Source organism: Arvicanthis niloticus, chromosome 18, assembly GCF_011762505.2.
Source record: "Arvicanthis niloticus isolate mArvNil1 chromosome 18, mArvNil1.pat.X, whole genome shotgun sequence".
In the NCBI taxonomy this organism is placed as follows: domain Eukaryota; kingdom Metazoa; phylum Chordata; class Mammalia; order Rodentia; family Muridae; genus Arvicanthis; species Arvicanthis niloticus.
Genome location: NC_047675.1, coordinates 47,825,768 through 48,055,898, shown reverse-complemented (window position 1 = coordinate 48,055,898; position 230,131 = coordinate 47,825,768). Strand labels below are relative to the sequence as shown.

Below are 230,131 nucleotides of genomic sequence, written 5' to 3'. Positions count from 1 at the left end.
ACCTAGCTGAAACTCAAAGTTTCTACTTGTCCCGTCTTCCATCTGACCCCGAACACGTTCATCTCTCCTTCCCTCCTCCCTAGTCAGGCTGAGATAGATTTGGGGGCTTGTGGCAGATGCTGTGGAGAGGTATAGTCTGTCTACTCCCTCAATTGGGGCAGCTTCTGAGGGGGGATGGCAGCCAGAAGGGAGACCTCAGAGACTCAGGGGCAAAGTGGTCCTGCCTAAGGTCAAGGAAAAGGTTTGTGGCCCCAATGATTCCCAGGTCTGAAACTCTCTGCAGTCACCCTTCTGGGTTACTCGCTCTCTCTCTTGGCTCTCAATGTGTTTGGCAGGGAAACTTACCTGTGGCTTCTTCAGAGTCAGGTCCCTGCCTCCCAGATACACCCCAGATCACATATATCAAAATATTTTCCAGGTGGGCAGTGGGGATCTAGAATATGTCCTGGAGGCTGAGCAGGTGTGCTTTCAGAGAGCGTCTGTACACGTGTGAACATTCATCCATGTGGGTCACGTGAGCAGACAGGGTACCTGACTGTCTTTGGAGATCCCTAGTTCTGTCTGCAGCACTTTGGAGGCGCCCCAGGGCTGCATCTGTGCACAGGTGGCAAGTCAGGTTCCCCGTTTGAGTAGATGCTGCCACCTGGTGGTCAGGCTAGGGTTATGCCCTCTGTGTGTCTACTGGTGACAGGATGGCCTGGGGATAGGGAAAGGGGGGCATAGGAGTATGAACAGGGGCTGGGCTTACTCCTGTCAAACTCTTAACACAGCCTAGATGGCTCCCCAAGAAGTTGCCCTCAGAGTCAGTTCTTAAGGTTGTGTGAACAGGCAGAGTTCCACCAGTCTGTGACACATGACCAGTAGTTCAACCCTAGTCTGAAGCGTTGGAGCTGTTGCTAACTCCCTGACTCCTGAGGAGAGGGAAGGATAGGGCAGGACTGTGGACCCAGTTGGCCCATTGGGTCTTCATTTGGAGCCTATCAAACCTCTTCTACGGCCCAGATCAGACCAGCATCCCCAAGCATCCCAGCCCCTACAAGTGAGGGCACTGTATGGTCAAACCCCTCCCCTGCCCCTTCCTGGTCCAGCCCCAGGCACCTTACCCACTTCCCTGCTTTCCTAAATCCATTTTAAAGGATTCCAGTCCCCCTCAGATTCTGGTTGAAGTGTCCCCATAGCTTTGGCTTGGCTCATAGAACACAATGACCCAGAACAAATGTCACCCAGGCCACATCAGGGCTCCGGTGAGAAGAGGGAGCAAGGACAGATGTCACACAGCCATGAGGCTTCTGCGAAAATAGTGGGAATATATTTGAAAAGACGAATTAGCTGTAGCGTTTACAGTACGACCTTGGGGGGGCCCCTGCCCACGTCTTTATCCATTGGAAGGAGGCATTCTGAAAGACCCCAGCACCTTCTACAGAGGCAGTTTGGGCCTGATTTGGTCTTGTTTAAAATGTCAAAATAAAAACCTTTTGACACTCACATTGCACCAAAGCTAAAAAAAACAAAAACAAAAAACCAAAACAAAAAACCTCAAAAAAACAAAACAAAAAAACCCCTAACAAACTACACAAGATAAGCCAGGAATCTCTAAGACTCCCAGGAGAAATGGGAGGCCTCTCCCTCTGCCCACGCTGACACACAATGCTATATCAGGCAGGCGTGCAGTTGGCAGGGTCGTGCCAGTGCACAGACCAGACCCACAGCCCAGCCTGGAGGGTCCCTTCACTGCTGGGACCCTGGGCTGGAACTCAGCTGGGGAGACCAGTGGATGAGGCTCTCTCGAGTCCTGGGCTGCAGCCTCTCTGGCTAGGTCTCCCCACCCTAATCATCCCGTGGTTCAAAGACCAGGGAGCCTGTATTCACATTACAGCATGGGAGTAGCACCAGAGCCTTTGGATCAGGCTTTCTGGGACCTAGAGACGGAGCCCCACAGGGAAGGAAGGCACTAGGAAGGGACCATAGAGCTGAGGGATCCACTGGGCGCTGGCTGAGGAGGGCCTTCTCTGCATTCCCTTCCTATAGGAACCCAGGGGCCGTGGGGGTGGGGACAAGGTGCTGGAGACATCAGCAGTGCAGCTGGAGGCCAGCGTGACTTTGTGGTTGGGGGTGGGGGAGGGCGGTCCTGTCATGCTCTCAAAGACCAGGTGGCTCAGAAATGGCCCAAGTAGACAGTATGGTCCTCTCCCATGTGACGTCTAGGGACACTTTGGAATCTTAGCAATGACAGTGGAGAAGGCGGCAGTCACTGTGTGGCTGATTGCCTTCGTGTGCTTCCCCGCTAGGACAGCGGGGACCCTGTGCAAACCCTCAACTCGAGTTTTACAGCACCAGGCACCTGGCCAACAGGGCGTGGTGGCGGTGATGGGGTGTGACCTGCTTTCTTCAGGTACTTCATACTAGGGATGCAGGCGCACGATCTCAGGGCAGTAGAGGCCAGCTCTTCCCAGCCTTCCAGCAAAAAGCCCTGTTCTCAGCAGCACACTTTCAGGTCTCGAGTCTGTCGGAGACTTTTTGGGAATTCAGGTGCAGAGAGACAGACAGGTGGTCCCTGAATGAGCTGTCCCCAACACCGGATGCCAGACAGAAGCCCATCAGCTGGGCACCCACGCACTCTCTCTTGGGGATCACTGGGAACTGTCTTTCTTTAGAGGGATTTTGAAGCTGGTCAGTTTCTGCCCAAACAGCTGGCTGAGGAGGTCGCTCTGGGCTTCTGCAGTCCGGCGGTCTCGGGGCCCCATAGGTTCAATGCCATGGATAGCTCTGATCCTTTTGTAGGGCCTGGGCAGGGCTCTTGCCTGGGCGAAAGAGCCCCTTTCTGAAGTGTGGCCTGGATCCCCTTTCTGCTGTGCTGATGGTTGTGGCCTGGCCCTGCTGCTCTGGCTGCTGGGTCTCGACTTGACAGGGGGGACTCTGCTGGGAGTTGCCTGCTTTCGGGGGGCTCTGGATGACTTGTCAGGGGCTGAGGGTGCTTTCCCGGTGTTTGCCACGCTTCCATGTCTGCCCAGTCCCAGGGCCTGGCCTTTCCTCTGTTTTTCATGGCTTTCTCTTTTCTCCCTGGGACTTGAATGCACTTGGACCCCCTGATGAACAGCTTCTCCAGGCCCCCTGGTGCCACCCTTCGTGTGGGCTTGCAGTGGAGGCTGATCAGGGGTGGAACTTGGCCAGCTAGGACAACTGGGCTCAGTGGGGGTGGAGGCCATCTCACTTTGGAGTTGCCCACTGGTTGGCTGGGGCTGGCTGCCACCCCCTGTCTGGGTACCAGGCTGGAGCCCCCCACTGCTCTGAGAGCTGGATCTCAGTTTACCTTTAGAAGCGGTGGGCTTTACCCTGTCCTCAGGACTCAAGACCAGCTCTCCAGCTGGGATCTCCATCTCTGTAAGTTTTCTGGGTGGTGCAGGTAGCTTCGGGGCTTTCCTGGTGGGCTCTGCTGGTCTGTGCTTGGAAGTACTTGAGAAGGCTCCTGGTTTGGTGGCATTGCCCTTCTGGGAGGGACCCTCTATTCTCCCCTCAGGTGCCATGTGGTGTGTGGTCACTCGCCTCTCCTGGAGCTGAGAGGGGTCTCCTGGGGAACATCCAGGGGCACACTTGCCTCGAGTGCCTGGGCTCCTGTGTTTTCCTGAGAACAGGTGAAGGGCCCCCTTTTCCCCTACCAGACTCTGCCATTTACATGGCTCAAGGTTTCCCAAGGAAGCCTCGTGTTCTGGTTTCTCCAGGGTTCTGTCCAGCTTGCAGCCGCCTGTACCTTCAGCTGAGGAGGCTGAGAAAGGAGACAGAGATGGAGGTGGGAGATCCTGGCCACTCAGTGGTGGGTTGCTCCCCCTGGGTGAGCGGTCTGCCTGGCCTACAGGTCTCTCTTGAGAACTGGGCTGGTCCAGGATGAGGCTAGGAGCTGTCTCCGAACAGATCAGAGGCAGTGCAGGAAGGGATGCCTCACTGAGCATAGGGCTGGTTGTGGATGGGATTCTGTCCGTGCTGAGCTCAGGGGGGCTGGAGGGCGCCGTCAGCCTGTGCTGCGTGCTGGGTAGCACATCCTGGGAGACATGGATCTTCCTCCTAGGAACCCCTGGCCGCTTAACACTTCGGAGTGTGAAGGGCTGCTGGCCGCTCCTCAGGTGTTTGTCCATGTGTCTGTCAAACTGCTCCTTCTTTGCAAAGGTGTAGTTGCAGGAGCTGCAGACAAAGGACCTCCTGATGACGTGCATGACGTTGGCGCAGAGCTCACAGGCATAGAGAGGCACGTGTGGTAGCTCCTTCTCCTCTGTCACCCCGTGGGTCAGGCCCAGGTGCACTCTCAGCTCCCAGTGCTCAGGGTAGACCTGTGGGCACCGGGGACACAGGTAGACGCGCTGTGGGCTGTGCACCGCCAGGTGGCGCTGCAGCTTGAAGGGCTTGGGGAACTGTTTGCCACAGTGGTGGCAGTCACGGGAGGGGTCCTTGCAGTCTTCGTGCACTGGTACAGCTTGGAGCGGGGACTCATCGTGGGTCCAAGGGTCTGGGGACGGAGTGGGGGGCGTCTTGGCGGAGTAAGAGCAGGTGGCAGAGCTGCTGGTCAGAACGGAAGGGTTGTCTCCTTCGGCGCCATCTTGGCTGGGGGTGACCGAGGCACGAGCCTTGCGCTTCATCCTTCGTGGGGTTTTCTTTCCAGCTTCTCCTTCCCGCTCCGATGGCTCCCCACTGGCCTTGCCAATTGAGCGCTTGGTCCTCGGGGGTTTGGCTGCTTGCTCCACAATGGTGTTCAGGAAGTGTGTGAGGGTGCTTTCCCCTTCCAAGCATCTGGGCAGGTCTCCCAAGGCTCGCCGCGCCTGTCCATTTCGGGCAAAGCGGGCTGCGTGCTCCCGAAGGTGCTGGTTGTACATCCAGACGTCGGCCACCTCCTTCAGGCACATGCCACAGGCCCACGGCCCTGCTTTGCCCTGCACGTGCTTCTCCCACAGATGCTCCCGCAGAAGCTCCCGGGAGCTGAATCTGCGCTCCACGCACATGTAGCATGTGGGGGGCGGCGAGGGGCTGTGTGTCACCTTATGGAGATCCAGCTCGCCCAGGCTATGGAAACGCTGGAAGCACACCCTGCACTTGTAGGAGGCCCTCCTGCCCTTCACTCGCAGGTCTCGGCCTTTGGCTCTTCTGGCCCTGGCAGCTCCTTCCATTCTTTTGTTTGGAGGGCCCTGTGAATTTGCTACGGCCTGGAGGTCTAGGGCGCCTGGGTTAGGGAGGTCAGCAAGGTCATCACAGGGTCCTAGAAAGCACAGGTCTTGTATCTCCAGCTGGGTGCCGAGGACCTCCAAGTCTTTAACGTAAATTGGGGGCAGGCTGGCATTTCCGGGAGGCCTGTTGTCATGTTCCCTTTCCAGGTTGGGGGGTTCCGGGCTCATGTCTCCAACAGAAGAGGTTGTCTCACAGATTGGGCTACAGGGTTCCAGGTCTCGCCAGGCTGCTGGGACCATGTGCAGCTGGGGGATGGGCTCTGACCAATCATCTTGGTTCTCCGAGAGGCAGGGGGGCTCCTCCTTTATGCAGCTGGTTTCCTTGTTGGATTCCAGGGTCCACAGGCCGAGGCTGGGGCTCCATGGGTCAAGGCCAGGTGTTTTATTGCTTAGGAGCCCATCGAGCAGGAGGGACTCAGGCAAACTCATGACTTCATCATCCCACAGATCCTCTTCCTCGCGAGACAGGCACAGAGAGCCTGAGTCACTGAGGTCTGTGGGCAGGCGCGTGGAGCCGAGTGAGGCATTGTTTATTACCTCAGTGATGGGCTCCTTTGGTGATGGGCACTTTGGCCTTTTGCAGCGCTTCCCATAGACACGTAGGGTCTTCTGAGTGAGGCGGCCATCCAGGGGGAAGAGCTGAGAGAATACCTCATCATCAAACAAGTCCGGAGGTTCCCTTTGATCTGGGCTGGGGGCATCAGGAGTGGTGCCCTCGGACCCCTGAACTCCACTCTGCGTTTCTGGGTCTTTGATAGGTCCCTGGGGGTAGCTGCTGAAGGTGCTGTCCACTTCAAGACCGTGTGTCCTGTCAGGTAAGTCAGGTGTCCCTTTCCCAGTGCCCCCGTCAGACCTGCATTTGACTCCTGTGCCGTCCTCTGCAGGTTGGCTCTCAACAGCCTGTGAGGGTTCTCCACTAATGTTCAATGCCCTGGCCTCTTCTGGTCCCCAGAACCACTGTGTCCAGGTTGCCTTCTGTTCCACCGGCTGCTCTATTGTCCCTTGACAGACTCGCCACTCTTGGGGGGCCTCCTGTGCTGGCACCTCCTCTGTACACAGGCCCCCTGGGCCAACATCTTCAGCATCCTCCAGTGCTCTGGGCCCTACTGTAGAGGATGGAGGTGGTGGCCTGCATTCTCCCTCAGGCGAGAGGCTCAGGGGGATGAGAGGATGGCCACAGGTGGTTGATGGGTCTGAAGTCACATGGGTGGCGCCTCTGGGACCATGCTTCCGCCTCCTCACTCTTAGCTTCCCCCCTTTCCTGTTTGGTTTCCTCTCTGGGTGGCTAGGAGAATTGGCAGGCTCTCCACCGTGCCTCTGGCCCATCACTTCTGTCTGGTCGGGATGGAACTGGTCTGCTTGCCACCTGTCTGGTCTCCTTGGTTTTGAGGCCGGAACCTCTGCACTCTCTCCTTGCTCCTTCAGGCCTGGGGTGGGTGGGTGCTGATTGAGGGGAGTGTCTAGTGTCCTAGGTCCCTCAGATTTCTCTCTAGTCACTTGCAATATCTCAGGACCCATGGTGTCCTCCAGTGTTGTAGAGGCCTGGAGGGGAGGTGGTCCAGAAGAGTGGCCAGCGCCCAGGGCTGGGTGACATGGTCTTCCCTTTCCAGGTACCTTGCGGTGCTTCTTCCCAGGAGTCTGGCATGTTTTGGTCATGGGATCTGGAGGCTGGCAAGCTGGCACAGCCATGGGGTTCAGCATGGGTCTAGATTCCGTTTGTGGCCGGTGCTTCCTGGCTTTGTGCCGGCTTAAGCCCGCTTTGGATCGGAAGGAGGCTGAGCAGACCTGGCAGGTCACGGGTAGCTCAGCTGGGGTCTTCTCTGTGGGAGCTGGCTTTTTGTTTAAGCCACGGGGCTTCCGTTTATGATCTTGGGGATTGAAGGAGTCCTTCTGGGGAGGGTGATGAGAGATACTGATATGGTAATGAGGAGAATCAGACCTGAAGTCACTGGATGTGCTGCTCAGAGGAGTTTCTCGGGCCAAGTGGATCCTGGTGGGCATGCCTCGGGCACTGGCTCTGTCTACCTTTGTCACATCACAGTGTCTTGTCCCAGGTGTTCCTGGGTTGTCCTGTTCCTGACTGCTGGCTTCTGCCTCATCTTCTTGGGAGATTTGAGAGTCTGGTCCTGTGGTCTCCAGTGTGGCAAGGTCTGTGGGCACAGCTATAATGCTGTGGCCTTCCCCGTGGCCAGGGCAAGGTGTACTGCTCTGGGGCCCTACGGAAGGGTCCTTGGAGTATGTCCTTTCTGGGTTGCTGAGGGGTAGGACTCCCATGCAGTGGGGGTCTGGCACCTCAAGTGTCTCTCCTAAATCTAGGCTATCTTTGGGAGGAATGCTGGTCAGAGGGGCAGCTCTGATGGTCATTTTGGAGGAGCTGAGATCCTCTGGGGGAGGAGCAGAGGAATGGGCAGGAGATATCCTCAGTTCCTCTTTTCCAGAATCTTCTAATGTTCCTACTGTGATGCCTTTGGGGCTATTCCTCTCAAGTGATACAGGGGCTGAAAAACTGATGGAGCCAAGTGAGCCCAAGGGAAGGTCCTTGGGACTGCTGGTCCCCAGCAGAGAGTGGTGGGATAAAGCCTCTTCAGGGCCACCGTAGGTTGTCATCAATAATGTAGGGGCTCCTGGGGGCTCAGCATCTTTGGTGGCTTGGCCATGACTGGCACCCAAAGGTGCTAAGACAGGACAGGCAGGCTGATCATCAGGGCTGGGTAGGTCTCTGTTGGAGGAAGATGCTGGTGACCTGATAGACTTGACTCTGGCCCTGGGGTCTTCCTGGGATATCAGCTCAAGGTCACTGGGAATAGATGTGGCTTGGGGAATGGTGGAGAGGACACATGTGGCCAGGCCCCTATTGGAGGGAGCGGGATTCTCCTGGTTAAACAACAGCTGTGGGCTGGCTGCTTTCTCTGGGCTTCTCTCTGCAGGCTCCTTCTGGAGAGAGACTGGTTTCTGGATTGGAATCAAGGATGTGCCATCAGGGCAGGTGGGTCTTGTGGAAGACAGTGCTTGTTTCCTAAGGCCCCGGGCTACTCTGTTCCCCTGGCGTGGCCTTCTGCCCCTAGCTGGCCTAGCTTCCAAATGGGTACTGACCTTGGTGAGTGTGTCCGGGTTCCCTAGGCTCCTCCTCCAGCTTTTTGGCTGGAGTCTGTTGGCTTGACTCTGGCCCTTGGTCTTTTCAGGTTGACCGGGTGAGCCCAGACATCTATCTGCCTTGGACCTCAGCTGCTTTCGGATGCTTGCAGGAAGAGCTGACATTTTTACAGCCCTTAAGGAACCCTCTTTCATACCGGCCCCTCCTGTCACTGAGGGGTCCCCAGGCTGAGGGTCCTGGGAAGTGTCTTCACTCTTGGCTGTAGCATCCAGGACCTGAAGCAGAGGAAAGGAGCAGCAGGCTGGCTCCTGGAGCCTCTGTCCTCCCATGGAGCCTCTGGGCTCCCATGGAGGATCTGGCATGGGGTGAGACCAAGCACTACCACCACTTTGAAGGGTGGAGAGCGGAGAGCTCTCTGCAGATTCAGACTCACCCTTAAAGCCAGGGTCCTTTGCAATAGGCTTGGTAAACTCAGCTCCTGTAGAACTCTCTGCTTGGTCCTCAAGGTGTCCCTTAGGGTCATGGCTGAGACTGGCACTTGGAAGGGAGGTGACATCCTCATTACCCTTAAGCATCAAGTTGGGTTCTAAGGCCAGGTGAACATCGGGGCTGTTGAATTCTTCCAGTGCACGGGTTCTTGGGTGGGGCTCCTGGGTCTCACAGGATGGGTCCAGGGAATGCTCTCTTGTGTGTTTACCAGGAAGCAGCAGTGAGGCATTCTCGTTCTGTGTCCCAGAAGCTTCCTTATTTTTCAAAAACAAAAGCCCATGCTTCGGGCTATACTTGACTAAACTCTCAGCAGGCAGGAAGAGCGCCTGTTGCTTGTTGGTGTCAGGCAGGTGGTCACTTAGGGGGATCCGACTGTCTGCATTGGACATGACGGCTTCCTGCGCTCTCTGAAAACTGAGTGTGCATTTTTTGGGGCTGAGGGGAGCCCCGGAACCTGGTTCCTCTTGGGTACCAGGGGGAGGTGTTGCTTTTTCTGTGTGGCAGGAGGCTGGGTAGGACCACTGTTTCTGGGGGCTCTTGGGGGCCTCTTCCTGATGTGAACTTGATCCCTCAAGGTCTGCTGGCTCCCTCAAGGGTGAGGTGGCCTGATTTGTGGGCAGAAGGGAGGCCTGCTTTGGGCTTGCATCCATCTTGCCTTCCCGTGTAGCTTCCCTGGGCTCTCCCAAGGACCCCTGTGTGCTCGTCCTCCCCTGCAGTTGGCTCTCTAATTCAGTCACCAATCTTTTGATCTCCAGTTCATCCTCACACAGATTGCTTGTAAGTGTAAGGCTAAATTTGCTTCCCTTTTCAGGGACAGTGGGAGAGCTGGGAGGCACTGTCTGTTCCAAGGGACACTTCTTGCTGAATGCCTTTCCCTTGGAGAGGCCAGGAAAAGAGCCAGGCAGCATCAGCGAATCTTCCTCCAGCAGCAAGAACGGTGGGTACAGAGGATCGGCCAGAGGTTTCTTAGGGAGAGGGTCAGGACCTGCCAGTGGTACTTGGGTGACCCTGTTTGCAGACAAGCTGTCATAGAGTGGTGGGTCAAATCCATCCTCGGGCAGCTCTGCAAACAGGGATGTGGACTCCAAGGTCAGTGGAGAATGCACCTTGCCTGGGTCTGTTTCAGCTGGGTAGGGCGGACTCTTGGGTGGCGTTGATTCAAGGGTCTCCACACTGTCCTGGCTAAGGTAGCAGCTGTGGGCAGGCAATGGGTCCATAGCTAAAGGCTTGGAGTACAGATCATCAGGGAAACAGTTAGCTAGCTCCTTGGATCCAAGAAACAATTCACAGGAGATGTCGTTGTTAGGCAGGGGTTCTCTTCTGGCAGCTGGACACTCTATAGAGTGCCTGTCACAGTGGTCAGGGTCACAACCAGGACTCGAGTTCTTGAAAACCGGGATGCTGGATTCAGTATAGAAAGCATCTGCCACCTTATCGATGGGTACCAGGGACCTTTCAGGCTGGGGGACGGAGTCCTCTCTGGTATGCAAACTGGGGGGGTTCATGCATCCAGAAGTGCCCAGCAGACAGCCTGCATCTGGTACTGGCATGCTGTTTCCCGATAGTGTTTCAGGGTGGCTCCCTGACGGCCTCGGACTGGCAGCCTGTGCTGGCACTGGAGCAGCAGATCTGGGGCTCTCCCCACCACAGTTAGCTGGAGGACTGGACCTCTCTCTGAGCTCTGTGATATCCGGGTGTAACACAGCAGCAACTTCAGGCTTCTCGCCCTCCTGGGGGAAGTCCAGGGCTGCATGGTTTTCCTCCTGGGTCTTGGTGGTGGCAAGGACCTGTGGAGGATGCTCTGTGGCTACTATGGGAGGACGACTATGCTCAGGTCCTCCTTCCACAGAGGCTTCTCCAACATCCAAGCTCTGCAACAGGCTTTGTGTCCTTGGAGTGGGAGAGCCCCCGTTCTCACCAGCTTCCTGCCTCATGACCTTTCTTGGGTTCTGGGTCAAATCTTCTTTCTTCCTCTTCTTGCCCTGGCGCCACCGCTGGCGGCTGTGGGGGGAACAGCCTTGGGCAGGACCCCTCAAATCCTGCTGCTGCACGCCAGCCTCCTCTTCAGATTCAGAGGCACAGTCTTGCCCCGGAAGCCTGCACTCCTGGGTGCTAGGTAGTCTGACAGGCAGCAGGGGGACATGGGAGACCTGGTTGCGTGGTGCCTGCTGCCGGCGGCACCTGTTTTTCTGCCGTACTATCTTGTGGATGAGCTCCTTGCTCCAGGAGCCTCCCCGCCCCCTCCTTTTCCTGGAGTCCTTCCCAGAGGGCAGTTGCAGGTGCTTGGAGCTCCTGGTCTCTTTAGAGGTGGCTCTGGAGATGCTGCGATCCGCACGAGCGTGGCCCTTGCGAGCCTGACTTTTCCGACCCTGGGGTCGGGGTCTCTCGGCACTGCGGCCCTTTTTCCTTGGCCTTAGGCAGATGGCTTTGGCCTGATTGTTGGTGCCCTTGGTCACACCTGGCTCTTTCCGGAACAACTTGAATTGCTTCCCTCTCCTCTGCTGCCTGACCAGGGTGGTCACATCTGCCTCTGCAGATGCAAGGCCCAGGGAGCGGGTTTTGGGCCTGTTTCGGGCCGGGCGGCTCCCGTCTCCAGTGTGGGGGCCTTGGGGTTCTGGCACAGCGGCTCTGGATGGGAGCTGGGGCTGGCTACCATTCTTGGAAGTTGCTCCCACCTGGCTGTTGAGGGGATGCCCAGCGCTGGGGCCCCTGGAGCCCGAAGGCTCCTCATCAGCAAAGACATCAATGAAACTGCTGTCTATGTCAGGGTTGTCTGACTGGTACTCCATGCCGTTGAGTGCCTCGGTGATGAGTCTGTCGAGCTTGGCGTCATCTTCCATGTCAAGGTCCGAGGTGGGGAGTGGGAAGGATGTGACAGCCAGGCTAGGAAGGAAGCTTGTCCTCAGGGAGTCATCTTTGCTGTCCCCCTGGTCATCTCTGGTGAGCAGGAAGGGGACAGCCTGGTTGTGTTCAAGCAAGGCTGAGTGTGTATCGGTGGGTGCCTTTGAGGAGGTGGTGGGTGTGGGGAGCCCTGGGGGCTGCAGAGAGCCATCCTTGGTCTTGGTTAGCAGCAGGCTGCAGAGCGGCCTGTGTTCCAGGAAGGCCGCCAGGCTGCTATAGTTTCGGTCACACTGTCTGCAGGTCAGCAGGACATCCAGCTGGTCCAGGCTGGCGCTGCTTAGGGAGAAGTGCTGGACAGAGTACGGTGGAGGTGGCGGCTCTGGAGGAAAGCCCTTCAACCTGTCTCTGCCTAGTGAGGGGCTCTTGTGGGAGAACGGGACTCCCTCCAGGCGCTTGAAGGCCTCCTCAGCTCCCGGTCCCTCTGTGGGGAGAGCGAAGGCTTTGGTTGACTCGGACTGATAGCTTGTGGGGAGGGTGTATGTGGACTCTGGAGAGGGGAAGGGGCTGCTGGTCTCCTGGGAATGGGTGGGGGGCAGGAAGAAGGCTGAGGACCTGAGGGGTCCAGGTTGCTGGCTGTCCTCAGAGCTGGGGTTGGCTGGGCTGCTGGATGCCGGCGACAGGGATGAACAGGTGCTGCTGCTGGCTGTGTTGGTCGCAGGTGAGGGGAGAGGAGACTCACTGGGCGAGGCCCCCACCACCCTAGGTGGGGGCAGGCTGAGGGCCCCTTGGGGTGACACTTGGGGTTGGGTTCCCCCAAAGAACAGGGGCTGCGTCCCAGGGTCCTTCAGCCCACCATAGGCTAGTAGTCTTGGGGAACTGCTTGGCTGGCCTGGGCTGTTCCTGAGAGCTGTCACTGTCTCCCCAGGCCTGGGGATTGTATTCAAAGCACCCAGGGTTCCCTGGCTGTCCGCCTGCCACTCAGAAGACCCCCTGGGGAACGTCAGTGGGTTCAGCACCCCTATTTGGTGGGTATTTGGCCCAGGAGTTGTAAGTACTGGTGACCAGGGCAGAGGGGGACTCTGGGGGAGGCAGAGCTGCTGGCTTTCAAAGAAGGCAGTCCTGGCAGCAGCCGCGGGGTCCAGGGTAGACGTGGGGTAAGGAGCCGCTGCTGTATCCCACAGCTGGGGCAGGTGGGCGGGTGGTGGCCCAGGGGTGGGCATCTCTGTGTCCAGAGATGCTGGGCTGGTGCCCACCCCGTTAGCTCCATACCCCTGCCCAGGAAAGTGCCTCTGGGATGGAGGATTTGGGAGGCCTCTGGGGCTCCCCAGTCCATCATGAGTGGAAGGGGGCCCTTCAGGAAGGCCTTTGGTCAGGCTTTTGTGCAAACTATCATGGAAGGGGCTTGGGGGCATGCGAGCAGCACCAGGTGGAGAGAGGGCACCTCCAAGATCACTGGGAGTGTTGGCTCCCCCTGGCTGGCCTGGGTTGCAAGGCAGGGATGGGTAGGCAGGGTTTGTACCCAGGGCCTCCTCAGACCATGCTACCAGGGGCTGGTGGAAGGGGAACAACATTGTCCCAGCTGCCTGCTCATGTTGGACTGTTTCTACAGGAAAGGGGTAGGGGACAGAGACCCCCTGGGGGCTGCTAGGCCTGCTGCCTTCAGGGAAGGGCTTGGGCTCTGCAGAGGGGACCCCAAAATTAGCACCTGGGAAGCTGTTTTCAGCAGCAGGAGGCCAGGGGTTGGTCCCAATGGCCTGGAGGTTAGTGCCAGAAGCATGCCTACGGGGGCTGGTACCATTGCTTTGGGGGGCCCTCCGGGGTAAGGGCCCGGGGGTGGCACTTGGTGAGGTACAGTTGGTGGAGGTAAAGCTGGAAGGGGCCTCCTGAAAGCACCTTTGGGAGCTATTCTCTTCTGGGGAAGGCAGGGCCTCGGTCCTTGGGATGCTGGGCCTGTGGCGGGCTCTGCTCTTTTGGCCTTGAGGAACCTTGTTATCTGACACGCGCGGGGCTTCATGATGCAGATCCTTGGGCGGCTCACCCAGGATGCATCTGATCCTTGAAGTACTTAGGCTGTGGAGCTGTGGGTGACTTTCCATCCTGCTGGCCAGCCATGAGTAAGCCCGTGCACAGCTCCGTCCTGCCGGGGCTGGTGTTCTCAGGAGCAAGTCCTCTTGCTTCACCTCTTTGACCTGACACAGCTGGGCTTCTGGGGAACCTTGGGCCTTGCTACCTTCATCTCTCATGCCCTGGGTGGTCCTGCTGGCAGGGCCGTGGTCCTTGAGTGGGTGCTGAGAGGGGCACCCTAGACTCCTGGCAATTTGGCAGGGCTGTAAGTCTCTGGGCAAAGTTGGGGGCCGCTCTCCTGGCATGGCCCCGCCGTCCCGGGTGCTAGGAGGATGTAGTGGTTGGAGGAGGAGCCCAGGTAATGGGCTGAGTGGCCATCCTCACCCCCTGGCAGGGCTCACGGAAGCCTAAACTCATGGTCCTGTGTGGAGCCTGGAAGGAAAAGACACAGATGAGCTGTGGTTCATGGCGGCTGGATCTCTTGCAGGGAGGGTCAGGGATCCCATGCTGGACTTTGTAGCCTCCTGTGGAGGCTGTGTCCAGGTCAGAAGCAGCAATCACATGTGTGGCTGCCATAGAAGACCCTGTCTCAGAAAAGAGGCTTAGTGGCTCGGACAGCAGGAGTCCTGACCAACAGAGCCAGTAATACTAGGGTGGTACAGAACAAAGTGGAGGGAGAAAATGGGAAGGGGTGGGGGAGTCTGAATATCAGAGAAGAAAACTTACCTCTGCAGAGAACACCCAATAGCTATCTGCAGGGAATTAAATACTCTTCCACCCCCCACCCCCCACCCCAGTTTAGGGCAGACCTAGCCCAGATCTTCAGGGTAGATGCAGTTCCAGTATTCACCAGCAGTGGGCAGCATAGCCCTCACACTGGGTAGCAACCACAAAAGCCCAGAGAACAGGGAAAACTTGGCTGTGGGGGATGTGGGGGATGGAGAGGTGATCACAATATGGGACTTCATCTTCTGTCACACATAGGCTCTTCTCCAGCCTACCCACTGGAGGAGGGTGTCCTCCCCTTCTCTGGTCTTCACTGCCTTCACTTACCACCTAAGAACAGGGGCTCTCTCTCACTGAGGGCTGAGGAGGAGTTGGAGCGCCTAGCGGATCTCTTGGCTTCAGCGAGGCATCCTAGGGCAGAACTGAGCTCTGCCAGTGGGTAGGTGGGTGGGTGAGTGGTGAGGTCCAGTTTGCCATAGCTGTCTCCTAGCCACTACATGCTCCAGGATCTATAGAGCTGAAGGTCTGCTAGGTCCCAGGGTCCCAGGTGAAGCCACCATCCAGCCTGCTCAGAGCTGTAGTTTCAAACTGCCTGTTAGCTCCAGACACCCTGGGAGAGTCAGCTGACACCCCCAATTATTGTCTGAGTCGAAGACAGGAGCTGCTGTGCTGGGGTAGAGGGAGCCTAGGGGACAAGGCACCTCCTCCAGTCAGTGGTGGCTCTACACACACACACACACACACACACACACACACACACACACACACTAGCTCTGCTCATCACATACCTGGGGATCTGAGGCTCCTTAGTGGGCTTCTGAACAACCGCCTGGGGAACAGGGCTTTCTTGTCTGCAGAGAGAGAAAGAGAAGGCAATGTGTTAGAATTTAGGGTGTTCTGTCTCCTCCAGAGGACCCTTGTTTGCTCTCACATGAGCAGGGAGCCCCAAGGGAGCATACTGCTTTTCTCCAATGTGTTTTGAGACAGAGAGAGTAAATGCCAGTGGGTGGTGCAAGCCGTTCTGCCACAGCTGCGCTCTAGCTACTGTGCAGACCAGGACCTGTCAGACCTGAGGCTTCTAGCCTGCCCTGTGTCATGGTTTTCAAACTGCCTGGTTTTCAGCTCCAAAGAGCAGGTCTCCAAAGTCGCGTTCCTACCAGTGCGCTCAGCTCCTGAGCAAGCTTCTGCTTGGCATTTTGCTCCTTGCTTGCTGTCATTGTGTGTGAGCCTTGGTGCCTGCTCACTCCATAACATCCCACACAAAGATCCCATTAGTTACCCATCTGTACCCCCACATGGCCGCCGCCAGGTCTAGAGCCCTCAGGGATGCTGGGTAGCCTCTTACTTTGGCCTCTGCACATGGCGTTTGGAGAGACGCTATTTGTCTCGTTTTCAAATACAGATGGGCTGCCAAGATGGCTCAGGGAGTAAGGGCACTTACCACCATGCCTGATAACCCATGGTTGGCCCCCAGAACCCACAAGGTGGAAGAAGGGAACTAGCTCTTGTAAAAGTTGTCCTCTGACCTTCACGTGTACATTGTGGCATGCTCTCCTCCCCAGACAAACAAGCTGAACACATAAATGTTTTTTTAAAAAAATGTAAGAGGTAAGTACCCTTTGACCTCATCCCTGCTGCCTGAACATAACAGCTTGCTAAGGGACAGATCCTGGTGGCAACGAGGGTACTGGGCTCTCTGGCCCAGGTCATACCCCAGCTCTCTGACTGCACACCTGAGACATAGAATGACCGTCTGGAGAGAACATGTGGTGAGGTGCTGAGGCCCGCCACGTGAAGAACCACCTAGGTAGTCAGCCTGGCCCCAGCCGAGACTCTGATGAGACTGTGGGCACCAAGAACATTGGGTTGCAACCTTGTGGGACACCAGCCACACCTACACTCCTGACCCTAGAGATGACCAGGCCCTAAGGACCTATCTCTGACTGCTGTTGTGGAACTGATGGCTGTTCCGTGGTACATGCCCAGGAGGGACATGTGACTCTTCATAGCTACAGACTCTAGAGGCTTGGCTGAGGCCTTTTTTTTCTGAGATAGGGAGCAGAGGCTGGAAGAGGTGGAGGCTGGCAGGGGGCCGCAGAGATCTCTACTCACCCATCTCACCTCTATCACATATCATGTGTCAACCCACCTATCATCCATCCATCCACTCACCCACCCACTCATTATCCACCCCATCCATTCATCCATCCATCCACCATTCCATCCATCCACCATTCTGTCCATCCATTCATTCATCCACCACTCATCTGTCATCCATGCATCTACAATCCATTATCTATCCTAGACCCACTCATTAATATATCTATCCATCCATCCATCCACCTGTCTGTCCATCCATCCATTCATCTATCACCCATCTATCATCTATTCATCTATAATCCATTATCTATCCTGGACCCACTCATGAGTATATCCATCCATCCATCCATCCATCCATCCATCCATCCATCCATCCATCCTCTATCCACCAGATGCTGTGCCAGGCTGGCACTGAGGTGTGTGGTTGATTCATGGCTTCCAGGTTACTGGAAAGACAGGCAACCAATAGCTATAGATGGCGGAAATAAAGGCTGAGAGAGGCCTGGGACTTGTCCAAGATGACACAGTGGGGACACTGTCAAGAAGTGATATAAGTGCAGACATTGTGTGTCCTTGCCTCTCTGACACCCAACAAAGCCTGGGGTCTCTGTCTCAGCACCTGGATTCTCATCCTTTCCATCCTGACTGGTCCCAGGTTCTTGAGCTCAGTCTTCAGTTGCTCAGTCTACTCTGTCCTTGGTCTTTGTACCCCTGTTCTGTCATCAGCACCCTAGGGCTAGAGCACCAGCCCCTGATTCCTTGTGCAGGTGCAAGGGCCACAAGCAGCATGAATTGGGCTCTCCCTGCCTGGGCTCTTGGCAAAGCCTCTCAGAGCTGTTGTATTGGTGTGGGTTTCACCTGGCCAGGACCCCTTTGAACTAAAGGAGAGATCCAAACCTCAGATCCCCAGCTGGCACCAGCATCCCGGGAGGGGTGGGGCATTCCTTTCCTCTCCAGGCCAGTCTGCAGCCCCTCGGAGCTGCCTGGGCCGCCCCGTGTCCGGGGGAGGGGCTGCGGTTGCAATGCCTTGATGTTTCTTCCCAGCGATCCCCCTTTCCTGTGTCTTCAAACGCTGCCGCTTTCCTTACAAACTGTTACCTGAGCACTCCGATAAACCTCCGCAGGTAAAATTATATCTGCGATGTGGCCCAGAGGGTGGGCTTAAGAATACGGCGCACATTATCAGCTGCATTTATCTTAATTACTCTGGGGAAAGTAGAGGCTGGCATTGGGAAGGGGCTGGGAAGCGGCGGCCGTGCTGCTTTATCAGGGTGCATATTTGAGATCCTTTAGCAGGAGGGAGATAAGGGAGTGCGTGTGGGGGGAGACAATAATGTTGTCCAAGATGACAAGGAGGGTAGTGGTGGGCAAGGCAAGATTCCTGTTTGAAGGCAGGGCCACATCGCTGTGCAGAGACGTGGGAGCTGGCTTGGGGTAAGGCCAGGTACCGGCCACCCTCTCCTCATGCCTTTGTGTTACAGAGGCGTGATGCTGGTCCTGAGAGAGGATGCTCTGCCCAACCAGTCTCTACATCAGCTTGCACAAGACTGCTCGGTGACTCTTACTCAGGTCCCTCAGCCAACTACACAGCTTCTCAGGTGCCTTCAGACCAGGCACCAACACCTCTAGGAATCCCTCTCTGACCAGAGTGAGCATGGCAACAGTCTAAGCTCACAATTTGGTTCTCCAAGGCCCATGCCAATCAGCTATGCTTCTCAGGCGCCAAGGTGCATAGGGTTGAACCCAATGGCGGCGGGGGTGGGTGGGTGGGGTGCTCTGGCACATAGCTCGCTTCTCCCTGCTGATGCCAAGCTTAGCCCGTGTGTCATTTCCCACTGCATCTTGAACATTCTCTCATGCAGGGGTGAGGCTGGGCTCAGTGGTCCCGGGAGCTCTGAGTGAGGCCACCATGGACCCTGCTCTAGGGCAGCTACAGACTGGGCTCTTTGTAGAGTAGACATTTGTTTACCAAGGAGGCTGCACCTACCTTCCACAGCTATGGCACCTGGGGTGACAACCCAGGGTGCCTTCCATGGCCACACTGGCTGCACTGCTCTCACACTGGCTCTCTCAGTGGCCTTATCTGGGGTGATGAGATTAGAGCCCTAGGCTGGGCCTGGGCATGCAATAGGCAGCCTGCATTATGTCACACACCATCTCGTGATTTGGTGTGTGACATGGAGTGAGGGTGGGCATGAGGTGGCCTGGATTGTCTTGCCTTCCTGCAGGCTTGGGGTTGTATTCAAACCAGGACACTGACAAGGGGGCTGAGGCTGCCTGAGGAAAACGACAGGTGACAGTTTCTGCAGTCCCTAAAAGGCACCCTGGAAGAGTGTAAGCTAGTGGTCATCTGTGCCTGTCTCCTTCCTGAGGGTCACACTGGCAGTATATGGGCAGGGACATGTGTCCCAAGGGATTAGGCTAACGCCATCCCTGGGAACTGCCTCTGGTCTCTGCTGCATCTCAGCTCCAGTCTTAGCTCCATTTTCGAGTGACCGTAATTTTGTTTCCTGACGATTGGAGGGTCCATAGAGGCTGGAGGAGGGGGAGTGGAGGTGGGCGGGCTGGCACTGCTTAGGGCTACATACTTGCCCTGGTCCTGGAAGGAAGCCTCAGAGTGCTGACTGACTGTGTATGGACAAGCTCACTCTAGGCAATCGGTGCAGGGAGATCCCTGTTGCAGCCACACTCCTGGAAGGGGGAGCCCACTCCCCAAATACAGACAAGAATTGAAGCTTGGAGCTCGAGTGTGGGTTCTGGGTCTTATGGCTGTCACGTGGACTGTACTCTCTCCAGCTCTGTTGATTCTCAGACTCTGTCCACCGTCATTGCCTCTTGCTAGCTCCTGCACGAGCTGCTCTTAGCAGCTACCTGGACCGTGGCAGTGATCCCAGGGACTGTCTGCAGAGTGAAACTGAGGGGCCATGTTCCCCTCTTCTGGGTTGGGGAACATGAGGAAGGTCCTGATCTTCCACAGAAGGCACGTCTGCACCCCTCCCATGGCAGCATTCCAGCCAATCTCTGGGGTGCAGGCCCAACTTAGGGTCCTGGCCTCAGTATTCTCAGTTCTAAATGGGTGTGGTGCGGGTGTGGTGCCTCCTACGGCACAGGGCTCTCTAAGCCACACCCAGCTTCTGTCCCTTTGTCCTCTGGGACTGGCCCTGGAAGATCTGGCTGAGGTTCTAGAGGCCAAGGGAGGGCAGTGGGTGGGTCTGGGCTTGGCTGCCAACAGGAATGGTCCCTGTTCTTTGTCAAGGCTCCAGCCCCACTGTAATGGCCCCAAGGCCCAGGACAGCTGACATGTCCATCTTTTCTAAGACCCTGATGTTTCTTGGGGCCTTCTGGCTAATAGCCACCCATCTCAGGGTTGTGGGGCACCAGCCAGCTAGCCCACTGTTACTGATTGTGTGGCCTCATTCATTCACTGGGCAGGGAGATCCTAGAGGCCAGGCTTGCTCTTTTAGGTTGGCTGACCAATGATTTCTGGACGATCTAAGAGTGTCATTCTCTATGAGTGGGTAACTCCATCTAGAAAGACCGTTTTGTGGATGGAGGATGGCCAGTGGGTAGCCCAGGCTTGGTCCCTGACCTTTGCCAAGGATTCCTGCTCAGCTGTAACTAGCACTGGTCTCAAGGCCCAGGATGTCACGTGTGCAGCCCTCTGACCACACTAGCCTGGGGAGGGATGGCTCAGCACACCGTGACTCGGAAGCACCTGCTCAGAACTAACTCTTACCAGAATGTCCTCCCCTGACTGCTCACAACACTAACAGGAGGTCCTGGCCTGGGAGGGCAGAGGAGGCATCCTCATCTCTCATACTGGCTTCCTACTGCAGGACCTGTCCACTGTCCTCTCCCAGTGACTTTCTTGGTTTCTAATCCTGCCGAGTCACACAGTCCTGTTCCTAATATCTCCAGGTATTCCTGCTTACTGGCTGCCAGACCCTCCTCTTTGCTAGGTTCTTCCTGGAAGTCTCACCTCTCACCCAGGGCTCCCCTGGCTGCTCTGCTCTCCCAGATGGCTCACACATGTGTTCCTTCTGCTGCTCTTGCCCAGGGTCAGAGGGCACAGGGGCAGCTAGGACTCTGAGGTCCCAGGGACCCCTCCCCTCATAGTCAGGGCTTTCCTGACTGCACAGCAAAAGCAGGCTGTCTCGCAAACTACACTCTTCAGCTGGGTAACCGGCTCTGAGCCCCTTTCCTCCTTCCCCATTCCCTCCATGTCAGGTGCCTACGACCATGATCATAGTCGTGAGACATAGCCAGGACTTGCTGGGTTGACCAAATGCACAAATGCCACCAAGACATTTCCCTTCCATACATGATGTTGCCGAGGCCTGGGCCTACAGGTGGACAGGGCGGGCTGTCTCCATGTCTTTCTCCCGTCCTAAGCAGGTTTCACAAAGCCTGGAGTCCCTCCTGCCAGCTCTTCCAGTCTTCCTCAGCTCTTCCCAGTGCCGCTGCTCCACCCAGCCTGTGATTTGTAGTCTGCGTGGCTGCTCTGCAACCTGGGTCTTAGAACCTGGGGCAGGCTGGCTATCCCAGCCACCAGGCCTTGTGATGCCAAGAGTCACTGAGAGGTTGCTGTTAGGGAGAGGGGCCAGGGTGCTAAGGACAGGGGTGTCTGTGTGGCTGCAGGCATGTCCCGCCTCCTGCTGCCCTTTGGGTCTCTTCATGAGAGTCACCTATTCATCTCCAGGAGCCCTCGCTTCCCTGGCACTGACCTCCAGGTGACTGACTTTGCTGTCCCTTTCTTGCCTATAGAGAGAGAGCATTGTTAGCCAGGCTGCCTGTTCTTCTATTGCATTCTGAGGGCTGACGTTCCTGTGTGTGCATGGCTGTGTCCTCCAGTGCCAAAAGGACATGGGCAGCATCTGCTGGAGAAAAAGCGTGCTGTGGAGAGGCTGGGATAGGCTCTCCGTACCCCTAGGCCCCCTTCTTTCCAGCCCCCCCTGGGTCAGTGGGGGCTGTGACAGTCTGGCTGCTGGTAGCTGTCAGGAAGCTAAGGACAGGGCAGGCATCCTGATTTTTCAGGAAAAGTCTGGAATCCAGGTTTTAAAATGAAATCTCCCCATTTAAAAACCTGGCAATAGATTCACCTAAAACAAAATAACTACTGTGTGGGCTGAAGCTGTCGGCTGCATCCAGCCTGTGGTTTGCTGTGTGTGACCTTCCTTCGGGCACACAGGTCCAGCTGTCCTCACCTAAGCTGATCCACGCACTCATGTCCTCACTGGCTCGTTCACACACTAACTCATCCATTCATCTACTCATTCATCCATTCATTCACTCATTCACTCATTCATTCATTCACATATTCATTTATTCATACTCATTCATTTATTCACTCATATACTCACCCATTCATCCACCCACTCGTTCATTCAGTCGCAAACTCATTCATTCGTTTACATACTCCTTCATTTACTCACTCATTCATTCACATATTCACTCATCCACTCATGTACATACTCATTCATTCATTCACTACTCACTCATTTGCTCACCCACTCATTCATTTATTCATTCACATATTCATTCTTTCACTTACTCATTCATTCATTCCCTCATTCATTCACCTACCCAATACACTCTGCCTCAGAAATGGGACACTACTGTGCTTGAGCTTGACCAGTCCCACTGGCCCAGTTGGGATACCCCCAGGGGTCTCCTGTGTTTAAAAGGGATGCCATAGCTTGGAACGTTCGAGGGACAGGAAGTCCTTTACTAGAGAAGTACGTTTGTAGGCTGCCCCTGCAGCAGAGCTCAGAGGCGTCCAGCAGTTGTGCCCAAAGACAGACAGGAGGCTGTGGGAAAGACCCTGTAAAGGCGAGCTCTGGGATGTGGCAGGGACTGGGGGTGGACTGGCTGTGTAGACTTTCAAGCCTGGGCTTTGCCGAGCTGCCAGCAGCTCAGGCTATCCCTGCTCCAGCAGCTCAGGCTATTCCTGCTCCAGTAGCTCAGGCTATCCCTGCTCTCTGCTGTGTAAGGCCTTTCACTCAGCCAGTGGGCTGTGAAGACCTCTAACTGTGGCCACACAACCTGTGCATTCTCCTCCTGTCTTTTTTTTTTTTTTTTTTTTTTTTTTTTTTTTTTTTTTTTTTTTTGGTTTTTCGAGACAGGGTTTCTCTGTGTAGCCCTGGCTGTCCTGGAACTCACTTTGTAGACCAGGCTGGCCTTGAACTCAGAAATCCGCCTGCCTCTGCCTCCCGAGTGCTGGGATTAAAGGCGTGTGCCACCACCGCCTGGCTTCTCCTCCTGTCTTATCCAGCCCTGTCTCAGGGCACTGGCTTCCTCCCTGTGCCCGGCGATCATATGCAGGACACATGTGCACACGTGAAATCCACAGCGCATGGTCTCCTGCATGCTGAGCAAGTCTGCTCATCCATGCCGTGAGCCCCCTTCCCACCACAGGTTCTCCTGATCCCTGTCACAACAGAGGGAGGTCACCACTTCACTAAGGTATCCCCCTGCCCCAGTGTGGATGCATCTCTCCTGTGGGTCCTGTTGAAGTCACAGATGGCACAGAGCCCTGGTCTCACAGGCCCACTCTGGCTCTGTGATGTTCAAGGGCCTGTCACCACGCCACTTGAAGGTAGGAAAACTGAGGCACAATGGGGTCAGGAAACTCCTCACCCAGCACACTGACCTGAGTCTGGGTCCCCAGCTCTAGGCCACATCTCTGTGAGCACGGGCCAAGTGACACACTCATGTAGAGGGGCCTGGCAGGGTTGCCCCTCACTGGGCTCAGCCCAGCTCCAGCAGCTACAGAGGGGCCGTTTGAGGGAAATGGGTGCTGCTGAATAAGGGCAACATTCATCTCACAGGCAGCTCCACGGCCTGCAGGGCTGTGCTGGCTGGGGCCAGGATGGCTCCTCTCCCTCCTCCCTTTTCCCTCCTCCCACCTCCCTCCTCCCTTCTCCAGTTCTTCCTCCTCCCTCCTGTTCTTTCTCCCTTTCTTCTCTGGGGTAGTTCTCTTTTCCAGTAAGAGGATGTTTGTTGGTCCGGGGTGCACAGAGGCCTGGGAGTTCGGTGAAGAGATCGGGGCCCTGCTGGAGCCCTATGTGGAAGGACCTGGGTCAGAGGGCAGAGCAGTCTCAGGAGATAAGAACAGGCACAGGCCGGAAAGACACAAAGGAGTGGGGAGTTTATAGTTTACTTCTGTGCACACAGTGCTTTATAGATGATTTCAGGATGGATTTATTTCTAGTTGCTGGCCATTCTGAGGCTCGTCAAAGTGGTCCACGGTGGCAGTTTTCTCCTATTCCTTTTTTTGTTTGTTTTCGAGACAGGGTTTCTTTGTGTAGCCCTGGCTGTCCTGGAACTCTCTCTGTAGACCAGGCTGGCCTCGAACTCAGAAATCCACCTGCCTCTGCCTCCCAAGTGCTAAGATTAAAGGTGTGCACTACCACTGCCTGGAGTTTTTCTCCTAGTTCTTAATCCTCTCCTTCCAACTCTGTTTCTTCAAAAACTTGTGCTCTCTTTGCCCAAAAGGTACCAAAGCAAGGTTTGTGAAGATGACCACAGGATGTTTACAATACAAACTGGAAGAGTAAGCCTTATGGGAAGAACTTCCTGACAGCCAGGGCAAAAAGGGAATAATTCACAGCAAGCTTATCTTTCCCACTCTCTGTCCAAAGGGAAGAGAGTGCAGGAGGGAGGGCTGATCGTCCTCTGAGAACTCTTCCAACCAATCCTGGCCTCGCAGTATCTGGTGTAGAAGAGGCAGAGTATCTCACACACTTATGCATGCAGGCACACATATGTGCACACACACCCACACACACCAACACCAAGCACGGACGCCCAGTGGATTATCACATCACAGGTGCCACCACATCTGACCGCCTGTGCCCAGCTGCCTATAAAGCCAAGACACAAGTCCCTTGTCACTCAGCTCAGACCCCCCACAAACCAAATGCTGGAACTGTAGGGCTGTGAGCATGGATCTCCCCAAAGGAGGTCTTCCCAGTCTAGACCCCAGGAGACATCTTACCCTAAGGCATGAGATTCTAACATAGTAATGGGGTAGCCATCTTGGACAGGGTGATAGGAGGGTTCCCAGGGTTGTCTGCACACCTATAGCCCTCAGTGCTTGCAGCTCTGGGAATCCAAAGCCTACCAGGCTTGAGGTGACATCTCACTGCCAAGATGGGGGGCATGGTGTCGGTGTTCACAGAGCAAGTGTTCCTGGAAGGCTTCAGATGTGACTTATGACACAGATAAGGGACATGACTTCAGTTGACAGTCCCCAGTGTGTGGTCCTGATATCTGGTCTTTGTCAGCCAGGTCACTGAGATAGCCCAGATAGCCCTGGCCCCATGCATTGTGTCAATAGTCCTTTCAATATGCGCTGATGAAAGAGCAGACTCTGCACTTCCTTGTGTGACCACAGAGAAGCGACTCAGCTGCTCTGAGCCTCATGTGCCACCTGCAAAGTGAAAACTGTCCTGCTTCAGAGTCTGTGGGAGCACGTCGTCCAGCAGGTGACAGTTCTCACTGATGCTGGCTGTGACATCATCGCTGTTCATATGTTCATATATTCCAGTTGCCCTAGGGTGGCGGGGAAGGGCTGAAAACAGAGTGGACGTGGCTACTTAAGAAGTGGGTTGGAGACCAGGGCGTAGCTAGGGGTACGGTGTACCGGTGAAGTGTTTGCCTCACACAAGTGGGGACTTGGGTTCCATGCTCAGCACTGGAGAGAAATAAAAGGGCTTATATAAAAATAGTGGGGGTTGGGGTTGGGGCTGGGGCGTAGCTGGTGGAATGCTTGCCTTGCAAGCCTGAAGCCTTGAAGTCTCAGAACCACATTTTAAAAAAGCACCCAGAACCAGGGCTGGAGAGATGGCTCAGCGGTTAAGAGCACTGATTGCTCTTCCAGAGGTCCCAAGTTCAGTTCCCAGCAACCACATGGTGGCTCACAACCATCTGTAATGGGAACTGATGCCCTCTTCTGGTGTGTCTGAAGACAGCTACAGTGTGCTCATATAAATAAAAATAAATATAAAAAAAAAAAAAAACCACCCCAAACTAAACCCCAATTGTGGTGATGCACACCTTTAATCTTCTCTCTCTGTCTGTCTCTGTCTCTATGTCTCTGCCTCTCTCTCTCTTTCATTCTCTCTCTGCAGAGGATGTAGCTCTCAGCCACTTCTCTTCAGGACCGTGCCTGCCTGTGTTCTGCCATGTTCCCATTAAGATGAAAAGGGACAAACGCTCTGAAACTGTAAGCAAGCCCCGAGTTAAATAATCCCAGCACTCACTGGAAGCTGCCGAACCAGAAGTTCAAGGTCATTCTCAGCTACATGAGATACACACACACACACACACACACACACACACACACACACACACGACAGAGTCTTATCAAGTTCTAGAGCTGATATAGACCCCTTCTCCAGCCTTCTAGGTCCTGGGATTACAGGTGTGTGCTACCACGCTTAGCTCAAATTAAAACAACAATAACAAAAGCATCCTCTCAAGACTCCATTTCCCCATCTGAAAAATGGGTATGACAGATCTCCCTGGCCCTGGCCAGCCTGACCCTGGCTGTGAAGCTGACGCCTGCTCATCACTGGCTTTCTTACTCCTGAGGCTCTGGGGAAGCAGCCAGCCTCCTCTTGGCTCGGCAGGGCAGACCACATTACACTAAGCAAAGAAGAGAGACCCAGCTGGGTTGACACGGAGGGAAGCTTCTGTGGTTTGGATGTGAAACTCCACCATAGACTCATGCTTCGAGTGTTTGGTCCAGCTATTTTGGGAGGATCTATGAACTCCAAGAGGTGGGGCCTGGCTAGCGGAAGTGGATCTCCAGAGCAGGCCCTACAAGGCTGTGTCTGTCACTGGCTCCTATCGTGCTATCTGCTTCCTGGCCCCTGGTGATGTGAACAGCCTCTGCCACACCTTCCAAACCGGGCTGCCTTCAGGCTCCCCCACCTCGATGGAAGAGATCCTTGTGCAAGCACTGAACAGAGAGTAACTGCTCCTTCCTGAAGACGTTTTCAGATACTGTGGTCCGCTACATAGACATCGGGTCTGACCCCAGCCACGAAAGCCAATCAGTGCTCTCTGCTGCCCAGGTGTGTCCAGCTAGACAGGGGATGGTGCTCGTGGAGGCGGAGCCTGGGGGTCTTCTCCTCACATTACCCTGGGACATCAGGAACCCCTCAGGGGACACTTTAATAATGTAAAGACCAAGGGCAGAGTCTTCCAGAGTCCTTTGAACACAGCACTGGCTGACAAAACTCAGTGGCTGGCCCTGGCCCTGCAGACAGATCCTTCCAGGAAGGAGGGCAGCATCTAGCTGAGCAAATGCAGCAAGGCACCCTTGGATAGAGGGTAAACTGAGGCACATACCTAGGACCACTGAGAGTCACACATCCCATGAGTATACTTATAAACATAGTCACGTGAGACACGTATGTGTGTGTGTGGGCACCGGCACAATGACCCCCAACATTGTAACAACGTAACAAACCCCACCGCTGACAATTTCCCGTAGTCAGACCCTCACCTCAGAGAAGGACAATCCTGCCAGTTTCTCCTCTTAGTTAGAGGCTGAGGTGGACTGGGTGAGTTATCTGCCCAGTGAGGCTCCCTGGCCACAGCACAGAGGCGGTGGGCTACTGCGAGGGCCCTTCTACCCTCCACATCCTGTGGAAAGTGCCCCTGGCTCTGCATCTCAGCTCCACATCTCAGCTGGTTTTAATTAGTTTCCTTCAAAGTCCCCCAAAGCCATTCAGCCACGTTAGCGCTCTCCAGCTGCCAAAAACTCTGGGGCGTGTCAGGGCGGGGGTCGGGGAACACAGGGCCACATGTGGGGCCAAGAACAGAGGGCAGGCCTGGGGCGGGGGGGGGGGGGGGAAGATCCCAGAAAGAAGGGCCAGGGCCAGGTCAGATGAGGAGCCGCCCTGCCCCCACCCCCACAGTGGAGGTGCAGAGGGGTTGGTCTTGGGGTCTGGAGACCTCAAGATCTGTTGGCATTTCCTGGGGGGGGGGGTGTGCTCTAAATTCCCTTGGAGTCTGCAGGCCCGCTGTGCCTCACTGCAGATCTGCGTCCACTGCCTGGAAGCCTTCTGTAGCAGGGTCCCCCTGGGCCAGGATCCCCAGTTGCTGGGTGAGAGGGTAAACGAGGCAGGTGGAAAACAGGCTGTGCTGGAGACCCTGGGGAATATGAGAACTAGCCATCACCCCACAGGCATCGGTACCTAGCCCCCACACCACATCTGACACATCTCTTCCTGTTTCTACAGAAGTTTGGGCAGTGTGATGGGCTTGCAGTATTTTTAAGACAGCTTGTGGCTGAAGCAAACACGTGCTGGGTGGGTGTGGTTCGGGCTGCCAGTCTGCAGCTGGGGGCTTCCTGCTCCACCTTCCTTCCAACCTGGCATATCCTCATGGCTGTAAAAGGGTCTTTGCTGTGTCTTTCTGTCCCTTGCACCCTCTCCCATCTTCTTAGTATTGGCAGCAACATCTCAAGTTCCCTCTGGGGGAGTTGCTCAATCCTTCCTCTCAGGCCATGTTGGAGCACCTGGACTCAGCTATACCTGAAGGACTCTCCCAGAGTCAGGCTGTTTGAGCCAACAGCATACTTTCTGCTGGGTGCTCCCTGCTGTGTCCTGGGTCTGTCACATGTGACTGCCATGGAGATTAAGCCTCATGACTACACTAGCCTCTATCCATAGTGTCCCTCTGTGCCACAGCCCACATTCACAAGCCCAGGGGGCTCAAGTCACCAGGTAAGGGCTTTGGCTATGCTCAGGAACTCCTGTCTCAGAAGTTTCCAGGCAGCCCCAGGGCCTGCCGTGTGGCTGGAGTAGTAGTGTCTCCTTGGGGGTCCTTCTCTCCAACAGGCTGAGGAAAGGGTACCAGGACAAAGTCATAACGACACTGCTCCAGTTGAAACTTCTGATAACCAACTCACACTGCCATCTCGCTGGACAGCAAGGCTTCCTGTTCTCAGCCACAGACAGCCACTGGATCAGCAGAGCCCAGGCAGAACCTAAGAGAATCAGTTTTCCCTCTGGTAAAATGAAGGGGTTAGGGGAGCCCATTGAGAGATGGGCCCAGCTTGGAGCAGGCACGGACTCCACCAATTGCAAAGAAGTCAAAGCTGGGGTAAATATAAACTTCCATAGGGTAAACTGAGGCAGGGACACATCTATCTCCATGGGGTTCCTCAGATGCAACATGGTCACACAGCAGCCTCTCCCCACAGGCACCGCAAGCCTCTCTTCCCCGTTAGTTCTCCTCTGGTGTTCTGTGGGTTTGTGGTCCTGCAGTGTCTCCTCAGAACAAACCTCAGTACAGACAGGAGCAAGTCCTTAGTCTACCAGAACTGGGGGGAGTCTGTGTCCGGAGGAAGCTCCCGGAGGCAGGGACAGGGTCACTGCTATGCTCTTGCTGTTAGGCACAGTGCCCAGCAGATGACTGTCACCTACCTACGCATTCTATACCTATACACACACAGAAACACACACACATACAGTCACCACACACACATCAGTACACACACATACACACATATATATACACTACACACACACACACACACACACACACACACATATATATACACTACACACACACACACACACACACACATATATATACTACACACACATCAGTACACACAAATACACACATACACTACACACACATCAGTACACACACACACACACACATATATATACTACACACACATCAGTACACACACATACACGCACATACTATATACATTCTCTAGATACACACACAGTACACACACACTACACACACATTCACTACATATGCACACACTACACACACATACACACACTATACCACACACTATACCACACACTACACATACACACATTCACCACTCACACACACTACACACATACTCACTACACACATACTATACAACACTACACACACACACACATACACACCACACACACACACACACACACACACACACACACACACACACACACACACACACAGACCATACTACACCACACATATACTTTATTTGGTTATTTGTTTTTGTTTCTTGAGACAGGGTTTCTCTGTGTAGCCGTGGCTGTCCTGGAACTAGCTTTGTAGAGCAGGCTGACCTTGAACTCAGAAATCCACCTGCCTCTGCCTTCCAAATGCTGGAAGTAAAGGCGTGTGCCACCACCACCCAGCTACTTTTTTTTAAAAAGAGGTTGTGCGGGACTGGAATGGTCCACGCTCCAGACACCACTGTTGTTCCTATGGCTAGGAAGAAGGACGGCTCTGAAACAGCCTGACCCTGGGCTCCTGGAGGCCACCTGCCCTGGAGGTTCCAAGACCTACAACAGCGCAGATGAAGCTCCTTCCTGGCCTGGCTGGCAAGCAGGAGGGAAATCCCAGGGAGGCAGAGGCTCGGGCTGGGCCCTGGCCTGTCTGTTACATGTCTCGCTCTTCCATTGGGAGAGCACCTGCTGTCCCGCTGGCTGGTCTCTCGGCCATGCTGTGAACTACTGTCCTGGGTGTATGGAGATTTCTGGTTGCTGGTGGTGGTGCTGTAGGGATGTGAGGACTCAGAGGTTGTGTCTAAGGGTCAGGCATCCATCACCCACCCATCCCGTCAAGGGTTGCAAGCTCACAGTCACCCCCTGGGCTAGGGCAGAACTAGAACCTAACGGGTTTGCAAGCCCAGAAGCCAGGCTCTCTGTGGGGGCCACAGATGATCAGAGAATGCAGGGAACATGAGCACCAGTGACAGAGCAGATGGCTGCTCTCCTGTGGGTCCAACGGACACAGGAGCCTGACATCCTCATCGTCCTCGCTGTCTGCACTGCCCCATATCTATGCACAGAGAAGACAAATAAACTCTTGTCATCCTCTCTGTCCCTGGAACTTTTAGAATCATGGTCTGTAGGGAGATGATGGAAGCCAACCTGGTCATGGGGTTCAGACGCCATACCAGATGCTGAGTCTGCTGTAGGGGCTCTGTACCCACTCTGAGGCCCCTCCTCCAGGGTGTGAGCACAGGGATAGTGCCGAGGAGGACCCAGTGCCCACTGCCACTTCAAAGAGCCGGAGGCTACAGAGCTAAGCCACTGATGAAAGGATCGCACACAAGTGCCAGGATGAAAGGCCACGCCGAGCACAGGACCCTTTTCCTGTGTGTTCTTTATATTCAGAAAGCCCATGGCCGTGTTTGATCTTCTCTAACAGGCTTTGTGTATCTGCCTACTGAAGGCTCTGGTCAGCCGGCTGCTGGGCATCCCGTGGCCCCTGGAACAGCCTCTGGCAGCGTGCATAGGGGCAGGTACAGCACCCTGATCCCCAAGGACCTGTGCTCAGTGGGAGGTGGGTATAGGCACCTATACTACTGTTGAGTTTGGTGCTCACTCCCACACAGAGCTCCAACAGGTCTGTGGTACAGAGTCCCAGGCCTCTCCAGTGGAGACTCAACTCTCAGGCCATGGAATCTTTGTTCAAATCTCCTGTCTCACAAAGGAATGCCCATCTACTAAACATTTTAAGAAATCATCTATCCCTCTGTCATCTATGCATGTATCAATTCTGTCTGTCTGTCTGTCTGCCTATCCATTGACCATCTGCATAACGTATGCCCTCACTAATGTCTTCCCATCCCGTCTTCCTCATGCTGTCCTTCAATTTGCCTACCTCATATACCAAAGTCACACGTTCCCATGTGTACTGACACCAAATTCATGCCCACAGGATGCCGAATGTTGACAGTCTGGCAGAGACATGCCCTTGCCCTCTGGCCCCCAGAGCTTGAGATTCCCCACGCAGCCTCTCTTCCCCACTACTGTGTCTTTCCTGCCAGTCATCATCCCAAGACAACAGCCTTAGAGATCTGGGGACAAAGAGGTGTGTGTGGGCACACTCACTCTGGAGCCCTGGGAGGGGCTGATTACACTGCAGGTCTCAGGAATAAAAGCGACCAGGAGCTGGCCGCAGAAGAGCTCATCCGTCATAGACTAGGTGACTGGATAGAGCATGTGGTCTCTGAGCTACTCTGAAGAGCATCTCTAGGACTGGAGCCAGGATGGGTACAAGCAGAGCCAAGGGCTGATTCTGACAGCACTACCAGGGAACCTGGATATGCCTCTGTCCGAAACGCACTCAGAGCGTGTATCATGGGCTCACCAGACAGTATCTTCCCTTCTGTAGTGTCTGAACTGTATTTCTACTGTTCATAGTGGAGCGGCTGAGTATGAGGACAGCCAACAAAAGGGCAGGGTCATGGAGAGAAAGGAGACAGCATCAAATGTACAGCAGGATCTAGAAATGACAGAGGAGCCTGGCGCTTTCGGAGAACTTCTAAGTGCTGAATGTGGGAACCTGAGCCCGGGCAGAAGATGGACACTGTCAGCGGATGGCCTCATGCTGCCCTGCCATTGGATGCTGTCAGCGGAGGGTCTCATGCTGCCCTGCCAAATTCACCTGCACAGACAGGGCCACAGCATTCAGCCACAGTGCTGAAGATGAAACAGGAACTCTCTGGATGTGCCACTGAATTCTAACTGGTCCAGGCCAAAGATGGCAGCTGACGTGTTTGTGATCGGCCCCGGGTTCCATGCACCTGTGCCTTTCCTGGGTTGCAGATGACCCAGTGCAGAGTGCGGGAGACCAAATTCAGAGTTTATGCACTGGTAGTCATCCTGCCTGCCTCTGGGTCATGCAACCTGGAGCATCTCACTTCAGCCTCTGATTCCCAGGTGGGACTGGCATGTTATTAATGTCACCTGCCGCAGAGTGACTATGAGAAAGATACCAAAAATCAGGGCAAAGTTCTACACAATGTTTGATATAGCCAAGACTGGCACTCTCAAACACTCAGTAATAGTAAAAAATATGTGTGAGAATATATACATGTACATATAGTTACATGTTATTTACATAATAACATGTATAACATGCAGCTGCATAATTATATATGTGTACAAGAATGTCCATGAAGCTCCCCAGTGGGCTTACCACAGTCCTAAGATAAACTTTCTCCTGTCTAACACTCCCTTCAGATGAAAGGTTCCTGGGCAGAACTCACTCCCAGGGGACCCATGGGAGGTCCCCCAAAGCTGCATGAAGCAAGCTGACAGTGAAGTCTGAATCCCAGAATAAAGAATCTGGTGCAGGTATGGCTGCTCCTGAGGACGAGACTTAGTAAAGGCACCTGCAGAATGCCAGGGAGGACAGGCAGCTGCGGTGTGTGTGTGTGTGTGTGTGTGTGTGTGTGTGTGTGTGTGTGTGTGTGAAGGCTGCAGTAGACATGGGTGTCTGCAGTGACCACAGACCACCACAAGAGGCGCCATAGTGAACAGACTCTAGCACGTTCAATCCTCCAGCGCCTCGAAGTCTGAGGGAAGGAGGGTCTGAACGCCTGATGTCTCCTGGTCTCCAGAACCAAGTCAGTGACAATGCACAGCTGGTGTCCTGGGCATACCATGCAGAGACAACCCTAGGAATGGCCCAAGGGGCCAAGGTTGAGCTATGTGTCCTGTGTCCCCCAGATCTGTCTCTCCTCGCTCTTGACCATGAGCGGCTCCCAAGATGCAGCGCACACAAACACACCCTTGCCTTTGAGGTTGGCAGCTAAAAACCAGAAAACATCTCAGATACTTAAAAATACAGATTTCGTGTGGAAGAGAATGGTCTTGGGTTATAAATCACAACTTCACAAAGGACACCGGATCTCACGGCTATCTTGCCTGGCTGGTGCAGGTGGGGATTTGACTTCTTCCTGGGGCCAGTACTGCTCACGCCTTGGGAGCCCTGGTGACCCTGGCTAGACACATGTATTTAAGATACCCCTGGTGATACAGTACCAGTTCTACTTTCTGTGGGGACAATAACGTGGGGCACTAAGACACAGGCTTTTGGATCAGCTGCCAGCCTCACCCTCTTCAAGAAAGCCGGGCCTCTGACCTCTGGATGAACACAGGAATCAGAGGCTCCAAGAGGTAGCACACTTCATCAAAGCCTACCGCTTCAGGGCGGACCCCACTCCAAGTTCCTTCCTAACAAACACTGGCTACTCAGCCTGCCTGGGGTAAAGGCACCCTTACCCTTTCCCCAGGCAAGTCCCTTGCTTGGCCAGCACTGGTACCCAGACCCCGGCCACCCAGGGCAGGCAGGCCCCTTGGAGACTCTAATTATTCCCCAGGCTCCAGCCTGGTATAAACACAGCCTAGACATCCAAGAAAAGCAGGCTGCCGGCACAGGAGCCTTTCCCCAAGCTAAATGCAGACGCCGGTGCTGGGCAGGCTGTGGGTACTCAGATAACAATCGGATGCTGCGAGCCCTGAACTGACCCCAGGGTGGACATATTCCCACTCACCAGGAGTGACTGCTTGGCCAGGCACAAGGCCCCTGGCGGCCTGTCTTCCGCTGGGAGGGCACTTGGGGTGCAGAGGCAGGAATGAATGTGGGCTGGTCTAGTACAGAATATATTTATAGACTGGCCACAGCTGCCAGCTGAGTGGTGCCCACAAGGTCAGGTTCCTGTGCTGGGCCTTGTGGCCAGATGTTTACTGAGATTGTAAGGACCAACTTGTCCACCCACATCCCGTCTCATCCCACATCCACGCCCAGAGGCCTCTTTGTATCAGGGCTAGGTTGGGTCCCTTCAAAGTTAGGGACCCAACCAAGCCCTTCAACTGGTGTAATGGTCTAAGAACTTAAGAAACTGGGCCAGTGAGAAAATCGAAAGGATCAACACTGCACCGTGTTACCCGTGTCGAGTCCAAATGTTATCCACGGCTTCTGCCTTTGGGTTTGGGTCACCTGAGTACACTACGCTGTGCTTTGAGCAGCTCTGACCAGAGCTTTGCCTGCACGGCCGTTGGACAGTTACAGACTCCCCAGATAAGCTGCCCAAGCTCAAAGCTAGAGATCTCCCAGGAAAGCCTCCAAGGTGGTTGTGGTGAGAGTCTCTCCTTGTAGGCAAGTCTTGTGGGTGCAGAGTCTTGCTTCCCTGCAGGCCCAGAAGCCTTTTCTCCAGTAGTGTGGGCCAGCCTGAGAAGCAGATCCTGGCCTCCTTCATTTGTCAAAGAGACCCCTCCCAGGAGAGCAATGGAGACGCCACACTCTGGAAGGCTTCGCTCTGTCCACAGATGCCTGGGCATGCTGCCCCAAGGGCTTTACCCAGAGGCACACCCAGGCCAGGGATGTCAGGGCTGAGAAACATGGCTAGCCACATTCATAGCACATTGGCCCTCAATTCTCCCAGAGTGACTTGGTGACTTTGATCGATGACACTTCCGAGTCCCTTCTACGGGTGCCAGTGTTGTCCCCTTGGGACTCAGCACATACCTTGGACACCTGAGAGCTCCCAGAGCAGCTATATCCTGTCTCTCTATTGGGAAACTAAAGAAATAGGTTCTCAACAGGTATGGCTCTGCTGGGGCTTCATAGATCGTGGGTAACAGGGGAGTCCACAACTCCATCCCATTTACTAATTCATAGCATCAGCATAGAGTCCAGCTTGTGTGGGTTGACGCAGACAACGGCTGTGCACGGTTAGTGTGGACAAGGAACACCGGGGGTCAGGACGAGTCATAGGGATGTGTCTCTGGATCCTGACACATGCTGCTTCCTTGGCTTGGATTCCTCTGTCCTGAGGAATGCTTGGTAAACCTTCTGTCATCTTTGAATGCACCTCAGAGACCTCTTGCTCCAGGGGCTTTTCCTGGGTCCTCAGTGCTGAACTGTCTTCTAGGTCTCTATTAGTTACCTGCTCAAAGGGTAATGGTGGGGAGAACAGCTCACCCTACAGCTGGCCTGCAAGCAGCTTAGGCAATTCCTGAGCAAAAGCATGGAGAGGCAGAACGCTGTGGGCATTAGTCAGCAGGCCGTGGCATGAGAGACTCTCAGCGCAGTCATGAACCAGCGGATATGATGACAAGAGGAATCAGACTTAGAAGAAGGGTGTACTATCAGCCGGCACCAGCCCAAGGGAAACTCTACAACAATATTCTATGTGCAGCAGCCGAAAGAAGTGAATGTCTGGGGCTAGAAAGATGGCTCAGTCAGCAAGGTGCTGACTGTGAGAACCAGACTTCCACCCCCAGGCCCACAAGGAAAGTCAGGCATGGTGGTGCATGCGTGTGACAACCTGTGTGATGCGGTGACAGGTGGAGTCCTTGCCAGCAAGCCTAGCTGAACTGGCAAATGCTAGGCCAACGAAAAACCCTCTCTCTAAAAAGCAAGGTGGATGATGGCTGACCTCTGACCTACATACAGACACACAGACACAGATAGCCAGACAGACAGACAGACAGACAGACAGACAGACACACACACACACACACACACACACACACACACACACATACACACACAGAGTAAGTAGACATTCATAGTTTTTAGATGAAGTATGCCCCTGGTTACAGCCCTCCTGTTCTCAGACTGGGGCAGTACAGGTATCATAGGCCTGACCCTATGTCCATGGAGCAAGCCCTTGGGTGACAAACCACAGCACAGCCCTGGTGGCCTCACATTGGGCCAGTACCCGCTGAGGCAGCACCTTCCAGAGAAACTTGCACGTGTGAACTTCTGAGAGCACCTGGGCCCTCCAGGTGTGCACGACACACATGGGCCCCAGGCTCCTGATGGCAGACACAAATTGTTCCTGGCAAGTCCTGTCATCTTATTAGGGCCTTGTCATGAAAGCTCAGCCCTTTCCCTGTCAGCCCCATCCACCTGACAGGGCTGCTCTGGCTACATCAGCAGGAATACATGGTGCCCTGACAACCTCCTACCCAGGGTCCACAGAGGTTTGGGCAGTATGGCCTGGTCCCTCTGACCATCAGTAAGTAGACTGGGTAGCTTGGGGCAAGTGCCTCACCAACAGTTGTGTGTATGCTAGCCACTTGGTCTACCGGTCCTAAGTGTTCCAGCTCTAGATCAGGAAGATGGGATCAAGCACTCCCTGGGGTTGAGGCAGCCTCAGCCATCAGCTCCCTTGAACGAAGCTACAGGAAAGACTTACAGGATGTGTGGTTTTGGTCATGTTCTAGGGTCCCTCCTCAAGGCCCAGTCTCCTGCAGGAGTCCGGGTAGCTCAAGGTCTCATGAGGAAGACACTAATCCTTTGCATAGAGATTAGAGCACAGCCCAGCATGAGGTGAGAACGTGCATCATCTTAGGAGCGACAGGATGGAGCGTCCTGTAGGACAGAACTGTCCCTTAGACATGGCTCAGGGTCCCGACCGCTGCTTTCTTTGCCTTGATGACTCTATCTGCGGCTGAGTGAGAATCCAGCCCTGAAGGACACATTACCCACTAGAGTCCATGGCTCTCAAATACACAGCTCTTACATCTTCATTGACTTATGGGGATGTGACACGGCCCAGGCATGGTGGCAAACCAAGTCAGGTGCCTTTTCCTGAGTGACCACCGGCCCAGCACCTCCGTTAGAAATTACTGTAGAGAAATGAAAACATATGCCCACACAAACACCTGAACACACACGTCTATAGCAGCAGGATGCATAACGACCACACATCACTGCAGTGATGGGTACACGGAGCCCACGGGTGGGAGGGTCCAGGGGAGGGGAAGGGGGACACTGTCCAGCCAGCCAGAGGCGAAAGCTCTGACCAAGACAGCGGCTCAAGCCCTTAAAAGCATGACATCCAGTGAGAGAAGCCAGACGCGGAAAGCCACAGAGCGTGAGCGTGTGTACATGAAATGTCCAGAATAAGCAAATCCACAGAGGTAGAGACAGAGGAGATTAGTGGATGCTGGGAGGAGGTGGGGGAGGGGGATGGAATGTTCTAGAACGAGATCATGCCTGCACAGCTCTGTGAGCATACTAAGCCCCACAGAACTTTACACTTTGAAAGGGTGCTGTGTGGTATGTGGTGGGTGTGAGGGGTGTGGGGAGTGTGGGGGGTATTGGGGGTGTGGCGAAGCCTCTGCCTTTTAGGCTGCACTGGACAGTGGTGGTGCTCACCACAGACTGCCAAAAGAGCTGTTTCTTCAAGGACCAGACCAGCAACCTGGCTCCTGGCCTGGCTAGCCACGGTCTCAGCATTCCACGCTCCTGCGCCTGTGGTACCCAGTGGCCACATCCAGGTCCTGCAGAGCAGCCTGTTTACATGAGGCCAAGGCCACATTGGCCCGGTGCACCCCAAGGAATGTGGAAAATGCCGTTCAGGGGCGCTCCTAATGGTCACATTCTGCAGTGCCCCGGCCGGTTGGGGCCCCGACTGCTGTTCATGAATGTTGACTCTGTTAGGTGGCTGGCTGAGATGCCAGCCCCGGAGCAGCCAAAGACAGGACAGACGCTGTGAGAGACAGCCAGGGGACGGAATGTCCCCCATTCTGCCACTGGCACCGGCACCAGCAGGAGGAGCCAGGATGGGAGGGGAAGCTTCCTCAGCCTGTCTCCTGGGCGTAGTCTCCAGCAACTCACACGTGAGGCTGTTCACGGTGGCTCTCACCTGTCTTTGCTCTCTCAGCCTGTTCAGTAGCTGCACCCTAGGTCAGGGATGGGGTAGGCAAAGAGGCCTACCATTCTTGGCCACTTTTATGAAGACTGTGGCTCCACATCTGTCCTGGAGATGTCCTTTTGCACACTACAAAGACCAGGACAGATGAAACTATGCCCGTGGTTCTAAGACCCCAAGCTAATATTCTTTTCACCCAGGGGGTCACCTCCTCTGATCTGGAAGGATCAGAACTGAGTGGAGGTGGGGTGGGGTTGGGGGTCAGAATCACTTCAAGGAAAAGAGAACTTGGATCCCAGCTCTCAGCAGACAGTGGCCCCCTCTTCCTTTAAGTGCTGGGTGATGGAAGAGACTGTGTGTGTGGGGGGGGCTGGGATAGTGGGGTGTTGTGTGCACGGCCAGTGTCCTCAGACAAGCCTCCCTGTGGCCTCTCCACACTCAGAAGCAGGACTTAGCTTGGGCGTTGCCTCTCTAGAGCAGGCTCTACTTAAGCAACAGTGCCATCCCCAGCGACCACTTCAATCCTGCCAGGCTGGACACGGAGGCACATGGTTTAAAGACCAGGCACAGCCCAGCTCCACTCTGCCCGGCTTGCTTCCTCCAGTCTGGACTCTGTATAAGCTTCTGCAGTAACAGCAGTGGCAGAGAGAAGGGGGAGGGGGAGAGAAGCAGAGAGGAGTGCTGAGGAACAACTGGTCGCAGGAACTCACTGCTGACCTCAGCCAGGCCAGGCACCTCCACATGGGTCCCTGTAGCCTTACGACCTGCTTCTCACCCTGCCCTGTACCACGAACGTACACGAAACACGGGAGGAGGGGAATCCCAAGTCAGACGTGATGGGTGCCTTGGCTCTTTGTGTCTCTGGGGAGGGAGGTCATTTCCCAATATGCACAGTGGGTTAGGCCAAGTGCAGTCCTTGGAAACAGAAATAGTAGCTTGCATACAGCATAGACATCATGTGGCTGAAGCGGGGGCTTTGATACATATGATGAGGTGCCCTGGGGTTTGTGGCTTCTTGGTGAGCAAAGTACCCTAGTGCCACGAAGAACCACTACCCACCTATACGGACCAGCTTTTCCACCACTGGAAATGGTGGGCTCCTGGCAGACTTCGTGATGCGGTGTTAGCTGCAGGGTAACACTGACAGCTTCTACTACCCAGCCCCAGACCCCAGGGTGAGTGGCAAGCACAAACAGAAGGAGACAGGCCAAAGAAACTGTTCCTGGCAGTGAAGGGGCCATGTCACCTCAACACAAGGCCCACTTGGAGCCTTCTGCCATACTCGGGCCAGCGTGATGGCTCAGCTCCATAGCGATCGGGGCTGAGGGTGTCAGTCAGAGGCAGAGGGAGCAGAATGTTATTTGGAGATGAGCTGGGCCATGTTGTGATTTCTGTTCCGTTGGGGGAGGGGACACGGCTTCACCTGCTCTGGTGATGGCCAGCGAGGACAGGGACAGAATGGGAGGTGTCCCAAGAGGGAAGGGAACTGAGTGTCCTAGGCAGGTGTGGGAGGTAGGGGGCTAAGCCTAAAGCCCTCTCCCCCTTCATCCTTCACCTACGAGTTCCAGGAGGAGAGGAGGTGAGGTGGACAGAAGAGGAGAAGCAGATGCTATTCAGTCCCTGGCCACCTGCCTCCATGTATGCCATCAGCTGGAACCTAGGCCCAGATGGGTTTAGAGACTTGCCCATGGCCACACAACCTGCTGCCCATGCTCCCAGCCTGGGTATGCTCATGTAGATATGCCCCTCCCCCACACCATTACAGCTCTCGAGGAGAAAGCAGAGACAGAAATGGAATTCTTCCCAAGAGGGGTGGAAGGGCTGGCCCAGAAGCCCAGGCTGCAGATGAGTTTCACTGTGTAGCTTGGCCTCTGCTTCCAGGCCACGTCGGTACTTAGCAAGGGCATGCAGAGAAAGACCCAGGGCTCGTCTCCCAAAGGCAGGTGGCAGGATGTTTCCTGGCTGGCAGTGCCAAGTCGTAAAAGGTACACGCTCCAAAGACTTGGTGGGAAGTTACATACCAGTAACTTCTCCGAGGGCAACTTCATGAGTTTGCTTAATGTGCTGCCTGTCACTCCAAGTGATTGACAGCTAGGAGGTTGGACTGAAACAGATCCTCCAGTAGCCGCAGGACAGCAGGCTCAGGCTGCCCTGAAGGGGTGAAAGCCCATCTCTGCCGACATACAAGTGGCCACTGACCTGGGGGTGGGGTCTTGTGGAAACTGAATCACTGACTAGGGTTGTAAGCTCATGATTTCAGAGCCCTCTTTGGCTCTGAAATCTGGAACCAGATGGCCTCTACAACGCCCTGGGATACTGCCAGCCCGGAGTCCACTCACTCTCCTCTCACCTAATCTCCCAGGCTGAAGGAACCCCGGGCTGCCCTACGCTGCCTTCTCCCATTCACAATAAGGAAGACACTCTCTGCTGGCTCTGCCCAGCTGTTTGGAACCTGCCAGGGCAAGCTTGCAGCAGAAGGCTGCCATCCTGAAGGGACTCTTGCCCAGCTTCTGCTCCTCCCGAGCGGCCCTGTCAATACGCCCAAGCATTTTACTCGCTTGTCTGTTATTTTCCGGACTTGGGTGTTGGCTGTGTCAAGACCGTTGGGATAGTGCAGGACACAGAGGCCTCGGCACACCTTTGTCCCTCTAACAGGTATAACTGGACCGAAGTCAACTGGCAGTGTGGGTCGGTACTGTCAGCACCTCTGCTGCTTTCCAGCTGTGCAACCCAGGCCACCCTGACCCTCTCTTTCCTCATCTAGAGCACGGGGTTCCACCCATCTCCCGACTGAAGATTAAATGCAGTAGTAACACGTGGCACAGTCCCCACACAGTTGGCTCAGAGGAGCCCGCAGAAAAGCCGTCAACTGCCTCAGCTGGAGCCTGAGCGCCACTCAGCAGCCAAGCTGCCCCATTTCCACCGTCTCCTGTGGGCATCCCTGCCTCCACGCCAGGGTCCAGGGGTGCAGGACAGGGTCCGGGCCGCCACTAGAAGTCCGGTTGAATCCTGATACCCTCCCCTTCCCGCCATCGCCACGAGGGGCGCAGTGTCTCCGCGGTCCGCTTAGTTTAACTCCGTGGACGACTCCAGCGGAGCTGCCCCAAAGCACAGGGTGGGTGGGGGCGCGATGGGCCTCCTGGCGGAAGCAACGGCGTGGCGACCCTCAAGTCCGCTAGCAGGACCCCATCCCGCCCGCGGAATTGTTTCTTAGGGTGTCCCGAGCGGGCGGCGGTGGAGTGGCAGAAGAACGGCTCCAAGTCGCAATGAATGAGCTACCGCGTCACCTCCCGCAGCCCCGCGGCTCCGGTCCCCCCGGGGCTCTGGCGACGCTTGCTCTGCGCTTCGCAAAGCGCCGGCGACACCGCCAACAGCTCTCTCAGGGGTCCGGCCAGGCCGCCCCGAGTTCAGTGCTCCGCGCCTGCAGCTCGTCTCATCGTTAGTCGGAACCCGAGGCGGGCCGTGCGCCTGGAGCGCAGCGCGGTGACCGCGCCCGTCCCCGAACACCCCAGCGACGCGCACTCACCTCCTCCCCGGCTGCGCGTAGCTCCAGTTCCCGGGACGCGCGGGGCGCCCGCGCCCGGCCCGCGTAGCCCCAGCGCTCATCCCCGCCCGCAGCGCCCCGGCCGCCCGCCCGCCCGCCCGCCCGCCCGCCCGCCGGGCACCGAGCCGCCGCGCTGCGCCTGGGGCGGGGTGCGAGCAGAGGGCCGCCTCCCGGGCCGGTCCGCGGGCAGCGCTCGCCTCGCGCGGAGGCCGGACGCACAGCCCGACAGCAGCGCCCCGGCTTGGGTTACACGCTTGCCCCCCGCCCCGCCCCGGCTATTTTTAGCACGGCTTTTCCTAGGTGTTGGTTTCATGGGATCCACCTAGCCACGCCGGCCTGGTGGGAAACTCTCTCTCTCGGGTCACCAACCCTCTCCCCCCACAACACGCTCTCCTTGGCCAGTCGTACAGCTGGCATGCCGCTGGGCGGAAAGCCTGGCTTCGGCGCAACTTCGGAAACGGCTGCCACCATTCCACCGTGTGGCTTCCAGTCGCAGCTCTATCCATCCCTTGCTCCTCCCAGTCCCTGGGCCACCAAAAGCAACTAAACCTCTTCCTCTGGCTTCTGGCCCGGAAGGTTAAGGCCCGGGCTATAGCTGGCACCTGTTTAGGGAAAATTTCAGGTTAAATCTCACCCCCCCCCCCCAAGTACATAAGTCTGACACTCCAAGGTGCTGCGGTGGGAGTAGATGTCCTGGGGGCTTTTGTCATGAACATGGAGCTTGAAGTCTCCAACCTTGGTGGCTTCCTACTGGGCTATCATCCAGCCTGGGGTTGAGCACACTGAAACACACCATTTAGGTCCCTAGAGATGGCCGAGCTCCTTTAAGATCATCTGACAAAGTGCTCCATTTAACATATGAACCCAAGCTTCACAGACTAGGAATCTGCTGGAGGCCACAAAGCTGGACGCTGGACTAGGTTAAAATATTGAGCTCAGCATGAGGACTAGAGTTCAAGGGCCCAGCATTGGGTAAAAGAGCAAGGTGTGGTGTGTGTTTGAACACGGTGCTGGGGAAACAGAGCCAGGCAGATCCCTGAGGCTACGGGGCCAGGCAGCCTATCTTACTTTCTTGGTAAGCTCCAGGGCAACCTGTCTCCCAGGGTGTGTCAGCCTGAGGCTGACCTCTGGTCTCCACGCACACATGTACACAATGTAAGCTCACAGACTCAGGTCTGGAGAGAGAGGACCACTGAGTACATCCCCACTTTAGATGAACTGGGTCATTGACCTGGATTTGCAGGCTTCTCAGCAGTAAATGACCAGGTGAGGGCCCTTCACGGAAAGAGACCCTGCCTGGCAGAATGAGTCCTTCAACCACCCCCACCCCCACTCCCACCCCCAATAGGTCTAGCTGCCACTCTGAAGTTCCGGTTTCACTCCTGGGAACACCTTTATCATGCAAAGCAAGGCTGGGCACAGGCTTCTGGGCTGCTTCCTGGGAAACTCCTGGCCTTGGGCAGGTCCCAAGGCCTGTACTGAAGGCCTCACTTGTGAATTGCCCTGAGCTGCAGTGGACGCAGGGCAAAGCTGATCTTCCTGGGACTGTTGAGTGTGGCACGTGACAGTGAGCCAGAACTGGATGGAAATGTGAATGGAATCTGGGTTGAGAGGCTCCCACCCTGCCCCGGACCCCAGCTCTGGAACTCTGGATTGCATTTCTGCAGTATCACTCTGGGCCTGTGGACCCAGGATCTCTTGCTCCTCAGAAAACACCCAGGAAGGGTCTGAGCGACTAACTGTGAGTGTAGGAATACCCCGGCAACCAGGCTTCCCAGTCCCTACTGCTGGGGTGCCCCCACACGGGAGACCTTGGAAGATATTACCTTCTTTTCCTTTTGCTGTTTGTTTTGACTTTAAGAAAGGTCAGGATTTCAAAATATACCAAGGTGTTTATATATGCATGTGCTTGGGTATGTGTGTACATACACATATGTGTGTACATACACATGTGTGCATGCATGTAGTATTTGGACACATGTTTCTCCAGCTGTGTGCCTCTGAACACTGCCCAGGCTACAGACACAATAATCAAAGTCATTGGTGCCCACACAGTCGGCTCAGAGGAGCCTGCAGAAAAGCTGTCAACTGCCTCAGTGGACAGAGTGCTTCCTCAGTGTGCTTCCTGAGCCAAGCAGGTGTGAGGCCTGCTCTTCTGCTCAGGAGGCCATAGCAAGGCAGGCCTCCTCTGCTCGGCGAGCTGCTACCCCTTTCCAGGCTCCTATGCTGTGTTTAGTCCTCTGACAAGAAGAAGCATGCATCTTCTTCCATAACTACTCATGACTGACTGAGTGATGTTCAGGCACAGATGGGGCCATAGTGATACCGTGAAGCCTCAGTGGGCACAGGACGGCAGGGTCAAGGTCTCCTCCCACCCTAGACATCAGTCACATGAGCATGAGAATGCTGTTATGTGGCTTCTCTGGGTGACAGGGTCCTCAAGGATGCCTTGGACTTATGTCCGGCAGCCTTACCTTCTCTCTGTCCTGAACAAGGACCAGAGCGCCCGACAGTAGAACCTGTTTGCCCTCGGAGGAGCTGCTAGCACAATACGCCTGGGGAGCAGAGAAGAGCGGGGAGCCTGGGCCTCTGCTCCTGCCTTTCACCCCAGCACAGACTGTTTGAGAAGGGAGGGGAATTCTGAGCCTCAATTCTCTAGGGAAATCATGGCCCAGCCAGGGACACTAACTTGATTTACCCAGCCACACTGGGAGAGTACAGGTCTCTGGCCCTGACCAAGCCCCTTCTCAACCCAGCACTCAAGGCCAGCACTGGCCACCTCTGGCAGAGGCTTCCTGGCTCTGGGGCGTCCAGGGAGCCAGCAGTGTTCCTGAGTCATTGCTTTAACTTCTGCCTGATGCAGAAACAAACCACACCACCAGCACAGAGCAGGGTGGGAGGAGCAGAAGCCTCTGGCGGATTCCAGGACCACATTGTCACACTCCAGCAAGCTTGACCCTGGCTAACTCAGCTAGTGGCCACAAGTCATCCATCCACCCATAAGTGTGCGCACACGTGAACACACACACACACACACACACTTTGAAGGCCAGGTCTCACCCTGCCCCACATGCTTGCACCAGACACATTGGACACCAGGACACTCCAATACATGACTGAGAAGCGGTGCTCCACCCCATGGTCCAGCCCCAACCAGAGACAGAGCAACTGTGAGCTCCTTGGATCCCTCTGGGTATTTTCAAAGCCACTTGCTAGAGCAGAGAAGCTGACACTGGAAAAGCTAAGAAGCCTACCCAGGCAGGGCACAGGGCCTTGGGGAACACACTGGGCACAGCCATTACACACACACACACACACACACACACACACACTGGGCACAGCCGTTACACACACACTGGGCATAGCTGTCACACACACACTGGACACAGCTGTCACACACACACTGGACACAGCTGTTACACACACACTGGACACAGCTGTTACACACACACTGGGCACAGCTGTTACACACACACTGGACACAGCTGTTACACACACACTGGGCATAGCTGTTACACACACACTGGACACAGCTGTTACACACACACTGGGCACAGCTGTTACACACACACTAGGTGCTGCTATTATACACACACTGGGCACTGCCATTACACACACACACTGGGCACTGCCATTACACTACTTTGCAGGTCTTGCCTCCGCACTGAGGCCAGACTAGACTGGAAACAGCCTGGGTCCTAAGCTCTGGGTCAAGCAAGCTCCCCTGCTTCGGCCAGCTCAGCACCTCAGGTAGCAGAGAAGCCCAAAGGGCAGTGGTAGATCTACACTTACTGTCCTGGGCCCTGCGGCCTCTGGAAGCAAGTGGATTTGGGGGGTCCTGTGCCTGTTCCTCATTAGGGTACTCTAGGGACCTGTCTTAGAACGGCCGCCACGTCAGTGCTGAGTGGATCCCGTGTGGCTGTGGGACGCTCTGCTAGGAGTATGGCCAGTGTCTGTGGAGCCCACTGGTCAGTTCAGAAGCTCAGGTCTGTAGGCATCCGAAGAGTTCACTAGAGGCCCTGGCTCCACCTCCCCACCTCCCAGCCCCCATTTCCTGCCAGCTCTGTGTCCTTGGGAGAAGTCAGCAACCTCTCTGAGTGTCCACTTGCTCTTCTGGGTTCATAGCCATCTCGACATCCCCTGGTCAGGAAGGCAGAGCAGCCAGCAAGAGGCCTCTGTGTCTCTGTCCTCACATGCCCTGCCACAGGAGGGACCCTGGGGGGGGTCAAGATCAGTCGTACATAGCAACTGCTGTCCAAGGCAGGGAAAACATGTGGACCTCCTGAAGAGGTGGGGTGCCAGCCCTGGGAACGGCTTTCTGTGATCCCCGAGGCTGCCCCACTCCTGGTGTCTGGTCAGAGCGGAGCCAAGTTTTCCCCTGGCATCCGAAGACAACATGCAGGCTCTGGGATAGAGGAAGGAAGTCAAGCAGGAATGAATAGACCTCAGTGCGGCGGCACTCGGCTCATCTCTAAGCGCCCCGTATTATAAGGGGCCTGTTGTACCTTTGGTGGGAGCCCGGAGAGGGGAGGGAGAAGAGGATGGGAAGAGAGGAAGGTCGGAGGGGAGGGAAGCAGGGGGATGAGGGATGGGGAGGGAGGGAGAAAGGAGGAGGTCTACGGTTGGGTTGGTCATACCATCCTGATCTCATCTGTATTGGGAAGCTGTGTTGGTCGGGCCCAGCTAGGGCGGGTTGAGGGCTGAGGGAAGAGCTGCTGGGCCAGGAGACATTCCAGACAGACGGTGGCGCATGACTCAGAGCCCCGAGCGGGACTTTTCTGCCTCACTTCCAAGTGGTCCCATTTTATTTTATTCTATTTTTTTAAAGAGGGGGTGGGCAAAGATGTTCTTTCTGAGAGCGCTTCACACAGGGACGATGCACACCCACCCACGGTCACTTAGCATGCGGCTGGTCACGCCCACTGACCTGCCATGGCAGAAGGTTTTCTGTGTGTGAGGCCCAGCAGCCCTTTTACCCCAACTCTAAGGGCTCCTGTGCTGACACCTCCTCTTCCAGGAAGCCCTCTCTCTTACTTCCCACAGGGCTTCTCATGGGCACCGCCTGAGGCTCTTGTTCCCCTTTCTCCACAGGGGTCGGAAGGTCCTGAACACCTGTCTGAACCCCTGGAAAATTGTTCTTAGGAGTGGCAGGGGCTACACTGCAGGATCCAGGCCTGTGCTAGGCCCTCTCATCTCCCAGCCCCGGCGAACACTGTTCCTGTGTGTAGGGTAGGAGGCTGGGTCCCCAGACGCCCTGGGCATTTTTGAAGGAAGCCAGAGCCCTGTTGGGTTTAAACTCATCTCATCAGAGCCCACCTCCTGGCTGCCCCCGAGCGTCCTGAGTGCCTAGGTACCATAGCAGCCGGTGGCTTAAGACCAAGCCATCCCTATGCTCTGTGGCCGTGTGGCCTCAGTTTCCCCATCTGCCGTGCAGTGAATGACCCGGGGCCCATGGGTGGTTCTTCTGTCCAGACGCTCGCTCTGGAGCATCCCTGACTCAGCCAAGCACAGACCTTCAGGACTGGAGTTCTTCTAATGAAAAGAAAACAGAGGCAGCGGCGAGCAGTAACCCAAGCCAGCAGCCAGGGCATGAATGGGCCCTTTCATGAGTCACAACCGGAGTGAGGCCTGGCTGAGGCACCAGGCTGTGTCTGAGGAGTGGCAGTTCCTTGGGCAGGGAAAAGAGGGACAGCAGCCTGGGGCTAGCCTCCATCCCTCCTCTGCATCCCAACCCGGCTCATGCAGGGGCTTGGATGTCCCTCGGTCCAAATGATCACGCCCGTGTTTTTCTGGGAGTCCGAGGATCTCCATGTCCCGGCCCATCACCCCTCGGGGCGGCGGGGAAGGTTTGTGGGGAAGGTCTGTGCGAGAGGCACTTTGAGCAGCATTTTGCCCATCTGCAGGGTGCCCACTGGGTGTGCAGACAACTGGCCCTTTGAGGGTCTGTGGTGAACAGCAGCGTCCTTCTCTGACACCTGGGTCTGCGTCAGCACCCTGAATGGCCTCAGTGTGCCCGAGCTGTCTTTTCCGTACCTGGCCACTGAGACTTCCAACATTCTTTTAGGGAAAAAAAAACATGGCAAGGTTCCTGGGATCTTTCTCTCTCCAGATAACTTATCCTTCTCAGGCCAGCCAGACCCAAGCCAGCGCCTCTTTCCTTTGGCGACACTAAAGAAAACCCAGGCTTCCGTTTTGCCACCTGCTGCTACAGCCTGAACAATGGTCCCCTCTGACTTTACACGGACAGGACAGCAGTCAGCAGACTTCCTTCTGTGCCACAGTGAAAGCCGATGGCCCCAGTCCAGACAGTGGCAGTGACTCTAGGGCCCAGAGCATGCCTGCCATGTAGAAAGAACTTATGTTTGTTGAATGAATACATGAACAAAAATGTAGAAAAAAAATACAGGCAGAAGGAAACCTATGGGAAACAAGCCTTCGGGTACGATGCACGGACTCCACTGAGAAAATGACATAAGCTCTGGATCCTGGTGGGCTTCTTGCAAAACTCTGGACCGGGAACTTATCTATCTCAATGCCGAGGGGGTCGTGAGCTTCAGAGACTCCAGATTCAAATGCTAACACTGTCATGTCTCTCCACGCTTCGGTTTTCCCAACCCGGTCTCCACCTCCACAGGGTTTAAGAACACCATTCTGAGTACTCAGAGAAGCCCAGGGTATATTCTTATTGGTGCTAATTCTTACTAGTCTTGGTGGCTTTCTGTGTGAGTGAGTGTGTGTGTGTGAGTGTGTGTGTGTGTGTGTGTGTGTGTGTGTGTGTGTGTAGGCCAGAGGCTGACACAGGGTGTCCTCTCGTACTTTCAATCTTAATTTTAGGCAAGGCCTTTCACTGAACCTAGAACTTGCCAGTTAAGCTAGAGTCTGGCTGGTGAGCTGCAGAGATTCTCTGGTCTCAGGAGCGCCGCGGCTGAGGAGATCTACACGGGGCCGCCATTCTCACGTGGGTGCTGAGGATGCAAACTCAGGCCCTCAGCTTATTCAGTAAATGCCTCACTGAGCCGTCACCCTAACTCCTTCCGTGGCTTTTTTTTCTCTCCCACTGGCCCGCATGTCTAGGCTGGCCACAAACTATACTCTGTTATCATGAGAAGTCTGATGATGTCATCGGTAACCACACTTCAGAGCCTGCTTCAGCACCAAGCCTGTCCTCACCATGCGGCCTGTCCCACAGAGCCCCCGTCACCGTGGTAGACACAAGGCTCAGAGCATGAGGTCTCTCCCGACAAGTGCACAGCTGTCATGCCGTCAACCCGGCTTGTCATGCTGTAACTGCTGGAGGGTCACCGTCAATCCGACAGCGTTTGCACAAATGCCCGTGGACTCCACGGGCAAGCCTTCTAAAGTACAGACTGTGGTGACACGGCATCCCTCAGAAGTGCCACGTGGTCTCCTGGCCCCCACGGGAGGGACTCACACTGCAGCGGTCTCAGGACCTCTCTCCCTCACCCCAACTCAAGCCGCACGCGCTGCTGTCTGTCCATTACTCCTTGCAGACTCTGTATCTGCCCTTCCTCTTTCTTGAAAAGTTCCTCCATCCGCAGCCTCTGCCAGCTGGGAAAACCTTACTCAGTCTTCAAGACCCACACAGGCCACCTCCTCACACGGTGGCCTGTAGTTCCCGCCTCCTCTGCTGGACCCACGGTCTGCTCCACCGCAGAGGCCTGGGCGTGAGGACGGATGGGATCCGCCCCTCCCTGCACCTCCAGGAAGCCCTCCGTGCTTAACCTAGCATGCACACGTCACGGGAAGAGTTGTGAGGAGAGCAGTGCCAGATGCCCCAGAGACACGGCTTGCTCTGGGCTTTTCATGCCACAGACATGGAGACCGAGGCCTTGGGAAGAAGAGACGTCACCGGGGAGGGGCACAGACAGGGCTCATCCCCGAAGGGGCTGTACATGCTTTGAGACCAGAGCCCCAACATGGCCTTTGCATGTCACCTTGTCTGCCCCACAGGGGTAGCTCAGCTCCCTGTCTGCCCCAGTGGGGTAGCTCAGCACCCTGTCTGCCCCACAAGGGTAGCTCAGCACCCTGTCTGCCCCAGTGGGGTAGCTCAGCACCCTGTCTTCATGGCGATCCCGACGCTGTTCCTGTTTGCCAATCTCCTGTACCTGCGCTCACTTCACTTCCCATGGCCGTATCCACAGCTCATCACAAGAGGAGACACCCTCAAGGGTGTCTGTGCAACAGTGGCGGGGGCGGGAGGGTGGCCCTGCCTGCTGCCACTGTGCAACTTGGACAAACTGCGTTTTCCCCTTAGGGACTTCAGCCTCCTTATTTGAAAGGCAGAATTAACATATAGAAACCTTCTCATAGGGCGGTCATGGGGTTCAGTGAAATAATAGAACGTGCTTACAAGGTGCCTGGCACAGGCACAGCAGACATGTTCTCGACTCAATGTGGTGAGGGTGGGAGGGGCGGGGAAGGTGGCGAGGTCAATGATGGTGGTGTCGTCGCTAACGGTGATAACAGTAAAGATGGTGGTGATGATGATGATGGTGGTGATGGTGATGATGGTGATGATGGTGATGATGGTGATGATGGTAATGGTGGTGATGCTGCTGATGGTGGTGGTAGTGATGGTGGTGGTGGTGATGGTGATGATGATGGTGGTGACATTGATGATGTCAGTGATGGTGGTAACGTGCTGCTGCTGCTGACAGTGATGTAAGGGTTGGGGACAGCATAGGGAGGACTAAATGACCGACAACCACCAACTCTGCCTGTTGGCGCTCTGGCATTCATATATCCCTGAAGAGATCCCACAATCCCAAGCATCATACACTCACAAAACTATCGGCAGCTGGCAAAACCAGGCCTCTTCTAAAGCCTGAGGCAGGTCTCAGTCAGCTGCTGTGGACAGTCTGAAGCACACTTGGGATTAAAATGAAAGCACAGTCTTATAATCTTTCTCTGTGTATTTTTTTTAAAAAAAGAAACCCAAATCCCAGAATTGTCACTGCAAGGACTGGTCACTGGTATTGTTACTATGACCTAGGAAGGGTCTTGGGCCAGTTACCTTGTCTTTTTGAAGTCTTGATATGTTGATCTCTTAGGTGGGGACATGAGGGAATATTCCTCTGAGAGCTGCTTAGGGCGGCTGAGCCAGACACACCCTGTATGGTGCAAGCACAGCTCAGCCCTTGTTAATGCTGTCCTACACAGGATGAAGGACACACTGCATTTGGGACGCTGGGGGAACATGTAGTTCAAGGGCAGATATAATCATTCCTGTCAGGGTCACCCTCAGGGGGTCTGCCAGGGTCACCCTCAGGGGGTCTGCCAGGGTCACCCTTAGGGTATCTGCCAGGGTCACCCTCAGGGGTCTGCTAGGGTCACCCTCAGAGGATCTGCCAGGGTCACCCTTAGGGTATCTTCCAGGGTCACCCTTAGGGGATCTGCCAGGGCCACCCTTAGGGGATCTGCCAGGGTCACCCTCGTCCTCGAGGGGGGTCTGCTGGGGTCACCCCCGGGGTGTCTGTCAGGGCCACCCTCAGGGTGTCTGCCAAGGTCACCCTCGGGGGTCTGCCAGAGCATCAGTGACATGTAGCGGTGACTGTCGTCAGGGATCTCATCTGCTCCTTGGCTGACAACAGAGGAGCTCATAGCTTGACTAGCTAGCTGGCCTCACTAACGTGCTAGGAGAGCCATGGGGGAGCATCCACCCTGCAAAGTGCAGAGTACTCTTCTGGCGCAAGGGCCTCTTGGGGCTGGACTTAAGGGTGTTTGGATGAGCTGACCCAGGCCGTGGTTTTTGTTTATTTAAACCAGGAGACTGAAGAATGCACTGTGCGGACGTGTGTGCCAGGAGCCGTAGGGAGCCGTGTGTAAGAAGCAGGCTGTCCAGGGAGAGCACCATGTCTTCTGTGGGTTCTGGGTCTCTGGGTCTGCAGGCACCAAAGTCCATAGGAAGGCTGAGCTCAGGGGTAGGCCAGAGTTAGGATACCTTGCTTGTGGCTGAGGCTTTTTAAGGTGTGACCCTGAGCAAGCCACCAAGTCTCCATGAATGAAGGACCCCAGGCGGTCATCAGTGCCTTCAGTATGTCCTGTGGGGCTGTCCACTTTGGTTTGGGCCATCTGAAGGACCATAAAAGAAAACATGGACACTGAACACAGCTTGCTCTTGACACATGAGGGGAGGGACACTGTGCTCTGCTGGTCTACTGGCTGGGAACAGTCAGGCGCCACCCTTGTTCTTTGAGGAGCATGGCCCAGAGTCTGGAGGACACTTCAGAGATGGGCTCTTGGGTTCCCTGAGTCCTCAGACCAGACACTGTGTCACAGAGTGTGTCTGGTAGGCATTCCTTTCCTTTTCCTTGGGGAGAAGCTGGAGAGGGGCTGGAGAGTGTCCCTGTAACCAACCATACCCACTACCTGTGAAGAGGACGTTGTGTGTAGACATATCTCGACAGGGTGACAGGATGGGGTCCTGTTAGGCTAAGGTGACTGAATACATAGAAATATGGACAGGTGACCCAGGCAAGGGGCACGCATGGAGAGAGAGGCAAAGTCCGGAGCGGTGAAGCCACAAACCAAGGGGACTAAAGGGGGAAAGAGACCAAAATGGACATCCATGGAACCCCGAGAGGGCACCTAGCCCCCAAACTTGGACGCCAGCTCTCTCTCAAGGGAGGACCCAAGGCCTTTGTTGCCACTGATCCAGTGTGCGGTGGTCTGTCACAGCAGGTGCAGGGGCTCACACATCCCTGTCCTGAAGATAGCTGTCTCCACAGACAGGAGACATGACTGAGGCCCACCAGAGGCCACAGCACCACGGACACCCACTTCCTTTCAGGAGATGAGGGGAAATGAATTCTTTTCTTTAGCAGACTACTGAGGACTTCACACCTCCAGACTGATTAGGGGTACACGGGGAACATTCACACCCCACATGTTCCAGAACGTTCAGAGCTAGTGGCTCCATTTCCTGAACTCCCTCTGAGGATCGTATAGCTTTGTGCAGAGGGGACCGGCCGCTTAACTCCTCGTGACAGCAGGTTAGGGTTGGAGGCTGTGGACAGGAGGCCTTCCAGAGAAGACTGGCTTGAACAAACAGGCTGTGGCCAGAAAACAGGCTGAAACCCCAAAAGCCATGCGGCTGCTGCTGCATCTTCTTTCTTTCCCCTACAGTAAATCGTTCCTAACACCCAGGAGTAAAAAGCTGTTACAAGAAGTGTCTGCACTGTTTTCCTACACTGGGAATGGAGCCCGGGGATCCTGCTCACCAGGCAAGGCCCTATCATGCACTCATTTTATTGAAAGGCAACACAAAGAATCAAATTTACTCCTAGGAGGGGCCAGGTCAGCTGAGGGCAAGGGCATCTGAGCTGCAGAACCTGGAACTGTGAACTTCAGCTTGGGCTCTGTTGTTGTTTCTAACCTTTGTGGAAAGCACAGAGCTTCTGAAATGGGAAAATAATGCCAATAAAAGCAACAGGCTTAGCTCAGAGCCCGCTTGGTCAAAGCCATAGGCCCAGGCTGGCTAGTGCCCGGTGGCAGCGGCAGACAGAGGTGGCTTTGGAGATGATGGAACAATGTGATGGCCAGTCTTGACAGGATCTAGGATCACCTGGGAGACACACCTCTGAGCACACCTCTGAGGGAGGTTCTAGGCTGGGAAGACCTAAATGTGGCAGAGCCATCCCTGGGCTGAGGTCCTGGACTGAATAAAAAGGAGAAGGAGAGCAGAGTACCAGCCTTCATCTTTGTCTGCTTCCTCCCAGTGGATGCCCTGTAACTGGCTGTTTCCTGCCTGTGGATGCCCTGTGACCAGCTGTTTCCTGCCTGTGGATGCCCTGTGACCAGCTGTTTCCTGCCTGTGGATGCCCTGTGACCAGCTGTTTCCTGCCTGTGGGTGCCCTGTAACCAGCTGTTTCCTGCCTGTGGATGTCATGTGACCAGCTGTTTCCTGCCTGTGGATGCCCTGTGACCAGCTGTTTCCTGCCTGTGGATGCCCTGTGACCAGCTGTTTCCTGCCTGTGGATGCCCTGTGACCAGCTGTTTCCTGCCTGTGGATGTCATGTGACCAGATGTTTCCTGCCTGTGGATGCCACATGACCAGCTGTTTACTGCCTGTGGATGTCATGTGACCACCTGTTTCCTGCCTGTGGATGCCCTGTGACCAGCTGTTTCCTGCCTGTGGATGCCATATGACCAGCTGCTTCCTGCCTGTTCTTGCCACGTGACCAGCTGTTTCCTGCCTGTGGATGCCATGTGACCAGATGCCTCCAGCTCCTGCCATCAAGCCTTTCTCACCATGATTTATGGTCCCCTTGCAGTGTGAGGCCAAGGAAACCCTTTCTCCCTTAAGTTCCTTTGGCCAAGTATTTTCCACAGTAATGAGGAAAAGAACAAACAGAAGCAGCTTGCCCTCTCTTCACTGTGGCTCTGGTCCCTGGGACTGCACTTCCTCACCCCTTGGCTCATGTCTACCCAATGCAGGTAGAGTGAGCCGGCTTCATCTTCTGAGAACCAGGGTGGTGGGAACAGTAACACCCTAGAATGGCTGTGAGGATTGGTGAATTTGTTTTTGTTTCATGGTTTGTTTGTTTGTTTGTTTGTTTTTCGAAACATGGTCTCTCTGTGTAGCCCTGACTGTCCTGGAACTTGCTCTGTAGACCAGGCTGGCCTCAAACTACTGCCTCCTGAGTGCTGGGATTAAGGGCGTGTACCAGCACCACTGGCCAGGCTGTTCTGGAACTTGACTTGATCTTGTCTTGTGTATCTTGAACTTGACTGGCATTGCCTTTGGGAGGATCCAGGAGGCTCCGCAATGCCACACGGTTCCCAGAAGCCAGCCATTTTGCTTGCAAAGACTAACTGCTCAGCCCTCCTTCTGAGAATAAGAAACAATTGAAGCAGAGACCCAGCAGAGGCCACACCCCCACTTTCAAGACCACGCCCACAGGCATGTCCTCCACCTTCATCAAGTCCTCCAGGGCCACACCTGTCATCACGCCTCCTTCCTTGTAGCAGTGACTTAGTCAGGTTCTCAAAGCAAGAGGGCTGCACAGACTGGCTCTGCCTTCCTTAAAGGGGGCAAGTCCTGTACTGGGGTCAGGGCCATGCCAAGAGCAAAGGGATCCCTAACACTGTCCAGCATGTCCTGGGGTCTTCTGTCCATCTCTTGTCCCTGCCACACACCATGCTCTCATGTGGCTGTGACCTGTTCTTGAGCTGTCCGCAATGGTATACCTCCTCGATGCCCAGCTCCCTTCTCGGGCAGAATTGGGGCCATCAGCTGAAGGAGCAGCTTGTTTGTGCTTGACATAAGCCCTGGATTGTTCTTCTCCCCACGGCTATTATGCAAAGGCAAGTCCTAAAATAATATTGAATTTCCTCTCATAATTTGGAGGAGGACACTCATCCGGAATTAAGCTGGAATGGAGATGCTTTCATCTGTGGGCACAGGGGACTTCTGCAGGGCTCTGGCTGGGGGTAAGAATGCAGGTCTGTATGCGCCAGCCCAGGTCCACTGAGTTCACCGGAGTGGAGCTGCTTGGGAGAGCTGTGTTCTTGTGTTTTCATAACTACGTGTCTTGGAAAGCCGGACTCTTCATCGTATTGTTCTGAATTCCAGATGAGGACATGAGCCCTGGACCCCAGAGACCAGAGCCAGAGCCCATATGCTGGCCAGCTAGCTGTGTGTCAGGCCCAGGAAGGTGCCCCTGGGACTAGCAGCGCCTGGTGCATAGTGGGTGGTCGATGTGTTCCTATGAACACCAGCACAAAGACGGCTCACACAGCCTTCCACTGGTGGCTGGGGCCACTTGCCCTGCTTCAGAAATGCCTGCTTGAGTTGACCATGCACGTTCCCTTCTGGAGCCTGCCCAGATTTCCTGTCCACAGCACACAGACTTCTTCCTGGGCTTCCTTGGGGAGACAAGGCTGGGCTTCAGAGACAGCCAGACCATGCTCCAATCCCAGCCCCACTGCTAACTAGGTTTGTGATCTTGGGCTTAAGCTCTCCAGGGTCTCAGTTTTCTCATCTTTAAAGTGAACTTGAGGACTCACTTTGAGAGATCAGCATCTGACTCGTTCTTGTGACCGAGATGTTGAACACGTATATTTATCCATTTACACAACAAACCTCAGCAGAGCGCTCACATGCAAGTCTCCACAATGCCTTCTGGGGGGACACAGGTCTAGGCTTTGAGCAAAACAGGTGGATCTCTCTGAGTTCAAGGCCAGCCTGTTGTAAGTAGTGAGTTCCAGGTCGGCCATAGCTACATTAATAGAGAGACCCTGTCCCAAAAGAAAAACTACAACAAAAACTTTTATTTTGGACAAGTGCTACTTATGAAAGACAACTGCGAAGTGAAGAGCCTTCTGTAATGACGGCTTGTTCTCTCTTAAGTAGAATGGGTGGGCCGATGCCAAAGGACCAATCAGGAGCATCACCCCCAAGTTACTGTCAGGAAACAGCAACAAAGTGCATTTCCCATGGAGGGACTCAAACTGGTTGGTGTTTGCTCGTCTGTGTGGGGGTCATCATGGCCTCTTTGAATGGGAAAGTGATTTATCGATGCCAAACAATCATTAAAGGACCTCAGAACAGTTTGAGTCTGTCTCTCTACCTGCAAATCTTTGAGGCGTCATAAGGAAGATACCCTCAAGCCTGACCATGGATAGAACCCCTCACACAAGGACAAAGGTCTTTCCACAAACTCCTGAATAAAAAGGCTGGAGCATACAGTGTTAACTGTAACTGAGCATCCAAGGTTTGCATTGGTTGTTGGGGTTAGCTGGTCATTTAACCCCTATGGCAGAAGACCCCCTGTCTCTAGTGTACGAACAGACAACCTAGCCCTGCACATCAGTGACTCACACACTGCTTGCTTCCTTAAAATCTACCTGCCATAAGAGCTGGAGCCACGACATTATGGACAAAGAATCTTAAAGGAGGATGGATTCATTCTGGCTCCAGTTCCAGTCTGTGGCTGGGTGGTCCCATCACTCCTAGGCCCTGGTGCTGGCATTGCAGCATGTAGGGCAGGAGGTGTGTGGTGGAACTTAGCTATCCAGCTCACACCCAGGAAGCAAAAGTCAGAGGGAAGAAGGACCAGGGCCCTCCTCTCACCTCAGAGCAAGGTCTCCTGAAGCATGCGCTCTAGGCTCCTCTAGTAAGGTTGCATTCCTTCCTGGTAGGGCTGAGCTGGGACCAGGTCCTTTACACCCCGGCCTGACAGACACTTCAGATCCAGGTATGGGGGTGGTGCTGACAGAGAGGACAGTAAGCTCTCTGACAGGTGGACAACTCGGGTCAACCCTTGCCTCTTGAATACTGTTTTCCAAAAGGAAGTGCCAAAGCCACCCAATGGGTAGTAAGCAGTCATCAAACGATGCTGGTACCAGAAGGCCCCACATACTCCAAAGCAAACACAAATGGGCAACGTTCCCCATGGCTAAAAATTAGGGACACTTCTGGGGATGTGGTGATGCTTTCTCCCTTGGCAGTGTTTGGCTCATACTGGTCAGAGATCACCAGTAGAATTCAGATGCATGCTGAGGATACACACACACACACACACACACACACACACACACACACACACACACAGAGTCTGTGGAAGCTGGGGCAGCATTGGGCATTGCTCCTCAGGTGTAATACACCCCTGGTTTTTCTGAGACGGGGTCTTTCTCATTGATCTGAGGCTCACTAGATGTGGGAGGCTGGCTGGCAAGCTTGTGATTCTCCTGTCTCCATGCCCCAACACTGGGATAACTCGTGCTACATTTCCATGTGTGTTTTGGGGCTCATTTTGAGTGGCACTCAGGTCCTTATGCCTGAGGAAGAACTTGTATCGACTGAGATCTCTCTTCAGCAGCCCCTCTTTCTTTGGAGAACTGACTTCACTCTGTAGTCCAGGCTGGCCACAAATTCCTGACGGTCCTCTTGTCGTAGGCATCACGTGTTGAGATCACATGAGTGAGCCATCACGTAGTATTCAGCAAGGTCAGTGCATTTCATCGCATTGGAGAAAACCAAGAACCGATGACAACAGTGACCTCCAAGCTGGTGACATGTCAAGCAGTGTGTGCTGAACCTGCTGCTATGCTGATGTCTGCATGCATGCATATGTATGTATGTATGTATATATGTATGTGTGTATATAAAACACACACATATATAACATATATAACACACTTATATTACATATATAAATGTGTGTGTGTTGTTTGTTTCTTATGTAGCCCAGGCTGGCCTGGAACTTGCTATTGTACTGAGGATAACCTTAAACTTCTGGTCCTCTTTGTCTCTGTCTCAGTTCTGAGGTTACAGAACCTCATGCCTGGGTTTAAGTGGCGCTGGGGATGAAATCTAGGGTTCTTTTGTGTGTGCATTAGGCGAGAACTTTAACAACAGAGTTGAATCAACAGCCCCTGCTACTTCTTTTAAAGGCGTCCACAGGATCGTCAGGTGCGTCAAAGGATCCAGAGACCGCAAATCAAATGCAGTTATGGTCAATTATGGACTCCAGGTGTCAGGCACGAGGGAGTCTAGTGTCAAATCCTTTCAAGAGTTTTATATGCTTGAACATTTCATAATCATGTATTGGGAGGACATGAGCTCGAGTTACAGAGAATATCTGCCATGGTTTCCTCCCAACCAAAGATGGGTATCTTGATGGTTTTAGATACTTGTAAAATTAACAAGAAAAAGAGGGAACAGCATCTTAGGTAGGTGAGCAGACACTTACGCTAGGTGATGCGGCTTACATCTGTAATTCCAGCACTCAGGGAGCTGAGGCAGGAGAATCATAAAATTTGAGGTTAGCCTGGGGTACACAGCAGGATCCTACTTCAACACACACACACACACACACGCACACGCACACGCACATGCACACATACACATGCACACTACTTCGCAAAAATTACAAAGAGTCGCTATTCCAATAGCCAGCAATGTGTGAACAAGTTTGCAACAGCACAGTGTGAATGAGAACAGGGTGAGGTTACCTTCCATACAGATCAGATGAACCACCCTAAAAACATAAGAAAGGAGACAGACCAAGACTATACTGAGTGTTAGCGCTGGGCTCCTGGTACTGGTGAGACATTGGTTAGAGTTGTGGAGCTTTCGGTAAATAAAGGACCTAAAGTTTTGGAGAATCTTGGCCCACAGGGATCCCACTTTGTGGCCCTGCCTAGGATGCCCCAGGCTAGGTGGGGAGGCCCTGTGGACCTTCCAGCTGGGGAACCCCAGGATGAAAGGTCAGAGCCTTGGCACAGGGGAATCCCAACCCCCGGGCCATCTGCTCGCCTAGCTGGCTCTCACAATGCTGCCTCTGTGCTTCCTGGGTCTGGGGTCACATGCTATGACGCACAGGGGATTGTTACAGATGCAGAGGGGTGATCGTGGAGGCGGCCCAGCATAATGGAATTCATGCTATAAGGACCCTGGGTTGCCAAGTAGGGCTCCTTGACTCCCCGTGTTCACAGGTAACCTTAGCCACTCCACTTACTGCAGGCCTCAGTTTCCCCTCTGCAGCCCTAGTGGGGTGACAAGAGGACTTGCAGGAGAAAGCTATTTGCTTCTGCTTCGTTCACTCCAATAGGCTCTGTTCTCACTGCCTGCTCCCTCAGCTCCTGCCCACGCCTCATGTCTGAGTTGTTCCCTAAGAGTGACTTTTGTGGCATAGGACAGAGTTCTTCATTAGTGGGTGACTGAAGGACTAACTGAATCACAATCTCCCATAAGTCAAGTGAGAAGTCAAATAATTCCACAGAATCTGGGAGCAACCTGACCTACTGCATGCTGACCTCCAGCTGACTTGAGCCATAGTCATGTGTGTCTCACACATATCCAGAGATCAACACACACCTGGCTCTCCTCTGCTGGGTGGTCCTTACACCATGGGCACCAGGTGGAGAAGAGCTGTTAGACTGGTCCGCTTCCCAGATGAGGGCCCCCCACCCATCTCCACCAAGGCTAGAGAGAGGTAGGTTCCTGTGCTCAGGACCCAACCTCTGCTTATGGCTAACTTCTCCTGGTCACTGGAAGACCATCCTCAGGCTTTAAGTGACATCCACCTGCAGAGAGCAGGAGTGCTCACTCTGGTGACAGCTGGCTCTGCCTCTGATAGCTTTCAGGGGTCTTTATGTCATCTCTGTGGGGCTTTTATTCCCATTGTACAGAGAGGGAGGGAGACACAGACAGGCAAACAGACAGACAGGCAGACAGACAGACAGGCAGAGACAGGTAGAGACAGACAGAGACAGATATAAAGACAGAGATAGAGACAGAAATAGAGACAGACACAGAGACAGAGAGAGACAAAGAGATAGATAGAGAGACAGATAGAAAGAGACAGAGATAGAGAGACAAAGAGAGACACACATATACCCACATAGAGAGAAACAGAGAAAGAGAGAGAAAGAGAAGAGAGAGAGAGAAAGAGAGAGAGAGAGAGAGAGAGAGAGAGAGAGAGAGAGAGAGAGAGAGAACGAATATACAGGTGCCTGTAGGGACTGTAACTGTGTCCTGAAGATGCAGAGGGACAGGTCTATCCCCAGTGTTCCTTCAGTGTGACCCTCCCCCACTGCCCCAAGTCATAAAGTCATAGCTACAAGGGATCCTATGGGGACCTCGCAGGCTCTGCACCACATGGCGCGGTGCTGAGACTGCAGCTCCATTCTCTGTCACAGCAACGCATGTCTAGAAGGTTCTCTAAGGTTTCACAACTCAGCCTGAGATCCAGGCTTCCATGCAATCCCACTGGCCCTGCACGTTGCACAGGTTGCGGTCCCCACTCAAGAAGCTGAGAGGTGGGAGCACCTGGGCTGAGCTAGGGCCCCACATGCCAGGAGCCCAGTAAGTACTTCCTATGCTTCCTTGCTGACCTCCCAGGACTCAGAGGAAATGTATGATTTCCATCTGCAGGGAGCCTGGGTGGTGGTGTCCCTGGCAACTATGGATATGTTTCTGGCGATATTTCTGTCAATGCTGGGCATTGCTTGCTGATTTGTGTGAGCACATGGGTGCATGACAACTTCTAAATCATGTAACAGTCATGATGTCCAGTCATCGCATGAAAACGGACTACGTGTGCTCCGGTCATACACTACAGGTAAACCAGTGACACACACTGACAGAGGCACACCCCAACACAGACACTCACTGAAACAGTTATGTACTATCTCAGCTACACACACACACACACACATACACACACACACACACTCACACACACACTCACTAGGAGAACCAGCCCCTCCCAGTGTCAGAGGGTCAGACATGGTTTGTGCACTGTACTGTGGGGTGGGGTAAGAGGGGTTGCTCCCTGAGGAGGCCAGTGCCGGTACAGCAGAAGGTGCAGTTGGTCATTGTGATGGTTTGAATATGCTCTGCTCAGGGAGTGGCACTATTAGGAGGTGTGGCCTTGTTGTAGTGGGTGTGGCCTTGAAGTAGGTGTGGCCTCGTTGGAGTAGGTGTAGCCTTGTTGGAGGAAGTGTGTCACTGAAGGGGTGGGCTTTGAGACCCTTCTACCTGCCTGGAAGAGGCAGTCTCTCCTGGCTGCCTTTGAATCAAGGTGCAGAACTCTTAACTCCTTCTCCAGCACCGTGTCTGCCTGCATGCTACCACGCTTTCTGCCATGGCGATAATGGACTGAACCTCTGAAACTGTAAGCCAGCTCCAATTTAATGTTGTCCTTTAAAAGAGTTGCTTTGGTCATGGTGTCTGTTCACAGCAGTAAAACTCTAAGACAGAAGTGGGTACCAGGGACTGGGGCATTGCTGTGATAGGCCTGACCATGCTTTTGTTTGGAGGAATGTGGATTTAGGGACTTTGGATTTGGAAAGCAGTGGAATTCTTTAAGTTGGGCTTAATGGGCTGTTCCAGTAGGAATACAGAAAACACTGGTGCAGAGGGTGATTTGAACTGTGGGGGCTTTGCTTAAGGGGTTTCAGAGGAGAATTTTAGTAAGTGGCCTAGAGACTGTTCTTGGGATGTTTTGGTAAAGAATGCTGCTGCTTTTTTGCCCCTGTCTGAAAAGTCTACCCAAGGCTAAGCTAAAGAGATTTCAATTAGTTGCACTGATGAAGTCTCAGCAAAGCCAGAAAAGACTTTGTTCTCTGGTTTATTCTCATGAAGAGCATTTGGACCAAGCATAGCTAGTTTAGAAAGGAAAAATGCAAAATGTATGGTTCAAGTGATAAAAGGGCACCAGACCCAACAAGCAGCAGAACTCGGCAGCTTTGGTCATGTGGCTCTGACTTTAGAGTCAAGAAAAGAAGGGACTACTGGGACAATGGATGCTGGTTATCGGGAGCTAAGAAATGAGCAGTGATTAAGAAGAGACCAGCATCACTGAGGTGAAGTATTTTGAGAAGTGTTTTCTGAGAGCACAAAGATGCTGTGTTCCAGAGACGGCCAAGATTGTACCTCCTGCTGCAGCTGGACTTGGTAATGTGTAAGAGTCACCCAGATGGTACTGGTTTTGAAGGCATGAAGGGGTCATGGAGAGCAGCTGAGGCGTGGCACTGTGAGAGGCCAGGGAAGGCCATTGGTGAAGGTGCAGCCTCAGTTGCAGTTAACAGCACAGGACTGAAAGAGTTATGCAATGAAGTTGAGGCTTGGCACCATGAAGAGAGCCCATGAGAGGCTATTGGTGCAGCTTAGTATGCAGACACCAGCATATTGGAGATGCTGGTACCATGGGATGACCACCAAGAACAGCAACAGCAGTGGAGTGGCAGAGCTGGAGAGGTGATACAAGCCCTTTGGAGGAGCCCAGAACATCGTGTGTAGCTCCCAGACACGGGAACAAGTAGCTGTATAGTCAAAGTTGCCTTGAAGACCCCAAGATGCTAAGAGTTGCCAGAGCCATTGGTTACCTGCTGAGGAAAGCTGCTAACAGGAAGTGAAACCAACCAAAGAGAAAGAATTGTGCTGTAGTCAGAAAAGATGAAAGGGGTTGGAGATCTGAGGATCGCTTTGACATCAGACATGGAGATGCAGAGTTTGGAGTCCGCCCAGCTGGTTTCCTGTCTTGCTTTGGTCCAGTGTTTCCTCACTATGATCTTTTGGAATGGTAATGTGTAACCTGTGCCATGTTATGTTGGAGGTATGCGATCTCCTTTTTAATTTTGATTTTTATAGGGGATTACAGTAAATAGATAAAATGAATCTCAGAAGAGACTTGGACATTTGGACTTTTAACATTGTGAGGACAATTATAGACAACGGGACTTCTGAAAGTTGAATGAAATAAATTTTGCAGTTTCCCATGGCTAGGTATGGCCACCATAGATAGACTCATGCGTTTGAACAAGCCTGTGGGGGCCAGGGAGTGGAATGTGGTGGTTTAAATAGGGTTGGCCTAGGGTGGCACTATTAGGGGGTGTGGCCTTGTTGGAAGAAGTCTGTCGTTGTAGGGGTGGGCTTTGAGACCCTTCTCCGATCTTCTTGGAAGAGACGGTCTCTCTGGTTGCAGAATCAAGATGTAGAACTCTCAGCTCCTTCTCCAGCACCAAGTCTACCTGCAGGCTGCCATGCTTCCTGCTATGATAATGGACTGAACCTCTGAAACAGTAAGCCAGCCCCAAATAAATGTTGTCCCTTAAAAGAATTTCCTTGGTCATGGTGTCTCTTCACAGCAAAATAAACTCTAAGACAGTCATACAGAGGGGAAAACAGTTAAATTTTGAACCCAAAGCTTTGGACCTGAGCACTCCGCGCCCCCCCCCCCCACACCCCACTGCTCCCAAGGCTAGTTCCCTGTGACCAGAGGCATCAGTGTGATGTCCCCAGAGCCTGGTCTTTCCCGCCCTGACAGATCTGTTTGCTGGAGGCAAGCTGTGATGGGGTCATGAAGGTCAAGCATCCAGACATGACTTTCATAGAAATACAGGTTGGGGGAGCTGAATCAGATACTGGGTTTGATAGTGGCTGAGGAAGGGCATGAGGGACATTTGCCAGCTCCCGGGCTTCTGTCCTAGAAGTGGCCCAGGTAATGAAGGCCTCATCAAAAGTCTGCCAGCCAAGCAATGCTCTTCCCAGCTTCTGTCCTAGGGAGGGTTGCTTGGACTTGGAGCAGCCCAGAGGCATCTGAGAAGGTGTGTTGGCAGTCACAGTCTGGCTATGCTTGCTGAGACTGCTCACGTGTTCCTCAGGCCCAGGCTTCATACTCTCTGGGTATCTCCTCAGGATCTGCGCATTATCGTGACCCAGTTCCATGTGTCAACAGGGCTCTCACTACCCACCTGTACTTGGACGGGCTGCTCCAGAAATCCCTGGGTTCTCATGGTCTCTGGGCACACACCATCAACATATAAGATAGCCTTTTGCTGATGGGCTGTGGCCAGCGGACCTAAGGATCAACTGGAACCCTAAGCCACTTCAACTCCCCAGGAGCCAGGGGCTTGTGGTAGATGTACCCCAAGTTGGTCCAGGTTGGGGCTATGGCTGGGGTTGGACAGGACCTCGAGGCTCTGGACTGTAACTTCAGGGTTTCATCTCAGCTGTCCTGGCTAGGAAGGGTCGCACTAAGGGGCAGCTGTGGCCATCAAGTTCAGGAACCACTCAAGGGTCCTGCTGGAGTCATGATAGAAACAGTGTGCTAACTCTGGGAAGCTTTTGGCCTCCACGGGGGTCCTGGCCTTGTTTTAGAACAGAGAAGGGAAGGTGGGGATGGGGGAACAGCCAGTAACTGAGTATGTGAACCAGCTCCCAGATCTGATGCCCTATCCATGCTACACTCACCAGGAACCTTACCCCTCTCAAGATCATGGGCAGAGCACTCTGGTCCCTGTCCAATGTGGACAGAAGCCCAGAGGGGTCAAGCCAAGCTGGATGCAGCTCTCTGTGTCTTCTCCATGGGCCTCTGGCCTCAGCCAACACGATCCTCCCAGTGACCTCTCACTGTCACTATGGCGCCCGTTGATGCCCGATCAGCCTCTTTAAGTCAAGGTTGTCCGGGGAGGATGGAAGCAAGTTGTCACTGTTATATACAGATGCACCACGGCTGCGCAGCCCCCAGTACTGATGCCATATTCCAGTTTCAGAGAGCATCCAGAGAACTGAGGACCAGCTGTCCTACAAGCAAGTCCAGGTCACGGCTCTACAAATGCCCAGGCTCTGTGTTGGCAGTGGGAAGAGGATGCAGGGTATGTGAGGCTTCATCCCTGGGATGCTATTGCCCAGAAGGAGCTATCACGTATCTCTGAATGCTCACTCTGGCACCGAGTCGCTATTGAGAAGAGAACTTTGGTTCGGGCAGACAAGCATCACAGGGAGCCAGCTACCTTCATTGAATTCTTTCAAGTGACTGTGACTGAGCCTAGTGTGGGCAGAATGGCATTCTTCCTGTCAGGACTGCTGCCCCGACCTGCTGCCTGCCAACCTGCATCTGCCTCAGCGCCCACTGGAGCTGAGCTAGCCCTTGGCCACAGCTTCCTTCCCTTCAGACAGAGCCTGTCATGGGCAAGAGACAGAGGGAGGCTCTCTGTGGGAGGCAGCTGGGGACTGGCATATGGTGTGGTGGGGCATAGGCTGAGTGTGGCAGTTCATTGTGGTATGAAGCTGACCTGAGAAAGAAGAAGGGGAAGCAGGGAGATGATGCTTAGAGGCTGTTACTGTCCCCCAGAACTGCCACCAGATAGGGAGTAGCTGGGCCCTTTTCCACGGAAGCAGCTATGCCCAATGCCATGGTGGAGTCTCACAGAACACCACAGCCCTCGTCTCTCTCCACAGCATCACACATAAAGTCAGCCAGATGCTTGTCATCACTGAACACTCAGAGAAACTGAGGCTGGGTAGCTTAAGGAGCTCATCCTCATAGCCTGGCTACCTTGGGATGGCATTTAACCACACTGGCCTGCCAACATGATGTGGGTATAACAGGTTCATGAGTTGGAGAGCCTGGGGTCATGGCCACCCCTCCCTGCTTCCTTGAGCCCACCAAAGGCACTTCTACTAATTTATTTGTGTATTGTTGGGGGCCAACTTTAGCAGAAATCGGCTACCAGCTTTACAGCCATCTTGAGCCATATACCCTGACATGAGACTTGGATTACAATAGCCTACAACAGCTGAGCACACTCTGATAATCTTGGTTTAGATACCTTGAGATTAAAGGTGCGTGAGATTAAAGGTGTGTGAGATTAAAGGTGTGTGAGATTAAAGGTGTGTGATTTAAGAGTGACCTAGAGATCAGATTTAGAGACAAGACCTAAGGGCATGATTAAAGGTGTGACCAAAAGGCATGGCTTAGAAGTGAGACATATAAAAGGCAGAGACAGAGATCAGAGAATCAGACAGAGGAGACACTTAGAGGAAGAGAGACTGAAGAATAAACGGGATTGAAACACACTCTGTCTGGTCTCCATTCCTCGAGACCGCCCTCACTCTCTCTCTTGCTGAACCCCAACCTGGGGACTGGAGCGGCAGCTTGGGCTGGGATACAGTGGCCACCCAAATGCGGGGCAGCCCGGGCCTCAACATTTTTCTCGGGCCGCAACATTTTTTGGCTGCCCAAACTTGGAGCTAGTGTGGTTCGCAACATTGTAGGCCTCCCAAAGTGGGGCAGCCTAGGCCCCAACATTTTTGGCGCCCTAACAGGGACTTGAGCTTGGGCCCTAAAAGTGTATTTGCTTACTTTTAAAGCAGGCTCTCATGTAGACCTCAGCTGGCCTCAAACTTGCTAAGTAGCTGGGGATGGCTTTGAACTCCTGATTGTCCTGCCTGTACTTCCTAAGTTCTGGGCCACCATGCCCAATTTATACAGTGCTGGAATCAAACCCGGTTTTTGTTGTTGTGGTGGTGTGTGTTTGTCTTTTGCACGCTAGGCAAACACTCTGCCAGCTGAGCCACATCCACAACGCACTAAGTTGCTTTTAGAGAAGGTGGTACACATGGGAGGCAGAGCAGGTTAGATCTGAGCCAGGAATCCACTGTGATCAGAGACATCCATAGAGATATCCCAAGCACACAGAAGGTCCTCGAAGCTCTGACAGCTTCAGGTGGAAAGTCCTGGGAGGGGCTGTGGATGGATCTAATGAAGAACTACTTGGGATCCTACATCCCAGCGAAGCCACCAGAATTCACTGGGCTCTGTAAACAGAAGCATGTGCCACCAGCTCCAGGGACTTTCTTGGAAGAAATGGGGACATTATAGGCACTTTTGCCATGTAAGGACAAAAGGGACTCTAGCTCTTGGAGGTCAGAGTGCTTTACAACAGTCCAAAGCCAGGAGAAACTGGACGGGGGAAGAGCTTGGAAAATTTGCCATGCCCAGCCCCCCGTCTTTTATGAGTGAGCGACTATCAAGGACCAGCTACATTCTGCATGGCTTATCACTCTGGCATTCCCAGAGTTCCTAGAGTGAGTGGTGGGCAGAATCTTCAGCTTCCATCTACCAATGGCAAGGCTATACCCTGGCAGGGTCATGACACTTCTACAAGGTCACATGGTCTCATGTGTGTGTGTGTGTGTGGGGGTGGGTGAGGTACCTGAGACTGCTTTATAAAACTGCCATACTCAGGGGCTTGAAACATATTTAGGGCTGGGACATGTGTTGGGGGGGAGGCGGTAAGGGCTTGCCTGGCATGCATGAGGCCCTGATTTTATCTCCAGAATTTTCCCAAAAGAGGAACAAACAAAAGAAGCCTTATTGCTTGCTCGACGACCACACTGGGGAGTAAATTCAAGGTCATTCACTCATCTATCTTCCAGGTGCAGGAGGACCATTTCCTCTCAGACGCTCCTGAAGGGACCCTGGTTGTGGCTTCCTGGCTTCTGGTGGCTCTCCCATCCTTGAATTTGGAATGCTCCCTCCACCTTCAGAGCCAGTGGGATAGTGTCTGGGACCCCACGTCCATCTTTATGGCTCCATCTAACAGTGGAACGGCACTGTCTGATCAAAGGACTCTGTGATGACTTTTGGTTCCCTGGATAATCTTGGACATGCTCCCATGTCAAGACCTGGGCCTGAGCCATCAGCAAAGTTCCTGTCACCATGACAGGGATGGTCAGAACAACCATGGGCTCCTTTATGTTTCAACGGGGACTGTCAAAGTGATTTTTCTTTACTCTTCCTTCCTTCCTTCCTTCCTTCTTTTTCCCCCTTCCTTTCTTTTTCCCCTTCCTTTCTTTTTCTTTCATTTTCAAGACAGGGTTTCATTATGTAGCTCTGACTATCTTGGAATTCACTATGTAGACCAGGCTGGCTTTGAACTCACAGAGATCCACTTGCCTCTGCCTCTCAAGTGCTAGATTTAAAGGTGTGCACTACCATGCCCATCTTCACAATGACTTTTCTATTGCTGTGACAAAAACACCATGACCAAGGTAACACACACACACACACACACACACACACACATTTAATTTGGGGGCTCACAGTTCCAGAGGCTAAAATCCAAGGCTATCATGGCAGGAGACATAGTAGCAGGCATGCAGGCAAGGGCACTGAAGCAGGATCTGAGAGCACACATCTCATCAGCCCCAGGTAGAGAGGGAGCACTAACCAGGGCTGGCATGGCCTTTTGAAACCTCAAAGCCCACCCCAGTGACAAACCTCCAACAAGGCCACACCACCTGATCAAGTATGAGCCCCTAGTGGCCAGTCTCATCCAAACATACAGGTTCCCTCTGTCATGACAGGATGTCACAGGGCCAAGACCTAGGCACCTTGGGGACTTGTGCCAAGCAGAGGTTACTCAGTTCTTAACTCCTGTCTTATAGACACGACAACAGGCTCAGAGAGGCGAGCTGACCAGGGGCATAGGAAGGCTAAGACCTCCCTGGCGTTCTTGGTCAGAGGCAGCTGGTTTCAGTGCTGGGATACAGGCAAGCTGACCCAAAGCTGGATCCGGGCAGGTCCTTCCCTGTTGGAAAGAGAGGGCTCTGCAGAAGAGAGGGCCGGGAGAACCGAAGGCCCAACAGTGAGCAGCTTGGGGCAGCTTCAGAGGTCAGGGAGGAGAGACCCTGCTGGATGCCTCTTCCTTCAGTAAATACAGCCACTCTGTTTTGAGGATGGTGATGGACAAGATGGATTGTTCCAGACGTGGGGCTTGCCTGTGGGGCGGCTACCTAGAAGATAGGCTGTTGGTAGATGACACAGGCTGCAGTCCATAGCCAAAGTGGGTGTGTGTATGTGTTTGTGTTCATGGTGTGTACGCTGTGAGTTGTGTGGGTTGTGTATGCGAGTGTGTGTCTCTGTGTGCCTCTGTGTGGAGGATATATGTGTGTGTGTTTGTGTGGCATTCGTGGTGTAGATTGATATGCAGCGTGTGTATTGTGTGTGTGTACCGTGCATACACGTGTGCTGTGTGTTAAAAGCATACATAGTATATGTGCCATACGATATGTTTACATGATGCGGTAGATGGGTACAGTATGCGTGAGTGTGTGTGTGTGTGTGTGTGTGTGTGTGTGTGTGTGTATGTGTGTGTGTGTGTGTGTATGTGTGTGTCCTACCAGTTGTTCTGCGGGCTTCAATCCCCTCCTCTGGAGCTAGGCTCCACTGCCCGTGGCCTGGGAATCTGACTCTGTTGGCAACAGGCGATATGGCTGCTCACTGCTTTTCCACACTGCTGGAACCCTTTGTGTCCTGGCCAGAGCGGTGCTGGCCCGCAGATCTTTCCGAGTGAAGCTATGGAAAGTGGGGTTAGAGAACGGCATCTGCCTCCTTCCCCTCCCCCTCCCCCACTCTGGCTGGAAACGGATGGGGCTACAGGCGTACATGATGCTCTGCACGGGGTTGCGCAAAGCCCCGAGGTGAGCTGAGCGCTGCTTGTGTATGTACACACACAAGCAGACTTGCACACCCTGGCCTGGGAACAGTCTGTGACGGTGTGACCAGGTCAGAGGTCATGATGGAGCTGGTGGCCCCAAGTTGTGTGACTGGGGTGCACTTAAGGAGAAAATAGAGACTTGGATTAAAGCCCAGGGTGAGGCCATGTGAAGGCAGAAGAACACAGAGAGAAGGTTGAGCCCTGCTGAGTCCCCAGGAGCGGGAGGGAGGCCTGAGGGTCCCCAGGGTCCCCAGGGGCCAGACAGCCACCAGCTTGGCCTGTAACATGACAGAAAGCCCCTCTGTCAAGCTGAGGCTGAGCTGAGTTGACAGAGTACTTGGTTAATGTACACAAAGCCTGGATTCTATCCTCAGTACCACGTAAAAGAACATAGTGATGTTCTAACACCCTACAGGTAGAGGCAGGAGGATCAGGAGTTCAAGGTCATCCTCAGCTACATAGTGAGTTTGAGGCTAGCCCGAGACACATGAGGTCCTGTCTCAGGGCCTCCTGCACATGAAGGGTATCTTGAAAATGAGATTCTAGCCCCCATTCTGGGATCAGAAGTCCCTTTGGGCTTCCCAAGCCATGCCCAGGACAGGCGAGAGGTCAGAGGGGCAGGGCTGAGGGCATGGTAGGGACAGGGCCAGCTCTTCTGAAACCAGAGTACTGGGTGCTAGGTCTTCCTCTTGTCCTGCCTTCACGTGACTCCTTTGTATGGGCTGGTGTCTCAGTCTAATTTGTCCCTTCAAAGGGACACCAGGCACTGGCCTTGGGCCCACCCGCCTGACCTCATCCTATCTGGCTCTTCTGCAAGGCCCTAGTCCAAGGTCCTCACAGGTACACGAGAGGGACATCCACACTGCTGATATCACAGCCCAGCAACCGCCGTGGGAACCAGAAGCCCCCTGGACGCTGCTTTGGAAGCTGGGGTGGGGTTCAGGCCACTGGTAGCCAGGGTGGGAGCAGGGCTTGCTCCACAAATACATAAGCCAAACCCGATGAGAACACCCCGAATCTGGACAGAGCTCGGCCGCGCTGCCTGTTCACTTGTGGACACGTTTGTGTTTTCCCACAGATGCATTTTACTTTTACAGAACCCGGAAGAAAATCACAATGTTTCTCAGTATATGAGCTCACCCTTCAGAGAACCAAGATGTTTCCCTAAGGAGCATCCTGGCAGCCACAGTGATAAGAGCTCCGTGCCACCCTCGTGGTGGGATGGCCTCTACTGTTGTGACCCTCCTGTGGTTCCGTGGACCTGTCTGGTTTGTCTGTCACGGTCTGACTGGTAGCTGGGGCAGCAGGAAAACACAAGAGAGGAGACAGGAAGAAGGGCTCTGGCTTGGGGCCAGCATCTGTCAGGAGGCCATGGGGCCTTGGCATGCGGCTGCTCATCTTGTCACTTCTTAAAAGCAGACATGGCTTCAAGGGACCCCGCGTGAGGGTTCAAGCCAGAGTCTGCAGGGAGGGGCTCTGAAGGAGCTGGCACGGTGTCCCAGAGAGGCCTGCCAGAGCTCAGCATCTCTGACCTAGAGATCAGTGGGCAAGTACAATGGGGTCCCACCCTCCACGGCCACAGCCTCTCTGGAGGCACCCTGTAAATGATGAAAACAGAACCGATGTCCCGCCCTCTGCCCAGCTCCTGAAGCTGGCCTGTCCTTGCATTCCCAAGGCCAACTGAATGGAGCCAAGAATTCTAGGCCCTGGAGATATCAGCCTGGGCACCAACAAAGAAAAGTAGAAATGGAATAAAAATTCTTTTTTAATGGTCTCGGCTGCTAAGCTCGGCGCTCTAGCCAGAAAGCTGAGTGGAAAGCCCATGGCGTAGCCTTCCAAAAGTCCACCTCACACACCACGCCTCAGCCAAGAATAATGGGAGCAGAAGTTGCTTTCTTCTGCTGCTTCCAGGGCGATGAGGTGCCAGTCATCAGGGCCATGCTGGACTGGGGGCAGATCGGTGGGCACGTGGGCCAGTGGGACAGGGGCAAGGTCAGGAGAAATGGTGGCAGACGCCTCTGTGACAGACAGATGCAGAATCTAGTGAAGTGACTATTGGGCCCCAGGGGGGTTGCGGGCTGACCAACTCCACTGTTGCTCTGTGAAGCCAGACCTCTGTCCGTCCAGAGCTCAGTGTTAGCAGTGTGAAAGGCGGCCTGGCCAGCATCCAGCCAGGAGAAAGGTGTTAGAAGACTATCATAATCTGTGAGGTCCCCTGTGGAATGCACATGACACTACAGTGTCCCCGTGTGGCTGAAGAAGGCAGGTGACTCAGGCCTAAGACACTGCACAGTCAGCTCTGAGAACCCATCTTGCTCTGCAATGGGGCCTGAAGCCAAGAGGTACATGACATACCTAAGGTCCATGGGAGTGGACACTGTTCTCCACTCAGCTCCTCCCACCCCTAAGCCTTTTGCTCCTACAGTAGTACCCCATGTCCTTCACGGACACCCCATGCCCTCCACTGACACCCCATGCCCTCCACAGACACCTCCATGCCCTCCACAGACACCTCCATGTCCTCCACAGACACCCCATGCCCTCCACAGATACCCCATGCCCTCCACAGACACCCCATGCCCTTCACAGACACCCCACGCCCTCCACAGACACCTCCATGTCCTCCACAGACACCCCATGCCCTCCACAGATACCCCATGCCCTCCACAGATACCCCATGCCCTCCACAGATACCTCCATACCCTCCACAGATACTTCCATACCCTCCACAGACACTTCCATGCCCTCCACAGACACCCCATGCCCTCCACAGACACCTCATGTCCTCCACAGACACCTCCATACCCTCCACAGACACCCCATGTCCTCCACGGATGCCCCATATCCTCCACGGACACCCCATGTCCTCCACGGATGCCCCATATCCTCCACCGATTCCCCATGTCCTCCTCCAACACAGGCCTGCATGGAAGACACAAGCTTTTAGCAAGAATTCAGCTGGGTAGGGGCTGCATTTACAGTTGCCCTTGGGAGCTCCTGAGCCTGCCATGAGAGGAGCGAGTCCTGAGTCCTCTCCTCAGACTGAGAAGAATGAGGTCCATGGGGGGAAGCTGAAGCAAGCCATCCTTAACCTCTGCTCAGCTGGGTGCAGATGCAGCCAACACCATCTGCCCCAAAGGTGAAAGAAACAAATGGCTATCCTGGTGTGCGGCTGCCATTTCTGTGGCTGTTACTTGATAGTAGCCGATTGATACAGTCTGAAATCTGCATGAACTAAAGAGAGCAAAAGACGTAAGGGTGGGGAGGCGAGGGATACACTTTACATTTCATTCCTTGTAAAAAGAATGTGAACTGTCTCCAGACAACTCATGTGTTTGAACACTTGGTCCCCAGAGAGGGAGCTGTTTGGTGAGATTATAGAACTTGGGGGGGGGGGTTCTATATCTGAGGAAGTGTGGGAGGACCTTGTGGTTTTGTAATGTGGCCTCACTCTTGTCTGCTTCCTGTCTACGGCCTATGAAGATGTGAGAAGTGCCAGCCATACCCCCCTCCCCCACCCGGTGAGGAACTCTGCCATGACATCCTCCTAGCCTTCTCTTGTTGGCTGGTATCCCTCAGGTTTCTCAGGGTTTAACTGAGTAAGGGGTCTTCTGGAGGATGACCCTGGAGTGAGTGCCTTTCTATCACACAATGGCAAGCCCAGACTAGCCGTGTGCCCTTCCATGACACTGGTCTTGGTCCCCTGGCTGAATCTGCCCCCCTCATACTCCCAAGTCTGTCACTGCCTGAAGTCACTTTTCTGCCCTCCCACTCTCTACTCTCCAGCATGGCTCCCACTTGGCACAGGAACCGTCTTCCCTTCTGGTGGGATGAGCTTCCTTATAGAGTCTGAAACTATTTACAGTTTATTATTTATTCGCTCAGGAGTTTGTTTGGAGCACTACGGACTTGTGTGTATTTATTTTATACTCTGGGTTATGACCCTGCAATGTTATTTACCTTCCTGCTCCAGTGGCTCCAGCCTCGGGTACTGGAAGTCATTCAGTTGGCACCTGTGCCCCTCTGACACCATAGAAGCCACGTGTGTGCGCGCGCACGTGCGTGTGTATGTCTGTGCACATGTGTGTGCACATGTGTGTGCATGTCTGTGCGCATGTGTGCGTGTGTGTGTACATGTGTGCATATGTGTGCATGTGTGTGTATGTGTGTGTGCATGTGTGCATGCGTGTGTGTATGTGTGTGTGCATGTGTGCACGTGTGTGCGTATGTGTGTGTGCATGCACACATACTTGAATTATTTCCCTGCTTTTGACACTAAGAGAAGGTCTGTGATGCTGTGGCTTGTCCCCTGGGCATTTCACAACTGGGCAGCTCCCCAAGAGTGTGCTGAGCATTGCTTAGAGACATGTAAGGACTCCAAGCCTGAGCTGGGAGCATGCCCGTGGCTTCTAGAAAGTCAGGGCCTCCAGGTGTCCGCAGCAGAGATGCAGACGAGGGTGCAGGTGCTTTGTGCAGTTGTACACGGGCACCTACCCACCTGCCTAGCTGTGACCTTGTATGATGTCGTCAGCTTGTGAGAGACCCATGGAAGGGTCCAGCCCCTCCTCTGCTTCAGCACACATTTCCTCTTGCCTATTCAACCTGAAGCAGGTGAGGTGGGCTCAGAGACTGCAGGTGCACAGGGAGTGACTTTGCCATGCAGTGCGCAGCTGCACACTCTGTCCTCTGGATCCTGGAGATTCTCAGGAGTGAGCTGAGCCAGTCTCGGGTCAGGCCTCCTCCCCCATACAGGAGCCTCTCTGAGGATAGACTGAGGCCCTCCTGTTCTTTTACACTGATGGGCGGTCCAGCTTCTGTTTTTCAAGCATAGGATCATCCCTTGGTCTCCACCCTGTAGTGGGTCTGTGGGAACCAACCCTGCTGTGGCAAACTCTAGCCTGTGCCTTCACCTAGAGAGAAAGCTGTAGAGGATGGTGGGTGCGGCAGGCAGGTGCCCCTGTGAGTCTACCCCCCATCTACGTTGATTAGTTTTTTGTTAACTTTACATGAGCTAGAGTTGTTTGAGAAGAAGAAACAACTGAGAAAATGTTTCTATCAGACTGGCTTGCAGGCAAAACTGTGTGAGTGTTTTCTTTTTAAAAATTATACACACACACACACACACACACACACACACACACACACACACTCACTCACTATCTTCAGACACACCAGAAGAGGACATCAGATCCCATTACAGATGGTTGTGAGCCACCATGCAGTTGCTGGGAATTGAACTCAGGGCCTCTGGAAGAGCGGTCAGTGCTCTTAACCACTGAGCCACCTCTCCAGCCCCTGAGAGTATTTTCTTGATTCAGAATTGATTTAGATGGCTCCAGGCCATGACAGTGTTATTGCCTTGTGGCAAGTGGTCCTGGGGTGTTTAAGAAAGTAAACTGACCAATCCAGGGGGACTAAGCCGCCAAGCAGCAGTCCTCCGTGGCTTCTCCTTCAGTTCCTGCCCCAACCAGAGTTTTAAAATGAAACAAATCCTTTCTTCCCCAGGCTGCTTTTGGTTTTGGTAGTGTTTTTTTTTTTTTTTTTTTTTGAAAAGAAATTGTAACTAATATTCCCTCCCTCCTCTGCCCTCTGCTCCTCTGGGTGGGGCACGAGGTCCTCCTGTGAGTGTGGGTGTGTACTCAGCACAGGGCTTACCCAAGCCACTGAAGCAAAACTCACGCAGGTGTCATCGGGTTGTCATGTGCAGCCTGGAGGTGTGGATGGAGGCCCGAGGGAGGAACTATAAAGAATCTAGGACTTTAAGGACCCTAAGACTGAAAATCATCTTGCTGACTGTAGCCGTGCCGGTCACTGTTACAGCAGAGAGGATGAACATAGGGTGGCTGGGTGTGTAAGGATACAGAAGCTGCCTGCTGAGTCTAGTCTTGATGTCACCATCACACTCAGTCCTCCAGGGGGCTGAGGGACAGCCTGCCTCGGGCCTGCTACCCACATATTCTTCAGCCGCATGGACAAACGTCTGGAGGCTTCTGCCAACACATGTCCTGTGCTCTTCAGTGCCACTGGGATGCTAATACATCTTTGATATTGATTTGATTTGATAATACATCTTTGATAAGCCTCTGCTCTTATCCAACACAGACACCAATGTACAGAGAAGCAGGCTGCACTCCTGTCACCCTGATCAGACCTAGGCCTGTCCCTTAGCATGTATAAGGGCTCTCACCTCCACCTTCCTCACAGACCACCAGAGGCTACAGAAGAGGGGGACAGAAAGCCACTGTCATTCCAGAGAGAAGCATCAGGTGTGGGAACTGGCGAAGTCAACACAGGTATTGCTTCAGGTCTGGGAAGTGATCTCAAAGGCAGCACTTCAGCGTGTAGGAAGCTGTTGCCTCACCCCTGCCCTACTGACTTCCATGAGCTGGAGAAGGAGGGCTACCACAGGAGCATCCATTCCTAGGTTCTACTAGTGGCTTCAGTGGCGTGTGCTCGTGATTGATTGGTAATGCCTGTGCAATGATTGATTAGTAATGCCTGTGCAGAGTGTAAGGCTGGTAGAACATTTGCTCTTCCCACTCATGGGTTGGGGGATGGGATTTGGGGTTTGAGGGTGAGGGTGCTGTAAGAATCTGAAATCCAAGTAACTTTCTACCCTTCCTGTCTTGCTGGCACCCCTGAGCTGTCCCCGCCCCTGCCTGGTATCCTCTGAGTCACCTGCCCCAACGACAGCCTTCCCACCTGCCTCCCCTTCTCAACCCATCCTTGCTCACTGTGCGCCCGGAGACCACCAGCCCGGAGAGGCTCACGTGTCATCTTGTTTCTCCACACGAAGTAGGCAGCTGCCCCGCTTTGTTGAGGCAAACTTAAAAACACAGTCTATCCCCAGATGGGCCAGGCTGGTCCCACCTCACTGGCTGCTCATCTACTGGTCCAACAAGGCGGTAGGGATGCCTTGGGATGAGAGCATCTGCCTTCGGGGTGAGGAATCTGAGTGGATGTGGAAGTGAGGATGGAGATGTCAGGGGACCAGAGCTGAGTGTCCTGGAGCGAGGCCCAGGGTAAGTCCCCCGGGAGAGGAGAGGAGAGAGGAGAGGGGGCCCCTCCCACAGCCCATCCCTGCCTCCTCCAAAGTCTGTTAGGAAAAAACAGCATTTCCTCCTTAAACACATTAACCTCCTAGGCGGGCCACAGAAGCAGAGACTTCCCCATACTTCCCCAGTGTGTTCCTGGCCCATTGGATGCTAGGAGCTCCCAGGTCCCATGAGCTGTGCTTGGCTCTGAAAGCAACCACCAAAGGCTCTGAGTAGCCCATTCCCTCTTGGGCATGGACAGGGTGACCTCTGAGGCTTCCAGAGCCAACTCAAGGTCAGACAAGAGTCCTCCGAGGATGCTGGAGCAGAGCAATCTCATCCTCCTGTGTTCTGGAAGCTCACACTCCCTGGCTGTGGCTAACCTAGCTTGAGGGAGGCCATTCCCTCTGACCTGTCAGTTAATCCTCAGAGAAGGGACATTTTAGGTCCTGTGTGACACAGCCTATGGTCAATCCTGAGACATGAAGAGCTTACTTTAGTTCACAGTGACTTAGCTTCCTAATGTGTGGCCCTTGGTTGTCGTGGACTCCTGGTGGTCTCTTTCCTGGGGTCTTGCATTTGGAACCCAAGGATTTGGTGTATCTCTAGATTGGGGTGTTCTAATTCCTGACTATCCTCAGCCCTGAGTGTCCAGCACTGAGTGGGGACTTTATCAGCACAAGCAAGACTTCCATGGTCCCTCAGGGAGGTTTCCTTGTAAGCCTCATGCCTACAAAGCATGGAGCTGTTGGCAGTGGGGTGGGGAGAGTTAACAGGCTCAGCCAGGCCTGTTCTATAGAGCACAGCATGGCTTTCACGTCTTTTTAAAAGATTATAAAAAAAATAATAAAACGGACCACGTAACAGAGACCATATGTGGCCAGCCAAGCTGCAAGGTCTGCTATCTGGGCTTTACACGCAAAGTTGATCCTCGGGTCCTAAAGGACAGGCACCAAGCAGCATGCAGGGACAACGGGACTCTGCAGATGGGTGCTTGGCCTGGACTGCCTAGGACCGTTCCCTCTCTGGAAGCCCTTGCTCTTTCATTGCCTACCCCAAGCTCTGTCCCCCAGCAGATTCTGTTCCTCATGAGACCCCACCTTCAGTCCATCCCCCTGAGCTCTCTGAGCCTGGGGCCCACTGCCCTGCCCCCAGCCTCAGTTTCCTTATGTGCTCAGTAAGCAATCCAGATCCAACTCCCTGGGGCCTCTGGCTCCAGATCCCCAGTGTTGCCCACTCCCACAAAGCTTGTGGACCACCCAGAGTTTGCTGATGGCAGGTGACACCTATGGGACCCTGTAGATGTGGCTGGTGACACACTTGGCTCACTCTTATCAGTGCTGTTCCGCACCCTTCCTGGATACTGTTGGCATGCAGGCTTGGATTGCGTGCTGGGAAGGAGCTTCCCGGTGGGTACGCAGGGCTGAGGGTGGCGAGAATGCTGACTCCCCCAGGGCCAGTGTCCTGGGCTCTGATCCCAGCACTTGCTTGCCAAACACCACACAGATCGCTGTACTCTCAGAAGAGAATCCAAGTTCTTGTCTTGGGGCCCTGGACCCCTGCTCCCTCTGCACTGCAAGCCCCACCCACCTGGCATACATCTGGGGGCTATCTCACTGCAGCTCATGTCTGTCCTCCAACTCCTGTTCCCAAGAGTCTGCTCTGTCCAAGGGGATGGACGGATGCCCTGTCATCCAAGGTGAATCCTGGTCCTCCTGGCTAGACTGCTCTTCTGTGGAGAATGCCAGTGTCGAAGGAATGGGATTCCTCCAAGGGGTGTGCAGGGGCACCTCACTGCTCTCTGAGGCTCCCTGGTGGCTGCCATTCAGAGTCAGGGTCCTCTCATGTCTTAGCTCCCGCACCCCCTCCACTCCTCTACAGAGATAGAGGCCAGGGCCAAGTTCTTAGCCCCGCTTGCTGGACGGAATTCCAGGGGAGTTCCTAGGTTGGTTTGTAAGAAGAGGGGCTCTGGATGCAGGGTGCATCCTGCATCTACTGGGTAACCTTGGATAGATGGCCATTCTCAGCCTCGATTTCTTTGTTGGTTGAATGTCCCATAAAAAGAGAAGCCCCAGCTTGTGGAGAGCATCGGAGCGACACATGGAGACGCTGAAGCACCCACGCACTGTGACCCGTGCCTCTCCCCACAAGGCACACCGTGTTTAAGGCTGTGAGAACGTCCCCTCTGATTCAGAGAGCAGAGATGTGGGACAAATCCCCACACCCAAGTGAGGCTGTGGAGTCAGAGTCCACACAGGGGAGGCTCTGTCCCAGATACAGGCTCCCCAGGGCCAAGCTAGGTGGTACCCTTGGGTGGAAGCCCGTGACTCCAGGTGAGACTCTCAACCCTCTGTTCTGTGGTGTCTTCTGAGGTGGAGTTTCTCACTGCACACCTCTGCTCTGACTGAATTATCAGAATAACGAAAGCATTGGGGTGGCTGGGAGGGTTGAGCAGACCCACAAGCACAGCCTGAAACCCAGGTGTGGTCGCAATGTTTCCCCCTCAGTCTCCAGGGCAGGATCCTCCCTGACGTCACTGCTTGTGATAATGCTGTCCCAGCTCTGTCCCCGCCCTCTCTGTCCATCACTGTCTCATCGTAACTGGTCACATCTTTAAAAAACATATCTCCAGCCGGGCGGTGGTGGCACATGCCTTTAATCCCAGCACTTGGGAGGCAGAAGCAGGAAGATTGCTGAGTTTGAGGCCAGCCTGGTCTACACAGTGAGTTTCAGGACAGCCAGGGCTACACAGAGAAACCCTGTCTCGAAAAAAAACAAACAAAAAAACCAACCAAAGAAACAAAAAACAAAAAAACATATCTCCAAATCATGGTGTACTCACAGGTTCCAGGTGAACACAGGTTCACCCAGTTCAAAGGTCAGCCTATCTGACGTGGTGCTCCTTGGGCCCCTGGGGTCCTTCTATGATAGCACTCGGGCACTCTAGAGCTCACCTGAGATTGCCAAGTCCTAAGGAGAGTAGAAAATGTCCCGGATGTGGGTAGAGACACAGCTATTAGCAAGACAGCCTTTCCTTGTCTGCCCAGTTGGGACAGAGTGGTAGCCTGTCTGACAGGAGAGTCAGGAACAAGGTAAGACCCCAGGTTGCTGGGGGAAAATATCAGTCAGAGAACTCCTGCCCCCAGACTGGACCAACACAGGGTCCAACCATAGAGCCCCTGCCTACCTGGAGGAGGGGGTCTCTCTGACTACTCTGAGGTACCAGCAGGCCACTGAAAGGGAGTCTGTCCATGACCCATGAGATCCAGCCTTGGCCCCTCACACTTTCCTTTTTTTTTTTTTTTTTTTTTTTTTTTTTTTTTGAGGTTCCTGTGAGAACAGGGGTGCCCACCCAGTCGACACAGTCTGGAGAGGTATTGGCTTCGGTGGCCAGTGGCTGAATGCAGAGGCCAAGGTACAGAGGCCAGGGCACAGCTGCCTTTGTCCCGGGAGAGGAAGGAATGGAAGGCGAGAGCCTGATCCAGGTGTGGGACTCTGGGTCTGGGCCAATAAAGGAGCCAGAAGCCTGGGAGGAAGTTCTCATGAGTGCGGTCTCCTCCCTCGCTAGCAAGGGTCCAGAGCTGTCTCTTGAGAGCAGTCCACACAGGCCGTGGCTGGGAAAGCGCTCTGGGAAGCACCTCGCCCACAGCAGGCATCATGATTAGCAGAGGCAGCAGAGGCCACCTGACAGCTTTTCCAGGACTGTCCTGATGGCTGCTCCAGATGCGCACGGGAGAGACTTGGGTGGTGGGAGATGCCGGGAGCTGGCAACCAGCAGCAGACTGTGACATCAGTGGGACACGCCACACCATAAAACAGGCATCGTCTGTCATACCCTGCACCTCTCTGAAGCCCACCTGTGTCTCAGGGACCTGGGACGCTGGCCAACAGGAAGGAGGCCAAGACAGAATCAGAAGATCTAGGCCTGGGCCTGGTGCTAGAGTTCAGTTTCCTCCTGATTTGGAGAGGAACCCAGGTCTGGGCTGTGGGTGACTGCCCGCTACTTGCCGCCAAACCTGGAGAACTTGTCCCTCAAACTCAAGGCCCCTGAGTGATCAGTTTCAATTGAGCTCATGTTACATCAGGGTTGATCCAAATCCATCAAGTCTGCCATCCTTGTTAGAGGAGGAGAGGGGTCCATTCAGAGGATACGGTCATGTGACCATGAAGGCAGCTGGGGTGACGAAACCAGCTGGGGCTGCCAGCAGCCAGCGAGAAGCAGAGGCAGGAAGGATGCTTGCTGGAGCAGCCAGAGGAAACACAGGCCGGCTCCCATTTGACTTCAGCATGGTGTCCACAGGAGCGAAAGAGATGGCGGATGTAAGCCACAGGCAGGGAGAGGAAAGGCTCAGGGCTTGGAGCACCATGACTGAGCCATAGCAACAGGCTGGACCTGCACCACTCAGAAACAGCTGGAGTCTAAACCCTGAGGCTTCAGAGCCTGTCAGAGACACAGTGATGACAACTCTGTTCCAGCTATTTTCTCTCTCTCTCTCTCTCTCTCTCTCTCTCTCTCTCTCTCTCTCTCTCTCACACACACACACACACACACACACACACACACACACACACCACCTCACACCTACCCCACACTAGCCCCATGGAAAGGTGCTGATGGCTTTAGGTACCTCTGTCCAAGGAAGCTTGGCAGTGGAATACCAAAGGGAAGGATGGGCTAACCCTGGAAAGACATATACTAGTCCTGGAGCACATAGTGAGCCAGAGAGGTAGAGAACATGAGAGAGAGAGACAGAGAGACAGAGAGAGAGACACAGAGAGAGAGACAGAGAGAGAGACAGAGAGAGACAGAGAAACAGAGACAGACAGACACACACACACACAGAAAGAGAGAGCGGTACACATACAGAGACAGAGAGAGAGACAGAGAGACAGAGAGAGACAGAGAAACAGAGACAGACAGACACACACACACAGAAAGAGAGAGTGGTACACATACAGAGAGAGAGAGAGAGAGAGAGAGAGACAGAGAGAGAGAGAGAGAATGCCCACGATAGAGATGTCCAGGAGCAAGAAAGGGAGGGGACAGGCTCCCCTTGATGCCACCAGTATGAAGTGTCTGCACCAGGCTGACAATCTAGTAAGTGATTTTCAGCCATTAGACCGTAGTCACTGGATACAGGATACAGCCAGAGAATGCTTCAATACTCGGCTTCAGGTGAGCAGACAGAGAGAGGGTCTCAAGGATGGATACAGTGTTCCCTGGGTCCGCCTGGTGCTGGTGATGTCCCCCAGCCCCAGAGAACATTTTCCACCGACTCCTAACGGCAATGCTGCTCTTACCAAAGAAAATGATCCTGATCACAGAGGGGAGCAGACTGTTCACAGTCCCTTTTTCTCTATAAGGACATTTTTCACTGGCTAAGGGCTGGATGGTCTCATCTTGAGATCTTTGCTTTAATTGCACTGGCAAGGACTGTTATCCCTCGAGGTTCCACCCGCTGGCTCTGAGGAGATTCACAATTCACCCAATGCCTTCCAGGCCACTGCTCCAGGTGTGTGAGAGACACATGCACTGATCGGATGCTGGTCTCAACACTGTCAACCTCCTTGATGACTTTATTCACCACTGTGGTCCTAGATCTTTTTCTGAGGGGTCAAAGGTGAGGCGTAATCTACTGGTTGGTCTCATCAACAACTTCCTGGGACACAGGCTTTATTATGACTGACCGTTTCAAAGTAGCCAAGGGTCTACATTCTGATGATTCTAGACTTTGATCTTTTTCTTTTTCTGGAGTGTCAAAAGATGCTGGTCAGGGTGGGGTGGCAGGCCTGCCTGCACTGTAGTCATGTCACAGCTGGTGCAGACCACTGGCACCTCGGTCTCTGCAGCCCTTCCATCTGGTCACCTGAAGCAGAGTAAGTCCTGGAGCATTCTCTGGCTGTATCTGGTCTAATGGCTGAAAACCACTTACCAGATTGTCAGCCTGGTGTGGATACCTCATACTGGTGCTTACTTATGTGACATCAAGGGGAGCCTGTCCCCTGCCATCCTTGCTCTTGGAGGCCTCAGATGTGTCTTCTATCTTGGGTATTAGATGTTTCATCGCCAGTCCACTTGTAGAAGTGGAGTGTTCACACTACAGGGGAGTGTGAGGAGCGGCAAACTCGGGCAGGATGAGGCTTCATGACAACAGCATAAGAGCGAATAACGGGAACTGTCTAGAAGAGCGCACCTAGCCATGCTGAGGAGGTCACAGTCCACCCTCAGTGTGCACCAGGCAGCTGACTGGGGAAGCCAGGATCTGTACTTTCCCAGTGTGAACCTGCTCAAGTCCAGGATCGCAGTTATTGAGCATATGCACATTCATGCATGCACACACACATGTGCACACTCTCACACATGTGTGTACATACATGTGTGCACACACACAGACTCACACACACACACGTGCACACATACAGACATGCACGTGCCACTCACATACACACATACACATACATATACACACTCATGCATGCACACACATATGCACACTCTCACACATGTGTGCACATACATGTGTGCACGCACACACAGACTCACATACACACACTGCACTATGGTGTCTCCATTGTCATCCTGCCCCTCCAACACCATATTCCAGCTCATGCTCTGTGAGGAAGTCCTTAGGGTCCTTGCCAGTCTTTCTCTTCCCCTGAGATCCTTAGAAACAAGGCAGACTTGTGAGGTCGTACAGCCCACCGCAGAGGACGGTCAGATGCTTCTCCCTCACAGGTGGGACACAGGCTGGGTTCCTTGATGTCTTGCTCTCTCTGCACCCATCAAATGGAAGGAATGCCTCTTATGTTAACTGAGACTCAGCGGGGACCTGCTTCATCCATGGCCCGCAACTCTAGAGCATTCTCAGCTGTGTCTGCTAGGCTCGGAGGTGGAGCGCACGTCCCAGGACCAGTTGTGTTCTGAGACGGTGTGGGGCTCTGGGTAGGTGCTAAGAATAGGCTTCCTGGGGGCTAAGAGCGGGGGTGGGCTGGACATGGGACGGTTGTCTTACCACTGCACTGTGGCCAGTGCAGACAGGTGCTCAGCTGAGATCTTGTTACCAGGTTGACACCAAATGCCAAGTAGCAGCCACTGTCCTGGTGGGGTGTGTCCCACATCAGGGACATGAATTCCAGGTGCCACAGGAGGCTGCGGCCTGGAAATGCAGCTCAGTGTCTCTGAGTGCAGGCAGAAAGGGCTACAGGTACGGGCTGGACCCCAGGTTCAGGGGCACCCGGAGTCTTCACCTTCTTCCTCTGAAGTTAGACAAGAGACAAACCTCCAGGCTTCTACGAGGCCTTGATGGTTGTGCTTTGCAGCTCATAGGGGGCTGGGTGGTGCTTGCACCCAGGTGATCAGCTGTGTCCCAGCATGCTCTGGTCAGCCCTTTCTCAGCCTGAGGCCCTGGACATCAGGACTTACTCTATTCTCTCAGACAGTGCTGTTGAATCCTGGCAAACATGGCAGCTGACCCATCCTAGGGACACAGGAAGGCCTGTCTCACTGAAATGGCCTCAAACACGCAGCTCAGATTCAGAACCAAACTAGGACCCAATTCCCAGCAGCACCGGCAGCCACCTTGCTCATAGCCAGCGCCAGCTGCCAGGCTGTGCCCATTGGCAGAGGTGCCCAGCACAGCTGTAGGTGCCAGTGGGGTGGGGCTTGGCACAGGACACACGCTGAGGAAGGGTCAGAGTTCCCACGGAGCGCTTCCAGGCCTCTGGCCCCCACGCCAGCTTCCCCGTAGATGGCGTCATCCCCTCATAGCAAGCCACAGCATTCTTGGCCGCGCCGCCGAAACCTGACTCGCTTCATACCTAACGGGACAGCGCGCTTGGAGCCTGTCTTTCCTATGAGTCACTTTCCATCCTCTGTCAGAAATGCAGCTTGTTTATTTCCGAGATTCTCTCCGTGGTTTTACTGATGGTAACAGAACGCAAAGATGATGCTGAGGACTTCCTCCTCACAAGCCTTCCCCAGGCTGGGAGGGACTGGAGGATGCTGGAACTCCAGAGACCCATCCCATGCAAGGGGCCAGGCTAGCCCACCTTGGCTCACAGCTCGGTGGCCGTCGGTCAGCTGCTAATACTCTGGGCCTCTTTCTCCCTGTTATAGAAAGAGGCCATCAGCCTTGAAGCCGGTGTCTGAGTTTCCAGGACTCGGTGTATCCGTGGGGGACAATGAGTGATGGAGATAATGATGGTGATGATGGTGATGATGGTGATGATGATGGTGGTGGTGATGATGGAGGTGGTAGTGATGAAGATGGTGGTGGTAATGGTGATATGGTGATGATGATGGTGATGATGTTGGTAGTGAGGGTGATGATGCTGGGGGTCATCACTGATGATGAGGATGGCGACAGTAGTAGTGACAGTCACGTAGCTGCTGCCTAACATTTAATAAGCGTCTACTGTATGCCAGGCACTTCTGCAGGCATGACCCGGGTATTTCTAAGCCCTTTGCGACACAGAGAACACCGCACCTTTTTGAGGCCGATGGTCACGGATGTGAAATTGTGAGCACGGTCACAGAGCAGTAAACGGAAGGCACGATGGTGTGGCTGGTCTCCCCGTCAAGTGGCGTGCAAGCCCCTCCCTTGTAGGGGACAGTACGGGAGCCACAGCTCTGTCCCTAGAAGCGGCGAGCCACACGGAAGGCCTTTTTTTGTTTTTAGCCTCACTACTCAGTAAGCGGAGGCCACAGTCCAGAACATCTCAGGCCACCACCACTGTCAACACCACCTCTGCCACCACCTCTGCCACCACAATCAGCAAAGGGACACGGGGTGAAACCAGGAGGGATTCTCCACGGGACCTTCTGCATCTTTGGCTCTCCCTTTGAAACAGCTTGGGACAGGAGCTGTCCTACCTGTGTCTCTCAGCTCAGGCCCGGGCCTGGGCCTGAGCCTGAGCCCGGGCCTGAGGCTGGCAGAAGCTGCAGCACTGTGGGATTAGGTGAACTAAAGGACCCTGAGAAAGAAGATCACCATAAACTTCCTCCTGTCCCGGCCTTGTGGCTTGCCACACAGCCTCAGTTTCCCCTGTAGGAAGCTTAGCCTCTGACTTGGAGGACTGCTGGCAGAGGTGGAGGTAGCCAGCGGGGAGCGCCACGGTTGACCAAGTTGAATGCTGCTGGGACTCCTGCCCCCCCTGGTTTGGCCAACTCTGCCCAGGCGTTGGGAGGGAGGGCAGAAATTATGGTTGGGGACAAGATGGAGATGGCCACAAACCAAGGGGCAGGCTGAGGGCTCCCCACAGGCTGGGCCTCATCCCACGGTCCCCTCCCTGAGGTTGATGGGGAATTCCTAAGTCAGTACATCAGTCCCCAGCCACCTCCAGCAAGGGCTGGCCAGTGCTGCAGACACACAGTGGTGCTGCGGACACACAGAGGTGCTGGGGACACACAGTGGTGCTGGGGACACACAGTGGTGCTGGGGACACACAGTGGTATGGAGGGTTGCAGCTAGGGAGTTCTGGATTCTCCGGGGTGGGGAAGTGAGTGGGTGTGGTGACACAGTGCCATCCATGAGACTGTGGCAGTGCTCCTGAGGCTAGGAACTCCTAGTGAGAGAGATGTCTGCCTATTGAGAGCTTCAGGTGTCTGGCGGAGGCAGGCTCAGACTGGTTCTAGTATACACCTTGAATCCCACCTCACGTCTTCCTGGGATGCTGTCCCCTTGGGGGCTCCAGTTACCTGTGACCTCCTGAGGTTAGCTATTGTCTGAGAGGAGGATCACATTGCAGTAGCCCCTGGGTTCTGTTCTAGCCTCATGAGGCTGGCCTGAGGTACACTGCAAGGAGATATTCCATACCTCACACTGTAGCTCGGGGATCTCAGGGGAGAGGGTGGTCACCCCAGTGAAAATCTCTTCATGGAACATTCCAAGGGACAGACAATCCCAAACAAGACAGAGCTAGTTTCTGAAAGGCTGCCTTGGCCAGGGCCTGGAGTACCATGGGAGCTTCAGGACACATTTGGGGCTACAGGCCCAGGAGGGGCACCGAGGTCCACACAAAGCCCTGCCACTCAAACTGCAAATACCTGCTGTGTTACCTCCCCACCCCCATTTACTGCTTTTAGCAGAATTCCCTGCTTCTGACAGGTGGAGGCCAGTGTGGGTCTCTGCAAATCTCCTACAATGTCGGGATAAGACTCCAGAGACTCCAGAGGACCCCAGCAGCAGAACGAGGAAAAGGGGTCCAAAGAGGGAGAGGATGCGTGTCTGCAGGGTGAGTGGGCAAGGTGGGATACCCCTTTATTGAAATGTTGACGCTAAAGTTAACACCACCTAGGAGAGCCTTCTGGGCACCAGCCTGGCTTAGATGTGAATGTGACATGGGTTCAAGGAGGGGACTCAGGCCCAAGGTGGGAGATCTGAGAGGCGCAGCCTACAGACTTTAGAAGTGGCACTTGGGACAGTGTCTGAAGCACTGAGGGAAAGAGAGTTCTGTGTCCAGGGCTCCTACATTCACTCTACACCTCACAGATTCCTCTAGGACAGGTGGCTGAGTCTCCACATACTCTTGGGCTTTACTGGTATGCTCTGCTTCTTGGCTATGGAAGATTTAAGACCTGGCCTTGGGATTTGAACTCATTTTTGGTAGATATCTCTAAGAAGTCCTAAAGCATCCAGGGCTATACAGTGTCCCTGTCACAGTCTTGCTGGCCTTTTTGCCCAAATTGCTGGTTTGGTCTGGAATTCTACAGAAATGAAAGGGGACCCGAGTAGCCAAAACAGCGCTGACAAAGGAACTGGAGGCTCACCCAACCTCAAAGCTAACTGCAATCTACAGGAGAAGCATGTGTGTTGGTTCAAGAGAGGGAGTGGAAAGGGACCCAGGGTCCAGACATCAACCCTCATGTGCAGTATGGTGTCTGAGAAGACAAAGGGTGGGAGCCCCAGCAGAAGGTCAACTGGGTCTCCACCTGTGGCAGAATGAAGTGGGGCTCCTACCTCACGCCATTTACAGAAGGTAATTCAGAATGGGCTGGAGGCCTGAATTCAAGGGCTAAACCCTAATAGACTGGGGGGGGGGAACAGGAGTGAATCTCTGTGACCTTGATTTAGCAACAGTCTTTTCAATATGGGCTCAAAGCCACACATGGCAACAGGACAAATATGGCTTCCTCAAGCAACATTCTTCGCATCAAATGATGATGTTAAGAAGGTGGGTGAGATGTGCACAGAATGGGAAAAAACATTTTGCAAATTGCCTGACAAGGGTTGAGCCTAGAATGCATAACTAACCCTCTCCTCTTCCTCTTCCTCCTCTTCCTCCTCCTCCCCCCTCCTCTTTTTCCTCCCCTCTTCTTCCCCCCTCCTCTTCCTCCTCCTCATCCTCTTCTTCCTCCTCTTCTTCTTCCTCCTCCCTCTCCTCCTCTTCCTCCCCCTTCTTTTCTTTCTTTAGACAGGGTTTTGCTATGTAGCTCTGGCTAGCTGAAACTCATTACATAGACCAGGCTGGCCTCAATCTTACAGAGACCTACCTGCCTCTGCCTCCTAAGTGCAGGATTTGAAACGTGCACCACAATACCCTGCTAGGATCTCTCTCTCTCTCTCTCTCTCTCTCTCTCTCTCTCTCTCTCTCTCTCTGTTTTTCGAGACAGGGTTTCTCTGTGTAGCCCTGGCTGTCCTGGAATTCACTCTGTAGACCAGGCTGGCCTCAACTCAGAAATGTGCCTGCCTCTGCCTCCCCAGTGCTGGGACTAAAGGCATGCGCCACTACTGCCCGGCCTTGGATACATAACTCTTAAGACAATAACAAAAGGCAAAAATCCAACGGGAAAATTGACAGAGGATCTCACTGTGGTTTGAACATGACATGGATCCCACAGGCTCGTGTGTGTGAATATTTGGTCCCCAGCTTGTGATGCAGTTTTGGAAAGTTATAGAACTTTAGGTGGTGGAATCTTGCTGGAGGTAGAGGGTCACAAGGAGGTGGGCCTTGGATGTTTTGGTTTCTTACATTCACTTGTCTGTCTATCTGCCTGCCTGCCTATTTGCTTGCTTGCTTCGCAAAAGTGTTTTGCCTGTGTGTATGTCTATGTACCATGTATGTGCATGGTGCTCTCAGAGGTCAGGAGGGTATCCAAGGCCCTGGGACTGGAGTTTCAGACAGTTGTGAGCTACCTTACAGATGCTGGGAATCGAACCTGGGTCCTGTGCAAGAGAAACTGCTCTTAATCTCTCAGCCAGCTCTCCAGCCCCCACAGGCCTTGAGGTTTTCTGTTTGGCCTTATTCCCCGTCTGCTCCAGCTTCCTGACTGCAGATGCTATGTGGCCAGTTGCCACACGCTGCACCATGACTTCCTTACCGCAGCCGACCCTATCCTTCCTTGAACCGTGAGCCAGAATAAACCTTTGCTTCCGCGGGAGGCTATTCCAGGGATTTTGTCACAGAAACCAGAAACGTAGTTAGTACAGATCTGAATGGACACTTCTCCCTAGGCGGCGGCTGATAGCTGCTGAGAAGGGTGAAGAGCACCCTTAGGTGCAAGAAAGTGCAAATCAAGCTGGGCAGTGGTGGCGCACGCCTTTAGTCCCAGCAGGAGGCAGAGGCAGGAGGATTTTTGAGTTCGAGGCCAGCCTGGTCTACAGAGTGAGTTCCAGGACAGCCAGGACTACACAGAGAAACCCTGTCTCGAAAAAAAAAAAAAAAAAAAAAAACCCAAAAACAAACAAACAAGTGCAAATTGAAACCATTTCACACCCACAAGGCCAGCTATCGACTATGGAGAAGATAGTCACAGCTTGGCGACGATGTGAGGAATCTGGACTCCTCCGTGCTGCCAGCAGGAGCAGTCAATGTCTGGGCTACCTGCTGTACCACTCTGGCCATTCCCCAGCATGTGGGAAGTAGAGCAGCCACGGGACACTGTGACTGTACCCAGTGATTTACACCCAGGAAAAATGGAACCTTCCATCCACATCAAAACCCCTACACAAACGTCTCCTACTCCTGGTAGCAACAGCGGGAACCGGTCAGAACTTCCACAGTGTGGTCTCTCACGCAACGCCATCACTCATCCGTAAGAGCGGACATGGAGCTAGCTGATTCATGCCACAGCACTTTGAAGCTGAGTGAAGGAAGCCAGGCCCACAAGGCCATATGCTGCCTGGTTCTGTTACATAAGATGTCAGAAAAGACAAATGTATGGAGACGGAAGAAAACTTAGCAGCTGCAGGGTGGGGAGAGACTATGGGTGCAGCGAGGGCTACAGGGATTCCTCCCCAGGGTGGAAGGGGCACTCTGGAACGAGATGGTAGGGTGGCTGGACAGCTCTGAATATATCCACTGGGATGTATGCTTTTGGAAGGAGGAGGGTTTTATGCTGCCTGAGTTACAGCTAAATACAGATGTCCTAGACTTCACTGCCTCACCCCCCTGAACTCTGGCTGAGGTGGAGATGGAGTGGAACGTGTCTCAAAGCAGAGCCTACTCAACTCTACTTAGAAGAGCAAACCATGGGTGTCTCTGTCATGTGACATGGTGGTGTCGGTGCTCACAGCCACTGAGTAATGCTGGGTGTCACGCCCCAGACAACTCCACTAACTGGAATGTTAGAGCCACCCACTGTCTACAGACCCTGTGAACAGGGGGCATGGGCAGATTTGTCAGTCCCTTAAGTCCTTAGTCAGCAAAGGAGACTCACACAGTGCCTTCCAGACAGCATTGGGCTCACCGAATGCAGAGCGCACTCGTGGGACACAGCACCTGGTAATGCTGGTGACTGGGCAAGAGGCTCACATTGCAAGTCCTCAGACTCCTCCTCAAGCCCACGACAGAATTCAGGTTCTATGTGTTGGGGTCCTGCAGGGTAGCCAGCTACAGGAGTTTGCACGTGTGTGTATGCGAAACGTGATTATAGGAGGTGAGGGATGTATTGCAGGTATGAGCATAGGTGTTGTGTACATGTGAGGATGGGCATGGCGTGCAAGCCTGTGAACATGCATGAGTGCGCATGCCCTCCCATTTCCTAGACATGCAGACATTCTCCAGTGAGGCCCCCCAGGTGCCAGGCACGCACTAACCCATAGAAGGACCAGGAGGCACTGGTGCCCAGGTGTGTTCACTCAGCAATGCTGTTCCGGACAGCTCTGTACTCAACATGGCTCCCACAACATCACTACCATGTGAGGTGTGCTGGGGGCTTTGAAACCATCCAGCTCCGTCATGGACCATGAGTGTGGTTTGGGGGCCCAGAACTCAGAAATTGAGGCAGAGGGACAGAATTAACACTCAAATCCAAGCAGGAATCCTAGTCAGTGCACATGCTGGGACGGGGAGCATGCTAGTCCTCAGAAACTTGTGGTTTCTATCTTAGCAGAGGGGCAGAGTCCAGGAACCAATCCGTAGTTTACAGCCGCTAGGTACGGGTGCTTCTGGGGAGGGACAGGGTGTCAGCAGAACGGTGAGGGTACTTCAGGATGGCACCTTCCCCGGTGGTTGCTTGACTTCCACACTGTGTGTGTGCACGTGTGTGTGCCCATATGTGCACATGTGTGTGCATCTATGTGTACACTGCACATGTGTGCAGCGCCCACATGTGAGTGTGTGACAGACAGAGGTTGCCTTCACATGCCCTGCTTCAGGCATCTTTGCTTTTTGTTTGTTTGTTGTCTGGGTGGACATTTGGAAATAAACACGTCTCACCGAACCTGGAGCTTGTTGCTTTCGGTAGGCTGGCTGGCCAGCAAGCCCCCAGGCCCTACCTGTTTCCCCGACCACGGCCACAGATGCACACTGCTGCACACTGCCGTGCCTGATTCTGGGGATCAAACTTGGGTCTTTCTGCTTTACTGCAAGCACCTCACACACCAAGCCTTCTCCACGGCCTGGCTTCTCTACTCCTGAAGCTGAAGAGGCCACAGAGACCAGAAACAATGTCTGAATCCTGTTCTGCACATCCCAGAGCTTCGTGGAGGAGTGTGGGAACATGCTGGTCATGGCTTCTCATGGCTCCCTGGGGTGATTGGTGACTCAGTAACCGTGAGTCAAAAGGGCCCCTAGCACACCCTTGCTGGCCCCTCTATCCCCTCTTGTCACTTCCCATCTGCAGATGTTCGTGGCTGCTGTCACTGGCCCTGTGAACTCGGTCACGGTGTGGGAGGGGCTGCAGTTCATACAGACAGTATGGATTCCTTCAGGTTTACTGTTGTATCCGGCCTCAGATAAGATAAGTGGCCATAAATAGGTGGCCTTCCTCCCTCCCAGGCCTCTGCTCACACCCCAGGATGACTTCCTACAAGGATTCTTCAGGAAAATCTGAACCTGCTCCCCAAATCATTAGAAAGAGCCCCTGAACAAGTACTAAGTATCAGTTTGGTAGCCCCAGAGCAACCTGGGTCCTTAGGGACCTCCTGCTTGGGCCAGCAGCCTCCTACCTGTCCCTGCTACACATCTCTGCAGAGGAAGTGGGGCTGTACAGGCAGCAACAACAACCTTTCCTGAGATCAATGTTTGTGGTCTGTGTGGCTGCTTGGGGCCCAGAGTGTGTGTGTGTCCACCCTGTCTCCCACTGGGCTCTGAGCTAATGAGTTTAGCACTTAGGAATGGACACACCCTCCCCCCTGGTAAGAGGACCACTAAAGAAGAAACAAGCTGGATTGTGAATCTTGCCCGAAGGTACCCATGTCTGACAGCGCCAAGCATCAGATAGGACTGTACACTACCCTGCAGAAGAGGAGGCTACACGTGGAGGAGGGGATCCAACTCAGGGCCAGCTCCTGGAGCTTCAAGCAAATGTCTCTCGGCAGCATCGGTGAGGTGGGAGGACACCATTAGAACACACCACAGGCTGTATGTGCCTGTTCCAGAAGCTTCCGAGAGGATGAGGGGTGGTGTCTCTAATGGTCTACACAACATGATTGGACAGATGCTGGTGTGACCAGCTTGTGGGCACAGTCTGAACTTGGTCCTTCCAACCACAAGCCCAGTACCCATCCCACAGTGCAGGCTCCAGAGGCTCCTAGAAGTGACCTCCACCAGGGCAAGATGCCAATACGAGAGGGGGCGTTGGTGTTGGGGGTGGGATTCTAATTTGTTTCCCAGGTCAGGCAACTCAGGTCTTATGGGGTCAGGCAGACTGGCTGGGTGGGGCTTGTCCCCTAAGCTTTCAGAACTAACTCCTTCATTGGCTGATGCTGCTGAGAATGAACCAGTCCCTGGGGGCCCCTCCTCTCTCACAGGGTGGGCTCTTTAAAGATGGCAAAGGGAAACTGAGAGTCTTAGGACCCTCGAGGGTCTGGCAAAGGCCTTATTATCCTAACGACCTCTCAAAGGGGAAGGTAACAGGTTTGATACCCAGTGGGCAAGGGTTCATGAGATCTTGTCTGCAAAGGCTAAGAAGTCAGACGTCTCCATCATGTATGGTTGGCTTCTGGCTTAAGGGTCACAATCTCAAGACAGGTCTCCAGAGGCCCCACGCTTCCATGGCCTCTCCCCACTGCCACCCAGCTCTTTCCCTAGGAACAATCTGGGCTGAATGAACCTGGCCTCTGTCCTTGGCCCACATCAAGCCCTCCTGCCTCCTCCTGCCTCCTCCTGCCTCCTCCTGCCTCCTGCCTCCTGCCTCCTGCCTCCTGCCTCCTGCCTCCTGCCTCCTGCCTCCTGCCTCCTGCCTCCTGCCTCCTGCCTCCTGCCTCCTGCCTCCTGCCTCCTGCCTCCTGCCTCCTGCCTCCTGCCTCCTGCCTCCTGCCTCCTGCCTCCTGCCTCCCATTCCAGGTTCTCGACCTGCCTCTCCTCTCCTCTGACAATTTCCTGTGTACTAGAAAGCTAGTATGCCCTCCCCAATCCAAGGAGACAGAGCAAATGTCCCTCCCTAGGCTGAGTGTTCACCAGAGGCTTCGGTGAAGCAGTGGTGGCCTTGCCCTCAGGAGGAGGTAAGGCTGTGGGGATGGGGCTTTGGCTTTGAGAACAGAGAGATTGGGACACATCCGCTCATAAACGCTACGCTCAGTCAGGTTGAGGGAACTCTTTCTGTGGGCTGGAGCCAGCTGAGGAGGGTGGTGTGGGCTCTGTGACCTTCCAGAGGTCACCTCGCTTGAGTGCCAGTCTGAGTCTCTCTCTGTCTCCTGCACAGGACCAGCATCCTGGGAACAGGTCCATCTGAATGAGTGAGGCGTAGTGCGTCCACGCCCTGTCTACCGAGTGTTACATTTTCCTAGTGTGGAAAGTTGAACAAACAAGGGTGTCCGGGTCTTGCCTTCCTCCACTCAGCCTGGCTCAGGGGACCTGGAGCTCCCAGCCTTGCCCAAGGGAACTCCCAATAGGGAAACCCAAAGAGGTCCTCAGGGACATGGGGGTTAGGCGATGACCACAGCATCTCATATTTTGAGCCTTGCCATCTCTTCCAGGGTAGACCTCCCCCCCTCCCTGAGTCAGGTCCCTAAGAAACCTGGACAAAAGGCTACCTGTGGTGTCTATTAACATTCCACAGTGTCTCCTGGACCTCTAGGTTCACTCAGTACCTGGATCCTCTCAGCACCCATCCTACCTTAACCCTCTCCAGCCCAGGGGCTTCCCTTCCCATTTCCAGCTTCTCTTTCCAATATAACCCTGCATTTAGCCATGTGCTCTCCTGGTTCTTCTCTGCCGCTCTTCTCTTCCTCTCTGCCCCCCCACCCCGTCCCTGCCCAGCCCCATGGTTGGTTCAGCCTGATGGTCAGGTTCAGCCTACCTATTTTTCTATCCTGGACTCTTCAAGATGCCTCTGGTTGTTCTTCTCTCTCTCTCTCTCTCTCTCTCTCTCTCTCTCTCTCTCTCTCTCTCTCTCATATCTACAATAAAATCCTTGTCACACCTCAGAGTGGTCACATCCTAATTATCATTGCTACCCCAAGGCAGAGCACCCAGCGGAAGCCATGCTTGGGCCTTGTCTCGCCGGCGACATACCTGTGTCACCTACCCCTCTAGAGGGGAACAAGGTCTTTGAGCTTGGCCTTAGGACCCCAGAGACCCTTTCTTCAAAGTGGTGACAGTGAACAGGAGGGGACCATGAGGGTTGGGGTAGCGATCACCTAACCAGAACCCTCAAAACTATAGCACGCACCTGTCCACTGCCAGGCTCCCTCCTGCCTCTGCTGGTCCCCATCCCAACCCAACTACCTGCCTTTTATCTGCGCCCCCAACCTAATGTGCTCACTCCATAGCTGGCCAGTATTCCAGTTCTCAACACCAGCTTTGAAGGCCTTTTGGGACCCCAGCTATGTTGGCCTCCCTCTGTGCCCTGTCATCTTCCTTGGGGAGTCTCTTTGACAAGAGAGACTTCCTTTGGGGAGTCAGAGCCAAGGCTTCTGACTGAGCAGGCTCTTGGTTTCTCCTCACAGAATGGCTGGCTCTTGTTTTAGTATTTGTCACTGATAGAAACCCACATAAGAAAGATTTATTTTGGGCCACACATTCGGAGGGTTCAGTTCATGGTCCTCCCGTTGGCATGAGTGAGGCAGGGGATTGTGGCAAGAGCCCACAGTGGAGTGGGGATATTCGCCTCTTGGTGGGAAATGGAGGGGGGAGGACCTGCAGTGATCTATTTCTTCAAATAGGTCCTACCCCTCACTTGTCAATCAACTATGAAACTCATTAGTGAATTATGTCCAGTCACCTGTCACCAGCGCCACCAGCTGGGGACTGAGCTTTCAACACACTGGGGACACCTCACACCTACAGCATAATATATGCTAAATCCTCTCCAGAGATGTGACATTGCAAGTGGCTGAGGTCTCCACTGTCCCAGCAGCTCTGGCCAGGCCAGGTGTTAGAAGATCCTGGTACATCAGCTTCATCTTCTGATATTCTTCCTTCTCAGTTCCTTCCCCAAAGCCCTAGCTCCTCCCAGTCATCCCCTCAGAGAGGTTTCCATGGACAGGTTAGGCAGCTGGGCAAGTGGGGGCCATGCCACATGCCTTGTGCTGGGGATGATGAAAGTGACAGAGGCCACGTCTGCTGCCTACAGGGTAAACAGACAGACAGACAAACAGAAAACAGGGCTTGGGGCCTATATGTGGGAAGTGGGTATGGCCAGGTGGGCAGGACCAGCCTCATTGTCCACCAATCTGTGACTCACCCTTCTTAGGTTCCCTGCTCAGCAGTGAGAAGCAGGGTCTGAATGGAACTGAAAACACACCAGCCATTCTGGGTGACTAATGGGGGTCAGGGCTGCCTTGTCCCCTGTCCACCCACTTGTGCTGTGTCAACAGTCCACAGCTGCTTGCCTGCTTTCTTCAACCAATGCCCATGGTCTGGATATCTAGGCTGATGGGATGGCAGCTGACATGGCTGGCTGCTTACTGGACATGGAATCAGGTCTCTTTTAAAGAGAGGATGCTCTCAGTGTTCAGAGAGCATGAGATGCTGAGAGATGAAGTTGGACATACCACTCGAGTCAATCTTGGTCACTTCAACCCATCTGACATGACCCTTACCATAAATAGCCCCATACAGCGAGCCACACCATAGTCACCATTTCCCAGTCCTATGTGAACCATCCCCTTCCTTTCCACTGAGTATGTACATGACCTTAGCACCTACGCTACGTGGTCGGAAACATGTCCCTGTGAAGCCAGGACAGTCCCACCCAGCATCTGGGGTCTGGAGTATCTGGCAGGAGATCAGCAGTGGCCTCCAGGCTGATGAACCACATCAGGGTTTCCAGGGCTGCAGTGGAAGGGAAATTGCTGTCGCAAGGAAAGATCTGTGCAGGAAGGGGCCTTGTCTGTGAAGTGGACAGCCTGAGGCTGAGACTCATCAAAACCAGACCCTGCTGGGTCTGTCTTCCCCTCACAGTTAGATGTGTCCTGTGCACAGAGTGCTATGGCTTCCTCTCAAGAAGCCACTGTGTCTCTGGGCTGGCTGAATGCAGGGTCTGAGGTTCCCACCAGGTGCTACCTGTACATCACAAGACAGAGTCCTTTGTTCTGGGCATGCAGGGACTATAAGTAGGCGCTTAGAGCATCCGTGTTAGACCTCTATTGGAGAAAGAATTCTGTTAGAACCTAGTGTCTGAGCACCACCATGCTGGATGGAAACAAGCTAGAAGCTCTGTCCCCTATCTCCTGATGTCTCTGTGTGTGCAGAAATAGATGTGTCCCCCTAGAAGTGGGCAGCTATGCCCCTCACAAGCAGGCTATTGCTGCCAGGCAGCCCCTCCCCTGGAAACCACACCTCATATCACCTGTAGTTAAAGGGGACACTGAAGACCCTGTGCCTTCTGGTCTACTACAGGTGTCTCACTGCACACCATGGCTGGGTAGAGCCAAAAAGCCCACAGGTTGTTCCTAACGGTTCTTCTGTTACTGTGAAAACCTTCAGATGAGTCCCAGACCCCCACCCCATAGCCCCTAGAGCTGCAGAACCTTCAGAGGTGACAGTCCCAGTCATGAGTGAATGTGTACAGGCCCTGATGCAGCATCAGGAGGGACATTTGCTAGACACTGGGTCACAAAGACGGCAGGAGCCAGGCTGTGGGGTGAATGGCCATGGTCATTAGGAGGATGGTGTATCAGCTTCAGTGGCTAGATGCAGGGACAGCCAGGGGAGGGAAGCAACAAGTTCTGAATGTTCTCTGTCTCTCTCCCCCGTCTCATTTTGAGCCAGGATCGATCTCACTATGTAGTCCCAGCTGGCCCTGAACTCAGTCATCTAGCCGAAGCCTACCAAGGGTTGGGTGTCACAAATGACACCACCACACCTGCTTACAAGCACACGTTGCCTTGCCTGCATCCTTGAGCAGACTGCGAACAAGGAGGCTGGGGATCAAACCCAGCCAAGGGCTGAGCAGAAATAGTCGCAAAACTATGCAGAAGACAGTCTGGATGCCCTAGACCTTACAGAAGACAGCGAGGCAGCACCAGGAAGAAACGGGGGATTAAAGGAGAGATACAGGAAGGGAAAAAGGAAAGCTTGGATTACATCATGGGGGCCCAAAGGGCAGGGACGAATTATGGAGCTGCCTACAGCAATGTCTGGACAGCACACGGGTCAGCTGGTCATACTGACGGGTGTCTCAGCCTGACAACTTCTATGATCTTTGTCACTGAACCAACATGGTTCAGCGCTGCGAAGCGTTAGTTCACAGAGGGATGTGCACTAGAGCTTCCTGGGAGACGTGGGAAGGAACCTGGGACTCCCCTGATGTCACTGAGCTCCTCCTTGCATGGCTCCTCCTCAGCCTGGAGCACCAGCCCCCTCAGTCCAACTTCTTCAGGACAGAAACCAAAACTCAAAGTAGCCATCCTTAATCACAAACCCACTGCCCTTCCTGCCTGTGACCCTCACCCAGGCCCAGGGCTTCACACACGCATGTTGACTTGATACTGCAGCCTTCCTTTAAGGCTGATTATTTTACACTGGTTTCTTTGGAGAATCAAAGAAGGACTTCAAGAGGAGGAAACATGTAGGTTGAGAAGTACAGGGCATATCCTCTTGATGCTCTAGGGGAAAAGACGTGGTCAGCACAGAGGGCCCAAGAAGAACGATCCCCAACGACCATGGGTAATGAATCATCGTTGCCCACGAAGATCTGTTCAGTGAGTGAGTCCATCCACCTACCAGCCATTCACTCATCCATCTCTCTATCAACTGCTTATCCACCCACCCATCCATCCACCCACCAACCCATCCATCCACCTATCCATATTTCCATCTACCTATCCATATGTCTGTCTATCCATCCATCCATCCATCCACATATCCACCCATCTATCTATCCACCCACCCATCCACACATCCATCCACCCACCCACCCATTCATCCACCCATCCATATGTCTGTCCACCTACCCATATGTCTGTTTATCTATCCATCCGTCCATCCAACCACCCACCCACTCATCCACCCATTCACCCACCCACCAACCCATCCATCTATCTATCTATCCATCCACCCATTTATCCACCCACCCATCCATCCACCCCCCACCCATATGTCCATCCACCCACCCACCCATCCATCCACCCCACCCATATGTCCATGCACCCACCCACCCATCCATCCACCCCACCCATATGTCCATGCACCCACCCACCCATCCATCCATCCCACCCATATGTCCATGCACCCACCCACCCATCCATCCACTCCCTCACCCATATGTCCATCCACCCCCACCCATATGTCCATCCACCCACCCATCCATCTACCTATCCATATGTCTGTTCATCTATCCATCCATCCATCCACCCACCCACCCACCCATCCATCCATCCATCCATCCACCTACCCACCCATCCATCCACCTACCCACCCATCCATCCACCTACCCATATGTCCATCTGCCTACCCATATGTCTGTCCGTCCATCCATCCATCTACCCACCCTTTCACTCACCCATCCATCTATTCTACCCATTCACTCACTTGATCAACTACCTTACCTGCCAATCAGTGAATGCTCCTTTACTCCTTATTCCACCCTTTTGTTCATGCCCCACCCACACTGCCACTCGCTACTCACTAATCCAACAATTCCCCTACTGCCTAACCGGTCAGTTCATCAGTTTACCTGGCAATGCATCCATCCACCTGCACCTGTGCCCATTCACTCTCTAACCCCCTCCCCCACCAACCATCTGACTCAGGAGGATGGAAGGGAGGTCAATCTGTGCTGCTGTGGGGGTGGGGTCATTCACCTCATCTCTGTCTCTCTTGGGACTGTGCCCCTTGAGGGATAGTCCGGAGGAGCAGAGCCAGGTGAGGATCCAGAACGTAGGATTTAGAGCGAGTTGTACACAGATTAAGTTCAGCTAGAAGGAACTTTATAACCTGTGCTGGAAGAAGCTAATCTATGGAAAAAGTGACTTGTGAAATGCTGCAAAGGCCACTGGCAAGTGGCAGACCCAGTCTGTCTGTCGCCGCAGGAGGGGCAGCAGTGGCCCAGCTCAGCTATGTGTGCCAAGCTTGGGCTAGGCTGCCACCTTGTGCCACCCACACCCCACATTCTATTCTCCCCGTCATGTCTGCTCTGCAACACTGTCTGTTCGGGCTCCTTCCCACGAGCCTCTCCTAGTGCTGAGCTTCGCAGGGAAGTGTTTCCACGAGTGAGCACTCCCAGCCTTCCACAGTAGCCCTAGCCAGTCCTCCGTCACGGAAGGAATGGTAGAGGCCTGCAGACACTAAGTCACCATTCTGGGGTTATACGGGATGTACAGTCCGGTGTCCTACTGCCTGCCCCTGGGCCTGTGTGGCTCTCTGCTCCTGGCTAGGTCTAAAGCACCAGCACTGTGGTCTCTGAGCCACAACCGTTTCATGCCCACCATGCTCCGGCCCACACAGGTTCATCTGGAGGCCCCCAGCTTTACCATTGGTCCCAAGTCTCCTCTGCTGTCCCTTAGCACCTTAGACCCATGTCTCCATGGCACCCTGTCCTCAGCTGTGACCTTTACCCCCATACTGACTTCCTGTTCTCCAAACTGCAGCATCTGCTGCTAAGCCTTGGTACTCAAGTATGACTTGTGTCGGGATGAGAGCCTCTGGCCCCTTGGTGCTGGCCTCTCATTTGAGCATGCTCACACACATGGGGGCCGGTACCAGCCCCCGGGACACACTGACGAGCAGATCTCAGCTACCCGCACCAGCCACCGAAGGAGAGGTCTTCTGTCTCAGAAGCGAGACCAAGCATGGCTCACATGCCTTTCCAGTCACCAGGTCTGGGAGCCCCGTGACAATTCTGCTGTCTGCCCGCCTATTCCACAGCTAAAATGAGCCATAGGCAGTATGAAGTGTCTCACACGGGCTGTGCGGGTCTCTGCCCATTGTGGGAAGGATTGCTTGAGAGGTGGCAGGCTAGCTAGGAAGGCGAGCTTAAGCCTGACTCCATTTCTTATTTCTGGGGAACCTCCAGGGAAGTTCACTCTACAAAGCCGAGCTCAGTCTTCTCTTCTCTCAAATAGGAAGACAATGGTTGTCTAGAAGGCTGCCAAGGGCCCGGCACAACCACAAGACGAAACAAGCACATGTATAGACAGAAAGCAACTTGGAGAACAGTTGTGTGCATATGTGTGTGTGTGTGTGTGTGTGTGTGAGTACGTGTGCACTGTGTGTGCATGTGTGCATGTATGTGCATGTGTGTATGTGTGTGCATGTGTGTGTATGTGTGTATATGTATGCAGATGCATGTATGTACATGTGTGTATATGTGCATGTGTGTATGTGTGTGCATGTATATGTATGCAGATGCATGTATGTGCATGTGCATGTTTGTATGTGTGTATGTGTGTGTATGTGTGCATATGTATGTGTGTGCATGTGTATGTGTTTGCATGCATATGTATGTGTGTGCATGTGTGTATGTGTGTGCATGTATATGTATGCAGATGCATGTATGTGCGTGTGTGCATGTGTGTGTATGTGTGTGTATATATATGCATGTGCATGTATGTGTATATATGTGCATGTGTGTGTATGTGTGTGCGTGTATATGTATGTGTGTGCATGTTTGTATTGTGCATGTGCGTGCATGCACGTGTATATGTATGTGTGTGCATGTGTGTATATGTGCATGTGTGTATATGTGTGTGCATATATATGTATGCTTGTGCATGTATGTGCATGTGTGTACATGTGCATGTATGTGTGTGTATATGTATGTGTGTGCACGTGTGTATATGTGCATGTGTGTATATGTGCATGTGTGTATATGTGCATGTGTGTATATGTGCATGTGTGTGCATGGTCCTGTGCTATGTGTGGAAGCTAGAGGAAGACACTAGCTGTCCTGCTCTCTCACTCCTCACACCATTCCCTTGAGACAGGGTGTCTCACTGAAGCTGGTGCAAAACTAGCAGCCAGAAAGGCCCAGCGGCCCTACACCCCATGCCTCTATTCTCCCACTCCTCAGCCCCAAGGCTACAGGTACATGTGCAGCCATGCCTGGCTTCCTACATGGGTGCTGGGGTCTCAGATTCAGGTTCTCAGGCTCATGCAGCAAGTCTTCACACCTACTGAGCTGTCTCACCAGCCTGCTGTCTTCACACCCACTGAGTCTTCTCACCAGCCTTCTGTCTTCACACCCACTGAGCTGTCTCACTAGCTCGCTGTCTTCACACCCACTGAGCCTTCTCACCAGCCCGCTGTCTTCACACCCACTGAGCCTTCTCACCAGCCCACTGTCTTCACACCCACTGAGCCTTCTCACCAGCCCACTGTCTTCACACCCACTGAGCCTTCTCACCAGCCTGCTGTCTTCACACCCACTGAGCTGTCTCACCAGCTCGCTGTCTTCACACCCACTGAGCTGTCTCACCAGCTCGCTGTCTTCACACCCACTGAGCTGTCTCACCAGCTCGCTGTCTTCACACCCACTGAGCTGTCTCACCAGCTCGCTGTCTTCACACCCATTGAGCTGTCTCACCAGCCTGCTGTCTTCACACCCACTGAGTCTTCTCACCAGCCTTCTGTCTTCACACCCACTGAGCTGTCTCACTAGCTCGCTGTCTTCACACCCACTGAGCCTTCTCACCAGCCCGCTGTCTTCACACCCACTGAGCCTTCTCACCAGCCCACTGTCTTCACACCCACTGAGCCTTCTCACCAGCCCACTGTCTTCACACCCACTGAGCCTTCTCACCAGCCTGCTGTCTTCACACCCACTGAGCTGTCTCACCAGCTCGCTGTCTTCACACCCACTGAGCTGTCTCACCAGCTCGCTGTCTTCACACCCACTGAGCTGTCTCACCAGCTCGCTGTCTTCACACCCACTGAGCTGTCTCACCAGCTCGCTGTCTTCACACCCATTGAGCTGTCTCACCAGCTCGCTGTCTTCACACCCACTGAGCTGACTCACCAGCCCGCTAGCTGGACTGCTGCTGAGGTTTGGTCTTTTACTCTATATTGTAATGCTAAGTGTAGACAAAACTTAGAGTCTGCACAGAGCCCCTGGGACCAAGTTACTTCTGATTCATGAATAAAGATGCTGACAGCCAATCGCTGGGGAGAAGAGACAGGTGGGGTTTAGGATCCCGGGATTGAAAACCACACGGAAGAAAGGAAAAAGCTGCCATGGGATAGAAGAATGTACAGGAGGGAGAGAGGGAGGGAGGGAGGGAGGGAGGGAGGGAGGGAGGGAGGAGAAACAAAGGAGGGAAAGAGGGAACAAAGGAGGGAGAGAGGGAGGGAGGGAGGGAGGGAGGGAGGGAGGGAGGGAGGGAAAGGGAAAGGGTTAGAGGTCAAGAGAACGTTGCCCAGAGGCATAAATGGAGCTGAGAGCAGCCCTGATAGAACACAGTAAATAATGAATGATAGTTTGGAGTGACTGATAGGAAGGTGGATTCTACCAGCACGGAGGGTAGGCGGCTGCCCAGGCACTGTACTACATAAGACATGTTTAAAAATAGAAAGGCTGTGGGTGTGTGTGTCTTTCATCCAGGAACATAAACATAAATGGATTAAGGCGGGTAAAAACCCTGTGCCAGGATATTGTATATACATGTGTGTGTGTGTGTGTGTGTGTGTGTGTGTGTGTGTGTGTGTGTGTTTTACTACACGGGCTTCTTATTGAATGGGAAATGGCTTCCAAGTCTGGCAGCCCAGGATTTGGATCCTCTTGCAGATCAAACCTACACTGAAGCTGTGGGTCAGGGTGCATGACAGGACCTCAAGGGGAGAGCATCAGGTAGACATCAGACTCCCAAGGGGCATCTAACCCTAAAGCTGGGAGCTCTGCTGGCCACGGCTGAGAAGGGTGAGCACACTGTGGCCCACATGCAGTCACCAAGGGACTCTTTCTCGATATCTTCCATGGCGGGAGCCATTGTGGGCAGGACACAGTGACCAAGACTAAAGCAATCAGGTGCAGGCAGTGTTCAGTGCACTGGGGTGACATAATCAAGTGTCCACCCCAGGGGCAGCAAGCACGGCATCTGGGCACAGATGCCAAGGGGGACATGGCCCTGAAAACACAGTTGGCTTTGTGTCACAGGCCGTTTTCAACAGGGTCATGAGCAAGTGAGAGCCTGTGAGATATGAGTTCATTCATTCATTCATTCATTCACTGCTTCATTCATGCATTCAGAAGACAACATGAAAACCTACAGTATAGAAAGTGGGGTGGGCATGGGGTTGAGTAACACCTGGCTTGGCAGAGGCTTCGCCTAGAGTCAGGATAGGTGAGGAGGATACCATGGCCACGTGGTGTAGAGGCCTGGACTCAGGGCCATGTAGCTTCTCAGTGTTAATTTACATAGCACTGCAGAGAAGGGAGCCCTGGAACCTTAAGGAGCCTGTTAAACATCTAGTAACTAGCACGTGGCCGAGTGCAGCAGGGCTCACTGCACCTCCTCACTGTTTGCATGGGCCCAAATGTGGCCCTGAGGCGCTACCACCCTGAAGACAGCAGAAATAACACACCGGCTTCAGGAAAGGGCTGGGAATGAGCTTCTCTAAGAGTTCTGAAAGTCCACTCTCTTCTGCACATAGTGTGTCTCCTCATGTCCTGCATACAGTGTGTCTCCTCATGTCCTGCACACAGTGTGTCTCCTCATGTCCGGCACACAGTGTGTCTCTTCATGTCCTTTATGGGTACAGCTTTCAAGCAAGTGGGAAGTCTGAGAGGTGACTCTGAGAGCAAGGGCACAGGGAAACCCTCCAGTACAGAGGCCTTGTGTTAGCTGGAGCTGCCATGAGTCAGCCTGGGGCTGCTGGCCCCTGGCTATGCCTGCCTCAGCTGGGGTCGCCCTGTGGGCAGCTCCTAGGTCTGTGGGAGCTACATGCTGGTTATGACACAGGGACAAACAGCTTCCCTAAGGAATGTCTGGGAAGAGTTTGTCTTCCGTGGATTGTGACACAGCCCAGGCTCCAGACACTTAGGAATGTGATTGCCCACGGTGACAGTGACAGCCACCCCTGGCTAACTGGTGTTGCAAGGGGCTCCCTCCTCCAACTGCATAAATCATGAGGCAGACGCATGCCTGAGAACTTCTGGACCTAGTCTGTGAGTCTGACCACATGGGTTTGCTGGTCTGTGAGTTTCTGACATCAGTTACCAGGGGCGTCAGAGCCATGGTGCAAGAGAGCTCAGGAATGCTCTCCCTGGGGTCCGATGTCTGGGGCAAGAGCTGCTTACCAGCTGCCACATGCCGATTTTAGTTTCTTCAGGAGGAGGATGGCTCAGTTCTTCACAGACAGGAAGTGGAGACTCAGGGAGAGCATTCCTGAGCGGCACTGGTATGGTGCTGGGCATACTACAGGTGTTCAGGTGCTCACCCAATGGGGCTGCTGGGTTATTTTTCTCTGTCATTATCACCTCCATGACTATAACCACTGCCATCATCATAATACCCCCACCACTATCACCATCAGCACCATCATCACCATCATCACCATCACCACCGTCACCATCACATCTATTGCCAGCATCATGGTTATCATCACTGCCATCACCTTAATTACTATCACCACCACTGTTACTGACACCACCATTACTGCCGTGACCACGATCTTTTTTTCACCACATCACTACAGAATCACTAAGCATGGCTCCTTTTCCTGAAATGACTGAAATGATCCTTGTGCTGTTGGTGCTTTGACTGTGAACATTCTCTCCCTCTGGTGAAACTCTGTCATTGTCCTTCACGCATCTCTGTTACCTCCTTTTACGAATGCCCTTTCCACATGGTGTTTATCGTAGCGCGTCCAAGAACTTGGCGGTCAGGAGTTTGGGGCTGCATCCTTCCTAGGCAAGAGGGTTTGAGCGTCTTCATCTTCGTGGGGGGGGTCAGGTAGGATGGCCCTGGGCCCCAGCTGCAGTGTCCGAGAGCTCTCCTTGATGATAGAGCTCGCCTGCCACTCAGTAAGTCTTAGCACACAGTTATGTGCTCACAAAATGGAGGCTTGGTCAGTGAACCTCGATGTACGACATCCTACAAGCTAGAACAGAAGAGCGATGGGATATGGACTCAGAAAGTGAGGGAGGCCTCCTGGAGGACGCAATATCTCAGGTCAGCCTTCCGACCAAGACTCCAGCGTGGACGGGAGGAGATCATGTTCCAGGCAAGACAAATACAGTGAACAAATGCATAAGGAGTCGGACCTCGCAGTGGAGAAGCCGACTGTGACAGGGGAGGGCCAACACTCAGGGAGACACAGGCTGCCTCAGCAGACATCCCTCCTGCCTCCCCCACCTCCAGGAAGCTACCAGGGCACGTGCCCCAGGACCCACACACAGCAGTACCCACAACAAAGGAGAAGGAAATCACAGGACTTGACAGGACTCAAATCACAGCGACCTGAGCATCATAAAGTCAGCGTGATGGTGGTCACTTAGTGCAGGCATGAGAAATTCCTGTGCAGAGGCCTCCTGAGCCACACACACACATGCACACATGCACACACGCATGCACACACGCACACACGCACACATGCACACACGCACGCACACACGCACACACACACGCACACACGCACACACGCACACATGCACACATGCACGCACACATGCCAACATCCAAGAAAAGGACATCAGAGGCCAGGGAGCCAGGCTGAGCACAGTGACACTGAGGAACAGGACGTACGATCTCAGAGGGTTTCCCATCACAGGCTGTACAGAACTGTTTGAGAGATGTCTACTTACAACAGCAGCAAAGAAGCCAACTTTAAAAACAAATACCATTTTGACACCACTAGATAGAAAAAGAAAATGGAGACACTAATGACAGCCAACTACCACACCTGGAGCTGCAGGTGCCCTGTGCCAACTTCTGCGGTGCCTTCTGTGGGCACACACAGAACCTCCCGCCCCCAGCAGCCGTGCACACATAGGCCTCAGAGAAACCTCTGGACACTTATACAGAGCCTCGGGGTCTTCAGTAGAAACTCCTGTGACCCAGGATGAGAGACTGTGAGCAGAGAGCACTGGCAGGACACACTGCTACCCAGCAGGAAGGACAAACAGCTCTTGGGTCTTAGACGCATTATAAAGAAGGGAGTAAAGTCGGCTGCCTCCCTGGAGACATCACTGATAAAGTGTAAACACAGAGGAAATGGTACGCTTACAGTCTCTGCACTTAGAGTTCAGCTATGAAAGAAAATCAGAGTGCCGAGCACAGGGCCTGGTGGCCTCAGGGGAAAGCACTGGACCTCGCCGCCCGGCTCTGTCATGATGTCTCATGGCAGTGTGGGACCCCTGGCTTCATTTGAATACACTGTATATGCCATAGTGTGACCAGGTTAAAAAATAAAACCACAACAAGAAAACCAAAAGGCAGCCTGGAGGGTAATAAACCCAGTGCCTCCCCTTAATTGCTGGACACAGCCTAGTCAGACGTCACCTTCCCACGGCTCCTTTCTTCGCCAGAGCTCGACCTCCAGGAGCCATGGACCCCAAGGAAAGCAACATTGCAGATACAGAAACCAAAAGAGGGGTGTCGCTCAAAGCACAGCAAGGAAGAGAACACGGTGTGGGAGCAGGCGGGACCTGGACAGCAGCCAGGCAGATGCGAGCCAGCCCAGGTAGCACATGCCGTAGTTACTGACCACATGCAGAGGTGGGAATGCAGGTTAGACTGCGGGGGGGCCTGGGCAGCACCTGCCATCTGTCCCCACACAGAACTGAGGACGCACAGATACCTCCACTCAAATGTTCAATGCTCACCTGTGCCTCTCCCCAGCCAGCTCAGCCGAGTGATGGCCTCCTGGCATAGACAGCCCACTGTGGTGGGTCCCTTTTGCCCTCTCATACCTGTCTGACAGAGCCCTGGCAGGAGCCCAGGCCAGGTGAAGGGCTGGGAGGAGAGGACAGGACATGTCCTCTCTTGATGGCAGACATCTCAGATCTGTAGCCAGAGGACAGCCCAGCACTGCTCCTGCAGACAGACAGCAGGTGGGCTCTCCCACAAGAGGGAGGGGGCAGGCAGGAGAGGAATAAGCAGTGAGCTCTCGGCCACAGCCATCTGCAAGCAGATCCGCTCTTGAAACTACAGTGAACAACCAACCCTGTCACTCCGTCCTGAGGGCCTTAAGTCATAAAGAACTCTGTGGGGCTTTGTTGGCAAGACCCTGGGGGGAACTTGTCAGAACAGGATGGGATGCACTATCTCCAGGGGCCAATGGCACGGACCTCCCATGAGAGATGCCACTATGTAGGTTGGCTGAAGACTAGTTGTGACTTTGCCCAGTGGGATTAGAACACGTCCTACAAATGACTCCGGGTCCCTATGGCTTGTGAAATGGACCCCTAGACACATGAGAAGGTACCTGGTCCCTGAACACAGGCCACACCCCATGTGCCCAGACATATGGTAGTACCTTGGTCCTCAGGCTGAGGTGGGAGAGAAAAGGGAAAAAGGAATCTAGAAGGTATCGTTTGATTCCTCAGCACCTAAGCTCAGGGCCACTGAGTCACGTGAGTTGGCAGGAGCTCCTTTACAGCCAAATGCCACTCGGTGGGGCTTGCAGTCACCAGAACTAACCTCGTGAGTTTCAAGGCAGAAGTTCTGGGTTCTGGACAAAGCTGTTTGGTTCTGGTAACATTGTGCCAGTCTCTAGACTATTCACACCAGGGTAATGACTGGTGATCACTCCTCCTAACTCTACAAGTACCTGGTTAACTAGACAGTTTCCTGGGACCAGGCAAACATCTGCTCTTTGGCTTTGGGAAAGGCAAACCAAAGTAAAGAAGGCAGGCGGAAAAGGTAACTAAGTCTGGGGCATGCTGGGAAATGAAGGGTGCCACAGAGGATGTCAGCTGCCTTGGGGCTCTCCCCCTGGGCCCCAACTGTCACGTCCAAAACAGCTTAAGGGTGAAACAGAAACTGCAAAAGGAAGCCCAGCCACCGTGCCTCGCACATCTCCTCACTCACACACGCTGTTCAGAGCAAGCCCCACCCGAGACAGCAGGGCATGGACCAATCTCGAAGTGATCAGAAAAGATGGTCCTCTCTGTCACTGCCCCCTCGCAGGTGACTGAGCCCCAGGGGATGAGCTTCATCCCAGGATAGGAGCAGCTGCAGCAAAAGCTCACTGCAACCTACCTGGTCACCTACCTGGTCCCCAGACCCCGACACTGCCCTCTGGTGGCACAGCCCTGCCTCACAATTCAGAGAGAGGAGAGCCACAGGGCCTCAGTGATGAGGCCAGAGGAGACAAGCAGGAGTGGGTTGAGCAGGACACACCCAAGCGATCTAAGTTAGCATCACATTTTACCACAGACTGAGGCTGCTGCTGCTGCTGTTCGGGCCCCTTCAGGGGATGGTTATTACAAGGCCTAGAAAGAACTGCTACACAGTGGGATCCACCCTGAGACTGCACTGAATGGTCAAAGTCCCTGAGAGGAGGCATCACATCTGTGAGTCTCTGTGACCTGATCCCCTGGAAGGGAAGCCCAGCTGCCCCTGGCCCCCTGGGGTCAGAGCTAACTCTCAAGAGAGCTCCTGACTCACCCTCCCTGTTGGGTTCTCTGAGCCTGGCCTGGGAACCCTGAGGCAGCTCAGCAAACCCAGGGGAACCCTCTTCCCTCCAGGCAGGAGCACAGAATTCACGATCAGTCGAAGATATCTGAGCCATCTCTGGAAGCAAGCCTTCTTCCACAAGAACTAAGTCCCATCTCCGCCCCTTCTGCACCTCTACCTCCAGGCTCTCTCTGTTCCCCTCATCTAGGAGCTCTGGGCCTTCAGCTTCACCCACTCCACCACGCCAGAGAGGCCTGGAAAATCACCTGACAGGTACCACAGGCCACTGAAATTGTTCTCCAGTCATTTGACCAGGAAGACATTCTAACAGAAGATGCAGACCCATGGTAACCCCATGGGCACCCCAGTGGTCACATGACCACACACAGTAGCTCCACCCCCTCCTTTGACAGACAGCTACCTCTCCGTCCTGCCATCTCTCCATCATCTTTGCCTGTCATCACCTCAGAGTGGATGGCAGACGTTCATTGTGCCACCTGCAGCCTCTGGCATGAGTGACATTGGTTGAAGCTCAGCGCGTGCTGTCTTCTAGGTCAATTACCAGAGAATTGTGTCAGGGCCCTGAATAGATGAATTTCACAGCAGTGGCCCCAGGTGACTTTGACACTCCCAAGGGAGAAGGTTCCTGGTACCCTTTCCGGAAGATTTCCCCACACTGAGTTGCTCTAATGAATAAAAAACAACAGCTAAACAAAAGGGTTTGAACAGCAATGCCCTGAGCCACTGGGGGACGTGGCCATCCAGGCTGGCAAATGTCAGGACTCTGTGACAGCTGTTCTGCTGAAGGGTCTGCATTGTCCCCACACCGTCGGGTGATCACCAAGGCCTTTGGGACACGGCATGGCCACTCAGGGAGTCAGAAGCTGTCAAGACAACTGTGCTCCCAGGGCAGCTTCCCTTCTTAGGCCTCCCTAAAGAAATGAACCTAGAAGGCTCTGTTGAGAGGGCATTTTACAGATGGCACACGACGCACAGCCACTGAAAAGCTGCAGATGCTACTGAGGCTAGTGACGGGGACCGTCCAGGACGGCCAGACCCATCCCCAGGTTCCCGGTGTAGCTCTGTCTCGTGGTAGTGACCACACCCTGCAGGTCACAGTCACAACTCAGGAAGCGGCTTTGAGTCTCGACTGAACTCTTGGTATCACGACCATGTGGAGGAGAGTGCAGGTGTCCTGCCCAATAGCAATGGTCCTCTCCTCGTACAGATGCCTCCCTGAGGGCAGCACATCAGTCCCAGAGGCCCCAGTGACATCTACAGCTAGCATGTGACATTTGAAGAATGAACCCCTTTCAAAATAAACAAAGACACACCACGAAAGCTCTTCTCTACAGCCTACTGGGCACAACAGGAACTGACCAAGCAACTGGCTTCAGCTTGGAGCTAACCAGTAGACAGACATCAGTCAGCCTTTCACTGACTGCCCAGGCACCGACTTCAGCACAGGGCGAACCGAGCATCAGTGTCCACTCAGGACGAGCTCGGGCGCTGATGTCATCCTGGTAGTAACGGAAGCCATAATGACTGTGTGGCAAAATCCAAGACAGACCATAAGCAAAACTGGCAGGAACCGAAGTCAAATCAACACGAAGGCCACTCTTACCTCTGGATCCTTGGTCACTTCTGATTCATCCCCTCCAGCGAAGAGTGGGCCTGTCTGCTGGGCTCCTGTGAACGGCTCTCAGCGCAGACTCTGTCAATCACACACAAACAGCCACGTGGGTATTGCCTGTGGCCAAAACACAACTCAGTGTAGACCCCATGGCATGAAGTGTGGGGCTTTAGAGGTCTCTCTTTGGAGGGAGGCCCTGCTCTGGGGTACTGGTGTAAAGTACTTGGGTTCCCTCCCACTCCTCCAGGAATGCCTCCCACAGTCCCCCCACCCCCATATCAAGTGTTGGAGGAGATGCTCCATGTTCTCAGGATCATGTTTAGATCTTTGTAGTCTTACCTGCATCTACCCTGGATACATTAAGGACACATTATGATCCCCATGACAACTGGTGAACCCTCTGTGTGCTAAGCATGTTGGTTGCTGCACAGAGTCCCAGAGAGGTTGCCTACTGTCTGTACTGGGCTACCTGCGGGGGTGTGTGTGTGCATAGGGAGGGTCCCGTATGCCAAGGCCCAGGTGGCCTCATTTCTAAGCACTTCCAAAGGAGGACAATCTGATTCTCACCAGTCTGTTTTACTTCCTCTGGTCTCTGTTTTCTAGGATTCTGGATGTCACCTTCTGGCCTGAGCCAGCAGGGATGATCTGAGGCCCTTGCCCTCCCTGCCTTCTGGTCCCTTGTTTGGGTTCTCTGCCCTTTGCCTGCACCTTCCTCAGCCTCCTCTCCATGCAACCAGATGCAGAAAGAAGCCAGTCCCTGCCAGGACACTTCCTTCCCCACCAGGGTCCTGGGAGCCATTTGGAGAAGTAAAGAAGTAAAGACTCGCGGCACGCATCGTTATTTGTATGTGGCGTACGGGTGAACTGATATGGAGACCAGAGCTCCAGGCTCCAGTCCAGCCAAGCGACTGGTGCATCTGTCAGTGCCTCCCCATGGTCCTCTAGAACGGGAGGAAAGAGACTTGTGCCTTCTTCAGCCTTATCAGAGACACAGAACACAATCATGGGACCTTAAAGCGTTCAGTGTTGCCTCCCTACCCCCATCAGTGTGCACCAGGAACACTACTGGCCACAGCAACCCAGACTGTCAGGTAAGCCAATTCCTCATGGCTTCAGAGTTCTCACTGGTTACAGGAATCAACTCTAATAACCCTAGAGACACATTTTCCTCCCTGTCCTGGAGATTCTGTGCATTTACATGGACCAGGCTGGTAGCTGGGGTCCTGTGCACTGAGCTGCATGCACGCTGAGTCTGGTTTATCCCCTCCAGGTGCTGCTGGCTCCCCCGCACCCCACATCTCAGTGTGAACTGCTTAGACTGTCAGCGAAACATAAAACCAGCTGCCGCTAGAGCCAAGCTCACGCAGCCTCCTGTCTCATCTGCCCTCCAATTAATAGTTTCCAGGTCGCCGCGGCCCATGGGAGCATCTGTGTTCCATCTCTTCAGCCCACAGATGTGGACTCTCTGGAGACCGCATCTCAGGAACACTTTAAAAAGAATGTGTTCCTCCCTCCCCAGTCTTTTGGCGCGGTAGTGTGTGTGCTCACACTTGTAGCATAGCTTGGCTGTGCTGCCCCCAGAGCAACTTCCGGCATCAGTCTGCGGACCACATGGGGCCCATGAAGAAATTCTCAGGAGCCACACTGTGATGAGTGAGGACTGAGGCCCATGTGGTGAGTCATGCATGAAGCCTCTGAGGGGAAAGTGCCCCTGGGAAGAGCAGCTCTAAACAGAGCTGAGATGTTCTTTAAAACTTTTTTACTGGGCATAGTGGCACATGGTTTTCATCCCAGTACTCAGGAGGCAGAGGCAGGGTGATCTCTGTGGGTTCAAGGCCAGCCAGAGCTACATAGTAAGACCCTGTCCCAACTTACTTTCCCCTAAGTATAGATGACGCAAGGCAAGGCGATCTCTGCCCAGCCACGAGGCTGGCTCCAACAGGACAGCGAGTTGCTCGCGTGTTTTATGTGCAGCTTCCTTCATTTAACATGAGGTTCATCCTTTTTAAAGTTTTAAGTGTGGGAAAACACGCATAAGATTTCCTACTTTTAAAGCACATTAGTGGTGCTATTCAGTCTTCACCATGGTCCGCACAGAACTCTTCCTATCTCCTCAACGGAAGCTCAGCCACACTAAACGCACCTGGCACTTCCTCAGCCCCAGCTGTTCTGTGGCTCTCCTTTCTGTGTCTGTGTGTGTGCATGCATGTGTGCATGGATGTGCATGTGTGCATATGTACGTGTGCATATCTGTGTGCATGCATGTGTGCATGTGTATGCATGCATGTTCATGTGTGCAAGTGTTCATGTGTGTGTGCATGTGTGTAAGCATGTGCACATATGCATGTGCATGAATGTGTGCATGTGTGTGTGCATATGTGCAATCATGCATATGTGCAGCATGAATGTGTGCGTGTGTGCATGTGTATGCATACATATGAACATGTGTGTGTATGTGTGTGTCCACACTGAAGCAGATTCACAGTGTCGTGTTCATTCTCATCCCTGTGCCCTGTGTATGTGTACACCAGAGGTTGACATTAGATGACATCTTTCCCGACCTTAGGGTGTTATGCCTGGTTAATTATCTTAGCACAATCTGCAAATACTGTCCGTGTTGTTGCATGAAGCATCCTTCCCTTTAAAGGTTAATGTTCCACACTATGAGGGGATCAATTTTTGTTCATCTGGAGAGAGACCTGGTGATTTTTGTGATTTTGGCTATTACGAGTATTAAAGCCTTCAGTACTTGGGTTTCATCCAGAAATTGACTTGCTGGTCTATAACAGGATCTCTGTTGCTTTGAGCGGCATCTGAGCTGACTTCCGCAATGGCTGGCCACTCTTCCCGACACTTGTGGTTTTCTACCTCAGGGTAGTCAGCTGGCTCATGTCCTTACCGTGGTTCTTATTTACAAATCTAGCTGATGAGCGAGACGGTCATGATTGTCAACTTGACTGAACTTAGAATCGGCATGGAAGCATTTCTGAGTACACCAGGGAGAGGCTTTAGGGAGGCGCTTTCCAGAGAGGCTTGCTGAGGATGAAGACACATCCTGATTGTGAATGGTACAGTTCCATGGGCTAGGGTGCCAGATGGGTCCCTGCTTCTGACCATGGATGCAGTGTGCCTCACGCTCCTGCTGCCTGACTCCTTCCCACGAGGGACTGGAATTGAACTGGACCTTCCTCAAGATTTTTTTTAATTTATCTTTATTTTATGTGTGTCAGTGTTTTGGCTGCATGTATGACTGTATCTATGACTGTGAAGGTGCCAGATCCCCCAGAAATGGACCTACAGACAATTGTGTGGGTGCTAGGAATTGATCCCAGGTCCTCTGGAAGAGCATCCAGTATTCTTAACCAATGTTAAGAATACTGTTTTGTATTTTAAAAAACTACTGTTTTGTTTTTAACCAGGCATTTAGTCACAGTAATGAGAAAAAGTAACTAAATGACTGATGCCCAGCTTCTTCTCACGTGTAGTTTTTAATGTGTTTATTTCATTTTCTGAGTGTGTCTGGATGTAATGTTTATGCCCTGCTAGCATACAAGGGCCCACAGACGTTGTAAGAAGTCAGATGCCTGGAACTGGATTTATGGGAGGTTGTGGGTCACTGTGTGGGTGCTGGGAACCAAGCTCAGGTCCTCTGCGAGAGCAGTAAGATCTCCCGACTACTGAGCGTCTCCCTGGTCCCATCACATCAGGGTTTATTTAAAAGCATTCTGCACCAAGCCCTTTGCTCGAGATAGGCACTGCAGTGTAGGGGATGAACCAGTACTTATTTCTACCCTGGCATCCCACCACAAAGACTATAAACAGCTCCTACTGCGTCTCCATCCATTACCTTCTATCTTCACCATCTATCCACTGATCATTTACCCATTATGACCCATCTTTCATCTTCTACCCATCCACCATCCACCCATTCATCCACCCATCTATCCACTGTCCATCCATCCATCCACCCATCCACCCATCCACCCATCATCCATACACCCATCCATCCATCTACCCACCCACCCACACATTCATTCATCCATCCATCCACCTACCCACCCATCTATCCATCCATCCATCCACCCACCCATCCATCCATCTATCCACCCACCCACCCACCCATCCATCCACCCACCCATCTATCTACCATCTATCCATCCATCCATCTATCCATCCATCCATCCACCCTCCTATCCACCCATCCATCCATCTACCCACCCATCCATCCATCCATCCATCCATCCACCCACCCATCCATCCACCCACCCATCTATCTACCATCTATCCATCCATCCATCTACCCATCCATCCATCCATCCATCCATCCATCCACCCACCCACCCATCCATGCATTCATTCACCCATCCATCCATGTATCCATCCAACCACCCACCCACCCATCCATCCACCTACCATTCATCTACCATCCACTCGCCCATCTATCATCCATCTGCCCACCCACCGTATATCATCAACCACTCACTAGCCGACTGTCCATACTACCCATCCAGTCCTGAGAGCACCTACCATAGCGACTCCCAGCCATGTTTCCCTGTTGAGATCACTGGCCACTGACTCCTGCAGATGCTCAAGGACCTGTCCATGCCTCTCTTCCTGGTCTGGCTCTTAAAGGACTCTACTCGCAGCTTGCTGCTTCTGAGGCAGAAGTCTCCACCACTCCTCACCCATCCCGACTGCTCTTGTCTCCACATTGAGCAGACGGCCATTCTACAGTCCCTTTCAGCCTGGCTCCATGCTCAAAGACATGGTGTTCCCTGAGCTTCGCGCTGGTGCAGTTCACACTGAGCCTCCTTCCTGTGAGTCACCCCATGGCCTCCCTGGGGAGGATGCACCACAGTTACATCTTCCCATGTTCCTCCTCTCTGCTAGAACAGCAGTCATGAGAGCTCGAGGAATGGCATGGGTGTGCTCCCTGGGAAGGCAGCCTGGCCAAGACACCGCAGTATCTCAATGAACCCCACAACCCTGCAAACAGATTCTGTGTTCTCTCTCTCTCTCTCTCTCTCTCTCTCTCTCTCTCTCTCTCTCTCTCTTTCTCCATCTCATCCTCCCCCCCCCCCACTCAATATATAAAAACCTGTGGACTCAGAGAGTAAGTAAGCTGAAATCTCATCCTGACTCTGAAGCTTGGCAGCCAACCTGGAAGAGGAGACCCACCCCAGTGAATGTGGCCCTCACATCCCTGCACTGAAAATAAGAATAAGTGGACAGATGTGTGAGCTAGCAAGAGAGAGAGCAAAGGCTCAGAGGGAAACTCAGAAGGCCGTCCTGGCAGCTGCCCTTAAGGATGGCTGTTGGATACTTCACAGACACTTCTCGGGACCAGGCTTCTCTCCCTGGAGACTGTAGAGGCCGGAAGGTCAAACCCAAGTGCAAAGCAAGGCACTGTGGAAAACAGCCTAGAAATCCCCACCCCCAGGCCCACGCAATCGTTTCAGCTGCTTGGAATCTGGACAAGGCCCGAGGAAAAAGTGTCAGGGTGGGTGTCTGATTTCTACGCTGTGATCACAGGGGCCACCTAGAAATACCGAGGATCGCACCAGGGGAAGCAGGACACTCTTCCTGAAAGGCAGGCCCCACACAGCCCTGAGACTCACAGTCTCAACCTCCAGGCAGCAGATCTCTTAGGAAGCTGCTGTGTTTGCTGAGAGCTGTTGTTAAAACACTCATCTCTCCATCTTTGCTCTCAGTGATGAAAAGAGGGGCCTGGGGGCCGGGAGGCTGGAGGTTGGGGTGCTGGGCTGAAAGTGGGTGGGGAGCAAAGCCCTAGTTGCTCCTCTCCCGATCCCCACTGTCTCTGACATCTGGCTATAGCCTGTTTCCCTCTAAGGAAGGAAAAGGACCCCAGACAAGCTTCACCCTCTATGCCTGTGCTGGGCACCAAGCCGTGGCTTCCTCCAGTCCCCTCCTGCTGTTCGGTGCTCGGTGTCCCATCTTAGAGTTTCTATAGACACCGTGATTCCTGCAACTCTTATAAAGGAACACATTTAATTGGGACTGGCTCATAGTTAATAGTCATTGTCATCATGGCAGGAGGCATGGTGATGTGCAGGCAGACATGGAGCTGAAGAGGTAACAGTTCTGCATTCAGATCAGCAGGCAGCGGGGAAAGAATGAGTGAGACACTGGGCCTGGCTTGAGCCATCACCAAAGACACACTTCCCCCAACAAAGCTACACCCACTCCAACAAGGCCACACCTCCTAATAGTGCCACTCTCTATGGTAGAGAGTATGGGGGGCCATTTTCATTCAAAGTACCCTTATGCTTACATTCTTGGAAAAAAAAATAAAAACAATTGGCCACCCTGCCATCACTGGCAGGTGTCCCCAGAAGCACAGCCTTGTGGAAACAGCCAGAAACTCTGTTAAAGCCATGAGCTAGACAGCCCTGCTTCCTGCAGTCCCTGTGTCCTAGAGGCCAGCCAGAACATTGATGGGTTTCCTACCCGAGAGGAGGGGTAGGGGAAGGCTAGCCTAGCTGTTCTCTATGGCAAACACACAAGTTACAGTGGCTGTCCCCAGTGCTGGGTGACTCCAGCTCCTCAAAGTAACACATTAGGGCTGAGGACGAGGCTGGTTCCTTTTGTATAGCACTTGCCTAGCATGCATACCTGGGGTCCCACCCCAGGACCCATAAACCAGGTAACTCCAGTAAGAATTAGAAGTTCAAAATCATTCTCTGTTACATAGAGAGTTTAAGGCCAGCCTGGGCTCCCTGAGACCCTGTCTCAAAGCTGATGAACAGACATTTGTAAGCTTGCAGCTGGAGAAACTGCAAACTCTGGGGTCTTGGGTGATGTGAGAGCCCTTGTCATCCAAACGCCCGTTGCCTTTGACCTGCATCTACTGGGTAAGTACTGGCTGACACCGAGTTTCATGAACATCGGTCACAGGCAGCTTGTGAAGCCCCTGAGGTCTCTGTTCACACCCACCACAAGGAGGAGGGGGTATTTGGAACATAAGAGACCACACCAGTGACTTCACATTTATTGGAACCCAACAGATTTTCTTGAATATTTCAAAAGCACTGAGAAGCAATAAAAGCAGCCAAGCGCTGTGGAAAAGCAGAGGTTCCGGGCATATGGCTCCTAACCACCCTAATGCAGACTGCCCCTGCTCCCAAGGATGGGATCTCAATGTGGCCTCAGAAGCCTGCATGAGTGTTGTAGGGACAGAACTCAGAGGTCACCACACAGTGTGACGCGATTGTTAAGCCAACCTGAGATGGGCCATGAACTTACTATAAAATGCTAAGGTATAATAAGGTATATATAATATATATATATATATATATATATATATATCTCCAACATATAACCAGCAGCAGAGAACACCCACATGACCTCGAATTGCCAACGAACATTAGGCCATGCCAAAAGCATGACCCGCAAGATAAAAAAAAAGTTTAGTGGGTTTTACAGACTTTAGAACTGGCCATAAAGAAAACAGAAAGATGGTCCATTGACCAGGGGACACGTCCACAAACCATATTTCTGAGAAATGACTCCTCACACACAGCACTCTTGAAACTCAGCAAGAAAATCAAAGAACCCATTTTTTAAATGGGCAAAGGATCAGAATGATGACTGTACCTGAGGGTGCCCTGGGCTCCCTGCCCACTTTCCAAGGACATCAGGAAGACAACGACATCCTTCTAGTGAACCGTTCTGTCCTTGGGTCTCAGTGATGTGGCCTCTCCAGCCTGGAGGGACAGTAGCCAGGGTATCCCCAGAGTGGAAGGCCTCAGAGGTCAGAAACCCCTGGTTTCTTGGACTATCTTCTCCAGTCCCGTCTTTTTTCTTTTTTGGGGGGAGGACGATGGGTTTCATGGCTCCAGAATTTTAAGTGAGCTCGCCTTGGTTGCCGCTGGATTCTGTATAGCTTTCCTCCCCACTGCCTGATACAACGCCTCGGAGGAGTCCGCGGAGTTGGGAGTCCTACAGAGGACAGAGCTCTGTCCCGCTCCGGTGAGCTGGGCATCCCCTCCCGTTGACTGCCACGGTGAAGAGGGAAAGCCAGGTAAGGCCATGGGTTATCCGCTCCTTCCTGTTGCTCTGACAGAATCCCTTACATGACTTACGGAAAGAAGGGTTGATTTAGGTTCCTGGTTGGAGGACACAGTCCACCACGGTGGGGAAGGCTCGGTGGCTGGAGGTGGCAGGATCCTGAGGCAGCTGGTCACATGGAGCCCACCGTCAGGAAGCAGAGAGGTGATCACTGGTGCACAGTTCATCCTTCTCCTTTTAATTCAGTTCAGGACTCGGCCCATGAGGTAGTGGCACCGACATTCAGGGTGAGTCTTCCTGCCTCAGTTAAATCTCTCTGAAATGGCCTCATAAATACACCTCGAGGTGTGTCTCTAGGTGGATCTAAATTTACTCAGGCTGTGGCTCAGTACTTCGAGGGCTTGGCTCCTCCTCCTGTCATCCCCGCTCCTGGCCCCCTCCCCTCTCCCCAGCGTGGATGGAGTTGGTCAAGGGAGACTATGCAGCAGCCCAAAGGCACCTGGGAAACACTCTGAGGGCTGCAGTGAGAGCTCTAGGGCCTGACAAACGGCTCACAGCAGGGGATCCAGGGACACACGCTGGGGTTGAATGTGGCTCTGACCTGTGTCCAGGACAGGTGGGGGCTCTCTCCAGAAGGGGACAGTGATTGGGGTGGACCAGCTGGCACTGGAATGCTGGGGGCCACGGCCATGAGGAAGACCAAAGAGAGCTAGAGTGAGGGAAGTTGGGGGGATGAAGGGATGGAGGGCAGGTCACAGTCCTGAGGACAGAAGAAAGGCCTCTCCAGACCTCAGCCCAGCAGAGGTGGCAAGCTGAGAGGGGCTGTGGAGGTGAGCATAAGCACAGGATGGCCCAGGGCCATGGAGGTAAATATGAGCACAGGATGGCCCAGGGCCATGGAGGTGGACATGAGCACAGGATAACCCAGAGCCATGGAGGTGAACATAAATACAGGATGGCCCAGAGCCATGGAGGTAGACATGAGCACAGGATGGCCCAGAGCCATGGAGGTGGACATGGACACAGGATGGCCCAGGACCATGGAGGTAGACATGAGCACAGGATAACCCAGAGCCATGGAGGTGAACATGAGCACAGGATGGCCCAGATGACATGGAGCCCACAGAGGACAGGTGGGCTGGGTGGCCAGGGGTGGACCATAGAGCATCCCCTCCCCTCTGCTGACTCCTAGGGAGAACGTAGGACAAGCATTGGGCAAAGGGCCTGAAACCCCTGGGGCAGTGTAACCCTCTCAGATCAATGTGACCTTCTCAGATCAGTGTGACCTTCTTAGGACAACGTGACCCATGGGGGCAATGTGACCCTCAGGACAATGTGCCCTGTGGGAAAATGCTATCCACGGAGTGCATAGGAGACATCCAAGCTGGCCTGTCCATGCTAGGAGGGGCCCCAGGCACTTAAACTCATGGTAAAGGCCTGAGCTCAGTGCACACTGACCAGGGTTCCCCAGTGGGCTGAGGAGGTGTGAACAGCCTGGCCTCCTGCCTGCTCCCCAAAACTGGGTGATAGGCCCCACCCATGCGTGGTACCACTTCTCTCCACTTTCACAGACCTATAGCCTGTCTGCAGGGAACTTGTCTCCTGGCTCACACACCAGTGGCTCAGAGGTGGAGAAAGCCCTGGAAGGGTCGCCCTGAGAGACAGGGTGACCCTCATGGGTGGGTTTTAAAGTCATGGATTCTGCAGTACTTCCTGCAGACAGCTATCCAGAATGTCCAGGTTGGTTGGTGGGGAAGGGGCATGGTGACCCAGCCAAGGAGAGGGTACTTCCTTTCCTTCCTTGCAGTTTTAGGATGGGTGTGGCCAGCTGGAATATTTCCAGGTCATCAGATGGATCCCAGACCTGCTCTTGGGAAGGCTGTGTGAGATCTCTGCTGCTTGGGTTCTGGAACCTTCACAACTACTGGGAACAGACCCAAGCCCTAACTCTCAGGCTGGTTCCCTCCATCCATCCATCCATCACACAGGGCCCAGCTCCTGCCGATCACTGGGCTCCCAGCAAGCTTCACCTCTGCTTCTTGAGTCTCACCAGCCACAGATGTCTCTGCTCAGTGAGTGAACTCTCACATAGAAAGACCAGAGCAGGGCGACCGTGGTAGACACATGCCTTCCACAGGGCCCTCCATTCTACCAAGGACTGGTGTCTTATGGGTGACTTGAAAGGGGTATTTGGACATAACTGTGGACTGTGTACATGCTCTCGTTTGTTTTCTGGTCTGTGGAACATTCTTTTAGTGCTGTGGAGAGGTACGGTTGATGTAGCTACCTAGTGAGCTTGCTCACCTCATCCTTTCGAGACACCACAGCCTGACAGGACCTGCCCTCATCCCTCGAATGCTGATCATTGTCCCCTCAGGCTAGCTTCTCCTGGAGGTCACACCTGTACCATCTCAAACAGTGAACTCCATTGTCCTCCTTGGCAACATGTCACCAGCCAGGGGTGGGCACTGTCCACACATGGGGATGAAGCCAGCTACATAAGCCACTGTCACTGGCTGTTTGACAAGCCTCCATCCAGCGAGCTTACATCTTACTGTACTTTGGGTGATTCCTGAGATAAGGCCCTGGTTCTGTGGAGTCACCAAGCCTACGTTATGAACTGTGTTGACCCCTAAGAATGTTTTAAAAAGTCACCAGAGCATCCAGTCCCTGTCCAGTGTATCTCAGCGATTCCACAGTGATCAGATCCAGAGAGGCCAGTCTGTGGTTCCTAGGACCGAGAGAAAAATGTGCCTTCTTGTCCAGGTGGAAGAGGGGCCTTGTCCCCTAGCCAAATGCTCCCTTTCCAAGCTGCTTTGGTCCAGTCTCTCCAAATCAGTTCATTATACAGCTGGAGGTGTATCTGAGGCTGAAGCTACTATCCCATTGGCCAATCCTGAGAGGGGCCCCAGAGCCCAAATAAAATGGGGGACAGGCAGGATGGATGACACAGGCGTTTGAGGTGGTGACAGTAGGAGGGGTCAGGTCCTTTCTCACAGAAAAGGAGTCTATGAGACATCACCAAAGGCACAGTACATGACGCAGGTCTCCATGTCAGTCCTCAGCCCCTTGGGCTTGAGAACCTCTACAAAGCCCCCGCCCACCCACAGCTCAGGGCTGGCCCTTGAGCCCAGCTCCTATTCACTGGAGTAAGTTCTCTCTGAAGCCCTTTGGAGTGCGCCCAGTCCTTTTGTTATTTCAGGTTTTATTTCCAGTGGGTTTCCAAGGCTGGGGCCATACATAGGATGGATAGGGCGTTTCTCTGCGACTCCAGCACGCCCAGCGCTGACTCCTTAAGCAAAGCCGGTGCAGTTTTGGGCAGAAATAGCCTCCAGGATCCAAAGGAATGCAGTGGTGTCCTTCTGCGGTTGGAAACATTAGCGCAGTGCAAGCCCACCCACCCGCGGCTGTACCACGTTCACCAGGGGCAGCAAACTCTAGGTAGTGCTGGGTTGCGTGGACTGGGTGTTCTCGAGCTCGCTCACTCGCTTACTGCAGGGGCTATGCAGAGGCACCAAGGCCTTGGCTTCTGCTTTGTGGTCTGTTAGGGGTGTGAAGCCTTCTGTTCGCTGGAGAGCTGCCCAGGAATCCTTCTGCCTGGTAAGCAGCTCATGGGGAGCCCCAAGAAACCTAGGTCTCTGTGGTTGCTCCCAGCCTGTCCTCAGCCAGAAAAAAACAGGCAGCCCCAGGGCAGCCTCTGCCTCAGACAGATTTCTGACAGCCAGGACTACCTACTCAGCTTCCCGGCCTCAGAGCAGATCGGGCTGGGGGGCTGGGCAGATTTGACCACATCATAGGCAAAGACTGCCTTTAGTCCATTACCTTTATCCTTCTGGATTCTAGTGTCACCAACTAACTCCCTTACAAAGCTGGAGGTAGGGCCAGGGTGGCAGCTACTATCCCCTCAGCCAGGTCTGACAAGATCCCTAATGCCAAATGGAATGGAGATAGCAAGATCAGATGGGGTAAAGGCTGCTGGGAATGGTGAGTGTCTGAGGAGACAGACTGGAAGAGTCTCTTTCTCACAGGGAAGGAGATGTGAGACACCCTCTGTCTAGGACCCTCTGTCTCTGGAGCATGGAGTCCCCCCGCACCCCCCCCAGCTTCTCACCTCTTGTGATCAACCTTTGCCCTAGTAGAGAATGCCTAGTGTCCCCCACAGGCAGAGCAGCAGACAGTGTCTCCAGGCCCTGCCCCTCCAGCTGACAGAACCAGGAAGTTTCCACTGAGCAGTAAGAAGCCTAAGTCCTCAGCCTACCTGTCCTCTCTGTCCGGCTCCTGGGTGGCAGGTGCTGCTCGGCTGGACAAGGCAGTAGCCTCAACTCCACCTTCCTCCTCTTCCTGGGCCTTTAGTTCTCTCTGCTTGTCTCTGGTGACACTGGTCCCACCCCTTCCACGTTCCAGAGTCTCCTCCCCATTGGAGGAAAACGAATCCGTTTTGTACCTTACAGGGGCGTTGATGGCCATGAGCTGGAAGCCATTACAAGTGTGTCTATGAGTCAATCCTGCAGTGGGCTGTGATAGCCTCTAGCCTTGCAGAGTGACGTCAGGGAGCCACTGGCCGCTAGACAAAGCCAACTGTGAAGCAACTGACCCAGCCCAGCCCACAAATGTCCCCATAGGTCAGGTTGTTGCAAGAGGCTCCACAGAAGGAGAAGACCCCAGGTTCCAGGGAAAAGTCTTTCCATGAGGATGTAGTAATTAAGGGCAGTGCTTCTCAACCTTCCTAATGCTGTGACCCTTTATTGCAGTTCCCTACGTTGTGGTGACCCCCGGTCATAAAATTATATTTACTATTACTTTATAACTGTAATTTCGCTACTGTTATGAATCACAATGTGAATTTCTGTGTTTTCTGATGGTCTTAGGTGAACCCTATGAAAGGGTTACTCAATTCCAAAGGGGTCAAGACTCACAGGTTGAGAACCACTGGCCTATGGGATCAGTCCAGAGGCCCCAGTAAAAGCTTCAAAGGTCTATGGTTCCCTCTATCCTTGTTGGCAACGCCTCATGAAAGGCACTGGTCTGGGCAGGTGTATACACTTGGCCCTGTGACTCTCTCAGCCCCAGCATGAGTGTAGGCTCACACAGTTAGGCCCTAGGACAGAGAGCACCGCCCCTGCCCTCCAGCCTAGCGTTACCCTCAAGTGTTAGAACAGGCATTTAAAAGCTGCTTTTTGCCAGGAAACCCCAGTTCCTTACTTGAGCCACAGTTAACTAGTTATCTGGAAACCCCAATGCCTCTGCCTTCATCTGCCTGTTCACTGAATGTCACCTGCTAACTCTGTCCACAGGTAACTAATCCCTCAAGAAGTGTCTGTCATACACACACACACACACACACACACACACACACACACACACACACCTACCCCTAACCACCACACTGAAGATACACAGAACAGTCTGACTTTTAGAGTCCTTTCTTCTACCGAGAAAAGATGCCTAAAGATCTGCAACCAGCAGTGACCCCGGGTTCGACTCCAGCAGAACAAGACTTCCTTTCCTTTCAGGAGAACTGTGGAGAAAGGACGTGTAGGCAGAGGATGGGGTAGGGTAGGGGTGAGGGAGATGGGAGATGAGGGATGGAGGGGTAGCAGGTAGGGGGTGGAGCCATGAGTGAGGCCCAGGAGACTAGAGTTAGAAGTCTTAAAGGGCCTAGTCACGATGCCTGGGATGCAGTGAGCATCTCAGGGCCAGACACAGGACTGGGCTGGTGAACTGGAGGCCTGTCTGGTAGCCAGCTTTCTCATTACTGTGACCAAATACCTCAGAAAGACAACTTAAAAGAGAAAAAATGTTATTCTGGATGATGATTTCAGAGGTTCTGGTTCACACGGTGGGCATCACTGTTGTGGGGGTGGGAGTGGGGCTGGGGTAAGGGTGGGGGTGGGGGTTCTGCCTGCTCTAATTCACAAGTGTTCTCCGTTCTCCCCTTTGCCCATCAGCTGACTGGGGTGGCTCCCTCAGACATACCCTAATGTCTTGGCTAACCTGGGTGCTTCTCATTCACACAGGATGATCAAGATCGGTTGGAGGTGAGGAGAACCCTGGGGGTGGGAAACTCCGAGAGCCATTAGGAGTACCTTTGACACTGAGGGACTTGGGCAGTCAAACAGATTCTGAGGGCCAGGGCGTCTGGCCTTTTGGAGGCAGGAGGGCCCAGCCGCCTTGGTCTTGGAGGTTTGTGATATTTCTTCACACTGAGCTCTCTGAAGAAGTGAAAGCATGCAGAATACCTCAGGCCGGAGACTCCAAAGTAGAAAAGCCTGTTGTTTTCTTTTGCAAGTTTGCACGGACAATGGTGGGTTTGTCTTATAGCCTCTTCCAAAGATCTGGCTATTTTCTCTGCTCTGAGCCAGCTTCCTGTGAGGGGACAGAGTGAGACAAGGAGGTGCTCCAGGGAGGAGGTGGGGTATCTTCCACTGAAGCCCGACTTCCAATAGCCTTTGTGGTACACAGGCCTCCATGGTCTGAGGAGAGCATCGGAGAACATCCACTGCCACTGTGAAGACACTCTGGGAGTCTGAACACGAGTGATGCCCTGGCTTTCTTCTGCTCTAAGGCCAAGATTCTTTCTCCCTGGGAGACTTTCCTTAAAGAGACAGACAGGCAGGGTGTTCTCTGGCGTGCTCAGCTGTGTCCTCTCAGTAGGCAGGCCATGCCTAGGTGCCACCTTTACCTGCTATACGTGTGGGGAAAGTCGTGGACATCCCTGAGTCCAGGCCCTGAGTTGTGGGGTCACCATGTGAAGCACTGTGGAGAAATGTGCCTTCTCTGTCACCACCACCACAAGCTCTCTCTGTTCTTTGTAGCCTTGTGCCGCTCAATGCCACCTGCTTTGGTCACTTCTGTGTCTCTCGCTGCCATCACTTTCATGTCGAGTTTCTGAGAGAGGGGACGTTCTAACTAAACGCTGTGATCCTCAACTACCTGTAAACTGGACCGACCCACAAGGAAATCTGCCCCTGCCACAACTGTCCCAAACTGTAGGTGCAGAATCTTGAATGATGCCACACTCCTTTGCACTGAGTTTGTTTCAGCTGATGTCCACCGTCACTGGGGAGGACAGACTGACTGTGTCCTGTAACCACAATATCCCCCAAGGGCCTGAAAGGTCCCTGGATTGAATGATTAGACCCCTTGGGGATGCTGTTGTTGACAATGATAAAACATTTGGGGGAAGAAGATTATGTCATTGGGGACAGTCAGACCCTCACCCCTTTCCTGGCTCTCCCTGTTTCCCAGCAGCCATGAGAAGACCAGGCTCCCTTGATCATGAACTAACGCCATGACACAACACCATCACAGACCCAATGCCACGGTCAGAGAGACCATGAACTTGAACTTCGGAGACCCGGAGCCAAATATGACTTTTCTCTTGTAAATAGATCTTGTTTGTTAGCTGCTTTGTCCATGACAAAGGGCTAGACACCATGGGGCACCTCAGTACACGCACAGACACGTGCACATGTGAGCACACATGTTGGGGGAGCTCATGTGTCATCGTGACTAGTAACGTTAGAATGGTAACTCTGGGTTCATCTCAGCCTGATTAGAAACCCTGTCAGGTGAGCTGGTGCTGCCTGACTGGCTCTCTCTAGACCCTGGTGAGACCTCAAGTATGAGGACAATGCTGGAAAACCTCGAGGCTCTCTGCTTGGTTGACACCACACCCGTCCACCCTCCTTCCTCTGGGGAGCCTTCCGTGATTCAGCAGAACTTTCCCACCAGCCCCTGTGCTTCTCAGCGTCTCTTTCCAGACCTGGTCTCCCAGGGTCAATTCCATAGCAAGTACTCAGCAAGTACTCAGCCTTTGGGGGTTGGCTGACCCTTCCACGGGGGTCATGTAAGACCATCGGAAAACACAGAGATTTACATTATAATTCATAACGGTAGCAATGAAAATAATTTTACGGTTGCAAATAACCACAACATGAGGATCCGTGTTAAAGGGTCGCAGCTTTAGGGAGGTTGAGAACCATTAAAATAGACGAATGGGTGAGTTGCTGGTTTTACTCAGCCCTTCCTAGGATGATGGGCAGAGCAGGATGTCCAGCGTGGGATTGCTCTGTATGCTGAGAAACAGAGCCTGGGACCAGAGTTCACAGCCGCCAGTACATACTTTCTGGATACTGGTTGACCCTTCTGACCTAGTAACCTTTGCTTGATTCCTGCTCAGGCGCTCCTGACCTGCTCTAACTGAACGAGGCAAAGTGACCATCATGGCTGCTGAAGTGGGCTGAGGAACTCCCTGGGGGAGTGGAGGGAGAGGTCCGTGCAACAACCTCAGTCCCCATGGTCTGGTCACACTACAGCGGACACCAGGCCACACGCAGATGATGTCTGTTGGAGCAGGGTGTGGGAGGCGAGTTCCCAGAGCAGCTTTGAAGAAGAATGACCTAAAAATAGGCAGTGAGGCGTGACTCATGAGCTTTGCAGGCAACAGGGAGCATGGTGCTTGGGGACAAAAATTCCCCTCCTCAGGGTGACTTATTTGGGCCCGTGGATGATGAAGAAAGTGACCATCACATGGTGACTCATCTGGGAACACAGAGGTCAGCCTTCGGTTGCCCCCATGCAGCTGACCGCTCTGCCTCAGACTTGTCTCCAGGACTACTGAGGGAGACCACGGTGTGACCTTACAGGGGTAACGGGAGGACACAGTCCAGGAAGGCAATGCTGGGAGCTGACGCATCCTCTCACCCACTGTTCTGGAGTCAGACTCCAACAAGAAGCAGGCCTGAGAAACAGCTCTGCAGCCCAGACAGCAGACTGAGTCAGGACTCTCCCCGTTCCTCAACCAGCCTCGCATCCCGAAGTTCTCACAGCTGTCTGCCTTCAGTTCTCCACGTGGCGTGAGCTTGAACCAGCACCTCCAAGGAAGTTGGTTCACCAGAAGCCATCCAGAACACCCTTTTAGCATGGCCTAGACCACCGAAAAAGCCATCAGTGTCACTAGGCGGCCTCTGTCCCCTGCTGTGCTCCTGTAGCTCAGGAGTGCTGGGGCTAAAGGACAAAGTTGAGTTTTCTGGAAAGTCCAGTTCCTGGAATTGCCTGGAGCGGTCATCTCCTTGTCATTGAAAGTAAGACCCCAGTGCCCCTCTGCCAGCTAATCTTCTTGTTCTCCCAGATCATGGCCTTTCTGGGGCACACCACTTGGTACATAGGATGCTTCAGCTGTCACAGTTAGGTGACTTTTATCCGCCCCCCCCCATCTGTCTGTCTGTCTATCCACCATCCACCAGTATAGCCACCCGCTTACCAACTCACATACCTACCCATTCAACAATTATTCATCCACCCAGCTAGCCTGCCAGGGAGCCACATCCAACCACCACCTATCTATCATATCCATCCGGAGAATACACAGGAAGTGCCCACTCCCCATAATGACGCTAGGAACACGGCCTGGACGAGACGCTCTGTCTCCTGATCGCCTGAGAACACAACGCACTGAGACAAGCCACTACCCTGGAGAAGTACAATCTTAGGGGAGTCCATATTGGCTGTCTGCAGAGCAGGGGATGGGTGCTTGGTGTGAATACACCTATCCCCCTACCACTCTGCCCGAAGGATCTAAGGGAACCTCCAGAAAAACTTACATGTAGGACCCCGAAGGTCCTACATGCCCTGGTTGAGACTTTCCGTGTGCTGCTGTCTGCCAAGTAACATTCTGTGGTTCCTCTAAGATCAGAAACATCCTCACTAAGGCATGGTGCCCCAGAAAGGGAATTTACACTTGACATCTTATTGCCCCCCAGGTGAGTTCCTGGTTTGTTTTTTTTTTTTTTTTTCCTGAGTTTGTGTTTTTCCTTCTCTGGCTTGGTGTATATAATATTGAACCTGCCCAGTAAAAGCATTGGCATTCTCTCACAACGAATGACCCGAGTCTGAGTCTTTCTTTAATCCCCCAGGCCTACGCCCGACCTCAGTACCGCGGGCAGCACCGGAGCTGTCACTTACAGACATCTTACAAATCATCTGAAGCCAGACTAGAAGCATTTGCACAAAGGACATTCAACAGATTAGGCTGCACATGGGCAGATGGGGTTACAGAAGTATATTCCTTCAGGCTGGCACTAGTGTCCCTGGTCCACACTGATGGCCCCTCGTGGATACTGGTAGATACTGTGTGATCAACCATTGAGCTGCTGAAGGCAGAAGAGGATTCTTGGCCAACTTCCTAGTCCTGTCTTTGGAGGGTCATATCAGGGCTCAGAAGCCTCTGTGATTGTGTAGTGACCTACACGCGTGTCTGCATAGCACCTCAACTCAGCTGAGGGGTTGGTCCAGAGGAAGTCAGAGCCAAGGGACGGAGGGGGCTTGCCAGCTGAGAGCAAGACCAGACAGCTCATCCCAAGTCTGGATGCACACTCGTAGCCTGCAGGCTGGGCACATTCAGTCAAAATGGGGCAGGTTCTTAGGATCACAATGGCCATTCTAGAAGACAGGGTGAACCGTCTGGTTACTGGGAGATGGAACCTTTGGGAAGATCCCTTAAAATGAAAGGAGCCTTTATTCAATGGGACGAGCCTCGTTCTCAGAGGGTCTGTGTCCATCATGGGCTTTCAGCTGCCGTGACAGCGCCCTATCCTAAGCCAGAAGGGTGTCCTTGCCTCAACCTCAAAGGGGCTGAGTCAGGAGCTCAGGAGTTGGAATGTGAGCCACTGTGGTGTTCAGGATCCCCTTTCTAAGCAAGCTACTGCCTGAAATGACATCATCGTCCTGACTGGCATGCCCTCCTGCCCTCTCAAGACCTACAAGGGCTTCAAGAGGAAGGGGATAAAGGTGTCTCGTCTCAGGGTCATCTCTGATCCAGCCAACTTCAAAGCGCCAGTGTGTCTCTGGAAATACCTTCCCGTTGGCATCCACACAACCTTCTGGGAGCAGAAGCCCGCTCTCAATACACAAGTACCAAGGAGGGGGCTGAACAGAGGAGAAGCCAAGGGCTTCGTGGCCAGAGCTGCCCTTCAGCCTGGGTGGGCACTGGAGTGTTTCTGTCAGGGAATGTCCCCCCCTTGTGTGGCATCAATAATAAGAATGTATCAGATAACAGCAGAAACAAAACAAGGTACAGCAGTGCCACCTTATCTGCGGGCTGTGGCAGTGCCACCCAGGTCTCTGTGCTTATCTGGAGGCTACGGCAGTTCAGACTTATTCCTCTTGGGTTGCAGGAGATACTGGGATATTTATGGAATGTCCTCAAAGGCCTCACGCTGACCCTCTTCAGTTTAGAGAAGAGAGCATAGGCTGCCCAGTCCCATCTCCAGGCTTCTCACCCTTGGCTATGCAGACGGCCAGTAAGCAAGAGGCTTTTCCTGAGACAGTTTGTTGAAGCAGGTGCCAACCAGCCCTTGCCTGAGCAGCCTGTGGGAATTACTGGCCACATACACTTAGCTCCTCAGGTCCAGCCTTGCCCGGCCAGGCTTACACTTTCCCACCAAAGGCACAGTACCTGACATAGTCACAGGTGCCTGGATGTATCACAAGCCCCCTCCTCCCACCCATCAACAGTGGCAGAGGCTAGCCCATGAATCTTCCCAGTGCACACTGTTGCTAGAGCCTCCCCTCCAGCTCAACCTTCCTGCACCTCTGCTCTCAGGACTTTGGTCTCCATCCTGTGGCACCTAGCTCAGCCGGTCCCACCTTCTCCCTGTGTTCTCATTTTCATCTCGGAAGTGTTACCTCTGATCCCAGAGGGATCCCTGTGGTCCTGGTTGAGAGGCTATGACCACATGGAAGGTATGGGACTGACATCGCCACATATTGGGGACACTGACAGGGCCACCGCTTGGCAGATGTCTCCTGTGACCTTCAGTCTGTCCCATGGTCAAGCAGAAGACATTAGCCACCATGTCAAGCATGCCAAATTCCAGGATGCTGTGTCTGGCTTGGTGTCAGATCGTGGGCCGTGACCTGGGCCCTAATGACATTTGGGCTCAAGTGGCACCAATGACTGCAGATCCAGCAAAGCCAAGCCTGGGCTCTCTCTTGAACCATCCAAGCCCCAAACCAATGAGCACATCAGAGGTCAAGAACCCCACTTTAGCCCACATTACCGCTCTGTGGATGGACCTAGGAGTGTGAGGAGGTGTAGCCCCACCAGGCAGTGTCATACATGAACATGAATACTCCAGGACAAAGAACCGGTTTGCGGGCCTGCAGGATGACAGAATGTCCTGGGGTAGGTCTTACCTCTAGGTTTCTTGGGTGTCTCGCTCGTACTTAGATGGTCCACAGTCCTGGTTAGCATGTACTGAGGGTCACTAGTATACACTGGGATGGACCAGGAACTAGAGGGGCACTTTTATACCATGGGCACCTTCTTCTGTAGCACCCTTGGACCACCTAGAGGGCCACGGACGGTGGCAATGGTTTCCCTGTCCCTGAAGCTGTATCCCACACGGCATCATCTCCGATTTCTCAGCCTGCAGAGCCCCATCACTGCACCACGCCTGTCGGCCTGCTATGTCCTGAGCTCCGTGGCCAGTGCATAACCTTGCACATCCGTGTACACTCATCCATGTATCCTACTGGGTCCTGGAACACAGAGGGCACTGAACGCATCGCCTGCACACAATGACTGACTTCTGTACGGCTTAGAAAAGCTCCTTCCCCACCCAGGGCAGTGCCCCTTACCTCCTCCCCACCCAGGGCAGTATCCTCCCTCTCTGCCTCCTTCCCCACCCAGGGCAGTGCTCCCTCCTCCCAGGGCAGTGCTCCCCCCCACCCAGAGCAGTGCTCACACACACACACTTCCCATGTCTTTTTCTCCTTCCCTCTCAGTCTTCATTACACAATTATTACAAAACTGACTTGGGTCTGTCCTAATGTTCCTCAAGTGGAGCATTTCTGGTGATGAGAAACAGGCTGTGACACTCTAGGGGATGGGCGGGGGCACAGCAGGCACCGGGAGAAATGAGCACCTGCTCTGAGCCAGTATCACATGGCTTGTGTCAGCAGCCAGTGGGTCATAGCCTTCGATTGTTCTTGACACGGGAGCAAGCAGTGTAGGGACATGAGGCAGAGGACTCTGGCTCCCAAATTACCCATGGGGCCTGGACATGTCCTAGTGACCCCCTGTCAAACAGTCAGGTCGTAAGACCTGCCTGACCCAGAAGCAGCTGTGGGGTCTGTCAAGAGCCATGGTCACCACCAGAGACCATGGGAAATTCATCATTCAGGCCAGGATGCAGGGGACATGGGGGATTCATTTAAAACAACGCCAAGGATGGCAGGCAGTCCAGTGGTCCCAACACCTTTCTGGTCCATGTCAAGAATGCAAAATACATGTCATATGAGGGGACAATGGATACTTGGCTTTTCGCTCTATTCTAAGATTGTGTGGCTAGCCCACAGTTTGGGGTTACAGAATCAGCATGGCCTACAGAGAAACCCAGAGGGCACAGCACGGACGGCAGAGCCTAGGGCAGCAGGTGACCTTGGCCCCTGGCCCACATCACAGCAGATAAAACTTGTCTGTCCAGACCATGGCCCGGGTCCTCTGGACCCAGTACTCTGCAAGGTGTTACCAGCTCTCCCCAGACAGTGTGCAAGACTGGACTAGCTCTCCTTCCCTCACTTGACCCTCAACAGCTTAGGTCAAACAGAAGAGTGATTCACAGGCCATGAGGCAGGACCGTGTTTCTGCTGTCCAGCAGGGGGCCACAGAAGGGTGAGCACTGGGTTCTGTGTCAGGACAGGGACAGGATTCTTAGGCTGCTTCTTTAGACCATCATTCCACTGGGAAGCAGGGTGATTGCCCTTGGGGACAGTGACACTGGCAGATCTGGTAGATCCTGAGCCATGGGTCGGGTGCAGATTCACCATTGCTTTCATTGAGAGGCTTGCAGTGGGTGGAGCAGGGAAGGCCAACCATTTTACTACCTTCATGTCTAGATTCTACGCGTGTGCATGCATGTGTGCGTGTGTGCATGCATGCGTGTACCTTGGGTCTGAGATTACAGGCAGTGATGAGCTGGCTGATGTGGATGCTAAGAGCTGCATTCAGGCTCAAGAGCAGCAAGCATTCTTAACCGCTGAGCCATCTTTCCAGCTGCAGACATGTATATTTTAAAGTCTGGATTAAGTTATTCCAACACAGAGACATGAGGGCAAAGAAGGCCAGCTTTTTTGGGTGCTGCTAGGCTGACGGGGTATCTATTTGGGGCCCATCTCTCGCTTTTTCATCCCCCTGCCCCCTGTAGCTTCTTTGCATGTCCGCCCTATGATTCCCGAAACAGCACTGGAGAGCTTAGTTTCCTCTTTCTCTCTTTAGTTCACGAATGCATCTAATAAGGACAGATGAGGCAGCTGCCATGTTCCCCATGCTGAGGGGGTGCTCCTGGACATGTGGTCAGGACAGGCCTTCGGTCTAGTGAGGGGCACAGAGAAGCCATGATGGGAGGGGAGGCAGTACTCATTTCTTTAGCTAGGTCTTCTTGTCGCTGTGATACAATAGCCATTAGTCAGAACAGCAGCCTCTCTCTTCTGGTGGGCGTTTTCTTGAGGCGGTGGACTTGGTGTTAGAAAGAAAGCAGCACAGCCTTTGAGGTCACCCCCAGAATACTCTGAGGTGGCTGAAGGGGAAAACTGCCGGAGTTTGACAGGATGGACATTGAACCCTGCTTATACGATAGCTAGGAGTAGATTTATTGTTGGAAAAACAGGGAGGCTCAGGGTCCCTGGTCCAAGGCTGGGGGTACAGCCAATAGGGCCTGAGTCTGTTGGTCCCCCCGTCCTGGGCTTCAGTGTGTATTAGGTGAGGGGTGGGGTGCTGGGGGTACTCTGCAGCTATCTGTTATGGTTGAATCCTAAGTGTCCCACAGGCTCATGTTATGACACTTGTTATACACTTGGTGGCACTATTTGAGGAACCTCAGGTGAGACCTCGATGGAGGAGGTATGTCACTAGGGTTGTCTGGTCCCTCAGTCAAGCCTAGTTCTCTGGTTCACTGTGATAGCCTCAACCACACACTCCCCCACACGACCTGAGCTGCTCAGCCACATCTCCCTAGTTGTATCTATTGGGCATTTTGGTCACAGTTATGAAAAGGTAACAAATACACCACCAGCCTTGAGCCGTGATAAATGCAAAGGACCAAGCTGTTGAAAAGGAGAGAGGTGGACAGCAATGCCTGAGTTCCATACGCCACAGATACACAGGCAGAGAGAACAGGCAGCCGGCAAGTACCCCTGGTGCAAGGGCATTACCAGATGAGTCACTCCTTCACTGAGGGGCCTGGTGCAGAATACCAGGGTCTGTGCAGATGGTAAGAATTTTCAGATAGGACTTGAAAGATGGCACAAACCTAGACACACCTGAAAAGCCAGAACCTCAGTTGAGAAACTGTCTCCATCAGATTGGCCTATAGGAGTGCTTGTGGCACATTTTCTTCATCAGTAGAAGATCCCAACCCACTGTGGGTGTTGCAATCCCTAGGCTGTTGGGCCTGCGCTATATAAGAAAAGGTCCCTGCCTTGAGCTCCTGTCTTGGCTTCCTCCGTGATGGACAGTGATCTGTAAACCCTTCCCTTCCTCCAAGTTGCTTTTAGTCAGTGTTTTATCACAGCATCATAAAGCAAACTAAGGTGACACTGAGGTGTAGACAAAGACCCAAGTTCCGATCCCCAGAACCCATGTAAAACATTGGGTATGGTGGCACGTGCCCATGATCCTAGCACCAAGGAGGTGGAGACAGGAGGAACTCTGGAATTTGTTGGCCATCCAGTCTAGACAAATTACTGAGCTCCCATGTTTAGTGAGAGGCTCTGCTTCAAAAAATAAGGGAAGAATGATTGACACATAATGCCGCCCTATGAGCTCCATACACCCACCCACACATGTTCACACCCACTTGTGCAACACATGTATGCACACACCTTGAACTTGCACGCACACATGCGCACAAACACATGCACACACACACACAGATACACACACACACACACACACACACACACACACACACACACTGTATTCCCAATGGTCTCAGAGAATTAACCCTTGTGCAAAGCCTTCTGTGTGGGATCCTGTATGGCCCTTCCCTTCTTTAGACTTGTGTGGAGAACCCTACTGAGAGGGTCCTGCCTTGAAGGACCCAAGAGCTCAGCCAACCGTCTCTCAGGCCATGAGGTGTTCTCTTAAAAATGGACACTTGACTTTCTGGGTGAGGAAGGAGGGGCTGTAGGAGCCTAATGGCTCCCTTGAGAGGCACTGAGTGAGCTCCTGTAACAAACATCTCAAGGCCCCCACAACAACCACCCAGGGCCCAGGGAGTTCCCAGGAATCACAGGGGACTTTCCGGCACATTCCTGCTTTAGCCTTCTGTCAGCCAAGCAGGTGCTTGTGCCTCTGTCTGGCCACCTGCCTGCCATCTAAGTGGAACACAGCTGCCTGCTGGGGCTCCTGGCTGGGTGTGGCTGCCGACTGTGACCCCTTGACAAGAAGCTGCCCCCGTCTGCAAGCAGCTGCGCGCCCTTCTCAGGCTTCAGGTCCTTCTGAGGCCAGAATGGAGTACCTGGCTCCCTGAAGGCTGCACTCTGGCCTAGCCTGGCCCATTCTGTGGAATGAGAAAGGTTGAACGGAGACCAGTGAGACCCACGGTCCTCCCCACCTTGCTCCCAGCTCCACTCTTTGCTGTGGGCAGAAGCCTCCCCCCTGACGCTTGGGAAGACCGCCTTGGCTAAGGGTGGAAAAGTATGGTCCCACAGATCCCACAGAAAGCTGACAAAGCCCTTGGGAGTGAAGCAGGGCTTCTGTAATCTGTGCACCAGAAACTGAAGCCATCTCAAAGGTCAGCGTTCAGGAGTGTGATACCCAGCCTGTCACTTGGAGCTGCTCCATGGAGTCTCTCAAAACCAGACTGACCAGTGTCCATAGTCCTGACAGAAGCCAGTGAGCTCATTCAGATAGGACAAGGAAAACCATCATGCTCTTGAAAAATACTGAAGCAGCAAACGCTGACCGTGGAAACCGCCCGTGGAAACTCACTGTCAAGCAGGCCAAACCCTCAAACTGAGGCTCAAATCCGCAGATGCTATAGATGGCTGCAGGCTGAGACGACGGCACGGAAGCTGCAGCTTACCGACAACGAGGGAGGAAGCCGCGTGCTGCCCACTAAGCAAGTCCACACTGCTCATTTTTGCATACACTGCTCCACCTTCACCACCGTTCCTGCTGCCTCCTGAGTGCCCCCCTCTGGCTCCTCCCCGCCAGTGCAGGATGACCCCAGAACATCTGTTCTCTCCCTTTTCCCCACTGAGTTATTCATTCACTTGACATCCCGGCCCCAGGCCCCCCTCTCTTCCCAGTCCCCCTCAGACAGCCCTTCCCCATCTCCTCTGAGAAGTGGGAGGCCACCCCTGGGCACCAACACACCCTGGCACACCAAGTCACTGCAGGACTAGGCACATCCTCTCCCACTGAGGCCAGACAAGCCAGCCCAGTTAGGGGAACAGGATCCACAGGCAGGCCACAGAGTCAGGGACAACCCCTGCTCCAGCTGTTGGGAGACCCATATGACGACCAAGCTGCACATCTGCCACATACGTACATGGGGCCTCTGTCCACCCCTTGTATGCTCTTTGGTTGGTGGTTTGCTCTCTGGGAGCCCTCAAGGGTCCAGGTTAGTGACTCTGTCGGTCTTCCTGTGGAGTCCCTGTCCTCTTCGGGTCTCTCAATCCTTCCCCCAATTCTTCCACAAGACTCTCCAAATATCATTTAATGTTTGTCTATGGTATCTGCATCTGTTTCAGTCAGCTGCCGGGCGGGGCCTCTCAGAGGACAGCTATGCTAGGCTCCTGTCTGCAAGCCTAACAGAGCAGCATCGGTTTTTGCCCACGGGATGGGTATCAAACTGGGCCAGTTTCTGGCTGGCCATTCCTTCAGTCTCTGCTCCATCTTTGTCCCTGTACCCTGAGGCTGAGGACTGTGCTGTGTACCCAGCAGGTTCTCTGGCCTGAGCAGACTTGTCAAAACCGAACACTTTCCGAGAGCAACTGTTTTATGACTGGACACCTGTGAGCATGACCCTTCTCTCTCACAGAAACCTCTAGAACAAGACATTGGTGCCCCCCAGGAGCTGTGTCAGCCCCATTCAAGGTATCTGTGATCAACATTCCACAGTGGCACTGTACCCAGGTTCCCAGGAGGCCCCGAGACCTTAATGTTGTGTCCACTTGGACTTGTATGCTGCGGTGCAGGCAGGAAAAAGAAGTTAACAGCCCCGGCCTGGGGGGTCCCTGTGCCAGTCACACAGTACAGAGAAGAGGGAGTGTGAGGGAACGCTCTGGAGCGTTCCCTCTTGAGCAGTGGAAGGACCACCCACTGGTGCATGGTCCTTTAGTGGGCGGCTGGTCATGTGACCTAGCTTCCAGGCCGTGTATTCTCAGCTCCCAAGAGGGGGACGCTGAGTTTTTCAGGAGCCTTGTCCTTGACTGGCTGCCTGGGGCAGACAGAAGCTCCCAGGAACTCTGCTGCTCAGACAGAGCGGAACCAAGGTCAAGGCCTAGACAGCCTCGAGTGGCAGGAGGCAGTAACCCAGGCTCACTCGGTCACCAGACCAGGTGCCTCACCCGTCTCCCCACTCCTGTCTGCTGAAACCCTGAGAAGGGCTCTGGAGAGGAAACTTGCAGTGATCTTGTTCAAGGCCATACAAGCTCAAGTCTGGACATGTTTGACGAACACCCACTAGGCTGCCATGGGAGTCCCCAGAGGCCACAGACAGCCTGACCGTGACCACCTTAGCCAAAGAGCACAGAAAGGAGCCACAGGGACCTTGTCACCCTTGTCCTCAGACTTGTGAGTGGTGACAGGGATGGAACATGAGCTTTCCCTGCTGGCTTCTCATGTCTGCAAGGAGCACAGACTCTGCCCATCTCTAGGCCGGAGTAGGAGCCAGAGATCTAGCAATGTCCCCCAATGCCAGGAAGGTTTGTTTCCATTTTGTGCAGGAGGAGGCTCTGGGAGATGCCAGGGCACACACACACATGGGGGAGTGGGGTTGCTCTGCACACAGCATTTATCTGACTGCAATGGAGCCTGCCAGCAGGTGAAAATATTAACAGCAACGTTATCTTTTCACCCTGGCGCCGTAAGGCTAATTCCTTCTGGCTGTCGGTTTATTTGAGAATACACTTATTTACGGTTGACGTTCCAAGGGCCAGAATTCCAGGACAGATGATGGCTACCAGTGTCTCTTGGGCAGTTACCATCTTACCTGGATGACAGACAAAAGCCACAGCTGCCACCACCACTGGCTCTCCCTGGCCCACACACTAACTGACCCTGTAGTCCCTCTGCACATGGCACAACCCAATCCACCCCCCAGAATACTCTGAGCCCAGGCTAGACCTCTGCATCGCCCACTAAAAGTGAAGTTCACAATGACACGTGACCCTGCTGAGATATCCAAGAGCTGTATAAAACTGTTTTTCTGGGACAATCTCAACGACTGAGACAATTCACGAGAATTTAAAAAGGATCCAAAGCAAACACATCAAAGTATGAGTTATAGCTGTCCCTGGGTATCTTTTTGTTCTTTTATCTGCCTTTACTTGACTCCCAAATTTTCATAACGAGAACATGGGACCAAAACAAAAGACAAACCCAAACCCAGACATTGCCATTTTTAGAAAGCTCATCGCGAGGCTTCCAAACAAGCCACACACGTCTCCTCCCTTCCAAAGCCTGTTTCCACTCAGAGCAGCTCATCGGAAGGGGACAGGAACCCAGGTCTGGCTCAGCCCCTCTGATCTGACGGGACCGTCATGAGACTTACCATAGGAGTCCTGAAACCTTCCTGGGCTGTTGGCCCATTTTATTGACAGAGAAGATGCAGTCTCAAGTCACACAGCCCAGGTCCAGGCTAGCATGTGGGAGGGCCTGCTCTGCATGGATCTGTCTAACCCCCACCTATGAGTCCGAAGCTTTCCCAATTCACTGAAGGGTGAATGACAGCCAAGAAACATTGAGGGTCCGGCCTACCCTGCCATGGTCAGGTCCAGTGTGTGCCTCCAAAACCTCTCTATCTGGGACCTCTGAGCATGGACTCATTTAGAAGCCAGAGCTTCACAGTTCATTTAGATGAGATTATGCTGGGCTAAGGGCCCTCGCTCGCCCAGGGACCATGATCTCCGTAAGAGCAGAGGAAGGAGCTGTGAAGGCAGAGCTGGGGGCTGGGGCAACAGCCACCATCTGGAGCCTGCAGGGCTGCTTAGAAGCTGCGTGATACCTACATGTCTCCCTCAGGGCAGGGCCCTGGCAGGAGGGGACTCTGCCTGTGATTTGGATGGAGAGTCTGGAAAGAAAAAATGGACTCTGTGACTATAAGCCCGACATTTGCAAAATGCTGATGCCAAAGGCTGGGCAGGAACTGAGAGCAAAGCTAGAGGCCCAAGTGGGTCACAGAGGCTGCAGGAAGAAGGCCGTGAAGGCTGAGGCCAAGCCCAGCCAGGACCCTGAGGTCTCTCCTACCCACTCCCTCCTGCTGCTTGCTTCTCTGTGTGATTCATGATGGGTGTCCAGCATTGTCACCAGACCTGGAGGGGTGCAGCTTGGAGCAAGGCAAGCCTGGGGCCTACCTGCAGGAGGGACACACATGGTGGTCAATTCCCCCACCATGAATGTCTGAGCTGCAGGGCCCATGGGAGAGTTCTGAAGTGGGGCACAGGGCATTTCCATGCCCCTGAGAGAATTCTCTTCTAGCTGAACTGGACTGCATCCCTGCATCCCTGCATCCCTGCATCCCTGCATCCCTGCATCCCTGCATCCCTGCATCCCTGCATCCCTGCATCCCTGCATCCCTGCATCCCTGAGTGGTGCCTTCCTTCCAAGCATCCTCTACCTGGAGACCCGCACCTAGTAAAGGGAAGGAGAGGGAATGGGACCTCGAGGTAACCCAAGAGAGAGAGAGCTAGCTGAGAATGGAGTGTTGTTTGGATATGAGCAGATGTCACCAGGTTAATGTGAGGGCTGGAGGGAGGACTATACTCCTGGGAATCTACCTCGAGGACTCTATGCCTATGGCAGAGACACCTGCACATCCCTACTGGCTGCTGCACTGTTCACAGGGGCCAAGCTGTGGGGCCAGACTGAGTGTTCATCAACTGGTAAGTGTGTGTGTGTGTGTGTGTGTGTGTGTGTTACTTTGAAGTTCGAGTCTGGCATAAAAGACGGAAGTGCATCATTTGCAGAAACAGAGACAACTAGAGATCATTACATTCAGGGTAAGAAACTGGACTCAGCTACTCAAAGCTGCCGCCGGGACTGGCTTAGAGGGGGCACAGTGCAGCTCCAGATCACTGTCTCCATAATGCCTGGAGTTGAGCATAACAGGGATGTGTGTGCCCCCAACCCACAGCCAAGGCAAGCACTGCCAAACCCCAGGGGATCCCAGTGGCAGGCACAATGTAGCCCTACTGGTCCTAATGCCCCAGTCCCCTAACCTGCAGAGCGTGGCCCTACTGTGCATGGGAGCAAGGGTTTCTGGAGAAGCTGGGCAAGCCCAACTGACAGGGATGGCAAAGTGAATTAGGGAGGCCATCCTGGACCACTCAGGCACCATAACGGGCACCAACAGGCACCAACAGGCTCAGTGGCTTGTTAATCACAGAGATAGAAACTTCTAAGTCCAAGGTTTCAGATGCTGTCAGGCTCCCTTTGGTTCACAGATGGCACCTTCTTACTGTGTCCTCATGCAGAGGAAGAGACGGCCTTTGTTAGGTCTTTCTCTTATTGGGGTACCTACCCCAGGCTGAGAACTCCATACTGTGACTCATCGCCTCCCAGAGACTCCAGCCCCATTCACTGAGGGGTGAGAGTTTCAACTTGAATGAGATTTTCCAGACACAAACAGCCCATAGTGAAAGGCTCACCCTGGATCTTTCTTGGTCCTTAGCAGTGGCCCCTCCCCTCTAAAGTGAAGCCCCACCCCCCGGAGCAACCACGCCCCTTTCCTCACAAGAATGTGGTTCTTCATGAATCCCCCCTGAGGCGCCTCACCAGACAATACTGAGGATAGGAAATTCGGAGTCTAACCCCAAGGAATCTGAACTGGGGGAAATAAACTATTGAAGAAAGTTTGAACAGGGTCATTTGATTACCTGGACATAGACAAGTGGCCTAAGGAAGCTAGGGATGGTGGGGAGGGGAGAGGGAGGGGAGGGAGTTAAAGGGGGACAGGGATGAGAGATGGAAGGATGTGGGGACACACAACAGACAGTCTGTTACACCTCTATCAATGTCCTGAAACAGGCGGTGGACTCAAAAAGGGCCAGCCTTTCATCCTCACTGTGGGGAGAGAGCTCAGTGCTCTGTGGGATCCTGAAAAGCTGTGGACGGGGCAGGGGAAAGGCTGCTCCTGTGGGCACAAACCCTGGCCTGCTCCACACACTCAGTGGCCTGTGGGGGCTCCCTGGTGTGAGACGTACACACATGCAGCCAACAGTGTTCACACACGTGAACCCAGCGTGCAACTGCACATTCACACTCAGATATAGGCGCACACACAATTGCTTCTCTCCACCCGGAGACTCTCTTGAGTTTTCATGTCCGTGACAACCACCCATGGGCCTCCCAGCTCCTAAGCCACTGTGGCACCTGTCACCCATCACCCGTCACCGATTACCCAGCCTGGCCCAGGCCAGAAGGACATGCAGCGTTCGCCCTGCCCCAACAGGCCTGGGGTAGAAGGTAATGTCCAGAGCTGTGAGAACTGGAGATGAGACCACTCTCCCCCTGCCTTGCTTCCACTGTGATTCAGCCCAGGCTGTGAGCTAGAAACCCCAAACCCCTTCCCTGGAGGGAAGTGCCTAGGGAAGCAGAGCTGGGAGGGAAAGATGACTTGCTTTGAGAGCCACAGGTGACAGGTGACCTGGAATCCTCCATTCAGGCCCCAACCGGGACACCTTTCTGCTGTGTGACCTCATCCAGCCTCACAGGCTCCTGGGGCTTCGGGCTCACTAAACACAGCAGTCCCTGTGCTCCCAGCACCAAATCTGGGCCTTGGCAGCACATACTTACTGGGGCCTTCCTCCAATGTAGATGGTATAAACAAGACCTTGACTCATGTGACATCTTGGTGACACTGAGAACCTGGAAAAGAAAGCTCACCACTCATGGGAGCCCTGGTACTGCTGGTGTCACTGAGACCTGTCCCTGCTGTCTGTCTGTCACTGAGACCTGTCCCTTCTTTTTGTCACCATAACTGACATTGTGGGTGATGCTGAGCTGAATCTGCAGGGTGTTGCCATGCAACCTGGTGTGTGACCCCTTCCTGGTTCCTCCTAGCCTCCTCCTTCCATCTGTCCCCAGGAAGTACAAAGCCGCCATCAGACACCTGCACAGTGGATGGGTGTCTTTTGTTTAATGTTGCTTCCAACACAGGAAAGTGAACTTCCGTTTTCATGGACAGAAAACAGTCTTCTTTACAGATGGCTAGGCAGCTATGGGAAAGAATGAAAGGTTTGTAAGCATCATTCATTCATTCATTCATTCATTCACAGCTGCTCCCCAGGCCTGCGTGGGGATGTGCCAGGATCCTGGCCGGGGTGTAATAAGATGATACAAGTGCCCAGCATTCAATTCGTACGTGTTAGAGGAGACAACGGACAGACACACGGACCAGGAAGAAAGACCAGATGAGGACAGACTGGAGAAATCCTGTGAAGGGATGGAATGACAGACTGGAAGAGAAGCTGGGGGTGGGACTCCTTGGGGCACACTGCCACACTTTCTCCTTGTCCCTCTCTGAAGTTGTTTACACACTCAACAGATGCTAGCAATACCTCCCTCTACATCCAGCCCAACATCCAGCACTGGGCTGGACAGTACCCCTTTGGTCACCTTCCCCTAGCTTTGTCCTGGGACAGACATCCCTGTTTTTAACCCTTCTCTAGCTGCTACTACAAAAGGGGTGGGCCACTCAGTGACACACAGTCCTTGAGTCTTTCCAGACTCCCAAGTGAGTGGACACTTAGGTTGTTTTTTCTTCCTCCCCGTTGTAACTGCCTCTGCCTCGGATATCTGTAGGCTGAAGGCTCTCACCATCCAGTCAGCCCTCCTTCCCAACCACAAGACCACCTCTAGGCTAGACCCCAGCACTGTCACAGTGAGAGGCTCGCCCCTCATCAAAAAGCCCGCAGGGGCACTTACACCCCGTGGGCTGCCCAGAAGCTGGGGATCAAATTAGTGATCGTGCAGCTATCATTCTTAAACAGGAGAAGCAAGCCAGGCATGGTGATGTAACCCAGCTCTGGGAAGGCTGAGGGTGCAAGTGGAGACCAGAGCGAGCGCGCGTGCGTGTGTGTGTGTGTGTGTGTGTGTGTGTGTGTGTGTGTGTGTGTTAGAAAGAGGGGGTGGGGGATGAACATAAAAGGACCTCGAGTTCCATTTAAAAGGCCGGGCTCCCTCCTAGGAAGCTGCAGGTGAACGGTGGGGTACAGGAACATGCGTGGAGGGAAGTGGAGGGAGCACTCCTCACTCGGAGCTCCACAGAGAGGGACAGCCTGCCCACAGGAGGTAATCGGTGGCTTCCAAGGACCCAAAACTGTGGGAGTGACCTTATTAGAGAAAAGGGCACTTCGTAGGACAATTGGTGACATTTGGATGGGAATACCAGTGGTTAGGGTAGCCTCTACTCTCAGTGACAATGGTCCTTAGAAAAAAGGGACAGGAAAGGCCCAGAAAAGGCCTGGACTACTGAGGCAGAGCCTGTGGTGAGGCATCTACATACCAAGGGATGCTAGAGGCAGAAGTACCTTCTTGGGACACTCAGGAAGGGAGTGTCCCTGAGACACCTTGATGGGGGCTGTGGCTTTCAAATGGGGAGAACTTGCTTCTAGTGTTTTGTGTGTATGGAGGGAATGCAGGTGTGTGTGTGTAGGGGTGCAGGTATCTATATGGGGTTCAGGTATGTGTGGAGTTCAGGGATGTGGCACGGGGTGGGTGGGTGGTGTATATGCATGGCGGGTGCTGGTATGTGGGACGTACAGGTGTGTGTGTGCAGGCTGTGTGTGTTGGGATGTATGCAAACAGATGTGGGGAGATTGAGTGTGTTGGTGTAGGTATACGTGTGTGTGTGTGTGTGTGTGTGTGTGTGTGTGTGTGTAGGGAGGGATGGCTGTGTGTGGTGTCTGTAGTGTGCAAGTGTGTAAGTATGAGTGTGAGGGGTGTACAGGTGAACACGTGTGCCTATGCATGTGAAACCAGTGCTCAGTCTCAGTTGTCCTTCCTCAGATGCTGTCCTGGTTTTCTACCACAGAGTGTCACTGATCGTGTGCATACCACATAAGCAAGGCTGGCCATCCCACGGTCGCAGGAGTCCACCTGACTCGGCTTCTCCAGCATGGGGATTACATGCGCAAACCCCACACCTGTCATTTGTATGTCCAAGGAATCGAACTCAGGACCTCATGTTTCTGCGTGAGCCATCTCCCAGCCTGCCCCTCTGCTGTTCTACAAGCCTCAGTTTGTGGGGCTTTGTGAGAGACTCTGAACAGATTTCAGACAGATGAAGAGCTGTGGGGCAGAGAGCCAGCGAGGCCGCCTCGGCTTTGCCTGTAAGATCTGTTCAAAGTCCTGTACTCCCCCATCCCTGAGACCACCACATTCCTGCTCCTTGACAGAGCCCGGCGTTTTGGCCCCATGGTCTCCTGGGGGAAAACATCCATGTGACCAGGGAGGCTTGAGCCGGATGGGGGAGCATGATAACAGCTCGGAGAGTGTCTCACAGAGCTGAGGCATTTCCTCCACTCCCCGTGTTATCTTCCTGGAGCCCCTGACAGCCATGGGAAGCTGGCTGGAGGCCTCCAGTGCTGAAGGGGCCGGGAATGGATACAGCTCTGCAGCCCCATGGGCCTGTGTTTGCCTCTTCTGACAGTTTGTGGTGTTCTATCACGAGCCCTGCTTGGCCACCATGCATGAGATGTGCCCTGTCACACATCTGGAAGTCCATAACACCTCATGCCTAGACCTGAGCTTGCCTGGACAGAACTGAGGAGACGTTTCTGTCCATCTCCTGTCTGATGTCTTTCCCACTTCTAGTCACACAAGGATCAGTGTCCTGCCCAGGTAGGATGCAGGCCAGGGTGGGGCTGGGTCAACACCAGACTGAGAGGACTGAAGTGAGGAACCCCTGGGCAAGTAACACAACCTCTCCTGCCTCCACTTCTCCATCTGTGAAATGGGATTACACCAGCCTCAACACTGTAGAGATGAAATGAAAGAAATATGTGGGTCGATTTGAGGGCCTTGGTGGGTGTGGAGTAGGAATCCAGTTTGTCCAAGTCCCTTTAGCAGTGACACAGCCATTTTCTCTTACATGGTTGCTGTCTGCTTCCAGCATCATGGGTGGGCCAGAGACCCGATGACATGTGCTCTTACAGGGATATAGTGGGTACACAGGCCCCACTCCCACAGGTGCTCCAAATCACCCCAGCAGAGCTGACTGCGCCTCGCTTCCCACCAGTGATTTCCCAGGACTGGCATCGAGTCAGAAGCGACACCTGGCCCAGCAGCAGCATTTCCGGGAAGAAGGACACAGGGTGACCAAGGCGGTGTCGGCCTTTACCCCACAGTCTGAGGAAAGGGCAGCCAATGAGCTTTGCCCACAATGCTCAGCCTCCATCCAGGAAGGACGTGGTGACCAAGAGAGAACACAGGTCAAAGGAGCATGTTCCATGTGACTCGGACTTCAGGATTTAAGACAGACCCAAGAGGAGCGGGGTCTGTCTGTCTGTCAGGCCGTTGAGGGGATTTTGACCCATGGAGAGAAGAGGAGCTCATGCCGGACAGCCCGGGAGAGGGACCGTGCCACAGCTCAGGGTCACAGGAGTCACCAAATGTGAGAGAAAAGCCATCGGAAAGAACAGAGCAATGTCAGAAATGTGAGACTGGGTCAACGGTCAGAGGAGAGAGGACTGACAGAAACAAACCTTTTAAAAAGGAATTACGAGCCCTCAAGCCCAACAAAGTCAGCAGCATGGCAAGGAGAAAGCTTCTGGGCATTGGTAGCATTGCTGAAAACCAAAGACAAAGTCGCAAATGCTGCCAGAGAAAAGTACAGCAGCTTCAAAGGAGCCAAATGGGACTGGCAGCGGCTCGCTGGGGGCAGCGGCTCGCTGGGGGCGGCTAAGGGAGGCAGGGATAGAAGCATCACCAAGGGCAGAAAGGCCCAGAGACCTGAGGCTGATGCTGCTATTGGAAAAGCTGCCCCGAGGGGGTCGGGCAGTGCTGTGGCTCCATTGGTAACTTGCTTGCCTGGCATTCACGGGGTCCTGGGCTCCCTCCTCAGCACCACATAGACTAGGTGACACTGCGCACATCTGAGCCTGTGTAAGACGGGGCTTCAGAGAAGTCTCTGGGAGACTGTGGTAGCCCTACAAGGCCAGCACTTGGGAGTAAGAGGAGGAGGTACATGGCTCAGGGATTAAACAGGGTCACAACGGGAAGGAGCGCACCACTACAAATCTCTGGAGAACCAGACGCAGTCAATGAGGGGCTCTCAGAGGAATCCAACTGCAGTCTGGTAGACGTATCTGTGGCAAGGCCCAGGACAGAGCAGGAAGTCATTTGACACACAAGGAACCCTGAATGTACCCCAAATGTACCCACGTCCTGTGCGCCTACTCACCCACCCCAAAGACACTGGCCTTGCAGAGCTGAAACTCCCTCAAATCATATACAGTCACGACCCTGTCCCACGTCCCCTGGTCTTTATCTTCTGGTTCTCCTGGTCTGCAAGAGGAAGAGAATGGGCAGCCAGCTCACAAGCACCAGCCAGGCGGGGCTGACGAGAGCGGCCCACAGGATGCATTCAGGAAGACATTTAAGGAATGTGAAAATAAAAGCATTTGAGGAAACCTTTCAAACAACCCAGAAAGACACACAGTTGCAGAACAAATGAGAAGACAGCCCCACCCCACCCTTACCCCTGCCTCTGGCCCACAACACAGGAACTCCATTCTCCCCAAGTCCACTCGTCTGGTTAAAGAGAGACAAACAAACCGCCCAGGACTCTTTCGTGCACTGCCAAATTGATGTGCAAGTCTGAAGGAAGGATAAACATGGAGGAATTCTGGAAAGACACTGAATACCGTGGGCGAGGGTTGGGAAGGAGGCATGCAGCAGGAGGAGGAAGGCAGAGGCAGGAGGCAGGAGGCAAGTGTTCTTGTTTTGTTTGGAGTTTTTGTTTCGTTTTATTAAAACAGGGTCTCCCTATGTAGCCAAGGCTATCCTCTACCTCCTGAGCCTGGGATGACAGGCGTGCACCGCCATACCTGGCATCAGACGAAGCAGACAGTGGAAGTGATCTTTCAACTCCAGCAAGATGAACTTTCTAACGTATGGGGCTGGGCCAACCTGCTTGGCCACTTAGTAGAAGATGAAATGTGAGACACGCCTCCTGCTGTGTACACACACACACACACACACACACACACACACACACACACACACAGAGCAGAGCCTTAGCCCCGTGGATGCTGGAGGAACGCTCGGGGAAACCGCTGGAAGGTACTCACACTGTGTGAGACAGACCAACAGACTCGGAGATACAAAAATAGAATTTTCCAAAGTCCCAAAGAAAGTGCAGAGAGCAATTATAAATTGTAGAATACACGTGAAACATATCCGAATTAAAGGGATCATGTCTATAGTTTAAAGATTGCTATTAAAAAAAAGTGGGGGGGGGATGGCTCAGTGGTTAAGAGCACTGACTGCTCTTCCAGAGGACCTGAGTTCAATTCCTAGAAGCCACATGGCAGCTCACAACAATCTGATACTTCTGAGGGTACCAGACATGCACCCAGTAGTACGAAGACATATGTGAAGGCAAAATACCCAAACAAATAAGAATTAAAATCAAATCAAATCAGATAAGATGGGGCTGGTGAGATGGCTCAGTAGGCAGGGGTGCTTGCTGCCAAGGGAGACCTGAGTTCAGTCCCTGGAACCCATGGTGGGAGGAGGGAACAGAGTTGCTCAAGTTGTCCTCAGACCTTGGTGTGACTGCGCATGCATGCACAAGGCTATGTTTACACCATGAAGCATTATACGGCCGTGTAAAAGCATGAGAAGCTCTCCCTGAGCTCACACAAGCTTCCAGGAGTGTTGGACGTGAAATACACGCACGTGAAAATGGTTCTAATACAGCGGCTTGAGGGGGATATGAGAAGAAATTGTTTCTTCCTTATAAAAGAGACAGGAAGAATGTGAGAGACAGAAGGTGAGGGGTGGGGGAAGACTGGTGTTTCCTCAGATGCCCTCGTGTGTGTGTGTGTGTGTGTGTGTGTGTGTGTGTGTGTGTGTGTGTGTAGCTTCACTAATGATTTGCATACTTGAGGAAAGGGGCGGGAGGGGCTCCAAATGGATCACAGAGGGAAGCAGGGACTGCTCCATCTCCTAACGAGCCGCACGTGGGGTGGGGACCGACGACAACAGGGGGAAATGTGGAGGGAACACACTGAGCCTGTTTAATGGGTTTGTTTTTCTCCGCGGTGTGGGTCGGCAGCCCCAAAACTGTGTTCTGTTTATTCTAGGACAAAGCAAATAAGTAAATAGATCAGGCTAATGGAAGCCAGGCTTCTCACTCGGGGGAGGAGCTTTGAGGATGGACAGAGGACCCCGGAGAAACTGGGAATATGGAGTGTGGCCGAGGTGTTGGTGCGAGCTCATGGCTCTTGATGTGTGTGTACAGCATGTGAACTGCGTGTGTGTGTGTGTGTGTGTGTGTGTGTGTGTACACTACACTGCAGGTATGTCTTTTCTTGCTTCTGTTTTCTTCTGTTTCTTCTCTCCCTCCCTTCCCCTTCCTTCCATTTTTCCTCATTGAAGACCCAGAAAGGCTCAAGTCCCTGGAGAGCTCCTCGCCCCATCCCTGGAAGTGTGCTTCTGGGAGAATACCCCCTGGGAGTGTGCCCTCCCCAGGAGTGTCCCCCCCCCCCCCGGGAATGTGCCACCCTGGACTACACCACTTCTGGAAGCAATATGTACTTCAGTATATAATACTAACCTTGCTGTCCAGACAATCTTCACCAGGATAAGAAAACTTTGTGGGGAGAAAAAGTGGGTACAAACCAGGCTTGGCACAGCAGCTCAGCTTGTGCCTACCATGCCAGCACTTGGTGAGTAGAGGCAGGGGGGATGAGGAATTTCAGGTTATCTTTGGCTACATAGTGAGTTGCAGGCCAGCTGGGGATCTGAGATCTGGTCTCAAAAACAACACACACACACAAAAAGCAAGACAGCCAGGCCGCAGGCTGGCCTAAGGCCCCTCTGGGAACAGGAGAGAAAGTGCTCAGGGGACAGAGAGATCTGAGAAACACAGAGGAGAGTCCCTGTGGCAGGATCCCAGAACCTGTAGCAATCAGAGCTCTGAGAGCCATCATGGTGGTGACAGGTGACATGAAGTAAACCAGAAGTCCACCCGCACACCCACGTGCAAACAGGCATGCTCGTGAAACCAAAGAACTCAGGCTAGAGCTCCACCTTCATGATGTCTGCGACCTCACCATGAGGAAATGAGAGACCCACAATCGACGGCTCACCAGCCCTGAAATTCATGAAGCAAACTCCACTGACAAATTCTTATTTACCCTTGCACACTAATGTGCAAGTAATGGTCTCCAAAGTAATGGTCTCCAAAGACTGGTTTTTCTAAAAGGAGTCTATGCTGTGTGTGCTAGAATACATGTGTGCAGAGGTGCAACTCGGCTGCCCCTCCTCAGATGCTGTCCACTTTATCTTCTGAGTCCAGGTCTCTCACTAGCCTGAATGTACTGGTTCAGCTAGAATGGGCCCCCAGCGAACCGCAGGCTCCTCCCTTCTCTGACATCCAGCACAGGGATAAGGAGTTCGTCCCACCACACCCGGCCTTTTATGTGGGTTCAAGGACTCAAACTCAAAGAACTTTACTTCTCCCTAAGTCCCATGAAAGCATTTTAAAATGAGATTCTAAGGGTCCCTGGGTGTGTGCTGAGAGCTACCCAGCCAGAGTCACCAGCCACAGAGAGGGACAGAGCCCTTGAGTCAAGAGATCCAAGTGATGTACCCGTGTGCCATCTAGTTAGTCGCCACCAAAGTCTAGACAAGCCTTGTGTCATGGCCCCCTTCCAGTTGGTGCCTGTGTCCCTTCAATTCCTGTCATGATGCTCAGCCTGGCTGCTTTTTCCCTGTGCGATGGCTCTGAACACATGGCCTGAAGAATCAAATTAGAATGTGCCTCTGCTGTTCAACCTCCAGCTGTGGTTCCCTGTGGGGACAGCTCCAGGACTCCAGGGAGAGGCCTGAGAGCCACCTCAGCCAGCTGCTCAGAGACAGACCTGCTGACAGGATACCGTGAGGGCCAGATAACACGGCGATCTTGCAGAACCTCATGCCACCAGGTCTGACCCAGATTGTCCTTGTTGCTCCTTCGACAGGAAGTACCAGGCAATCCCTTCAGTAAGGCCACCAGCCTGTCCTCCCCAGAAATACTCAGGACTTAAGGGAAAGAAAGCCTCAGGTGACGTGGCCACTTTTATAGGCCACAGAGTACTGAGTAAGGCTATAACGTGGCTCCTGATTGGACAGACACCAGCTTTACCCTAAAGGACAGGCCCAAGGACAGGCCCAAGGCTACAGGCTGAATCTGGAAAAGGTCACTTCTAATGTTGCCGCTTTGCTGTCAACCCTCCAGCATGAAAGAGCCAGGTCCTGGTTATGGAAGAGCTGCCTCTGTGCCGGGGAAAACTATTATCAGAGAATGAGGAAACTGGAGGAAAGAAACGAGCAGAACTTCCATCCAAAGCTGAGCCTGAAGCTCGGTGCGCAGCCCAGGTGCCCTCCAAGGAGCCACTGTCAAGAGCAGTGGCCTTGTCCTCCTGTCCAGGCACCATCTGTCCCCTCGCTCAAATCTCAGCTGTCACTGGGATAAATCAGAGATCCACCATGGGGGCCCTCTCAGTGTCTCCCAATGCAGCTGCCCAGGATAGTCCCAAGAGCATGCAAACCCAATGATAAGCACAACGCTCCCTCTCTGGACTCTCTGGAGATGGCCCGGTATTTTATGCCACCATGGAAGAAGACTCAGGTCTGCCCCGCACGTGCCTCCGCCCAGGGCCCACTCCCCTCTGGAACCTTCCACGGCTCCTCAGTCTTCCGTACGCACTCACAATGATTCCTGAGCTGGCCTCACTGCAGACGTTCCGTGGTTTCAGGATTTCGTTCCGTTTCCATGTTAAATCCATCACTTTCCTGGCCTGTGTGCACCCTCCCCACCCCATCCTACCCCACAGTGGCTCTGAGATGCCAGTTCCCTCCTTGAAGAGCTGTCTAAGGAGACAGCGCGTCCCTGACACCTCATTGCTCAGTGCGAGAGGTGGCTGATGTGTCCCGGGCTCTGCTGTACTGTGTGTGGGGCCAACTGTGGGTGTTTTCGTCTCTGGAGCGTATTTTCATTGTGAGTTCCAGGGTCGCTTCGAGATCTTTGACTCTGCCTGCAGGGTTGTCGTGTAGGAGCTTGGCCCATTCAGTCACAAGTTCAAAACAACGATGAGGCTGACACTGGCCTCTTCATGAGGTTGGGTACGGGATTAGAACTCAGAGACCCAGCCAAAATGGAGATCTCTGTCTGGGCCTGAGGCTGGTCCCTGAGCCCCCCTGGAAACCCCTCTGGCCTCTCCAATCCTTATGCAGGAAGGAGGGTAATGAGTCGCAAGACACCAGCTTTTCTATCCAGAAATCTCTCCGCCATGGTTTGAGGTCATGTATTTGGATTTTACTTTCCTAACTCACCAGTTATTTTCTTAAAATAATCAGCTCCCTCAGATTTTTGCGGCAAAGAGCTTCCAGTAATGTCTGGGCGGAGGTGGGGTGTCGGGATTCCAACTGTGTGGCTTAGGCCAGGTCACCTTGTGCAGGAAGGCCTGACACATCAAAGCACGGAGGCAGGCCTCCCCTCCGTGGCTTTACCATCCTCTGCTGACTTTTACATTATAAATACAAGAGCTGGCGGGGCTCGGGTTTCTGTTGGATTCTAGCTGCACTTTGCTCTCCAGTTTCCTAGACGCTGGGAGTGCGGCTGCCGGCACCCGGATTGGAGAGCTTAGAGATAGTTTTCCATATGCTGGTGGTGGGGGGGGTGTCCTCAGAGGGTGGCACTGAGCTGTCACAGGCTTCTCCAGCAGCCCAGCCAATGCCTGCCACACCCTGTTTCCAGGAGGCCAGGGGGGCCTTAGGGGTACAATAGGAATGGCTAAATGTCCTGGAATGGCCTGCACTCGATGTGTGAACCTGGCTTCGCCTGGCATCCTCCTGGAAGGGTAGGTTACCTATGCCAGCCAACGTGAAATGGCCATCATGGCAAGGTCCCCTCCTCCTGGCAGGAGAGAGAATCCTTCAGACTCACAGTAGAACCTCCTTCTAGAGGATTCTCTCGAAGCAGCAAGGAGACGAGCATGGCTGGGGAAGCCTGAGGTTGGCAGCCCAAAGATGGAGGCTGAGACACCCTGCTTTGCCAGTCACGTGGCTGGCACCTGCATGGCTCCTCCCTGCTCAGAAACTCGGGACCAAAGCGTCCATCATCTCTAGTCACACTTCTATTTTAAAAAAATCAAAACCATTTCTTATTTAAAAATTCATGACTTTCAAGGTGTCTCCTCCCTTAAAAATTGGTCGAGGTCCTGATCCTGGCTTCTGTGTGGCTTTGTTTGCATTTCGGACCCTTGCATTTGTGATTGATGATGAAGCCATACTGGAGAAGGATGGCCCTGATGAGGACTGTCCATGGAAGAGGAAGAAAGAGACAGAGCTATCCACTCAGCAAAAACCAGAAGACGGAGGCAGAGGGGCTGGAGAGATGGCAGTGGATGAGACTGCTCGCTACACAAGCATGGGGAGCTGAGTTCAAATCCCCAGAACCTACATGAAAGGCAGGATGTGGTTTAGCCTGTCAGAGCAAGCACAGAACACAGAAGGCTCGTGGCCAGCCACCTGCACTCCAGGTTCAGGGACGACTTCTATGTCAAGGTAATGGGTGCAAATCAACGGAGCGGGACCCCCAACATCCTCCTCGACACACACCTACACACCAGATTAAATGATTGTCAAAATAGACAAAAAGATGGATGCAGAGGCTAGAGAGCCGTGGCCAGAGCTGACGGGACACCTGCAGATGCCACGTCTCGGAAGCAGGAAGGACCCTCCCTAGAGGGCACACATCCCTGACTTCAGACTTCTAGCCTGCACGCATGAGAGAATCCAATATCAAGCCTCCAATGCGTCTTGTCTTAGCTGTTCAGGGCAACACCCCTCCAGCTCCCTGTCCCTGCCCCACCCTGATGGGCCACTGTGAAAATTAAACACAAACACAATGTGACGATGATATGCCGGCAGGGGAGGGACAGAAGGTCAGGGAGGAGACCTATGCTGAGTTCTGAGGCCCTAATCTTCCCATACTTGGGGGTGGGGCGGGGCAGCGTCTAGGTATCTGGGATTCATGGGATGGAGTTCCCAAGGGCAGCTAAGCTGGCCTCAAGCTCCTGAGCAGGATGGGATGCCGTGGGTATACGGCCACCCTCACTCTTTCTGGCCCTTGCCCCTCACTACACCTGTGTCATTTCCCTGACCTGATGTCACACTGCATGTCACTGAACACTATCTGATGTCATTGTAGTGAAGATGGGACCTCTACCAAGGACAGTGCTCTTAGCAGGCACTACCCTGGCTACAGAGGCTGGGTCTGGCCTATACTGCCTGCCTAGTACCCTATAATCACCTCTGTCCCAAAGAGCTTGTCGCAAGAGAGCTTGTCGCAGGGAGGAGTTCTTGTGGGAGGAAAAAAGGTGAGGTGCTTGCAGTCATCAGAAAAGGCAGTCTCTGGTTCCATCTGAAGCCTCAGCCTCAGGTGGTTTCTACCTGGGTCTGTGTGCAGTGAAGATGACATCTGTGACAGACACCTGCCAGGAACCAGGCACGTGGCTTAGGCCTCTGTGAGTGGCCTGAGGGTGAGGAGGGGGTGCTTAAAGAAGACCTGGAATGAAGAATGAGCCATACAAATGCCTTTACTACTTGGCTCTTCACAGAAAGGAGGTTACCATCTCTGTTTTAATAGGGAAACTGAGGCAAACAGTGACCCTCCAGGCAGGCTGAGGGTTGTTAGGCTAAGAGAGGCCTCTGAAGCCTGGTGTGCATGGAAAAATGTGGGTCCAATATGCTCTTACTTCTGCCTGTGATTGCAGCCAGCCAGGCAGTGCCACGCATGGCCATCGGCCCCACTCACAGCACAAGGCCCATAGCAGGCAGAAGGACAGGCTATTAATCACGTATCCAGACCATTTAAGCCTGGTGTGGCCTCCGTCCTACCTCACAGCCTGGCTATAGCTTCCTGTCAGCTGTCCTGTGGTGACCTCAGCTGTGGGGTAACACAAACCAACACAGGTTACCACCTAGCCAACACCTGTTCACACACAGACAGACTGTCATCCAGTAGTGACAGACACTGGGATTTCTGCTTAGCTGAGGGCTGGCGTCTTCTAGTGCCCACCTCAGACTCTTCTCAGAGGCTGCCTCCTGTATGAAGGCCAGCAGGGTTTGGAGTGCACGGATGTCCGCCTGATTCACTGTGTTCTCTGACTATAACTCCTCATCATTGCATCCGATGTCCTCTCCTCTAAGAGACACCCCGGTCCTCACAGGTCTGACCTTCCCCACTGCCCAGAGATACCACATAAACAGTATATAAAGGCTGGCCGTAAAGAGCCAGCACGGAGCCCAGGCATGTGTGAGGGCTATGATGGACACAGCCTGTCCTGAAGCTTCCCAGGACCCAGCATGGTCCTCATTGGCCTCAGCCCCATGGGTTTCCTTGTGCCAGAGGCAGGCAGGGACCTGGAGTCAGACATGGCTTTGCTATGCAATACATGGGTGGTCCAAACTGGCTAGGTCTGGAGAGAGATCTTGGGCCATTCACCAAAGAATGTGGAAGGGGAGTGAAGGGGGCAGTGGAATTGTCTGAGTCCACATCCTCATAGTGTCCTCTGAGGCCCTCCCTACCACAGCAGACAGGCACACGAGGGTTGGAAAATTCTGTTCATGGTCACTGTCCTCCCTGATACGTGCTTGGGACCTAGCAGAAGCCTTCCTCTGCAAACACCTTTCCACAGTTAAAGGTGTTGTTTTTCCATAGTTCCTGTGCCCTGGGGTTCTTGAAGGCCTTGGGGAGCAGCTCACAGGTCCAAGGGTCCTCAGGAAGCCGGTACCTCTCTACAGATCCCAGACCCAGGGGTCATAGAGTTTCTGATGCCACTAAAGCCTGATGAGACTGTTCTTCCAAACCCAAAGGCTGCCTATCTGAATGACCAGCAGTGTCCGCCCTCAGGACTCGACAAACTGGCCTAGAAACCCTCCACTGTGCATAGAGAAGGAGGGGGAAGGGATCCCCAGGAAATGTATTACAGGGAGTGGAGGGTCAGATATGGTGGACAGCACTGGATGGTGTACCCCAAAATTCACCAGGACGATCCAAGACAGAACTTGACCACAACGGATAGCAGAGATTGCAAAGGGTAGCAGCCATGTCACCTGCTGAGCCAAACTGACCTCCAAGGCCCTCAACTTGAGCCATTGGCTGGACCTTGAGTTCCTGGCCTCATGCGTGGAAGCTACTCTCCACCTCACCAGCCCTTGCATTTCTCAGTGTCTTAAGAAGCCAGCACAACCGTCATCCTGGACAAAATCTGACTTGGGGATTTTCTCAAGGCCACAGATATTCACGGACAGAATTTAGACTGAAATCCCACACCTTGGGGGTTATTGGTAAAACCATGTACAGCGGGTAAGAGCTGGATAGTTACCTATCTAGAATAACTAGTACAGTGGGTAATAGGTAGGTGGCTGCATTGCAGGGGTAACTAGTGCACTATAAGGGTAGATGACTAACATCTGTGGATAACTAAGGTAAACGGTGGCTGCACACACATCTATGGATGACAAGTGCAGCCACTCAGGGTGACTGAGCATCTGTGGATACCTAGCGCAAGTAGGGGTGACTGGTTAGCCGGTGTTGGATAACTTGCCCAGTGGGTATGCTCGACCTGTGGTGTATCAGTGAACTGCAGGGGAGAGGCTGGCTTGGCTTGGCTTCCTGTGGCAGATGTGTGGCTAATGGGGCCTTCTCTAAACCTGAATCTCATGTGTTCCTTGGAGAGGACATCTTCCTCCTTTGAGCCTGAACCCCATGGGCTAACTACTGACATGACACTTGTTGTGTGCCTGAGAACACATTAATAGTGTGACCAGTGGCCCCTGTGTGGGATTCAGGAGTCTGAGGTAACTGTTTAGAAGAGCCCTGACCCTCTGGTAAGAGCTACCCAACTCTCCACAGGGAGGTATAAGACCTGGTAACAAACTCTGAACATTGTCCTACTTGCTATGTACTCTGCCCTGAGGGGGAGATTAACATGGCAGCTCCCTCGAAGGACAGCCTCAGGGCAGGCCTCGGGGCCGTGACCACCATGTGGCCATTTTTTTGTGGCCCCGAACCTAGTAAATCACCAATAAGCAGGGGCTGGCCATGAGGTTCCCAGAAAAGGGCCGGCAGCAAAACCAGCAGACACACTATAACCACTGAACAGGATGTCCTGGCTTCAGGGAACCCAGGTGGGACCTGACCCAAATAAGAAGCGACTAGCTTTTCAGAGTACACTGTCCTTCCTGAACACCCCCCCCCCCCCAAAGGAACAGGGTGTGCTCATCACTCTCGCCGAGAGCAGCAGACGCCAAGGCTGCAGAGAGACTCTGTGAGGCCTTGGCCTGCGTTTTGGAACCAGGAGAAGTGGGGGGCAGTCATAGCTCATGCTCGCCCCTGCCTCAAGCTTTCCAGCCACAGCAGTGAGGTGACATCATGGGGTCAGGGGCTATAAACCGAAATCAAACAGAAAAAGAGAGAGAGAGTGAGCGAGAGAGGATGGCCCTCAAACCCACTTCCTGTCTCCTGATCATCTGGTGAGGATAGTCTCTGTTACTCCTGTGTCAACTTCAGTTCCTCCCCATCCTGCGAGCTTTCCTCCCTCATTGCCAAAGCCATATGTTCCCCTCCCCCGCCATACTTGAGCAGAGCCAGGAAAACTGAACCAGACCAGGTCCCTCTACTTCCTAAGAATACCAGGAGCCTCTCTCTGGGAGCCAGCTTGGCCTCTGGTATAGCCAGTCCATAGCCACAAACTGCAGACCACCCCAGTCTGCCCCCAAGCTAGTGGCTCAAAGGGGCAGGTGCTGCCCAGACTAAGTGAGACTGGGGTTCAGGTATTGGCCTCTAAGTGACACCACATTGTCAATATCACTCTGGGACGTCCACACCCTTCTCTGGACCTCAGTTTCCCTAGCTGCCAAAGGAAAGGGTGGGTCTGGCTTCTGAGGTCCCAGACACAGATGGATGAAGGGGTGAGTCAGAGCGCAGAGCTGCGGTCTCCAGTGGAAACAGAACTTCGCTGATTTCACGAGAGGCAGAACACAGCCTCCTCCTGCTGAGCCATTCAGCTTCCCAAGTTAATCGCCATGGAGCGATTATCTGGCCATCGGACCGTCCTGCCTGCCCTCCTCGAAGCTCCATCCTGTCTTCACAAACCTAGAGGGAACCTCCTCAATTTACACAGACCATCGATTACCTGTAGAAAGATTTCTGTCTCGATAGCCGCGCATAAAGAAACTCGTAAGAGTCGATGGGGTTGTTTCCAATGAGTCCAGCCATTCTTCTGTCTCTGGGACACTGAGGCTTCAGAGTCACATCCCACTTCTATGATTTCTTTAAAAATTATACAAGCCATTACTCTTCCATCCAGTGAGGACGGTCCCCGTCTTGCCCACCAAGCTGGATTATATGTTAGAGATACATCCCAAGAACTGTCACTTCCTACCTGGACCAGAGATGGCAGAGGCTCTAACCCATAACACCGGTCCCCTGAAGCCTCTCAGATCACCTCAGACTCCCCAGAAAGCCCTCATTCATCCACGGAGGCTCCACAGCTCGGAGCACACGTTAATAAATCGTAGATTTTTTTTTCCTACAATCCCTCTCCGCTGCCCAAGAAAATGGCTACTGATGGTTCTACCGCCCTGGTTCACTGGCTATAAGCCATCTGAGATCATAGCGCCAGATCCTGCTGCCCCCCCCCCCCCATTGGCCTCCCCGTCTTCACGGCTCTCCGGGCTGAGCGTTCATTTGTCTACACTGTGAAAACTCGTGCTCATCTGACAGCACGTCCTATGCGCTCAGTTATTTATTGCTGAGATCTCTGTGATTACAACACAGCCCGGCTGGAGTCTGACAACAGGCAATCTGCAAGCCACTGGCCACGCCTTGAAGCCCAACGCATCCTCACCCAAGTGTGTTCCCCATCTGATCTTGAAGACAGCACTCGAAGAAAGTGCAGCCTATCTGTCAGGCCACACCTCTGGGGCTTCCAAAGCCCGGGGTTCTCAGACCGTGTCCAGTATGCATTGCCTCGAGACCCCCCTCTAAGGCTGAAGTCATGGAGAAAGTGTCTCCAGGAGAGCAATGAGGACTGCCTCCAGCTGAAATGTTCTAGAAATGTCTGCGAGTCCCTCACCTCCTGCATAACTCATCTCACGCAGTGTACTTGGCTCTCGCCAGCACTGGGGAGCCCAGCTCTGCTCCACACTAACCCCCACCCCGGCTGCCCCCTAAAGACAGAGTATCAGAATTTCCCTCTTGGCTGGCACTGTCCTGGCATGGGGAAGGGCCGATTTATGCAAGTCAAGTCAACTGCCATGTTGACAAACTGCTGGACAGAAGAGTTACGAGCCGCATTGCTCTGCCCTGACTGGAGTAACAAGGGTGTGAGGAGCGCTAGCGGCCTGGAGCACTGAATCCAGGCTGCCTCTGTCCGGTATAGAGATGGGTAGAGAAGTTGCTCTAGCCACAGACATGAATCACTTCCAGATGCTGCCCCAGCACCTGGTGCCCAAAGCCACGGGCCCAGTATCTGGGAGAGTCCCACCAGGCAGATGGCACGGCTAACGAAGGCCGTTTCTCCCATCGTGTCTGTGCTTGGCACACTCAGGGAAACCACTCCCCAGTAGCGGGCAAGTCCTGAGAGGACAGACCTCAGTGGTGAACTCCCTTGTCTGAAAACCCCGTCCCTCCTCCCTCCCTGGGTTGATCTCACAAGGCCCTGAGGCCATGGGGCTCTCATGGCCGACAGTGCAGAGCCACACGCTGGCTGTGTGGCCTGGGTTCTCTAGGTTCTTAGAGGAAACAGGAGGGTAATCGGTAACTGTGTCATAGACGTGTGCCATGGTCAGGTACTTACAAGGTGCTGGCTCTTGCTGAGGCCTGATATTTGTGGCCCCCGCGAGTCTGTGTGTTGGAAACTGCTTTTCCAAGCGACAATATGAAGCCTGTGAGAGACCTAAGTCACGTGGGTGGGGCCCTCACGAATGGGTTAGTGTCCTAGAAAAGAGGACTTGGAATGTTCTCTCCCCTCTTCTACCGCTTGGAGGCACAGGGGAAAGCCAGCCATCTGTGAAGAAATGGCACCTCACTCAACAGTGTATTGCTACTTTGACTGTGGACTTCTCATACTGAAGAACTCCAGAACTGATGGGACCATTTCTGTTGCTTATAAACCACTCGAAGTATAGGATTTCGTAATGTTGAGTCAGGGGGCTAAGATGACCCTTCCTCATCTTCACCTCTCCCTTCACTGCTGTCTCACCATCATCTACATCATCCATATCAGCACCATCTCCACAATCCCTACAACCACCACCATCACCACCACCACCATCATCACCACCACCAACATCATCATCACCACCATCAGCAGCACCACCATCATCACCATCACCACCACCATCAGCAGCACCATCACATCCCAATCACCATCACCACCATCAGCAGCAGCAGCAGCAGTAGCAGCAACAGCAGCAGCAGCAACAGCAGCAGCAGCAGCAGCAGCGGTGGCAGAGCTACCACTGCCACACAGATGACTCAGCCCTCTGCTTCTCCTCAGCTGATCTAACTTCCTTGCTTTGGCTCCTAAAGGGTAGGAAGTAGAGCTCTAGTAAAATGGTCTGGAGACACTGGGGTTCTGAACCCGTTGGGACAGATGCCATTGTCTCTTCCTTTGGCAGCGTGCTGTATTTCTGAACAAAGAGGGCAAACCCTATGCTAAAAGCCCCTAAGGAGACACTCAGAGATGCCGGCTCTTGCCCCCGCCACACCCTCCTGAGTGCCCAGGAGAGAGCCTGTGCTCTCTTTGCACCATAGCCCTCTGGGTCCATGTGTCCTGGACACTCTCCGGGTGTGGCAGCAAGCCCACCACTGGAATGGACCAAGCAAACACCCAAGGCTGCGTGAACAGGTTCCTCCTTAGCCCTGGAGCTGAAGTCCGAGATGGAAGAGCAGAGTTGGATCCTGACGAGGCTCCTTGACCTATCCTGTCACTGTGTCCTCAGAAGACACAACGCCTGAGCTCTTGCCCTCTTGGAAGGATGCCGACGCCGTAACAGGGCTCTGCTCTTGTGGCCTCTGACCACGATCGCCTCCAAGGCCCAACCAGGGAGCATGAGGGCTCCAATCTGAGAATCTGAGTTTAGTCCATGGAGGGAGCCTTACTTGGAGCCCCATGTCTTGCTGGGGAATCCTCAGATGTGACTAGTTGTAGCGCTACCTCGCCGATAAGGAGAACGCCACACTCAGGATTCTTCTGACAGCATTTATTGAACAGCTCTTCAAGATGGAGAAAAGGGGAAGGACGCTGAGCTCAGAAAGCCCGCTGCTTAAATAGAGCTTTGGGAGACGTGCAGATCCCTCATTGGCTCAAATCTTTCATCCAATTGTCATACTCGGTTTTCGCGCCATGCACAGGCGCATTCTCAAGTAAAGCTTCCGTGAAGAACCAGGAAGCAGAAGCCTGCGCCATCTTTTAATGGCAAATGCGGCTCCTCACAACTAGTGGCTCTCAGAGCAAGCACCACAGTCCAGCACATGTCACTGCTCTTGTTTGCCTACTCGGGGCTTACAGAGAGTGAAGATGGCTATTGCTTGGCTTCAAGTTCTTGGCATGACCCGTTACCAGGTCTCTGAGTGAGAGGAGTTGAGACAGGGTTCCTCTGTGTAGTCCTGGTTGTCTAGCTCTGTAGACCAGGCTGCCCTCAAACTCACAGAGATCTGGTGTGCCTCTCCCTCCCGAGTGCTGGGATTAGAGGTGTGTGTCACCACACCAGGCTTTTGTTACTACATCTTGATGGTTGAAGACTAAATACTGACTGAGCGGATGAACCAAGCAAGCAAGCAACAACTCCGTCAACTCGTGTGGAACCGTAAGATAGGTGCCGGACCTCTGCCGCAGGATGGACCATTCTGCGTTGGCTGTCAGTCAAAGTTACCCTTCGTTCCCCACAAGCCCTTCCTTTATAACTCAGAGGACCGTGACACACTGGACACCCTTCCGAGTGCTTCCTGATGCACCTTGTCCATCTGGCTGCTGGTGACGCAGTCAGATGGGTGGTACTGTTTAGTGCTCTGCTTGTCACTGGCTGTTGGAGAAGTGGTGGATCTAATTTAGATGTTTGGGCCCCAGATCCAATAGCAACCGACCTGTAGGCTGCTGGGGGCTCTGGCAGGGGGCGCTGCACTGTCCACTCCCTCATGAGAGCCTCCATGAAGAATGATGGAGCATTCCGAGCAACACACGGGATCCCATCTGGCGGAAGCTTTGTCCCTCTGCATGCAGAGTGGGTGTTGATGTGGCTCCAGTAACAAATGCCCACAGACCTGCAGGTTCCATCAACCCAGCCCGGAGGTCAGCAGACCTGGCAGGTGGAGTGCTGTGGCAGACGCCCTGGGGAGGCTGTAGCCTCATCTGAGCCGGCTCCCGGTAGTACCCACATGCCCTGGCTCCCTTCCATCGGCAGAGCCAGCTCTGCAGTTTTCCCCCATCTCTCTCACCACTTTCCATAAGGACGGCTCCTCCCAGGCTCTGACTTGGGGAAGGGCACTATGATGTTACCGTACCAGCCCAGATTCCCCAAGGGATCTCCCTGCCTTAAGATTCTTCCTTAAATCCCTGGATCTTTGAGATCCTACAACAGAACATTGTGTTCCAATGTGTCAATATCAAGACAGCGCATTCTTGTGTTCTGGGTTTGAGACCTCGGCATTCTGTCTGCACCCCACTTTTTCGTTTGGGTGACTGTGGTAATGAAGCATTCAGGGAAATACCAGGGAGGATGAACTGAGGTGAATGGGTTAAGAAGAAACCCATTCTGTTCCAGGTGGGGAAACTGAGGCCCGTGCACAGTGACACCACGCAGGAAGAAAGCATTGACCTCTTTGGTGATTTTCATTAACTGCACATCTATCTGTTCTGGAGTCCCCTCTGAGAACCAAGACTCAGGGCTGCAAAGGATGAAAGCAAGTGACATCGCGTCCCAGAAGTCTAGGGTTCCCACCAAGAGTCACCTGAGTTAGAGAGCTGGCCCCTGCCCTGCCTACCTCCACCATTTCTGAGTGGTCACCAAACCAAACCCAGCCACCCTGGGCCCAGCCTGCAGTGGAGGGGAAGCTGTTATCAGAGAGATTCAATTTGCTGCTGTTCCCGTGGACTCCCGTCTTCCTGCCCATGGCTCCATCTATCACCTTCAAAGCTGAGCCCCAGAGGTAACCCCATATTGTCTCCAGTGGCCGACTGCCTCCAGCCTGCTTCTAGTCACCTGTTGAGTGTGAGATCCACGAGCATCTCGGAACTCAGCCCATGTATGAGCTGCCTGGGGCTGGACTCTGAGCTAAAGTTCCCAATGACTTGAGAAAATCATTTAACCTCCTGGGGGGCTCAGATAAAGATGGCCCCTGCCTCTCCGGCTCCACGAGACAATTGTCTGACCCTCATTTCTGCCCTCAGCCTCCAGGGCACACAAATGTGTGGTGCAGTGAGCTCCTTATTGTCCCCGCTCTATTCCCCATTGCTTGTGTAATTTCACCCTGGCTTAGCCACGGGGCTCCAAAACCCCAATCTTGCAAACTATCAGAGTCAGAGGCGCATTCCGTTTCTCCCATCAAACGCCCTGAGCACCTGCCCCATTCTGACCTTTTTGGTCCCCTCATTCTTGTGATTAGACTGTTACTCTCTGCAGTGTGTCCCTTTAAACCCATCATAAGCTGCATCAGTTCTCCCACCCGGGTCCCCTGGAGCATTGGTTGTGACTGACACCCCGTGCTGCCTGGCCTATTGACCATCCTCTCTCTGCTTTCCATGGATGCTCCCCTACCCAGTCTTGCCTTCAATAGGACAGCCATCAACAGCCCAGGAGGACAGGGGACAACTGGGGACCCTCAGGGAATCAGTGGGGGATATTTAGCAAAGACACTCTCAGGTGGATAAAGTCGGGGGGATTTCTTTTTGAAGCCTGCACCATCCACCAACCACAGCAATGCACACCCTGGAGGACACCCCATCATCTGGCCATCCGAGGTGGGTCTCGTGCTTGGCAGGACAGCTATAGCAGCTGACTAATTTCACTCGGCACATGAGCCTGACAGGATGAAGGATGGGTTGGAAAACCACGTGGGTCCTCGTGCCAGGCTAGCTGATTTCACAAGCAGGAGGGCAGCCTGCCAGAGCACTCCGTCTAGTCAAGGAAAGCATCCTGCCACCCTTCCCCCAGTAAGGGCCCAGGCCTCTCACAGAACCTCAGCACCCAGGACATACTCCATTTCAGTCTTCCTTGCAATGACTACTGCCTCCTCCCTCCCACCTTCCGACTTCCAAAGAGCCACCCAGAGTAACAGGAGCCATGCCATTTGGCAACGGCACCCAGTTCAAACCCCACCCATGCTGTGTCTAGCTACAACCCTGTCCTATGCCTCAGTTTCTCCATCTGTAAAGGGGTGCTGTTTTAAAATAAGGAGACTGCTGAGTTTCTGTGAGAAGCAATGACTTCAGGCACCTGTTATGCTGGGACAAGCGATGTCACCCAAGGTTAGGAATAGGCATCAACACTCTGGAAAATGACAGCCCCCAGTTCCCCAGGAAGGATGAAACCATACAGTCCCCCAATGTGGCAGTAAGTTATTGTGATCTACTACAGCAACTCGGCAGGTCCTTCTGCTATAAGCAGCAACACCCACCCACCCCCATGTGGGATACCTGCTACTACCTATACCCAAACACTGGTTTCAGAGACCACATCACTCCAGGACCTGAGAAGTACCTATGGTCGAGATGAGGATAGTCACTGAGCTGAGCCTAAGTGACCATAGGCACAGTGAAGCCAAGTCGCCACAACAGGGCCCTGTGCTCTGACTGCTGAGGGGGCTGTGGGGTGGCTATGAATACCCAAGAGGTAGTCAACAGCTACCAACCAATCACAGGTGACCTGAGTGGTCCTAGTGGAACCCCTATCTGCTGGTGGCACAAGGGAAACAGAGTCCAGCTATGGCCCTCTGAGGCCACAGACTGGGTCCCTACTGAGCAGCGTGGGGACTGAATGCTTCATTACTGTAATGAATGCTTCATTACAGCCACTGTTTCTGCAAGCACCCATTAGACTCATGTGAGTCTACTGAATACTAACTCCCTGACACTGGGCTGGGAACAGCAATAGCCTGTGTACATGGCCTGGCCTTCCAGCAGCATGGCCACCCAAGGACCCACAGGAAGCAGGCTCAGGAGTAACCTGCTTCAAACTCACCGGAGGTAGGGCCACAGGCCTGGCTGAGCCCACAACCCACTCTGGGAAATGAGATCCAAGCGGAAAGACACAGACACTGGGCAGGAGAGGACATGTGACCACCACTGCTACAGATGCCCATGTCTGCCTCAGAGCGACAGTACCTGTCCTCCCGGTCACAGCCCCTTCTCACACCCCATTCTGAACCTTTAGGGGTCACTACAGCTCTGGGTCCCACACTCTATTCCTTTGCGAGACATGGATGGTGTCTGAAAGTGACAACTCAGGAACAGCAAGAAATACTTAACTGAAAAGAGACAAGCACCCACAGGGCCCAGTGTATGCTCCCTGGGAGTCCTCATTGGGTCCCAGAGACAACTCTGCCCTTCTTAAGACGGCTGAGGATTCGCGAGATGTCATTATGTGTGGCCTAGTAACTGGCTGAGTCAATGGTGCTTTGAAAAGTCCCAGGCCTCCTGGGATGGGGCCCTCAGGAGGACACAGGCAGCTAGCCTTCCTCCTGTAAAGCTCAGAATGGCATCGGTGTCAGAGACAAGGCTGAGCTGACTGCTGGTCCATGTAACTGCGACCGTGACAACTTCTTTCCTTACCGTCCAGAGCACACCGCGTATAGTAGATGGAGTTTTGGACACCGTGGTTCTTCGTGCTTTTTCCTCCAGCTCAGAAGGAAACGGAAGCAGCCCACGCTCTGCAGCCTCTCCCTGCACACTGGAGCCTTGGACAGTCAACCTCTAAGGTGCTCAGAAGACACGGCTCTAAACAGGCTCAGCTTTGGAGACATGTCATACCCCACGGAGCCCAAACTTTCCAGCCACACCTAGGTAACCGGTACTATCTGGCATCTACTGTAGGTTTCTGGTGGCCATGCCTTGATATCTTTCTTCGAGGCATGGGGTCTGGGCAGGGCTGCCCTGCTCCAAGAATGACCATAAAACCAGCCCTTCATCCATTGCCTGTCCATGGAGCTTGGAAGGGCAGTGCCCTGAGCAACATACACAAAACCAATGTCCTAGGGCTGCTTAGGGCTGGGCTGCCCATCAGACACTTCTCTGAGCTCCGACTCACCCCCTGCACCAGTATTTCCATCAGTGCTGGAGAGTGTCCAGGCCGGAGTCCCCCGTCTGCAGCCAAAGGCTCTGGAACAGTTATTTTTCCTATTGCTGTGATAATATATCCCGACAAAAGCAACCTCAAGCTTGTAAGAAATGTAAATTCCAGCCCTCTCAGGCTTGAGTCAGAATCCTTGGGAGGGTCCACTGGGACCCAGCAGCCCCTGAAGCTCTCAAATGCATGGCCAACTTACAGCCTGAAGATGCTTGTACCTACATGGCCCAGAAGAGCTCTGAATGTGGTCTAACACCAAACTGGAAACTTGCTTAAACTTGAGCTTCTTGTGGTTTTTATTTTTTATGTTTCTGTACATTGACTGTGTGGTTTCTCAATGTACACTGTACATGGCAAGGTCATGCTGCCATGTCCAATGGACATACCTACTAGCTGAGCACAAGAGGGCCAAGAGATATTTGTCCAGAGAGGCCAGATCCACCTTTGTGGCACAGAACAGGATGCTACTGACCACTAGCATGCTGTACTTAGAGCCAGACACATCTCAGAGTCCTTTTCAATAGCCCAGCACTCAGGGTGACCACTACAACCCTCGTGTATGAGGACACAGCTCCAACTACACCAGGCGCTCACCCCAGGCAGGCTCCACTATAGCAATGCACTGATGCTGAGGGTTATGGAGCTAAGGGGAGGGCTTGGGGCTTGAGGGGACATTTGGAGGTGTCACGGAGGTGAGACAGGAACTGGACACTGGGAAGCTGTGGAGCTGACCAGATCAAGGAGGAACATTCCAGGCAAAGGTCACCATGAGGGTGAAATCGTGGAGATAAGAAAGCTTGGCTCTGCTTGGAAGCTGCGTGCAGGGGCAACTGGAGCAGAGACTTGAGCTCCCAAGTAGACATGGGGTCATAAAAGGAGATATGGTGAAGAGGAACCAAGAGCTTCCTGTGACCAGCAACAGGAGCCCGCAGAGCCCCAGGGAAACCCAGGCACTGCCCCTCCCACCCAGGCTGTCCTGCCCGCCCTGTCTGTCTTCCCAGACCACTATCCTGAGACCCTGCTGGGTAGACAAGGGTAGCACAGAGGAGAAGGGAGAGACCAAAAGGATCTGAGACACTCCAAGATAAACATGACAGGCTGAGTCCAAGTCCATCAGCCATGGGAAAAAAATTAGCATTAGCCAGCGCATTTTAATAAAGCACACAGTCTGGTTTTGATTTCACAAATGTAAAAAAAAAAAAAAAAAAAAAAAATGGGGGAAAGAAAGAAAGAAAGGAACACAGGCAATCTGGAATTAAGCTGGACTTGAGTCTGTTTTTATAAACCACATTTGGGAGTCTCTTGGTATTGCTAAGATTCAATTTACAGTCATTTCTCCAAGCCAAAGAAAAGGAAAGAAGAAAAGACCCCGAACGGGCATGGTGCGGGGGAGGAGGGTGCTGGCTACATGGCTGGCGACTCTCTGCTTAGCCAGGCAGCAGCAGGACAGGCTTCCCGCAGGGTTTGGCTGGTACACTCTCACGCATGATGTCACAGTAGGGCAGTCACTTTCCCTCTTATATCCCATGTACTTTACAGGCTCATCCCAGCGCAAGTGTCCAGTCTCAGAAACCACGACAACACCCTGCCCCGGTGCCGGCTGCTCAGGGAACCCAGAAGAGCTGGGTGCTGAGCTTCCCTGGGCCAGGAATGACACTGGAGTCCCTCACACGCAGAGGTCTCAGCCACCAGGTGAGCTGCAGTCCAGACACCACCATCAGGGACCTCTGCCAGATCCACAGGTCACACTAGCAACATTACACGCTTAGACCAAATACCTGCAACTGAAGCTCCACTGGCTTTCAAGGCAGAAGATGCCTCCCATAGGCCCTCAAGTCCTGGGGACCTCTCACTCCACCTCCATCTGCTGAGCCGCTGGAGACTTCTGACATAACAGACCTTGCTATTGTGCCTCTTAGGAGCCCATCTCCTGAGTTCAGTGTCCTTGCTCTCTTAGGAGGCTCCCTGAATCACAGCAGCTTCCTTGGGTCCTTTGGCCACATCCCCACTTCCAACCAGGATGAACAGGGAGCCCTCCTGAGCCAGGGACGACTTCACTTGGTGCATATTTCTCCAGCAGAGTAGCTTATACACACACGGGCACACACCCGAACACGCACATGAGCGCACACACGGTATGGGTATAGCAGCCTCCGAGAAGCAAGTACCACACGCCCTACGCCCTCTTCTATTTAAGGTAGCATGCTGGCACTGAGACATGAAACCATCTATTAACTTCCAGCCCCACACGTTTCCCTCTACAAGAACAGCAACCCCAGAGCCCTGGAGCTGGCATTCTGGCCTTGCAGAAACTAGCATGCCAGAATCAACTGCCAGATGCTGAAGTCTCATCTCCCTCTCAGGTGCAGCCACAGGAGCCCCACCAGGGACGTGGGGGGCTCAGAACCTCAGCCCATCAAGCCTGCTAGTCTTAGCTGCAAAGAAGCTTTATTAATGGCTGACTAGGAAAGGCCATGACAAGATGCTATTGGTAAAACCTAACGAGAACCCCACGGAACACAGAGGTACCCTTGAATGAAGAAAGGACATTAGAGTCCTGGGAAGAAGGTCCAGGCCTACCCACCACTCCTACAGAATGGACAGCCCTTTCTGAGTAATGAGGAATTTAAAACGTTAGACACGTCTGCCACCAAAGGGCATCAGGACGGTTGCAACCCAGCAGGGTGGAGAGCGGGATGCTCTGAGAGCGTGGGAGGGAGAGCCTGTGGTGTGCACAGCGAGCATGGGCCCTGAGTGTGGTGGGAGATCAGTGTGCAAAAGAGTGGGGGGTAGGCGGGCAGCCATGTGAGAAAATGCATGTGTTCAATTACATAAACACATGACTGTGTCTATATTCACACGAATGAGTCTGCATGTTTGCTGATGCACATGTATGTGTGCACATGAGTGATAGTCTAAGTGTGTAACTTGTACACAATGATGTGTGTGCACACGAGCAATAGTATGAATGAGTGTGTGCAGGAGTGATGGGTGCGTGAGTAATGTGTGTATGAGCCTAGGTGCATGTAAGTGATGGGTGTTTGTGTGTGTGTGTGTGTGTGTGTATCTATGTGCACATGAGCAATGATATGTACCAGTACATGTGTATGAGTGATCAGCGTGTGAGTACTGTGTATGTGAGCTTGACGACTCATGAATAAAGATGTGTATCTGTGTGTACATAAGTGTGTGTGTGTGTACACTTGTGTCAGTGTGTGCAGATGTACCTTCCCTTGGACAAGCGCTTAACTTACTTGATTTCAAGAGAGACCCCTTCCTCCCAGGGCATAAGCCTAGTGTCCCTATGTTAATCAACCCTTAAATCTAGGGTTGTCTCTGGCTCCACCATGTCCGGAAGAGAGCCCAGGTCTCTCTGAGCTCCCTGAGGCAGAGAGCCCATGGGGGAGGGGGTTGTCCACTGCAGCAAAGTGAATGAGGCGGAGACTTCACACGAGGTGGTGACAGCATTGGCTCCATCACAAAATAGGCCCCTGTACCCCTGTACCCCTGTACCCCTGTACCCCTGTACTCCTAGTGCCACCGCATGGTGGGCTGTGAGCCGAGCAGCTTCTTTCGTCCCTGGTGGGCACACTGCACTTCACGTAGGCAGCAGAGACAGAGTGATGAGCCCTGCCAGGACCCCAGAGGCAGGGTGACATGTGAGGGCAGGCCTTGTGGTTCAGGCTGGGTTCTCCCGCCTCTCAGGAGTGAGGAGAAAAACAAACTCCAAGCCAAAAGCCGAGGAAACTCAGCAGATGTGGCCAAGAAAACTCACATTTTTCTTTCCATTTTCTTTCTGGCTGCGTGTTTGAAGGGCGGAAAGACTGCTTAGTCCTGACCCGTCTTTCCAAAGAGTGTGTGTGTGAGTGTGTGTGTGTGTGTGTGTGTGTGTGTGTGTGTGTAGCTCACATGGACAGAGCCCAGAGTCAATATTGAGTATGGTTCCTCAGAAGCTATCCACCTAATCTTTTTTTTTTTTTTTTTCCTTTTTGGACAAAGGGTGTTTCACTGAGACCTGAGGATCACTTATTAAGAGGCCGACTGGCTAGTGAGCCCCGGGAATCTGCCTGTTTCTGCCTCCCAGAGCTGAGATTACATAGTGTTTATAGGAGCACATATCCAGTTTTAGGGAGGCCTCGGTCTCCTCCACAGAGGGTCTGCAGGTGCCCATGGCTGTACTGAGTTCTTGCTCCTGTACACTTAGCACAGTGGTTTTCATTTCCAGTCACCAATGGATGCTGAATTTTGGTTCCTATGTTTTCTGCACACAAGTACCCCATCTGCATCTTTGCAGCCCATGGTTTCAGTTTTCTGGAGTCAACCACAGTCTAAAAACACTAAATGGAAAATTCTAGGAATAAACACTATTGTTTAAAAATAACACCACTCTTAGTAATTAACGGCATCTACTTTTCCCTGCTTGAGATGTAAATCCACCCTCTGTCCAGTGTATCTGCTCACTCCTTAGTCTCTGAGCGGCTGCCTCAGCCATCAGATGGGCTGCCCTGCTGCTACAAAGCCTTTGCTTAATAATGTTCCCAAAGTCCACAAGGAGGGCCCAGGTCATCTGACACCGAGTGACAGTTTAAGTACGGTGCTTTGTGTCAGTGTTGCCCGCACACAGAAACCACGAGGTATGCATGGCCTTGCTACTCTCTGGGGACCTGGAATCAACACCCACCCCACAGAGAAGGAGGGGAGGCTCCAATGGGCATGTGATTTTCTGTTACTTTGTGTGGTGAATAAAACCCACCGGTTTTCAAATGTTGAGGCAACATTTCCACTCCTGCTGTAAACGTGGCCACAGACATCACATTCTTATTACATGGTGCTGAATTTGATTTGTTCACACTTGGCTAAGGATTCTGTGAGTCCACACTCACAACAGATGCTCATCTCCAGTCTTTATCTGAAGTACTGACTAGTTTGGATGTCATGTTGATGCTTGCCTTGTCAAAGGACTGGAAAGTGTGTCCCCTTGATGGGCATAGACCAAACCCTCAAGTGCCACAGGGAACCCGAGCCTCGCCACACTCTGCCGGGCAGCTGCCGTTCACTGGACACTGAGTTTCACCAGACCTGCTGCACTCCCAGGGGCAGGACAACAGCTAGAGGTAGGAGGGACCTCATTAGAGGAGGAGGTGCAGTATTCAACCCCAGCTCCCTTACCCACAGTCCTCCTGGGCCTGCAGAGGCTCAAGACCTTGGTGATGATGGAAGGAAGACCCAGCCGAGTGGTATTCCTACACTGCAGACTAGAAGCAGAGGGAGCTGCCGGCCCAGCTCATTCTCTCTCCTTCTGCTTGTTGAGTTTCATTTATTCTGTCTCTAGTTTCTCCAAGTGACAACAGACACACACACTTTCTTCTTTACTAATGGAGACATTTGATAATGTGACCTGCCGGCTAAGGCAGAGTCAGCTGCATTACTGTGTTGCACATGCTGTCTCTCTAGATGCAAGCATCTTGGCTGTTCCCTGGCCTCCTCAGTACGTTCCTGATACATCCCAGAGCTTGCTGTTTGATGTCAAATACTCAGGGACTCTGCAGGCATGTTTCTGTAGTTGCTGTCTAACTATATTAACCCTCTTGAGGTCAGGAAGCATGCAATTTTAAATTGATTGGGATCTTATAATCCAGGGTGTGTCTGTCTTGATAAAGGGCTGTCCATGTGTGTTCTGCTGGTTGGCTGGAATTTTCTGTAAATTCCAAGTAGGTAAAGTTAGCTGATGGCTTTTCTGAGTTTTCTCTGTCATAATTTCCTGTCCAGTTGGCCTGTGGATTGTTGAAAGAATATGCTGATGCCTTGTGTTTCTGGTGTCTTGTGCTGAGCCCATCCTGGGGCCACTCTGTCACTACCTTAGGGTTTCTGGTATCTTGTGCTGAGCCGCCCATCCGGGGCCACTCTGTCACTACCTTAGGTCCTGCTCCTCTCTGGCTCTGCACTCCCCACTCAAGTCCTCCATTGGGTGACCTCTGAAACAGATGTCATCTCAGGATACCTGATAGTCAGGGGGAGAAAGTAAAGGCCCCAGTGAAGGCTTCCCAAGGCAAGAAGTGGCCCCCGTGAACAGTGCTGCTGGCCGGCTGAACCATGCTGGCCTGCTGTAGACTTCCTGGGCCAGCTGTCCACAGCATTCTATGCAGTTCTCTGCGTGCCTGCCTGTTTCCTATGGGTTAGTCTTCTGGCTGATCCAGGACCAATACAAGGACAGCAGTGCCTCTCCCTGTTCATGTTTTAGGGACAGATTTATTGTGCTCAGTTTCCAAGGTTAGTTTAGCAAGGCAGAGTGGGCTCAGTGCCACAGAGCAGCCATGCCATGGCCAGGAAGCAATTCCTCCGTCTCAACTCTGGACTTGCCCATCACTCTTTGGTTGATGTATTTGCAGGCTTTAAAGATACACACAGTAGGGTTTTTGTCCTTGGGTGACCTGACCATCACCGTGAGGTGACTTCTGTATCCCTACGCTAGGGATATCCCTGCATCTTGAATCCACTTACCTGCCGACAATCCCACAAGCTTCTGTTTACTTGTATCTCAGACTAAATCTTTTCCCAACTCCTTTTAACCCGCTTATGATGTACATTTAAATTATATTCCCATTTCCCCCAACTGCAGATTAAATTAAGGGCCTCACACATGCCAGGCAGTCCTCTACCACTGGGACAGAGGCTTCAACAATCCATAGGCCACGTGGACAGAAAACTGTGACAGAGAAGACTCAGAAAAAGACTCTACTTCTTTGTGCTTTTCTTTTGAGACGTGTCTCAGTGAGTTGCCCAGGCCTTGAACTAGCTGTCCTCCTGCCCCAGCCTCCCATGCAGCTGGGATGACAGCTCTGTGCCACAACACCTAAAATTATGCTTTCTATAGACTCGAATTTTCCTTCCTTAGGCTGCCATACACTCTCCGTCTTAACTTGGGCTGTGAGGCTATTTGCATCCAATCACTACCCAGCTCCCAATATGCCTTGGCGCTGTTTTCCTTCCCCCATCTGTTCTCTGTTCCCCTACCTCATCCTTCCTTCTAGGTTAAGTCCCGTCTTGTTTCAAAAGTTCTCTTTTATCTCCAGTACGTTTTTTACTGACTGGATGGTTTCGGGCCAAAGGCCAGCACTCAGCCAATGCTCTCCCCATCGGCAGCATCAGGGCCACTTGGCGCATTTCCACCCCTGCATCCTTTGAACTGGTCTTACAGGTTTCATTCTATGTCAGGTAGGAACCAAAGAGCACATTGCTACTGTTTTCTGGTTGGCTGGACTTCTTTGCTTAGTTTTAAACAGTGAATTACCTCATTGACAGAGAGAGAGAGAGAGAGAGAGAGAGAGAGAGAGAGAGAGAGAGAGATATCACCTTAAATTCCATCTCTTCTCTCTAGCACCACTCTTCACAATTCCTCTGCAATTCTGCATACATGGCGATTTCCATCTGGAATCATTTTCCTTCCCCGGGAAGGGTTCTCTTTAACATTTCCAGTGTGGCTGATGCGTTGACAAGAAATTCTATGGGTTTTTATTTGTCCAAAATAGCCTTTATTTTTTTCCAATTTTGCATATTATTTTTACTGGGTGAAAGAAAATCACTCTTGACGGATCCTCCCCAGTGCTTCGAGATCCCCAGACAGAGTCTTCTCACACGGCCACACGGCCACACGGCCGCTGTGTCCCATTCTGGTTCTTTCACATGGGATGTGTGTGTATATGCATGTGTGTGGATATGTCTGGAACATGTACATGTTTGTGTGTTCATGTGTATTTGTGTGCACGTGTGCATGTGTTTCCTTTTAAAAAGTCTGGCTGTCTTCATTGTGGCTCTCAACAGTGTCCTCAGTGTGTCGTCATGTGGCTCCAGTCCTAGCTGTCATATGCAGAGCTTGAGAAGTTTCGCGGATTGAAGAGTTTAAGAGTTTAAATTTTTGTTAAATTCAGATAAATTTCAGTCATTATAAATAAAGGACACACAGTTAATTAACAAGAGAAGTAACATGGGGTCCATCTTGTCCCAGGATGCTTACCAGACTCTGGCCAGAGGACTTGCTCTAACCCCAGAAGTCAGTGCCCTATCTGGTTCATGCCTTAGCTTCATTTTATCTCCATTTGGTTTGAAGGTGAAATTTCTGAAGAACTCTCTGAAGCTTCAGATTCTGGTCTTCTATTTTATTTTCCAGAGAATTCCATTAGTGTATTTTTCCATATATTTTTCATCTCCAAATATCCAAGGTTTTCTGAATGCTTCATTTCTCTCCACCCATGATCTTGGTCTCCTCTTCTTTGCCAAACACACACAGTGTGTTTCTAGGGCTGTTTTGGCATCTTTGTCTGTGAAATTCTGTCACTTGATGGAGTTCTAATCGGTTGGTCTCCCATTGTGAGTCTTTGCTTTCTGCATGTCTGGTTATTTTTGATGGAATGCCAGCCACTGGGATGTCTGTCATGGCTCTACAGCTTCTGTCATCCTTCTGCACAACTCTGGGCCTTATCCTGCTGGGCTGTCACTTGGCATCAGGTCCTTCTTGTGAGTATCAGCATGGAGGGGCCAGAGCAGTCTTGGGTTAAAACTAATTTGTTGTCAATACTAAGACAGTATTCTCTGAAGATTCAGCCCCACATCTGTGTGTTCTAAAGTCTGCTCTCCACCTGAGGGAGCAAGCCACCTCAGCCATCTTGGACTGCTTTTTCCCAGCCGTCAGTGGCTTCATCACACAGCCGGGATCAATCCGAAACACGCTCAACTTCTCTACAGTTCCCTGGGGCTGGCTATTCTTCCTCTCCAGGACTCTGAATTGGAATTCTAATTTGGCCTGCGATGTTCCAGTTTCTAAGGGCTCTGCACAGAGCCTTGGCTTTCTATCCCACTACCCGCCCTGCAGGAACAGTGCAGCCATCTGACAAGTTTCTCTCTTCTTCTTGGCTGCTAACCCTGTGATGTTTATTGTTCAACAGTGGTGTGCCCTGTGTCTCAGTTCTTTAGGAGGAAGAGAGGTACCATGTCTACTCTCCATATCCGAGTCACCACCTCTGTCCAAGGGTCCGTGTGATACCCAGAGGACTCTTCGGAAAGATGCAGGGCTGGTGAGCCTTGGCCTTCATGTTTTAAGAATGAGCCTTAAAACCATGTTATCCTGTTGTGCCATGATCGTGTCCTTCCTCCATTCACAGGAAAGATATAGACTCTGGATGAAAATGTCCTCCAAGTCAAGGCAGTGACGGGTTTTCATTAGTGTGTGAGTACTATGCAATTTCTTTATCTAAACAGCACATGACTGGATGCTCTGTTTATGCTTGTGTGTCTGAAGCTGAAATGCTACCTGACTTTCTGCAAGGCTGCAAAGCTGAAGGTGGCTTTCTGAAAGGTACCATGGGTGCCCAATATATGCCTGCCTTTTGGGGGTCCATCATCACCATGTGCTCTCCTCTAACCACTGTGCCCACAATGTTAACTTGACACAACCTAGAATCATCAGAGAGAATAGCCTTGTTTTATTTTTGGTTTTGTTTTTCGAGACAGGGTTTCTCTGTGTAGCCCTGGCTGTCCTGGAACTCATTCTGTAGACCAGGCTAGCCTCGAACTCATAAATCCGCCTGCCTCTGCCTCCCAAGTGCTAGGATTAAAGGTGTGCGCCACCACTGCCCGGTGAGAAAAGCCTTTATTAAGGAATCACCCAGATCAGGCTGGCCCGTAAGGAAATCTATAGAGAAACTGTCTTAGTTATTTATTGATGTGGGAGGACTAGCCCACTGTGGGTGGCACCATTCCCTAGGTAGGGCCTGGGGCTGTGTGAGAAAGCTAGATGAGTGTAAGTCTATGAGTGAGCCAGCACTCGTGGTGTCCTTCTGTAGGTTCTGCTTCAGGTTCCTTCCCCAACTTCCCCGGGTGACGAACCTGGAAGTACAAGCCAAATAAACCCCTTTCCTCCCCTAAGTTGTTTTTGCTCATGGTCTTTGTCACAGGAACAGAAAAACAATTAGAACATCCAGACAGCAATGTGTCCACTGACACACAGCATGTCAATATCAGAGCAGGGCCAGGAGCCTCAGTGAGTGGGAGCTGGGTTCAGCTGGGATGGTGCTTCCCCAACAATGATAATCCCTCAGTGGCACCTCTATGCCTGCTTTCTCTTTAACAACCTGTGAGGGTGAAAAAGGCACCGGGTCCAGCTGAGGAAGTTCTACCAGGACTTGGAGACATGATGACCTTCACACACACACACACACACACACACACCTGTCATCCCCCATGGAAAGCTATGTGACCAAGAGCGTGAGCTATCTCACGGTCATATACCGAACATGTAAGAGAATGCTTCCCACTTCACAGTGGCTCCCACCTTCACGGCAGCTGTGGGAAGCATTCTTGTTAGCACTGTGGGGAGAACGGGAGCCTGGCACACTGTCCCTGTAACGTTAATCAGGTTGGCCATTCTGGGAACCAGTCCAGCGAGTTGAAATAGGAACTACACATGATCAGTGACCCCTCTAATGTGTTCAAGATCCACACCATGGGTTAGGAATCCCAGGGGTCACTGAGACTGAGCCGTCGAAGGAAGAGCCCTGTGTCCATATTCAGCACTGTTCACAGGAGCCGAGACGTGTGCCTAAGTCCACGAGCAGATGAAAGGTAAGGAAAACATGGAGCACACACCATGGGATGCTTTCCAGCACTGAAAAGGAAGGAGAACCTGTCATTTGCCACAATGCTGCTGAATTCAGAGGGGTTGTGCTAAGTGAGCCAGCCAGACTCTAAAAGACAAACGTGAGGGAATATAAATGTTAAACTCACTGGAACAAGGGGGGATGGCAGTTCCTGGAGGCTGAGGGTGGCGAGAGGCTGGTTACAGAGCACAAAGATTCAGCCACAAACACCACATTCTGGGGCCTTAACACAGCATGGGGACCCTAGTTCATGACACTGTGTTGCACACTTGCACAGGATCAGATGATATGTGTTTTCACCACATGTGTTCACACCATAGCTCGGCTCTGCCTGTCAAATGGTAGCTGCTCAATAGAGTAACCAGAACATGAATAAACTGGGTTCTAAAGAGGAGACAGGGATGAAAATACTTCTCAAAGCCACATTCCTCAGCAAAATAAAAATCAGTCATCACAAAGAAGAAAACTACCTCGAGACTCAAGATCCCATGCCAACCAATGTGGTCACACACAGAACCATTTCTAGCCCCCAGGGAGGGAAGGATGTGTGTGTTGCCCATCACAGAAGAGGCTCCCAAGGTCTCAGTTCAAAGTCTGCATTAGCCTACTGCTGCTCACAGCTTAGATGGCACCATCGTCCTCAGGCGCCTCGCTGTGCTCGGTTACTGGGCTGAGTGAACATGGGTCCTTTTAGTGCTTGGCTCACAGCAAGAGGATTGGGAAGAGGCTTATAAACGGGCTTGAAAGGCTGTCCCGGCGCCGATCAGCTCTTACAAAATGGTATTTTGATCAGCAACGTGTAAATGAATCAGCAACACATGGCTTAAATTTCCCTAAAAACACACAGGGCTTGGAAGTCACAGGGTGGCTAGGGAGGGGGTGATCTGAGCAACACACAAGTTTCAGGATTTGTCCCGTTCCAAACAGATAATTTAAGACGTCTGGCTGACATGGGAGCCCTGCTGGGTTCCTCCCTCTTTAGACCGAATATTATTCTCATTAAAACAAAATCAGATCATCTGCCTCGAGGGCCAGCCATCCTGGAGAGCAACAGCAGGCTCCATCCACTACACACAGCTGCTTAGAGGGCTCCTTGGAGGAGACAGGTCAGGCCACTCGCAGCCCCTCACCCACTGAGGTCCCACAAGCTTGTGTCTACTCTATTTCCCATCCCTGCAAGCCATTTGCCCATGGCTCCAGCAGGGTCAAGCCAGAGGGCTCGGCTTGGAGGCCATAAACAGACAGATCTCCTGACATGGCTGGCTGTGAAGGTGGGTGATGTGGGCATGCTTATCACAGACACTGTGGCTTCTCAACAGCCAGGCTGTTCTTGACCATGTGATTGGGTCTCACCCCCCTCCCCCAAGTCCCAGACCCTAAGGACAAAGCATGTTTCAAGAGACTGCTCACTGAGAAGCTGCTCATAATGTAGGGTGACACCACTTTTCTCCCAGGGGTGACACCGATCTTCTCTCAGGGTCCTGGTTAGCCCTAGCTTCCCTCCAGATCCACTTTCCACCCTAAGGAGGGGGGTTTCGCTCTAGACCCTCCCTCAGAAGGAAGATCCAGCCGCTTCCTTGCAAGAGTTTGTAGAGCTTGTTCTGACCAGTCATCACTCATGTCCCTGGTGACAGAGCTCCGTGATCTCTGTCAGAGACTGTGAAGCACAAGAAAGTCATATGCAGTTTGATGAATGTACTGCCACACGCTAGAAGCTTCTTAGAGACAGAAAGGAAAACTCCCCCACTATGTATCTCCAAGGCCCTCTTCTGTTAGCTGAGTTCACTGTATAATTCCCAGCCCTCTGGCCATTTCTCTGCTTATGTGTCCACCTGCTCATCCTATCTACCCAGATGTATACTGTCCATTCCCCCACACAACAAGCCCACCCATTCATCCAGCTACCCAATTTCCACACACCTACTTACCTATCCACCCATACATTTGCCCATTCTTCTGTCTATCCATCCACTCACCTACTTACCCATCTGTGCATTCACCATCCATCCATGCACCTAACCATCTATCTATCCATCCTCCACTAACCCTCCTAGCTATCCATTTATCAGCCATCTCCTACCTACTCAGTATCCGTCTGTCTACATCAGCCATCCACACCACCCACCCATCAAGGCATGCAGCCATCTCTCCACCCATTCCTTTATGTAGCCGTACGCCATCTGCTCGGCTATCTCTCCACCAGTCCACTGTTCCTCTCCCCATACAACCATGTCTTGAGCTGCTAACTGTCAGTCCATCCACCTCCCTGACCACCCAACGCTCTTGCTGGGTGCTGGGTTCAGGTCATCGTGCCTAGCATAAAACAGGAAGGACTGAGTAACCAGTCAGCACAGCGATGTGAACCATCTGTGTGGTAAGGACTGTAAAAGTAAATGAAGTCACTATGTCACCAGTAGGATAGAGGGGGCGTCAGGGTGACAGTGCAGCTTGTCAATCAAGCCAAGACACCGTGAAAGAGGCGGGGACGCTTAGGTCACTATCAACACAGGTGCTTTTTCTGCAACATCAGTTTTTTAAAGTTTGGTTTTCTTGAGATGGAGTCTTACGATTTCTTCAGTCGTGGCTGGTCTTGACCTTGCTTCAAGTGTCCCATCTCCAGGGTGCTGGGATAGGGCGTGAGCTGCTATGTTTGACTCAAACACCAAGGTACTGGCTACAGTGATATGCTCTTCATTAGTGCCTCTATAAAACAGCTCTACTTAAGATCTATTATCAAAAGGCACTATAAAAAGTGAAGACTATTCGTATATTAAAGCAAAATTTTTTAAAGTCATTGTCTCGATGATCTGGATGCTGAAAAGACAATGTTTCTTGCTTCACGTTCAGACATTTTAGTTTTGTCCCAAGTGTGGCTTTGCCCTGACGGTGTCTATGGTAAGAATGTCTCTTCTCCGCACCTATCAGCTTTCTCATATAAAATGCACCACCAGCACCACCAGCACCACCAGCACCACCAGCACCACCCAGCCTTCGTCAGTGCTGTGCTTTGTGACTGGTGAACTCAGACTTCCTGACCCTCTGACAGTCAGCACCGGGCAGACCATTGGCTCTTCTTGAGAAAACACATTCCTTGTCTGGAGAGCTGGTCACTTCTAGCTTCCCACATGGTACCATATGACTCTTTGAAGAAGATGTCGGCTTTGAGGAAGCCTCGCTATTTAGACAGATGCAGCATTTGTATCTATTGGAGAACTTTCCATCCGCTGATGTTTTACAAGCCGAGCGCCATCCAACAGATTGCCTCCCTCATTGTTTTTAGCGTTTTGACTAAATGTGAATGCTTAGGAATTTCAGGCTGTCTCAATGGCATTCCATTTGGGTACAAAACATAAATACATCCATTTAAAAATATGGACTTCCTCGGGAGACTATCCACATGTCCAGAACATTCCAGGGCAGAACTGTAACGCTGCCTATCAAGCCCTCAAGCCTACAGACCTAACTAGGATGTGCACTTGATGTCTGTCCTCCCACACAGGTTTACACAGAGCATCTGGATTTGAGCAGATTTTCAGAAGCACAGCATATCACTGGAAGAAAGCTTCGTACACTGGTGTTGTCTGATACAACCCTCATAGAGTAAGTTGAAGCCTGTATTGTTTATGTATGCCTGTGTGTGCACATGAGTGTGCATGCCTGCAGGAGCCAGAACAGTGTGTCTCTGGTCCCTTGAAACTGGAGCTCCAGGCAGTTGTGAGGTGCCGTGTGGGTGCTGGGAACCGAACTCAAGACCCCTACAGAAACCGGGAGTGCTCTTAACTGAGATGTCATCTCTTCAGGCCCTTGTAGCAGACCCTGAGTGAAATTGAAAGAATAAATTGTAAAAATGAAATTTTAGGTCTCATGTATGAAAAGACCCAGCGCCACGTGGCCTCTTGTCTGTCTTCCAAAGGGATGGCCAAGCCACGAGATGGCGGAGAAAGCAGAGAAAGTGCGGCTCGAGTTTGATCGATGTTTTTTGACTTTCAACATCGGCTTCATCACACAGCTTGCAGTCTGCTTCCTCTGCTTTGTAGTAAGGCACGCTGACAGCCTTGGCTTCTCTTTGCATGGAGTCTCTTCTGATGCAATCACTGCTGATAGAGCTCTAAACACACTCCCTGCCCCCCCCAAAGGGCGCGCCACCAACAGAGTCTGTGTTTGTGTCAGCACCATGAAACTTAACTGTTGGGTGTTGAATATGGAAGGCTGAATGTCTGTGCATGCACGCACAAATGTGCACATTCGTGCATGCATAATAATAGATCTTGGGTGTTGTTACCTGGGAACCATCTACTAACTTTTGTTTGAAACAGGGTCTCTGACTGGTCTGCAACCTCCCACTAGGCTAACCTGAGCTGGCCAGTGAGCCCCAGGGATCCACTGTCTCCCCATCTCTGGGATTCTGAGCGTGCACCACCACACCTGACTTTTGTTTATGTGGGCTCTGGAATGGAACTCGGATGCTTAAGTTTGCACACAGCAAACACTTTAATGGATGAGCCACTTCCCCAGCATAAATGTGAATATTTTAGACAGAATTAACAAAAGCCTCCATAGTCCCTGTGCGTCTCAAGGGCCCTACGTACTGCTGGCCTGGAGGCTCTATGAGCTGTGCCAACCAAGCCACCGTAACAGTACCATGTTGGTACCCAAGGCTGGAAGGCAGTAGTCTCCATGCTGTCCCCATATCTACACCAGAGGCAGCACTACCATGGAGCCAGAGCCCCACATGCCAGGGGATCCTCTGCCATCAAACAGACTGCCAGCTAAGACAGAGGAGGAGCCACCTGTGAGGCTCACACCAAGCCTCAGTGCCCTGATTCTGACAAAAAAAAAAAACAAAACAAAACAAAAAAACACTCCTGCCCTTATTCCACCAGGGAAGTGTAGATACTGCTGGCCCACTTGTCTGTGGAGATTTTTTTTAAAATCATTATTGTGTAACAGGGAGAGTAAAGCATCCCTTAGCACATAGCTAAGGTCTTAGATCACAGGAAGTGGGCTGGGGGAGACGGTTAACATTTGGATGAGACTGCCTGCTCTGAAGGGAAAGCAGAAGTCATAAGGGGCTCAGCCATCCCTTTTGTCCAGGAGCTGAGCTGAATAGAGAACTCGGGGAGCAGTCATTTACACTCACACTCCCACACTCCCACTCAGGCCTCCCCGTGCCCGTTCATTCATCCTTCTTATCCCAGAAGCTCACAAGGACACCATATTCACGGTGTCCTGGGAAAAGCAGCAGGCCTGAGTGAGACCAAAGCCTGAGTTTCATGGTCCCCATGAAGAAGAGAACAGACAGCCTGAACCTTGCTGACCAAGGACAAATCTGCCCAGAGCTTCCACGGTGTGCGCTGCACCAGTGCACACAGTGGTCCTTAATCCACAGCCCTCTGCAACGTACCTTCATGTCTACACTCTCAGGAAAACTGATCATACCAGTGAGGGCCAGTCGCCTAGCATCCTATGGTGCCCTGGCTCTAGACTGGCCATCCAATCAGGGATAATGGACCAGCTATTTATGCAGTAAAGCAGAGCTGGAGAGGAGACCCTCCCGGGCACTGGCAAGGGCAGTTGGTGCAGCGTGTGCAGAGATATGGAGAAAAAGGCCAGCGGCGGGGCTACTCACAGAGCAGAGTGAAGGGGAGAGCCAGGAGCTGCCCATCATCCTAGAGGAAGGCAGGGCTGGGGATGTGCTCTGGCACTCAGGGCAGAGACTTCACTGAGAAGAAAGCATGGAAACCCTCTGGAAGATGTAGCCTTCCATTCTGGCCTTCACGTTCACAGCTACTTCAGCATACAGCTAGTACACATGTGGGGGACCCAGGCACTGCCCCCCCAACACTTGGGCAGCAGAGGCACCAACTCCAAGTGTTGGTGCAGCTCAGTCAGGAGCCAGAGCGAGGCTCGGCCTCCTGCTGCAGTGTCTGATACCTAATGCATTGGTGCTGACTGCTCTGTGGCTGGCCCCCTCCCCCATTATTCTAGCAGTAGCTGGGGAAGGTCCACCTCAGTGTCAACCCAGGCCAGTGTGTGACACAGGGCCAAAGAATCCTGAGGGCCCCAGGGAATGAGACCCCAGGACCATGAAAAACCATGACAGAGAGGTGACCTAGGTAAGAAGGCTCAATTGAGCCATGGCTGTCATGGCTGGGAGGACACATTTCCTCTGTTGGTGGAGACACTGACACCTTACTTCACAGGTTACACCAGCAGTCATGATCTCGGAGTATTTACCTGAGATCATCTTATGTAGCACAGATTCTACAAAACCACACAGCCAGCAGTCCCCAAGCAGCCCCTTGTGGGACTATCTGGAGACAGAGACAGGACATTTCCTACAGAAGAAAGCCTCTGTTTGGGACTGTTTTCTCTGAGGCTTTGTTACCAAGGACATCCTATTCCAAGTCCCTGCCCCTCACCTGAGGTCACCATCCATCTTTGCAGAAGGACACTAACTGTTTCCATCCCTGCTGGCCAGGTTAGTGCTCACGGGCCAGGCTGTGTTTGGCACGGTGATGAGGCAGGACTGGAGGAGGGAAACTTACACCGTGGCTGGGTGCCCTAGTGCTTCCCCAGTGGCTGCTCTGTACTGCACGTGCGTGCAGGGTGCAGGGCCTGCCGCTGCTTTCTCGCCTGCAGCATGTTTCCTAGAGGGCCAGTCACATCTGAGAAGCCCTCGTGAAACCTCTCTCCGGGCTCACCCTAAAGGTGTAACCCTGGCAGTCAGCCTTCGTGTTTGTACTCAGTGGGTTTTCAATGCTGGTGTCAATGGATGTCCAGCAGAGAAGGGACACGCTTCTACCAAAGGTGGAGGACAACTGGTTCTCCCTGCAGGAGAGAAGGAAGTTGGACCCTGCCTCACACCACACAGAGGTTAACACATGTGGAGATCCTGGATGTAAGAGTTGAAGCTTTAGCAGTTTCAGAAGAAGGAAAGGCGCACATTCATAACCTCAGATTAGGCCGCTAAGACCAAAACCAAAACCAAGATGAGGGAAACAGGTGGCCACACCAGAGCCAAAAGTCCTATGCTAAGGACATCAGCAAGAAGAGAGAAGGACACGTGACAGAGACCCTGCTCATCATCAGATGAGGAGCATGCTTCTAGAACATGTAAAGGACTCCCTCGAGTCAGAAATAAGGGGCAAGCCGGGCGGTGGTGGCGCACGCCTTTAATCCCAGCACTTGGGAGGCAGAGGCAGGCGGATTTCTGAGTTCGAGGCCAGACTGGTCTACAGAGTGAGTTCCAGGACAGCCAGGGCTACACAGAGAAACCCTGTCTCTAAAAACAAAAAAAAAAAAAAAAAAAGAAAGAAAGAAAGAAAGAAAGAAAGAAAAGAAAAGAAAAGAAAAGAAAGAAAGAAAGAAAGAAAGAAAGAAAGAAAGAAAGAAAGAAGGGGTAAGCAGATTATGGTGTGAGCATTGGGGTGAGGAGATGCTCGGGAGGAAGGAACACTTGCTAGGCAACCATGGTAACCATGGATGTGGTGTCTGTATCTCCCATGCTGAGGGCAGAGACAGGCTGACTGCTGGGACTTGCTAATCCAGGTAGTGAGCCTAACCCGAGGTCAGGGAGGCAGCCAGTATCAAGAGAGGAAGGCTGAGAGGGCCCAATGCCCCCACACATACGCACACATGGACAGAAAATATACACACAGTGAGCAAGGCCATGGAGTACAGGGCCAGAGTCACGGGGCCATGATTGGTGCTGCTGGTGGCAGCAGCTCAGGGGCAGAGAAACTGAGCTGATGAGTCAACAAACTCTAGATCATAGCAGGCATGTCTCACCTCCTCATCAGAAGCTCTCTGCTTCTGGAGAGGCCCAGCCCACAGGAACAACTGTCACAGGATCCTGCTGGCTGCAGGGCACTCTGCTCAGTAGTGTGGGCCCACCACATAGGGGCAGACCTGGTGCTGGTGGTCGGGGGTCGGGGGAAGGCTGGAGCCATGACTGACATGGAGCTGGTACTAGGTGGAATGTGGCAGGCATGCAGGGTGCCCCATGACCCCACATAAGGGTCCCAGAGCCCCACTGTGTGTTGGACACTAGACACTCTCTGACAGATGGCCATGTGTGAGGTAAACTGTCTCTTCCTCAGGAAAATCGAGGAAGGCAGCAGCCTCAGACAGACACACTCTAGAAGGTGCCGTTTCCTCCTCCTCCCTCCGGCTGCCTAGCCTCCATCATCTGTATTGCAAAGGAATGAAGAAGAATGAGGAAAACAGACGTCAGGGTGCAAGCCACTGAGAGGTGGCTCACAGCGCTCACCTCCTGCTGAAGACAGAGCTGGGACCACAGGAGCAGTCCCCTCTATACTATGTGTCCAACCTCCAATCAGGGACATGGAGGCTAATGACAGCTCCCGGTGGCTCCTTCCACCTGGATCCTGTGCAGCTCTCACAGCTGGAGTGGCCACCACAGCACCCGGATCACGGCATCTCACTCCAGAGACACTGGGAGCCACAGCAATGGGCCACACAGCCACATGTATGAGGTGGCTCTCGTGACACTCCCTGGCTAGTGGGAGAGTAGACCTCCTCACCACTGCCTTGCTTTGCTCCATGGCGCCTTTGTGATGCTCCCATGGGTGGCCATGAACAGTAGCACAGATAAAAGCTCAGAAGTCCTGTCTACTGAAGCCTCCAGGTCTGCATACACCTGGGTACCACACGTCCGTTAGAACTGTAGCTACGACCAGCGACTTCCATTTTCTCTCTGCCAGGATCTGTATCAACAAAGCAAGCGTGGAGGAACCACTTGTTGCTGATCAGACAGACGCTGGTTTTCTGAACAACACCTGAGGCTTGGGAGCCTGCAGGGTAGAACATCCTGGGTGCACACTGACGCACAGCGCCTGTGTGAGGCCGCCCTCAGGAAGGCACTCCTATTTGAACCCACCGTTCTTTCCTATGGAAGCAGGGCAGTGTCTCTGAGGGACAGGCTGTTGACTAAAACGGAAAGATGTGGAGGGAACAGAATATCTGGTGAGAGAAGGTGGCGATCAGAACCCTGGGCCCCTGTGTGGTACAAGACCCAATGGCCTGAGTCACGCACTCAGGAAGGAGGGCATGGCATGGGGAGATACTCCCTTCTTGAATATTCTTTAGTGTTCCCAGGATTTTGTGTACCGTGTTCAAAATAATAAATATTGACAACCATCTTAAAAACCTCACAAACATCCTAGAGCTAGGAAATCTGTAGATTGAAAAAAAAAATTGAAAATGGATTCTTCACAGACTTTGTTTCTCCTTCAACCAATAGGAACAACAACTGGGTTCCAGTTCACCTGAGCTTTCCGACTGGGGAGCGGGTGGGGTGGAAGAGTAAGAGCGTGAGTCTTGTAAAAACACGGAAGAAGCCCCAGGAAGAGGCGGTGATGTACTATGATGAGCAGAAAAGAATGCGAACTCACACCTGCCATTGGCTGAGCCGTGCCTTGGTGACCCCACTGTGTCTGGACTCTGAGGCTTCTAGATAACTGAAATAAAATGATGTCACAGGGATGAGGCCCAGCTGCAGTGAGATTGATGACCTCCTTAGAAGAGAAAAAGACGCTAGGGCCTCTGGCCGGCTGGCTGACTGGTCCTACAGTGCAGAAGAGAAGCCACCTGAGGACAAGAACACAGAGAGAAAGCGCTCTTCTTTTTCATTTTTTGAAGCAGGGTCTCACATAACCTAGGCTGATTCTGAACCTGCTATATAGCCAAGGACGATCTTGGAGTTCTGATCCCTCTGCCTGCACCTGCTGAGTTCTGGGATTACAGGTGTAAACCAACAAGCCCAGGGCGTCATGCATGCACGCACTCTACCTGAGCAACAGCAACAGCCACTGGCCTCTTGAAAGTGAAAAAAAAAAAAAAAAAAGCAAAACCCAGGTTCCTAGAGAAGCCAATGTGGTTGGTTCCTTGGCCATAGTCTTCCAGCCCTAAGAATGGTAAAAGCTCTGTCATGTTTGGTTTGTATAGCAGTCCAAGCATCTAGTTGGAGGCATCTGACTGTACTGGGTCCTGAACTTGCTAACAATGGCTATGCCCCCAGCCTAACCAGTGACTGGCCGACACATCTTTCTCCAAGTTGGAAACAGTCCTTCCAGGAACCGGCTACTCTGTCTTATCTCCATTCACTGCTCTCAGCCAGAACACCAAGTGACTTCGCCGCCCTATGACGACACCAGCACAGAAGAATACAACCAGATGGACCTCCTGCTTTGTGGGTCCAGGGCTTGAGGAGACAGTGAGGACGGGGCACAGCATGAAGCTCTGGCCCTGACACAGGCCCCATGAATGTGAGAGAGAGACACTGAAGCAGCTGGTGGGCAGCCTGCTCTTCAGAGTACCCACCCATCTCCTTCACCCTGTTGTGGGTGGAACGATGTGTCTATAACCCCAGGACTGGGTGGGAGGCAGAGACAGGAAGATACCTGGAGCTTGCTGGCATGCCAGTCTACGTGAATGAATAAGCTCTAGGTTCTGTGAGACATCCTGCCCTGAATACTAAGGTGCAGATCAATGCAAGAAGACAGCCAATGTCTAGCCTCCAGATCCATATGCACATGTGGGTTAGCACACCCACACACGCATACAACACACACACACACACACACACACACACACACACACACAAATTATTGCCTCTTAATTGAAACATTCTTTCCTGAAGAGAGATGAGAGGATCATCAAGACTTGAGGCACACTGGGCCAACATGGGGCACGCCTTTAATCCCAGCACTCGGGAGGCAGGGGCAGGTGGATTTCTGAGTTTGAAGCCAGCCTGGTCTATAGAGTGAGTTCCAGGACAGCCAGGGCTACAAAAAACCCCTATCTTGAAAAAAACAAGAAGGGAAAGAGAGAGACAGAGATAGAGACAGAGACAGAGAGACAGACAGAGACAGAAAGACAGAGAGAAAGACAGAGAGACTCTGACTGGAGGAGGCTGGGAAAAAAACCACAGGATCCCTAAGAGCTGTGTGCTCCCTATCCCAGTTCTATAAGAATTGACACTTGCTGGGAAGACAAGTCTCTCTGTGGAGCAGCCTGCCTGTAAGATGACAGGGAACTCTGGGGACCCAGCCGTTGGGAGTCATTACCCATGATGACTTGTGCTTTTCCTGTGCCCACTTGCCTTTGAGTCCCTGGAAATCAGGGGAGGCTCTGACTGCTTCAGGTGCCCATTGCTGGCTTTGGATTCAAAGGTCATGTTAAATAAGTTAAGTTAATTACAGAAAGATAAATGCCACATTTTTTTTTATTCATTTGTGGGACCCAGATCTTGTACAGATACATAAAAACCTTATATGCAGTTCAATGCTCTGCCACTGCGCTACCCCAATGTGATCATGCATGCCACATGCACCACCATCATGCAGGGGCCGCCCACTGCACAGAGGCCTGGGTGCCACTCAGTGCGAGAACCCATCTTGGGGAAGAGAGACTTGCTACCTCCATCTTACAGGCTGGGGCTGACTCTGAGCCCCTTAAAACAGAACAGCCCACAGTGGACCTTCCTTCCTTCAGAGGCTGGGATCGCCCCAGGATGTCAGAGACCCACCCTGACAGGGCCTCTAACTCATTATGCAATTCATCAAATCCCAGGTCTCCGCACTCCTACTTAAAGTTGATCTCTTCTTAACCCCAAACCTTCCCAACCGTGAGAGTTTACAGAAGCCTCTGAGTTTCTGAAGAGACCCGTAAACCCAGCCTTGCTTTACAGCCTGAGAGGGAATGACCACCCAGGCAGCTGCAGAAGAACCTAGCTAAAGCAGGAAGTCACAGCTCTGCCAGAGGCCTGTGGCTCCCCACCGCCCAAACTTGGGATCTCTCCCTGGGGATGCTGATGCCATGTTATAAAACCCAGGCTTCCAGCAAGATAAGGCAGCACCTCTAGGTCTAACCCACTGTTGAAGCTGAGCCAGCTTGCCAGCTTCCCAGCAGCAGCAGCAGGCCAGGCCTTCTCCTTCAACATCAGTGAAGAGACAGACACGGGATCATACAGAAACACACATGAGGCTGTGGCTGGGAAGGAGCCTCTGCCAGGCAGATGTTACATTCTGAGGTAGCTCCAAAATGCCAGTCTCCTGACTCTGCTCTATATGCAGATGAGGAAAAGGAACATTTTTTTTTAACTTACTCTATATCCCACTCACAGGCCCCCTCCCAGTCACCCCCTCCCACAATCCTCCCCCATGGCCTGCCCTACTCCTCTAAGAACATTTAAAACAGGACCCCTGGGAGCCTGGAGACAGCTCAGAAAACAGAGTGCTTGTCCTTGTTGGGCAGGCATGAGAACCTAGCTAGGATCCCAGCACTTGCATAAAAAGCCAGCTGGGGTCCAGTGCACTTGTGGGCAGAGACTGGCAGATGCCTGGCCATGACCTTGTCTTTAGACACCTCCGTGGGTAGAGCCTGAAGAACAGCTGCAATTGGTTGTCCCTCAGTGGTCACTCTTCCTCTTCACCCTGAGAGCAGATGTGTGAGCAGGGGCTGAGAAGGATGTGCCCGAGGGGAACGCTTTTCTGGATCAGCTCTACATCGTATTCTTTAAGGAGAAACCTGGCACCATCCGAGGGAAAAGGGTCTGACAGACTGTATTAGACCAGAGGCTGGAAGTGCGGGCGGAGGGTCACGGGCCCAGCATTATGGGCATCTTGGGGAGTCATGGAGACAAGAGGTATCCAAACATCTGTCCTCTTGGTATCTGTGGTCTGAGCACGGGACACAGCCACATGTATCTTAGGCCAGTTACCACCTGCAGCCCACTAAGGGCAGAGCCCAGCACCGGAGGAAGCTGGTGGCCCATCCTCTGTGCTTGCCGACAGCAGCATAGGACAGATGGGGAAGGCCTGAGGACGACGAGAAGCATCTGCCAAATACAGACACACCAGACAGAGATCACAGGTTTTCCATGAAAATGAACCCTTGACTCCTGAGATGGGGCCCAGGCCAATGAGATTATCCCTGGCTCAAAGGGCAGGCACTTGCAGGGAGGTCCAGAGGCCAAACAGGGTTCCTTCCAGGAACAGCTGAGGGATACAGCCTGGTTGGAGACGCCTTTGGTGACAAAGAGCAGCAAGGCCCAGATGTGGCTGTCAGGAGACCTTGGGTGACCCCGGGGAAGACTTCCCTGTGCATGAGCTCAGTTTCCATCTCTGAGAAATGGCAGGAAGATCCTGTCTGGCCCTTCTGACCTTGGTGAGAAACAAATAGAGTTGATTTAATTGTTGAGCGGGCATGGCGGGATCTAGAAAGGGCTTGTCCTTTCTGGAAGGACCTCAGAGCCTGGCAGCGAGGCTCCCCACCTACCAAGGGCAGAGCCCAAGGAACTGGCAATGCACTGTGCACTATGTAAGCCCTGGAGACCTGGCAGAGTCTCATGACCACATGAGGAGACGCCACCTCTCAAGCAGCCCCATGAAGGAGGAGACTAAGGCTGGGAGATAGTTCCTGCTCCACACCTGGCATGAGACCGCAGCTTGGTGAGGATGGAAATGGGTGAAGTCTGCTATAGCCAGAGGCCAAAGGCCAGTTCTGCAACAGGGCACTTGCCTCAGGACTGCAGTGCCATGGCTGAGGCACGGGGGTGGTGTTGCAGTTGAGGCAGGGTACATGGGGACCACACCCAGCCCTCTAAATTGCTTAGCTAGAAGGTTTTACCTACAGGAGACAGCCTCCCTGCCAGCAGTGGGACCATTTAAAGACTAGGATCTGTGGGAGTGTGGGCAGGTGTTGAGGGAAGCTTGAGCCCGAGGAACCCTAGAGAAAATGAACACAGGAAGTCCCAACTCTGTCCCACGGGGAAGCATGGTGAGGTGACCACTGTACATGAGAGGGGCATGACTGCACCATGGATGCCTCAGGGGTGAAGCAAGAGACTGTGTTTGCATTTGACCACAGCAGCCCTAGTGCCTGTCTGTAGCTAATCCTCAGTACTGTATCTCGGTGTAGGATGTTCCACAGGCTTGTCCCCATGGCCACCTGCACACAGCATGTTTCTACCTGTTCAAGCTCACATATCTGTGCTGGTCACCACTGAGCCAGGATCCCTCAGTACTCCAACTAGAGGGAACGCTGTCCCCATGTGCTCAGGTTTGAAGAGCATCCGAAGCCCCAGAGGCCAGGCAGCTCTGTGTTCATACATAGTCTTCCTGTTTGGTCTTCATTTCCATGCCGTTCATACCCCCAGAGATTTACAGCTGACCTGAGGCTGAAGGACCCAGGACCTGCTCCCACCGAGTGAGCATCTCACATCAGGTGTGACACCACCCCAAGCCTGGCAGCTCAGACAACGGGAAGTCATTCTCCTTTAACACCTCCAACCCCCTAGTGGAATTCCACTGATTAAAATCAAATGTCAGGGCTCAAGGAGACAGTTTCACAGGTAAAAGCATTTGCCACACGAGTGTGAGGATCTGATTTGGATCCTCAGAACCCACACTAAAACTGGAGGCATGGCATGGAATCTGTAAGCTCAAGGCTCCTTTGGAAAGTTGGGAGACAGACAGCAGAATCCCTGGAAGCTCTCAGGCTGGCTGCAGAAAACAGCAAAGAGGACCTGCCTGAAGAAGAAGGAGAAGGAGAAGGAGAAGGAGAGGGAGGGGGAGGGGGAGGGGGAGGGGAGGGGGAGGGGGAGGGGAGGGGGAGGGGGAGGGAGAGGGAGGAAAAAGAAGAAGAGGAAGAAAGAAAGAAAAAAAGAAAACATTAACAAACAAAAAGGTACGTGAGGATCAACCTGAGGTTCTCCTCTGACTTCCACTCATACTGGTATATATTCTCTCTCTCTCTCTCTCTCTCTCTCTCTCTCTCTCTCTCTCTCTCACACACACACACACACACACTCCTCCCAAGGCAACGTGTTGGCACAGATCTGACTGTACTGACACACAGAGTAGGGAGATGACAGCCCCAGCCTGGGCTCAGGGTACACGGGAATCCTGAGCGGCAGCTGATTTTCACAAGCCCGGACACCAGGCAGCCCCAGCTCTAGTTCCAAAGCCGGCACGTGAATCCCGGCTTCTTCCACTGTTTTCTAAGAGCAGGCCCCTCGAGTGCTGATCTGAAGACCCATTAAGTCACTTGGCGCCCAGTGCCTCACATCTGCAACTACCCTCAAAAGTCTCTGGGCCTCTTGGGTGCCAGCCTCCAGCCCTCGGAGGAACCCTGTCTCTTCAGCATCCTGGGACAGCACAGTTTGATTCTGGATGCTGTTCAGCATCTGAACCAGTAGCTAGGGTTCAACAGGGCCTCAGGAGGATACTGGGACAGAAACACCCATACCTGGTACACTGTCCACACTGGGTCCCAAGGGCCCTGTGGTGAGGACTCATCAGAAGCGATAGTGCCCCAGTAGTCCGTGCCACCACCAGGCTGTCCTAGGCGGTTCCCCCTGATGGAGGCACTCTGAGGACAGCTCACGCCCAGGAGCCGTGCTGCAGAGTTTCCATGACTCTGTTGAGACAGGTGGATTGATTTGTGTCCAAATGGCTCAATGGGACCGGGCCAGAACATAGATGACCACACACAAGGTGACTGTGCCTCTGGGTTGTGGCATGTGTAAGCTAGCTGACCGTGTCTGTGTGCAAACTGATTGAATGTTTCTGTTTGATTTTTTTTTTTTTTTTTTTTTGAATCCAGGCCAGTTTGCCTGCAAAGTTGCAAAGCTTCTCTGCCTCTGCGGCATGATTCATTCCCTCTCCCTCCCTAGGACTTAACTAGGACTTAAGGTCACCTAAGGCTTCAGATTTTCCCCCTAATCTTCACAAAGGCAGTGCTGACTTTCCTGTGGGTCTGATGAGGTTCCAGGTTGGAGCAGGGACATGGGGGAGGTGCTGCCAAGGATTCCTAACGTGACAGATTTGTTTCCTTGTTGGAGGTTGAAAGAGCTTTGCTGTCTTTGGGTTTTTAGGCATTTGCCAGCCATGCAAATGACCACAGAAAACCACAGGACACGATTCTTAACGAGTCCTCATGATCGAAGGCCGAGATCCGCCAGAGTCGTTTCAAACACAGTACGCGTCGCATCCTATCACAGGCAGGACACAGCATGTGACCCATGGAGGTGATGGAGGATGAGCTGCATCTCCCTCCCTTCCCCCACACAGAGGCAGCTGGCTTCAATCATACGTGGCCCCTTATCTCCTGCCTGCCTCCTGGTAGGACATCAGAGAGTTGTGTCCACACCAAACAAATGCTTGGCTGTATTTTTCCCTATGGCTTCTCATAGCCAAAGTTCTGCGCAGCCACTGGAGTTTTAAATGTGATCCAATTTACACCTGGCTGCAGCTGGCAGAGCAGCATGTCTCCCCCAGGGGATGGGAGCCCATCCTGGGCCAACCCAAAGGACATGCCAGAGGGAAGGGGTTTCTGACGGTATTATGGGGACACAGCACAGACTCCAAGCTCAGGATTTCTGGATGAGACCTGGAAAGGGGTCCAAGGGACCCAGTCTGTCTTTCCAGACAAAGCCAAGCCCAGCTCCACAGTCAGTCTTGTGGCCCAAACCATCTAGGACTTTCAGACTGGACCACCCCACTTTACCTTCAACTCCAGTGCCATCCTGGCCCAATATAGCTGGATGGCATCTATGCAAGGACCACAGAGCTTAAATTCCACACCAGACTCCTTGAAGCTGGAGTACCAGGTTGAGACTGTTTTCCAGCGACCTCCCCAGGGCTTCCCCAGACCTGGCTGTACCCTCTGCCTCTCACCTCTGTGCCTAATGCCAAAATGCTGTCACTTCCTCCCTCCTCAGCCTCTGATGCCAGCAGCCTGTCCTCCCCTCTGCTGCTCACCCCACCGGGCTGGACCAGGTATCTCCCCTCTGGTCCATAGCTGCCAACTGCAGCTCTCCCAGCACCCACACCCAGGCGTGATCCCTGGCTCCAAATAATGACTGTTGCTGGCCCGTGGCCGGTTGTCTAGCTTATGGCCGACTCTCATGTGTGTTCATTCATGCTAGACGAAGAGTGATGTGAGAGGCTGAGGACCTTTGGAAGAGAAAGGCAGAAAGTGCACACCAGAACCACAATGTCACAGTCTCACATAGCAGCCACTGATGGAGGCTCGGTCACCCACTTGTCCTTCAGTCAGCAGCAGCTTCTCAGGGCCCCAGGACCACTGAGCAACCAGTCCCTCACGGTTAGCCTCTTTCTTCTTTGAAGTGTCCCCTGCGGTAGAACTGGCCAATCCCCATTTTACACAGGTGGAAACCAAGGCTCAGGGCGATCTAGAACTTGTCTGTAGTCTATCGACCTGTGAGATCACAAGTGGATGTCACATAAGCAAGGTGTGTCTGTACAACTGTTCTGAGCTCTGAGCCTCGGGGCTTCCCCCGGTTGGCTGACTTCCCAGATGCAGTTCAGTCAACGCATGGAGTGTGAGTCAGTACCATATTCCTGTCTCCCCTTATGGAGGTCAGCTAGCACCAAGTACCGTCTCAGACTGCCTCCTCCCATTCTGAACATGGTTGGTGAGGGAAGGTGAGGTCTGGGCCACCCTTTTGGAGGTTGGGAAACTGAGGCTGCTCTATTTTCAGACTTTTGACTCTGCCCTGGGTCCCTCCCTACAGACCACACAGCCTGAACTCACAGCCCGTCAGCATGAAGGTTAACATGGGACCACCCACCCGTGACTGGCCAGTTGAGCTCCTGCTTGTATAATCTGGAACTATGAGCCATACTGTGCTACCCATCCCAGGCACCAGGATGCAGACACCAATAGGCCAGATGGCCACTGGCTCAGTCTCCCCTCTTCCCAGGCCTGCAGCTCAGGGCAGGCATATCCGCTGGCTCTGCTTGTAAGCCCTTTGGAGAAGAGGTCTCTTCCATGTTTATACTGTAGAATAAACAGAACTTCCTGATCAAAGGCAGCCCAACCCAAAGACGATTTCCAGGAGTATTTTCTCAGCTGAAGCCACACGCGCATTTGGGGGACTGACCCTGGCTGTGTTGGGGCTTGAGACTGACACCAGCATGTTCCAGAAAGGGACAAAACTCCGTGTGTCTACAAGCTCTTCTGGCTTAAAAGACGATGGAGCCCAGGTGGTGAGAAAGTTGTGTGCAGCAGTAGTTTTGACCACCCACCCACCCCAGGAACAGGCAGGGGCTCTGTCTGGGAAACACAGCCCGAGCCTTGAGAGAAGATCCAGGATCCAGAATCCAGAAGCCCCTGGAGAGACGGGCAGTCCTGCTTTCCATCACCAGGTGACTTCTCGAGACTAGTCTGCATGGGAAGAAATTTCTGGAATTTCTACTGTGCCACGATTCTAGCACAGTCTCCTGAGTGCAGCACCCAGCACAGGGCAGGTGTTCCAAGCACGTGAAGAATGCAGGAGGCAGGGCAAAGAAGGAAGGGGACGCCTCCACCCCGAAGATGTAAAGCACACACACCAGAGACAGCACTGCTGACTCGGGGTGCCTCCCCTGAGCTGTGCTCACTGGAACACAGTCTTCTAGGTTTTGCAAGATAATGCCTTCAGTGTTCACCCTCAAGTCTCAGAGCCTACCAGGGACAGCCTGCCAGGCAGGGCCATGAAAGGACAGGCCTGGTGGTACACCCCTTCCCCGGGCTGCTTTCTCCCCATGCTCTCATCAGCTGGCCTGCTTCTTTGGGACACTGTCAGTTCCAGTCCTTGGGTCAAGGTTTCATCTTCCGCAAAAGTTCTAAAGCTGGATGTCCACCACCTGTAGGTCCAGCTCCACCCAAACAGCTTGTCTGCATGAGTTTCCCATGCTACTGTAACAAATGACCGCAGACCCATGCTGACGATCACACCGACTGACACTCTGACAGTCTCTGGGTCCCAAGGCCCACATCAGTCTCTGGGCTACATCACGGATGCTTCTTCTATCAGAGACTGCTTCCCCCTGCTCTGGCTTCTAGACGCTTCCACGTGGCTGGACTCATTCCCCTTTCTCACATCTGGTCTGCCTCATCCCTTAATCCCCTTCTGCCACGTGAAGAGTGTCCACGGGCTCCTCAGAGGGATTGCCCATCTCCAGGGCCATTCAGTCAGACACAGCGCTTCTGCTATCACACCGCTGTATTCTGTTCCGACACTCATCAGGTTGTTACTGCTCTGGTCTTCTGCACAGTCAGGCTGCTGTTGCTGTGGCTGAGGTGCTGGGCTGCAGCTGGGGAGTGCCCAGGGTGGGTGTGACCATTCCGATTTCAGTAGATTGATATATGGAATAGGAAGATGATTCCTGCACCTCAACTATGAAAGCCTGTCTCCCTTCCAGCCCTTGGCCACTCTGTCTTCTCTTAGCTCTTTGAGTCACATAGGACTTACTTTAACAAGAGTTGAGTGTTTCCCAAAGTGGATTCCTGGTGTCAACAACACTTCTGACTGACCCTTTCTCCCCTGAAAACATGACCCATCTCCCAAGTTAAGGCAAATCAGTTTTTAATTCACTTATGGGCTCCTGCCCCACACTTGTAAACACCATTCCAAAGTATATTGCAAAAGCTCAGGATGGCTTTGAACCCACTATATAGCTGAGGATGGTCTTGAACTTCTGATCCTCTTGCCTTTACCTCCCAAGTGTTGGGGTTACAAGCATAGAGCACCCCACCCAGTCTACATGGCGGTGAGGATGGAGCCCAGAGTTTCATGCACACCAGGCAAGTTGTAGCTCTAATTGAGCTACATCCCCAGTTCCTTCTCTGGTACCTTGGAACATGGCCTTTCTCACAGCCTACCATCCTGTTAAAATGGCCCACAGCAGTCCCTGCATGGTTCTATCCCATCCTCTGAGTTCTAATGGGATCCATCTTCCTCCCACATCCTATCTCTGCCTATAGCTGGCTGCTTCTCCCATCCGCTGTCGGAGCTTGGGTTTAACTCAGCCAGTGAGGGCTTTGTTTTTTTTGTTTTTGTTTTTTTTTCCCTTAGCCATCACATTTTTCATCTCAAAGTTCTGCCAGTTCAATTCCAAGAGCATTTATCTTAGTATTGTCTCTTGCAAGGAATTCTTGTCTTATGATTAATAATTTAAATAGACCCATTAGTTCCTATTGTTCCCAGAAAGTGATCCTGTGTTTGTCACCCTTGGTAAATTATTCCTGGTGACAATTCTTCCTAATGTATTTTTATGTATGCTGAGTTCCACAGGCACTGCTCCCAGAAGATCCCCGGAGCCCTGGGCTGAGAAAGACAGTATCACTTCCTTATCAGATCCTTGGGTTCTCCTCCAACTATCTGGGCAGATAGTTGAATGCAGCCCCGACCAAGCACAGCAAAGGCCTATGCTTTTTAATGTTCGCAGCAAACTCACCGCTGATCTGGAAAGCCCTGCAGACAAGTTTGGCGTTTCCATAGGTCAGGAGGCGAAAAGCTTCTCGGCTGCCTTTTCAGTGCGGGCAGAGCCCCAGCTCTATCCCAGGCTCATCCCTACTCCCAGTCAGTGGGTGCAGGGTACTCTCCAACGCCTGGGGCCTCTCACGTTTTCCCATCTGTTATCTACAGTGCTAGCAGTGGAACCCAGACCCCTGAATGAAGCGCCCTGCCACTGAACTACCAAGACCTGACATAGCTCGCTTTGCTTCTCACTTTGGACCCTTACGTGGCTTTCTGCCTGTCTTCTGCAATGTCTATGAGTTTAACATCTTCTCAGTGCACAGCATCTCCGATCTGCTTGGTTGCACAAGCTTTTAATGCCAGTACTCAGGAGGCATAGACAGGTGGATACCTGAGTTCGAGGCCAGCATGGTGTATACTCCAAGTTCCAGACCAGCCAAGGCTATACACAGTTTCAAATTAAATAAATAAATAAATGAATAACAATGAGCTGTATCAACTCATCTCAGTGTACCATTGCCTAGAGGCCTCCACAGGACCCATAGTTCCCAGGCAGCCAGATACAACCCAGCATCCCTTGGTGGCTCCCTGTCGCCTCATGGGGGGCAGTGCTCAGGGCTTCATGCAGCGCTGCCTGGACTTCTCATCCTCTTCCTTTGGTGAAGACTTCAGATTCCCCTCACCAGGGACAGCAGGGGAGACCTTGTTTGACTCCTGACTAAGAGAGATTTTCTCTCCTGCTAAGAGAGACTTCCAGTGGGAACTGAGTGACTGAATAGCCTCCTACCTGCTAGTTTAGTAAAATCAGCTGAGGTCTGACAAGGGCCATTGGTTGGGGCTGTGGTGACTCCTTCATGCAAAGATGCATGAAGGCCTGCAAGCTGCCCTCCACCCGAGGCCCATGGCACTGTGGGGCGGAGCCACTGTGAAGGCACCTTTCTGCCATTTAGTCAATGGAAGGAAGAGATGCTGAGAAGACTGTGTGAGATGTTTCTGTGAAGGCACAGTGGCTGAGCCGTCCTCTCACCATCCGTTACAGCTTCTGGCTCTCCTGGGCTCACCCAGCCTCTGCCAAGATCTACAGTTGCATTTTTAAAGGGCTTGAGGTAGGGGGACAGTCCCAGCAGCACGACAGGGGTTATACAGGTTCATGCGAGGAAGGGAAAGCCAGCAACCCTGGCCAGTGAGTGAAGACTCCCTGAACACCAGAAAGCCCTGAGAGCCACAGGATACTCTAGGCTGTAAAGTACACCTTAATGCCGTGAGATTCCCATCCTTGGGTGGATGGACAGAACACGTGTCAGGAAGAAGTGTGAGCAAGAACCAGGAAACACGTCCGCCAACCTAACCCTTGATTCTCTGCATTGTTACTGTCTCAGCCCTGCTTTATGGTCTTGAGCAAAATGCCTGGCTCTGCCAGAGCTAGCCAGCCCATCTTCCTCTCCCCCACTTTACCTCCCAAGCAACTGCAAACCCAGCAGCAATGACTGTGCCTTTCCTCAAACTCACTGGGCTTTCTTCCCTCCTTCCTGATGGAAAGAGCCACTCCCTGTAACAACTAGCAGGGCCCCTCAGGTGTCCTCCCCTTAGTAAGCCACCCATGGTCTCTGTATGGCTACTTACACAGAGTGATACCTATGCATACATAGCTGCCTGTTCACATGTGTGTGTACACACAGTTGCATGCGTGCACGGGTGCACAGATATAGGCTGACAGCTAGGCCCATACACTATTGCACCCATTCAAGAGCACATCTTCTTGGTATGTTCACACTTGGGTGCGTCTCGCATAGGCTCATACACACTTACAACATACCTTGCTGCATATATATCTGCCCACCCAGATTATCTTTAGATTCAGAGGGAAACCTATATTTTCACATCACCCTTTCCCAACAAGCAAGCTCCAGACCAAACTCTGTACACCTGTGTCGATCTAACCACTGCCTGAGCCCTCACTAAGGCATGCATGTTCTGCATGAGGCATGCGCAATACACTAACACTGTTTCACCCACTCCATAGGTACACAGAACAAGTGCACAGTGTCGGGGAGAGCCAGAGCAACTGAATGGCTCTATGTCACACTGTGTCACAGGCGGACGGTCAGGTGGTGGCAGGTGGGTCCCCAGAGTCATTAGGAATACATAACTGGGCGCCAGTGGGCGGCAGCACCTGTGTGCTCTAGCAGGTTTATTCAGGAGAGCACACAGCAGCACTGCACACAATCCTCCATCTTCTTAGCCCCCCTGGCATGACTTCTCAGTCCCTGTGTGCTGAGAAAACTCAGCACTGGCCAGTGAGCAGGGAGAGAGCACCGCCAACTTCCCTCTTGATTCTGCTTTTCCCAGAAGAACGGGGTCAAAGGTGACTTCCTCAGTAGATGCCCTACACAGGCTGGACAGAGTTCTTCGAGGCCTCTCGGAGAGGTGCCCCACCCCGACACAGGCCCTGTCATCCCATATCCTTATCCACTTTTGATCAAGGCTTGGAAAAAGCAGTCCCTGGTGGGTGTCTGGCAGCCATCGAGGGCCCTCTGTCCACAGAGCAGTTCCAGAAGTCCACCGAGTGGGCAGGGAGTGTCTGACTGGAACCTGCCCTTGTGGGGATGTGGAGTTATTGCTTTCCCACAAGCCAAGCCCTCTGTCACCCACTGACTGGCTGACAGACCTTCCAGAAGCTGAGTGCTTCATGCAACGCCCAACGCTTGCAGTCTTCCAAGCACATAACAAACTCACCCTTCCTGGAACCAGGAGGCCAGACAGATGGCTGTTATAAAATGGATGTGCAGAAACCAGCCTCCTCCCCACACAGGTTCCCACCCCACCTTCCAGCCGAGTTTCACGCAGTACCTGGGATGAGGTGAGATGCCTGAACCTGACCCCACAGAGGCCATCAGGACCCAGCCTGAAGGTCAAAGCAGAACTGGTCCTGTCTTACACCATCCCCAGGGCTCAAGAACAGCAGCAGCATTCCACCATGGATCTAACATACCCCAGGATCCTGGTTTGTAGAACGAAAACCCAGGATGGAAGCCGGAGACCCAGAGCTATGGAATAAGGCTATGAGGGCTGAAGAGGAGGCAGAACAGATACGCTCTGCAGGCCCCAGGACAGCACTGCCCAGCATCCTCAGGGCCACAACCAGACTCCCTACGCCCTCTGCAAGAGTTAAGAAGATGCTACAATATTTCCTTGTAGCTATGACAAAACATCTAACCAAAGTGATTTACCAAGGTGTTTGTTTTTACTCATGGCTGGAGTTAAGAAGTCCATCACGGTGGGGGAGGCATGGCAACAGGAGCTTGAGGTCACGTGGCATCCACAGTCAGGAAGCAGACAGAGCTGGTTGCTGGTGCCCTGCTCACCTTTTCCTTTCAGTTTGGTTTTAGAGCTAACCTAATGGCCTCATGTTCAAACAGCCATGCCCAGAGGCTTATCCCCTAAGTGACTCCAGAGCCTACCAGGCTGACAGCATTAACCATCACAACATGGACTACTGATGTTCACCTGAACACACGTGGCAAACTGTGGCACTGTCCCCACCGTAGTGAGATCCCTGAATCACATCACTAGCAGTTCCCAGAGCCTAGTTAGCCCTGAATAAGTGATAGCACAAGCAGTAAGGTTTCCTGTTTAGCAGCCAGTCTCAGCCAACCCAGCTGGCTCCGTTCAGCCTCAAACTCGTGCCACCTGGAATGAACCCGGATGGTGTGTTGCTGACGACCCGATCAGACCAGCCTCGAGATCCTCCCCAGATGACCCTGAGAGAGCCTGAGCGCCAGGCATTGAGCAACAGAGCAAAGCAGATGACAAATGACTGTGCCAGAGAAGATTCATCAGTGATGTCGGACTCAGGGTAAGACGACTTTCGGAGATAAAAGGGGAGAGAGATGAGGGCGCTGGAAACCAGCTAGAAGATGCTTCTCGGCCCCACCCCAAAGGATGCTCTACCCCTGGGCAGACAGACCACATCTGTTCTGCAGGGGATCCACAAAGGGTAATCTCCACTGTCAACTTGATTGGATTAAGAGACATCTGCTGAGCCATGTTGGCATAGGCCTCTAACCCTACCACTCGGGACACAGAGGCATGTGGGTCTCTGTGAGTTCCAGGCCAGCCTGGGCTACATAAGAAGAAAAAGAAATGCCTGGCACTGGAGGGGAGAAAAGGATGGGGAAATGAGAAGTGAGGAAATTTAAGTCGAGTGTCTGTAAAAAAGCCACATACAGACCCGATCCCAGGGGATGATGGGAGAAAGGTGACCTGAGAGAACAGGGGAGATTCTGGGTAAAACGCGGATGAAGGTGGGGGCAGGGAGGTAGGGGAGAGCAGAGACAGGGTGAGTCAACCATAACTAAGGACATATACAGAAGGTGTATGGGAATACACTAGTTTGAATGCTGGCTTTTTAAAGAATTATATTAAAAATAAAAATTGATCAGAATTATCCCATGTAGGTGGACAATTCTGTTCCCAGACGACATGGTTTAATCCATGAAGATCAAAGCGCCAGGACACCTCCCTGTGAGTTATTTGTCAAGACAGGCCCCAGAAATGCCCACACCTGCTTTCCTACTCTAACTACCACCACCATGTGTTTCGGGACACTGGGGAATAGATCTCAAACTGACCAGGAAATTCTCCCCCTGCTAGCTACCTTCCAAGGTGCTGAAAGCTGACAGGTAAGCCACTGAGGGAGAAAGACAGCAAGTCTTCCCTGGTGTTGGCCCCTGCATGCGATAATGCTGCCTGCCAGAAAACATGTGTCACTGGTGCGTTGTGGCATAATGGTTATGGGGGTAACCAACTGCTTTCTGCTCGGATGTGAAGCTGGCTCCACAGGAGGGATTTCACATCTGATACTGTACACTTGATCAAAAGTCTGTGACTGGGGGAGGTCAGATGCTGGGGGGGGGGAGGGTCAGAGAATTAATGGTGGTGTTTTGCTAAATGGTCATGCTGTCAACCTCCCCTGTAAATATACATTTATACCCACAGATCTAGACTGTCCCTCGTGATGTCCAGAGAAGCTACATTTTTACAGTGAGCAGAAGTTAATACAGAGACACATGCCTGGTTAAGTGCTTGAGTATACATCAGTCTGAGTGCCCAGCTACCACGGGTCATTTGTGTAAGCCTCCAAAGCACGGGCAACTTCACAGAAGTAGAAAACATGACACAGGGAGGAGAGCGCTGGAAGTCTGTTTCCTGGACATGACCCGGTGACACACACATCAGCTCACAGTGGCTGGGGTTGCCTGCATGAAACCTGGACAAGATCAAGGCAGTCAAAATGTCAGTGTGGCTGCTGAGGAGGGGGAGTTATTTTTCTCTGGGGGTGTGGGTGCTGGTGGGTTGCCCATGCCACAGAGGATGGCCCCCTACTCACACACTGTGGGCAGCACTAACTGGACTCAAGGGTCTGTTGTTAATAATAATATATTATTATTAATATAATTTATTATTATTATTATTATTATTATTATTATTATTCATGAATCTGTGAACTCAGCAGAGAAAGAGAACGCAAGGCCCTGGCAGAACTGGAGGGGGTGGGGGGAGACACTGAATAAGCTCACAATACACTGCACACATGCATTAAATTCTCAAAGAAGAAATGAAACCATTACTTTTTAAAGGGGAAAGATGCTGTGTACTAACGACATACACCTTCGGGTGTGTCTCTGAGGGCTTTTCCAGATAGGACTTACTGAGGAAGACCTGCCGTGAACGTGCACAGTGCCGTTCCATGTACTGGGGTCCTGGACTGGATAAAAAGGGGGAAGGAGAAGAGACATGTGCTCTGGTGTTCTGGTCCAGGCGCTGAATCTGCACAACTGTGAGCAAGCCCTGCCACGCTTCCCTCCATGACGCCCGAGCCCTCGTCCCTCAGCTTGCTTCTTATGAGGTGTCTGGTCACAGCCATGAGATAGGTCACTAAGGCAGGCCGCCTTTCTCTATCGGTTGTCAGAAGTGGTCTGCCATCTGGGCCATCCCACAGGCAGCAACACTTTTTGGAAAGGATGACAGCTCAGCAGGGCTAACAACATAGAAATTGGCACAAGATTGTTAGGGGACCCTTGAATACCTGTGTAAGTGTTAAAGAATTTAGTTTTACTCGTGTGTACCTATGTCCAGGTGCACATGAGTGAAGTTGCCCTCAGAGACCAAAAGAGGGCATCAGATTGCCCCAAGCTGGAGCGGGTGATTGGGAGCTACCTACCTATTTCTATGTGGCTTGTAGTAGGAGAAAAACCTAACTAAATTGTATAAACTCACCAGCCAAGAGACTGTTTAAATGAGCATTGATGCATCTGCCCTACGCTCTGTCCCTTCCCTCTGTCCCTGGCTCCCACAGCTATACGGCTCACGATAACACGTGACATAGATTTTGCAGGAAAAGAACGAAACTGTATACTTTGTAATTGTTTTGTTGTTGTTGTTGTTGTTTAAGAAGAAAGAAGACAGCACAAACCTGTACTGAACACGAGGATGATCATAATGAGTGGGTGTGCACGAATGGCGGCAGGTAACAGAAGAAATATGGAGGATGGCTCGTTTCCCTGACAAGTATGAGCCAGTGGACTCAAAACTTCACTGTGATGTTCCCCGTCTGCCATGGAGTCGGAGAAAGCATTTCCAATACTGATGTGCACAGAGTCCTGCCTTGACTCTCCCAAAACAACTGGAGAACTGCTTCCTACCAGGACACAGAGACTACACCTTCCCATCCACCCTTGCCAGCTCTGGGCCGCGGTCCGCTTCATTCTCACCTGGCAGCCCTCTCCCTCATGGCTGAGATAAAGACATGAACGTAGCAGACGTGGCCAGCGAGGGACACTGGGCAGGTTGCTAGCATTAAGGATTGCTGTAAGAAAACACCCTGCCCAAAAAGGAAAGGCCTGTGTGTGCACAAGCGAGGCTGTGAACTGCCCCAGGGGCACAGAGGAGGGACACACATAGTGAAACTGCAGCACAGCCTGTCCTTCCCCTCCGTGTGGACTTGATCCTGGGATGGGCAGAATCTTCTAGGTAGGGATGCACCAATCTTCATACGGATGTGTATTCTATAGTGCTGCCCCCAAAGCCACTCAGCAGCATCCCCTGCAGATGTGTTCCCATGTGTGACATTGCTTCTGTGTCCACCAATCACAGCTGCAAAGTGGGCTTAAGATAAAGCCCAGACTCACAGGCCACCTTGCCGCCTAGTCACAGATACCCAAGTTGCCCTTACAACCTGTCTATAGCATCCATTCTGGATGCTTCCATTTTGTTGGCCACAGAAACACTGGCAGTCACTGCAAGCATTCACAAGAGTGAGACACAGACTCCTTAAGCATCTCTCAGAGTGCGTTAGCAGTGGCGGTTGAGCTGGACCGGGCTCCGGTCTTTCAAATCCCCATGCGTATGTGACGCTGGAGTGCAGTGTCTTCCACTGTGGGGAAGATCTAACTCACTCAATGTCACAAAAAGACAGACTGACAAGGCCAGTCAGCCATCTGGGGTTCTGATGATGGAGGGAAGAGTACTGGTCACATACCCAGTGACCGACAGTATAGGGACAGACCCACAGACTCCCTGGTGCCTGGGTGCAGAGGGATGGATCCAGGTGCCCCTGGGCTGCAAGCAGGCACAGGCCTGCCATGAAGGCGAGTCCTACCCCAAGAGTGAACGGCAGCCAGCTGAGGTCATCGTGAGGCTGGGCTGCAGAGGGACATTTCCAAAACATGTGGACACGAGCAGCCATGGAGCATCAGCACCCCAGGCCGTGATTCAAAGCAGATGGGGAAGCTGGGAGTGTCCCCACAGATGACGAGCCTCCCAGGGATGGGGATCATAGGCTCTGTCCTTAGCTCCCCTGAAGGTGTGGCTGGCTACAAGCTGCTCTGGGATAGCACGTGCATCCTACCTGGCACTGCTGTGACCCGTGTGAGCAGCAAGGGCCCAAGCCACCCACCAATAAGTTGTAGAGGGGAATCCAAGCAGGGGCCAAGTTCCAGGCAACAGGCTAAAACCTGCCAGAAGAATAGGAGAGGATACAGCCGACCCCAGGCCCTGTGCCTATCACCCACAGGAAGTATGCACAAAACGCCAGTGGGTTCTACTCCATTGTGCCAGAGGCACCTGCCTCCAGATCCTCAAGTCTGATAAACACACACTGGACCCTAGTCAGCCGGACACTGGAGCCCAGAGCAGTTAACATGCTTTCAGAACTGAAGGAAAACAGATTCCCTCCTAGGCAGGGCTGTTGGAAGGCCCAGGAGAGAAGCTGACAGGGACCCTCACCACTGGGAAAGGAGTATGGGAGATGTCCCCAGACCAGCCTGGCTGCTTTGCCTTGGCATATGCAGCCGCTGTTTTGTTTTGCCTCTTTTTATGTTTTGTTTTCATTTTCAGCAAGGTCTGACTGAGGAAAACTGACATTTAAAAAAATGTTAACAGGGAATGATACGGATGTTCACTTTTCATGTCTCCAGAAAACAGAGCCGTATCCCTACTGGCCATCTGGTCACCTGACAGCTTCTGTCTTCTGCCCTCCTCCAGGAACAGGGATGGTTTTAGTGTCACTGAATTTCAGATCTGAGTATGTCCCAGGCTGGGGATTCAGAGCTGAGAGGCGCTGTCACTCCTGTCCTGAGCACACGTTGGTGAGCTGGGACTCAAGAGCATCATTCTGGGGGCAGTGTTTGGGGGATGAAAGCGTTGATCTTCACTGGCCATTTAAGGTCCCCCCTACCCTGAGGGGAGAAGCCAAAAAAACCATGGGAATGTGGGTCAGCTCTTTTTCACCAGCAAGTTTCCTGCCCAGCACAAGTCTGAGGTGACCAGATCCCTCTGCTGTCCTGTCCTGCAACCTTTCTCAGGAGCACTGGCTCATTACAAAGGTCACTGCACTAGTACCCATCTTAAACAGATGGGTAGAAACTGAGACCCATGCAGTACACCATCAAACTTGGCCTTGCTACTGTGAAGACCATGCAGAACTGGTGGGTGGGGTAGACAATACCATAGGAATAAAGTAGATGCTGGGTACAGTGGCCCACGCTTATAATCCTAGCACCTGGGGGGCAGAGCAGGAGCCTGGGCTACATAATGAGACCCTGTCTCAAAATAAACCTAACCCAGGTCTGGAAGTCACTCACACCTGCAATGCACCCACTGGTGAGGGAGGGAGAGGCAGATCAAGCCACCCTCATGTGTAAATAAAGACAGGGCGGAGCTATGAAGGTCTTGCCTGATCCTGTGAGGTCATCCAGAGCAGCGGCAAACACCTTTTCTTTAGAAAAAACAAAAAGTCGAAACAAATCAGGACAGAAGAGAATGCCTAAGGTCTGAGGAAGAACTCTGAGGTGCAGCGCCTCCATCCTGTTCAGCTAGACACCAGACTCCCCCAGCAGGTCAGCTTCAAAGCCAGGAGCTCTGTATTCCAGCTTCTGCTCAACATCAGCCAGGAGGCTGCAGCCAGCACAGCAGGACAGAAGCAAGCATGGGGGCAGAGGTCATCCCTCTCAGACAGGTCTCTGCGCTGCACAGATAATCCTAAGGAATGTTTGAAAACCAGAGCTGTGCACAGCAGGGGCTCAAGAAGAAGGCCCATTCACAAACATTGACTGCCCTCCCCCAGAGAGCGCCAGCCACTGGGAACCCAAGATGGTGCTGGGTTTTTTAAAATAACATTTGTTACAATATTGGCATGCTTAAGGATGTATTTTAAAAAATTGGAAATAGACTCAATACTTCAAAACTGTAACCCAGGGCTAGGGGTGTGCTCTGTGGCAGAGCGAAAGAAGAGTGGGGAGGGGAAAAGATGGGAGGGAGGGAGGGAGGGAGGGAGGGAGAGAAGGTAGGAAGGAAGGAGGGAGGGTGAAAGGAAAGGAGGGAGAGAGAGAGGGAGGGAAGATGGGGGGAGGGAGGGAGGAAGGGAGGGAGGGATGGAGGAAGGGAGGGAAGATGGAAGGGAGGGAGGGAGAGAAGGTAGGAAGGAAGAAGGGAGGGTGAAAGGAAAGGAGGGAGAGAGAGAGGGAGGGAAGATGGGAGGGAGGCAAGGAGGGGAGATGGGAAGGATCTACCCCAGGTTCTAAGAGTGAAGTGTTCATCCTAAGAGAACATGAGGTCAGGGTAGGCCAGCATCAGAGGAAGGACAGTTCTCTAGAAAGACCCACAACTGATACATACAGAAGAAACAACAAAGGGAGAACTCCAGACTGAGAGAAGACCTGTAGCAGGCAGAGTAAAACATGCCTTTTAGACATGTAAATAGCCTAGTCAGGATCCCCACTACACCCAAGGTTGCACCTGAAAACCAGAACCCAGGGGCACCACTCACTCAAGATAACCACACACACAGTCCTAGAACCCCAGGACGCCCACTGCTCAGTATAGAAGCAGAGACCAAGAGCAATACTCTACTCTGCACATCTGGAGAGAGGGCATCTTGATCTGCCCTGCAGCTGGAGAGTCTCTCCCAGGACCCTAACCCTCAAATCAGAGACTTCTGTTAGAGACTGGACCTGACCTTCAGCTAAGACACAGATGAGCAGCCTTGGGGATGAAGATGTAGGACTGGAGTTAGGGATTTCGAGCATGAACTCGTGTGATGACTTCACCATACTAAAGTGTAACTTGTTATATACTAACTACACCTGTCTACCTTCATCCCATCAGAACCTGATGACAAAGTTGTTAACCATCAGAGGATAGGTCAAGGCCCCTGACCCCAGGACAAAGTGAAGGTTTTCACTTGTGACTGCCCAGGCCAACGACCAGTACACAGGAGCCCCAGCTGACTATAGCGGCTCACTCACGTAGACCCAGCTACTCAGGATGCTGAGGCGGACGACTGATTGAGTCAAGGATTTCAGCTTGGGTGTCCATGCTAGGCTAAGCATCAATATGGTAACCTCCGGAGTACCAGGGACCACTAGGTTATCTAAGGAAGGTTGAACCAGCCCAGGGAGAAATACAGCAAGCCATACCTTTCAAGCTGATCAAACAGGAAGTTATGTCAGAGCCATCTCAGGTGAGACATGCCTGGGCTGCAGAGAGCCACTTACCTGTGCCATCTTCTGATCAAAACAGAATTTAAAAAAAAGTAGAACCAGAATCTGATCCAACCTCAGTCTCTACAGAGCAACTTGAAAGAACCCAGGGAACAAGGGATGCATTAAAGGCACAATTAGGTTTGATCATCCAACCCAGGATGATGGGCAGACTCATCAAACCCATAATGTGACAGTCTGAGGGATGGATGTCCAGTGTTGGAGAACCAAGAATCAAGTGATAGGGTGGGTGGATGGTCCCGCCTAAATTATATGTCCTGTGGGTTTTAAGCTGTTGTCTGTCAATATCCATAGGCAAGTGGCTTGAAGGCTTCCTGGTTGTGCCACACTGGGAAACAGGAGTGAGCGGGCTGGAAGGCCTGTACCTGGCACAGCTGGGCAGTGAAGATTCGCTTGTCCTGTATTTCCCCTGAGAGGTCCTCACCCCTACCCACATCCCTACCCTGAATACACAGACACAGCTCTGTCCATGACCAAGAGAACAGAAAGATGGACTGACATGGGACCCTAATTGTAAAGAATAAACCTGCTCTCAGAGGCCATCCTGGACACGTCACAGCAGTGCAATGTGGTCTGGCAGCTGCTTTGACAACTCGGGATTAGGGAGACAGGATGAGGAGGTTACAGAGAAGGCAGCGAGTGATTTATCATCCTTAGGTCATTGGAATCAATTATGGATGCATGCAAGTATGTATGGCATTTCACCTACTCAACTCTCCCGGAGGCCCAGGGCTGGGCTTCAACATGGGAGCCAAGAGCCTAGCGTTAGGGCCAAACTCTCAAGGGCTCTGGGCCAAAATGAACCCCTTCAGAGTTAGTGCTCTATCTACATAATTGATGACAGTCTCATGTTGAAGCCTGACCAGGGCTCGTGACCAACATGAGCTTTCAGCTCACGATGTGCTAGGGGGGCCCCACTACCCTACTTTTGATTCCCTACTCGATTCTAGCCCATCCTCTCAGGCCCTGGAACCAACACCTAACACCAGCTCCAAGGGACTGATCACACTGCCCCCAAGTGGAAGCCAGAGGACCCAGTACACCATGCTGGCCTCTGGCTATGGTAGCCTGACCCACCCCTCAAGGATCAGTACGGGACGCCCACAAACAGCTTTCACCCAGTGCTCCCAGCCTTCCCGGGGTGGGGGGGGGGGGAGATAATGTACAGCAGCAGACCTCTGCTTACTCAAGGAGGCCCTACTCAGGGGGTCGGTGACTCCGGTTTTCTGGCCTTTGGCCTTGTCCAGCAGTGGACTCTCTCATCCCCTATGCTGCCATCCTGGGTTCTAGCCCAGCCCCTGGAGGCCCAGGGTGCCCAGCTCCTGCTCAGCATCAGTAGGTGCCCAGGTGATCCACCACGGCCACCTCCTCCAGGTACCCTTAAGTTCCCAGCCCCTCTCATGCCTGATGACGTCACTCTGGAAAATGCAAACGAGGGCAAAGCACAGAGGTTTGTCAGCTCCCTCCTGCTGTCCCATATGGAGGAGGTAGAACCCAGCCTCCTGCCCACACCAGGGGGAGCCAGCTGGGCCTATGGCTCCCTTTGAAGAACCCACCCAACCTTAGGATGGATCTGAGTCTATTCTGTGCCCTCTGTGAACAGGCAGAGTTAGAAAATGAGCCAGGGCAAAGGTTTCTCTCTTTTCAGAGATTTGTCCCCCTACCCTAGCATGTGCGGGCTGTGTTCTCTCTGTCCCATCTTGGGGTAGGTTCCCTGGCTGTTTGATGGAGTTTGGCTTCCCCCACCCTATTCTTTCCAGAAGAGCCTGATCTATGGGTGAGACAAAGCCTCACTTTGCAATTGGCTGGCCACGGTCAGAGAGGTCAGAGAACAAAACCCAGACCTCCCATCCACATACCCACAATTCTCTCGGTTAACCAGGAGGAGCCGGCTGACTAGCTGAGGTTACCCTCCCTGCCAGTCAGCTGCTTTCACCTCCCTTAGAACTCAAGTAGCAAGGGCAGTGAAGCACACTGCAAGCTGCAAACTCAAGGCTGTCCACAGCTGTGTCACAGACCTGCCCAAAGGGTGGGCCACCCCCGCCCAGCAGGAGCAGCTTCCTGCTCCGGAGCCTCAGTCCCCTCCCACTTCTGGAATAGGCATCCAAGCCACAGACCCTAAGTCCCAGAGCAGGTGTAGCCTATGGCCACACCTGCAGCAAGGGACTCTAATGGAAACCTCAATGTTTGGCTGCTTTAAGCAGCTGGCCGGAAAGGGAATTGGTGACCTAGGGAATGGCTGAATGCTTCCAGAAGAGCAAGGTCAAGCTCATCGGGACAGCTAATGATGATGGATGCAAGCAAGGCTGGAGGGGCTCCTGAGGATGCTCCAGGGATGGCAGTGGGCGAGGCCTCTGAGCCTGGGATCTGCCCTTAAAGGAACAGGAAGGAGGGGGGGGGGGAGAAAGGGAGAGAGGAGAAACCCACCCAAGACCAGACAGGGAGTCTAGAAACAGCCTCCCGGCCAGCTTCCTGACCCCCAGCTTCCTGACCCCTCGGCTTATGCGGCTATTATCCCTCAGCGGGCGGAGCAGCGCATGCTCTCTTCTCTGTCCAGGCTCCATGGAAGCTCAGCAAACTGAGGTGGGGAGGGGATGCACATCAAGCCTGCCTACTCACTGCCTAGCACATGCCTCTGGGGCAGTTTTACAATGCTGTAAGTCACAAAGGGAAGAAAAGGAAGCTGTGGAGGCCTGCCTGCTGGGAGCATCTGGTCTCTTGCTTAGTGCTGCCTCTTCACCTCTTCAGTGCCGATTTGTAAATCCCCCCTCCCCCCCCTCACACCCACCTCGACTTTCCCCATGGCTTTATCTACTTGGCTCTCTGGATCTCTGAAATGCTGGCAGCATCTTCCCATCTCCCTCATAAACTAATGCATTAAGATCGCTGACATGTATGCCTTTGGTATGTGTGTGTCAGGACATCATCTTCTAAAACTGGCCCTTCATACAGGGGTCACACTGCTAGGACACTGTAGAGCAGCGATCTGAGCCCAGCTCAGCCCACTCTGCCCAGAGAGGACAATCAGCCCCACATCTGCATGTCATTGAAGCGCTGCTCTGTTCTGTGGTGGAGGAGTCCAAGTTCAGCTTGGGGAGAGAAAGCAGAAGCCAACTGACAGGCTGTCCCAGGTGCTATCTGCGTCCTGTTGCCCTCCTCCAAGAAGCTCAAAGCTGACCATCTGAAAGACACCAGGGCAAGAGAAGGAAGGGCCAAGGGCCCAGAGGCCCCAGCTGAGGGGCTGGTATTTCAGAAGGAATAGATAGGGAAGGGATGCCTGACACTGGGGCTCTGGCCTGGTCTGGGTGCAGAGGAGCAGGTGGGTTCCAAGCAGCTGCTGAAAGGACCCCCATAGCAGGGTGCTGAAAGAAAGGAAGGAAGAAAGGAAGGAAGGAAGGAAGGAAGGAAGGAAGGAAGGAAGGAAGGAAAGGGCTCCTGGGTTGTCCAAGGCCCTGGGCAGCTTTGTTCTTCCATCATGTTCTGGCTCATGAATGACGGTGATTTCTCCCCAGGCCCTCAGAACATCCTAGTCTAGCGTGTGAGCATCACGTGGTGTCCGGGTTCTTCCCCAGTGGCTCCTGCATTTGAGCATCCTGGGTCTGGCAGTCTACTCATGATGGCCAAGACTCTGAACAAGGCTCTGACTCCTGTCCATGCATAAGCTGGGGTCTCATCCAGGGTCACTGGAACTTCCAGAGGCCATTAAACCTTTCCTTTTCACAGCTTATCAAAATACAGCTTTCTTCACACCCTCCACTATGTGACCAAACAGGCTTCCAGGGGGGCTGAGCTGCCCAAAGGCATCTCTGGTCCATTCTGCTTCATCTTCCCATGGTGCAGGCTCCTGTGCTAGCCCAGAATGGTGGAACTATCAGAAGCATCACAATTTTCACCAAGCCACCCGGCCCCAGCACGACACTGCACAGGGTGAAGACACTGCTCCCACTGACCACCCTCCTGGGCATCAGTGAGGGCAGAGCTCTGGCTCCTGCTGGAAGTGAGCTCAACCTTCAAAAGGGACCATTTTATCAAATTCCATGTCCACCCCTCCAGAAGGGTGAGTCCTCTATCCCCATAAACACACAGAAGCCCAGGGGAGGCAAACTCTGGAACCCAGCACAAGCCAGGCCACTGAGAACTTTCCTCCAGCCCGCTGTCCACACTCAGTCATGGGGCAGTGAAAGTTGACCATGGGAACTAAAAGGCTCCTCCAGAAGCCTCGAGTGACTCAAAGTGGTGAGAGATGAACTCACTGTCCATGGCTGGAAGCAATAAACACACACAGACAACAAGAACGCAGAGCCCTGCAGCCTACAGTGCTGTACCCTGAACACATAGCCCTGCACCCTAAATAGGGTCAGTGCTACTACACCTCAAACACAGCCAGTGTGTGACGAACGAGAGGCCAGTGTTACACTCCAACTACATGGCCAGCCCTGCACCCCAAACACAGTCAGCTCTGTACCATAAACACATTCATCCCTGTACCCTAAAACACAGCTCTGTATCTCAAACACAATCCTGGATCCCATAGTCTAGCACCCCAAACATACCGTCAACCCTGTACCTTAAATAGAGTCAGCCCTATGTCCCAAACACAGCCAACCCTGCACTAGGAGTCTAGGAGAAGAATGTGTTGGCCTATGAAATCAGGCCAGAGGTCACACTGCCTCAGTCACTTTCTGTGTTATTTGCTGAAGTCTATTCTCTCACTGAGTCTGGAACTTGGGGTTTCAGGTGGACGGGCCAGCGAGTGAGCATCTGGAGATCTGTCTGTCTCCACCTCTTCAACACTGGGGCTAAAGACATGCTTCATCCCCATCCACCACGTCCAGCTTCACAGGGGTGCTGGGTATCCATGCGGGTTCTCCCCTTACCCAGAGTTACCTCCCTAACCCCTCAAGTGTTCATTTTTACAAGTGGGAGATAAAGTCAGAGAATTCTACAGACGTGGGATGTTTGCTCCAAGCACTCTCTTAAGCTGTGGGTTGCGAAAGTGACCATGAGATCATAAAAACCTGGCGACGGTTAAAAAAAAAAAAACAGAAGTTAACTCAAAATTATCTGCACAGGGGATCTGAGGTGTTTCTGCCAGTGACTGCCATGTGTCACAAGACTTCACAGCAGCCTGGGTTCTGCACACACGTGCCCTGAACGTGCTCTTCTTTTTCTTACTGTGTGTTCTGAACAGCAGTGTTTTCACTGTACATTCAAAGTTTTCTTCCTTGCAGACATAAAGGCATTTGAAAGCAAAGGCTTTGAATATTCTCTCGTGTCATTCCTCAGCATGTGAGTTGTAATCTAGGACATTTTCCAATTGTATTGCACTAGAATATTTCATTTTAAAAACTATTATTTAAGTTGCTGATTTGAGTTTCATAGTAAAATAATTGTTAAATGAATTTTGGCATAGGATTAGAACAGACTTCCCAACAATTTCTAGAGTGGCTACAGACACCCCTCTACCATGTTGTATATATATGATGAACTTTTTAAGAGACAGCTCAACACTGATAATTACTAAATAAAAATATCAATCAACTATGAAAAAAACATCAGAGAGTTCTGTCCTACAAGTATCAAATATTCAGCCGAGATTTAATCCTTTACATAAAAACAACCATATGCATCTAATTAGTATGTAAATTGGTTTTCATCTTTAATAACTTTTGAACATTTATTTACATCCAAGAATTCTAAATAAACTTGTGGGTTAGTGAGATGTGCACCAGGCAAGGGTGTCTGCCGACAAGGCTGATAACCTGAGTTCGGTCCCTGGGCCCCACATGGTAGAAGGAGAGGAAAAGCTCTCAAAATTTGTCCTCTGACCTCCATGCAGGTACCATGGCATGTGTGCACCCCACATGTGAAATAAATAAAGTGTAAAAAGAAAATACATGACGTATTATTCAGCATATTTGATTTGTTTATAGAGTCACCAGCATCGTCAGTCTGCTGCCCGTGGGCACAGCATGGGCACAGTGTAAGCACAGACAGAACAGAAAGGAAGGCCCAGTGATAGAGCTCCTGACACCTCACAGGCTTCTGAGGAAAGGACCTCCACAGCTCAGTGGTCCATGGCCAGGCCCAGCCACTGGAGTGAAGCAGAGAGGAAGACAAAACAGAAAGCAGTCCTCCATCCAGCTCTGGGCACAGACAGCTATCAACCAGCGCAGGAGAGGCCAGGACCTAACTGGAATTTTAGAACCTGGGGGTCAGGAGAAAATATTCAGACCTAGGGCCACATGAAAAGTCTCTGGCAAGACCAAAACTATGCTTCGTATAGAAATTGGTGAATTGGGCTTCATTAAAACAAGACTTGCTCCATTAGTGACTCAATTAGAAGGATGACAAGAGGACACACGGGGAGGGGACATTTGCGGAGGCTCCGTCTAAGGAGCTCCCAACCTAGAACATACTGAGAAGTCTCATAACTGCAGAGCAAGCACAGCAGATAAGCCAACTAGAAAATGGGCAGAGGGTGCAGCAAGCACTTCCCAGGGGAGGACAGAAGCTGGTGACATGAGAGATGTGAGGACTGTGGGGGAGTGCACATCACTGCCAGCCACCAGAGTAGCTGAAGTGAGATAACCATCAATACAGGCAGGGACTTGAAGAGCTGCTCTCTCCAGTGCAAGGGACACAGAATGGGGCAGTCATCACAGGACAGTGCTACTGTGTCTCCTAAGGCCACATGCACAGCTGGCACCAAACCCAGCATGTGCACACACGGGGAGCTTGTCCCAAGGAAGGACAGACCCATCCTCACATAGAAACTACAAGAATGTTCCCATACTAGTCACTCTTCCTGTTGTTATGACAACGTACCAGGCAAGACACTACTTCCAGAAGGAAGGGTTTAGTTTGGCTCACAGTTTGGGGATCTGGTCCCATCATAGTGGGGAGGGCATGGTGGCAGGAGCAGAAGGCAGTTAGTTGGTCACAGGGCAACCACAGTCAGGAGGCAGAGAGATGAACTCCTACACATGAGGTGGTACCGCCCACAATTACGGTGGGTTTTCCCATCTCAAGTAACACAATCTAGAAACTCCCTCGTAGATATTTCTAGGGGTTTGTCTCTCAGGTGATTCTACAGCCTGTCAAGTTGACAATCATTATAAACCACCACAGCCCAAGTGTTCCTCAAGAGACAAGCAGACCTCCACAGCTATGGAGTCTTCAGCCCACCTCCCTCCTCAATGGGTCTATGCTCAGCACACCACGCTCCAGTGAGCTCAGGACAGGATTGGTGACAGGAGCGTGGGTCTGACTACACCCACCTCCAACTATAAGCAATTCCACACATAAGCTGAGAGCTCTACAAAGCTTAGGAAAGGATCGTCTCTGGACCAGAAATATAGTCCCCAAGATCTCAGCACTGAGAAGCCATCTACTGTTGTTCTCTGCCCCTTTGTCTATGTCTTCTACGCTTGGAGAGCAGCCATGACCACACCGACACAAACGCACTGTCCTCCTCCCCAGGTCATGTCTGGCAGACCTATGTGAAATCCACTCCAGAACTGTGCAACAATCCATCAACAGCCAGGCCCAGGGGCGTGCCAGGCTCACCCGGAGAGCCAAGCACTGTTGACTATGGAACAGGAGAGTGCCGAATCCCAGCACGAGAGTCTTCATATCATGACTGGGGTTGTCCCTGACCCTGCATCTTGGGCTGCTTCTGTAGACACAGACACTATGGGAAACAATAAGTTCTACCAGACCAAGGCCCCAGGCTTCATTGTACTGCCACACCTGTGCAGGAATGGTCCAGACCCAAGCAACCCATCCACCTGCTGTGGCAAAGTGGAGGAGCTGAGGCCTTCTGCCCACGGGTTCTGGTAAGGGTTTTGGTCTCTGGAAAGACTTTGTAGGACGTGTATGTACAAAAGCTGCCCTATTACAAAGCTGAAAAGAAGGAAGCCCAGGACACAAAGCCACACATCCAAAGCCACACAGCAGCCCAGGGCACTCTCACTCAAAGTCTCAGGACCTTGCACCAAAAATAACAGAGTTCTTGTGTACCCAGAGCCATGTGCCACCTCCAGTCTAGAGAAGGGACAACCCCAGGATAATTCAGCCCCTTCCTAAAATCAATCTCTCTCTCTTTCTCTCTCTCTCTCTCTCTCTCTCTCTCTCTCTCTCTCTCTCTCTCTCTCTCTCTCTCTCTCTCTCCTGGCAAGCTTGAGGTAAGCAATCTCCAGGGCCACACACTTCCACCATGCTTCAGTCTTTCCACAGACCTAGAAGCAATGAAGTGCCAGGCATGGGTGGGGCCTCTGAAGCATGAGCCAATGAGAATCTTTCCTCTTTTATGTTGATTTTTCTTGGGTATTTTGTCACAATGACAGAAACTAATACACCCGCCAAGACAGGCTACCTACCAGTATCCTTACAGCCATGCAGCTGGCCAGCCACAGCTGCACCTGCACCCCACAGGCCCCCAACTCAGGCAAGGCTGGCACTGCTCACTGCCCATGCACTCACAGGTGCCCAGGCTTCATGCTTCATGATGTCTCCATCTTAAGAAAGAATCAGAGGACCTGCCCCATGACCACATCCAGGCCTGGTGGTGTCTCCTGTTTTCTATCCTGGGCTTTCTCTCTTTCTAGTTAGACCAGAGACCTGGCGTGGCCCAGGAGGTAACATGCTCTTCTCTTCAGTGTACATGGGGCTTGCTCCTCAGCTTCCTGTGACAGCCAGTGTGGAGAGGACACTGGAGCCAAAGCTGCCTGAGCCATCACGCTGCCCAGTGGGCACAGGCAAGCCTCATCCCACACACGACAGAAACAATTTATAAGTGGCCATGAAGGAAACAGCCTCATCTCTTCTTAAGAGACAAAGGACAGAGAACACCAAAGACCCTTTGGAGTCTGCAGTGGTGGTGTTCCTGGCCCTTGGGTAGCTCTCAGGTGGTCACTTCAACCTCAGCCTAGTCGCTGGGATTCCAGGGTTGTTCCAGCTGCCTAAAGCATCAAAAACTTGTTGAGACTCCACACAGGCCTCATGGCTATAAGACATGACGTGGAAAATACTGGGTCGCTCAGAGGCTCCAGGGGGCTTTGTTCTGTCTCTTTCTGGTAGCCCAGGCTTCCCTTGGCCTGTGGCCATATCACATCAATGGCATCCTGTTGCTCTGTGGCCACTCCCTATACCTTTGTCTCACGAATCCTTTGGTGAGGACCTGTACTGTTATGCTGGGTGGCCTGGATGCTCCAGAAGGCTCTTCATCCAGCCTGAATCCTACCTACAGCACCATTTGCTACAGAAGGAGGTGATACTAGGTTGAGCGTCACAGGGCATCTTTGGGGTCCATGTGTAATCTGCCATCTTTGTCTCCTCTCATAACAAGGAGGTCACAGCACCACCCTGGTGAGTGCACAGAGCAGGCCCCATGCCTTGCAGAGGTGGAACTGAGGCCAAGCTGTGCCAGTTGATACTGATACTTAGTTCCTATTCCCGCTCTTCCACTGGGTACCAAGGAGGACAGTACTGCTCTGAAATTCAGAGGTTCTAGAACCACTGAACTAGCGTTCCTCACTGGGGCTATAATTCTGACCAAATACCCCAAAACCGTTAATGGGGTTCCTCTAAGAACACAGTGGCTCTGGCCCAGATGCCTCTCGGGGTCAACAGGGGCATCTGTGGTGATACAGACAGCTCCACTCAACCCCAGCCATGCCAAGAAAAAGCCCTGCCAAGTGTCCACACATCCCAGTGCCCCACCCAGTCCACACTGTGGTATCTATCTCTTGGAATAAAAGCAACCAGGGACAGGCCAGACCAACTTTGCCTTCACAGGAAAGGGAAGACCACTGCGGCCAGAGGTGGAGGTGAAGGCAGATGACCTTCAGGGGCAGCCTTGTTAAAAGAGAATTCTGTTACCATCCATAGAAACGGACTGGTCTTTTAACTCTTTTGTGCTTCCTACATTGCCTTTTGTTAAGGCTTATTTTTTAATTACATGTGTAGGTCTTTGTCTGTGAGAAGGTATGTGCATGTCTGAGTACATACCCACAGAGGCCAGAGACAACATGGTCCTCTGGTGCTGGGGTTACAGGCAGTTGCAAACCACCCGATATGGGTCTGGGACTCGAACACCAGTCATACAGAGGAGCAACATTCTCTTCATCATGGAACAATTTCTCTGGGCCCTGCTTGGCTTTCTGCTGTTCTTTTGATCTATCAGATATTTGTTCCTACTGAATTAAAAACCTGGCCTTCCGAAAGAAACGGATTAGAAGACTGCAAACAAAGACAGAAGACAAACAAATAGTACTGAAAGGTCTAGAACACAAGCAATGTCAGCCAGACTCTGCTCCCTCGAAAGGACAAGGATTCCTCCCCACTAGGTGGCCAATTACAGCTGTGGGGTTCCTCTGAGCACTCTTTCCTAGGGGGCCCCTCTGATCAAGCACTATGGGACATGGAGGTGGGGCAAACAGGTAGGGAAGACACAGGTCCTCTGCTACCCTGCTTCAGAGGAGAGGCCCAGGGGAGACGAGTGTCCCTGCTGGACACTGGCACCCATCCATTCTGTCTCCGTCCACAGGAACCAGCCAGCAAGAAGAAAACACACTGTACCTGCCAAGGCTGTCAGATGCTCCTGGCAGGCAGTGGTTTTAGATCCTCGATTACTAGGGGGTAGCCGACCTAAGGGAGGATGGCCTCTCGGCTCCCTGGAAGCAGGACACTGGGCCCTGCCAAGACTATGACCTAAAAATTCCAGGGAGCCTCTGGGGCCTGGTGGTATGGTTGGTCCAAGAATCTATGTTTCTGTCCACACTCACAAGTTGGTGTGGCCTGCCTCAGGGGTGGCCCAGCCATGACTTCTAGAATCCAGCGACTTTCCCTTTTATTAAGACAGGGTCTTACCATGTAGCCCTAGCTGGCCTGAAATTTGATATATGGACCAACCTGGCTTCAAACTCGTAATAGAGATCTCTGCCTTCTGTGCGCTGGGATTAAAGGTGTGTGCTACCGTGTCTGGTCCACCTTTCTTGCTGGTTGTGTTTGTACACTTGCTATGGCCTTCTCCCCATCCCATGACAGGCGTTAGTACCCAGTCATTGAGGCATGGGCAGGACCCCAGGCTGTGCAGTCTGCACCCCCAGCTCTCTCTCCCTGCCAACTCTACTCATCTTCCAACCTTACCTGAGATGCTTGCCTCAGGTTACTGTTTTTTAATGCTCCCAGGCTGGGAATGAGACTCAGTTAGTAGAACACTCAGCTACCATCCAAGAAGCCCTGGGTTTCTCCCCCAATACCCCATAAACTTGGCGTGGTGCTCCATGCCTGTAATCCTAGCGCTCAGGAGGCAGAAACAGGGAGACCACAAAAGTTTGAAGCTAAATGCTCAACTACATTGTGGGTCTGTCTAACATGTGCGACAAGAGACCCTGTCACTAGAAAGAAAAATTGCCCCAGAATATGCATAGGTGACAGAGACCTATTATACTTTCAAGGGTCAAATCCCTCTTAATGACCAAGTGGCTCCTCTCCAAGGGGAAAAACCAGCCAGAGGCCACACACTGACCATAATCACCAACTCGGGCCTGAGGCACAGGGAGATGAGAGCTTCCAGGTGGGCACAGTCCTCAGCAGCTGGTGCCACTGCAAGCTGGCAGTCCCTAAAGACAATCCTCAAGTCTAGCAAGTTTGAAGCAGAATGCTCAGATCTCCTCTGTGGTGAGGGAGACTGCATGGATGAACTTTGGAGTTTGACACCATGAGAAGAGACAGACATGCAGGCAGAATGCCATGTGACCCCCTCAGAAGATGTGTCTGGACAGACACAAATAAAAGCTAGGAAAGGGATGGCCAGGGCTGGAGAGAAGGGCTGACTGTGAATGAAGCCGGGGTTTGGATTGAGGAAAACATTCTAAAATGAAAGAGTCCCCAGCTTGGCAGACACAGAAACCCAGGGAGCTGCACACTTCCATAGGGAGAACTGTACACTACGTGGACTGCATCTCAGTAAATCTTTTTGTGGGAATCCCATCTGGAAGACAGATGCTTCACAGTGGGACAGGCCTGGGCTGCAGGCAGGGCTCAACAGCTTCCTGGTCAGGTGGCTCTGGCCAGTATCCACACCTCTCTGAGGTCCAACTTTCTCTGACCATAAACCAAGGTTACAACTGTTTGTTGTTTGGGGCTCTGGAAAGACAGGAAGGCACGACTCAAACTGGCCAGTATGCAGGAGATCAGGCTAGGGGCCTCAGAGAGCAGCCATGGCACTGTTGGAACACATGCAGCCCAGAGCCTTGTGGGTGATTTTCATTCATGCCACCTGAGCCAAACCAAGCCACTCCCATCAGCTGGGAATAGATAGCTGAGCCGCTCAGAGGCCAGTGCTCCAGAACCAGCAGCAAGAAAATGCTCAGGAAAGTACACACACACACACACACACACGCACACACACACATGCATGCACACACACATGCGCACACATGCACACACATACACGTGCATACACCCACTCACAGACACACATACATGTGCATACACACACTCACACATACTCGTGCATACACACATGCACACACGTGCATATGCACACACACATGCGCTCGCACATACACACAACACATGTGTATATGCACACACTCACACACACGCATGCATACGCACACGCACACACATGCACGGACATACGCACACATACACGTGCATATGCACATGCACACACTCACACACGCACGCGCGCGCACACACACACATACTCACACACGCACACATGCAGACAGGTGCTCCAGATCAGTGAGGGCTTTGAGGGCAAAGAGGGCAGTAAGAGACCCTGTTGTGGAGTCTCCAAGCTGATACTGAGGGAGGTGCGGCCCTAAGCAGAGTAGTACCTCAGCTCGGCCAGTGCAGAGCTCAAGGCCCAGAGGAAGGCATCTACTGTGCAGGCTCTAAGCAGACTGCCTGTTGCTTCCATAAGTGGGATGGCTTCTGTGCTACAGTGAGAACAGTGCTAGAAACTGACAGTTGTCCATCCCAAGCAGAGGAGTCATGGGGCTGGAGGCAGAAGCAGTGTGACACACTTAGAGTAACCCTGCTGGGGGCTGGGGTATGGAGAAGAGCAGTTCCTGGCTTGGGACAATCTTGGAATTCTTCAAATTAGGGCACCATGTCCCCCAAAAAGGAAGAGCTGTGAAAAGCTACATGACACAGAAAACCCCGCAGACCCAAAGCCGAAGGGACAGAGTAGCAGTGGGAGACAGGGAACAAACTAGGCTCAGGGCCTGCAGCTCCCACACCCATCTAAAGTAGTGTTTGTCCCTCTCAGTGTGATGAAGCAGCAGGTCTGGGAGGAGCACACAGCAGCTGGACACCAGGAATGACACAGGGACACTCAACGCCTAGACCAGCATCCGCCCTGCTGATCACAGAGGCCAAGGGCACTCGGCGAGCCCGGCATTCTCAACACAACCACACTGGGGTGGGAACTGCTGATGTGGGCCTGTGATTTTTTTAAAGACCACCTGTGCCCTCTTATTGATGCTGAGGATACAGAACGATGTGAGGGATCCTGAGCACACAGGCACCACTCACACACATTCACCCCAGGTGTCTACACACAGTGTAACCACACTAGAGAGGAACAAAAGGCTGGCGCTGAGGGCGGCGTCAGGTGAGCCTTGCCCACTTCCCCCAGCCAGGGTCTCGTCCCTCACTGCCGCTAACGCCCCGCTGAGGAACGCTGAGGCAGACTCCATTCGGGGGCTCTGACGCCAGCTGTGCCCGTGGAGAAGCCTTCCGAGAGAGTTCCAGGAAGTTTATCCTTAGAAACCAAGATTGTCACTTTCCTTCATGGCCCAAATCCTTAATGGGAAACAGACACATCAAATAACTACCAGAAGGGGCCTGCTTTGAGTCCCGTCCAAGGAAAAGGGTCGTGAAGAGACCAGTACTTAGAAATATCATAAAAATGGGCAGTTAACAGAAGCATATACCTAAAGTAGCTCGTGTGTGGTTGTAAACTGTCTGGTCTGGCAGGCTGGTTAGTGCGTTGTGAGCACCCAGTAATCCTGGCCCTACTTTGTCAAAAACAACAACAAAACCAAAGAACCAGTGACCGCAGGCACAAGGAATATGATGTCTAGTGAAGTCAGCTTGTGGCATCAATACCCAGTACTGACAGATGATCCCGACAGCTGGAAAGCACCACAGAAGACTCAAAATAGCCATCACGGACGCTCTTACAATGCCAGAGCGAAGGTGTGCCCAGATCTTTCCACCTACGGAACTAATCTCCCTTCTCAGTCCCTAGACTTTGATCCAGCAACTGGAATCTTCAGCAGGAAAACAAAACACTTTGTTTTGCCTTGAAGATGTTTCCAGATTTCAAGCTCACATGACTGGCTTGCAAGTCTGAATGTATTAATAATAAGAAACACAGGCTGCCCTGCCCGCACCAGATCCGAACTCCTCACAAACCACAGCCCACATCCCTGCTGCCCCTGAAGCTGGTACCTGGCGGTCCACTTACCAGAGTCGGAGCTGTGGCACGGCTACCGTGGGACTCTAGTGGCAGCTATCTTCAGGGCCTGCATTCAGGACCCCGGTGCCCGCTGCAGTGCGTCTGGGTCCACATCTCGCTCACTTGAGCTGGCTCTCAGCTGGGAAGTCTCAAGTTCCAGGCGGCCTGGGATTCCCTCTCTGCTCAGACACTTAACCCTGCTGTGCCTGGGGGAAGGGGTTTGGACTGAGCTGTCTTCTCCGTTAGGACTCAAAGTCTGCTGCCCTCACAGGCTAAGCATCCGCCTGCCTTTCCTTGCTCGCTCCTCAGGAACTCGAACACGTGGCTAAGATTCGGGGAGGCGCGGCTCAAGAGTGGGTGGCTTTCACACAGGCTGGCTCTCTTTTCCAGGGAAGCAGGGGGGTACACACCTGCTGGCAGAGAAGGTGGAAGGTCCTCACTGCGAGGCAGGGGAATGCTGCACTTGTGTCTGTGGGATATCCCCTGAGCTGCATGGGGATATTCCCGGGAGAGGTAATGTTCACACCCCATCTCAGGCTCAGTAAAGTAGTGGGGGACCCCAGCCTATCCCTCACTTCTTCACGGGGCCCTCGACCTGCCCTTACACTTCCAGAGGCTGCAATATAGAAGCCGTATCCACCTGTGCCAGTGGAGATGAAACCGTTCTGGCGGCTGACTACCCATGGTTGTAGGGCAGAGACCACAGCGGATTCCGTCTGAGCTAAGTGGCCCATTCGTCTGCGTACAGCCTCTCTAGTGCTCATGAACTGGTAGGGAAACTGAGTCAGCAGCTATAATTTATCTGGCTCACATATGTCAAGCGTCTAGCCCAGGTTGGGTTGGGGGCTAAGAAGGGAGCAAGCAGCACTAAGACTTTTGACTCTCAGCCATGTCCTCGGGGGAAGAGCCCCAGGGCTACCGCCTTTCAAGTCCTCTTCCGTGAGCAATTAGGGCTTTACAATCAGGAAGGGAAATGGTGGCCCTGGCTTTCCCAGTTGCTTCTTCAAGCTTCTTACAGGAGTTATTCCTCTGAAATCCGTTCATTGTCCCCACTTTTCCATCTCCAGCCTTATCTTCCTGTCCGGGCTTTAGTCCAAGGCCCTCCATCTGCCTGTAGCTTCCTGGGGGATGGGGGGATCTAGCCTGGAACACAGCAGACATAAGCATCCAACATGAGTGGCTCTGAGATGCCCATGCTCTACACAGGTACAGACACAGACTGGGGAGGGCTTGCTGGAGTCGTAACTGAGAAACCACATTTCCTTAAACTCGAAAGCACTCTGCATTCCGGAAGCTTGTAAGGAAGTGACTATGCTCACAGACAAAAGGAAAGACACGGGATGGGGGGAGTGTCTGGGAAGTAGCAAGGCACACCCCGCACGTGCAAAGTGGAACACAGCCCACACACTTGAATCTCCTGCCTCAGGCACCAACTGTTTGACGTCAGCCCCCAACAAGGGCTGAAACAGCCAAGGCAAACGCGCACACTCAAGATTGACATTGACACACATGCACTGCTAAATCCTCTGACATCTCTCTTCTCATGCTTTAGGTGAAATTTAGCGTACAATGGACTTTTTAAAGGCATAACCACTGGCATTTAGCCCATCCCAAGTATTTTTGTCCCTTCCGAGATTCCATATCCTCTAAGCTCCTCCAACCCTGGCTGCCAACAATCTGCTCTCCATCTCTGTGGAATGGCCTGTGTGGTTAACAGGTCACCACGTATGCAGTGGCTAGCTTCTGTCCCTCCACAACAGGCTGTCAGGGCTACCTGTGTGTCACGGGTCAGTGCTCTCTCCCTTTTTATAGTTTACTCATGAGCCACTGTGTAGTCACACCAAAATGTGCTTATGTGCTGTTGGTACAGCTGGCACCACCGAATGCTTCCAGGTTTTGGTGCTTTTCAGAGCTCGGGCCTCCTCAAGTGCCCCCTCAGCCATGTAATGCAACCCCTAAAACTCCAGCTCAAGCTGGCCTGCTCCTCACACATTTCTAAGTGGCCGCAGTCATCCAATACCTCCATATTGATGGCTCTGACGGGAATTCTCTGGCCCACGTTATCCCCGGCCCTAAGGAATGGATGGCAGGTGAACCACATTTCTTTCTTTCTTTCTTTCTTTCTTTTTTTTTTTTTTTTTTTTTTTTTTTTTTTTTTTTTTTTTTTTTTTTTTTGGTTTTTCGAGACAGGGTTTCTCTGTATAGCCTTTGGCTGTCCTGGAACTCACTCTGTAGACCAGGCTGGCCTCGAACTCAGAAATCCACCTGCCTCTGCCTCCCAAGTGCTGGGATTAAAGGCGTGCGCCACCACCGCCCGGCACTCTGTGCACATTTCTTAAGGGAGGGATTGGGCAAGAGGAATCTAACCACTACCATTCCAGAGGCTGAGTTGTCCTGACATTCACAACATGGGTCCTCGGGCTGAGAAATGGTTCATCAGTTCAGAGCCCTAAAGGCTCATGTCCTTGGGTCAAGACAGGTCCACCAACTGCCCACTGCAACCCTCATGAGGCAAGGGTGTTATGGAAACCTCCCTCTCATCATGTGGACAACCAAAGTTTGGGCAGAAAAACCTACAGTACATGGAAGCAGAGAGATAGAGGATGAGAAGACCTGGAGTGCTCACCCACCAGGGCCAGTGACCTCCTGTGACATGGCCTACATTTCCACATGTGAGAGACATCATAATCGAGGCAACTTATAAAAGAAGAGTGATGGGGGTTTGCTTACAGTTGCAGTCAGTGAGTCCATGGCCATCGTGAAGAACTTGGCAAGAGGGGAGGGAGGCAGGCACGGTGCTGAGAGCTTGCATCTGATCCACAATCAGGAGACAAAAAGAGAGAAAGAGACTGGACCTAGCACAGGCTTTTAGAACCTCAAAGCCCCAGTGACACACTTCCCCCAACAAAGCCACACCTCTTGATCCTTCTTACACAGCCCACCAACTGGGAATGTTCAAATCTCTGTGCCTCTGGGGGCCCTCCCTTCTCATCTACCCAGCACAGGCTGTGAGACGCAGCAGAACAAACAGGTGGGCTCCATGCTGCCCACACAGCCCTCCTAAGGTGCACCTGCTCACCACAGACACTGTGGACTCCTGTCGAGGGGGATGGTGGGCCCAGCTGCCACAGGCTGCAATGTGGAAGTAGAGCTTGCCATATTTCTCAGTGACACCACAGGCTGTTTCCTGCAAGGCCCACGCTGCTGTCCACCTTCAGTGGCCACAATACTGTCCCCCTCAGTGCCTACACAGCCACCCCAAGAAGTGACCACCTAGCTACTCTTCAGTGTCATGTGGCTGCCTCCCAGAGAGGGTGGCCAGGACAGCTCTGTCCACAGCTCACACAGAGCCTCCTTCCAGTTTCTGAGGGACCAATGACCCTTGGCTTATGACTGGGTCACTCTAGTTTTTGCTTCTGTCTTGATGTCACTTCCCTCCAGTGCTGTCTCCAGCTCTCCTTCTCCCCTTAGACCCACCCCAATCACAGGACTTAGGGCTGCCCAATCCATACGACCTCCTGCTATCTTGGTCATGTCTGCACAGACCGTTTCCAGATGAAACCACACAGGTGAAGGGCCAGGGTCAGGACTGACTGGAAACTTTTTAATCACTGTTACAAACACCTCACTAAAAAAAATGTAAGGGCCTGTATGGGTTTCTTTTCTCATTGTCGCGATCAAACATTATTGTGGCTTACAGTTCAAGATAAAGCCCATCGAGGCTTGAAGTGGTCTCGATCCATCCAGTGTTAGAAAACAGAAACAGCAAATGCTGGCCCTCAGGCCCCCTCTCTCATTTAGTTAGGGAATGACTCTGTTCACAATAGGCAGCTCTTCCAGACTCAGCTGATCTAGAGAGTCAGAGGTATGACCTCAGGCTCCACAGGACACTACCTCCTGTCCAGTTGACCATCAACAGTGGCTATCACAGGAAGGGAAGGCTTTTGTGTCATGGCTTCAGTCCATCGGAGTGAAGCAGCACCGCTCACACCGTGGTGTCCTGGAAGAGGGAACATGGTGATGCACTTGAACCAACTCCTCCTGAATTCTCTTTTGTTAGGCTTATGCCACTCAGACTAACTTCTGATCCTCTGCTATTTCCCAAACGCTAGGATTACAGGCATGGCCACCACACCCTCCTATTCCATCCTGGTCTTCAGGGAAGGTCTTTTTCATTTAGCTTATCCTCTCTGGCCCTGTCCTCACAAACAGCCCAGAGGTACGCCTTACTCTTTGCCTAGGCAGACTTTGTGGGACAGAGGCTTATGTGGGCAGAGCTTTGCTCTGATTGGCCATTTAGTTAAGGACAGTAGTATGTCCCTACCGCTGCAGAGGGAGGGCCAGACCGCCAACTGTCTCACATTTGGATTTGAACCTGCCTCTCTCTGGAACAAAGCCCATCTCACCCCTTCCTCAGCCCACAGCAGAGCCTACCGGCAGGGAGTATTGCTGACCTCTTAGAAAGGCACAAGGGTGGAGAGGTGCGGAGGACTGTGACCCTGGAAATCAGGATGCGCTGGCTACCCTCAGACAGAGGCCTCAGGCTCTCTCAGATGTTCTGCCCAAACAGCCTCCTCCCCCAACCTCACTTTAGCCAGAGACTTCCAATCACTGGGCCTACCACTGTCTAAAAGCTGGTAACTGGGAATCCCCAACATTGTGGGCCACTGTGATAATTGAACCAAGGCTCTAACCTTGGGGATTTTGATCTTCTTGTCCTAAACAGTTTAGAACACAGATCAGAAGGTATTGGACCTTAAGATCCAAACCGGGGAACACACTCCCACAGAAACACTCACAGACAGCAGAGTCGATGCAGTAACAAGAGGTTTATCAATAACCAATGCACTGGGGTTCCCTCGCACGCATGCAAGAGGAACCCCGAACTAAAGCTAAGGGCCGTTTATATACCATTTTCACAGAGTTCAGAGGGCAGTTTTACAATTACCTCTTAAACAATAACTACAAAGGCTGATCTCAAACAGCCCCAGGTGGTTTCTAGGTAACTCAGATTTGCACATTATCTTTATAACAATGAGTGTTAGCTTAAGTGGCTCCTGTTTACCCAGGTTTATTACATTAAGGGCCCAGCTTCCTGATTACCTCTTATCTTGGGCCCTTCTCCTGGAATGTGTGTGTAAGTCTTTGGAATATGCTCCTCCCCCGCCCCCCCCATGTGTCCTGGGGCAGTTAATTTGTAAGTTTAAACCAAAACCTGAGATTCTTTCCATTTTAAGTTTAAACTGAGACCTGAAATTCCTACAAAGGCAGCCCGGCAGAAGTGGAAGGACTCCATTTGAGTCTGGTCCTGCCTGGGGCTTTGGCAGGCCACACTCTTCCTCACACAACACAGACTAAAAGTGGCTACCTCCAGAGCCAGGACACCTGGTAAGGATCCAACAGCTTGTACATCCAACAGCTGAAGTGTGACACCTGGGGAGAGAGGTGTTAGCACAGGTACACACTCCCTGCTAGGTAACCATGGACATACCCATGTAAGAATACTCACACACATGTGGGTCATGCCCACTTCCGGTTCCCTCCGACGGACTCAGGCTCTGACATGCAGCCTTGATGGTCACCAGTGCTGTGGCGTACGAAGGTGGGCAGGCTCGATGGAGTCTGGAAGGAGGCTTGCAAAATGACATGATGGTGTGGCTCCACACACACAGGCACAGCAGAAACTGGAAAAGGTGCAGGTTGCATCTGCAGCCTTCGTGTGTCCCACCAGATGCTGATCAGTAAAGAGACAAGAGAGGCTGCCGGTGGAGGAGGGGCTGGCAAGCACCAGAGCGGTTCAGCCCAGTGTTCCCTTTGCCAGTGATGGGCTAAAGCTTCACCTGCCCTCAGATGCAGGGAGAGATGCTCTACTCTTCAATTCATCCACAGAGGCGATGCCAGCCTCACTCAGTATCACTTGCCCAGATAGACAGAGATGAGGGGACAGGACAGTTCGGTGCAGTGATTGTCAGTGGGCCCACAGGTCTCTATTGAACCTAGCTGGACTGGGTTGATTCCCTGGCTGCAGTGGGTAATCTTCACTGTCAACTTGACTGGATTGGGAATCAGCATGAAAACGTACCCATTGGTGTATCTGGGGGGTAGTGACTTAGAAGACTTCTAAGGGGAATCTGCGGAGGGAACACAGACTCAAACATGAGTGGCCCCATCCCTAGAGGGCAGGCCTCTGGCTGGCCGTGCTGGTGGGAGGCTGTGTTAACAGGTATGGGAAAACTCTTATTGTGACTGGGACCATTCCCTGGGCAGGAGACCCTGAACTGTGTTGTGTATGGTGGAAAAAACAGCCCAACACTAGCATGTGTTTGCCGTTCTCTGCTTAGCAATATAACCAGTCCTCTCCAGTTCCTGCCACCATGCCTCCCCTACCACGATGGGCTGCAACCTGGAACTGGACATAAAAACAAACCCTTTCCTCCTTCAGGTGCTTTTGGACAGCTACTTTTCTCACAGCAAGGAGAAAAGGAACACTGGACAGATGGTGCCATGTTTGAGCAGGACGGCCATGGCACCCATGCCTCCTTAGATGAGAGTATGCCAGTTACCAATGCTCCTCTCAGCCTGGCTGGAAGCTGCTAGCCACTGGCCCCACCTCTGCTCAGCTACCATTTCTCAAGTCCTTTGTCCACAGCAAAGTCAGCACTGCTTCCAGGTGTGACTTGGTCTAGCCTGGGTGACTCTGGGAATTTGGAGAGGTTCATCTGACGCCGAGCCTCTTGATCTACTATTGAGCTGCACCTAGCAACCAGTACCAAATCCAGCAATTAACTAAGGACCTCCCAGGGCCATGGTTTTCAAACAATGGACAAGTGTTCTGCGCTCTGCGCTCTGGGCCTTCACGTTAGGTCACTGAACTGATCTGTTCCTGTGGGCTCAGTGCAGGACAAAAACTTCTTGGGCCAGGGAATTCAGAAGGCCCCAGCTGGCCTTCTCTGTCACCTCAAATCTCCAATGAGGAGGGAAAGGATGCCATGTGAACAAGAAGCCCCAGCCTCCTGAGAACAGAATCTAGTTTTTTTTTCCCCCCCTCACTAGATTCTCTTTCTCCATAACTCCTGCACAGAGACTCCTGGGCCCCTCCCACACTTGACACTACCAGCAGTGACACCTCTCCAGCTGTGACAACTGGAACCATCATTAGACTCAGGCCAGAACTATCAGATCATCTTGTGCCCCTCACCCAAGAGCAAGGGCTGGTCCTTGGCCTCAGTCTCTCTCATTGGCTTTATTAGCCAATAAATGACACCCAGAACTCTGGTTTGGCCTAGGGGGTCAGAGGGAAGTGCCCTCTGTCTGGGAGAAGCATGAGAAAAAAAAAAGAACCTTGAAGGGCTTGCCATAAACTCCAGTGAAGAGCAGAGTGTGGCTCTGTCCTGCACCCACGCCCACTGGGCTGAGATCATTCTTTAAAATTTCCCCCCAAGGCAGGGAGAAAGCAGAGGCGGGAGCTGGGTGCCCTCAGGGACTTCTGGAACTTCTGGCCTCCCAAGATGCTGCTCCCCCAAGCTGCCGCTCCCCAAGCTGCCCCACCCCCACACAGAACTTAGCATATATGACCAGCCTCTTTGACCCCTGGGACTAAAGAGATGCTGTGCCCACTCAGCCTGAGTGGGAGCTAGTAGGCCTGTTTGTTCATACTTGGAGGTCTTCACAGGGTGGCCAGAGAACCAGGCCCTGAGAGCTCCTCAGCCTACAGCTTGGCTGCCGCAGACAGGGAGTACTGACACTGAGAGAGGAACCTCATGGGGTCTGAGCAGACCAGCCCTGTTGAGTAGATATGTTCTTGGAGGAGCTGGGCCCATTTCCTGAGACAGACTGATCTAGGATAGACTAGTGCCCCGCCATGGGCTCAGGGGATAAAGCCCATCCAGCTCTAAGGCAAGTTCCATGTCACTAATCTGAGGCTTGGTGGCCAAAAGGGCCCCATGGTCATCAAATAGGGGCTGTACTGTCATCATCAGGCTCAGGATCTATGACCCAACATCTGCTTTGACCTAAGCCCTGTGTAAAAAGCCCAGCAGGGCTGAACTCTCAGAAACTCCTGACCTGAGAATTCGGGGGCTGGTCTAGACCTAGCCCCTAGCTTTTGTGGGCTTCAGGGACGTGGGACTCTTCTCCAACATGAGCGCCCAAACCATGACTAGCACCCTCAGTCAGCATAAGAATGAAGCTGTTTTACCACAGTCAGTATTCTCCTGAACATCCCCAGGGTTCTGTCAAGCATGTCAGTCACTGACAGCTGGAACCTGCTGGAAGCTGTTTCTGTACTGGGGCAGCAGCCTTAATGCTGGAAGAGGCTGCAAACCCTGACACACCCACCAACCCAACCACACAAGTTCCCAGCTCACTGCCCTGGCAAATTCCAGACATACCGCAGCCACAGCTATGCCAGGAATGGGAAGGCAAGCGTAATGTGGGACAGAGGAGGAAGCTGGCCTGAACAGGTGGCCCATAGGGAGACCTACAGGGAGTGTCAAGTGATCCCTGATGCA

The 230,131-nt window shown here is 52.9% G+C and overlaps 1 protein-coding gene across 2 annotated transcripts; it reads right to left on the bottom strand.

The window, feature by feature from the left end:
• Positions 1–1,287: 1,287 nt before the first annotated feature.
• Znf469 (zinc finger protein 469) lies at positions 1,288–222,273 on the bottom strand. Of its 2 annotated transcripts, XM_034522508.2 has the most exons (4): positions 221,631–222,273; positions 110,303–110,392; positions 15,213–15,275; positions 1,288–14,130 (listed from the first exon to the last, which is right to left on the bottom strand). In XM_034522508.2, the coding sequence occupies exon 4, from the start codon at positions 14,001–14,003 to the stop codon at positions 2,631–2,633; it is 11,373 nt and encodes a 3,790-aa protein (XP_034378399.1). In that variant the 5' UTR covers positions 14,004–14,130; positions 15,213–15,275; positions 110,303–110,392; positions 221,631–222,273; the 3' UTR covers positions 1,288–2,630. The 2 variants fall into 2 exon arrangements, with proteins under 2 accessions (XP_034378399.1, XP_034378400.1); XM_034522509.2 differs by lacking the exons at positions 110,303–110,392; positions 221,631–222,273 and adding an exon at positions 41,490–41,574.
• Between the last annotated feature and the right edge of the window lie 7,858 nt (positions 222,274–230,131).

What these genes read in the sequence shown, in the direction of transcription:
- Znf469 (XM_034522508.2), bottom strand. Translation starts at nt 14,003, where the DNA reads ATGCCAGGAGAGCGGCCCCCAACTTTGCCCAGAGACTTACAGCCCTGC.